Consider the following 288,358-nt stretch of genomic DNA (forward strand, 5'->3'; position numbering starts at 1 on the left):
TAAGCAGCTCCAGTTATGTTCCCATTTATTTTAAATTGCCAGGTTGTCTGCATTGATAGTTGTCTAATGGGGGATTTGGAAGGAGGAGATGTAGGGGAGACATGTGAGAGCTTTAGTGAATGAGGAGCAGATTGTTTTGAGGTCAGGCCTTCGTCCCCCCATACATCCCCCCCCCCCAAACAGACTGTGTGTAACGTGTTGGGCGAGAGGACAGAAGTTCCCCTTCAGCTGCCTAGCCTCAAGGGCCAAAGACTGCTTCAGAACGGAGGTCATGCCAAAGACTGACATTGATGTTATTCCAGCGGGGCAGAGAGCCCACGTTCTGCTCCCATGCTGCTGCCTGGAGACCTCTAAGCCATAAAGCACCTTCTCAGTGCGTGCCCTTGATGGTTTGAGGCCTTGTGGGTGTATAAGATGGCTTCAACTTGAGAGCAAAAGCCGTCATTGCATCCACTGAGGGCCTGGAAAAGCATAAACAACTGTACTGATATGTGATTTTAAGACACTTGTTCATGTTAACATTGTAGAATATCATTTATCATAATCACATTGTGCAATTCACAAAAAACATCTGTTTTGTAACTTTTTTGTGACAATGGTGCAAATATATACTTGTTATTATCAGTTTAGTTATTTATTTACTTACTTTTGTAAAACATCTGCAACATCCATGTGTAAATGTATCAAAATATATTTAAATATGTAATTAGGATCAATACGTGCGGTTAGGCATCTTTTATTATTAACAAATCAAATTAACTTTTTCATTGCCTTTAACATTGCCTGTACATAAAATATACATAAAATATGATCATAGACTTATAAATAAAATAATAAATTTGACTTATACTATTTTAGTAGCAGAAATAACTGATTGGCACTTAATTTGTTAACACTTTATTAAAATGGAGTAAAAATGAAAAAAGATTAATAATATTAAATGGCATGTAAGCAGGCCTCAAGGCATAGTAATACAAATGCACAAATTGGCCAATAAACAGTAACTGGGCACAAACTGGGAAAAATAAGCTTGCATCCAACTAAATTATTAATATTTCCACATTACTCTTGCATCTAAAGAGTGTCCAGATCGGGAGTTGGAATTATGCAGTGTCTCCGGAACATTTCCATGATTAAAATGCTTGCAGAGAAAACAAAACACTAAATGATGACAAAGCATCCCAGCTGCATCCCCTTTTCCTTTTAATCATTTGGCTGCATCATGATGCATACAGTTATCCAAATAGAGATTAAGAGCTTTATTTAATGTTTAAATCAAAGATCTGAATGAACAGAATGTCTGCTCTTGGTGACTTTAACTATGGCATGGTTGTTGGTATCAGAAAGGCTAGTTGGAGTACTTTGAGAAAATTCTGATCTCCTGGGAATTTCACACAACACTCTTTAGAGTTTACACAGAATGGGGCACAAAAAAAAAAATCAGTGAGTGAAGAGTCTGTGGGTGGAATGATCTTCAGAGGAAAATGCGAAGATTAGTTTGAACTGCCAGGAAGAATATACAGTAGGAACTCAAATAGTCACTCTTTAAAACCAGGGTGAGCAGAAAAGCATTGTGGTGGATGTGGCTGAGCTGAAGAACCTATAAGATTTTAGTGAGTCTGTCTCAGATTTCTATTTTTGTCTGATATGAGATAAAATTGATGTATTCTGCAGTTGTAGTCTAAAATTGTGTACCTCCACCATTTGGTGCTGCTTTTCGGTTATTTGAGTTACTATAGACTTTCTAGTAGACAGTTTAGAGTATTCTGGTCATTTCCCTCTGATGTCTCTCATCATGTTGTTTTTGCCCTATTCTGTGTAAACTCTAGAGACTATTCTGTTTAAAATTCCCAGTTTCAGGTTAATAAAACCAGCCTGTCTAGAACCAACATGGTTAAAGTCATTAAAATCACACTTTTTCTTTATTCTGATCCAAACATAGCTCTTAACCTATATTTGTATAGTTTTTTTTGTTTTTTTTTTGTATTATGCTGCTGTTACATGATCATGTAATCAGCTGATTGGATAACTTCATCAATAAGCCGCTGTGCAGGTGTTCCTATTAAAGTGTAAGGTGAGAATATACACACACTTCCGTAGGAATAGTTTCACTTTTTTTAAAAAAATAAATATTTTTTAAATTAAGTGCTCGAAAGTGTGTAAATAATTACACACTCTTTTGGATTGGAACAACTTCAGACTAGAAATCTGAAGAATCTTCACCAGTAATTCCTTCATCCTAACAGCTATTTTAAAGATTGAGATGTGCAAATTGTAAAAATTGCAATTTTTACACCATATGATAACGCTTAAGGGTAGCGCTCATATCAGCACATGACTAGTACTGACATAAACCTATAAACATTTATTTAAGTGTGTCATCTGTTTTCGTCTGTCAACTCACTGGTGTTTTTGTTTTCTTCAGAATTTTAGTGAAAGTGGTACATCCTGGTAGTGATAATATAATGATACAGTGACATCTAAGGATGTGGTATTATGTCATATTGATAGTAGTAGTGTTTATGAAAGAGGAATATAGTTTTACTTTTTTCTGTAATAATAATAATAATAATAATTATTATTATTATTATTATTATTATTATTATTATTATTTCATAATTAATCATAATTATTATAATTATTAAGTGTTTGTTAATGTTGTTTATTCCAACTTCTACTTCATACAGCAATCCCGTATCCTATCCAAATATGTTTAATATGTTATCTTTTTATTTTTTTTATTTTTTTTTTTTCACTTTTAGTGTCCCCGTGTTCCTGCTTTTGGTTCCGGTACCGGAACCGGAGAGCGCGCGCAGCTGATGTCGCTCATTAACTTTCCCCCCGGCTCTGGCGCGAGCGCTTTGTTGCCAAGCAGCGGCGTCGCTCTTCACGAGCAAGCTCGCGCAACAAGCAGGCAGAGAGAGAGAGAGAGAAAAAAACCCTTGGTCTATAAGGAGGACGCTTTAATGCGGTTTAATTAGAATTTCATTTGGTCTAAACGCGCGGGCAGCGGGAGAGGGGAAGAGAAAGGGGACGTAGTTAACATTTGCTGGACTTAATTGGGACCTTTTCTTCGTCGCCTCTTAGCAGAAACGCGCCGACACTACCCCCGTTAATCTCCCATTTACAATCGATTGAGTTGGCCAAACAACAAAAAAGTCCGGCTCTTCTTTTCTTCCTGCGCCGACCAGGCTATTGTGTCGGCTCCAATGCCTCGTTTTTTGGGCTGATCTCGGCCTCTCCGTTGTTGACGGTTCATTAATGTGCTCTTGTTCCCCTGCAGCAGCAGCAAATCCCCGCACCGCCTTTCTGTAATGAGCTCCGTCGGCAATTAACATGTTTCTAGATGCAATGCTGGTTGCTCAGATGTTTCAGAGGTAAAGTGCGGAGAAAAGGGCAACGAGGCCGCCTCTAGGTTGTTTACTCCCCTCTCTCTCTCTCTCTCTCTCTCCATCCTCTTCTCCTCATAGATGGGCAGCTTTGAGCTGCTGCTTCTTCTTTCCGTCTCGCACAAACATGGCTTTTTGGTGACACCCTTCCCACCAACTGCTTTTGTTGATTTGTAATGATCTAATACGCCGTGTGTGTGTGTGTGTGTGTGTGTGTGTGTGTGTTGGGGGATTTAGTTGAACATGAGTGCATTTGATGGCGAAATAACTTGAACAGAGTGTGTAAATAATAAGTCAGCGGTAAAGTTCCACTGGACTAGGCATGGGAAGGTTGAATGACTTGTGCTTTAATTAGACAGAGCTCTTAATGTGCCATGACTCAGGGCTCAGTGCTGATATGTTTGTACCGGAATGCGGATGGTGTGGAATAAGGAGATACAGATGACTTTAATATAGATATAGCATAATGTATATTATATGATATTAAAGTCATCTGTAGGCATATAATAGTAATATAGATACAGTAGTGTTAATACATGCTCATATAGGTATTTCCTTACATGCTTATAGAGGTATTTGGTGTAGGACTTTCAAATATTTATTTTTTTTGCATTTAAAATATTTTAATAGATATTATGTCCTGTTTTGGATTGTGAATTTCACGATTATTATATATACAGGGATTGATATATATATAAGAAATCAATCAACCAGTCTTTCTCTATCTCTCGCTTTCTCTCAGCATCACAATTCTCAGGGTCATCCTTTAGTTTGGATAAAAGCTCCTAATACTTTAACCGCTACCGCTGCTACTTTTTCTATTATTGTTATTATTATTATTATTATTATTATTATTATTATTATTATTTAGATGTGTTTGCTTATTGGGGTGGCTTATATAAAATAGTGCACAAATAAAACTGTGTGTGCTCAAAAAATATTTGGTGGCTTAATATTATTATCAGTAGTAGTAGTAATAGTTTGTTTTACAGCGAAATTTCATTTTATGATTTTGTCATTTAGTTTATAAGTTAAGCAGGGGAATAAAAATCTCGTCTACGTTTTTTAGCAAGCTATTTTAAAAGTAAAACTGGTCTCTCCTATTTTTGCTAAATAGCTAATTTCCAAAGATTACCTCTTATGTTTTACAAGTGGCACATACGAATCATTTATTTTTACTTATGCACATTCTTTAATTATCGGAACTTTTTGTCCAGCAAAATTTGTCTGCGGAAAATTTTCCTAATAAAATTTCCGTTGCATGAATGTTCCAGATTTTTAATGCGGTAAGTCAGTGTAGTTATTAATGCTCACTGGTGTCACAGTGACTGTAATGACAATTTTCCATTCTCTTCTAAGATGGCGTTTCAAATCTTAAATCATTAGTCAAAGCAATAATTAGTTAAATCCTTTTTACAATATTTTTAATAAGGATTGTATGGTGTGACTCTAGTGATATTTTATGCACAAGAAAAAAATAAATTAATAATTTCTGGAAAATCTCTTGGTGTTTGTAAAATTCTAACTTCGCTTTGAACTTTGGCACATCAAACATTTAAAATTCAAATCATTTTCCATGTTATACCTTTAAAAAACTAGGCATCATGTATAGATGATCCTGCCCAGGCCATTCAGTCGGTAGTGTTTAGTCTTGCTCAGTAATTGGGACGCGGAGATTGGTGCTCACGCGCTGCTCTTTGATTCTCTCATCACGGTTTCCGCGAGCGCATTTGGGATAATATTGTTTCAGGAGCCGCGCGCGGAATTCATCCCGCCTTATTAAAGTGATTAAATGTGGACTTTCATTATCGACTCGAATCACTTTATGAGCGCGACTGGATGCGCCGAAGCTTCCCTCCAGAGCCTCTTTACTTGATTAAGATAATGGGACTTTGAAGAGTCCTGTTTATCTGATAATTTGAGCCATTAATCGTAAGTCGAGTGCACGTGCCGGTCGGACGTCCGAGTGTGTACGCTTCACTGATTCCGACATTGCATTATGAATGAGTATGGTGTTGCATTGTGTGCATGTGCATGTGTTGGAAGAAAGTGGAAAGTGTCGTAATTGAGGCAGAATTCAGGAAATTAGAAGAGTCGCCATCACTTAGCTTGAAATGTGTTTGGAAACGTCACTTTCTTATTATATTCCTCTAATTTTCTGAAAGTGCATCAATGAGTGTATTAAAATTGAAGTCAACATACAAACCAAATAAATTGTTCTTGGAACATAGTCGTCTTGAATTAAATTTAATTTTAAATTAAATGGTAAGATTTTCGACATTATATACTACTACCCTCGCATAGTTATATTTTAGATTATATTAAATAAAGCAAAATAAAAATGAGCCTACCTTAAAATTTGTCGTCTCGAATTTATTTACAAAAGGTGATGTATCTGAATTAATATTCCACGAATGATTGCTAACACGCATTTTATAATGCATAAATAAAAGGAAATAATAATAATAAATATAATTTTTAAGTACTACCTTAACATTAGGCCTGCTATTGATTTGAACATGTTATGCATTAGTTTTGCAACATCATTTGTTAGACGAATAAAATGCTTTCAAATATTTTTTAAATAATATTTTATTCTGTTTATGTACAATTCCGCTGTGACGTGATCCTCTCATCCAACCATATCCGACTTCAGGGTTTTCTTTCTTTTTTTGTACACCAAGCAGCTTGTTTGTCTCTCAAGTCCGTTTAAACTGAATCTCAGTTTTGTGCTCTGGACGATTCCTCACCCGTCAGTAAGCAGGCCGCGTTGTTTTCGTGCAGTTTCCGCACGTGTTTTTTCAAATCAAAGTTCCGACAAAAGCCTTTCCCGCACGTCCCGCACGTGAACGGCTTCTTGTCGTTGTGCGTGTGCATGTGAAACGTCAAGTTGTAGATCTGGTGGAAGGCTTTGCTGCAGATAGTGCACTTGAATTGTTTCTCGCCGCTGTGCGTCAGTTTGTGATTTTTGTAATTGCCTTAAAAAAAGAAAGATAGAATTATAAAAAAAAAAAAAAATCCAAACACAGGAAAGTTGCATTTGAGGAAAGGGTTGTTATTTTCTTAAGCACTGCTTTGCATGCTGAAGTCAAGAAGTTGTCAAACTTGCTCACAATCAAATTCCCAAACAGCCTGAAACTGTCGGATTATTAAAGAGACAGAGACCCTGCGCCTTGACCCAGGGAATTTTTTTTAACATTAAGTGACAGTTCATATTTACATCCTAGCTCGTGTGGATGTTTCTGTCGCATTTCCTTAGGCTTGAAACTGACTTTAAAACATCCAATTTCTTTGACCTTCAAACTTATCTTCGAGTTTTAATTCTTACCTTTTTGGTGGAAACCTTTCCCGCAAAACTCGCACACGAACGGTTTGTATCCGGCGTGGATTCGCACATGCGTGTTTAGCGTCGAACTCCTGTTGAAAGCTTTTCCGCACTGGTTACATTTATGAGGTTTTTCCTGTAAACAAGTGATTATGATTCATTTATTAAGGCTACGTAAAATCAACGTTAATGCATATTATTAAATCCATGCAAATGCTTAAATATACAATAATAAAAATAATAATAATAATAATAATCCAAAATGCAGCACATGGCGTGTAATGGCACATAAGACGGTACTCACTTGTGTGTGAATGATTTTATGTCGACACAGTGTGCTGGCCTGGCGGAAACCTTTTCCACACACTTTGCAAACAAACGGTCTGGCGCCTGTGTGCACTGGCATGTGGCGCGTGAGGTTGTAGTGCGCGTTAAACACCTACGAGAGGAAAAAAACACGCACTGATTTAGCAAGAGAGAAAAGGCGAATCAGAAAGAATGGTGACATAGCAATCCAGGACGTTAATGATGCTAGAAAAAATATTTCCCTGTACTTTATTGTGTTAATGTGCATGCCACATGTTCACACATATTTTCATGTGTAAATAATTAGTGCATGTCTTCGCCATGTGATAAAAAAATCAGTATAACGAATTGCATTGCAATATTTTTCCAGTAATTTACCTTTCCACAAACTTCACACGTGAAGTTCTTGGGCTTCCCGTCCGCAGGACAGGTATTCGCCTTGCTGTGCACTTTGGCGATGTTCTTCTCAGAACCCAGCCCGTGGTTCTCCTTCATGAGATGATCCAGTTGTCCGGGCAGGCGCTCTTTATGCGGATACTGCGGCGTGGGCACTTTCTCAGACAATTTTGCGCTCTCAAGCAACAGCAGCTTTTGGTGCGCAGTCATCGCCTGCGCCTGCGAATTGGCAACCACTGAAGAAAACAAATGTCCGCTGAGCAGCTCGGATTGGTGATACGCAGCGTCCAGATAATTGAAATAGTACAGAGATGCGTTGCCTGGCATGGTCATGGCTTGATGGATTACTTGGGGTTTGATAACCCTGCTCCCTGGCAGCAAGTCCGTTTTCGTGCACGCACCGCAGCTGGATTTGCACGTCGCCGCGGCCGCCGCCGAGGCGCACAGCGCACCTCGGAAATTCGCTCTCCAGAATTCCGAGTAGTTCACCAGCGCTTTGGCCTGGAGATCGTAGGCTAAAGGTTGGATGGGAATCATACAAGGCATGGGCGCACATAAACCTGTCGCCCGTTTCCCTTCAGTGTTGTCCGGTCCTCTGCGTTCCTCCGTCGTCTTGGACATGATCCTGTCGATGGAGAAAGCCAAGGGTTTTGGAGAGGACTCGACCGCGCTCCTAGGCTCGAGTCTCGGGCAGGACATGACCGTGTCCAGGGGCAAAGAGCTCGCCATTGCTTCTTTTTTTCCTGCCGAACTTGGTATGAGCAGCGTTCTTCGCCGGTGTCTCCTGCTGGAAGCCAGAGAATCAGGGACACTACATCAGTTTTAATAAGCACCTCGCTTTCACAGTGTCACCCCCTCCCTCCTACCATTTACATTCAAATGACCATCTCGGGAACAATAGCATCCAGGGGTAGCAGATTAATGCTCATTAACTAGTACACACAAAATTAACAGGACATTACAGAGCTCGTTAAGGAAAGAATAAGACAAAATTCCCCCCCTCTCCGCTGCCGAGTTCACTCGTGGAAAACGCACAGCCAGAAAGGTGATGTTGTAGTTTACCTTTTTCCCCCCTCTGTCAGCAAGTGGTGTATTCACTGCTCACTGCGTCTCTGTCACATTTTCCACACACTCTCTCTGATGAGCTCCCTTTTCTCGGGGTGACACGGGAAAGCCATCGCCATCTCTTGTCCCCTTTGCTACCGCCCATTTATACGCGGCCACGGGGGTGGTTATGTTATGCACCACAGATAGTGCAGATTATTTGTTATGTGTCTGGGCCCAACTCTAGTGTCACTTGTACAGACACACACACACACACACACACACGCACACAGCTCATATCTATAACGTGCGCATTATAGATTATAGATCTATATATTATAGATATTATATATAACATGCGCATAAATATTATTATTATTATTATTATTAAAAAGAGGCCTGTTTTTTTTTTGGGTGCTGCTTTAAGGTTATATTATTATTTAAATTAAAAGGTACAGTCCTTTTTAATATATACATATATATATATATATATATATATATATATATATATATATATATATATATATATATATATATTATAGTTTGTAATTTAGGCTCTATTTACTTCAAGATAATGCCTTAGGTCTATGGTAATTTTATTTTCTTTATTGTAAAGAAAATATTCTTTTATTCACTTAAATTCTTTTTTTAAACTGATAGATTTTTTTTGTTTATTGGAAATTAGGTTTTCTATCGATTTCTAACGAAATTTGTATTTTTTTATTATTAACAAACAATTTAACAATCTTTACGTTTTCCCACGCTAAACAGATTTTAGTTTTTAAGATCTGTCAGTCGTTGTGTGTGAACTCATTTAAAGTCAACCGTTTTTCTTCTTTTTTTTTTTTGCCTCCGACTTGTTTCAGTTTTCATCTCCACACTTTAATCCTCGTCATTTCCAATGGCATTTCCAGGCCCGTTGATACTTGCTATTTGTATAATGAACAAGGTCCAGTTTCCACCTGTTTAAGGAGTAAATTGCGAGAGCAGAGCCTCCCTCGGATCCTATTAAACGTTTTTTTCCTCCTTCCTCCATTCACAAGAGCCAATTTTGCAGCGCGATTCAGAGCTCAGACTCGGGAGAGAAAAAAAGAAGCAGCAGCTCTTTCACTTTTAGCCACTAAAGCACTGCGTGGAACCTGGTTTTGTGTTTTTTTTCCCCCCCGAAATAAAAGAACGGATTAAAGGAGGAAAGAAAAGACTCTGCTTGAGCAGAGGTATACCAAGCAAATAAAAAGAGGCCCTTTTAAAAGCGGTGCGTAAAAAAGAGAAAAGTTTGCTGGAATCCTGAGTTTTGTGCGCTCGCTACAATGACCAGTCCCCCTCTCTCTCGTCTTTTCTTCCTGAGGACCTGCTTGAATTCATTTGTTTGCAGACGATTTTACCTGAAACTCACAACAAATTGTGACCAATAATTCCCTCGCAGCTCGCTTTTCCAGATTGCGTCATTGATCTTTTTTTTTTTTTTTTTAGATTTGCGTTACAATTTTTTCAGCGATTTCAGTCAGGATGTATTGTTGTCTGGGCTATTTTCTGTGATGTAGAGAAGAAAATGTTTACATTAGTTTTAATTTATATAATTTTTAATTTATAAAGTAATTATTACAACGTTCTTTCTTTTTTCAAGTAATTTATACTAATCTAATAAAGTTCTATTCATTAGTGATATTAAGGCTCGACAATTAAAAAATAAACGCAAGAAGGGCAATTTATGATTTAAAGTAATAGTTAAGTGAATTGTAGGGTTTAATTTATGTCAGTGAAATAATTTGTGATTGTCCTCACTCTCCTTTCTTTTTTACTTTCCCCCATTTTAAGGTCCTTATGGGAAGTGAAAATTGTTTATTGATCTGTCTAATGAAGATTTTCAACACTCCAGAGATGCAGTAAACTTTTAAATGCTGGGACATTAGATTTTTATTATAAGGGTTGTTTTGGTCTTCTCAATTCTAAAGAAAAATAACAGACATATTTTAAATAATATTAAATAAATTAAGTCAAAAAGTCAGACATGTGTGATCCCCATATTTGCACCGTGTGTGTCATACGTGTTGAGAAGCGGGTCGGTGAGTCTGAGTAAAGGTAAGGAGAGAGAGAGAGAATGTGGCCGCTCCCGCACCTGCAGCCTTTAAGCGGCCCCCGCTCTCTGCACTCATATGCTAATGATCCGCCTCTAATTTGAGTTTATTCAGACGCAATTACCGGCTTGTCCACACAATAAACATTGATCCTATTGCTGTAAACTGGGCTCAGCACTCAGCGTTAACACGAGCCGTTACAACACAAACACTGTTTACATGATAACGTTTATTCAACGAGAGGAAATTATATTTCAAAAGCTGTTTAGAGTGGCACACACGGCATATATACATGAGTTATTATTATTATTATTATTATTATGAGTAGACAAAGTAATTGGCGTTTTAATGATACTGCATTGCATCATTATAGTTATAAAACATAAATTAATTTATATTAATCCTCTTGTTAAATTCTCCCACTTCTTTTCATTTTTTTCTTATTTCTATTATTTAATTTTACTTTAACATTTAAAGTACTATTAGATTGTATTATGAACAATATTAATTAGGCATAATCAGACAAAAGTGTGGACTGCACCAAGTTTTTTAAATTAACTTTGTTAAAATATATATTTTTCAATTGTAGAGCAATACATAAAGGAAACCTATCAAATAACACATATGGAATTGTGTAATAAATAAAAAAGTATAAAAAAAATGAACATGTATTTAATTTTTCATAGTAGCCACAGTTTACCTTGGTGGCAGCTGTATGCTGAACATATACAGGAGCTCCTTCACGATTGCTGGAAAATCTTTCCAGTTGACTACCTCATGAAGCTGATTAAGGGAATGCCAAGCGTGTGCAAAGCTGGCATCAAAGCAAAATGTATCTACTTTGAAGAATCTCAAATCAAAATTTTTTTTTAGTTAGTACATAATTTCATGTGTTTATTCTTTTCAGTCTTGATGTCTCCTGTATCGTACTACAGTGTACAGTAGAAAACAGTTAAGAGAATTCTATTTGGCATAACCACTGTAGTTTCTTTCGCTTCTAGAAGATCCCCAGGGGAAATTCTAGAGGCAGTATCTATCTATCTATCTATCTATCTATCTATCTATCTATCTATATATATATATATATATATATATATATATATATATATATATATATAGGCCTATGCATATATTTCATATTGTAATTTTAAATTAATAGTTAAGCATTGCAGAGCTTCTAAATCACCCAAATTTGAGAAAGTGACATTTGAACATAGTCATCTACTGTAACAATCCATCAAATCTCCCTCTAAAATCATCTCTTCTCAGTTGATGTTCCCATCCATCTAAGACATAATCATAAGACACTAATAAAAGATCTAAACCTAGTTTAAAACAAAACTGCATTCAATATAATATATAACAAAATGAATATTGTAATGTTATGCTACATAAACTGTTGGACTGGACATGTCCTGTGCTACATGAAGCTAATTATGAACCCAAAATCACAAAAGTGGGCAACATCTTAATGAGGGAAGAAGAAAGTGGGCGGAACCTTCATATGTCACATCAGCGCTTCTTTTAAAGACAAGTTAAGAAAAGACTTTTCAACCCATCTGTTCATCCTAGATCAGTAAATAAGACCCAGCCACAAAAACCGTTATTTAACACATGCCATCCAGATCCAAGCCCCAATCTTTTTTTTTTTTTTTTTTTTTTTTTACATTTTGGTTACATATCTGTTCTGCATTATCAATCCACTAATTGCAGATTCATTGAAATTTGTGTTGTGACATCTGGAGATCAGCCAGTGAACATCACCATGCTTTTTTGCAGTTCTGTTATATAAGTGTATTATTTGTTCTCTTTCTCAGTGTGTGACAAACTCATGAACTCATGAGAATTTGTCTCTCATTTGCTCAAAAGATACTGAAGTGTTTCATATAAACACTGTCGTGGATTGAGGACGGTGTAATTACCAATCTCGAGAAGGTGACAACAGGCTTTGTCATAATAGAGAGCAAGAGGAGAGGGGAGTGTTTGTGTGTGCGTGTAGAGTTGAGAACATGCCTTGGCTGGGCGATGTGAACACACCAACACACCCACACACACACTGATTGTCTATTAATGAATGGCTGAACAGCATCTACGGTTCTCACGGGTTGAACCCGAGTCCTCCTAATTACAACCTGAAGCCTGAGACGTCGATTTTGCGTGCCAAAAGAGGTGCGAGAACGCGAGGCGAGACGTGACGTGTGAATATGTCACTGTAGCTACTCACCTTTTCCTCCATGGGGAAATTTTCATTGTCTTTGTCAGATTTAGCATGAAGTCTTTCATATCATAATTCGCCCAGAGGTTCAAATTAGAGATGTCTAAATTGTCTTAACAAGATTTCCATCATTTGTTTCCAAAATAAAATTTTCACTCATATATGTGAATATAGTTTACTTTAAAATAATCATGTAATCAGACTATAATTGCATTCTACAGTAAGAATAGAGCACTAAAAGTACAAAACGTGTACACTTGAGTATACCTTTCTATTGACAAGTGAAGACACAATTCATTATCCTTTTTTCCATTAGAGTGTGTACATCAGTCATAACACAATGGTGCGAATGCTCATTCTGCCCCCTAACCCTTTACCTAACACTTCTTACATCCTTTACAAATAAGGCTATAATTGCTTTAATGATTTTGTGAGGTTTTGTGTAAATTGGTTTGGTAAAAATATGCCACTTCTGGTGTTAGTCTTACTGTACATCTAGACATTTATTTTAGTTAAAGTGTGCGGTATTTCCTTACTACAAAACACAATGATGTTATACCATATGATATGTTATGATACAGTACATTGTTAAATTATGATACATTACAATGATATGATACATTATGATATGATGTAATACAACGTGATATGATAAGCTGCAATACAGAACGATTTGTTAAGATATAATATGTTACATTAAGCTTTGTGATGCAGTACATAAAGACATGACACTTAAGCAATATCACACGAGGAAATGCTGTTGTGCTAGATATCAGCGCGGTTGTGAGATTACTTTTATACAACAGTTCCACAAACACCAGTTTTTATCAACAGAATTTGTTTGTTCATTAAATCAGTTATTTTGCTCCGTAAACACATATACTTTTGTGGCTGGCACAACTAACTAACCACGTCTGGCAGAGCTGGTGACTGACACTTAGTGCAATTAACGGGTGAAAGTAGTTTTAATTTTTTTTTACCGGTACTATGTAGTTGAAAGGTAAGGAGAATAAATCATGACAGTCCTGCTTTAGCATATCAGCCTTACCTTCTGGGGTTTGAGCCCCAAATAGCATTAAATGGAAAGCTAACGTAGGGTGTACAATCCCTTGTTCCACAGACCAAATAGTGCCCTTGATCAGGGGTTAGAGAAGGAATTCAGCCCTGTGTTAGAAGCTAGTTAACCTTGTTGTCATTCGCGTAAATAAACAACACAAATTTAGAATGACTTAGAATCAGTTACTAGGGAGACAAAGGTTGGATACGCTATAACACGATAGTTTACAATATATTATAATACAATATACTAAAACAATTACATATAGACACAGTGCTTTATGATATGCTATTATACGATACAAAATAAAACATAGAAGTATGATACGATACCAAACAATATGTCAACTATGATAGGTTATGATATGTTACAATGCAATGCACTATGTTTATTATGATATGTAATATGTTATGATGTGTTATAATACGATAGCCAGTGATTTGAGATTTGGTGATACCAACTAATTGCTATGATAGAGTAGCTTCTGACTGATCTTATGTAATTTTTTTTTCAGTATCTGGTGTAATTCATGAATTATGGATAATATGAAGTAGGACTATTTTAACAGTAGCAAACTTATGGCCAGTTGAAGAATTTTTGAACACGTTATTTGTTTGTACTTAAATATTAATGCATTTAATGTAACATTTTGAAAAGACAGAACGTTACACTCATAGCCTTTATGTTAACATATATAAAATATCTGTGCTTTTTTCCTCCCTGCATTGTTCAGGTATAAAGAATGTCTTTATTTTAAGAAATGGTATATAGTCATTTTCAAATTGAACAAGTGGCTATTTGAAGTGCAGTGCTTCTGGAGTGCAGAACTCGCTTTTTCAAAACTAGCGCATTGTTATGGATTTTTGTTTACTGCTGTGATCAGGGGGAAAAAAGTTCGACTTTTTTAGCACACTATGCGACAATAAACTAGTGCACAGCAAAAATGGATCTCTGAGTCCTTTTGTCAGCCGGGACTTTTGTCCTGAAGCCTGCCTGCATTTCTTAAGCCTGTCAGTGTGTCTTAGCTCCACTCCCCATCTCTCTCTCTCTCTCTCTCTCTCTCTCTCTTTCATTGGCTGTCGGTTCAGTTCTCTTCAACACACACACTCACACTCATGCAGATTTATACAACTTGGCACTGCGTCACTTAATTCTTAGCTCATGTTTTTTCCCGTTTGTGTGTGAAGTGCAGAGTGTCTTGCGACCCTTTGCCACACATTCTGTCAGCTGCCTGCTCTCTTTGCTCTTTTCTGCTTTTAAACTGTCTTTTAGCCCACCTTTCTTCCCTCCACTTCGTTCCCCCCCCCCCCCCCTCTCTCTCTTGCTCTCTCTCTATCCTTTCAATTAGCAAGCATTCCTGCCACTTCTACTCCGGTTCCCTTTTTTTCTTTATCTCAATCTATTTTTCTGACCCCGGCCCGAGTGCATGAGGTTCTCCATAATGTTAGTTCTGAATGGCGTAGGCTTTTTCAAAAACGAATGGCGGGAGGGAGGGCTTGGGCGCACCTTTGATGCACGAAGCAAAAGGGCCTCAACAGGGTTTTCTTTTCTCCCAGGACAATAGTGAGGACGGCAAGATAGGAGGGAGAGGTTGGGGCAACCTGAACGCCCCCATGTCCACTGCCACTCATCTGTCCACCGAATTAGATCTGAACCACAAAATGGGCAAGAAGATGTCCCCTCTGGTCCTGCAGAGCCCTTGTTTGGTCCTGCAGGGTGCTTTTGGACGGGACGTGAAAACAACATGTCCGGTCTGCGTATTAACACTCGCCGGGGGCTAGAGAAACAGGTGCATTTAAAACGAGGGCGCATTTACATTTGCATAATTTTCAGGCGCACATAAGGTGAACTCGCTCCAGGGTTTGATTACCTACTTTGAGAAGATACGAAGCATATTTGTTTGTCGTTATGCCTTAGGATATTAGACAATATGGAAAAACTCTTGTCCAGTGGGTGAGGACGCGAAGATTACCAGGCTGTTTTTCTTTACCTATCATTTGTCAGTTTAATTATTATTTTTTTTTACGATACACAGTATCATGTTTAGCTCAAAAATCTCAAATAAATCTCACCTAATTTTTGTATCTAATCTCATGGAATTGACGAGAAGAGAGGCGGTCATGGAAGAAAGGTAGTTACTAGTTTGTATTCTTTGAAAGGGTTCAACATGACAGACTAATCTGATCATGATGACAGATCATAATCTAATCATGCATGTTAGAAATCAATTGTTTATTTTGGTACCAACCTTGTTTCTGTTCAAACTCACAATTCTACCATAATGACAGCACGGCATTGTAGTGGTTAGCACTGTCACCTTGCATTTCCTGGGTCCGCGTTTGATTCTCGCATCAGTCTGTATACGTGCAGTTTACATGTTCTCCTCTTGCTTGAAGGGTTTATCCAGGTACTCCGGTTTCCTCCCACAGTCCAAAGACATGCAGATTAAGCTAACTGGCATTCCCAAAATAGCCGATAGTGTGTAAAAGCATGTGTGAATGTTGACTGGAGGTTCTTCCATGGTCATAAAAATGAAAATAAATACAAAGGTCACCATTAGCCTTGAATGGTCACCAATGGTCCCCAGTTGGATTTCAGAGGTTCCTAGATGATGGATGGCTAACATAATGACACCTGACAACTTTTAGAAAATGACCTGCTGCTAAATCAGGATTCATTCTCATGCACAACTTGTGAGCGATGTTCGAAAAACACAAGCAAATTATAATAAATGACAAGACCTGTGGAACCTCACGAAGACTCCATTTTCTTTAAAATGTCTCTTAATGAGATGAAAAACTTGAACGATGTGGTTACTAAACCATCTGCCTCGAGAATGGCTTCGATTACCAGCGTTATGTTCTTCATATGTCCACTGTCCCTTCGTCTGCTCTATTATCACTACAATTAAGGACATCGACTATGTTGGAACACAAGTCTGAGTTTGAATTGGCAGTTAGTAGCACATTTAAATAAAAGCACATTTAAGTAAGGTTTTGGAAACCCTTTTGAATGGTGCTTTCATCTGAATTCTGGCAAAACAAGTAAAAAAAAAAGGGGGAAAACAAGATTTTTGCCAAAATTGTTGTTTTGTATTTCAAATATCTTGGCATCTGCATAAAGATGTCTTAAATGAGGTGAAATGGATGTAAGATTAATAAATTCAGCTTGTACCCAAATACCACCTTTCCAAATTTCCGTGATGTTTATAAGCCGCAGACTTTAAATGCCTTTTTTTCCTGGTAAACCAGACTGCTTTTATTTGTGTTTAAAATACATAAAAAAGGCATATTTGCTTTAAAGAAAGCCTGTAGTTTTTAGAAAATTATATAGAGCTTTCCCAAACCAGCACACAGAGAAAGCACTATCACACACTTTATATCTGAAAATCAAAGTGTGTATGTCATGTCGGCTTTCTCAAAATCTACAGCGGAGTCCATCCCAATAGATCAACTCTAATACATAATGCGGTCCCTCGGCCAACCTGTTTATCTGCTGGAGCGCATTTGATTAAAGAGCGAAGCAGATCATCTGATTATCATCTTCATCTCTCTCTCTCTCAGTCTATCCCGAGGCCGGGACACAGCGTACGATTGCTTTCAGCAGTAAGCTATTCATTTGGGGGAGAAAAATAATTATGCACAGATAAGAAGGTAGGCATTAAATAAAACACCAAAGTCTAAGAGGCTTTAAGCCGTCCTTATTAAAAGGATCCGACTTGGATCTACCTGGTTATATGCCACTAGTGTCTATGAACATGGCAGCTGTTGCAGCTATACCTCTCCCTACTTGAACACAAGCTGTTGAGTAAACATTTATCAAGGTGAGAGCAGCACAGAGTTTCATGCGTTTCGACATCTATCAGACCTCGGCAGGTGACGATCCTCTCCACCAACTCGGAAATGAAGTGTTTAAGTCGAAACGCGACATGGGCGCACAGACATAATCTTATGCTGCTTTTTCCGTGTATTTGTTTTCCTCAATTTCTACATTTCATTTGCCTAGCACATCCACTCGGAGGTGGCATGCTGCGTTTGATGGTCAGGGCTCAGGGCCCCGGGCCCTCCACCCCCCCCTGCACGCATCACGAGGACGAACCTGGAGCTGACTCACGCTGTGCTGGTCAATTGGAGAATCTTTTATTTGCAGACTGTTATCATTCCCATTTCCTAACCTGATTGGAGCTTAAAAGCCACAGCAGCACGGATCGTGCCTGACTAAATCTCTTCGTCTATTAATCTGTCGCCAGGCACTCTGCCGAGCAAAATTGCTGCACCGCGACAGGATTTATGAGCAAATTAAACGTATGATATCCGAGCCGGCCCTCGTGGCACTCCCATTCGGAGAGCTTGTCGTGATTTTCTTTCGCTTTCCTCTTTTGATTGCAAGGAAAATCAGAAAGAGAGCGGTGTTTTGCGAGGGCTTATGCTACTAGAACTAGGTCACAGCAGCAAGCCACGGGTAACTTATTCCAACAATGAGCCTCTCTCATTAGTCTTTCTCTGCCCTGTGCCCTGGTGCTCAAGAACGAGCAAAATTGGGTCTGTGAGCCAGAGCTTTAAATAGATGAAATGTCTCTCTTCTCTCTCTCACTCTCTCTCTCTCTCAGGTACTGCAGTGCTCCAGGGGTGCCAGATGGAGCACTTTTAACTTCGTTATGCTACACAATGCGAATCGGTTGGTGTCCAATTGCTAGTGGGTAACTAAAGGAACTTGTGTATGTAGCGCTGGAAAGAATTACTAAAGGGAAATTGCTGTGCTGCACTATATCAGGAACCACTCATCACAAGAGTCAGTGTGAAACACTTGCCTATTTAAAGTTCTGCTCTAAGACTATGAAATGTTTTGGCAAATCTTTTTCTGTAGCTCTGTTTATGCCTTGAAAATTTTATTTATCAATGGCTTCAGGCTTTTGTTCTTTGATAGGCAATAGCATAGAATTATCAGGTACACTAAAAGTTGGTAATTTGCATTCATACCAATAATTTGCATAACAGTTTTGTATGTTCAAAGTGATCTCATCAATCAGAATCACAACCTGCAGAAGCAGTCAAATGTATAAAGACAACAGATGCCATGCATTATAGTTCTTGCTTCGCACAAAACAGGTGATGTCACTAATTACATTTACATTTACATTTAGGCATTTGGCAGACGCTCTTATCCAGAGCGACTTACATTTTTATCTCATTATACATCTGAGCAGTTGAGGGTTAAGGGCCTTGCTCAAGGGCCCAACAGTGGCAACTTAGTGGTCGTGGGGTTTGAACCTGGGATCTTCTGAACCGTAGTCCAATGCCTTAACCACTAAGCTACCCCTGGCCCCCTGGTAATTAGTTCTAGCTAGTATCTAGCTGAAGAGCTGTGCTAATGAATTTTTAAAAAATCTAGTAAAAAAATGTGACAATAGTGTTCAGCATCCGGATTCATGGCCTGGGTCGTCTCCAGATCTAAACCCAATAGAATCCTCTTGGACAAAGGTGATGGAGGTAGTAGCAGTCAAGAAAGTTTCTTCTGTACATGATCTTCAGGAAGCAATCAAGCAGGCATGGATTGAGAGAATGACACCAGTACTGCAGACATCTTTTTGACTCTATGCCCAGCTAAATCCAGCAGATTTTGAAGAATAAATGACTTCATACTTAACATTGGTTGCTGTACAGCGATTTTGCCTGAACCAATAATTACAGGCAAATTATTCTTATTATCTTGATTGTTGTTGTTAAAAAACAATCGAAAACGTCGACACTGGGTGGCAGGGTGCGTAATGGTTAGCATTGTGGCTTTGCAGGTCCAGCATCCGTGTTCGATTCCCACCTTGGATTTGTGTGCATGGAGTTTGCATGTTCTCCCCATGCTTGGTGGGTTTCTTCCGGGGACTCTGATTTCCTCCCACAGTCCAAAGACCTGCAGATTAGGTTAATTGGTGTTCACAAATTGCTTATAGTGTGTGTGTGTGTGTGTGTGTGTGTGTGTCGTTTTCATTAATTCACACTTTTGGTATTGAAGTTATTTTTATATATATATATATATATATATATATATATATATATAAACAAATTGCATTTTTTAAGCGTCATTCGGTCGTTCTACCACACCGAGATATTGTTCCCGTGTTGTGTTTTTGCATGTCAGATTGTTTCGTTTTTTCCAGCCCTTGTCCCTTATGAGAAGGATTTGTGTTTTGACATCCATATGAAATAATTAAATCATCCCATTCTCCTTGCATTTATAGGGCATTGCTTAGTCTAATCCCTCCATCTCTTTTTTTTTTCTTCATCTTCAGGAGGGACAGATTTGTTTTTGAAATGCTATGAGAATGGTTTTAATCTGTGTGAGATGATCATCTTAACCATTCTTTCAATCTGCTCAGATTTAATCCCGCCGCCTAAACTTCATACTTTATCATGGGTGAAGAGTCGATAAGGAAGGTGTATGCGACTCTTCACGCGATTTTATGTGAATCACTTTCTCTTTGCACTTTGCAAGTAACCTACAGTATAGCAGGGCTTATTAAACAGAAAATAAATAAGACCCAATTCTGTGAACAAACATTTTAATTCAGCTATTTTATGAGATACCTTTTTTGGGAAAGCAAATGTAGGATGAATCTGTCATTCCATGAAATGAGAAGCTATCTCTTTGGATGTTTTTTTAGATACTGTGGGAGATTTTTATCTTCCACTCGTTAATGTTACCTTAATTTAAATTATTAAACAAACGCTGTATCTCTAGTATGGCGGCACGGTGGTGTAGTGGTTAGCACTGTCGCCTTGCGTCTTCAGGGTTCGGGTTTGAGTTTGCATGTTCTCCCCGTGCTTGGTGGGTTTCCTCCAGGTACTCGGGTTTCTTCCCACAGTCCAAAGACATGTAGGTTAGGTTGATTGGTGTTCCCAAATTGCCCATAGTGTGTGAATGAGTGTGTGAATGAGTGTGTGAATGTGTGTATGTGTGTGCCCTGCGATGGATTGGCACCCTGTCCTAGTGCCCTAGGCTCCAGGCCCCTGTGACCCTGAATACAGAATAAAGCGGTATAGAAGATGAGTGAGTGAGTGGGAGTGTATCTCTAGTCAAAAAGGACCAAAGAATGACCCAGGACTTTGCGCAGATTTGGATGAAATAAGCAGGATTTATTGCAGCAATAAAAACCCAAGTGAGCCGCACTTGTAATGCTTAGGTCGTAAATCCAAGCATGATCAAGAGCAGACTGTCTGACAGCTACATGCACACTCATTATATACAGTTTTTAAGGGAAGGGATGCAAACCCCTCCCTTAGTTTTTTTTTCCTCCTCACCAAATGATTAACCCACTAAAGGCAAACATTTCCCAAGAAATTCTCCCATTATGTTTACGTTTTTCTATCATATTACTGTATGTTACGTCATATGCCTCGTCATCTGACTCCCTACGTCATCTGTACCAAGTGATTATATGTTTTCCCATTATAATAAATTTTTCTTGCAAATTACTTTGCATTATCTTTACACTTCTTTTGCGTAGTTTATAAAAAAAATATTAGGGTGGCGCTTAATTTTACTATACATTCCTGGTTTTTCCTGGTTTATTCTACAGTTCTCAAGAGATCTCAAGAGTAAGCATCTCTTTCACAATATTTTAATTGCTTGTCTTGTTTTTCCAATTTGTTGTACTTACATATTTGATTTTAATCTTATAGCTGACTGTACGTGCCCAGGTGCTCCTTGTACCCTCGGGACAGCTCAGACAGCATAGACTGTATAGATTATAACCCTACCTAACCTGCCATGGACCGGGCCTCTGTGGGCCTCATCCAGGCTGTGTCAGGTGTCTGTGTCCTTGATGCAGTTTCTACAAAAGAGAGGATTTACGTATTTCAGGAAGGATTCCACTCCATCCGTGGCCCTTATAAAAGAGTTCGTCTGGTGGTAACACCCCTTCTCCTCATGCCTTTAGGCCTGTACGGCCAGATTTTGGCACTCCAGCTCCTTCTGTTCTAAGGCCTGTTAGTCATGTAAGTGTTGCCACTCAGAGCGATTTTAAAGTGTCTGTTAGTACACAAACTAACAAGAGTGCAACTGTTGGCACCCAAACGGATTTTCCTCCAGCACCTGCATTAATTCTGAACCGTGGCATTTCTGCTTTTGTCCCACCCCACTGATCTTCCTGTGGGTGTTGTTCTGGCCCAGAGAAGGTTGATGTTTAATATGTGATTTCTTATACATATTATTTAGGTATTGATGCTCACCCAGGCCCCCTATGTTTTTTTTTACCTTTATGTTGGGCCTTATACTTATTTTATATCGAATTTTTTATTTTTGAATTTAGTTTCTTTTTGTTTGTCATTATGTAGATGCACATACTAGTTTATTTTTGTGTCTACTCTTATTAAAGTCAGTATTCTTAAAACTGATCGTGTGTCTTTTGGTTATTTGCCTATATTCTTACTTAGACATGTGTGCGCGACGTGTATCCAACACGTTTCAATCCTTCATTAAGTGTGCTTGTGTCTCTGCCAAGTACGGCACCTGGCGCCTTATCTTATGCTTGTGTCTCTGTCGAGTCCGGCACCTGGCGCCTTATCTTGTCTATTTATCATACACATGGCAGCTAATTATAAAATAAGTACTGTATAGTTCATGTCTGGGCCACTCTAGGGTTTTTATCCATGTACCTTGGGTACACACTGTACTGTACACTGAGTATCACTACCCATCCCCTTACTGTTTGTTTTACGACCTTGTCTCAAAGTCGTCTGCTTTTCTGGTCTCACCCCAAGGTGACCCCTTTATGTTTAATGCTCCGTCATACTCTGTCTGCTCTTCTTATCTCACCTCTAAGTGAACCAAGTATGTTTTATGTCATACTCTCTACCTACTTCTATATTATTTCACAAAGATTAATATCATGTTGATTAATATTATCATATTGTTACATTGCTGCATACACAAGTATATTTTACTAAAATATGCTTACAGTACCCTCAATGGCCTTCTGCAACAAGGGCGATACACAGCATCAGGTATAAAGAAAAGCAACAATAATAAGAGCGAGATAGAATAAAAATTATTTGCAGGAATGGTATGAAAAGTGAAGCTTTAGATTTTGTACTTTGCTACCAGATAAAATATGTAAATCACAAAATTACATAAAATCATAAAATATACTGTTTGTATTATTCGAAGTATATAATAATATAGTTAATATTGCATTGTAAAAAAAAAAAAAAAAAAAAAAGATGGCCATTCCCAATGGCTTGTGATACCAGAGATACTGTGATAACTGGTTGACTATTCATTTATTGTGTAAATGCAATATAAACACTACCTTTAAACATCCCAAACCAGTTAAATACAACATTTCATTTGGCATACAGTTGAAAAAAAAAAACCCTCCAAAGGAGACTATGCACAATTATGTACTAATATATATTTACAGTACACATAAGAAGCTCCGTACATGTTTGCATTGAACAAGGGACACAACAGGTCATACATTCCTAACCATCTGACGCAAAACATCGCTTACAAATAGTACGCCATATTGCTTCAAAACATTTAGGAACGTGTTTTGGACATTATTACTTGTAAAACATCGATTTCGATTCCCCCAGTTTGTTACAACAATCTTCTGACAAACATTAAATATAGAGTTTTTTTATTTATTCATTTTTTTCTCATGTCATATCAGTAATTAACATTGGCCCCCGTTATCATTCGTACGACTCAAAAAGAAACATTATTAAGGAAGCATGACGAACGTAGTACATGCATCTCTTCGGCAAACTACACCAAACACGACTGCTCCACGTAGCGGTTAATTGTCTTCCTCTTCGCTGTCTTTCATGGAAATGCCCTGCATTCCTCCGTCCCTCACAGATGCCGTGGCCTCCTCCAGCATCAGCCTGTTCTTCACCGTCTCATACATCTTGCTGTTCAGAGTGGAGTCTAGGACACCTTGCAGACGGAAGTCACGGTATTTTTTCTGGAAGGGTCCAAGGAGATTTAGTCAGTGTGGAAAATAAGAGTTTAGTACTGGCAATTCGGGGGGAAAAAAGCAACAATTTATTGCCTTTGTTAAAATAGAATATCTTGGTATAGTATTTACATTATTATAAAATTCACTCCAACAACGAACGTGTACTTTAAATACTAGTATTACTACTGGTACTACTAGAATTAGTATAATAATAATAATAATAACAATAATAATAATAATGAAGTAACAAAGCAAAAAAAGTTAAAGTCTTGTTTTTTTTTAATCTAAGAAATAAAGCACTAGTATGAAAATACATGCGGCTCAAAATTCAGTACAACAGCATGACCTCGAACGTGTTATTGCTTATATATACAGCAGTTAAATTTTATTTGTTATATACACAGTCATACACTGTAGGATATGCAGTGAAATGCTTATACGACCGCTCGTGACCTTAAAAATCAAGTTTATCAATAAGAAATAAATTATGGAATAGAATAAATATAAAAAAACTTAGCTGCAGAAAAAAATTAAAGAACAAAATAAAAAATATAGAATATATAAAAAAAATTAAATATAAAAAAACCCATAAAAAATCCACAAACAGCATTTATGATCAACATATTATAATATGTTTGTTTGTTTATTTAAACAGTTATTTTGACCCTTCCGGAACTAGCAATGAGCTGCTAGCGAACGACAGTTAGTGTAATTAATGGGGTGAAAATAGTTTTAAATTGTTACTGGTACTATGTACCACACAAAATGCCTAAATTGTCTAGATTAACCGAGACTTAACGAAACTTTCTTTTACTAAACTCAGACAAGACAGAGATATTACTCATCGGCCTAAAAACCAGCACACAACAGCTTTCACAATTCAGCCTGCGTTTAGAAGGATGTACTGTTACTACCAGCTCAACAGTAAAAGACCTGGGCGTAACATTAGACAGTAACTTGTCCTTTAAAAATCATATTTCCAATATCACAAAAACAGCCTTTTTCCATCTTAGAAATATCGCCAAACTTAGGAGCATCTTATCTGTATCTGATGCAGAAAAGCTAGTTCATGCATTCATGACCTCCAGACTGGATTATTGTAATGCATTACTCGGTGGTTGTCCTGCATCCTCAATAAACAAGCTTCAGTTAGTCCAAAATGCAGCCGCCAGGGTTCTCACTAGATGCAGAAAATATGATCATATACTGTATATGATCTCATCCCATAACTTCATACTTCAGTAACTGGATTCTGCTTTATGATGTATGGAGCTACACATGCTGCTCCTGTGCTTTCAGTGATTCAGACCTCATCTGCCCTCTGCACCTACTGACTCCTATGCTAAACTGGACTTCATGTTAATTTAAAGAATTTCTATTATATTATACTTTCAGCTGCATAACACACATGATGTTATATCATCTCTAACTGTTATCACCCAAATGAGGATGGGTTCCCTGAATGAGGCTTTGTAGCTTGCATTAGCCGTAAAAAGAACAACACAGGAAGTTCAGAGATCATTCGGGACGACTTAGAGTCAGTTACTAAGGAGACAAAGTGTGACTGGTGTCTGACTAAATGAAGGTTTTGGCAGGCAGCTACTCTCTCCTCTTTCCAGTACTGTACTGATCTACTACTGACTGTACAGGCCTATCTTCACCCATGCTGGCGACTGACAGTTAGTGTAATTAATAACTGTTAGAACACCAGTGACACAAAGTAATACATGTAGTTAAACGTCCCATTGCTGTTACGCTCTATATCACCATTTATAGAATTCCTCTCGTCCAATCAGATTACTCAGTTGTTTACTGTTGTATAACAATGTGCAAATATACTATCAATCTTAATGCAATCCTTTATATGGGTAAACATTTCTAGTTCAATAAATAAATGGACTTTTCAGTTTTATAATTTCAATCTTTGCTATTTGTTATAACATCTGATATACAGTATTTTGGCCAATATCCAGACAACTATTGCTACTGGGTAGTATAACTAAGTTAGTTATCTTCTACTACTTAACTACAGTTCTAACTAGATATGTCTTCTTTAATTCTTATTAAAGGATTCTTATTCCCTCAGTTCTTTTGCTTGATTGAGGATCTTTAAACTAAAATTATTTATATTCTATGACTGTTTGGAAAAAAATAAATATCTGAAACTAAGCTAAATCTATAATTATGTATTAAATGAAATATCTGTATAACCACTAATGCAGATCTTTGCTTCTCTCTCTATTTTTCTAAACAAATATTTAATTAGTTAAAAATATACCTAAGAGTTAAAGACAAATGTTAAAGATTAGTACTTCTTCTTTTAGTTCACTCAAAATATACATACAGTACATATAAACATGCACAGTGAACTCCCCAAAACTAAAAACTAGAAAGCATCTCTTTTATAGTTATTGGAGCAAACTGCCAAAAGTCTAATGTATGAAGTACTAATATTGTATAGAAGTAGTTAGGTATGCTAGTGCGTCACTGCTTTTCACCGTTCCCTCCATGTTTTTTAGGAAGCGTCAGTCTCGTTTGTCTGAACACTGTGTAGTTGTGGATGTCCTTCAGGTTTACATAACAGAGGAAGTGAAGCCTGACTGGTGGCATCACAAGACAGAAATAAACCTGTGATGCCATACTACAAGGTCCTGCTCCTGCTGCTACCCGGAGATCACACTGCAAGATTTAGCAGCAGAGCTGATCTTACAGAGGAAGACCTAGTTTAGCCCATTTACACAAAACTAAATTGATGTTAATGTGGGAACACTGTGTCTTCTAGGTTATTTAAACTATTTTTATTAGGAATTCTGCCTGTTTATTAATCTGCTAGCCTTTAAGAATACCAGCATTTAACAGTTGTTTACTAGTCGCTATGAATTACTCAGGAAATAAAATTAACAACTAATAGACAGACTGTATAGCTATGACCTAAGACTGGTCATGAATTATTAATCATGAAACTATCTATAATTCCATTCCATACATCTACATACTGTATATCCCTATGGAACTGTCTCTACTTGTGTAAATAATTGATTGTAAGGTTGCATAGATTAGGACAAAATTTTATTCATAGCAAATAGACATTCCACAGATGGTCTTTCATCATCACATTATAAAAATATGGTATGAATGTTAAGATATTAATAGTGGAAAATCTATACATCGATAAGCCATAACATTTAAACCGCAGGTTAAAAGCAGGTCTGGCTCTCTAGGACATGACTCCATTGAACCTCTGTAGGTGTGCTGTGGTGTCTGGCACCAGGACGTTGGATCTTTTAGGTCTGGATAATTGCAATCTTTTGCACTCAGCTATATGGATAACATAAATAAATACAAATAAATATCATGTATTACCTTTACAATTCGAATGAGGATTTTCAGCTGGTACAGGTGAAGCTGCAGGTCCATGCGATCTGTTAGCCAGGTTCCCAGTAGGTTCATCGTGCTAGTGTACCATTGCTGAAACACAAATGCAGTTTTTTTCCAAGACAAACAAACACAGATACACACACTGAGAAATATGTGAATAAGATAGGCAGCTTATAATTTAAAGTAAAAAAAAAAAAAAAAAGGGTTTGGAATCTTTAAAAGTAAGTTATAAACATAAATATTGCCCACTGGGAGAACATTTCTAGTCAGCTGGCTCAATGGATCAACTTCAGTCATTTGCTAATATTGTCTGATTAAAAGAAGTGACCAACAAAGACCCACTTGACCAGAGGCGATAGACCCAAACTTCAGCTGATGCTTAGGCAACTTAGGAGCTTAAACTTAAGTTTTAATCAAGACATAAACCACTCCAAACCAACGTTTTAGGTGACCTGAACAACCCTGAAACAAAAATGTTGTCGACTCTTAAGCAAATTCGAGACCTAAGCTTTAACTTACTTTTAAATAACAGTGAACAAAATATTTCTCTTAAAATTCTTAAACCACTCTAGACCAAAGCTTAATTCAACTTAAAAAAAACATACTTAATCTTGTCTTTAGTAGATTCAGGAAACTTAAACAACTCTCAGCTTGAGCCAAGACAACCTTAAACCAAGGCCTTAGTCAACTTTTAAAGCACCCTTGACCATACTTTAGGTGGTTTTTACATTAGGTACGATTGATTTGTACTGTACCCAGGACGATTGCTCCCCCCTCAACACTTGGGGGCTAGCCAGCGTTCACATTATTATCACTATTCTCCGTACTCGGGTACACTTGCGTATTTTCACCCTCTGACATAGGAGGTGGTAGTATACACCTAGTTGCTTTGCAAGTTTTCATTAAACACAAAAAAAGAAAAGAACGGGGAAGTCAATCTTTATGCTATGCCTAATATTATCGATATTTCAGAAGAAAATGTGAAGAGGAATGCTCTCGAGTACCTTCCTACTTTATCAGCAATTGCTGTGTAGGTCAAAGGATGAAAGTGGTGCATCCTACGCACACACACAGGAGACAGGCAGCACTGATGCCGTTGCATTCACATCCATTTTCAGGTATAAAAGGCTTTCATATCTGATTCAATAATTGCCCGTGACTCAGGCAGGGTTCCAGAGTACGGGACGATTGTGTTTTTATTGATTAAAATAAATAAGACTTTGGGGTCAAGTGTTCTCAGAAACAGTCATGGGTCCCTAATGTGAATACATCCTTAGACACTCCTGGACCAAAGCTTTAGTCATCTCTGAAACAACCCTGGTCTAAAGATTCAGCAAACTTACTTCGGACCAATGCCTTAAGTGACAAACAACCCTTGACTAAAGCTTCAACTGACTTTTCGAGATAACTGGACCGAAGCTTCAGGCGGAGAAGAACACTTCCTTTCAGTGAATTACTAATTGACACCATGCAAGCCCACAATCTGTCTCTGCTGCTCGTGGTCATAGACTGAGAGAGATGCTCAGTCTGCCATCAGCCCATGTTAGCATACACTCATCACTCCTACTCCTCTTGTTTTACCAGAGGAGAAGCAGGCACATTGTCCTTATATACCCGACTATCTCTTCCTTTATCCTCTCATTTTGTCCCTGAAACTTACTGAACTCAAGGCAACTATTTAAAAGCAGACGCTCTTGGCTTTTGGGTTGCAGATGTTGGACTGTGGGGAGGATCTGGACTGGATTCGAACTGATTGGTTGTGATAGAGCTGAGCAGTTGATGGGAATCCTAACAGTCTGGTTAAATGAGGAAAAAACATGTGTGTTTTAAGAGGTTTCAGTTTGAAAAGGTACAGTTTCAGTTTGTGGTTCAGTCTGCAAAATTAGGAGGCTACAAAACAGTGCCGAATGGCTTTTCCAAGCCAAATGAATTAAACATTCACCTAACAATCTTAATCCAATGTACTGAATTAGGGCTCATGGTACTGATGCCTCATTAGACACATTATCTCCCAAGTAGCTATGACATACTGTATGCAAGCATCTATATTTTAGATAAATGAAGGTTAACAAGAGTGAACCACATGAAATGCCTGACAGGTTCTTCACCTTCTAGACAAGTACTGTATGATCTCATCATTTTCATGTTCTTCCTTTACGTGGGGCTCCATAGCTCGGAAAAAGCATTGGAGAGGTTGAGGAGGATCTGAAGGTTTGGTTGTGTGGTACTTCGGGGGGTTCTGTGGTATCTTACTTGTGGTGTGTGTGCGTGTGTGTGTGTGTCTGTGTGTGTCAGGGCTCGGTGTTAATCTGGGAGTGCTGTGTGCCTGTGAACGCTCGGGCAGCCGGTCCGTGATAGACCCCCACAGAGAGGCCAGGCCTGGACAACTTCACAACTCACACATACTCTCTCTCTCTTTCTCTCTTCATTTCTCTCTGCCTTTATTACACACTCTGTCTTCCGTTTAATCTGACTGATCTCCATTTTCCGTGTCCTTCACCTGTTCTGGTTAATTCCTGGAAACCTTATTTGGGCAACATTTGCTTACAAAAGCACAACATGACAAAGCAGTGTGACCAAATGTGAGCATATCCTAAATATATATACAGTATATATACATTTAAAAACATTGTTAATTGCATAGGCATACATCAAAGACATAATTCTAAAATTTAAATCTTTTAAATAAAAGAAAACAATAAAATAATTATAATAATTATAATTGACGGACACTGAGGCGAGCAAATGCAGAAACCAGGCCTGGTCTGGCTTGCAAAATGAACAGTGCTGGTTGTGGCACTTTGTTCTGCTATGACGAAAGGAACAGAAGTCTCTCTCGGAGGGCATAATGTACCGCGCCACTTTTTGGATATGAAGCAGCGGGAAGCTGGCAGCGTCTGCCAGCCGAAACAAGAGTATCGTGCCTCTGAATACATAATGAAACGGATATGGAAAAAAAAAAAAACTGTGATCATCTAATGAGTTCCATCTGATATTAGGATTTATGTGTGTGTGCGTGTTAAGCATTACCAATACTTGCACACACATGAACATCTGCAGGCCCCCCACACCTCTAGAAGGGAGTGTTGAATGGTTGTGCGACCTCCTGCCCCCTGCAACACCACACATACACGCACCAGAAAAACACCCAGTTTTCGAGCGAGCCTGCTTTCACACTCCAATCTTTGACATGTTACAGGAAGCCATGGTGCCTAGCAGGGGGCAACAAACAAAATTCAGTGCAAGGCTGCATGCTCTTCCACACCCGTCCCATCACACACACACATGCATATGTACATTATGCTACTTTTACTATCCCTACGCACACCTGAGTCTAGGCAGTGGGAGTTGGTGAGGATTCAGATCAGGCCTTTGTTTGTGTGACCTGAAGAAAAAAAAATCCCTCTTTTGTAGTTAAAGCAGGAATTTTGTAGGGTGGAGGAGGTGGAGACTCGGTGGGGGGTACAGGGGGATTACAAGCAACCTGTGACTCTGCCTCTTTCTGCCCTTACTGGAGGTAGTGTGTGCTTTTCAATGAGTTAGCGTGTGCATGTGCGAGTATGAGCTTGGAGCGTGTGTCTGAGCGAGAGGCCTGCTCTGTGCGGCCAATGCCGCTCGAGAAGCTCTCCCGCTGGGACCCAGCTGTGTCTGCAATTAGCGGGAGGGATGGAATGAAGATTGCCGCTAGAGTTGACGCTAATGCAAAATGACAGGTTGCTGGAAAGCTTGAGAAAGCCTGACTCAGAATTCCTTGTCTCTTTTAACTCCTTGCATTCATGCACACAACCTGTTCGAGAGAGGACCAAGGATCGAATCAAGTCTGTCTGCTTCTCTTGTCCACCATCTTTTTTTTTTTTTGGTCACTGAGCTCAGGCTTGAAGCTGAATCAGGCCCCCTGGTGCAGAAGACTCTTTAAAACTGACTACAAGACATTATGCTCTTAGGACAAAGGGACGGGCTAATCCTACCTGCTCGCTGTTCACAGCCACTGTTGGCCTATTATTGTGTGCTTTCTGGCCCCTGAGAGGAGGTCCATTGACAAGGGAACTCAATTACCATGGTAACTCACACCGACGAGCTCACGTCTATCTCTCTCTTTCTCCCTCTCCCTGTCTCTTGCCACAGTGGGACATCCTGACCCAAAGGAAAACTTTTCACAGCAAACACACGACCCCAAACATGTTCCACTATCGCTCCATTGTAGTAGCACTCAAATTCAGCCTCTCTTCTTTCTCGTTTTTTTTTTCACATTCTCCATCCCTCCTTCTCTCTTTTTCTGTCCGTAGAAAGAGGTCCCCCTGAAAGGCGGGATTGAAGAAAAAGTTTAAGGCTCAGCAAGCATGTGAGGTTCAAACTGCTTTTGATTGAGCGGCGCGTACAAAGTGGAGCCTTTGCATGCCTCGTTGGAGCCTTAAGTGCAACAAGCCTCCAATGTTTCTGCTCAGGCCTAGTGCTACGTCTGTAAAGGGACGCTTAATCTTTTCGTCTCACAGACTGGCTTAGCAAAGGAAAAAAAAAACACATACAGAGGACAAACTGTTTAATTTAGAAACCCTTTTGGTATTTTAACAAGCATTCGAAATAATGTGTCACCACGTTTTTTTTTTGTTTGTTTTTTTTAGCTTGTTGATCTACAGCTTTGGATGAAAAAAAAGGGAAAAAAAGCCCCTCTACTATTGGACCTCCAGTGGACTCTGTTCTTATGCACAAGAGCCTGTTCACTAAATGGATAACAGTATGCAAACAGAGCTCTCTTCGCCAAAACATGCTCGGAGAGAGAGAACGAGCTTGTTGGGATGAACTAAACGCTGGGAATTATAGCCCACGTCCGTGTCATTGAGTAAACACACAATGAGCAAAAAAGAGGAGCGAGGGAGAAAAAAGAGGACGGAAAGAAAGAAGCGAAGGAGGAGGAGGGCGGGGAGGGGGGTTGTGAGTAAGGAGCTGTGAGCAAAAGTGCTCACAAAGGAACGCTTAGAGGCGGATTGAGACGCAGCCGAATGAGGAGCGCAACACTTCTGGGGCTCGGTCTTGAATGGGGTCGGGAGGGGCGAAGAGAGAAGGGGGGTGCACAAAATGGAATAAGCCAGCGAGCACTTGAGAATCCCGCAGAGCACCTGAATGGGCCGAGGGAGGGCGGGGGACGGAGGGGGTGAGCCGAAGGTGAATGGCCTGCCTTTTGGGACCAATTTGTCTCTTTTCTCCCTCCGATTCCCCCTGCCTCCGTGCTGACAGATGTACAAAGGCGGACCCGCGCTGAGACTCTCGTATACGCGCACCCGCTAGCAGCTGTCACTCCTGTCAGACGAGTTAATCAAACAAATACCACCATACTTTGGTTTACATCATGGAGAGAGAGAGAGCAAGAGAGAGAGAGAGAGCAAAGTGGTTGGCTAAATTTCCTGTTTAGAAAAGCAGAATGACCCCATTCACGCGATCCCTCACTACAAATATATATATTTCCTTGTCATCCAAAATTAGTCCCTATTTGCACCGTAGCATTAACCCACCAGGTCTACGCTCGACATGCTGAGAGCTGGAAGAAAAAGAAAAAAAAAAAAAGAAAAGAATCCAAGCTCCTGCAATTATCAGAAACCTAAGCGGCTTACAGCAGCAGCAGCAGCGCCGCCTCCATTCTGGACGAAGAAAAACCTTTTAACATGTTTGGAACAATAACCATGGGAGTACCTGTTGGTTCTCCACCTCTTTTAGTCTTTAAATTCTTTTTATTATTTTTTTGTAATATACATCTCCACCCACTTGCTGTCCTGACTGCATTTTGCTAAGCTTCTTAATTTAAAAGGCTAGTCTGCTGTGAAAAACATTACACGCAATCAACCTTTACGATAAGATGATTACCATAATGCCATCAAAGGTTTAAAGAGATTTTATTTTTCGGGCCAAATATACGATAGCTACTGTATATCTGAGTAACTCTCTGTAAATAGCTGTGAACAGTTTTTGGATTTGGGCATTGAATGCAGAATAAATATTTGGATCCGGACTCCACCTTTGTGAGATCGTGACCTCTAGATCAAGTGGTGTGTTTTGGATCATTGAATGAAGTCATGAACGCGACTGCAAAGTGGTATCAGGCGGTGAAATGGTATAGCTCCGTAACAAAACCCGAGAACAAGCAGAAGCACTATAAACTCAGCATCTACGTCAGCAAGGTCGTCAGAAATGCTTGGAATCAATCAATGCCCTAATCCCAAACCCCTAGAAAGGCAGATTAAGGGTATAATTGACCCGTGTAATCTGATGGCATATCTCTGGATGCCTGAGTTGCTGATCTGAGCTCAAGAGCTCTAACACACACACACACACACACACACACACACACACACACGAAAACACTGGGATTTTTTTAATCAATGATCTCCGAGTCGCTGAGCCTGAATCAGACAGATGAGCGTTCATGTTAATCCCACTTTCTTCAGCCACTCTTTAAAGGACTAGTAGAAAAGACAGAGGGCAAAATAAATGAATTCCCTAAACCCCTCTTATATATCCTTTGTCTATCTGTTTGTCTCAGAATAACTGTACAGAAGTATAGAAACATGATATGGTCCCAGCCATGACCTTAATGCAACAGGAAATGACTGCATGCTTGTTTAAATAACAAATCATTATTATTGGATCTTCATCACGGCAGACTAACAAAGCGGACGTGACATTGTTAGAGTCAATACTGAAATATCATGAAAGACAAAAAAAAGACTATATATATATATATATATATATATATATATATATATATATATATATATATATATATATATATATTACAGCAGTACCTCAGCGTACAAATTTAATCCGTTCTGGAGTCAAGTTTTTTAGGCGAAATTTCGTGTTGCGAAACGCTTCTTCCCATAGAAAATAATGTAAATGCAGATAATTCGTTACAGCCTCCCAAAAATATTACCAATATTACAAATTTCCAACACTATAATCATATTTATTGCATATAAAAACAATAAAACATTCAAATGACGTAAAATATGAAATAAATCAACATTAAACCTCAATCGTAACCTTCATTCATGATTCTTCTTGGTACTGGCTGCTTTTAAAACAAAACTGAAAGCCGCTCCATTTTTTTTTTGGTACCGTCCTTGCTAACATGCTTGAGACCCAAGAAGCTACAGTATGTTTTCACAAAATCTTGCATGAATCGCAAAAAAAAAAAAAATTTATCTCTCTTCACTTGGCTTTCCATAGACACAAACAAGTTTTGAACGGCTCCCGGATGTACGCACAACTTTGGTTTGGCTCGGCTTGGTTGTTCATGTTGGAAAATTTCTGTTCATAAGGCAAAAATGCGAGGTGGGGCATTTGCATGCCGAGATACCACTGTATATTCACCATAAGGTGTCCTGTATACGTTAGCATATGAGCACCTTAATCTAACATTGCGCTACAGATTCTTGACTCTGATTGGTCAGACTGTAGCAATTAATTCACAAGGACTTGTATTCCTCTACATAATCTACAGCCAGTAATAAACCATTAAAATCTTATGTTGTTTAACAATAATAAATATGTAATATTAAATAAATATGTAATTAAGTATATCTCCAGCATCAGTGCTGATATTTTCAGCTAGAAGAAAATTTTCAGGACTTTACACTTTTACACATAGAGAGAAAACCCCACTAGCGAAAACTTGTTTCATGGATGTTCAACAAGATTAAGTGCAACTCCAAAGAGATAATCACAAATACTCTGGTTACCAGCACTAAACCACCATCATAATCTTTGATGATTTTTCTATAAAAGCACATCTTGTGTAATGTGTTTTATTTTGTTCCTCACTCTATGTTCCACAGTCATCCTTGTACAGTATAATCAACACATTTAGACATCAATAACTGCAGCGTTAATGATCCTTAAACTGTTCTGTAACCGTTGTTGTGCTTGACGCACAGCCGTTTCTGAGCCAATACTATTACAAAATGGCAGAATAGACGGGCACTGAGCGTAATCATATTGTGTTGTACGCGCTGGTGAGAAATCCTCATCCTTGACCCCAATTAACCTCCGCCGAAAAACACTCCGTGCCTGCTTCTTTAGGACGGTTTCCCGCCTGGGCTTATCATCCAGTTAGATCAGATCAGATCAGAAACGCCCACGAGAAAAACTTACAAAAAAATAAAAAAATCATCGAATTAGAAAGAGAGTTAAGAAACTTCCAGCGTTCAGGGTGAATCGATGAAATGTAGCGGTTCTGAGAAAGCATGAAATTACGATGGACGAAGAAAAATCAAATCAAAACAAAACAAAATTACCCCCTTGGGATTATGTTATGAGACTGGCTTGTTGCAATGAGCTTTAAATGAAATAAAAGGAATTAGAATTGTTACACATTAATGCATAGCAACAGAGGACCTTTAACAGGCGTATGCACACCGTGTATGAAATAAAACACTCAAGGGAGCGCTGTTAGAGGAAAATAATCAACTGTAGTGTAGTGTGGTGTAGTGTGGTGTGGCCAGACAGGAAGCAGATTATTATTATTATTTATATTATTTCTTTTTATCGGCTACTTTCATTTAGTATCATGGAACATCTGGAGGACATCCGCATATTGCCTTTCCTGTGAACAAACACTTACCAACTCAAGAACAACTGGTCTTCGACTTCTGTAAATGTGATACTAAGAAAATGCTGGAGAATCCCTTTAATTGTAAATGTAAAGGATATGAACAAAGTAAAAAAAAAAATGATATGAAGATGTTGAGAAGAAAGGTGGTGATATAGCACCACCATATTGAGAAGGTGTGTGCATGCATTTATATTAGTGTGTGTGTGTGTGTGTTTTAGATTGCTTGGCCTGTTTGTTGCACTCTCTGCTGGTATAGCCACTTCAGCAGGTGGGGAAAGGAGCCAAACGTGTGCCCTGCATACCCATCTGGGGTCAGAGGGGGGAGCCCGGGGAGAGGGGGGCCCGGGGGGTGTGGGCATGAGATGGGGTGGAGAACTGGAGTGGAGAAGATGGCTGGATGTCTGTGAATGCATGTATGAGGGGGAATTCTCCAAGGAGGCGGGTCATGCTAGTAGATGTACACAGGAAGATTAGTCGACTCTGAATCATGCCACTCGAGATAATGTGATAAAAACAACTCAACAGGAAGGATAAGTTCCACTTTGATTCAGGTGGAGAGGAAAAAGAGCGAGAGAGACAGAGAGAGAGAGAGAGAGAGAGTGGGGGGGGAACAAAACAAAACAAAGGAAATGCAATGAGACAGGCACAGCGAGAGGGAAACAAAGAACGGATGGGAATATAAGGAGTGATTTCTCTTTCCTAGTTTTTTTTTTTCCCGTTTTGCACACACACATTGCAACGCATAAGCTTTTTTAGAATGCCGCACATACTGTTCAGAGTAGAATAAAGAGAAGCAGAACGTTGAGTAAAACTCAAAAGACAGGTTTCAGGTTTCAATGTTAAAGAAATAACACTTCAAAATTAGGAATGCATCGATAATGATCCTGCTATCAGATATGAGTCTGATGCCATGCTTGTTTACTCAACCTTATAATTTTTTTTTTAAATCCAGAACCATCTGATGTGATACTGATCCTAGTATATGATGTCGCACTAATGAACAGATGACACTTACGAGACCTGATAAACATCGTGATCGTTAAACTCACCACGAAGAGGAGTTAATCGCCAGCAGCAAAAGAAGGCTAGGCAAGGAAAAGTGCAAACAAAAGCTTCTATGCAACACGGTTGACATGATGATATATTATTAATATCCTGATAAATTATGGCAGTAAAAATTTTATAATGATAAAAATTTTATTGCATCTATTAATCTGTAAAATTATGCATTTATTTACTATTTAGAATGTCTTTTAATTTAAAATCTTTGTATTTACTTTAGTTGTACATACAATCTTAGTAAATATAAGTTTATATCATGTCTGATAGACATTCATCACAATGCAACATATTGTGATAATGTTTCGTCGAACACCCTGATAAACGTAAACCCCCCTCTTCTCTACACCCACATAACTCACAGAGCTAGCTAATACACTTCACTGGAAATAAAATCACTAATGTTTTAAAATAAATCATTTGTTCATTGATGCTCCTAATTGATTAATACTCATTTATTGATGCATCCCTAATAAAAACACAGCCAAGAGACTCTCATCCACAGTAATAAAGAACTGTCTATATACATTTGTACCGTTATTAAAATCCACCCTTTTTTTTGTTGGAGCGCTGACCTCAGATCAGCTCCCCTGCTCTTAACTTTTAAAGTAAATACGGCTGCACCCGACAAACCGGTCCACATGCATGACAAAGGGTTAGGAGCAGAAGGAAGTGCCCTGGTCATCGTTTCAGACGGTGCTCTCAACGCTTTCCCGCCCCTCCGTCCCTCCCTCCTCGTTTACCTCTTTATTTCACTTCCGTTAAGCCTTTAAGACAATAAGCTGCAGGTCTGGAGGGTTTCTCTTTCTCTGTTTCTTTCTCTTTCTCTGTCCCTCACCATGTCCTTCCTTAACACGGAGATTTACTCCAGGGCCGGAAAATGAAGGAAGCACCCTTGACCTATTGTTATTCTGGAGTTTTCTGTTTCTTCGCCGGTCCGTTCTTTCATTTCAGAATATTAATTCTGTGTATTTGTACACAAGGGTTTGTAAGAACTTTACTTCTTTAGTCTTGCACTGGAACCCAAATTCTTTTATCTAAAGACATGAACAAAAATGTATCACAATGTATAACAGTGTATCTATTTTATTGGAAGCATTTCACCTTCTATAAGGTGCACTTTAAAGCAGGGGGTAATAAATTAGCATAAATTACCAAATCTGTCAGGTGATATCGAAATGTAAAAATCTCTTATTTATATAATAAATAAATGAATAAAAATTAAACAGAAAAAGTACTTTTTAACTTTATTGCATACAGTTAACTTGTAATTACCTCCCCGTTTAGATCCATTCGGACCATTTTATGGCAGCATGTAGACTAACATCATACCATCAAGGTATACTGAATGGAAATACAGTAGATCTGTTCTGGGGAAGGTAAATAACACCTAGCAAATGTGTGTTTTGTAGTGATGGGAGGTTTGGATCATTTTAGTGAATCAAAGTTAAGGAATGAGTCATTTCATTCTTTTGATCAAAAACAAAATAAAATGTTACATTTTCAATAAACAGACCCCCAGCACATCTACATACACAAATTTTGGCTATAGTTTCAGTAATAAAAATATAACAATGCATCTAAAGACATATTATGATAAACATAATGAGCAGCTCACCTCTTATATCTTCTAGTCTGAGTCGTTCGTTCTTTTGAATCTATTGCACTGAATATCGTCTATGGAAGTCATGTGACAAAAAAACGAACGACTCAAAGGTAACTACTCATTTCTGTTTCCTGTACATAACCTATGGAAGTTTTGTGATGGCAGTAAAAAACTTACGAATCAATCTCCAAAACTAATCGGTCTTCTGAGTCACGTTAAAGACTCATTAAAAAAAAAACAATTAATCGTTCATGAATGACCCATCGCTAGTGTTTTGGCCACGTTGCCACTGTTGGGCCTTTGAGCAAGGCCTTTAACCGACTAACAAGAAGATGTGATATGTAAAGAATAAAGAATTTCACTGTCTAGTAAAGACAAATATGGATCCTGACCACATATGGAAATATTATAAATATATATCATAAATATATTTATGATTCTCTCTCTTTCAAGCCTATCAATCGAAGCAAGATTAGTTTTGATCGTTAGCCTGCTGTGAGCTGGTGTATGTGGAAGAGGGCTGATGGCGCTTTTCTTTGCTGCTGACGTGTCTCGGCAGAAGCGTGCATCTGGCTGATGGCTGGGAATTTGTGAGAAAATAGAAATGGTTTCTAGACCATTTTATTTTATGTTGATAATTTCTTGAACTCTAGAGCTCCAGTACAAAGCTAAAGAACCGAACGTCATCCATAAGGCTGAAGAACTTCACTTAGGGTGAGTAGAGAAATTCTTGCTCTAAATCATATTTATAAGAATAGTTCACCTAAAGGTCACGTCATATGCGTAATCCTATTAAAGACTTTACACTATAAGTATTTGCTTTTTTTTTTCTATTTTCCCCCCAAAAAGTCACTCTGAAAGGCGAATGCAGAAAGGAGCAAAGAGCAAAATTACAGCAGCTTGCTTTTTTTTTTTCTTTCCTAAGAGCAGCACACCAGAGAGAAAAGGGTCAAAGAGCGAACAGAGCCGTAAGAGCACACAGAGCGAAAGAGAGAGGGGGGGGGGGGAAAGGTGCAGACTTAGTCAAAGGGCAAAGAGACACTTAAAAAGGCAGCTTTAAAGAACAAGGGGGTAAAGAGGAAGAAGAAGGAGAGGAAGACGTAGGTCTCAAAACGTGACCTATCCCTCCTAGCTGGTTGTCATGTCACATTTTACAGGACCTCCTCCTTGCTTTCCGTATTCTTTTTTTTTTTTTTTCTGAGGAGGAGACGCAGCAGCATTTACTTACATCAAATAATCTTTCTATGTACATCTCCTCATTGACCTTATCCCGCAACATGTCCTGAGAGTGGCGGACGAACGTCACGTAGGCGTCGGCTACATCCATGCCGGGTTTCTGCAAAACACACACACACAAAAAAAAAAGATTTAATATAATAATAACAATAATAGTAATTATAACAGGTGTTTGGGTTCAGTTAAGTGAGCTGTCATGATCTGTGAAAAAAAATGAACAAAGTAGTATTAGCAATTATGGAGAAAATATGACTGTCGGAGTGCTAAGAGAACCGAGGATAACGCAAGATGGTGAACTCTTTTGTTTGCTAAATGAAAAGTCTTCGTTCTGCCAGCGGGCATCAGAAGGTCATCAGAATTGGTAATTGACAGTCGCTGCAAATTGAACTTACTTCACACCTCGGAAGATACTTTCGAGGGTGCAAATGAGCACTCTGTGTGTGTATGTGTGTGTGGTTTTTTTTTTCATATGTAATTTTATTTTCTGCATTAAGCAAACAATTACCATGGAAACACAAAGCTCTTTCACCTCGAGGGCACAAAGAGAGAGAGAGACAGAGAGAGAGAGGGAGAGAGCGAGAGAGACTGCATTGACAGGAATTGTTTTGTGCCCTGAACGTGTTGGCAGTTAAAGGAAGCAGCGTGATGCGATACTGAATGCAGGATGTAACGAGTCGGACCCCACGGCACACGCTTTTGTTGCACAACACACACATTGCACTGTCTGCTAGCGTGCAAGAGAGAGAGAGATAGATAGAGAGAGATAAAGAGAGATGAAGAAAGAGAGAGAAAGAGGGCCACATAGCCGGCCACGCCGCTCTCCTCACATGCATATGAATGGCCATTTGGAGGTAAGAGACGGCCATCTGTAGACCTCGTCGCTGCCAACAGACTGTCAGCTCATAATAACGAGCCCGTAATCAGTCAGGAAAGCAAACACAAGTGTTAATAGGGATGAGCTTAATGCACACTGGAGCGATAATCTGTACTGATGTGATGACAGTTAATGGAAAGCATTCGTGTGGGATGAGAAGAGCTCACTCACAGGTACGTCCACGTATTTCGAGGCGGCTTTGACCTGCAACAGAGAGAGAGAGATAGAGATGAGAGGATGGTTATGATGGACTGATCCTAAGCCACTCAAATAGGTATATGAGCATGTAGCAACTGAGCTGATCCTGGATGTTCCTCATGTGCCCTTACTGTGAAATCCATACAACTTTTCACAGTTATGTCTCTAATTTTTATCTATGCAATAGAAGCCTGCTTAAAAACAGTAAGTGTGTTAACGAATTAATACATAATAATCAAAATATTTAAATACAATGAAATGATAAAAATGAATTGCTTAAATATGCCATAAAAGGAACCAATAAATAGATGGAAGGATAAAGCAACAAATTAAACGAAATTCATCCTGTACGTTAACAAACATGCAGATGAAAAAAACAAACAATTAATTAATTGGAATGAAAAAAATTAACAAACTAACAAAAAACAAATAAATTAAAAGTGAAAAGATAGATAGATAGATGGATAGATAGATGGATAGATAGATGGATAGATAGATAGATAGATAGATAGATAGATAGATAGATAGATAGATGTTCAATTAGTCAACCGATAAAAAAACAAACAAACAAGCAAATAAGTAAATATGAAATGCAAGGAACAAACAAGGAAAATAAAAGCTTAACCTGTACAAAAATAAGATAAATGAATAAAGGAAGGAAGAAGAAAGAAATTAATAAATAAACAAATAGATAAAAGACTTAACCTGTGCAATAAGTTCACGCACGGGTCAGTATCATGTCTTTACTTGATCATTTTTTGTTCATAAATTAAGTGAAATGTGAGAGAAATGCAGTGAATGTTCTTACAGTAAACGAGAGGAAGGAGGAGAAGAGCGTGCCCTCATCGTAGCGGGACAATTTGGCCAGAACGCTCTCCAGTATCACCACAAACTGCAGAAAGGACGAAACGAGGAACACACAGGAATCACAAGTAATCACATGGACTTCAAATAAACCACACTACATTCTTCATATAAACAGTCAGTAATGATTCTATCTATCTGTATATGTCTGTCCGTCTGTCTGTCTTTCCATGCTTCTGTTTGTATTTATATATCTAGCTGTCTATTTTTTTATATACTGTATCTATCTATCTATCTATCTATCTATCTATCTATCTATCTATCTATCTATCTATCTATCTATCCATCAACCCATCAATTAATTTTTTTTAATTTATCTAGATATCCATTTGTCTATCCATCAATGTATCTATCTACCTCTCTTTATATCAAGTTCTATTCCGGAAGCACGTTCGTAAGTTGGATTTATTCGTGAGTCTCACACCTCTATGTCACCTACGCAAAGTCAGCACGGCTTCGCGTGGTGGCCGTAAGGACGGTTTATCGTGATTTACTTTCCTATCATCGTGCTCCTGGTCTGATTCATTGAAACCGGTAAGGCTGACTCATTTCTCCCGCACACACACACATACAATGTACCAGACAATTTTTTACATTCACTTACACACTGTAAATATTGTATATAATTGTAAATATTAGTATCCGGTGCACTGTAGCGTCTATTTTATGTGCCATGCACGTGAGCTACTTCCGTGATTTGTTTGCATCTATGAATGTCATCTATTCATATCTACAGTGAATGTTCGTAAGTAGGGGACTTATTGTATCTATCCATCTATTGCATACATCAAATTGCATGTTTGTTCATCCATCATCTATTTATATATCATTCTATATATGCATCTATCTATCTTATCTATTTATGCATCAGTTTCCATATCCATTTATCATCCGTTTAGTTACTTCATCTATCTATCTATCTATCTATCTATCTATCTATCTATCTATCTATCTATCTGTATGTATGTATTTCCGTCTATTTATCCATTCATCATCCATCTATCTTTCTATCTATCCATCCTTTTGTATGTATCTGTTTGTCTGTCTGTCTTGGATGATAAATGTCTTTTTAACTATCCATTTATCTATCCATTAATGCTTCTGTCTGTCTATATACATCCATTTATCCGTAGTTATCTATATTGTCTGTTTATCTATTAGTTGAGCTGTTTATTTGCCTACTATTTTTCACCCCCTAAATTATGGTGATAAGGTGTAATGTGTGTAAGACAACTGAAGTTTACAGATGGAGTTTGTTTTGTACCTTTGCCACCAGTAAAGTAATCATCTCCTTCACCGTCTCCTCGATGAGGTGGTCGATTTGCGAGTGATACTGTCGCTGCAGAGAGACATCACCATTATTATTCATGATAAGGACGCTAATGCAACTGCACCAGAGTACATGCGCTACACGGTGAGCCGTAGGATCGTGCCGTCCCCCTCGCTCTCTCGCTGCCCTTAAACGCTGATGGGCCTTGCGGGAGGGTTTCCACCCTGGGACGAACGTGTAAACTATATCTCTTTGTTTCCTCACTCGCTGTAAAGAGGGCTTCTGGGTAATTAATTCAGTTCAGATAATTATTACCTGTCTGGAGATGTGGCGGCGATGCGAGGGCTCTCAGCTCTAACACATGTATATTCAGAAGCAGCTATCACATATGGTAATGGAATCAAAACAATCGTCAGAGTGTCAGAGGAACGGGGAAAACTGCTACCATCGCTAATTATACATTTGGGAGCCGGGAGTGAGAATTCAATTGAATTGTTAGCCACACTTACCCGTTCTCTAACAAACTTTCACAAGAAAGGAAAGATGGAGGAGACACATGTCACGGTGAAAACTCCAGAAGTCAAAGATAACCAGGAAGTAAGAACTTTGATTAAACTGAAAGTGATACTAAGTACAAAATATTCATTAAGAAAAAAACATACGAACATGAATGAAATCATTCATAACTAAATAAAACTACGCAACCGGAAGAAGATTAAAAACCATCAACTTGTACTTTTTTAAAAAGAGTAATGATAAAAGAAAATATCGATGATTGATGTCTCACTTTGTACACAACTGAAGGTAACAGAAGAAGAGTCCTTAGCATAAGGAAAGACAGAACAGAGGGTAGGAAATAGAAAGAAGGGAAAACAAGAAAAGCATCAAAAAAACTGTTTGAGAATTAAAAAAATCAGGAGTGATGAGTACATAAAAGAAAAAAAGTTTTATAGTAAAGCAAAAGAAAATGAAGGAAGGAAGACAGGAATGAACTAATATATGTTAAAAGGAAAGAAGGACAAAAAGAAGCAAAAAAATATGGATTAATAGAAACAAATAAAGGAAAATTTGGTAAAAAAAAAAAAAAAAACGGAGCCAAGAAAGGAAAGTAGAAAGAAAGGGGAAAAGAAAACAGAAAAGAAGGAAATAAAGATGAAATAAAGATGAAATAAAGAAAGAAGAGCATGAAGATGAGTAGGAGGAAGGAGTACTTAAATGGAAACGTGTATGTGTGTGTGTGTGTGTGTGTGTGTGTTCTACCTCCTGGCCGACCTCCATGGCACACAGTTTGGCAGCCTGGGCTCTGGCGTCCACCATGACATTAAACATTGTGCAGATGGACTGAGGGACGCGGAAGTCTGTGGTCCGACTGCTCTTCTGCAGCTTCACTTCGAACGCCACCCTCGTCCTGAGAGAGAGACAGACAGACACAGATAGGCAGTCAGAGAGAAATAGAGAGTGTGAGTTCGACTGTGAGCCTACAGCAGCCTACAGAGTCGCCGCAAGAAGCAAGAAACCTCTGACCTTTTCACACAAGACTCGATCATGTCGCTGGACATGAGTTTAAGTCTCGTCTCCAGGTGTTTCGCGAACTCCTCCTCGGGCCAGTGCAGGTCTCTGATGAACGTCTGCAGAGCGTCCAGCTTCCAGAAAAGGTCCTCAGACGTCCCTGAACCATTACTACATAATCCGACACACACACACACACACACACACACACACACACACACACACACACACACACACACACACATACATACAGTGAGAGCAGAGCTCCACCAGAAGGATAATGAAGGCATACAAAGGTAAATGTGTGGTTGTCCGGGAAAAAGCTACAACAACAATTGTGACAGCTCAGTTTTAGGAAATTAATAATATATTTTATGAAAATGATAGAATTGGGGGAATTATCATCCAGTCTGACTAACGATGCATCTAACAAAGGTTTTTCCAGGATACCACACACACACACACACACACAGCTATTACAATACACTATATTAATATACATTAGTGACAAATAAAGCTCATGTACCACCATGCCCAAACCCTTGACCTTCCAGAAAGAAAGAAAAAACACCCAGAGACACCACTGTTTTGTCCCCAGACCAAGCAGGCTGATAACTTTGCACTTAAGGAAGAAGTGTTCATGCATGTTGAGCTTGAAGCTGCAGTACATTTCATCTCTGTCATCTGTTTATCGATGTTAGCTACTTATCCTATTAGTTTTAATACGTGAAAGATAAAGTGATCGAACAAAGCAGGAATAATAGCGATGTACAAAATCTCTCATGCTACAGTAATTCTTTTAGCTAGTTTGTCCAGCTGCTCCAGATGTAATCTCGTAGCAGAAACTCGACTCACAAGCAGCGCAGGCGAGACTAAATCGATAATTTCGAGGTTTACATGTGTTCGTCCTTTTATTTGTAATTTTAGACACAAAGGAGAATACGTAAGGTATGAATGATTTTCAAAAATCAAGGCACTTTTGTGAATATACTTAATTTCTCATGCGAATGACTTCCCTAGCTTTATTAACGATTCCTGTTGTGTGATATAGCATAAATCCTCAAGTCTGATTAAATTGTTGTTTCTATAGTAAAAGCTCACTCATAGTCAAATGTACAGGTATGGCAGAAAAAGAGAGAGTTAGAGAGAGAGAGAGAGAAGAAGGTGATGAGTGAACGAGTGGTTGCATGTCATCGCCGTAATGTTGCTAAAATTCAGATCTAACTGTAACACATTAAAAAATAAATTAAAGATTCTCATCATTAGTGAACCACTGTATAAACGGAATAACGCATTCTTTATCCATAATCAGTTTTACAAACATTGGAAATATAACTTGTACTGAAAAACAGAAAAAAGAGAGTGGACCGCTAATTGAACCCTGAAGAACCCTTTTTGCATGTATACTGTATAGTACTACAGAGTGAAACCCAACATCCAACAATCAACCATGGAATAAAAATACACTGTGTGTAAAAGCTTAAAGGAGGAAAGAAAAAGGATGCATCTAAAAAAAAAAAACTTTTTATGTACTGTATTATAAAATAGCTTTTTTTAAGCATGCTTGGAGCAGGAAGTAAAGATAAACATTTAACCATCTCTATAGTACTAAAGTTCCCATGCTTTGGCCTTGGAATAAACATTGATATAAAATTGTATTTAAGCCATGAATTAATGCAGTATATACATACATTTATTTAGGATATAATCTGAATTAAATGATTTTAGTCCTTTGAAACATTTGAACATTGTTATTATCCCAAGGCCACGTTTGCACGAATCAAAAAAACCCTCGTTACACACTCTGCGTCCGATAAGGCCGTCATCCAGCTGGGGGTGGAAAAGAGAGGTATTTGCACCGGTGGCAGATTAACTGACACCGGCAGATTTGGAACTTTGGGCATTTGGAGGTTCCCAATTGGAAGGTTGACAATGGGCAGATTACTTGTTAAACTCCTGTGACAAAAGACAAGACAGACAAGAAAGAATGTTGTGGATGAGCAGAAAGGGGAGAAAAAATAATAAAGAGGCAGCGTGAAGTGAGATGAAATCGCACAGTGTGACTTTACAAAAAAAACAACAACAGATCAAACAATTGACAGGAAATGACAAGGACAGTAAGAGAGCACGTTAAGACTGATGTGAAGAAAGAAAACGAGCAGAAAGTAGACTTTAAACACGTTTCAAGCAAGCGTGAGGATGTGATAACTGAGAAAGAGCGCGACATCTGAACAGACATGTTACTAAAGTATGGAGTGTGAGATATTAATTCAATCCATCAGTTTTATTTTTTTATTAGAAAAAAAAGTAGAAGAAATAGAGTATAAACAGAAGCGGGCTTCTTACTTTACAGGTTCCCATGACTCACGCTCGAAGCCTCTGTGTATGGACTGGGCGATGGAGGACTCCATCAGGTCCACGTATCTCACCACTAGAGGTGCGTAGAGATCCTGAAGGTGCTTGTGGAATTTCCCGTTACACAGGTTATCTAGAAAGAAGTAGTGATCACCCTTTTAATAAACAACAGAAAACAAGTGCTAACCCTCTCGCTCTTTCTCTCTCTCTCACACACACACTGTGCGTCTCTTCTTTAACTCAAGGTCGATCATGCACAGTAGGTGCTATGTTTGTTTCCTTCCCCTGAATGCTCTTTTCCAATTAGCCACTTCAGTTGCAGCGGTTGTCCACTTGGCCGTGTGTCCGCCAGCGTACAGCCAGCATGCTCTGTTTTAGTCCTCATTAGCAGCTCGAATGCTGCCTTGCTTTAATGCCTGCCTTGTAGCACACAAATGCCAAAATTGCTACAGGCTAAGCGCAGTGATCTAACAAATCAAATGTTTGAATGTACTGAATTGAGACAACATTTTTTCCTTCCTCTTTTACTTGTACTTTTGTTCCATTGTGCCATATGATGAATCCATGTCTTGTCACCAGTAACGATTCTCTTTAAGAAACTTCACCAAATTTTGTTTTCAGATATTCAAACGCTTCTGTTTATGCTCTTCTGTGAGTTGTTTCAGCACCAGGTTAGCACTGAGACTACCAAAAAAAAAATTATGATCACGGCACACTGCACTTCTTTCATGCAAATCACAAGTAACAAATGGACTGATGTAACATGTTCACACCTGCACAGCAGTGACTGGGCGGACAAGAGCTGATTAGGCAGTGGTTTGAATATAACCAGAGTGCAGATTATTTTTGTTTCTCCCTCATAACACTACTTAAATAATACTTTATGTCATGTCAAGACACATACAGAACACAAGCGGTATACAGTATTTTTATTATAAATGACCTAAGCCTCAGTTGATCTGCCTTCATCAATAGTGATATACACACTTCTCCTGATGTTTTATAATGTATAGCTCTGGAACAAAAATAAGAGACCATTGGAATTTACACTAGGAAGTCATGAAGAGCGAGATGGAAAGTCACAAACCATCAAGTTAAGCTGAGCTATTTGTGTTTTGCAAAAGGATTGGTTTAAAGTTACCCAATAGCAATGTGAAAAATTGCAGGAGATCAAGCATGAAAGCTGTGATTACAAATCCGGGTTATTATTCCACCAAATACTGATTTATTAATGTTATTTAGCCAAAGCATTAACACAATTTATTTACAAATTATTTACATTTTGTTTTATTTGAGTTATGAAAGCTCTGCATATACTGCATGATCATGGGTTATTTTGTGCGTTCTGTTGTGATGATGTCATTTCCTTTAAATATACACTCTAAATAACAATCATTATATTTTGAATTTAGGATAAATATTGTCAGCAGTTCGCAAAAAAAAAATTAACAAAACTTAAGAAACTGATTATTTTGTAGTGGTCTCTTATTTTTCCCAGAGCTGTACATTAAACCAGTTTTTGAGGTAAAGCCCCATATACAATACATGTTGTGTAAATTCGTATTTGTTGTTTTTTTATCCTCCTGTACAATCCATTTAGTTTTTTTTTCTCTTCTTTCACATTCGATCGCTGCTCGACCCCAGCTTACTCACTTGTTTGCACAACTGAGTTCCGTTAAAACGAACTCGGAAAAGAAACAAATCCTTCCCTTTCTTGTTTTCTCGTCGCACTATTTTCTTATTGAGAACACGTTACCAGACAACAACCTGTCAAGCTGTGCAAAAATGCTGCCGTTATAATTAGCGCACTAGATTGGATGAAGCGGCCGCGCTCAGCACCACGGACAGCTCCCTGTTCGCTCCAGTTCATTAGTGATGTAAGATGGCCTCCAGGCGTCCGTGCCCTCCTACGCCACGTCCGCCATTAACGTAGGAGCTATTATTAACACCACACATGACAGAGTTACCCGGTCCATTTGGCATTTCATTTTTAATTCGATAGTTTACCACTGGCTCTCGTGCGTTGCATAAGTATTTACCTCCCCCTGAAGGTTTCCATTTTGTAGTGTGGAAATGGAACAGATGTAATTGGGATTTTATGCCATAAATGTAAAAAAAGAAAAGAGTCTGGAGAGTGGAAAAATAAAGGTAGTTTAGTTAAATTGCTTAAAATAACAAATGGAGACTTTATAAGTATTCACCCCCTTGAGCTTTCCCTTTTAGATGTAGTATGGAACTGTAGTAGACTTAATTATAAAAAAAAACAAGTGAATGTATTTTAAGTCCTTAGCCAGCTCTCATTTTTTCATGTTTTGCTTACAAAAAGAAGGACTTTTTTTGTATTTTACTGTAGTTCTTTGGAATAGTTCCCCAGGCTTCCTGAAGGACTTTTTTACTTTCATTTTTGGCAAGTTTTTGCTTTTTATTCTCAGTCCAGTCCCTGTACCTGACCTGACCATACCTGAGGAATGTTTTTTGTTTTTTTGTTTGTTTGTTAACGCACAGTGACTCATAAATTAATAAATCATAAAAAAAAAACATCTAACTTTATGCATGAAACAGGTGCAGATGATGACAGATGATCAGGCTGGTGATTAGTATACTGGTGATGCTGAATGCTGAGTGTTTGGAACAGACGAGAGGGGGAATGTTTGTTGTATCTTCAGGCACTTTGCAGCCTGTCACAGTAAAACATTGGTTCACATTTATTTAATTTAATCGACATCATATAATATAAGGGAATGTGGGTACCTCAAGACATTTGCACTTTACTGTAGTTAAATTATTTACTAAGAATAACTGGAAAAATTTGTGTTTCACACAAGTATTTACGCCCCTTCATACCAAGCTCTATAATGTTAAAATATTGGTCCTGGTGTGACCAGTTCCTTCAGTTCCTTCAGAATTCACATTATTAGTTAGATTAAGATGTATTGAGATCTTGTCCACTTTGACATTGTGAGATTTTAATATAAATACAGCTGGAATTCCTGGAAGGTTCTAGAGTTGGTTCAATAATATACCTGGACAACAAGACCAAGGAGCTATTCTAATATAATATAAAGCATATAAAGCATGAACTTACAAAAACTTTAAACATCCCACATAGTTGTGACATTAAATCCATTAAAAGGGCTATAGGATAGAAGGACATGAGTTCAATCCCAATCACAAACTTGAGCAAAACTCTTAATCCTCAACTGCACAGATGTACCCTGTCTCACAAGCGTTAGCCAAATAAAGTTACAACTAAATCGTGATTGACACTTTTCCACAACAACTGTACCATTCATTCCACCCTAAATAGAAAAAAAGAATAGTTTCAAACTGACCGGAATATTTAGAGTTCTTACAGTCGAGCCGCAAGTAGTCATTGATCAGCTGGAAGAGAGGAAAACTGTCCCAGCTGTCTGGAGGTTGGACTTCCAGCGCTGCATCCATGTCCACCGCGTAGAGGGACAGAAACGTCTCTGCGTGTTCCACCATGAGATCAGACCACCATGCGAACGCCTGCGAAGGGTATGACGTATGATGGTGTATGTATGATTAGCAGCCGTTTAGTAAGGAATTCAGCACTTGGCGATATTCTGTTATAAGATAATTATCCTGTAAATATTATTTTCTTATAACAGCATGCTTAAAACAATTTTAAAAGGGATTGTTACATGCCATCAGTCTCCAAAGATCTATAAACAGCCTCGATGTCTCACTTTGTTGTGCCATATTTTATTAATCCCTGTAGACCCATGACAGCTTTGACACAGATATAACACAGGCAGTCACAGCTTCAGGCATTAACACACACACACACACACACACACACACACACACACACACACACACACACACAGACAGACATGTCTTCTGTTAGAAGAGACCGAGAGTGAGATCTCAGAAGAGTGAGGGATGCGTAGTCTCCTTTCGAATTAAAAGTGTCAACGGTTTAAACACACCGTACATGCTTCTCCCAGAGTAAAGGAGACAACAGTGAAATGCTGAGACACTTCTATACACACTTTGCTGATGTCAATGTGTACGTGCATGCACCCGGAGAAGTGCCCTTTGACTGAAAGGTTCCCATCATGCAGCAGATTCAGTCTCCAGCTCCAATAATCAGAATTGTATCTCATTTTGAAAACGAACACATCTGAATCTAATTGCATGTTGTTCTGGTCAGAAGGTATGACCTGAGATCGTTCTGCTGATGATAAGAACGCTCTGCTGCCACGACATGTCTTGCAAAAAAAAATAATAACATGTCGGAGAAATAATAGGGTTATGTAAGGGGTCATCTATATGTAAGGCGTTACTTCTAGAGGATTTGCAAGAAAAAAAAAATTCAACACCAACAAGAGTGTGGTCTACTGATCACCTGGTGCATGGGAGTCAATAAATAAAATCGATCGAGAGTTAGTACTGGGACATGACACATCGTGGTGGTGAGCTGCACCAGGTTGGAGCAGAAGATCACGGTAAAATCTGCAGTGTTGATTTCCCTCCTGTAGAATAATATTTTTAAACAATTCTTTGGTGTTAGGATTGATTACAGGATGAGAATTCAACACTTACAATTTTACTGTCTAAGTAGGGCATTGGAAAGCTTGTGCAAGACGACGTCAATGAAAATGAGCTTGGTTTCATTTTCAGGGTTCGTCGGGAGCCGCTTCCGCGCAGCAGAAGCAGCCCTCTGTCTGGCACTTAAGCCCACACAAGCAGTTTGGTTAATGCCCCAGAATACAATATAGAAGAATAACTTTTATAAAAAAGAGAATGGGGTCGGAAGGAAGAGGGGTAAAGGAGAGTAGGGTGAGTATACAACCCTTCGTCCAAGCCTAGGCAAGTGTAGTACTGGGCATGCAGAGGAGGAGATGGGTTAAGGAGAGAAGGTTTGGGGGCTCTTCTCAGACCTTTTAACATACCTCTTTACCCTTTCGTACGTGTCCAGGCAACCCCGACAAACAGCGAGAGAACACAGTGAAGGTTACTTATCAGCTCGGTAATTCATCACAAACTAGCAATCATGTTCGGGATTGAAGTGCTTCTTTATCTTCTGCCACTAAAGGCAGTTCCCAAAAATAATTAGGATTAAAGCTATTAGGGGTGAAACAGTATGAAAGCCCATCGTTAGCCATTCGACTTTTAGCATTAAAGGGTGTTCAGCTGTTGGAGTAATGAGGTAAATTTATTATTACAATTTTTTTATTGTTATTATTAAAATAATGGTTAAATAACATGATGTTTTGCCTTATATAGTAGTTTGGTACTCTGTAACATACCATTATAATTTAAGGTATGTTAACAGCAAAATAAATAAATAGTTTTTAAAAATTTGCTAAGATAAATGTGAACAAATAAATTAATTGAAATCTTGTTTTTAAAGAACAAATACAATCTAATAAAAATAGAAAGAAAATAAGGAAATAAGCCAATTAAAAGAAAAACATCATAAATTTTTGCATTAAAATTCAAACCAAAAATATTCTAATAAATAAAACAAGTAAAAAAGTACAATAAAAAAATCTAATTAAAGCAAAACAATTAAATGAAAGCAAACGAAAATGTAATTATTTGCACTTCTACAGCCATAACCTGAACAACTTTGCATGGTACACTTCAAATAAAATAAATAAATAAATAAATAAATATATTTCCGCACTTTGTTATCTGGGAATACTTATGCTTCTTTAACAGAAGGGTCCATGGAGAACCCTAACAATTTTTGATTTGTGTTTAATATTATTATTATATTCATTTTTATTATTATTTCGGCTATTTTGTCCAAGCATATATACTACTAAATCGACATACCTTCTAACCCCTAAAAGCAAAAATGGGAGCACAAATCTTTTCATGAGTGGAAAAAAAAAATTATGCTCTTCTGTTGTTTGATTTCACCCAAAGTATCTCATTACTATTTTTTTCATGCACCCCAAATTTATAAATGCTAGGAGAACATGCGTTTCTTTCTGGAGCATCATATCAGACCTGCAGTCTTTCCCGAAAAGTGATGATGATGATGATGATGATTGTTTATTAATATTCCAGTAAGCATACATTCTCACTCCTGATCCATTTTTATTAAAAAAAAAGAAAAAAAAAGTAGAATTAGAAATAATTATATAATGGCTTAAATTGTTGAATTTAAGACTGTGAATGCTCCTGAAGGTCCATGACACAGCTCTGCTGCCGTTCTGGCTGTTATTGTATCTTTCAATTTTATATCTTTCATTTATATTAAATGACAAAAATGACAAAAAGGGCTAAAAGTGCAATAGACCTTCAGGACTTTGGTCTCACTGCAGTTTAACTAGTTTTACAGCATTGATTTCTAACATCCAGAAACATTTAAACATCACTGGTTATATTGTTCTCTTAAAGTAAGCATGCAGCTGTGGGTTATGATATTGAGCGCTAAAAAACGTACCTAAATTAAGTTTGACATTACTCAAATTTAGCATCTGTTTGGGAAATCAGTTTGCATTTGATGAAAATTAAGCACTCAAGTCAGTCAAGTCAAATTAGTATAAAGACTATAAATTTAAATGTTGATTGTGTATTGGCTTTCTAGGATCGAGAAACCTTTTCAGGAACTAAGGAAACCAAAGGTATATTTCTAGAAAAAAAGTCTTTTTAATTTTTTTCAAAAGCCATGGAGAATACTGATGTCAGATTTTCTATACTGAAGTTCATTAATTGGCCAAGTTGCGGATGAAAACACTTTGCATCGTGTGAATTTATTACATGTACAGTATGTGTTGGCAACAACACAATTAATGGCAACAAAAAAAAATGTTCTGAAAAATGTTCTTTTCTTGTTGTTGCATAAATAGAAAAGTAACGGGGATCAGTTTGGATAACTGGACTGGACTGTAAGGATATTGAATCAATGCATTTTCTAAATATAATGTAAGAGTTACAGCTTTGTGCATGAAAGACTTGTGGTGTTTGCATGAAACCATAAGCAGTCCCGAGAATTAATTTATGCTAAGAGAAAGTGTGTTAAAATCATGATAAAAAGTAAAAAACCAAATCAAGTACAAATTTAGCTTAGCATTTACTAGTACAGTACTAGTATTAGTACTAGTATTAACCAAATAAACTTTTTTTGAATACTACTTTTTTCACACAGATAAACATCTTTTGGAAGCTTTCGGAAATGTCAGGGAAATCTTTGCATATTAAAACATCTTCAAAACAGCTTATACATCCACGTATTACATTACAAATTTAAAAATTGAAGATTACTACCTTTCATATTTTGGCATCAAACAACTTCAAGGATTTAAATTTGTGAACATTGCTTTGTAATCTTTATATTTAAGTTATTACATACAGTGTAATGCTAGCTAACATCAGAGATTAGGAATAGAGCTGTTTGTTAGTCGTGGCTAATGCTTAGCTAATTTCATAGCATGTGTAAATTTAAGCCTCAAAATGTACCTAATGTAAACTTAAGAGTTTCAAATATTAAAAATTTAAAGATTTACTAGAGTATTTGTTTAAATAAATAAGTTAATGAAGTAAAAAAAAAAAAGAAAACACCTTCTGTGCAAACACAGATGCTAGCTCTTCTTGCTAATTTGTTTAAACAATCTCTTTCAGTTTGTCTTTAGTTAACTAATCATTTGTAAGCCAGTCTCAGGCTTGTGCTATTTTTATAAAGTCAAGTCAAAAATGACATTTAGCTAATTTTACGATTAAAAAAAATATAATATCCTTTAGCTGGATAGCAAAAATGTCTCTGACAAAATGTGTCATGACTTTAAAAAGTCCTTCAAGAATTATCAGTCAGGAAAGTTTTCCAGAAAATTCCAGCAATCCCATTTTATAGAATTTAATTTTTCATTCAGTGTGTTACTGGGCTGTATCAAGTGACATCCTGTGTGTGTGTGTGTGTGTGCATAAGTTTGTGCACTCCTATGACTCTAAATAATGTAATGCTATAGTCTGTGTGAATGCACGTGAGACACTGCACATGTTTTGTGTGAAACTCACCTCCGCATGATGCTCCTCGTTCTGCTGCAGCACCTCGATGACCAGCTCGGCCAGCCGGAGAGTGTCCTCCAGTTTTTTGGCAGGCGTAACTAAACGGCCTACATTCTCTGAGGCACAAGGGCAAAACTGTTAACTGTTAAATGAACACAGACATAACACACAAGCACACACAAGGCATAAAACCTTCTTTCTGGCTACTTAATAATGCTGACAACATTAAATAAAGAAAACAATCAAATTTCACAGGTAATGTTTCTTTAAAATCCTGACGATTTTCTGAAAGACAAGCAGTGAGCGATTTATTGTTTAAAATTGCAAAATGCATTAACCCTTTCATGCATGTTTCCGGTCTTAGGTATATGACATTGTACATAAACTTGTAAAAATTTTCTACACAAGAAAATTCTTCAAAACATATTTTATGCCAGATATAGTATAATTGTCTTAGTGTTTTGTTTTTTTTTTTTACTAAATTTTAGTATATTTAATCTTTTTTACAAACTGTAAAACATTCCATGCATTTATTATTTAGCATTAAAGATGAAATTTTCCTAAATATCACATGCAATATTAAGTTTGATGTATAAAAATGCAAAAAAGGGTTAATTTTATCAACTAGACTCTTGAGGTAATTTAAAAAGCTAAAAAACTAAACTGATTATCTTTTATCATAGCACTTTATACTTTGCTCTTTTATCAGATTTTTTCCAGTAAGAAGAATGCAAGTGCAATGAATTAAATTAAAGCAAAGAAAAATAAGAAAGTATGTTACAGTTATCATGCAGAATGCTCAGCACGTGCAGGAAACCGTACTCGCGTAATCTCGTGACTCTCTGTTTCTCTCTAAAAATGCTCTCTAAAGACCTTTCATCTTATTCTCACTGCTGACATAAAAAAAAGTTTGGGGGAATTTTAAGGTTAACATTAATGTCCCCCTGATAAATCTTTTTTTTGCAGAATGATTACACATAAGACACAGAAGATAATGGGAACATTCCATCGAATGAGATCCAACGTCATGGAGATGGTGTTGCGAAATAAACTGACATTAATGAACACTGAGGTTAATGACAGTTAACATGATAATCAGACCGGGGTATTGACTGAGAAGAGTGATCACAAAAACATAACCAGGTATACCCTCACCAGCCAGTTTAAAAGAAACACCTATACACATGCTCGTTCGTGAAATTATCCGATCAGCCGGTCATGTGTCGGCAGCATGACGCATCGACTCGTACAGTTACAGGTTGAGAGTTTGAGCTGATGAAAAAAAATAAATCGTTTTTTCTGATGTCTGATTTCATTCTGATGATTAGTAAATTTTTTTAGCTGTAGAGTTCAGGGGGGGAAAAATCATCCTGTCTTGATCTGTGCAGAGTCCTGTTCTTGATTAGCAGAAGTGGAACCCAGTGTGGTCTTCTGCGGCTGAAGCTCATCGCCTTAAGAATTCCAATGCTGAGATGCTTTTCAGCTTAACATGGGTGTAAAGAGTTGTTAATTGAGTCGCAAGAGCCTCCTTGTCTGCTTGAACCAGTGTTTGCAGTGTCTATAGAGTGTTTAATGTGTGTTTTAAAGATTTCTGAAATAGTCAAAGTCATCAATATCACATTGTCTTCCTTACTGATTACTGATATTATCCGATTGTCTTGCATAATGTTATGGATCACACTGCTGGATTATGCTAAGTGTTCCTATTCAACTGGCTGGTGAATTTACACATTTATGCTTCACACATCTTAGGGATTGTGTTTTGTAATCCAGTTGTGCTGTAATTAACTGGAATTAGCAGAAACTTCTGGTTTGCAAAAGCTCCAGTTTGGCTGAAAAACAATGATATAACTGATACATCCTCTCTCTTCTCAGCCAATGAGTCTTCATCACAGGATACACTACACAAACTGCCGACTTTCCAGTTAACCCTTTAACCATCCATCCGGCTTTGTAAATAACACTCAGTCAGATTCTAGACTGAACCGGTTCTGGTTTAAAGGGTTAAAACGAAAGAAGCGAGATCCGTAGTACAAAAACACCTTCGGACCTGTAGGGCAGAGGAAATGCCTTGCTGTACCAAATCAGGTATTTCACACACAACATAGAGGGGGTGATGAAGAAGCAGATTTCTTGCAGATCTACTTCTTGCGTAAAGTGGCGTGAATATGAACGATAAATAAAATGACCCGATTTGCAGATCACGCAAAGGCATCTTCCTTTTTTCTTTGTAAGGAATGCACAGGAGATATGATTTAATTCTACATGTTTGATGTAGAATCCATTTGTTACAGCCTGGGTATATGTAGTATATAATACAGTGCTGTGCATCAAGTATTCACCCCCCCTCAACCGCTTGGCTTTGCTTTGGGAAAAACCAAGTGGGCGGAGCAATCCTTTTTTTTTTTACAGTACTGTATTATTACTGTCTTTTACAATTTAAGATATGTTTTCATGGCAGGGCTGTACAGTACATGTTCAAGGTAAAATGATGAAGCAGTAGTAATCATGGCTCAAGTCATTCCCTCTCTGCAGATATGATTTCACTCTAGCTGGAAACATGTAAAGATGGCGAACTAGCGAAGGTTAGCATAACGCCGTCGCAGCATTGCTGTGGCTTTTTCAGGCAGCGCTCGAGCAACGCTGTGAGGTGGTTATGTCCCGAGGCTGGACAGGGAATGCTCTTTTTTATTTAAATTTTTTTATTAATTAGGTAAACAAAAAGGGTTAACCTGGATCCTTCAGCTGATCCTTGTGAGATTTCTCAACTAGGGAACAAAGAGAGAAGGAGGGGAAGAAAAGGGTAGGAAAAGGAGAAGAAAAGGAAGAAAAGTCAGCTGCCGTATCCATGTTCTGAGGCTAAAGTCGGAAGATAAGAAAGACAGACAGCGAGAAAGAGGACAGACCGAATGGCAGAGAAAGAGCAGAAAGTTGCCTGCAGACAAAACTTGACCCGTGGTGCTTTTCAGAGGTGAAAATGCAAAAAAGACATTGTCACACCCAACGACATTAGTGTATCGATGTGAGACAGACAGTGATATCAAACGGTAGACAGTGAACACATAAAGAATAAACGCAACCGTAGTCATGGTTTGGACAGACAGACAGACCCAACGTACAGTCATAATATATAAATTTATATAAAAACTCCTAGTTCTCCTAGTTCAGTTCCCTGAGTGAACCAGTATGCAGGTTTCGTACAGTACCTGGCCTCTGTCGAAAAGCTTGTGACATGGCTGAGGTGCGAAAGAAGGAAGTCAAACAGAAGCAAAAGTAAAAATGCATTCAAATCGCAACAGACAGGAAACGCACGAGTCAGCAAGAGAAATAAAAAAAACAAAAAAGAAACGGAAAGAAAAGCCAACAGATATAGCGCCAGAAGATCCAAACAAACATGGGAGGCTGATGGAGCTGGACAGACTGGCTGAATGTTTGATGCTCGACTTAGCCAGACAAGCAGACTTTTGTTTTGTTGTTGTTGTTGTTTTTTTCGAGAAAAAAAAGGCAAGCAAAAAGAGTGACAGGATGTTATTGGTCAAAGGGTTGGAGTGTGGAAAAGCCAGGTGAGGTGCTGACAGTGATGAGGAAAGGCGGAGGAAAAGGCACGGACTGGTGGAGGATGAGGGCAGGTACTCACGAATGGTTAAATCCATCACTTGTGACGCCAAGCAGTAGACAGGATGCTCATACATTTCTCTCTTTTTCCCTACAAAAGAGGACCGGGCATGCAAGAGCAGGGGTCAGAGGAAAGACAGACAGAGAGACAGAGAGAGAGAGACAGAAAGAAAGGAATTTTCCATGCATGTGTGCTAGAGGTTCTGAGGTTTTTTTTTCTGGAGGAAGGTCTGGGAGCTGAGGTTTCGTCTGAGTGAAAACTAGGATCTTTTAATTTGATGCTGGTTTAGAGGAACACTTTAACTTCCATTGAATGTTAAATACTAGCCAGAAGGTAGCAGCAGGTGTTTTGCAACAAGTCATGCTTACTAGAGTTTAATTCATAATTGATGGAACTGCTTTGGGAATTTGAAGCTGATTATTTTAAGGATAAAATATAAGGGATTTGAGAGCATCCAAGGTTCTTCAGCAGTCATGTAGTTATGACATGATGTCCTGTCTTCAAGATCTTTGGGAATTTGTAGCTGATTATAATGAAGTGTATGTGGAAATCAGAACAATCGTCTGAGCATGGTGATTACATGAAAAATGAGCTTCAACTCAAAACCCATGGGATATATGATTCACTCCATGCACTTTAGTAGATTCAGAGCCTAATTGTGACTTAACAGTACTAGAGTTGTTTGCAACGGGATCAAGACCAACCAGCCGAAACGCTGTTGTTTTGTGATTGCCGTGTTCTCACGTGCCTAAGGACCCAATGCGAGAGCATCCAGGGTTCTTCACCTTCAGTGGTCTTTGAAAAAAGTTTCTACATTCGTGGATCCTTTTTAAGAACCCTTCCTAGGAACCCTTGAGGAACCAGTGTTTAAACGTATAGATTCCCTCCCACACTTTTGGTGTGTTCAATGGTAGAGATGGGTTTGTAGTTTTGACATAACGTCCTACATTTAAGAACACAACTGCTAAGCAGCTGGGTAAGATGTGAGCTTGTTAAGCATGAGCAATTTACCTAGAATAAGGTCCATAAGGTAGTTTAGGCAATACTATAGTTAGTTTGTAGGTCTATGAAAGAAAACTTGACAAGGAGCACTCAAGATATATTGAGATTAGATTTTTGTAAAGAAAAAGTCTAAACCAGCAGCAAAGTCAGAGGGAAACTCAAAGGGGATGGAATAATTAAGGGAGATGGGGGGATGGAGATAGATAGAGGAACTCTGGAAACCCAGGTTAAAAAGCAGGGCTCATATGCAGATGTTAGCTAGAGAAGGAAAACAACAACAGTTTTTTTTTTTTGTTTTAAATATATACATCTTTTTCGTCACCTGGAAGCTGGTAGAGCAAAGAGGTGAAAAGCCCGACAGAAGACAGCGAGGAGGATTTCAGAGAGAAAGGGATTGAATGCATTTTTACTTACAGTACAACTTGGATATAATTTAAGCATCACAACAGGTGCAGAGTGAGAAAGAATCACTTGGCACAGTTTTAACATCAAGACATCCTGGAAACCTTTCCACTGAATCCTTTCTGCGGGATTCTTTCTTATCCGTGTCGGTACTCAGATGGCTTCCAACACCAAAATGTTTGTCTACACCTTAATCAATGTACATTTCGGTAAAACTTGAAAAGTCCATGAATAAGAGAGTGTGATAAAGATTATGGTTTAAAAAATGTAAGTACAGTAATAATAATAAAAAATGCAAATAAAAATCCTCCATCCATCCCTGAACCCAACTCTTGAATCCTGTTTGAAAATCCCCTTTGTCATGTTTGATGGTCTCCCACTGTGTGGTTTGTCTTCGGTGCTGGTTTTCCCCTCCTTTAAACGTCTTTAATTATCTGTTTACATGGCTGAGTGCATGGCTTGTGATGGAGACTACCTTTGTCGAGAGGAAGAGTTAATCTAGTAACGTGTGCAAATGTGTAAATGTTCTATGTCAGTTAATAAAAAATAATTTGCCCGGTTTTGCATTACTTCTGGTACAGCCCTCATACTACAATTATTAATACAAGATTATTTTAATCTTGCAATTCATTAAAATGTCCTCAACATTTAATAATTTTATATTTTATTTTTTTGTAGATTAATAATTTATGTTTGGAAACAAAAAACAGCCTTATTTCATGTCCTTTATCGAATTGTGTATGATTCAAATTTACTTTTTTTTTTGGTCCATAATCATCCACTAAAGTGTACGAACATTTTTTTTTTTCAAATTTAAACAGATTCTGAAAATCTGAATAATGCTCAACACAATCAGCAAATACATGTCAAGATGGCAAGTATTTTCAAGTCTTGTCAGCTTGATTGGACAGTCCAGTGGTCACATGATCACCCTGACCACAACATGCCTAATTCCTGAACCCATCATAAAACTAATTAACAGTGACAATTCTATAAGAGTAACACATCTATTCAAGTGATTTTCCAGATATCTTCTACTATATAATAGTTAATTATATAATAAACAATAATCAATGTGTATATATTTTTTTACCTTCCACTTTGGCGTACTCGGATAAACGCTGGTAATTAACCAGCGCCGCCTGCTCCAGACACTTCCTGATCACGGCCTTCACCTCGTCCTGGGGCACCGGCGTCACGATATCCTTCATCAACACCTGGCAACCCAGACAGACACGTCCAGAAACAGAAAAGAGAACGTTTTTAAAGTTTTCTTTGTGATTTATGTCACACTTTCTTTGCCCCCAATCAGAATGTGCAGTTTTACAGTAAATATGAGTGGATACTGATGATGAGCTCAGAGAGGAACATATTTACTGATGAATTATGCATGTTGTGAAGATGACGCACCCTTTCCAGCAGAGAGAGCGTCGCCTTTAGAGCTCCCTCTGGCCGTCCAAATGGAAAACAGTACCTTGAGAATGTGAGTGAGAAGAAAGACGAAGAAAAAAACAACAACAGGATTTAAAGCAAATACACAAATAATTAATAAATGAATAAATAAATAGATTTTTTTTAATAAAAAATGTTTTTGTATAAACACATTTTGATTTTAATTCATATCTACTTTTACATTAAAATAACCACCACTACTTATAATAATAATAATAATAATCATGTTACAGTTAATTATTAATAACTAGTAGTGGTGGTGGTGGTAATAAGAGCTCCATATACTTTTTGATTTGAATTCATTTAATTAAAATTACACACAGCTGCAAATAAATCAAACAACAAAGAAATAAAAAAAAAGAATCATAAATGATATTTATAAATCAAATACAGGTAAAAAAAGGGTTCATTTATATAAAATTCAACTCATGTGTTTACTCGAATTGTATCTTGTATTTAATTATTTTTTTAAAGGTTTATTATTAATTAATATTTTTTTTATAATTTCCTCCCAGCCGTGTACCTGAAGTGTGTGATCTGGTTTTCGAGCAGCACTCGCAGTCGTTCTTTAATCTCCTCGAAGCGTTCGCGTTCCTCCACTGTGACAGTGCCGATTCCATCAGGCCTGAGGCGACACGTGAGCACGTGCGCACACACACACACACACACACACACGGTCAGAGAGAGAGAGAGAGACAAACACGAGTTAGCATTGCCACTCTGCTGGCTTGGGTTATAAAGGCGAGGGATTTCTACATGAGGTCATGTGTAGGGTCACATAAAGAGTAAGCACACACACACACACACACATACACACACACACACAGTTCTGGTGACTCTATTATATTGAATTTCCATGTCAGCATTGTGTATGTGTGTGTAAGAGCTCTGCATGTTGCAGCATGTGTGTGTGTGTGTGTGTGTGTGTGTGAGTGTGTATTGAGCTTTGGCTTTACTTAGACAGCTGAGAAGATGCTAGCAAAGTTTTAAATCAGGCCCCCATGCCGTAAACGAGGCAGAGAATTCCTGACGCGGTGGTACTGACGATGCTAAGAAGGAGTCGAGACGCCCGCGACTACGCCGCACCAGATTTAGTATCTCGACGCACCAGAAATGTGCAAAATGGAGCAAAGTAGGAGATTCTGGATCTCATCATGCGTCTACCCTGTCGCGTGATGCCACCGATGATCTAAGTGCATCACTCACGGCTGAGACATGCCGGCCTGAGCTCTTTCTGCTTCACACACTCGTCCGCATGCTGTTTGCAAATCGAGGTGTTTTCAGTCATGAACAGTAACCCTTCCATTCTCGAAAAAAATAAAATAAAAAGAGAAAAAAACACCCCCACCTAACACACACACGCTGGACCCCCTGTCTGGTGCGACACCCATGACCCCCCCTCCCCCACCACCACCCTCCTGTACCACTCTTTCTTGACCAGTGATAAGGAGCGTGTCACGTCTCCTGCTCTTCATGACGGCCCACGCCTCCTCAATCTCTCTCTCTCTCTCACACACACACACACACACACACAAACTGTTTATATCCTGATGCTGTCATGAACCATAAAGAGCCAGGCTTTTCTGCACACAAAGCATGTGTATGTCCAGGTGTCACATTCATCCCTGACTACTGATTTGTTCAATTTTTTTTTTTTTTACTTTTTCTTTTTGAAACAAATAATAAATAATAAATAATAAAAAAAAACTAGCAAATTAATGAATCCATTTCACACTAATTAACCTTTTCCCCCCTCTGCTCGAGAACAGGCGGCGCTACCGTTCTCATAACCCTACATGCCATCATGCATATTCAAAACGCGAGATGCAAATGAGACCCCGTGTAACAGTTATTAAAAACGGTAATCCAGATATGCTAATGAGGTCGTAGTGTCATATCCTGGGACGTCTGAGATACACACACACACACACACACACACTGTTGCCATCTGCAGTGCACCAGGGGTGTGTAGATGTGGATGTCTTATATGTGTTTTTTCTTTTATTGTTATTAGTATTAATATCTCGGTTATCCATATATACACCACCAGGAGAGGTTAAAGGTCAGGACCGTCTCGAAGTTATGAAGGGGGAAAAAGTAGACGAGAGAGTCGGACAGCGGAGGACACAGAAGGGAGGACAGGTCACTGACACTAGCGTGCCTGGAGGTCAGGACTGACAGGATGACACGTTGTCTTTCTTCCTTTCTCTATCGCTCTGACTCGGAGCTATATTTGTCGTCTTGTCTGAGGAGATCATAACGGGATGCGCAGACAGCCCGCTTCGACTCCATCCAGGTCCGTTAGACGCTAGTCTCTGGCATGGCATGACTGACAAGCCTGCCCCTTCCTACCGTCCGTTTGTGACAAATATACAGTGTTTTGTTTTGTTTTTTAATTCCCTTGGGGTTAAACAAAGGGTTAAATGGTTCAGCACCAGGGAGCACATTCTAACTAACACCGGAGTGTGTTACGTGTTACAGTACGTTCAGTCTCACCTTCTGAGCACGGCCGTCACCTGGGACTTCGAGTCCCGTTTTCTCATCAGCTCCACGAGTCTGAGCTCTTTTTTAGGCGGGGCTGGAGGAGCCGGGTGAAGGGGTGCAAGAAGATCAGTCTCACACACCGGCCATTTACTCAGCTCATACACTCTCTGACTTTATTCCACACACACAAGCATTCAGGAGGGGTGTAGCAGCATGAGGTCAGGTGGGAAATAAAAGAGAAAAAGATGTAAGAAATGCAAACTGAAAAAAATTTTGAAAGAAAAGTCGAACGTACAGTAATCATATGAGACAGAAACCAATCAGAGGGTAAATATTTATATTTGTGGATCTGGCAACGGTGAAGAGAAAAAGGATGAGCGGTTACATGCTTTACTCTTCACTCACACTGAAAAATGTTATTGATGAGCATATCCTGTGTGTTTTTACATTCAGGATCAAATACACAAACCCGCAATAACGTACCGAGCCACCGGTGCTGATTAAGAACAAGCCTTGACGATCAGTAAACACAAGAGCAAGAATGGAACCAGGACCTTCAGTGATTAAAAGTACCTTCTTTACCCAACAGTTAAAGAAGGAATAAGAGCCCCAAGTTGCACCCTCTTTAGATTTTTTATGGGCTCCTTGTTCCTCTTCAGTGCAGGTGGTATGTCAGCGAGGTTGTGCCATTGGCAGTGTATCACACCTTGACAGTTCAAGTTTGTTTCGGCCGTCATGTTGTCAAGCAAAATATTGATCAAAAAAGTTCTAGTCCTTCCGCTATTGTTGGTGGCTTAAAACCGCTTTTTTTCCTTCTTCTTCTTACGTATAATCGCATGTCCTTGAATAGCTCGTTAAAGTGGCCGAGGAGTGCAAAACAAAATAAAACTGAAAAACAAAATAACAAACCCGAAAACAAAATAACAAAACTGAAAACAAAATAACAAAACCGAAAACAAAATAACAAAAACGAAAACTAAATAACAAAAACGAAAACTAAATAACAAAAATGAAAACTAAATAACAAAACCGAAAACAAAATAACAAAACCGAAAACAAAATAACAAAGTCAAAAACTAAATAAATTTAAAAACAAAATAACAACACCAAAAACAAAATAACAAACCAGAAAACACAACGACAATTCACTCAAACCGCAAAAGGTAGGTATAGTTTGCGAATTAAATTCTTATTGCTGATCTTTAGTGGCAGATGTCTCATCCAATCAGCGTTAAGATGTTTTTCGCAAACCACACTTACCTTTTTTGGCTTGTTGATTCTTACTGCTAATTGGACAAGACATCTGTCACACAAAATATACAGAAAGTACTGCAGCCACACGGACATTTATATGTATTTTCATTTATGGGTTTATTTTAGTATTTTAGGATTAGACAGCGCTTTGCTCAACTAAGTTGTGTTAAATGTGCTCTAATAATGATTCTGACTTCCCTTGATAGTACTTCTTGTATGTCGTGAGTGACAGATGTCTTATCCAATCAGCAATAAGAATGTAATTTGCGAACTATACCTATCCTTTCCGGTTCAAGTGAATTGTTGTGTTTTTTCATGTGATATTTTGTTTCTGGATCGTTGTCGTCGTGTTTCCTGATTTGTTAGATTGTATTCGGTTTTGTTATTTTGTTTTTAAATTTGTTTTTTTTGTTTTTAAAATTGGTTATTTTGTTTTGCACTTCTCAGCCACGTAGTTTGTAGCTGTTACGTAGTGAAAGATGAGTCCCTAGCTTGGCTGTCTGGAGGCGCTAGGGGCTAGAGAAGGAGGTACAGTAGGTGTGTGAACATGAACACTTGTGGAGGAAGAAGTTGTTTTCTTTCTTTCTTCAAAGCACATGCAGTTTAAAGGTTAGATGATGTTAAGTAAAAAGTAACCAATAAAAAAAAAACACCTTTACATCTAAATATTTATTGTGTATGAATGGGCTTTTCTACTGATCAGAAAGGTTGCTGTATCAAACCCCTCCAGCTCTGCTTTATCATTATGTCATGGTTAAGAACACAAAGTGAAAAAATATATCTTTTTTAAAGTACCAAGCATGAGATCCCATAGCCCGTGTGGTTGAGATGAGCTGATGGTTGCTGGTTTAAACCCCAGGTGACACTGCTTTCGCATTCTCTTTAGCTCAAGGTTAAGAACAGTGAAAAACACTATAAATGTGGCCGTATGTATGAGGACATAAAGTACATGTGGATGTGCGTTGTCTGGTTTGAACCTCAGCAAGGTCTGCGTTTGCTTTATCACTAAAGTGAAAAGCTCTCTTAAAAACAAGCTCAAGTATGAGATCCTGTAGCTCATGTGTACGAGAGTTTGCCTCCTGTTGGTGAGGTTGCTGGTTCCAGTTCCTAACCACAACTCCTTTTGCATTATGTACATTTCAAAGTCATGTCCAATCAACTGATTTCACTACACCTATCAAGTTGTAAAAGCATCTCAGGGATGATCAGCGGGAAACACTGAGCTCAATTTAGGGATTTCAAACAAACTTCTTTCACCTTCCACGTAGTCATTATGGGGTATTGTTTGTAGAATTTTAAGGGAAATAATGAAAAAAAAACTGTAACACACTTTATCTGTAACCATGAAGCACCATTTCGTTCGATGTTCTGTGCCCCCACTCCACCTTTTCTCTGCATTCCTGACCTGCTTACACAACTCACAGTCACATACCTCAGAGAGGGGCTGGATTCGACCCAGCAATCTTCAACCTTAGGTGCAAGGCTTTTACCACTACACTACTGTGTTTTATTTACAGTGCTGTGCAAAAGTCTTACACACCATATTATATGCTGTACCAATTTTGTTATATATGGTTGTCATGTCTGCATAATTATGTACAAAATCATTCAGTATTTCCAGCAAGCTCAGTAAAACCTAACAGCCGTTTTACTTATAGTAAAGAAGATCCAAAAGATGCTTTTGAAAACATTCCTGCATAAAATAAACTTCATAAAGAGTAATAAAGAGCAATAAAGTATATTATAAGTAAAACAGCTGTTAGGTTTTACTGAACATGCTGGAGAATATTCGTTCTTCTGATAACTTTGTCACACTCGCTCCTTTATATTTTTATGCAAATCCCAGGAGCGTACATTTGTTTTTTTGTTTCCATCTTATACTATATTTTTTTCTTTACAGCCATGCATATATTCTCCTGTAATGTTATTTATTTATTATTTTTTAAGTAATATATGTACATATATACAAAATTGGTACAGCATATAATATTGTGCCTAAGACTTTGGCACAGTACTATACAGTATGTAGGGTTGTAATACCTGAAACAGAAAAAAACTGAATAACTTGTCATTGTCGCTCTAATGTATAAAAAGTGAACCAGGAACCTCAGGGGTGAGAAGCAAGCACATTCCCACAGAGCCAGAGGCTCACACAGCTACCCGTAACAGCCTTAATTTGACCTGATGTGTGACTGCTCACTGTCCGCTCTAGTGGATGTGTGAATGTGTGTTTCAACGTGATGATTATGATCTCACAGGTACCAGGGGCTCAGTGGTCTCAGCTCGAGAGCCTTGAGGATGTCTGATGAACAGAGGATTATTTAGGATTCCTTTGTACAATTTTAAACTTTACAGTGACCCTGAAGCTTTTTTCAAGCTTGAACATCCAGCCGAGGGTTGATTATTGGGAGTTGGTGAGAAGGGAATTTTATTTAAAACTGGAGAGTTCAAAACATCTGCGCAGTCATTCTAGATTGATTCACAATTTATTCTGGAGTAGAATAAAGACTTTGAATTTGCTATATGTTTCCGCATTTGTCGGTTTGACGCTCACTTTTATTCAGTGATTTATTCACATATAGCCAAAACTAAATAGGTTCTGATGAATGAAAAAAATTAAAATGAGCAAAGAAATAGTTTAGCGTGAGAAATGAGACGATAACGGAGAAGAGAAAGAGACGAACGTGTGATAAATAAGGGGGACCTACAGTACCTGTTGCCGTGCACGTGTGACGCACAAAACGCGAAGCTGTAGTGAAGCAGCGTGGGGTCGATCATCGCTCCGTTCTCAGCTCTTTCTAACAAGTCGCTCAGGTAGCACAGGTGTCTGTGGCAACCCCGTACGCCGTTTCTGGCGCAGTACTCGTCCAGGACAAACACCTGACCAGGACTAAACCAACCCTGCAGAGAAGGACAGAGTGGACAAGTCAGACATCTCAATCACTTCCTGATGTGAGGTTTAAATACAAGAAATGTAAAATGTAACAATTTTTTAAAATAAATCAGTGAATCACGTAGAAAGGAATCATGTTGTGTTTGAATCGGGTCCACGCACCAGGCAGGAGTAGGAGTCGTTTAGTCTGTGGTCCAGCGTGAGGCGCTGCACCATCTCGAACAGCGAGGAATGATCGAAGTTACAAGGGTTCGCTGAGATGAACTCGTCCATCCCGTGTTTCTGCGCACGGTCTGCGTCTGTGTGTGCGGAGAAACAATCAGGATTACAGAACACACACTTACAGTAGTCTTGAACAACAGACACTACTTTTTAAATAAAATGAATTAATTAATTAAACATGCTTCAAAATTTCGTCTTAAAAGAATACATCATTTAACGTTTCTCTTTTAAATGAAAAAAAAAAGAAAGCTGTAATAATTTAACTTGCTAAAATCAAACCTGAGATGGATTTATCTTAGTATAGGCTTTTCTCATTTAAATAAAAAAGATTTTTTTTTAAACAATGAATTAAAATCTTAAAGTATTTTATAAGTCCTTTCATTAACATAAATATATTCACATTACTACTAATAATATTTTTTTCTCCTGAATCAAATGAATCATTTTCAAAACAATTCTTAATATATAAAAAAGGTTATTATAATGAAACCAGCTTTTTAAATACTAAACCAGTAAAATTTTCTTATTCAATTTATTTTTTAGAAAATTATATTATTATATTACTATACTATATTATTTGTTACGGTCATTCAATACAAAATACTAAATTATGACCAATCTTAATTGACCTGTTAGTTGGTTAGCTAGTTAGCGCATATAACAACGTAACCTTTACTTACACTCTTCAAAAAAAAAAAAAAAAAAAACTGACACACATATTAAATACTGCTTTGTTCAACTTTAATCTTAAATCAAACTACTCGAGTCATGTGACATGCAGTGGTTGTGTCCATTAAGTTGTGTAGATTTGGTCAGAGCCGCGTAATAGTGGAGACGATACTCATACAGCAGACTTGATAAAGTTCCAGAGATTCTCTTTATAATCCTGCTCTTATACAGAGCCGTCGTTAGTCAACTAATTTCTCAATCTGGCTGCTCCAAATAATCCTCAACCCCCTAAAACGGCTTTTACTGAGCGCTCCTCGTCCACACAGCATCGTCCATCTCCATTCAGCAGATCGCCCACAGGCCCTGGACCCCCCCAGGGTCGGTCTAATTAAAGCAACCCCGTGCCACTAACCTGTTATAGGGAGAGGACCAGCCCAATACGCCTCTCTTACCACACACACACACACACACACACACACACACACACACTTCCCTTATCCCCCTGTCCATGCAGCTATTGTCCATTAAGGAGACTACATAAATCCAACAACACATTTTCACTTTCCTCCCTGGTTAGTGGGCTTAGGTATTACATCAGGGCCTGGGCAAACAAGCAGAGCCCGGTGGCTTAATCCAGTCCGCTCGGGGGGCTTTTCTCATTCTAATGCACCATTTCAGACAGAGCTTAAAGCCTATACTGCAGGCTGGTGCCCATTCACCATCAGCAGCCTACCGAGTGCCTGCGCTTTGCATCTGAATGCAGGAACAAGGCTTAACCCTCACCTGTGTTTAAGGGTTACCCGCCTGCCACATACCGTTTATTTATTTCTTGAGTGCACAAACTTCTCCTTTAGCCCATCAGATGGCTGTCCCAGCTATAAAAATTCATCATTTTGTTTGAGTTCACACACCAAACTGTTAAAGAGATTTCATTTCCCAAAAATTATGTGACAAGTGAGGAGAATCTAATATATATATATATATATATATATATATATATATATATATATATATATATAATAAAAAAATATTTGGGATTTTCTAAATAAATCCCAAATATTTTTTTCATAGATATTAAGTCTATTAACAATCATTAAACCACTTTATCATTAAACCACAACCATTTGTTGTCAGATTCCGAAACCTGACGATGTTTATCTTTAAACATTTGAAATAAAATCAAACCCAAGCTGAAACAAAGGCATCCACGTGAACCCCTAAGTCAAAAAGGTGACATTGTGTCCCTCTAATGTGTCGGAATCTGAGCTTGTCATGTCGTTTTGACGTTAGCGGAGGGTACGCGCGGCTCTGGACAGTAACTCACCATGACACTAGTCGGCTCCGGACAAGCAGGCCAGAGCTGAACTGACACTGATTGATGGGAAGCTCTTCATTTATAGATCCGCTCTCTAGAAGCGTCCACGCTACAACATTTGGGGCTATTTAGTGCTTCTCGTTTTGGATGCCCTGACCCCCTCATACATGTATATCCACACACACACACACACACACACTAAAGATGACACAGTCTAAGATTAGGCCCACAGGCACTGAGTGACAGCTCTGGAGCTTCTTTGTGGTAAAAAGAATAGAAGAGAAGAAGAGTGACAGCGCAGGGCCGTGTTTAATCACAGCGTTTCTAAATTAATCCCCTCCTTCAATATGGCCGCCCTCATCGGCCTACAGAGACACGGGCGAGTTCTGTCAGCGCTGATTTCTACTATTTCTGTCTCTTTTAAAGAGCTCTGATTGACATGGACACTTTTGATTGACAGGGTCACTGTTTCTTTTTTCATGTTTGAGTTTCTTAGAATCATTTTGCGATATCTAGAAATGTGCGTTTTAAATCATGTTTTCCAATTTCTAGCAGTAACATAAATGACTGGCATATATAAGTTATTATTTATATCTAAAAACAATAATAAAAATCTTAAAGTATAGTACAGTATAGTCATTGATGTATGTGGTGAGGTTTTGTGTAAGAACATGTATGTAAGGAGTCTCCAGTCTCAGTGGAGTGATTTACATAGCATTACTAGTACTGTCTATTTATTTCTCATATAAACTATTATTTTCTTTTGAATTGCATTTTATTTTAACTTAAAGCAGATTTATGAATGTTTTCTCGTGTATTTCCACTAGATAATCCAGGAAAATATGTAAGTCACATCAGAACCATTTTTTAAAGAATTAACCTGAGTTCAGTTTTACACACAATTTAATTTTTGTTTTATCTTTTTTTTACTTTATTTTTATCCATGTTCAAACATAAAAAAAAAAATTCCTATATGCAAATTTTTATGCTTTAATGCAATGCTGACATTTGAACATAATTCAGGCTTTTTTTCCCCTTAATTATTAGTTTAGTTTATAAAAAATGCAAATTTTTTTCAACTGACTTAATTACATTTTTTTCTAATTTGAATAATTAATTATTATGTTATTATTATAAATAGAATACATGTTCATTATTGTTATGATTATTATTATTATTATGATGATTATTATGATTATTTTTATTATTTAAATATGATTTGACGTTAAGAAAAAACATTAAACTCTAGTGCCACAGGTTACCACAAGTTCCTCACAGTATTTAATTAAACTAATTTATTCTATAAATAAATGAAACATTCTTTTTTTGGTTTGTTTTAGGACAAGCTTACGAGGTCGAGTATTAATTTGACGTGATATTATTCATTAATGACCAACAATCATTACAGCAAGGTACATTTTTGGCAGTTTGTGTAAAATTTATTGGGAAAATGAGCGTGTATGTTTTTATCCAGGGTAAAAAAAATATTTAAATCCACAGATGAATGTTCAGGTGTATGTAGGAAAGTGTCCTCTTTCATTTGAAGATTTTTATTTTGTCTTTCTAAGTAACATGGGCTGCTGAGAAGGGAAAGACAGTGTGAAACAGCAAGTCGTTATTTGGTAACATTCCACTGATAGCTTCCAGAAATAATCAGGTTGTAAACACACTGTTTAATTCATGGGGTGTCACTTTTAACACGGTAATTACCAGCTGCTGAGAGGTGCTGAGCGCGCCGGCGCTTCAGCCAAACCAGTAGTTTCAATGAATTCATTTAGAGCAATAAATCCACAACTGCTGCGGTTGGAGAAAAAGCTCCGTAATTAAGTCATCAACATTTCCATCAATGCCGCTTGGTCTCCGTTTGGATGAAAAAAAAAAGTCTGATTGTGGAGCAGCATGTTGGATAAGAACATTCATCTTGATTTAATTTTGTACGTGTATGTACGTATGTATGTGTGTATGTGTTGGTGTATAGAGAGAGCATGAGACAGGCAAGTATGCACAGATTTCAAATCTAAAAAAAATAATTTAAAGCACATTCCCAAAGACTGCTGTGACGAAACAAAGACACAGAAGAAGAGGAGAAAAAGGAGACAAATGCATGCAAGTACAAGTGAGTGAAGAGAGACAGACGTACAAATACAAAAAGGGGCTGAAAGAAACTATTCATACATTATACATACATTATACATACATGTATATAGTATTGATACAGACACTGTACATACAAAGAAGAAAAAAGAAAGAAGCTGAAAGAAAAAAAATGATTTTTAAAAGAGTGATCAATAAGAGAGTAATTTGCAAGAAATTGATCTTTAAGAGAGTGGTTTATAAGAGAGTAAACTATGAGAGGTTAAATTTTATGAGAGTGATCTATAAGACTGCATGGTCTATAAAAGAGTTATATACCCAAGAGTAACCTATAAGAGAGTTATTTACAGTATGAGAGAGTGATCTATAAGAGGGTGGTGTATAAGAGAGTCATTTATCAGAAAGTGATTTATAAGAGAATAATTGATGAGAGCGATCTATATAAGAGTAAACTGTAGAAGAGTAAATCATACAGTATGTGTGTGAGCTATAAGGGAATCTGTAAGATAGTTGTTTATAAGAGAGTGATCTATAAGAGTCGTTAAAGCTTAATGATGTATAAGAGTCATTTATGAGAGAGTGGTCTACTGTATAAGAGCATTATTTATAACTTTATAATCTTTAAGAGAGTTATTGACAAGAGAGTTATGTATAAGAGAGTGATCTATACAACATTGATTCTATAACTGCAGACATGCTGTATACCTGCTGCTAAACCATGCATTCGTGTATTCAACTGGCATTGTTGTGGGAATATTTTCCTACAGGTTACTAGAGAATTCCAGTAGGGGGCACACCGGAGAATTTAATCAGATGGTTTTGCATGAAGAAAATAAACATGGCGACACTTAATCATGGCGAGCATTAATTTCTAAGGACATGCACAAGCCATGAGCCCAGCCAATGCAGGATAGCGTCATGGCAGCCACCAGGTGTTTGCGTTCGTGTAGTTTAAGTCTACTTTAGCCCCCAGAGAGTGATCTTTAAAGGAATAATCTATAAGAGAGTGATTTATTATAGACTGATCTATATAAAAGTGATCTATAACAGAGTGTAATAAAGTGAGAAGGTATTTCACTACAGTTTTTAATTTACATTTCACATATTTTATTTCACTTTTATTAAATAAGCAATCAAACTGGGAACTAACAGCCTGAAAAAAGAAAAAGAGTGTATTTGTAACCCTGTGTTTGCATGAGTCTGTGGGGTGTTACACTTACAGAACTGTGAGATTGGAGCATCAAGCTGCGGCGCTGTTCCTCCTTTAGCGTTGAGTTTTTGGACCTGTGTTGGGGGGATGGGTTTGTGCGACTGGCCCGTGGCTCTGTACATGGCCTGAACCCACAGGATCCGGTCCTGCTCATCATCGCTGGCGAAGATCACAGTGTCTCCTTCCTTCACAGCGTTAAAGAAAGTCCTGCCTCCATCCAGCCCTGCACCCAGAAACACACACTTCATAAACTTATAAACAACAATAGGATAATAGATAAAATGTTATATCATAATTTCATACATGACAACTTTAATGAAATAAATAAAATTCATACTGTTTTTATTTCAATAATTAATTTTCTTGCTTATTTTAAAGTTGCATGTTTCAAAATATATTTAAAAAAATGTAAATATTACAATTTATATTTACAATTTATTTTTAAACCAAAAAACCTAAGAAAAAAATATAAGGTTTAATTTTTATTTAATACATTTTATATTAATTTTACATTGTATTTGAATTTAATAAAAAATAGATTGAACAGAATTTTCACACATTTATTATGTATAATAGTTTTAGATTATACCCTTCTGTTGCTCGTTTATATGAATAGAAATGATGGGAACAAAATTTTACTAAATATATTAATTTATACATCTTAATATGAAATTAATTTACATTACATAAATATAACAAGAATTTCATCAGATTTTTATAAGACAAAATCTGAATGATACACCTTGACAAATCTAATTAACAAACAAGAAGCTTCATTTGTAATGTGTGAAGAGCCACTGAGTTTAATTAAGACTAATAAATCATCTCTAAGCATGAATCCACAAAACAGTCAACATTCTGATCAAATAAATCCTCATTATGAAAATTCTGCGTGTTTTCTTATTTAACTGGAATAATAACATTCTCAGGCATTATTCATGATAATAGCACAATTAACACCGTGTTACAAGTCTACATATGTTACTTTGACAAACATGATGACTACAAGGTAAAAAAAAAGCGCAAAATGTTACATATATTCATGTTCATGGTAGGATTCCTTTACAACACAACAGTTTATTTTTAAAGTTTATACGACTTTACAGAATTTAATTGTGTGTACTGTATTAAACTTCCTGTATCAGCTAATATGCCAACATTTAGCACAAAATACCAGGAAATTTGTTATTAACAAAAGAAAACACATGTATAGTAATGTAAAGTTTTGTCATGGGTCTATAGGGCTAAAAAAGACAATGTTGAACATTTTGAACACACACATCTACATAGAAATGGTCATAGCTAATTTTATATGTACTTTATTTTACCATACATAGTTTAATAAAGTACATATTATATACGTAGACTTGTTCTTGTAAATTTTATATGGAATAAAAAAAATCTATCAACAACTAAAGAATAATTTTATTATAAATTAATAAAATTATCATTTTTTTAAATTTACTATTTATTTTTGTTTGTTTTTAATGTTACTTTCTAAATAAAATATTTTAAACTAAAAACCTGATCCATATACGGCATATTTCTCTGATGCTTTATTCACTATTTAAAATTGTACTTTTTTCACAGAAACCAGAAACAAAGTGAACCAAGCCTACGTTGTTTTGTCAAATGAGAGGGATGCCATGGACAAGTACTGTATATTTCTGAATCTCTTGCTGCTGGCATCACCCGCCCTTATTCATCACCCGCTGGGGCAGGATTCTTCTTCGTGGCTAAGAAGGACAAGACTTAATGACCATGCATCGATTACAGAGGTCTTAATGAGATCACTGTTAAGAATCGTTACCCTCTTCGCCTGATGTCCACAGCCTTCGACCTCCTTCAGGGGGCTAATATCTTCACATAACTCGACCTGCGTAACGCCTATCACCTTGTCAGGATCAGGGACAGGGATGAGTGGAAGACAGCTTTTAACACCACATCAGGACACTACGAATATCTTGTAGTGCCATTTGGACTAGCCAATGCACCAGGTGTCTACCAATCTTTGGTGAATGACGTTCCTAGGGAATTCCTGAATATCTTCGTATTTGTTTACTTGGATGACATTTTGACTTTCTCCCGTTTACTGGATGATCACAAGCTGCATGTTTGCCAAGTTCTTCAGAGGCTCCTTGAGAACCAACTATACGTAAAGGCAGAGAAATGTGAATTTTATTATCAGACCGCCTACTTCCTGGATTTTATCATCGCCCTGTCTAAGACCCAAACGGATCCAGCCAAACTGAAAGTGGTAACCGACTGGCCAAGACCGTCTACCCGGAAAGACCTCCAGCATTTTCTTTGGTTTACTAACTCCTACCCCCAATTTATTAGGAAGTACAGCTTAGTGGCTCAATCGCACTCACATCCACTAAGGTTCCTTTTTACTGGTCTGATGAGGCAGAGAAGTCATTTGTCAAGTTAATGGACTGGTTCACCTCAGCACCCATCCTCACGCAGCCGGATTCCGCCCTCCAGTTCATAGTGGAAGTAGATGCCTCAGACTCCGGTGTGGGGGCCATACTTTCTCAGAGGTCTTCAGCCGATGGTAAATTGCATCCTTGCTGCTTCATCTCTCACCGCCTTTCTACCCCTGAGAAGAACTATGGTATCACTGACCAGTAGCTGCTTGCGGTAAAACTGGCGGAATGGAGACACTGACTTGAGGGCACAGAGGTCCCGTTTCTCATCTGGACTGATCATAAAAACCTTGAATACCTCAAGTCAGCTAAACGCCTGAACTCTCGCCAAGCCAGATGGTCATTGTTCTTTTCTCATTTTAACTTCTCTCTATCTTATCGACCAGGGAACAAGAACACCAAACCCAATGCCCTCTCTCGCCAGATGATTCGCCTCCACCACCTATACTGCCACCACAATGTCTCATAGGAGCGACCTTACTAGATGTCGAGGCTCTGGTCAAGCAAGACTCTGGTCAAGCGGAAACCCGGCACACCAGAAACACCACCTGGCAGGCTCTTCATGCCACCATTAGCACTTCCACAATCCTAGAATGGGGACACAGTTCAAGATTGGCCTGTCACCCCGGAGGAGCCCGTACTCTTGCACTAGTCCAACAGCGCTTCTGGTGGCCCTCTATCAGACAAGATACTCAACAGTTTGTATCTGTCTGTGATGTCTGTGCTCGCAATAAAGCCCGCAATAAACCCCCAACAGGCCTCCTGAGACCACTCCTAATTCCCCATAGACCATGGTCCCACATAGCACTAGACTTCGTCACTGGACTTCCAAACTCGAATGGCTACATGTGCATCTTAACCTTCCTCAATCGTTCTTCTAAAGTGGTTCACTTTATTCCCCTGTCTAAACTCCCCTTGGCCAAGGAAATGGCAAAGTTACTCATCCTACTTGTGTTTCGCCTTAACGGTATTTATGTAGACATTGTTTTTGACCGCAGACCCCAATTCTCTGCCCAATTCTGGACAGCATTTTGTAAACTCGTTAGTGCTACCCCTAGCCTCTCCTCTAGGTATCACCCTCAGATCGACAGCCAGACTGAGAGCCAATCAGGACCTTGAAACAGTGATTCGATGTATGACCTCCCAAGACCCACACTCCTGCAGCCGGATACTTCCAACGTCTTCCACGGGCCTCTTACCATTCCAGTGTTGTCTTAGCTACCAACCTTCATTTGTTTTCATCCCAAGAGGAGGAGGTGGTGGTTCCCTCGGCCCAAGCCTTCATACATTGCTGTAAACGGACCTGGCAACGTGCATGAGCTACTGTAGGCTTCGCCATGCAATAACCCTATTTAAGCCGCAAGCAGATCGCCGCCGTTTAACTGCCCCAACCTACCACGTTGGGCACAGAGTCATGCTCTCCACCCGTAATGTCCCCCATAAAACAACTTCCCACAATACATCTCCCAGGTTCACTGGGCCCTTCACCATCTTCCAAATCATCAATCCTTGCAGAGTCAGGCTACTCTTGCCATCCACAACGCGTTGGATCAATCCATCGTCTCCCAGATAAGACCGATAGATTTATGTCCATTAAATGTCTCGCTCCAAACATCGGGCGCCGCGATCGTGCACACTCTGCCTTAGTCAGAGATTCACACTCTTTTGAAGATCCCCTTTCACGCTCTGCTTCCGGGGTTGTGGAGTTCCCCCTACATCATCGACCCGCCTCTCTCGTCATAGGGGATTCCCCCATTCAACCTGCTCACTCACACGTGCAGCCTCTCTCCTCTTTGCTCCTGCTGCGCCTGCAAGGTGAACCTCCTTTGTGCTTTTCCTTTAATAAAGCTGTTTGTCTGCAATTGGGTTCACTTCCGTTCAGTCACGCCCCTGACAGGTTTCCACATCAAACAACAAATACTCACAAACATGAGGAACTGTACCTACATAAAACATTGTGTAAATATTTGTTGCATACTTTTTAAATGTACAATTTGTTTTTTGGATTTAAAAACCTTCTGCTCGCTCCCATAAACTGAACGAATCAGAATTTCCACCCTGGGAGTGACTGACCTCTTTAGTAACTTTGTGTTTTTTAGATTTTCCTTTTTTTTGTATTGGGAAATTGTGGTATGTACAAATCAGAAAAGTGCTGAGATAGGATTGGATTGGAGTTACCTGGCTGAGGGTCGGTGTAGTCCACAGTGTAACCATCCAGTTGGAGAAGCTCCACCGGTTCGGCTTTCTTCTCTCTGTAGCTGCACATGGCGAAGGTGTACTGACTCACCTGGAGATGAGAACGTTAAAGAAATGCACAGAGTTAGATTTATAAGCCAGTGTAGAGGAAAAACTCTGACATAAGCACAAGAGGAGGACACCTGAGGACCAAACCCTTTAGAGGAAGCTATAGAGGAACCAGGCCTCAAAAGGGAACCCGTGCTCTCCTGGGTGATAATGAGTGATTATATAATATACCATTATCAGAAAAACCACAGGAGAGGTGCGATGTCTGTAACAGTTCACCCATTTGAAACGCATGTAGACATGCCAATAAAAAAACAATGCCAGGAGTTATCTGTCCAATCTATGTAGCATATTTGTTTTTGGTTACATATTTTAGCAATGTGTATTTGGAGACAATTTGTCTCAGCCACCTTGGGCGGTGATCAGGAGCTTGGCTTAAATCCTGCCAATCAAACGTGAGTGATGAATGAGCGAATGTGAACATGAGCCAGGCGACCCTCTCCCATCAACCCTTCCTCTGTCATATCAGGGCCAGGCGTATCAATCTGACTCGCCCTGTAAGTGGCGTCTTCCTCTCACCCTGCGCCCAGAGTGACACCGTCAATTTAATGTCATGTGTGTGACGGCAGGGCTCGCCGTGCCTCCTGGCTCACAAGCCGTCTCTGCAGCGAGCAGGTGCCTCGGGGACCCATCACGCACCCCTCGTCCTTCCAGCCAAGCCTCCCTCCCCCGTCACACAGGGGCGCTAAAGTTCGAGGCTCCCCGTGTTTCGGCTGACCTGCTGTCAAACCGACAGTTAAAGGATTTTAAATCACTCTGGCTCCCTGATTAGCCTGGTATGCCTCGGCCTTTTAAAAGACCTCGTCATTGTTGTTGTTGTTCTATAAATTGCATTGTGCGTGGGAGAGAAAGACAGAGAGAGAGAGAGAGAGAGAGAGAGAGAGAGAGAGAAAAGTGAGTGTCGGCGAGCTGCAATCAATGGGATATTACTGGCTGAGAAGAGACGCCCCTGGTCACTGACAGGCATTAACATATTCACAGGCTCGAGACTGAGTGAGCAAGCCACTGTGTTACGAAGAGATGAAGAGACAGAAGAAAGAGGGGAGTGAGTGTGTGTGTGTGTGTGTGTGTGTGTGTGTGTCATGGGGGTTAGACAGCCAGCTGTTCTGCAGCGTCGCCTCCAGACTGCAGAATAATTAGACTTCACTTTGCATCATAAATATTTGCCTTGCGCCTTCGGTTTAGCCAATGCCACTGGGAGCTCAAAGCCACACAGGAACAGAAGCACAGAGTGCTGGGAAGAAGAAGAAGGAGAAGAAGAAAAAAAAAACAAGAAATAGGAAGAAAAACACAAAGGCAAAGTATGACTAGAGAAAAGAAAAAGAAAAAGATAAAGAAAGCGACAAAATAGTAGAAGAAGGTAATGATAATGATGGTGAAATGAAACAGAAGAAACAGTAGAAGAAGTGAATCTCTGATCATTCTATCCTGAGGGTGTACAGTTCCTTACACTTGACCTCGTCGGCCAATGCTCCTCAGATCTACACAGCCTTTAATTAAACACTTCTGAATAACTGATCAGTAATGAGCGTCTCGGACGAGTGAGAAAGTGGCCTCTGTGTAATAAAGTGGGTGTGGCCTGTGGGTAATAAAGTGGGTGTGGTGTTTATAATGAAAGAGGTGTGGTCTCTGTGTGGTAAAGTGGGCATGCTCCATGCAAAATAAAGGATACAAGGGTTATATGTAATAAAGTGGGTGTGGTCTCTGTGTAAAAAAAATAGGTGTGGCCTATGTGTAACAATTTGGGTGTGACCTTAGGTTTATGAATTAGGTATGGTCTGTGTGTAATGACAGAGGCCTGGCCTCTGTGTAATAAAATGGGCGTGGTCTCTGTTTAATAAAGGAGGCATGGCCATTTTTAATAAATTGGGTGTGGCCTGTGGTTATTAAAGCAGGTGTGGCCTCTGTGTTATAAAGTGGGTGTGGCCTCTGTGTGATAAAGTGGGTGTGGCCTGTGTGTAATAAAAAAGGCTTGGCCTCTGTGTGATAAAGTGGGTGTGGCCTGTGTGTGATAAAAACAGGCCTCTGTGTAGTAAAATGGGCGTGGTCTCTGTTTAATAAAGGAGGCATGGCCGCTTTTATTAAAGTGGGTGTGGTCTGTGGTTAATAAAGCAGGTGTGGTCTCTCTGTAATAAAGTGGGTGTGTCATCTATGTAATGAAGTGGGTGTGGTCTCTGTGTAATAAAGAAGGCATGGCCTGTGTATAATGAAGTAGGTGTGGCCTCTGTTTAGTGGGTGTGGTCTTTGTGGGATAAGGTGGATGGCGTCTGTAAAATAAGGTGGGCGTGGTCTTTGTGCAGTAAAGCGGGCGTATTTAATCAAGTAAGTGTGGTCATTGTGTAATAAAGTAGGAATAAACTGTGGCTTTACCACAGTTTAGAAAGTGTAGGATTCGTGTAATCTCCAGGTCTCTGGTCTCATTCACCGTTTTTTATTCACATGAAAGGAAGTGTATATTCTTCATATCCGTCAGTCATAGTGAAAGAGGTGTGGCATCTGGGCTTGTTAAAGGAGGCGTGGCTTCACACTACTTAAACATCACATAGTATCACATCAGAACAGCTCTAAATCTCTGTGTACTGCACTGCTTGCTGATTTACATGCATATTTTATTCAAGAAGAGTTACACATAGTAAGTCGTCATTTATATTTATTTTCTTTTCCTGTTCTGTCAGAGCTCTTTATGGTACACAACGTCACCGCTCCAGGAATCGCTGACTACAAAATGAGCTTAAATTACCTGATGGAGTGTAATAATCTCTGTACGAGACATACACAAGGCAGGGAGGAACACTAAATCCACATCACTTCATCTCTGTCTGATCTTTACAGCATTTAAACCCTACATTTAAGTGACAGATGGACTAACACACGTTCACCAGACTGCTTCCACCCAGACCCATCAGGACAAAAACCAAAAGACACTGGCAAAGAGAGAAAGAGAGAGCGAGAGAGAGGAAGAGGGAGAGGGAGGGAGAGAAAGTGAGGTGTGAAACAGAAAATAAACAGAAATATACAGGACCATGTCGAGCGGAAAACAAAACAGTCACTCACACACACGCACACGCACACACACACACACACACACACACACACACACAAGGATGCTCAGGAACATAATTGACCAGAACATGCTGGACTGGAAATTTTCACTTGCATGCCCACACACACACACACACACACACACACACACATACAGGTCAGGAGTTTGTTAAAGCTGAGATCATGTGTGAAAGCACAAGATTTTATCATTTAATTATACTGTATATTATTTTTTTATTATTCTTTAAAAAAACAACTATATGTACACATGTTTATTTAAAATTTTAAAAAGCTTAGAATCGTTGATTAACTAATTATTATTATTATTGAGTTTGACACATTTTTATAAAGCAACTTTGGGTGAAACTAAAATAACATTCAAATTAGTAAATACATAAGTAATATTCAAATAGTAAATAAATAAACAGCAAATAATAATAATAATTATTATTATTATTTTTAGATTTCTTTGTGACACATTTTGTAAATAAACTTTGGATGTTCAAAAAACAAATGTACATAAACAAATAAATAAATGATGAATATTTAAATAGTAAATAAATAAATGAATTAATAAAAAATAATAAATAAATAAACTAGTTTATCAACATATGACAAAGCAACAAAATATCAACATGTTATTATTAGTATTATTATTACTTTGTAATACATTTTTGTAAAGAAGCTGGATGTTTAAAGGAAAAAAATATAAATTAATCAATTAATTATTAAATAGTTATTATTAAGTAAAATTTTCTGTAAAGCTACTTTCATCAGTATAAATGTGGTATACAACTTAAATTCAAACAGACAGTCAGACAGACAGATAAATAGATAGATAGATAGATAGATAGATAGATAGATAGATAGATAGATAGATAGATTGTCCGCAGATAGAGATCAGCTCTGCTCTCCTGTGACACGGTGCTCAGGTGAACCTGAGATAGTGAACCGCAGCAGAAGACGAGCTCGCGCTCCATCCTTAGACACACGTGTGACAATAACAAGTACAAACCTAAAAGCCAGGACATACCTGCACCAAGACAAAGAACCTCTTCTTCCACCTCTTCCACACGTTCTTTCCGATGGCCCAAAGGTATCTGCACATGATCACAGCACAGGTGTAAAGACAGGTGTAAGATTGCACTGTACGCCATGCAGCACACACCTCACACACTCATTACACACACTCCTCACACACTCCTCACACACTCCTCCCGGGCAAACAACGCGAAGAAACTGAATTTTGGATATTAACAGCTCTCAGTTTGGACTCGTTTGTTAAATACAGCTCTTATGTGTGTTATAACAGATGTGATTGTTGTATTTGTTGCAAAAGCTTGATAGTTATTGGCACAACAAAACCAGTTTGTGGTTTGTGTAAGGAGTTTTGTTTGTGAGAATGTGTGTGCTGCCCTCTGCTGGACAAATACTTGTAGCACATCTATATAAAATGCTGTTGTATGATGAAGTGGTTCTCAGCCTTATTCCTGGATATTGTAGTGTTTTTTCCCTGCACTTCTACATCAAAGTCAATTAGAAAAAAGGCTGGTTATTAGTTCATTAGTTAAATTAGATGGGAGCTAAAAAAGCAATAAAATGTGCAGGGCCGTGGTATATAAAAGTTGATGACGTAAACTCACTTCCCTTCTCATCTGTTCCAAACACTCAGCATTCAGCATCACCAGTATATTAATCACCAGCCTGATCCTCTGGTCATCATTTGTACCTGTTTCTTACTGGTTTGTGTCGTAAGTTGACATTGACATTAAATGTAAGTGTAACCATAAAAAAAAATAATAAATGATGTTTTGTTCATTAATAAATGAAAAAATATAATCAGTGGCAAATTCGCTGTGGCATAAGATGAATAAAATACTTTGGGCACATGCTTCTTAAAAAAAAAACAATCTACTTGACAGTAAATCTGCTTCAAGTTCAAGTAGTTCAAGTTCAAGTCTTCACGCTGGGCCACGTTATACACCACCTGGATTCTTATGTCATGGATTAATGTAACTTTATTAGTAATTGACTTGAATTTATTGTACAACACTTTGTATTTAAATGTGCCAAGTAAATACATAAATAAACACATTTTACTTCACCTATATTCAGACATCACTATAGCTTTGAAGGTTCACATGTTTTACAGTATAACATTGTCCAGTAGATGGCGCCAAAAACCAATAAATAGTCAGAGAAAAAACAATTTGGAGCAGAGACTTCTAAGAGGATTCAGTAGAATATATCCTGAGCGTCTGTAATTTCTATTTTTTTTTTATATTAAAATGGCTTAAATGATAAAGATTAATATATTTTTATAATAGATTTTTATTTGTTTTCATTATATCATGAATGACTCTTTTGACTGATCCCTTACATTGCATACATTTACTCCAAACTTTAGAGACTATTCAAGTGCTTTCTCTTAAATATATCCATGTGTTTTTTTACACCATATATACCACTGTGGAGGTATGAAAGTGTTTAAAAGAGGTGGCAGTAGAATTTCTGACTAGATCTGGGAGAGTGAGAGGATCCCAGAGGAATGGAGGAAAAGCGAATTGGTGCCGATCTTTAAGAACAAGGGTGACGTGCACAGCTGTGGCAACTACAGAGGAATAAAGCTGATGATCCATACAGTGAAGCTTTGGGAAAGAGTAGTGGATGCTAGGTTAAGGGCAGAGGTGAGCATTTGTGATCAGCAATATGACTACTGTATATGCCTAGAAAGAGACAACTTTAGATGCAGTGTTTGCTTTGAGGATGCTGATGGAGAACTACAGAGAAGGTAATAAAGTGTTGCGTTGTGTCTTTGTAGATTTAGAAAAAGCGTATGACAGGGTGCCGGAGGGAGGAGCTGTGGTGTTATATGAGGAAGTCTGGAGGGTGTCCAGACATCTGAGATGTGCTGTAGGTGTGACAAAACTGTTTAAGGTGGAGGTGGGTCTGCATCAAGGATCGGCTCTGAGCCCCTTTTTGTTTGCTACTTGGATACTTATAACTCATGTTAGAGGTTTGGACGATAAAGTCAGAGAGGCTAGTTCGAGGTGGTTTGGCCATGTTTTAAGCTTTTTTTTTTTTCTTTATTTCATTATATCATAACTAACCGTTTTGACTGATTACTTTAACTGAATAAGTTTAATCCAACCTTCAGTAACCCTATATTTTCTCTTGGTGGAAAGTACTGCAATAAAAAAAACAATACAGTTTTATAGAATAGCCAAAATAATAATGTACGCACGTAAATGATAAGCCTTATATTTATTTATAGAATCTATGGTTCATATTCACTAAATATATAAATCTCCCCTTGTGTAAAATCTATGGGCTTATGGTATAACATTTCCCACTAGATGGCGACAAAGGACAATAAATAGTCAAATCAAACGTTCTGTAGTAAAAATGTAAGGGGTTTAAAGACAACCTTTTTATTTTAATTAAGAGTATCTAGTCGAATGAGTTGTAAAATATTTGTTAAGGAAAAGTATTTCTTATTAATGTCCAGGTTTTAATTTTTACTTACCCACAGTGTTTCATGTTCTGAGGTTTGTCCATGCGGACGGCAAGTTTAATTTTCAGGTCGCTGTCTGCGCAGCCTTTAGACACCGTCATCTTGTGTAACTCACACTGCTTGGGGCTGTTAGGAGTTGGATGTAAAACAACCTGCATGCAGAGAAGACGTGTGTTAAATATGTGCATAGTCTGATGTAAAATATTTATGACTATTTAACTTTTTTTTTTATTTAAGTATTATGTAAAAGCTCTTCCATCTACTGTCCCTCCCACTATTTCCCCACCATTTTCCACCAGGGTGGTTCTGTGCTCGGAGCCAGTGCAGAATTTGCAGATCTTCGTTTTCAGAGAGCCAAAGCATCACCAGCACTCAGACAAAAAAACAGGTTCCACGGCGGCAACCACACTTTGCTTTGACTAGAACAAAGAGCCGCTTATGTCAGGGGCCAGAGGGGTAGAATTATCTAACTAAAAGTCTATTTAACCAAAAGTTTCTGACAGATATATATAAAAAAAATTACTTAATGTAAAAGTGGTAGGCGGCACGGTGGTGTAGTGGTTAGCACTGTCACCTTGCACCTCCAGGGCCTGGGTTCGATTTCCAGTCCAGGCTCGATTCCCGTCTCTGTGTGCGTGGAGTTTGCATGTTCTCCCTGTGCTTGGTGGGTTTCCTCCGGGTACTCCGGTTTCCTCACACAGTTCAAAGATATGCAGGTTAGGCTAATTGGCGTTGCCAAATTGCCTGTAGTGTGTGTATGTGTGTGTGCCCTGCAATGGATTGGCACCCTGTCCAGGGTGTACCCTGCCTCATGCCCTATTGTAAGTCTCCTGGGATAGGCTCCAGGTCCCCGCGACCCTGAATACAGAATAAAGCGGTATAGAAGATGAGTGAGTGAGTGCAGTTAAAGTGGTAGGTCAAATGCTTTCTAGTAATGATAAAACCAGGAGAACTGCTCGAAAACTGCACGTTAAAATTCACCGTTGTTGTTGTGCTCCGCCCCAGCATTTTTTGCTGCTAATATATATTTTTCTTTTTGCCACTAGCATTGCTAATAGCATTGCTGCTAACATTGCTGGGAAAGTGAAGACTAACACAAACGTATACAGTGACATAATGATGTGACACTCTAGCCCACGAAAACAGTTATTTATTTCTCTATTTATTCGGCTCTGAACCGGGACTAGCACCAGACAAGAATTAGCACCAGGTTTACTTTGGTGGAAAAGGGGCCCCTGAGAACTCTACTCCTAAACCATTGTAGCCTTGTAATGTGCACTACTGTACAGTAGGGAGAGCAGTCTGCTCAGATTCAGATTCAAATGAGCCCGCACTCATCCAGGGTGAGCAGATTTGCATTTATCACCTGAAAATTAGCATGAAGCAACATCAGAAATGGAATTTTTTTTTTTTTAAACCTGACTGTTACACAATGCTAACACTGGAGACTCCTTCCTTAAATATTATATAAATGTTTCCTCACAGAAAACCTCATTATCCGGACAGTTTTGATCAAGTTCAACCAACAATTAAAAGATCAAAGTGTTTCTTTTTGCGTATCCAGGTTAAGATGTGGGTTAGACCTTAGTGTAGACGCAGCATTATTATTACCTTGCATGTAAATGGAATGTCCTCATGAGGACAGTAAGACAAAAATGTGTGCGTTTTTGGATTTATTTATTTATTAATTCTCTCTTCTTCTTTTTTTTTTTTTTTTACCCGTCCCAGCTCTTTATCTTCCAGTGCCAACACTCCGGTACTCTCTGTGAACAGTTTCACCTTGACAGCAGGGAGCGGGTGTGTGGTGGTGAAGTCTCCTTGAGTTCCCCAACTACAGACAGAGAGATAGAAAAAGAGAAAGAATGATTATTGGAGTGCCTGTTTATAGCTTTGCTGCTAATTAGGCTTAATTTGGACTTTGTGCGTGCGTGTGTGCATGCATGTGTGTGTGTGTATGTGTGTGTGTGTGTGTGACTAATGAGTGTCCCTCTACACTTCCATCTCCACAGTCTGCTGCCAGATCTGAAGCTCTTTCTCTGTGCGTGTGTATGTGTGTGTGTGTTATATGACAAGTCTTTTGATCTTCTCCTAGTCAGAGTAGCTCACGCTCTCCCTACAGCATCTGAACTTTATAAATCTTTTTCCTTTCATTTGTTCCCCTACTAAGCTGCGACACTAGATAACAGAACCTCGCTCAAGCTTCCCGCCGAGACCTCGGTGTATGGAACGGAAATACGCACGACTTTTAGATTTTCACATCTAATAAAAAGGGCCTGGAGCTGACACGTGGCAGAAACAAAATCGGGAAATGTAAGCTTCGAAAGATCAATGAAGGAAGTAATGATGTGGACTCGAAGCTTTGGAGAACAGGAATTATGACCTCAAGTACCTGCTTTTTAAATCAAGTCTGCAATGTAAACTGGGAATCTTGGACACATCAATCTCGTTAGAATTTTAAGCCACGCCCACATCAAGATATACAGTGACCTGATACAGTTTCCACGAAGCCAACATTCATGCAATATATATTTCAATATATAATGTGTGTATAATTCACCTAATATTTGGTTGAATGTCCCTCAGCAAGTATGACCTTTAGTAGAGGCCTTTGGTCACCATTAATAGACTTTTGACAGGATTCTTGTTGGATATTGGTCCACTTAATAAACTGTCCATTTGTTGGTTTTCTGGCACGGTCCTGACTTTTAGGCATTGATGACAAATTTTCAATAAACCTAAGTAGCTAAAAAGCTTAAAATCGTTCCTCTGCTTTATCTATTCCACAACCATCTTTGATTTGTATTTAAGACCACGGTCTTGTTGTAACATTCAATTTAGTCCAAGTTTCTGCTGAGGTTCTCCTAAAGAATTCTGAGGTCGTCCTCCTGCTTCTTTATTATTCTATCCACCTTGTATAGTGCACCAGTTCCACTGAAAGCAAAACATACTGCAAGCATGACACTACCACAACCATGCCTAATAGCTAGTCCAGAGTCCTTGGACTTGAAGTCCAAAAATATCTCTCTGGTCAGCTGCAAATTTTAATCGTGTGGATTTTGGAGAAGGGGACTTGTTTGTTGGATGGCAGCCCTTAGTCCATGGTGATGCAGATGTAGTGGTTTGGCTGTAGACAGAGATTTTGGTGTTTGAGCAGCTTCCAGGTCTTGAGAGTCCTGTGCCTTGATGGTTCCTGGGTTGTTCCTGACTATCTCATATAGTTTCCTGTCAGGTAAAGTGGACAGTTTGGGTCTTCTTCCAGACTTTGGCAAAATAGCTCCACCTCCTTATAACGGTTTGAACTGATCTTGGAATCTGCAGGTGTTTAGAAATGGCTCCAAGAGATATTCCTGACTTGTGTAAATCTATAATCCACTTTCTCAGATCTGCACTGAGCTCCTTGAAATTTCATATTGTACTGTGTTGGTCAATCCGACGAGCGCAGTCAAACAAAGCCTTCAGGTGTACTCAAGCATCATCTCTAACAGGAACTTGAGAGGTCGTGGGCTTCCAAATGAAAAGGCATTTCAAGACTTTCATCACCAGTGAATTTAATCTAAGTGGGTGTATGTATATTTTTGGACACTGTGTTAATATCAGAAAATGCAAAATTTGTGTTTCAAGCAAAGTTATTGTGTGTTTCTTCTATTATATAAAGGTCTATGACACACAATGATTCCCAATGATTTCTATTATATAAAGGTCTATAAAGGTCTATGACTTACAATGATTCTGCCCCAGACCAAAAGCCCAGTTGAAAGAAATGACTGAAAGCCCAATATTAGGATGTTCATAATGCAAACTTCTGACTACAATGATGTTTCTTTGCAAGTGGATACAAATGTGTTGGATTAATATTTTTCATGCATGTGTGTGTGTGATTAAATGGAAGCATGTTAAGTGTAGATTAGACGTGTGTGTGTGATCTCCGGAGATGAAGAGGGCAGTCAGCGGTGCACTGGGGATCTGAGCACAGAGAGACCGGTCTCCATAGCAACGTCTCTGAGCCGAGCTCCCTGCAGTAAGCATGGGGTGAGCCCTGGGCCATACTGCCCATGTGTGCACGTATGTGTGTGCATGTGTGAGTGGTGTGTGTGTGTGTGTGAGTGAAGTCAATTATACCTGACACTTCCTATCAGTATTAATAACATATTATAAAACAACAGTCTTATTTTCTGTCATGGCTTCAACACTGGTATGGCAGATAGAAAATAAGGCATTCCCCCCCCCCCCCCCTTTTTTTTTACATTATACAGTATACTGAGAGAAGAGCAGAATTTCAACTTAAGTTAAAACATCTAGGCTGTTGTGCTTGTTATGCAAAATTCATTTTGTCAAAAGAAAAACATTCCCTGCTTTGTGACCTATTTTTACCTCGCATTAGCCAAGATCTAAACAAGAGCATTTTTGCCCCCTATTATGACATCATATAAGAAGATTCCTTCTCCCAGTGTTGTTGCTCTGCTGTTCTGTAGAGGGGCGTGGCTCAGGAGTAGATCATTTACATAGACGCCGAAACAGTGCAAAAAAGGAAGTTATCTGAGGAGTATTTCAGTAACAGCATTAAGAGATACACAGATTGGGGAAGCTCTGACACCTGGGTTAACTTTTTACAGAAATAACAAGATACAATAAAAAAAATAAATAAAATAGTTGTCTGTCTACACCTAGCCTGAGCATAAAAAAGAGCAACTGCCATATTGCTCAGATATTAAAAATATTACAATTAAAAAAGTGAATATGGCATGTGCATAAGTTTAGACACCCTTCCATTTGTCAAGTCTGAGGACGTAACCAAATTGTCAGCTGCCAAATTAATGGTGTATGAAATAAATTCTTTGACTATTTGCGCCATAACAACCCACATTACAAAATTAAATATAACATAAAATATATGTAAAATAAAAACCAACATAAACTATTCATGAGTGTATTGATAATAAACTGATTTAAATTTTTTTTTTTTTTTTTTTACATAATTACAACTTTAGAGCAAAGTGGATGAGAACACTGTTGACTTCAAAGTTTGTGAAACACCAGGAATAAGACATGGAAGACAACGAATGGGAATTCTGTCAGGTCTTGTCATATTTCATAGCCTGTAACCTAACTGCAATGTAACTGGTATTAGAACTATTTGATTTTGCTCAAAAATAAAAATTCACTTTAAATTTCAGTTCAAACAACTGAAGAACTGAAGAAGCGAAGAAGCTTGGCGTCACTGCACCTTGGCACGGAGTTACAGGTAACACGTCTGCTCTGGGCTGATAGTGAACATACGCAGCTGAAGCAGACAGAAAACGTTAAATTACCCTGAGAGCAGGTTAAACACTCCACTGACCTGCACACTAAATCACCACTGGTCTGTCCGTGATATCGGAGTTCTTGCAGCTTGTTTAGACGATACTGTATTTTCTTCCATCCGCCTTTTGATTTACATTTAAATAAACAACAAAGAGATTGCGTTTCAGGTTGTGCTGGAAGTACTGACATTTCCAGAAGAAACTGTTTTTATGAAATCACATTTGCGCCCAGAAATGCTAATATTTCTCGAAAGGCATTTGGCCTGAGGTCTACCTGCAGAATCGATCTTAATATACTAATACTATCGCTATTACTTTCCTTGATAAGATTTTCATAGAGAACCATTTGAACACTATTGAAGTGAAAAGACCTAAATACAAACAACTTTAGTAATATGAGCAACCTTTAAAAATATAACGTTATCTGCAATGTTAATGCACAGCTATACGACGAAATATTAAACATGGGGAAAAAAAATGTATGGCATGTTCACACGTTTAGACACCCTTCCAATTACAAAGTCTGAGAACGTAATCAAGTCAGCTGATTATTTCAGTGTATGAAACTCTCTGACTATTCGCACCTTATGTAAATCTACAGGGTACCACCGATTCCTCCAAGCAGCTGGTTGCAGACCCTCAAGCTAATTGATGCCTACGAAGCAGGAAAAGACTATACAATGGTACTGAAGTGATTACAACTAGCAATTTCCACTATTGGAAATGCCTTTAGGAAATGGCACAAAACCATTGGGTACAAAAAACGAAAACCCCAGTGCTAAAAAAAAAAAAAAGTCACACACTGAAATATTCCATTGGACCGCCTTTTGCTTCGATTACGGCCATGCCGTCGTTTTGATAAGCTTATGCAATCTTATTTTCAGCCAGAGTCGCATTAATTTCTCTCCAAGATATTGCATTGATGATGGGAGAGTCGAACCACTGTGTGAAGCCTTTTCCATCACATCCCAAAGATTCTCAATGGGGTTCAGGTCATGACTCCAATCCTGGTGGTGGCCAATCCATGTGTAAAAATGGTGTTTCATGCTCCCTCGACCACTCTTTCACAGTTTGAGCCTGATGACTTATGACATCGTTATCTTGGAATATGCCCATGCCATCAGGGGAAAAAAAAGAACTTTCATGGAAAAACCTCTTCATTCAATATATATTCAGGTCGCTGTTCTTGTTACCCTGACGCTCCCATCAATCTTAAACAGGTTAAATTTAGATGCATCAGACCACATGACCTTTATGCCAATACTCAACAGTCTATTACTTATGCCCTCTAGCAAATTGAAGCCTCATCGATAAGGTTTACTTTAGGCTACACTGCTGTTTAATCCCAATCCACTGAGTTCTCCTCGCATTGTGCTTGTGGAAATGCTCTTACTTTTACTAATAAACATACAGTAGCCATGACTTCTACTGTTGTTGTTTTTATGATGGTTCACCACTATCCTTCTAGGTTTTAATTACACGTTAGACCGTTCTTAACCCAATTTGAATAGTTCCAGCAATATCCTTAGTTGCTTTTTTTATTATTTTTAATTTTTTGCTTGACGCAGGACAATAATTTGACGCTTTTGAAAAAAATGCTATGACCTTAGGATATGTCTTCTGACATGATTGTCTAAGAAATGAGAAGCTCCTCCCTGCATCAGTTAGGGTTAAATAACATGTTGCCAGCTGAAACATATTAATCACTGCAGTAATTATCCAATGGAAGGATCTTAATTATTTGCTATTTGCACCTCCAGGGTCTAGGTTCGATTCTTCTGAGTTCTCCAGTTACCCCTCATAGTCCAAAGATGCAGATTAGGTTACATGGCGTTTCCAAATTGCCTGCAGATGGTCCTTTGGAGAAGGAAATTGCAACACATTTTAGTATCCTTGCTCCATGGACAGCATCTATGAAGACCTGGGGTGGTATGGTCCATAAGGTCACGAAGAGTCGGACACGACTGAACGACTAAACAACAGTGTCAATATATAACCTGTACTATATATTATAGGGTTATAAGGCCACAAATACTAAAATCTTGCCACTTACAACCCACTTTTTATAGTTAACAGCCATTTATACACTTAAAATGCTTAAAAATATCTCTAATATAGTATTTCCGTCTATTCAGAATGGCTAAGGCATTAGTACCCTTAATTAATTTAAATGACATTAATAATAGCAGGCATCAGAGTCGCTAACGAGCTCCGTCTCGGTCAGATTAATTGAGTGGTTCTGATAAATTCTTTGAACTCCGAGTCACGCTAAGACGGACACGCAGGTGGCCACTCGAGCTCCTCTGAGGAAGTAGAGCTCAAGGAGTTTCTAATATCGTTACATTATTAAATGCACGCGATTGCACTTGAATAGCGGTAAAGCGGTGTACACTCTTACAGACAGAAACGTAGAGCGCAGTGTATCATGCACCGCGCATTGTGAACTGTGGAGGATGTTTATAGCCTGACTAATCAGAGGTCACACATCTTTAATCATAAGTTTGTTATAAGATGATCTTCATAACCTGAAATGATGAGCACACATTATTACAGGTCTCTACCTTTAGACCTGATTATTATTTTCAGTATTAGTGCTAGTAGTAGTTTTGTGATTGATATTTGTAGTCTTATCGAAGATAAAAAATGTCTTATGCAAGTAAACCAAACCAAACCTAACCTTTTACTTATTTCTAAAGCGTCTGCTTTTTGCATGTTTAATGCTCTCTATCTCTCTTTCATCATCAATCTGAATCTGTCTCCCTGTTTTCTTCTTCAGACACCCCCCTTCACACACACATACACACATGCTCAGTTAATCCTGTGTTTGATTATGGTGATGTAGTGGTGCTGGGATCGATGGTGGTACAGGAGTCTCTGTGTAGTGTGGATAGTTTACATCACAGAAGCTGAATAAATAATTCAGCTCGCACTCCAACATACAGTAGGAGCGCTAATGGACATTATTAATAATGGACTTGTTTATCCTGCGTAGCATGACCTAAGACAAACTGATTAAAAAATGGACAAAAAACTATTCCAAATGACATCAAACATTTAATGCACAGCTCTATCACTGTAGCTCTGGTTAACTTTTAATGAGCTGAGTTGTTCTTATAGACACATACACGATCTTACACTTGCACCAAAAATATTTGCACCAGAAAAATATTGGCACTGGATTTGTTTTTCGTAGATTTTACTGGTTTAACCTTTACCTTTAGCATAAAAGTTGATGAAAAAAACAATAATTAATAATATTTATAATACCTTTTGCAACAGTTGATATTTTCAGTACAGCGGTACCTCGGCATAGGAACTGAATCCCTTCTAGAGGCGAGTTCTTAAGCCGAAATTTCATATTGCGAAACACATTTTCCCATAGGAAGTAATGCAAATAATCCGTTCCAGCCACCCAAAAATATTACCAATGTTACCAATTTCCAACACTATAATTATATTTTTGCAAATCAAAACATTTAGAAAAAACATGTAAATTAAATAAAAAGATATTAACCCCCAATTAACCTTTAAAAACCAAACTAAAAGCAACTTAATTTTCTTCTTGCTACCATCCTTAATAACGCGGACATACGTCATGAGCCGGGGCTTTCATATGCCAAGGTACCACTGTAGTTCCCTATATGCTTATATTCTTAGTAGAATATGGTAATGCAAAAAAATGGCTAAAATGTTAAAAAAAAAAAAATTACTATAATGTTAAAAAAGGCTAATTCTGTTGTGGGAAAATTCATGTGTTACCATATTAGTTTTAAACATGGACCAGTGGTGGCTCAAGTGGTTAAGGGTTAGGTTGCTGGGTTTCTAATCAAAAGGTTGGGGGTTTGAGTCCCAGCAAATACCAAGTTGTCACTGTTGAGCCCTTAAGCAAGGCCCTTAACCCTATCTGCTCCCGGTGCTGTATCCTGGCTGACCCTGTGCTCTGACCCCAGCTTTCCAACTGGAATATGTGGAAATTTCCAAGTTTCACTTTATTAAATCTGTTTGCATTAAGTTGGCAAAATGTTGCAGTTCCTTTATAACACTACATTGTTCACTCTAAACTAATAACACATTAGCAGGATAACCCAAAAAAAAAAAATTATCAAATCAAGATATTTATAACATTTTGAAGCTTATAGAATCGCAATACAAATGAAACCAGCACCTATAAACAGTGATAATATCGTGTATGGGTGGTCCCTGGTGATCCCATTCCTAGTGTATAGAGTAATGTAGAGTTAAGGTTCACACCCTAACCATGTGTGTTTATATTAAATTAATGACATCAGCCAACTTGTTAACACTCACGTGGGTTTGGAGGCTTCGGCTTGGTCAGTCTGGAGTTTCTGGCCTCCTTCCACCTCCATGGTGCAGTAGACGATGCGGTTGGGAGCGAGCGACTTCAAACCCTGAACTTCCATAATCACAACCTGAGGATACAGTCAAGGATATGGTAGTTTGAGACTCTAACAGACACTATACATATGTTGTGCATATATCTTATGTCGATGCTTTCTGTTGAATGGCTTTGCAGACGAGTTCAATCCTGTGATGCATTTCTTCAGGACATTGTACGCAACCCCAGGAACCCGAGTGACTTGTGTGAATGTAAGTTTAAGTGACCATTTTTTTTTTTTATTGTATTATTATTTTCAGATTTTATTATTATCAGTATTATTATTATTATTATTATTATGGAGCATAAAGGTTAGGGATGTGCTTTGCCTTGTAAAATGTCACCCCTTGACTCTAATCAACATTATTTCCCGTTTATGTTGATAGATGTGGCGGATGAGTGGCAATCCCTCCCTGTCTGCTTCATGAACTATCCCTCTCAGCCATCACACTCAATCAAACCCCTCACACCTTAGTAACAAAGCACTTCATCATACTCGATCAGACGTTAGAGGGAGGCGGGGGAATACGCGCTCGATGATGCTTTCGACGAAGATTAACGAACGGGTTGTACTGGAGACATTGATTGTATCACTGCAGTGGTGTCTCTTACTGGTGCTGGTGTGTTACGGTTTGAGATAGGTTGTATTGATGTCGTCTGGGCTGGTTAATGTTTACTGTAGGTTCTCTGTACACGTACACAGGCTTCTGAATTCAAAGACTTCTGTTTTCTGTATATTGAGACTCCAAATCTCATGCAGTCTCAATGCTCCAAAAAACCATGACATCCCACATGTTAAATCTTACATAAAAACATAAATCTAATTCTCTGAAATGTCCACTGGCATTCCATAACACTTGTTATCGTTCAAAACATGGTATTGGTAATAAAAGGTGTCTCACCTATGTGAAAAAGTGAATTTTTTAAAAAGAATCATATAACATTAATACTTAATGCTTCTTATCTCCCGAGCCATAAATTTTTTGTTAATATGCATAGATATTAAAATTTTTATCAGATAAAAAAAGACATTTGCTAAATATAATTTCATGCCCTTTTATGTAGTGTCCGTAACCTTTTTAAATTTCAGTCTTTCAATAATCTTAATTGTCATTCAGATGAAACTTGACAATTTAGATTTCACATGAAAAGACATATTCTAAGTGCAAAATCGTTCTGAAATTGCAACATGAATCTGACATGGTTACAGACACTACAGATTTTTTTTGCTTTAAAAATCCCAAATTTTCCACAGAATGCTTTAATTTAAGCAACATTTACAGGTCATATGCTTCTAGAAGGAAGCTTACGTTAATTTTAGTATCAATAATCATAAAGAAATAGGAAGAATTTTAATTTTAAATGATTATTGTTTGAAGCGAGACAGTATACCACTGAAAAAAAATTGCCATTTTTGAGGCACATATAAAATCATCTCTCCAAAACGGCTAAAGTTAGCAACTTAAAATGTTTAAGCAATCGCGATGTTTTACTGTGTTACATGTAGAACTTATTAGCACCAATACTGTGTATACTCTATCAAACACAGTTAAACAAACGTAGGTCTAAAACCATTCATTCAAAGCAGGCTTGACCTTCCTTGATGTTGTCGATGCTCAACTCTCAAAGGGGTACCTCCAAAACTTAGCTCACTCGTCGATAACATCAATATGAAAATTAAGCTATTTATACATCCGAGTCAATTCGACCTGCTCGCTCGGAGAATACTTATCTAGCTAAGTGCACTTCGCAGTGATAAGGCAAAAGCATAAATGGTATTGTACCTCTAGCGTGAAAGAAAGAACCACGTCGGACTTGGAGAGCTGGTTCTCGTCCTCCTGGCCCATGTCGATGATGGATGTATTGTGGCCTCTCTTCAGTTTCTGCAGCTTGAATTCTCCTCCTTTGGACACAGGCATGCTCTCCAGGTTGGCCATGAGCAGGTTCACAGATGACTTCAGCTCCTCGATGTACAGTGCCTCCATATCCTTCGACACGAACTTGGGGAACTTACCAGCCTGGCGATCAGAAAAGACAGAATCGAGAAAGAAATAATGAAGTATTTTATTTCACGTAGGCATTGCATAATGGGAGTAATGGGAGTCCAGGGAACTTTTTTGTGCAGACACAAATGTAATAACATACAGTAGTTGCAAGCAACGATGAGCGGGCCCAAGCACCCTGCGCCATCGCTACCCGGCTGCACCAGAAAGACAGTGAACACATTGGACACATACCAAAAATCCTTTAAAGAACAAGATGGCCCTTACACACTATAACGACATAGGGCTAATGTCATAGTGCTTGGGCCCTAATAATCTTAAAGTTTTCTGATCACATAAAATTTTTAAGCGGGATGTGATTATACAAATCTGAGCCTAGTCTGCGTTCACAAGCATTTCTGCGTGTCTGTCAGAAAACACATTCATACACATGGCCTGTATGTGGTGGGCGTATTTGGAGGAGGAAGTCAATATTAAGTGAAATACAGCCCTGTGCGCTGATTTTATAGGTTTTTATGGATCGTGCACGTGGGCTGACAACTGCAATTAGTTTCTGCTTCCTCTTCCTCCAAACCCATGCGAAAGACTTGAATCTTTACTAGGACCGTCTCATATTGCTTACTTACTACTTTGATCTTATGCAGATGTAATCATTCATTTGACAGACCCGGTCTAACTGAGCATTATTTAAAGCAGATCCCTACTTTCCAGGAAGCAGCACTTACTCTCGCTATCTGATCAGCCATCTGAAGGCGCCCGTCGAGTTCCCGTCTGATCTGCGCGGCCTGCTCGTCTGGGTTGTCGAGCTAAAAGAAGGGAAGAAAAAAACGATAAGCCATTTTATTTTCGGTCATTGCAAGAAGTATCTTATCGAATATCCTATTACCAGCTCGAACCTTAAACTGAGGCACATGATCTCTTTGGTAAAGCTTTAGTAGGAAAGTCCTTCAATCCACTCAAACCCTTTAAGAACTGATCTTTAAGATTCCATCCTTTTTCAATAGGATGTGAAGACGCAGTAGTTCAGATTATGATCTACCAAGTGGACGATTGTGATGATTTTTACATCCTTGTTTTAACCCCTCAAGAAGTCAGCTCTGTGCTTGAATTCATGCTGGTCCCAAAAATAAGCGAATAAATCATCTAAATGAACGAACCCTCATCAATCGTTCATCATCTATTACGTTTCCATTAGGAATCCATCAAATATTTAAGCGTGCTAGAAATAAAACCAATATGTCGGCATGTTTAATTATCCTCAGCGTCATGGATTAGGACCTGATGAATCACTGCATGGAAATGAGAAGGTGCGGGAAGGTGGAAGACCCGGCGGCGGAGTGTGTCTGACTCGCATTGAGACGAAACGATTTTCCGTCAGGAGTCGACAAAGGAAACAAATTGCCATAATGTAAGCGCAGAAAATCGTTCGTCTTAGATCAACATTAATTATTACGCCAGATAACTTTAACAAGACTTAATACACCGTGTATAATGTTAACATAGGTGCAGAGTAAGTGAGGAATAAAATAAGAATAAATAATAAATAACGTAGTGGCTGTGTCATGCAGCCCGCGTTATTATTGTTAGCACCCAGAAGCTGAATGTTTTCCTGTACGAGTACTGTATGTCACAAAGTGGTTTAAAAACTTGTGTTGGAAAACTTACTGCGTTATTTCTTACTCTTTAACACTGGAGACTCCTTCCAACAATGTTAAAAATGTACCTATAGGCAAAAAACTTAATTTTAACCAAATATTTTTCTTTACTATTAGACTTACATCATGAGTCCACCTCAGATGTCCATGTAAACAAGTTGTTATTAAATAAACTATTTCTATTGCATTACAAAGAGCCTATGATTTTTCACCTGGACCATTGTCAGAGCTGCTGTTGAAAAGAAAATGAAAACCGTTTCAGAATCAAGAACTGAACAGTGCCATGTTATAACACATGTTATAGTTCCGACCAAGCAGTCTGATTGGACAAGTGGCGTTCCAGATGTGCTGATGTAGAGCATAACAGCACTAGGCTGGTTAACGATATGTTATATATACACTATATGGTGCATTACAGGTGTTCTAACCATTGTTAATTACACTATCAGTCACAGTGTCTGTGAAAGTAGGTTGGTACCGTCAGCAGTAATTGAAGGATAGAAGAGCAGCCGCCTGCCAAAACCCTGTTTTCTTGTTGGTTTCCCAAATCAAGAGCAGCACTTAGTGTGTTAAACAAATACAAGTGAATTGTACACCCAAAATAGCGCACTAGCTTTTCATTTTATGGATCTGATTTAAAAAATGTCAAATTTCTTTTGGATTTAACCCTGAAACCTTCGAAGCTCGAAGCTTATAAAGAGGAATAAGTGGAAAAATACAAAGAAACGTATGAGATTTACAGGCCCGTTCTCCACCTCCATGATTTATTCTCCTCGCCTTTTGACTACACAGTCCAGGTAAGAATTTAAAGCTTTCACCGGATATGTGGTGAGGGAGCAAAATAACTGATGAAATAAACAAAAAAAAATCATAATCTGTTTATTAAAAAAATGCTGTTTTGAAACTGTTGTATAAAAGCAACAGTTATCAGTCACATGACAATATTTAGTCACATGACAATATTTAGTCACATAACGATATTCAGTACAACAACACAACCTTCTTGTGTGATACTGTATGGATTAATTATTTGATGTTTGCTTAAATGCTGATTATAACACCTGATAACAGTACATACTGTAGTAGATCAGAATATATTGATAATCAAGTCAAGGTGATAAATACAGGTAGCAAGCGCGCAGCCTGACTTCTGAATTTTGCCAATTAACTCCCACAGAGATGTTAATTAAAGTACTAGGTCGTGTTGGTAATTATGAATTAATTTTTAATCACAGATGAAATAAACACAAAGCGGAACATTGTTTATACTTGGTTTTGGGAGGAACACAAAAAGACATCGAAAACTAGCCATCGCTAATCATTTAAAGTTTTAAACAGAATATCACAATTCTTATTGCATCCCTTGCCTTTTGAAGGTAGAGTGTTTTTTTTTTTTATATTTATAAAACAATAAAGCCTGAAATAACTCCTTTATATATGCATTCATCACTAGTACTTCCGTGATTAAACCAGCTTTGGAAGCAATGATGGCATCAAGTCTGCTTCTGAATGATGCTACAAGCTTGACACACCTTTCTTCCATTATGTTTGGCAGAATCATTCAAGCTCAACCAGGTTAGATGCGTAATGTTGATGCACGGCGATTTTCAGATGCTAGAGACTTTAGCTGGGCCGCTACAGGTCTTTCACAGAGTTGTTATGAAGCCACGCCTCTTTTTTCTTGGCGGTATGCTTCGGGTGATTGTCTTGTCGAACTCTAAACCGTCGTGCCACCCTGATATCCTGAGCACTCTGGAGAAGGTTTTCACTCAGGATAGGTCTTTATTTTTCTGTATATGTGCTGTGGCCTCGCACCTCCAGGCTCTGGGTTTGATTCCTGCCTCGGCGTCCGTGTACATGAAGGTTGCATGTTCTCCCTGTGTTTGATGGGTTTCCTCTAGGTACTCTGGTTTCCTCCCACAGTCCAAAGACATACAGATTAGACTAACTGGCGTTCCCAAATTGCCTGTATTGTGTAAATGAGTGTGTGTATGTGTGTGCCCTAAAATGGACTGGTTCCAGGCCCCCGCGACCCTGTATACAGGATAAAATGGTGTAGATGATGAGTGTGTGAGTAAGTAAGTGTTTTTCCATTCTATTCTGATTAGTCTCCCAGTAACAGAAAAAAACCATCCACCTCCGTGTTTGACTGTTGGGATAGTTTAAATTAAGTTCATGTCAAGGTACTAAATGAATTCCAAATATTTTACTCTTTTTGTCAGCAGACCAGATGATTTTGTTCAAAGTGCTTCATGAGTCCCAGCTGGCTGTCCTGTGCCTTTTGGTGAGGAATGGCTTCTTCTACCCTACAGGCCTGATTGGTGGAGTGCAGCAGTGATGGTTGGCCCTCTGTAAGGTTCTCCCATTTCCTCAAGGGAACTCAGGATCTCATTTACAGTGACCCTTGGGTCCCTGGTTACCTCTCTGACCAACCCCATTCTTCTCTGATCAATCGGTGAAAATTGTTAAAGACTGTTGGTTGTTCCAAATCTCTCCCGTTTGAGAACGATGGAGGCAGCTGTGCTCTTGAGTACTTTTAATGCTCCAGAAATTTTCTTGTATCCTTCCTCAAATCTGTGTCTTGACGCAATTCTGTTTCACAGGTCTGCAGGTACAATACTTCTCTACGACTTCACGGCTCTGTATTCATTCTGACATACACCATTTCAATCTGACATGACAATTTATTAACGTAATTATATAAAATGAATTCAATTAGACAGATGGACTCCGATTGAGTTGTAAAAGGGTTGGAATACTTCTGTAAATGGGATATTTCAGTCTTCTTTTTATGAATTAAGAATAAAACTACAGGGGTTGCGCAGTGGCTTAGTGGTTAGTACTGTCGCCTTGCACCTCCAGGGTCCGGGTTTGATTCCCAGCCAGGTTCAAATCCCGCCGCTAATAATGAGAAGATAAAAGGATTTCTTTTGGATTTAACCCTGAAACCTTCGAAGCTCGAAGCTTATAAAGAGGAATAAGTGGAAAAATACAAAGAAACGTATGAGATTTACAGGCCCGTTCTCCACCTCCATGATTTATTCTCCTCGCCTTTTGACTACACAGTCCAGGTAAGAATTTAAAGCTTTCACCGGATATGTGGTGAGGGAGCAAAATAACTGATGAAATAAACAAAAAAAAATCATAATCTGTTTATTAAAAAAATGCTGTTTTGAAACTGTTGTATAAAAGCAACAGTTATCAGTCACATGACAATATTTAGTCACATGACAATATTTAGTCACATAACGATATTCAGTACAACAACACAACCTTCTTGTGTGATACTGTATGGATTAATTATTTGATGTTTGCTTAAATGCTGATTATAACACCTGATAACAGTACATACTGTAGTAGATCAGAATATATTGATAATCAAGTCAAGGTGATAAATACAGGTAGCAAGCGCGCAGCCTGACTTCTGAATTTTGCCAATTAACTCCCACAGAGATGTTAATTAAAGTACTAGGTCGTGTTGGTAATTATGAATTAATTTTTAATCACAGATGAAATAAACACAAAGCGGAACATTGTTTATACTTGGTTTTGGGAGGAACACAAAAAGACATCGAAAACTAGCCATCGCTAATCATTTAAAGTTTTAAACAGAATATCACAATTCTTATTGCATCCCTTGCCTTTTGAAGGTAGAGTGTTTTTTTTTTTTATATTTATAAAACAATAAAGCCTAAGATAACTCCTTTATATATGCATTCATCACTAGTACTTCCGTGATTAAACCAGCTTTGGAAGCAATGATGGCATCAAGTCTGCTTCTGAATGATGCTACAAGCTTGACACACCTTTCTTCCATTATGTTTGGCAGAATCATTCAAGCTCAACCAGGTTAGATGCGTAATGTTGATGCACGGCGATTTTCAGATGCTAGAGACTTTAGCTGGGCCGCTACAGGTCTTTCACAGAGTTGTTATGAAGCCACGCCTCTTTTTTCTTGGCGGTATGCTTCGGGTGATTGTCTTGTCGAACTCTAAACCGTCGTGCCACCCTGAGATCCTGAGCACTCTGGAGAAGGTTTTCACTCAGGATAGGTCTTTATTTTTCTGTATATGTGCTGTGGCCTCGCACCTCCAGGCTCTGGGTTTGATTCCTGCCTCGGCGTCCGTGTACATGAAGGTTGCATGTTCTCCCTGTGTTTGATGGGTTTCCTCTAGGTACTCTGGTTTCCTCCCACAGTCCAAAGACATACAGATTAGACTAACTGGCGTTCCCAAATTGCCTGTATTGTGTAAATGAGTGTGTGTATGTGTGTGCCCTAAAATGGACTGGTTCCAGGCCCCCGCGACCCTGTATACAGGATAAAATGGTGTAGATGATGAGTGTGTGAGTAAGTAAGTGTTTTTCCATTCTATTCTGATTAGTCTCCCAGTAACAGAAAAAAACCATCCACCTCCGTGTTTGACTGTTGGGATAGTTTAAATTAAGTTCATGTCAAGGTACTAAATGAATTCCAAATATTTTACTCTTTTTGTCAGCAGACCAGATGATTTTGTTCAAAGTGCTTCATGAGTCCCAGCTGGCTGTCCTGTGCCTTTTGGTGAGGAATGGCTTCTTCTACCCTACAGGCCTGATTGGTGGAGTGCAGCAGTGATGGTTGGCCCTCTGTAAGGTTCTCCCATTTCCTCAAGGGAACTCAGGATCTCATTTACAGTGACCCTTGGGTCCCTGGTTACCTCTCTGACCAACCCCATTCTTCTCTGATCAATCGGTGAAAATTGTTAAAGACTGTTGGTTGTTCCAAATCTCTCCCGTTTGAGAACGATGGAGGCAGCTGTGCTCTTGAGTACTTTTAATGCTCCAGAAATTTTCTTGTATCCTTCCTCAAATCTGTGTCTTGACGCAATTCTGTTTCACAGGTCTGCAGGTACAATACTTCTCTACGACTTCACGGCTCTGTATTCATTCTGACATACACCATTTCAATCTGACATGACAATTTATTAACGTAATTATATAAAATGAATTCAATTAGACAGATGGACTCCGATTGAGTTGTAAAAGGGTTGGAATACTTCTGTAAATGGGATATTTCAGTCTTCTTTTTATGAATTAAGAATAAAACTACAGGGGTTGCGCAGTGGCTTAGTGGTTAGTACTGTCGCCTTGCACCTCCAGGGTCCGGGTTTGATTCCCAGCCAGGTTCAAATCCCGCCGCTAATAATGAGAAGATAAAAGGATTTGAGTGTGAAACAAAAGGTGTAAAACTTAAAATAGTCTGAAACGTTCATCCCCAAATGGGCGGGGCAGAGGTGCGATACTTGTGTCAGTACGCATTTTGGACGAGCTAAAGTAGTTGGCCACACGGCTTTGTGCTTGGGCGGATGGCCATCTGTAGACGCGATAACTCTAACGTCCCCTTTCATGTCACCAGCTGGGGTAAAGCCAGCGTTGATCAAGCCAAACTCCTACACTCTGCCCTAAGGATGCCCACATACATGTGAACACACTCTCTTTCTCTGTCTTTTTCGCTATACACATTCTCTCACTCTCTCTCTCTTTCTAAAGGCACAAACATACCAGCAAGACGCCAACGCGTGGGCGTCTGCAAAACGTCTTCGCAGTTTTAATAATGGCACATTATCCTCGCGTCGTACGCCTCTCACGGTATAAAGGGGTACGCTCGCACCATCGTACGGTGCCAATGTATAGGACTTAAGTGTTACTGAAGTGCTACTTTAAACGATGCCAGTTGAACTTTGTTACTCAGAATCTAACGCTGCACCATATGTGCGAAAAAGAAGAGAAAAAAAATGCATGTTCTGACTACAGTATATTCCTACACATTGCGACTGCAATATGCCTCGACATACACTGTATTCGAACCGAGTCATGAGTCTGCGATGTGTCACCGTTAGAGCGCTGCCTGCATTGATTGTGTCACCGTGACTTTTAAATCCTCACAATATGACGAGAATAATCTCTGAATGTGATGCAAATTGTAATAGTGATAACAAACCACTTTTAAAGAGAATGCTCAATATACAGCAAAAAAAATGCGTACATGCTGATGCGGTAAAGTTTTCATTTTTAGCAGTACTCTAGTTCAGGGTGTCTTCATGAGGACATCATTCTTATGGAGAAAGTATCAGCAGAACATCTGCGTGTATGATAAAAGATACGATTTCACGAGATGACATTCGGTGTAATCAGTGTTTCTTGGCTCGAGCTGAAAATACAGTAAAAGATCACATCTTTAGACCGAGCGTTGGCGTGAAGGCCCGGGGGAAACCCTGGCTATTATGAGGCTGTGAATATGGAGGAAGATGCCGTGGATTATGACAGTAATACCAGTAAAGATAATCAGTTGGAGACCAACAAGAGTGGTACATTAAGACAATACACACACACACACACACACATACTGTACATTCACCTTGCCCTATTGTTTGCTCTTGTCTGCTCTTTATCAGCCATATCTCGGCTCCTCTTTTGTGCCCGCTGTCTCTTCACCATGCCACCATCTGTCTTCCTCTGCCTTTCCTTTACACGTCAGTGTTGTTTTTTCTCTTACAGTAAACTCAATCTTTCCTCCTTTTCTCTCTCTCTCTCTCGCACCCTGCATGTCTCATTTTTCTTCCTCATCTTTTCTCTTTCTCTGTACACGTTCTCCCTCCTGGGATTTCCACAAATGTTTTTCAGTTCATCATTATGTTTAATTTAAATACTGTACACATTTTTGTCTCAGTAATGTATTCTTTTGTTTGCTGTTTGTTTTGTTTTTTTATTTCCCAACTCAAACAACAATTTTACATCACAGTCTTTATATTCTTTTTACTCATTAGAGGTTAGGAGTAGGAGTAGGAGTAGGAGTAGTGAAAGTCCTAGACGTGGCAGTGGTATTGTTACAGTGGGGCAAAAAAGGGTTTAGTTTGTGCAAGTTCTCCCACTTAAAAAGATGAGAGAGGTCTGGAATTTTTCTTTCTTATTCTGTCTCTCATAGTTGAGGTATACCTATGATGAAAATTACAGGCCTCTCTCATCTTTTTAAGTGGGAGAACTTGCACAATTGGTGGCTGACTAAATCCTTTTTTGCCCCTCTGTATTTGTTTGCTTGCTTGTTGTCGTGGTAGAGGTGGTAGTTTTATAATCATGTATTAATTTGTTTATTTGTTTGCTTGCTTTTGAACTAGAAGAAGTGATAGTATGTTCATTCATTTATTCATTTATTCATTCATAGTAGTAGTAACATTTTAATGGATTTTTTTGTTTGTTGGGTGGTTTGTTTTACTGCATTGTTGTTTATTCATTTACGTGTTTGTTTGTTTGTTTGTTTAGTGATAGTAATAGTAGGATAGTGGTAGTGAGGTAGTAAGTACAGTAGTAGCATTATAATGTATTTATTTGTTAGCTTGTTTGTTTGTTTCAGTAGTAGCTGCATTATCATTTATTTGTTGACTTGTTTGTTTATTGTTTATTTGTTTAGTAGTAATAGTAGTAGTAGAATACATGGTACTAGCATTGTTATAATTTATTTGTTTGTTTGTATCAGAAGAAGTGTTTGTAGGTTCCTTCATTTATTTATTCTTTTATTCATAGTAGTAATCGCATTATAATTTATTGATTTGTTTCTCAGTTGAAATAGTAGTAGTTAAATGATCATTTCTTTAATTACTTGTTTGTTTGTTCAGTAGCAGTCATAGTAGAGGTCATGGTACTAGCATTCTTGTGATTCCTTCATACTTTCATTCATAGTTATCGTAGCAGTAGCATTATAATTTATTGATTTGTTTGTTTATTTGTCTGTTTAGTGGTAATAATTGTAGAAGACATGGAACTAGCATCGTTATAATTGTTTTATCTGTTTGTTTGTTGTTTTGGAAGCGATAGTAGGTTCATTCATTCATTCATTCATAGTTGTAGTAGTAAGAGGAGGAGCTTTATAATTTATTGATTTGTTTGTTTGTTTGTTTGTTTGTTTGTTTAGTAGGAGTTAGAAGACATGGTTCTAGCATGGTTATAAATGGTTCTAGCATGGTTATAAATATTATTTGGTTATAGATATTTATTTATCTGTTTGCGTGTTTGTTTGTTTTTGTTTGTCTCTGTGGCAGAATTCCAGCTACTGTGGCAAGTGCCGCTATCTGTTGGCCTCTTTGATACCTTGAACTTTTTCATACCACCTCGTCCGAACTGAAGAATACCGGAACATAAAGTGCTCACAAGCACACTGAAGTAACGTAGTAACATCTAGAATCGTTTTTAGAAAATACTGCATTTGCAGACATATTATAAGACTCACGATGATCTCCCGTCCCCGCCTGCTGCACTCTGCTCAGGGTGTCATTACACTGATTTGTTCTTAATCCAGCTGTAATCCAGCCTGGACATGCAACCTCTCCTGCACTTGTCCTGGTTTAATATCGAAAGTGTTTACAGCCCTGTTTCAGTTGCAGTGCAGATGTGCATTTCAATTTCATTACCACACTCAGCCAAAAGAGAGAGAGAGAGAGAGAGACAGAGACAGAGACATAGAGAAAGACATGAAGCGATGAGGAGTGTTAATGAAATTCTATATGCTTTGTCTTCAGCTGTCTTTAATTACTTTTTAACGAATGCAATTAGCACAGACACTGACAAGAAAAGACAGAAACAGAAGCAGAGACGCTCCGTCTGTGTTTGTGTGTGTGTGTGTGTGTGTGTGTGTCAGAGAGAAATAGAGACAGCATGTTGAAGATTGAAGGGTGTGAATGTATGCGACTTTGGTCTGTATCAACACACACACACACACACACACACACACACACAAGGCAAAGTGCGGCTCCTCTTCAATCACCCTGGATAATTCTCTATAGCCTTCAGACATTTATCTTCTACAGTTATGAGATGCTGCTTGGCCCAGGTAATGCAATCATCTCTCTCTCTCTCACACACACACACACACACACACACAAACACAAACACACAGCAAATTAAGCTCTTGATGAATACACACCCTCACCCGGAGTCATGGCCAACGAATATAAATCATGATCCTGATCACCAACAGTAAATAGATTACTGTAGTTCTGTAACATGCTCTGTTGTTTGTTATTATAATTTATAACTCTTTTCCTTCATACCATCACGGTAGTTTTCTCAGAACGCCGAAGCAATTATCAGACTTCCTGCTTCCTGTCTGAAACACTGGCCTCCAAGGAACTCCACTAATGGTCCAATCATGTAGAAATGCCTTGCAGCGAGGTCAAGACTGTACGGAGGATGTATGGTGAATGGTTGTGTGTACAGTTCCCACTGACAGATGCTTCTCTTCTGCAAGTTAGCGACAAGTCATCTGTCGATTTTTTAAGGAACAGGTCCGAACTTGAACCGAACAGTAACCCAACTTGAAATCTTACGTGAATGATGGAAGTTTACAAATTGTAATCGGTTTTGCAGCTTTGTTTACCAGAATTTAAAAGTCCCGGTTTGACTTGAACGCCCTCCATACAGTTTATAAGCTGAAACATACCTGAAACTACAATTAATTATTTAATTACTGTAGTATAATTAGTAAGGTAGCAAAGTTGGTCAAATAAAATAAATAAATAAATAAAATCAATCACATAAACTTCCACCTTTAGACTTTAGGCCACGCCTCCTGAGTCTAAAGAGACTAGCCACAAATTGTATGCTTTCTGTACCTTTAAGATATCTCTCTTCAAAAGTGAATGAACCTGACCTAATCAGTAAACACCAGCGTGGGTCCGTGGCCGATCCCATAAGGTACAGTAGGAACACACCCTGGATGAGACACCAGTCCAGTCATCTAGTGATGGAAATATGCTCTCGCTCTCTCTCTCTCAATATTTATTTATTTATATCCACATTCATTTCTTTATTTATGTATTTATTTGTTTGTTTATTTGTTTATTTGTTTGTTTTTGTTTGTTTATATGCACATTAATTCTTATACCGCTTATCATAAACAGGGTGCCAATCCGTCAGAGACTACCCAATTAGCCTAATCAGCATGTCCTTAGACTGTAGGAGGAAACCAGAGTACCTGGAGGAAACCTACCAAGCACGGAGAGAACCTGCACATCGGTGGCAATCAAACCATATACAGTATCACAGTACCATTCAAAAGTTTCTACATTCAAGAAAAATACAGTTTGTTTGTTTTTTAAACTATGAAAAAACATATGGCATTTAGTAATTAAGTAACAACACCAACAGCAACAACAGTCAGTTGTTATTTTAAGACACAAAGATCAGATCATCTGCTCTGGAACAGTTCTTGTAAGAACAGTATTGTGTCAAGTGTGTTTGCAAAACCCATCAAGCACCATGATGGAACGGGGAAATAAACAGGAAAGACAATGGAATTAGAAGGCGTGTCCAAACTTAAACTTGACGTGTGACTTGTGGTGTGTATATAAAAATATATTTGTTTAAGGTTCTGTTTTTATTAAGATTCTGTAAACCCCCAAAACTCATGAAAAGTAAAGCAGAGGACAAAGTGGTGGAAGTTGAAAAAAGGAAGAATGTTGTGCAGTTGAGACAGGCTCTGGGTGGTCAGGGGGTGCTTCCAGTTAACTGGACAACTACGGCTAATGTGATCAGGGGGACAGGTAGGAGGGTACTCGGTGTATCATCAGGAAAGGGAAAAGTGGACAAAGAGACTTGGTGGTGGAACGAGGAAGTCCATGAGTGTATAAAGGGAAAGAGTTTAGCTAAGAAAAAGTGGGACACTGAGAGGACTAAAGAGAGTAGACAGGAGTACAGGGGGATGCAGCGTAAGCTGAAGGTAGAGGTGGCAAAGGCCAAACAAAGAGCATATGAACAAAGAGCGTATGCCAGGTTGGACAGTAAGGGGGGATCTGTACAGGTTGGCGAGGCAAAAAGATAGAGATGGGAATGATGAGAGAGTGTCGAGAGAGGAGCTGTGGTATTGTATGAGGACGTCTGGAGTGGCAGAGAAGTATGTTAGAGTGGTGCAGGACATGTACAGTATGAGAGCTGTAAGACAGCGGCGAGATGTGCCGTAGGTGTGACAGAAGAGTTCAAGGTGAAGGTGGGTCTGCATCCAGGATCGGCTTCTTGTTTGCTATGGTGATGGACAGGATAACAGATGAGGTTAGACAGGAGTCTCCATGGACAATGATGTTTGTAGATGACATTGTGCTTTGTAGCGAGAGCAGGGAACAGGTGGAGCAAAATCTAGAGAGGTGGAGGTACGCTCTGAAAATCAGAGGAATGTAGGTTAGTCGTAGCAAGACAGAATACATGTGTGTGAGAGGAACCTAAGTGGAACGGTAAGGCTACAGGGAGCAGAGGTAAAGAAGGTGCAGGACTTTAAGTACTTAGGGTCAACGGTCCAGAGCAATGGATAGTGTGGAAAGGAGGTGAAGAGGCGGGTACTGTCAGGTTGAAATGGGAGGTGAAAAGTGTCAGGTGTGTTATGTGACAAAAGAGTATCAGTGAGAGTGAAAGAAAAGGATGTCTGAGAGTGTTCAAGACAGTGGTGAGACCAGCGATGCTCTACGGCTTAGAGACAGTGGCACTGAAAAAAAGACAGGAGGCAGAGTTGAGGGTAGCAGAGGTGAAGATGTTAAGGTTCTCTTTGGGAGTGACAAGGATGGATAGAATGATTTTATCAGAGGAACAACCCATGTTAGATGTTTTGGAGATAAAATCAGAGAGGCTGGATTGAGGTGGTTTGGACATGCTCAGAGGAGAGATTGTGAGAATTTTGGTAGAAAGATGCTGAGGTTGGAACTGCCAGGCAGGAGGTCTAGAGGAAGACCAAAGAGATGGTCTAAGATTTATGGATGCAGTGAAAGAGGACATGAAGTTAGCCTGTAATATATTCACATGAAGAACAGCTGATGAAGAAGAAAGGATGAATAAAAGCCCTGCGTGTTTACCGTCTCCATGACGACCGGAAGAGGCCAGACAAAGGGCGTTCAGGTTCTTTCTAATGGGCACATGCACACGTGCGCACACACACACACACACACACACACACACACACACTATGTCTCTCATTCTTTCCCTTTATCTCTCACTCTCTCTCTCTCTCTCAAACACACACACACACATTTAAACATGCTCTGTGCTGCAATTATAGTGAAATGCATTCGCCAGTAAAAAGCCAGAGTGCTGTCACACACTAACACACACACACACACACAAACAAACGGATATGTAAAATCAATAAACACAGTTGACCATGTGCTTGCGTCACAAGCTTTCAAAACACACTTCTGAGACCTTTTAAAGAGAAGTGACGAGTGTTCCTGAACACAGTGCGGTGCATTATGGGAAATCTATGAAATGAAAACACTGCTTTTAAAAAATAAAGATACTGAGATAAGATACTACAACACCGTTACACAAACAGCTAAAGCATGAGCGACAGGTCATACCCACTGTAGTTATAATTAAAATGAAAATGTAATTATTAATATTTTCTGTTATTGCAATGGAGAGACCTTCCATGTCTCAGGTTAAAAAATGTAGTAATGTTAACACCCTGCGGTATTACTGTACATTACAGGATAATGTAATTCTCTAAACAAAAAAATAGGAACACTATATTTGAAGGGTACTTATGGTACATAGTGTACATAGTGTATGGTACAAAATTATGTACATAAAACAATCATTAGCACCACATAAATATTTGATAAAGCAATACTGGAGAATTTGTGAAACGCTTAGAGGCTATCGAACCGCCGCATTAATGCACCCGTGTCTTTTTGTTGATTGATTAATAGCGTGACTATAAATTATTTTATATCCATAATCTTGCAAGTTATTACATTACGAGGGATGTTCAAGTCAGTCCGGGACTTGTCATGAAATGTCCCTTAAATGAATCCACAATCTTGCTTTTTATTATAGTACAAGGGGGCGTTCAAGTCAAACCTGGACTTTTGAAGAGATGTTCTTTGAATGAATCCATAATTTAGCTTTTTTTAACAGTACGAGGGACGTTCAAGTCAAACTGAGACTTTTTATTGAGATGTCCCTTGAATGAATATAAAATCCTGCTTTTTATTATATTACAAGGAGTGTTCAAGTCAATCCAGGACCTGTGTCCAGTTGTCCCTGTTGGACAGATGTATAATGAGATAAAAAAAAAAAAAAAAAAGTTATGCCCTGGATAAGGGCATCAGGAACAAATACTGTACCTAAATGAAATGTAAATGTGATGAACTATTCCCTGATGGAATCCATAATCTTGCTTTTTATTAGTATGAAGGAAATAGTATTAGTATGAGCGACGTTCAAGTCAATCGGGGACTTGAAATGACATTTCTGGTGAATGAATGCATTAAACTGTTTGACATTTACATCAGACTTCGAGCACAGTACGGTGATTCTTGACTCTTAGCGCAGCAGAATATTACGTGGTTGGTGTCGGTCAGAGCTTTCTGCAGTGGACATTCGGAGAGTTGTTACAGGAATTAGGCTGGGAGTTATTGCCACATCGCCCGTACAGTCCTGAGCTCGCTCCACATGTTTGGGTCATTAAAGGAGTTCCTGGAAGGCCGGCGTTTCAGCCGTTTGAAGTTATCCGTTTGCCTATTCAATAAGCATTCATTTCTATGCACTGACCTGCCGTCTTTGACCTGTAAAAATCTGTAGTGTCCCTAACCATGTTAAATCGTAATATCATAACAATTTTGCATTTTATAACACTGAAAATACCCTTTTTTTAGGTTTATGTCTTTTTATGTGAAATCTAAATCAACCAAGTTCCATCTGAATGACAGTTAAGACTGTTGAAAGATTTGAATTCAAAAACGTTCCGGACACTACAGACATCAAAGGGCATGAAATTGTATTTAGCAAATATGTTTCTTTTTCATCTGATAAATATAGATGTGTATGTACAGTATATTTACAAAAACAAAGCATGAAGTGGGAGATGATAAGCATTAAGTATTATGAAAAATAAAATGGTGTTATATAATCATTTTGTTGAAAATTAAGTTTTCATCTCCTGTAGGTGAGTCAGCACCTTTCTTTTAGCACTGATACCATATTTTTGCTATTTGTAAATTTGCGTAAATCTATTTAACAAGTTTAACATAAAGATAAGCCTGTTTAATATTTCCTATTTTTTCCATCTTCTACTCATTTTACCTGAGTCATCATTTGAGGGGCAGTTACTAAGGATGAATGCTGTGATATCACTTGTGCTCTTGCACCTGCAATTTTTTTTTGCGTCCAATTAAATAATATCAGCTGTTCCAAAAAATTTTTTTATTTACAGTTACATCCCATCGTACTGTATAATGCAGTAATGATTTGTTGTCGCCTCAATTTTGAAAGTCTGTTTCTTCTCACGTCATCTCATGGAATGTTTTTATTTTTTCCCCTCCCCGCTGATCCATTTAAATCTACACCTGGATTTCAAGCTGCTTTGTGACACTCTTTATTATTACAAAACTGAAATAAAATGTAATTGAACTGAACCACTTATCTGAGCAGCACGCTGTAGCATGTTTGATTTCAGAATACATTTAGTAGAAGCTTGTGCATGCAGAGTAGAAGGACTTTTTGTTTCAGTTAGCTAATTGGGACAGGGTGTGTACCAGCAGTGTCAGCGTGATATATCTCAGCAGGCCAGAAAACACCCTCGCATCAGATTCGAACACACCCGTGCCAGGCTGCACATCCTGCGCAAAATGCACGGAATCTAATTTGCTCCTGTAACACAGCCGTCATTACTGGAGAGAAGACATTAATCAAAGCGATGCACCCGTAGTCCGACAAGTGCCAAGGATGAAGAAAGTTGTGTTTTGTTTGCCATTTGTGTGTCACACCGAGTACAGTATATCTTAAAGGTTTGTTTCACAGGAGGGGTTACCGATAAACATCCTGCTCCTGTATCTATGCACACACACACACACACACACACACATATGCAGGATAAAATAAAAACTCATGGACACATTTCTCCTAGCGTGCTAAGCTGTGTCTGCTCGGCTGCTTCAGCCCAGCTGTTTGCTCATGATCACAGATGTCTAAGACAAACTAGGCCTTTTAATTTTGAAGAATAACAGAACACAGAAAACTTCATTTCTCTATATAAACCCCTGCTACACTAATGCACTTATCCCAGCGTTTTACTAGTGCTTGGATACCATAAAGATAGAAAGTTTTCTCAGTACTGTATGTTGGAGCCATGATCAGACTGCCTGCTTAATGTCTGAAACGCCGGCCTCCCAGGAAATCCTCTAACAGCCTAAACATAGAAATGGCTTGTAGCGAGGTCAGGACTGTACAGAGAATACATAGCAATAACTACTAGCCAAGTTCCTGTACCGTTCCCATAGACAGATACTGATATAATCTTTTATCTTTATATCCGTCGATTTCAAAAGAGAACATTCCACTAGCTGAATGTTCATGGGATGACTGCAGTGTGCTCCGAGCCACCTTGTCACTTACGGACGTAGAGTACAGTACAACCTTCTTTAAAACATTAGCACTATTCAATTATTTTACTGCGGCTAAAGGTCTCATCGCCGTTCTGTCCTTCTGTAAATGAACCGGTTTTTACACCTTCATTCACCAGAAATTTCATGATAAGTCACCCATTGTGTTCATGATTAAGAGAACACTTCTGTCTAAAAAGGTGTCTGAGAAAATTAGTTTCTCTCACACCATCACATGTCTTACTATCACATTCTAAGAAAACAGTTTGAATTTTCTGTGCCCGTATTCTCCACTACTGTGCGTCCCAACGTTTGATGTTTGATGGAAACATTGTGTGCCAGAGTTATTGACAGTTTTGAGATGTTCAATTTCATCATGACACAAAGCTTTGCCTTCTTAAAAGCGAGCAAACTTGTGCAATGTATGAGATTCTAATCTTTTGGATGAACTTATGGATGCGACCTTGAATACGACTTCATAGAGAAAAGTTGAGAGAAGCTGGGAATAAAGAGTTATGTTAAACTTGATGGTATTTGTAATGATGGGCATTTTCACACAGCGCCCCACGTGCCACAATAAGCATTCTTCACATTTAACATGGTGAATAAATAAATGTCAAGGACAGCTTTCTCATAGTGAATGATGATCTTATAAGCAGGAGAGTCAACGATACCACTTGTTGTATATGACGGTGTGTGCGTTGTTGTTTTGTTTTCTTCTTCTTCCAAGCCACAGGGAAGGAAATGAATCACACACACGCTGTTTGTCAGCATCACGGGGCTGGAGTGTTTTCTAGCGTGTTCTGCCTCGGTTTTAATTACCTGTCAGTCAGGAGCTGGTGCTCAGCTAACATCGAGACACACCCTCGGGAAACAGTCGATATATCAGATTAGAGTCCCTCCATCTGGGAGACAGCGAACGCCCGCTGGAAAGCTGTTTAGCATGTGAGCGCTCAGGGACACGAACAAACATGTGTGTAACGCACGCTCAGTGAGAATGATAGAGACTAGGAGGGAAGGGTGCAAAACAGCTGGCGGAAAAAAAGAAGAAAACACGGAAAGGCTAAAATAAGAGAAGGGACGCATGAAAAAAAGAACAAATATAATGAAAAGTACCAAAGGAATGAACAAATGAAGTGAAATGGTGAGGAACAGAAAGAAGGGGAAGAAAGCCGAGTGTTAATGAAGAAGGAAGGAAGAAGGAAGAAAGGGTGGATGAAAGGAAGTACTGTAAATAAGGAAGGAAGGAAGGAAGGAAGGAAGAATGGAAGGAAGGACGGAAGTGGGGCTAGTAGAGAGTAATGAAAGACGGATGAAAATGAAAGAAGAACATTAATATGGAAGGGGAGAAGGAGGGAAAGAAAAGAGGAATGAAGAAAATAATTATATCAAAAAACGGATGTAGAAAAAAGAAAAAATATGGAAAGGAAAAACTTAGGGAAAGGAAGCATAAAAAAACTAATTCAATGAAAAGTGAAGAATGAATTAATAAATAAAGTGAAATGGTGAGGAACAGAAAGAATTAATGAAAGTATTAATGAAGAAGGAAGGAAGGAAGGAAGGAGGAAAAGAACAATATGAAACAGCTGTGAGAAAAAGAAGGAAACAGAAAGAAAAAATATGGGAAGCATGAAAATGAAGAAAAATATGTATTAATGAAGAATAAAGGAAGGAAATGTGGGAAAAGGGAAATAAATAAGGAGAAAAAGGAGGAAGGTAGGAAAGAATAAGATGAAGATAATCATACAGAGCTACAGGTCTACAGGTGTTTCTTATAAAGCAGTGTGTGTGTGTGTGTGTGTGTGTGTGTGTGTGTGTGCTCATGCGTGTGTATGAACCCTGAATACGCCTGATTTCACTCGTGGTGTTCTGACGCGCAGCCCACCACTCTTCTGTTGCCATGGCGACTGGGCTATTACCATCCAAATAGAGGAGTGGGGTTTTAGTCATGGCTAATTAAGACACTGTCATATGTATGGCACGTGCAACCGTCACGGTGATCCTAGCCAATAGCAGTGCAGAAATATCACGCTTATGGATTACTGAATGTACATCTGGACAACAGTAGGCATCACTTCATGGCTCCTTCCTGAGACGGGGGTATGTGTTATTATAACTGACACGATAAATTGGTACAATTACCTGCCCACTATTTCCGCGCAGTGACACAGACTTATTGCAAACATTCATTCATTGTTGTTGTCCCCCCCTGGCTGTTATACCCCTACAGTATCTCACCTACGCGGTGTGCCCATGCGAGGACCAACGCGTGGAAAGACGGAAACCTAATCACAGCGCCAAAACTCGCGGTGAATCATGATAAACTGTACTGTACTTACGGCTACCGCGTGAAACCGCGTAGGTGAGATAGGGGTATTAATAGTTAACAGATTATGAGCCAAACTTCACTGAGTGATGATGGTAGAATAATTATAAAGGTCTTGACTTAAACAACATGCATGAGGAATCACAAAGGAGTTTTCATTTTCTGCAACGGAAAAATACTCGAACTAGTTACTTTTATCAGAAAGTAACGCTGTAAGGTAACTGGTTACTTTTTAAAAACAGTAATTTTGTAATGTAATTAGTTACTTTTAAAAGTAACGTCCCTCAACACTAATGATTAATGTTGTAACTGTTGCCAGATTGCTGCCATATTTATGTCTGGACAGCATCCTCCTATAAAACCAAAGAATATTATTATTAGGGCCCAAGCACTATTCAATTCAATTCATTTTATTTGTATAGCGCTTTTAACAATTGACATTGTCGCAAAGCAGCTTTACACAATCAAAATAATTATTTAAGTTTGTATAACCTGTGAATATGTATGAATCAAAATGATAAGATGATGGGCCCAAGCACCTGCTCCATTGCCGCTGGACACACCAGAAAGACACGTCCAGACATCACGATGCCTTAAACTTATGCCCTATTCAGTGACATCAGCGTTTAAGGCTTTTTAGAGGTCTTAGCGTGCTTAGAAGCATTACAGATTGTGTGGTGCACCCAGGTGGCGATGGCACAGGTGCTTGGGCCTGCTCATCGTTTCTTGCCACTACAGTATATATATATATTTTTTGTTTTTAATGAAAAAGTTTTTCACTTCGATTATGTATTTAGTAACTTACTTCTTTCACTCTATCTATTGCTATAGTTCCAATAAAAAAAAAACGCATCTCATTCTGCTTTTCCATCGACTGCAATTGCGTAAATGCTCGGAAAGAAAGCAACAAGATGAAGAAGAAAAAAAGAGCACCAAGGAACACTCACAGACATAAAGAAACCAGAACACCATGAGTTTATTGCATCGCATTGTATCGTATCATATTGTCTGTCGTCTAATGATATGCATGCTAAAAATTCACTTCTATAAATCTCAAACTCTCTCCTGTAATTTATCCTAGTATTATTACTGTATGTCTGGTGCTCACTACCCACTCCTATCATCTGCTCCACTCGTCTCGCTGCCAGCATTCACTGATTTGAACCAGCATGCAGATGCCTACATCTCTTAGCAGCACAAACTGTTAAAAAAAAACAACGCATTTTGCATTTTTGGTGAACTGCCCATACCCTTTACTACTGTGTGTCTCGATTAGTGATGTTCGATTTCATCGTGACACAAAGCTTTGCCTAAAACCTAGCTTGTGGTGTAAAAATTCCTAGGAAAGAGCAGTGAAACAATAATGTGAGGAGGAAGCTCATAACCACCGAGTTTTGTTATCAATTTACTGGAAATGACTCAATAAATTCCAGTGAATCTGACTTTCACTGTCACTTATTCCATACGCACTGTTAAGTAACAGGGCTTTAGCTGCATTACTGGTCTAACTGGTAGTTCCACAAACCTGGGTATGGAAGTAATCCACAGGTACTCGCCAAACTTGTGCAATAAATGAAACTCAACACTTGTGGATGAAGTAAGACCTTGAGAGTCACTATTTTTATGAATACAGAGCAATAGCTGCTGGATGGTTGAGATTCCTGAATTCTGATCGCAGTTTAAATTCCAAGCTATGACTGTTCAGTTGTCAGGCAAAGCATTAAAACGTTAATTCTAGAGCATGCATCCATAATCTAAATCTAATAGCTATGAGAGCCTGATAGAGAGGAGACCCCGTTTACATATCATCGTTTGATGAATCACCTACCTCGAGTGTAACCTGATACAATCGCCGTATGAGTTTGAGCCCAATAGATATTCTGTATTGACTTGGACTTTTTTGACTGGTATTTTTCAGTATTGGTACCTGAACTTGTCTTGGACATTATTCTTGCTAAAAATGTTCTCTGTCTTGACTGATATTTTCTATATGATGCTCGTACTGGATATTTTTTCTGGATCGGCACAAATTTTAACAAGAGGTCCTCCACTCTTCACTCGTCATAAAGCCTAAGCCTTGGCACGATGCACAAAGGATGCCAACAAAGTGGAAGTAAAGGCTTCGTATCAAAAAGGATATGATCTCCATCCTGGTCTCAATCTTGCAATGGGTTCTGACTAGCTGACTAACTGGCGGTCCCAATTGGGCGTAGTGTGCACATGTTGCCCAGAGGTCCTATCATAGTCGTAAAAATTGAATAAATACAATGGTAATCTCCATCGGTCTCCACGGTCCCTAGCTGGACTACAGAGGTTCCTAGATGGATGGCTGGTCTGCAATATTTGCTTCATGCATTTCCATGTATAAGTTGAACTCAAACTAACAATCATTACAAGCTCTTGTGTTTTGACCCCTGAGAGTGTATTTGTACTTGTCCATTACCCTCATTATGACCTTGGCTTCTGTTCTGTGTGTTGGATTGATGCTTAATAAACCTGCAACACATGGATTACTCTCTTGATTCCTTTGGTGAGAAGCTTGAGCCGGGGCTGGATGTTAATAGTACTTGTTGTACTAAACCGTACAAAGAAATAAAGTATACCTGGTATATATTTTTTTTCAAACACCCATACCCATCCAGACTGTAGCACGTTTTATCCGTCTTACCTGGCAGGCATTGTAGAGCAGCTGATGCTCAAACTTCTTGATGCCGAGGATCCCCTGGAACATTTCATACAGCTGGTCCTTGCTGAGAATGAGCTCGGAGGCAGCGCTGGCTGTAATACGCTGCTGGTGCTTGCGGGGATCCTCCTCACCACGGTAGATGGTGTCGAACTTGGCCAACCAGGAGCTAAGCACCGTCTCCTTGCTCAGGCCGTCGATCTCGGGCAAGCTGCGCACGCGTTTCTCGATGTGCTTCTTAAAGACCTCACGCGAGTCGTTGGCCGAGCAGCCGCCGCTCTGGACCATGCGTGAAACGCGGTCACTCTTCAGAAACACCTAGAATATCGAGAGAAAAAAAGTTTTGTGTTACAGTCAGTTTTGTATTAGGGTCTACAGACTACGTGTAATCGATTTGGGTGCTTGCACACGGTTTGGCATTTTTGTTTTGGGTTGAAATGCTACGGTGTTTCTGCTTTCTGAAACATTGATTTTTTTTCCCCCCTCTATCTCAATTCCCAACTCGAATTTATTATACCCATAGTTCACAATACACAGGAAGCAAACAATTCTGAAAGGAGGGGAAGAAAAAAAAGGTTCTTAGAGAGAACAGCTATGGGAATTGTTGCTGCGTCTTTATTGCAGTAGGTTTTCCTCTTTTGAAATTCACTTCAATCACTTTGCTGCTGATTGCAGTGTTTCCCATCAATGTGAAACCTCTTTTTTTTCTACGTCTAGCTCAGAGCGAGGCAGTTTCTCAGCATGGACATTACAGGTTAATGATGTGCCCACCTGGGCACTGGCTTCACATCAGCTGAAAGCTGCTCTCGGCTTGTTGTGCTACTCACCAAAACACATAGCAGGAGACCTAACCTCAGTGTTAAAACAGACAAAGATGAATAGATGTTCTTTATTCTGCACCTCCGGGTTTGACATTCATCTCTTATTCATCCTGTTGCTCTCTCTTGCTTCCTTTGTTCCCAAGTCCCTCATGCACTCAGATGTGTGGTAAAGACATGCTGTAGGTCTATCATCTAATGTCTAATTACAGTGCTTAAGTAATAATTACTGAATTACTGCAGTCGTGTTCCTTACATAATGATGTAAAAGAGAAAAGTAAAAAGTGCATGTACAGAGAGTGAAAACATTTAAATGCACCATAGCGATTATGATGTCACTTTACTACAGAGCCCCTAAAGGCACATTGCAGAAAAAAAATCTTTTTCGCAAAAAAATAAAATAAAATAAAATAAACAAATGGGTCGTATAATCCCGGGTTATTCATCAATTGATAGACAAGTGGTTAAGTTAAGAAAATAATCCTCTCTGTTAACAACAATCTTTTATTTTTAATTGACTTGAAATCATGTTGTTAGTCCAACAGCATTAGAAACTAAGAAAGCCTAATGAGAATCATGCTTTTTTTACTCTATATATATTTAAATAAACCAAAAAAAAAGGAAAAGACGTTCCAAAAACAAATAATTCAAATATGTGATTTTTTTTATTATTTGTATTGTGTTCTATTCAGTAGGGTTAGGGACAGGCAGGAGAAGATGAAGTTGTTGAGATTCTCCTTGGGAGTGACAAGAGGATGGACAGGAGCAAGAATGAATCCGTCAGAGGGACAACCCATGTTAGATGTTTTGGAGGAAGTCACAGAGGCCAGATTGAGGTGGTTTGGACATGGGTCAGGGTTAGGGTTTGGGATGAAGACCAGGTCATGGCCAGACCAATCTCCAGATCTGAACCCTATTAAAAACATCTGGAATGATCAAGAAGAAGATGGATGTTCACAAGCTATAAAGCAAAGCCGAACAGCTTGAATTTTGGAATAGAGTTAACCAAGCCAAGACACATGAAAACGTGATTGCAAATCACGGATATCCCACCAAATACTGATTTCTGAACATTGTTTATATTAAATATGAACTGGTTTTCTTTGCATTATTCAAGATCTGTTGACGTGTTGTCATTTTCTTTAAATAAATACTTTAAATAATGTTATTTTTTATTTAGAATTTGGGAGAAATGTTGTCAGTAGCTTATCAAACAAAACCAAACCCTGACAAAATGAATAATATTGCATTGGTTTCTTATTTTTTTCCAAAGCTGTATATACACATACAATTATGCAGCATGTATTAGGATGTGTGTGTTTGTGTGTGTATGATATTTACGGCTAGTTGTAGATAATGTAAGTCCAGATAATGTAACTCCCAAGTAGATCACAGGAAGTGCACAGAAGTAGTAAAATTAATCTTAGCTGTGTGTACATATAAGTTCTATATAGAGTGGCTTGCAAAAGTATTCATACCTCCTGAACTTTTCCTCATTTTATCATGTTACAACCACAAACGTAAAAATGTATTTTATTGGGATTATATGCAGCAGACCAAGACAAAAGAAAAATGGTTTCCACCTTTTTTAGAAATACAAATCTGAAAAGCATGGCATGCATTTATGGAAGAGTGTCGAGAAGGAAGCCACCGTTGAAAGAAAGGCCGTTTTACATAAAATCCCAATAAAATACATTAACGTTTGTGGTTGTAACTGCATGGCACTGTACATTGGGGATAAGGGTAAGGGTCTGTCCACGTGTCATAGGGCTCATCATGGAAGATTTCTCCTCTGCTCTCCAGCTCGATGCCCACTTGTAGCTGAGCAGTTGAGGGTGACAGACCTTGTGGAAGGACTCCACGCTGGCAGCTCGTTTTGGCTGCGGCTCGAACTGGGGACCTTCTACTGCTGACTGACACATCATTTCATTTCATACGTCACGTTTCAATCATACCGCTGCTGTCTGCTGTCATATCCACACACACACACACACACCATATCTTTACCCTGCTACATTTTTATATTTTTATACTCCTCGGTTTATCATTATACTTTTCACATTCTGTGTATGTTTTATATCTTTCTATTTTTAATAACACTTATAAATCTGTAGAATTTGTTAATTTAATATTCCATCCCAAATTGTTCAATCAAAAAATCTTAAATAGTTTTTTTTATTGGAAATTTTATCCTGTTTAATTCTACTCTTCTAGTGCAATTTTTTTCTGTGGTGAAATCATTCTATTTTATTTTTCCATTTTTAGTCACGAATAGTCGTATAAGCATTTCCCTGTATATTAAGTTGTTTATGGTTGTGTACAGTATGTGATATATAAAAAAATCGAAATTTTAATTCTGATCAGCAACTTAAAAACCAAAACCCCCAATCCACCCCCAACCGGGGAATTGTTCATCACTAAACTGTTCTTGGATGGTTGGGAGAAGTTGCTCTCTGAAGACGTTTTTGTACCATTCTTTATTCATTGCTGTGTTCTTAGACAAAATTGTGTGATAAATGGGTTGAGGATGCTTTATTTATTTTTTTTACACAGGACTAATGGTGGCACTTTTCCAGCATGATGGAGCACCTTGCTATAAGATAAAAGTGATAACTAAGTGGCTCGGGGAACAAAACATGGAAATTATGGGTCTATGGCCAGGAACCTCCCCAGACCTTAATCCCATTAAGAACTGAACGTGTTTCAATCCTCAAGAGGAGGATGGACAAAGAAAAACCCACAAATTCTAACAAACTCCAAGCATTGATTATGTAAGGATGTGGCTCAGAAGTTGATTGACAGCATCCCAGGGTGAATTGCAGAGGTCTTGAAAAAAAAGAAGGGTCAACACTGCCAATATTGACTTCTTGAACTTAAAGTAATTCTCAATAAAAGCCTTTATCACTTATGAAATGCTTGTAATTATACTTCAGTATACTGTACCATAGCAACATCTGACAAAATGACCTAAAAAACACTGAAGCAATTAATATTTGCGCCATTCTCAAAACTTTTGCTCACGGCTTTAATATTATGTGTTAGTAAACTCCTCACCTCGTAGTAGCTCTGGACGGCGTTGATGAATGCCTCGTCCGCCACGATCTGCGTATCTCCGTTCAAGAAGGCCTGAAAGCGTTCCTTTACCGTCTGAAGCTGCTGTTTGCTGATCTAAAGAGAAGAGAAGAATATATTACACTTGCAATATCAAATATAAATGACTTCATAGTGACTTAGATTTTTCAATTCAATTATAACCAATATACTTCTCATACACTTATGTTTCTCCTCCTTTAGCCAAGACCGTAATCACTGTAATGCAACACTTCTGTTCTTTCTCTGTCATGCCAAATCAAGGCCAAGAGGAGCACTACAACCTGCAGAAGGACCTTCCTGCTCTTTAAACATCCGAAGCACGCAAATTATTAACATGCTGAGAGCTGACCTTGTCTAACACCTAATAATGGAGTCGAGAAAATTAGTAATTACAGATTTCACGCTGCCCTCTGCTATTCGCCTAAAGCACCGTTTGCTCTGTTTGTCATAACAGGTTAAAAAAAAAGAAGACGAGCTTTTCTGATTAAGGACCTGACACTCTGCGTGAGGAGACGCCCACTTCTCTGGGGTCAGTTTTCACCATCTACAAATATCCTAGGTGTAAAAAAAAAAAAAAGCATATCTCGTAGTTGATTTTTTTTGTTTCTTTTCTTTCGATAGCTCGATGAATAATCAGAGTCAAAACAGTATGTGGAATGGGTGCCAGACTTTAGATTAGAATTAATTAAGAGTGCACCGAAGGGTCAATATGTGAGGAGATGCTTCGGAAAAAAAGAAAGAAAAAAAAAAAACACGCTCCACGCAGGCCCTAGAGGTACGCTTTAAGATGAAGTAAACAAATCCAAAATCAAATCAGGATGATGTTTTGACCTTTGCGTCCCACTCCGAAAGACCGTGCCAGACTAAAGTCGCTCTTTTTCTCTCTCTCACTCTCACCCTCTCTCTTGCTGACTCATACTCTCGTGCGGTGCCGCTCGCTCACAGTGTGGGCTCTGGGTCGCACTCTTCAAAGAGTAGCAGTTATCGTTACATGGTAGAGCAAGTCTAAATCTGAGAAATGTCTACTGCATAATGGTTGTCATTATGCTGCAAAGCTTTTGGGAAACGTAGCGCGCTGTAGTGTGCAGCAAAAGCAGAATGGATGTAATTCTAACCCTGCGGGTTTCTCTTCAGACTAAGTGAAAAATTCTTGGGGAAAAAAAAAAAAAAAAAATCTTAATGACGGACTCATGGTGCCAGAAGCGAATACTTAATGAATACTTAATTCACACACACTTAAAACGTAAGGAATAAAACACTTCAGCGCCTGCTGTGATATAAAAAAAAAAAAAAGGTTGTGTGATGCAGCGTGACACAAAGAGGCGTATCACTTGTTATGACCATTTATAAAAGGGGTCAAGTCAAACCGGGACGTGTGATGAAATTTCTCATGAAGGAAAACGCTGAGGGGGGTCGAAGCCCACTGCAGTCCTTTACGAGTGGAACGCCTGATCCTTAAAAATCAACAGATGACTTGTCGGCAACTTGTGGAGAAGACACATCTGTCTGTGAGAACTGTACACACAATTTCGGCTGTGAGTTATTGTCAATCCCCCTGTACAGTCCTCAGCCATTTCCACATATTTGGGCCATTAAAGGGGTTCCTGGGAGGCCGGTGTTTCAACTTTAAAATAAAATGTGAAAGGTATTTTTTAATGAAGCAGAAGTTGCATCATAGCAGACTTAATAGCAGATTAAGCTTCTTTGAATGTTTTCATTAGTTGGTGGAAGATAGAAGACCGGGCCTACGGTTGGAAATACACCAAAGAGAAAAATGTTAATGGGGATCAAGCCACCAAAAATTAACCTTTAGTGGCACAGCACATACACAGTAAACATTTTCTGATGAGGTATTTGAGTTCTTTGGTGGACTATATGCTCAACGAAGCTGAATCCCCAACCTATCTGAATTCATCTGTTTTAATTCAGCACCTGGTGCGATGACAGACGACATTGTAGCTCGACAGTCCTTTGTAACGCAGGGACAATGAACACCAAGCCTTTGATATGCGTTAACAAGTACGGACGTGTCCACCTCTCTTACCATCTGGTCGTCTCTAACAAAGCTGTGTCAATGCATATGGATTGTTCTGCTTGCAAACACGCAAATACACACACACACACACACACACACACACACACACACAAAATAAAGTTTAAATCTATCCTTCTCTTCTTCTATCATCTTCCCCCGGGCTGCGTCTCCTCGGATGGTTGCCCGGCTGTCGCATTAGGGCCATTACTCTCATGCTGACTTGCGTAACGACTATAAAAAGATAAGTCACTAATGCGGTGGCCGCAACAATTAAATCTCCTCCCTCTCTAGCTTTCCGTCGTAGCGAGCTCTTCGGGAAGACTCGGTGCCGTGCATTAAAGACCAGCGGGGCGGTGGCTTTCAGGCTATCATCCGCCATCAACACAACAGGGAGCAACATCAGATGGGTGATTTAAAAAAAAAAAAAAAAAAAGAGCTTAGAGTAAACTGAAAAATCCTTCTGAGATTCATCTGAGTTTCTTCTTATTTTCTTTGGAAATTTGCACTTTACATTTAAGAGTTTCTAAAGTATATGTGCAATAACTTTCAGAATAGATTCAATATAAATTCCTTGTACTGATAAACAAACAGAAAGCTCATTGGCATGAAAATTGCTTCTAATGAATATCCAGGATTCTAAGGAAAGTTGTTTTGGTTTTCTTTGGAAAAACCATGTGGCATCCATGTGGTACAGTATAACCTGCAACTTTTGTGCAGTGTAGTATTTATTTTCACTGTACAGTCGTGGCCAAAAGTTTTGAGAATGACACAAATATTAGTTTTCACACAGTTTGCTGCTAAACTGCTTTTAGATCTTTGTTTCAGTTGTTTCTGTGATGTACTGAAATATAATTACAAGCACTTCATACGTTTCAAAGGCTTTTATCGACAATTACATGACATTTATGCAAAGAGTCAGTATTTGCAGTGTTGGCCCTTCTTTTTCAGGACCTCTGCAATTCGACTGGACTCTCAATTAACTTCTGGGCCAAATCCTGACTGATAGCAAGCCATTCTTTCATAATCACTTCTTGGAGTTTGTCAGAATAAGTGGGTTTTTGTTTGTCCACCCCCTTCTTGAGGATTGACCACAAGTTCTCAATGGGATTAAGATCTGGGGAGCTTCCAGGCCATGGACCCAAAATTTCAACGTTTTGGTCCCCGAGCCACTTAGTTATCACTTTTGCCTTATGGTACAGTGCTCCATCGTGCTGGAAAATGCATTATTCTTCACCAAACTGTTGTTGGATTGTTGGAAGAAGTTGCTGTTGGAGGGTGTTTTGGTCCCATTCTTTATTCATGGCTGTGTTTTGGGGCAAAACTGTGAATGAGCCCACTCCCTTGGATGTGAAGCAACCCCACACATGAATGGTCTCAGGATGCTTTACTGTTGGCATGACACAGGACTGTTGGTAGCGCTCACCTTTTCTTCTCCGGACAAGCCTTTTTCCAGATGCCCCAAACAATCGGAAAGAGGCTTCATCGGAGAATATGACTTTGCCCCAGTCCTCAGCAGTCCATTCACCATACTTTCTGCAGGAGAGCAATCTATCCCTGATGTTTTTTTGGAGAGAAGTGGCTTCTTTGCTGCCCTTCTTGACACCAGGCCATCTTCCAAAAGTCTTCGCCTCACTGTGCGTGCAGACGCGCTCACACCTGCCTGCTGCCATTTCTGAGCAAGCTGTGCACTGGTGGCGCTCTGATCCCGCAGCTGAATCCTCTTTAGGAGACGATCCTGGCGCTTGCTGGACTTTCTTGGACGCCCTGAAGCCTTCTTAACAAGAATTGAACCTTTTTCCTTGAAGTTCTTGATGATCCTATAAATTGTTAATTTAGGTGCAATCTTAGTAGCCACAATATCCTTGCCTGTGAAGCCATTTTTATGCAGCGTAATGATGGCTGCACGCATTTCTTTGCAGGTCACCATGGTTAACAATGGAAAAACAATAATTTCAAGCATCACCCTCCTTTTAACATGTCAAGTCTGCCATTCTAACCCAATCAGCCTGACATAATGATCTCCAGCCTTGTGCTCGTCAACATTCTCACCTCAGTTTACAAGACGATTACTAAAATGATCTCAGCAGGTCCTTTGATGACAGCAATGAAATGCCGTGGAAAGGTTTTTTTGGGATTAAGTTAATTTTAATTGAAAGAAGGACTATGCAATTCATCTGATCACTCTTCATAACATTCTGGAGTATATGCAAATTGCTTTTATAAAAACTTAAGCAGCAACTTTGACAATTTCCATTATTTATGTAATTCTCAAAACTTTTGGCCACGACTGTAACTAGTATAAACCATGATTAATGTCGCTAGCCCCACCAACCGTGTTCTGGAAAAATAATTGCTCCACCTCCTTTGGCTGTAACCAGTTAGCTCTCATGAACCTAGTTGAGGTACGGCTAAATTGCTAATTTGATCTCTCTGTTTTACACAAATTTCCAGTACAAGTGTACATAGTTGCATAGTTGAATATGGCCTGACATGGGAACACAATCACATGTTCACCGCTAGTCATGTCTTGTTGATTCAGATTGGATTTTAGAGCGTAGATCTAATAAAAAAAATTCCACCTACGCTCTACAATCCAACCTGAATCAACATGACATGACTAGCAGTGAACATGTGATTGTGTTCCCATACACAAGAAGTGTAATACCAACCATTTTAAATAGTTTAAATCTGACATTTGTCTTACTAGTCACATGGCAACAATATTACTACTTGCAAGTCAAGTTTATTATAATTTTCGTTGAATGCTTTTGCATTGCCGCAAAGTAGCTGACTTGATTGGCTGTAGAGCCATGATTGATGTGAAAGTATAAACACCATGGAACCACACAACCGCCATAATGTTTAGGAAGGAGGCGCAAACTTTGGTACATAAAGTACAAATCAATCTTAGAACATCAGCAAAGGACTTTGTTTAGTCACTAGAGGAAACAGGTACAAAAGTATCTACAGTATATCCACAGTAAAACCAGACCAATATCGACGTAACCTTTGACGCTGCTCAGGAAGGAAGAAAAGTGCCAAAAAAGCCAGACTGCAGTTTGCAGCTACACATAGGAACAAAGATCTTACTTTAGGAGGAAATATCCTCTGGTCTGATTAAATAAATATTGAACTGTTTGGCCATGGTGACCCTCTCTATGGTCTCTCTAGAAAAGACTTGCAAGCCAAATAATACCATTCCAACCGTGAAGCACAGGGATGGCAGCATCATGTTGTTGGGGCGCTTTGCTCCAGAATGGACTTGTGCACTTCACAAAATACAGTAGGTGGCATCATGAAGAAGAAATATTATGTATATAAATTAAGACATCAGGCAGAAAGTTGAAGCATAATCACAAATGGTTCTCTAAAATGGACAATGACCCCAAGGAAAGTTGTAGCAAAATGGCTTAAGGACAATAAAGTCGAGGTATTAGAGTGGCCCTGACCTCAATCCACCTGGATTGTAAAAAGAAATGAAAGCTGAATAAGTCTATCATTCTGTCATTTCACTTTTTTAAACTACGCATCCAAAAAGCTAGACTCTATATAGTTCTATAAATCTTTAAATCATGAAATCTGAATCTTTTCTCATCATCAATGCCTCAACAGCTGCCCTTAGACTTCCATTATTTAACTAGACAGGTGTTCTTGCTTTTTTTCCCTCCTCAGCAAAGGAAAACCTACCAACATGTTTTGTCAGCTCTGACCACACACACACACACACTACAGATGCAATAGATAGACTAAAGAACATCAGAGTATCCCTTTAATATGGAACGGACAGCTATGTGGAACATCAACATTATCCTTAAACAGTTCCTCGTCTCATTTTGAAGCCCTTTCCATCACGCTGCTAAGTACAGTATGTGCGGCTTAGGAAGCAGCTCGGTGAATTTTATTGCCTATCCAGCCTGGAATGAATAAACGTAATGATTTGTTCTTTCCTTTTTTTTTTCTCTTGCTCTCTATGTTGTCTATCTAAGCCCAGCACTGTTACTGTTTTCCTCTTAATATGGCTGAGTAGAATACAGTAAGCGTCAAATCACTTTTGCTTTCCAGGCTTTACATCAGCTGATAGTAAAGACCTCCCCACCCAACCTACACACACACACACACACAGGCACACACAAGCTCATTCACTCTGAGATCTACCTCACACCTGCCTGGCCTTGCGGTTACTATAGAAACAGACAACTCGTGGATAGTAATTTACTATCAGACACACACACACACACACAGTGGCCACCGTACCACATGACGGAAGCCAAGTCGGTACATCAGACCCAACGACTAAATCCTCAGTAATGCTGGAGGAGAGAGTGGGCGAGGAAATCTCACACACCAGTCAAAAGCTCTTTACTATATCAGTTGTAAAAGCAATGCTAAGGGGTGACGTTTAACGGGTGACAAAGTTCAGATTTTCATTAATTAAACCGTGACACCGGAGAACGATACTTTTTATACCTGACATACAAGTGAATTCTCTGTTACTATAGAAACAAGAGCGTATTAGAACAAGTGTGTTAATATAAACCGTACAGTCGGACCAACTGTACTGCAGATCAACACCTTCTGATCAGAATCGAGAACTCAACAGCACTGTTGTGTAAAAAGGTTCAAAGGGGGCAGCTGTTAAATTACGTTTTATAATCTGAAAGGATTTGAAATTCTTAGTAATTATTTTTGTACGGCTCTTGCGTTAGGTCTTACCTTCACACTGGATTGTATTGATGGAAGGTGACTAACGCACTAACTGAGGATGTGTGTGTGTGTGTGTGTGTGTGTGTGTGTGTGCGCGCGCATTTGTGTGTGTGGCTATTTTAGTGCCTCTTCTGGCCAGTCTATTCTTGAAGAGAGCTTCAGGGCAAACGCGAGTGATTTAGTTCCTCCTGCTGTTTTTTTTTTTTTTCCTCTGGTATAAATATCTCCGTATTCACGAGCAATTTTTTGTCACACGATCCATTTCTAATCCCATGAAAGTTTAATTTCATGCACAGTGCGGGTGAGAGACAGAGAGAGGCTACTCATGATTAAGTGCCCTTTGGATTTTTCTCCACCTAAAGCCTGCAAAGTGCTGTTGCTGTGGCATAAATGTACTGTATATTGACTGCAGAGCGCGTTTATTCATACGCATTTTCACCAAGTCACTTCTTATTCTCTATCCTGTCTACAAAGCACTTTATCTCATAATGTGTCCTCCCTACAAAATCCTTTCCCTCATAACATGTCCTTCCTACAAGGTGCTTTACCTCATAATGTGTCCTCCCTACAAATTCCTTTACCTTATAACATGTCCTTCCTACAAGGTGCTTTACCTCATAATGTGTCCTCCCTACAAATTCCTTTCCCTCATAACATGTCCTCCCTGCAAGGTGATTTACCTCATAATGTGTCCTCCCTACAAATTCCTTCACCTCATAACATGTCCTTCCTGCAAGGTGCTTTACCTCATAATGTGTCCTCCCTACAAATTCCTTTCCCTCATAACATGTCCTCCCTGCAAGGTGATTTACCTCATAATGTGTCCTCCCTACAAATTCCTTCACCTCATAACATGTCCTTCCTGCAAGGTGCTTTACCTCATAATGTGTCCTCCCTACAAATTCCTTCACCTCATAACATGTCCTTCCTGCAAGGTGATTTACCTCATAATGTGTCCTCCCTACAAATTCCTTTCCCTTATAACATGTCCTTCCTGCAAGTTGATTTACCTCATAATGTGTCCTCCCTACAAAATCCTTTCCCTCATAACATGTCCTTCCTGCAAGGTGCTTTACCCCATAATGTGTCCTCCCTACAAATTTCTTTCCCTCATAAAATGTCCTCCCTGCAAGGTGCTTTACCTCATAATGTGTCCTCCCTACAAAATCCTTTCCCCTTATAACATGTCCTCCCTGCAAGGTGCTTTACCCCATATTCTGTCCTCCCTACAAAATCCTTTCCCTCATATCATGTCCTTCCTGCAAGGTGCTTTACCTCATAATCTGTCCTCCCTACAAATTCCTTTCTCTCATAACATGTCCTTCCTGCAAGGTGCTTTACCTCATAATGTGTCCTCCCTACAAAATCCTTTCCCTCATAACATGTCCTTCCTGCAAGGTGCTTTACCTCATAATGTGTCCTCCCTACAAAATCCTTTCCCTCATAACATGTCCTTCCTGCAAGGTGATTTATGTGTGATTTATGTGTGATTATGTGTGATTTAAGGTGATTTATGTGTGATTTATGTGTGATTATGTGTGATTTAAGGTGATTTGTTCCTTTACCTTATAACATGTCCTTCCTGCAAGGTGCTTTACCTCATAATGTGTCCTCCCTACAAATTCCTTTACCTCATAACATGTCCTCCCTGCAAGGTGCTTTACCTCATAATGTGTATTCTGCCTACAAAATGCTCTTTCTCATAATAAATCCTCCCTATGGAGTGCTTTACCCCGTACTGTATCCTTCGTACAAAGTACCTCATAAAGTATCCTCTCTACAAAGTATTGAATTCACTATCGCTGCAAAGTGCTGTATCTTTCCTACAAACTGCTTTACCTCATAGTTTGTCCTCCTACAATGTCATCTTCCTCATTATTTATCCTCCATATAAAGTCCTTTAAATTGTAATATATCCTCCCTAAAAATTGCTTTACCCCATAGTGTATTCTCCCCATTGATTTTTTTGTATCCTCCCTTTAAAATGCTTTAACACATAATGTATTCTCCCTACAAAGAGATCTTGCCCTACAAATGGATCATCCTCAGAATGAACAATGTGCTCTTTATTATAATGTATCACCCCTATGAAGTGCTTTACCTCAGGATGTATCACCCCTGCAAAGTGCATATCTCATAGTGTCCTCCCTGCAAAGTTTGCTTTAACCCAGAATGTTTCTTCCTTACAAAGTGCTTTAACTCACAATGTATCTTACACGCAAAGAGCTCTTTTTCCGAATGTATCCTACCTACTGACTGCCTTTCCTCACAATGTGTCCTTCCTAAAGAAGTGGCTTACCTTATCCTCCCTGAAAATGTTCTTTCTCATAACAATTGCTTTGCAGTCTGTCGTCCCTACAAAGTGGACTTTCTCTTAGCATGATTTCCCAACTAAGTGCTTATTGCCGGTGTATTGCCTCTATGAACTGCGCTCTCTCTCTCTCACACACACTAATCCTCTATATGAAGCATGGAGTGCTATTTATTTCTGTTTAAAAAGTGCATCCTTCATACTGAGTGGAGTTCTACAGAATATATCATTGCACTAAAATCCCGGTCGCTCGTTTTGAGCTCACCGTAAGGAAGAGGATTTTACTGTATGATAAAACTAATAGCCGTATAAAGATGTAGATGCAGCCTAAAAACATGATTTGTTATATTTATTTATAGGACTTCAATTCATCCTAAAAAAAAAATTAAAAAACCCTTGTCTCAGTGATATTCTCCGGACAACATTTTTTTTTTTTTTAATTAATCCTCACTGTGAAGTTCTGTGTCTCTTCCTGTACCCTCCTAGGACATCTTCACGCTCGGTGAAGCATTACACTCGGTTTTGTTTGACAGGTGAGCGCCGAGACGTCTGGGGAATTATTTTTTTCTCTTTCCTCCACCACAGAGAGAGAAAGAGAGAGAGAGAGAGAGAATGAATGAAAATAAGAAAGAGAATAAAAGAGGTAAAAGCACCGATGGAGGTCAGAATGATTCTCAGATAAAAGTGACACTCGATCTACGATGACCTTGCAATCTGTCGACGGTCTATAACTGCACCTGTTGATTTTTCATTTTACAAACTCATCTTGTTGACTCCAAACACTCCAGCTTATAACTTTCCAACTGTATAAATAGACTGTCTCTGCAAATATTCATTCAAGATAAAATGCTTAATTAAAAAAAAAAAAAAGTCTCTAGACGAGTTCTATTAATGCGCTGTGCATATTTAGTTTTAGTTTATAAATAATGAAATTGAAATAACGCACTCTATGGAGAATTCGACTCATTAACTGAGGTCAGGTCATGATAAAATACGCCGCTTTTATGCACTGGAGAAGGAGGTGTGGAACGTGCAATGAAGACTTTATGTGTGTGTGTGTGTGTAGGATGTGTGGGTTGTGGCCTCATCACCATCCATGATGAGAAATTCCTTTTGGCTATTTTGTTTTTCTTTTTTTTGTCCTCTCTCGCTCAATCTCATATCCTTCATATCAGCATTACATTGCAGAAAATCCCAACCCAAAAGGACATTCGTTTACCTGCAGTGATGTCTTCGTTACCCACAATGCTGTTTGACTTCCTGCGGATATTGTGGATTACACCCTGGCTTCATCTCATCCTAAAGAGAGTGATTCAACGGCGCTTTAGTGCATCGCTCAGTCCAGCGCTCTTTCCCATCAAACAGATCAAATTTCTCATTAATGTGACATTTTCCATGGGATATTCTCACCCAGTCCCGTGGTGTGCGTGCTCGGAAACCGTATTAGCTTGGCGAGAAAGCATTATTAGACTGTACTGACTGGAGAAAATAAGCAAGAAGTCTGGGATTATGACGTCACGAAGAGACTGAAAATGTCTCTGGGGATAAAATTTTATTAGCCGTATTCGCAGCAGCAGGTTCAAAGTCTTCAAGCTTATATTTGTCAATGAGTTCTTACTTAGGAGGCACTGTTGCCTTGCACCTCCAGTGTTCAGGTTTGATTCCCACCTCGTGTCATCATGTGTATTGTATGGAATTTGCATGTTCTCCCCGTGCTTGCTGGGTTTCCTCCGGGTACTCTGGTTATCTCCCGCAGTCCAAAAACATGCAGATTAAGTTAATTGGCATCCCCAAATTGCCCATAGTGAGCGTGTGTATGTGTTTGTGTGTGTGTGTGTGTGTGTGTGTGCCCTGCGATGGATTGGCACCCTGTCCAGGGTGTACCCTGCCTCGTGCCCTAAGCCTCCTGGGATAGTCTACAGGTCCCCGCGACCACGAATACAGGATAAAGCGGTATAGAAGATAAGTGAGTGAGTGAGTATTCCATCACAAAATTGAAAGTTACAGAAAAATATTTGTCTGCCAGAAAAGATAACACCATATTACTGGATATAAGCAACCATTTTTTAGAAAAAACAAAACAAAACTAAATTGCATGCAAAAAAAAGCAGGTACAACAGAAAAACTGTATGTGGCTCTGCAGGATGCTGAGTAAAACTTAAAGACTATAATTTGAGATTAAATGGACCACAAAGCATTGTCACACCAAATATTGACTTGAGCTTTAGAGATTTTTATTTATTTATTTATTTATTTACATGTGCATAAGACTTGTGCATAAGTACTGTACATCTGTAAATCAGTAGTGAAGCATGGTGGTGGGAACATCGCGTTGAGAGATAACATACTGTTGAAGGGGGCAAATACTTATGCATGGCACTGTAGAGCTGAATTTGTTAGGGACAGCATCAGAGAGAACTGCTGTACAATAAATTTTGCATACAGTATGCAGCATGAATATCTCTCTGTCAATCTGTCAGTCTCTGTCTCTCTCTCTGTCTCTCTCTCTCTCTGTTTCTGTTTGTCTCTCTCTCTGTCTCTCTCTCTGTCTCTGTTTGTCTCTCTCTCTCCTTTGTTATAGTCTACGTGGGGACTTGATGGTTGACAGGATTGTAAAAGCTGCCATCCGTAAAGAAAGAAACCCGAGAGAAGCTTACAATTCCGCCTGCTGACAGCGCAATGGGAGCTTTTGTGTATGTGCGTGCATGTGTGTGTGTGTGTGTGTGTGTGTGTGTGTGGCGTGTGCGTGCATATGATCTGACTACACATGAGCATGTTCATGCAGGTGTGGATTGTGTATATGGATTTGGATGTAAGTATCCACATACATCCTCAAGTTTTCCAGGTGTGTGTGTGTGTGTGTGTGTGTGTGTGTGTGTGTGTGTGTGTGTGTGTGTGTGTGAAAGAAAGAGAGAGTGTGAGTGTGTGTTCGCACGTGTGTCTTTTACTCTCTGGATGATTCTAATGAATTTTCACAGATGCTGTACTGAAAGGGCCATAATGACAATGCATCATGCGTGCTAGTGAGTCACACACCACGCACATCTGTACACGCACATCTGGGGAAATGAGGTGTTAGGCAGTAACGCCTAGGAAAATTTTAATTTGCTCTGTGGTAGAAACTAATATTATTATTTAATATTACGGCATTGAATTAATTTTTTATATATTACAGTAACTTCGTGTCCTGTATGATTATAAGACTATAAAAAAGAAAAATCTACACATTTAACAAAAAAAATGAAGACATTATTCTGTTAGTTAATCGGTTATTAAGTTGCAACAAATTTGTTTTACAATATCGCAACTGTACACTCCATTACAAAAATTGGATGACGATTACTTCTTTATTTTTTCACATTATCGTTTCGTTCACTGATATTGATTCTTTTAAATAATAATATTGATTCGCCTGTAAAATAAACGGCCTTTATACACACACTCACCTTTAACCTCTCTCTTTTTCTCTCTGTCCATAAGCGGTTTGAAACACTGACATGCTGCTATTATATGCACGCCTATACATTTTTTATTTTAGTTTTATTTTTTGCTTTTAAAATAAGACAGACAACCAATGAAACATACAGCAACTGTCTATATGTGTGTTGTATAAAGACAGACAGTCATGCAGATAAATACAGTAGCTAGCTAGCTGGCTGGCTGTATGGATGCCCCACCAGACGTAAAGACAAATAACCTAACCAACCTCTGTCTGTCATTAAGACAGACAGATAATGTAACAGACGGATAGATCAAAAGAAAACCTAACAGGCAGAGACAGGCAGAAGGATTACAGGCAGGCAGACAGACAGTTAGACATACAGACAAACACACACAGGCAGAGACAGGCAGGCATAATTACTTAAACAAAGAGACAGACAGACATCCAAACAGACAGAGACAAAATGAGGCAGGTTACCTAAATACATATATAAGGTTATAAACTTGGACTGAAATAGATCACTTTTGATCAAGTTAAGAGATCTATGCTATGCCTCTGCTCTATTTCCTACTTCATGTCAAACCGTAACTCTGCCAGAGCATGAAAAGCACACCGTGAGCAGACTCAGACCCACTCGAAACCCATTTCCCCAAACCTGCCTATTATTGTGTGAGTCCACGTTCTCAGCCGCACACACGTCCACTATTGTGTGAGTCACTCTCACTCAGGCTGAGTTTGGAGAAGCCCTAATTACAGAACAGGTCATGGTGAACTGGTGTGTCACGTCGCTCTCCATCCTGAACCTGCCATCGTCTGCAGTGTTCTGCTCACAGGGTGATGAAGGACTGGCTTGTGCACCGTGGTTTGTCCTGAATTATATAAATCTGTATGAAATCTCCTAATCCTCAGGTGTTTTTTAGCTTCATTAAAACATCTAAAACTTCTATTGATTTGTAGATTAGCAAAGACAAAAACGGCAAACATTAGCGCTGTCTAAGCTGGAATTCTCTGCATCGTTGTTAGCATGGCTATAGACTAATCAAATAGTTACCGCTAGATGCTTGTCTAGTTAGATTTAATGCTTTGATATTTTTGGTAATTCTTGGTCTTGTGTTAAAAGTTCAGATCGGGCAGCATTTAAACAAGGTTCAAAATTCGCAACACATCATATACTGTACTATAGCTCAAGGTTATATCTAAACGCTTACGCATGATTGAAGTTAGCAATGTCGTTATACAGTAACAGAATTAAAGTGGCTGTCGCAATCTACTGCACATTTCAAACTATGTCGCACAAAAAGCGAGACATTGCTATTCAGCTCGACTACTACTTTACCAAATTTCTGCCGGCTCTTCCATATTGATGAAGGCGATGCGGTGCGTCAGATGGAGCACCGTATTGCATTTCTTGTTCTTTTATCTTATCGTTTAAACTTGTATAATCTTTTGACGAAGTATGGTATTTGGTAAAAAGTGTACAGAAAAATCCAGATCTGGGTCCGTATTTACTAAGAATCTGCTACTTTTTATCTTCATACATGAAAGTAGGACAGAATTTGTCTTAAATTATTGGTTCACATTTTAGCTCGTCCTCCTCATGCAAAACGGTCTCCAGTTTTACTTTCTTTACGAAACCATTTTGATCGTATCATGAGTCATACATAGCTCTATTATAGGGGCTTAAAACCTTTTGTGATCGGAGTAGTCTGGACAACATAACTTTATGCAGCCGAGTTACATATCAATAAGTTTTGTCTATGTGCATAAATCTTACAAACAACTGGCAGATTTTACCATTTCGCTATTCCAACTACAGCGGTACCTCGTTGTACGAATTTAATCCATTCCAGAGGTGACTTCTTAAGGCAAAATTTCGTACTGTGAAACTTATTTTCTCATAGGAAATAATGTAAACGCAGATATTCCTTTCCAGATATCCAAAAATATTATCAATTTTAGCAATTTCATATTTCAATGTAATCATATTTTTGCATATTAAAAAAATCTAAACGTTTAGAAAGTAGATTTAAATAAGGTAAAATATGAAATGAACACCTCAATTAACCTCAATCACCGGCTGCTTTAAAAAAAAACTAAAAGTGGCTACCTTGTCTTCATAAACACTGTCATAAACAGTGACGTCTCATTCTTTCCTAGACACAGTCCTACTCTGAGCTAGGATTATTTTCAGTCTTAAATTAACTTTGAGCGTGATTCCTAGGAGTGATTCTGAGACACTTAGTGAATACAGGCCCTGGTTTACAGTTTTCTTGCCCAGGGGGATTCGAAAAAAAACAAAAAACCTAAACATTGGGTCCTTCTCCACCTTTTTATGTTTACATTTACATTTACATTTAGGCATTTGGCAGACGCTCTTATCCAGAGCGACTTACAAAAAGTGCTTTAATGTTTACGACATTGGATACATACTTACACTGGGTTAACTAGGTTAATAACTAAGTAATGTTACTGATATCCTCCGTTTAGGTTAATATTTTTATTTAGAAATGTAACAAATTGATTATTATACGGCGAGGTGAATCAGGTGGGAGAGGGGAAACACAGAAACCTGCTTAATCTAAATACAGTATTATCATTAATATTTCTGCTCAGCAAAAGCAGACATCCCAGCAGCAATTATAGTAATTACACTTTTCTGGTCCTAGTGTGTGTGTGTGTGTGTGTGTGCGTGCGTGCGTGCGCGCGTTATTTTCATTTCATTGTGGGGACCTTAAAAATATCAATGAAACTTTTATTTAAAAAGCTTAGGAAGCTGTGTGTGTGTGTGTGTGTGTGTGTGTGTTTTTATGTTGTGTGTTTGTAGCATTTGGAATAGGATAATGTTGTTTAACTACTAAATACACAAGCTAATGAAAATACAGTACATTAGTACAGAGCTGTGTGTGTGTGTGTGTGATATTTTTACATGTGTGTAAGAGTGAAAGAGGGAGGGGGATGAAAAGCTGTGGCAGTAATTATACTAATTAGAGCCTCAAAGTGTGTGTGTGTGTGTGTGTGTGTGTGTGTGTGTGTGTGTATGTGCGGTGTGTGTGTGTGTGTGTGAGGAGAAATAGAAAGCTAGAGGTAGGCGATTCCTGACTGGCACTGTTCTGAAACAGTCAAAGTGTGAATGATCACGTGGCACAAACAGATGCGCTAAGCGCTAGCTAAACAAATACACAGGGCTGTAACAGTGCGATTAAAGTAGCCACTGAACATTTAATACAAGATCTGAATTTTAATATAGTTCAAAATTAAAAATTGTTTTAAAAAAACAATGGAAGTTGAGGTCTTTAACACAATTTTTTTAAAGAGTTAGAATTTAGCATTAAAGTGTGTATTTTCTCTTCGGAATGCTTTCTGATACTAGAAAAAAATACCAAATCTATTTGTGTGATCCAATCTGACACGAACCAAGCTGAAACTTTACTTTTCTTCGCTCCTCATTCGCTACAACTAGCGAGCTCACTTGGCATGACACAGCTGATGAACTTTTCTTTAATAAACAAGAGAGACCAAAGAGTGAGAAGTCAGGTGAAACGGATGGTGAGCTGTGCTAGAATTGGCATGCTTTGAGGTCCATGTTGTGTTCCTCGTGGACTTTTAATTCATCGCTGATCAGCACCCTGCCAAGGGTCAGGCCCCAACGGCGATACCATCATCAGGACTCAGCCACTGCAAAGAAACCAGCCGCTGCCTCGACTTCAAGGCCCCCAGTTGGGACTGCCGCCAGAGCCAGACAGACGTGTCAGCCTCGCTTTGGGTACCGGACGTGCCGCTGCCATTGCCAAGGACCGGCTATTATGCCCTGGATTCCGGCTTGCTGCAGCTGCTACCGGATCGGTACAGTACGAGCCACACTGGCTCTGTCGCAGGCTGTATATCAGTACTGTGAGCAGCCTTCTGGCCTTTACTGCAAACATGATTCTGAGGAGCCTGCGAGAGCCACCTCATCATGGACACTGCTTTTGACTTACACATGCACATTTCTATTTTCTACACTAACCTCTTACTGTTTCTTACTCTTATTTCCATGCCTTTCCTTTAAATTTTCCCTTTATTAATCAATACAACAAAAAAAAAAACGCATTTTTACACCAGACCTGACCTTGTGTCTGTGGTGCTCCACGAGTCAAGATCCAACAGTTGCTCTCACATTTGTTTTTGAGGTTTTTTTTGGATTAATAAAACACATTTCTGAGAAATTCCTGTCTTTTTGTCAATATGCTGAACTCAAAAACCAAACTTTAAGCTACTTTCTTAAAAGGTTTGACTTGTCTTGCAAACTCAAACAATCGTCTTGAAACTATTCTATCTCTTCAGACCACCCTCAGATGACAGACAAAAAAACAGCACAAAAAAAAAACAGCAATTTGTTTTTAATGAACTGGAACATGTTTAATATATTACCAGGATACAGTGTCTGAATTATTTATTTTGCCTCAGCATCATGCCTCTGGGCCGAGTCAGGCCACAAGACTTCTACATCTACAGGTACATCAAAGCAATGTTCTCCTTTGCTAGACAGCTGGGAAGGAATGTTTTGGTGTGCCGAATCCAACTTGAAAAAGAGTCCACAATAATGTCATCACATGTCACATCCACTGACTGGAATAGATGTTCCAGGGTATAAGGGTTTCAGCAGCGTTGGAAAGTACATACTGTGAGAACAACTACTCCGTATCTTTTTTCTGGCTATCTGTACTTTGTACTTTGTACTTCTACCCTCTGCATGTTTTGATAAAAATTCTGTACTTCTACTTCATACATTTTGAATAGCCACTTTTTCAGCTGGCGATCACAATTTAAACATAAGCGTTTAATGACGTTGCTCACACCATATCACGAGTGAGCTCCACCCCAAGTGGGAAGGACGGGACCAAAACAATTCCACCAGTCCAAGTTTACAGAGATGATTAATTAACACTTTTCAAGAGTATTGAGTTTGTGTACTTCGGTCGTAAAACTTTCAACATCAAACTTAAAAACAAAAAACAATCAACCAGATTTAGGAAGGATTGAGGGTATGCTGTAAGATTAATATTTTTTAAATGATGATTATTGATAAACCAACTCACATACATTTAGACCATGGTGCAGAGGTGGGTAGAGTAGCCAAAAATTGTACTCAAGTATGGGTAGCTGTAGTTCAAAATAATATTACTCAAGTAGAAGTAAAAAGAAGTCATCCAAAATATTACTCAAGTAAGGGCCTTCGAGTGGCCCAGCAGTAAAGTGCTCGCCCTATCATCTGGAGATTGCTGGTTTGATCCCCGGGTGATGCTGTTACCTCTCACAGCCAGAGGTCTAGAGAGAGCTGATTGGCCGAGCTCTCTTAGAGGGGGCGTCTGTAAGCTAGCACTTTTCTCCAAGTGTGTTACTCCGGCCAGAACGGTGCGTGAGCAAGCAGTTCGAAAAGATGCGGTCGGCTGGCGTCACGCGGTTCGGAGGAAACACGTGATAGTCTTCGGCCCCTTCCGACTGAGTGGTAGTAGTAGCCTTAATGTGGGAGCCCCCTAGTGACGGGGAGGAATTGGCCACGACTAAATTAGGGGGAAAATCGAGGGGAATAAAATCCAAAAAAATATATACTCAGCAAAAAAAAAGAAACGTCCTCTGACTTTCAACTGTTTTAACTACTAGTAAACTTAATGTGTAAATGTTTGTATGAACACTAAAAGAGTCAACACCATAAGACATAAACTAAAAATGTTTCCCAATGTGTCCCTGCATGAAGGGAGGCTCAAAATCAAAAGTACCAGTCAGTATCTGGTGTGGCCACCAGCTGCTTGAAGTACTGCAGTGCATCTCCTCCTCATGGACTGCCTATTGCGGACAGTCTGAGCACTGATGGAGGGATTGTGTGTTCCTGGTGTGACTCGGCCAGTTGTTGTGGCCATCCTGTACCTGTCACGCAGGTGTGATATTCGGATGTACCGATCCTGTGCGGGTGTTGTTACACGTGGTCTTCGACTGCGAGGATGATCAGCTGTCCTTCCTGTCTCCCTGTAGCGCTGTCTTAGGCGTCTCACAGTGCGGACATGGCGATTTATCGCCCTAGCCACATCAGCGGTCCTCATGCCTCCCTGCAGCATGCCTAATGCACGTTCACGCAGATGAGCAGGGACCCTGGGCATCTTTCTTTGGGTGTTTTTCACAGTCGGTAGACAAGTCTCTTTAGTGTCCTGCGTTTTTAGAACGGTGACCTTAAATGCCTACTTTCTGTAAGCTGTTAAAGTCTTAACGACCATTCCACAGGTGCATGTTAATTAATTGATTACGGTTAATTGAACATGCATGGAAAACATAGTTTAAACCCTTTACAATGAAGATCTGTAAAGTTATTTGGATTTTTACAACATTATTGTGGAAATACACAGTCCTGAAAAAGGGACGTTTCTTTTTTTGCTGAGTATATTACTCAAGTAAGAGTAAAAAAGTATTCGATGAAAAGATACTTAGTACTGAGCAACTGATTCATCGTAATGTCAGATTTTTTTTAGCACTTATGTAAGCAGCCAGACAAAATTATGAAATACTGTACAAATTCTGACATTTCTAAATAGTAAAATTAATTTAATAAATTTAATAAAATAAATGACTAAAACTAAATATCTTTACAAAATAGCAAATAAAGGAATAAGAAGCACAAATTTCCTCCCCTCACTTTTTTCATAAATCCCTACTGTGGGTAACATATGTACAGTATAATTGAACAGTGTTTCCAGTGTAAGATATACTGTATATTCAGTTGCCCTCCAAGACTCAGCAGATAGAAAATAACATCAGAACATAAACTGTATCAAGTAAAACAAATGTAAGAAACTTATATTTTTTGGCCTCTAGCTTATTTGCTTATTATATATTTTAACATTGCAACATTAAATAAAACAGCTAAACTAACCGCGACATGTTTCCTTCACTTTTTTTTACTCGCTATATGCAGCGTTTCTCTTTGGTCATTTGACTACATGTGGTTATTGTTATTGCGGCTGATTGGTGAAATGGAGTCATGTGATTATTGTTACTATGTCTGATTGGTGAAACACAGTCATGTGGTAGATTTACCAGCTGCATTTTTCTAGCAAAAATAAAGAAAATCTAATGTGTAGACTAAATGGTTAGAAAAGTAAAGAGTCAAGTGTAGCCGAATGAAGCTGAGTAAGAGTAGCGTTTCTCCTTCACAAATCTACTCAAGTAATAGTTAAAAGTATGGTGCAGTAGAAGTAGAAATAGAAGTCTTTCTTTTTTTTTAAATGACAACATTATGAACCAGAAATATTGGCGTATGGCCCTAATGTAACATCGCGATGGAGAACCTGATAACTGCTGATGGCTGTACACGGGGTCAGACTGCCACCACACAGGCCAGGCACTTCTATAATGCCATGTTCATCAATTATTTTGCCCTCTTTATGTGACTGAACCCAGTCAGTTTTGGTTGTCCCCCCCCTCTGATGGCGTCCACCACCCATAAACCCCCCTCGCAGTGATGCCATTTAACCTGGCTTATTTCCTGTGTACTAGTTAGGCTCGACCCCAACCACTGATTGAACACGTGTGTGTGTGTGTGTGTGTGCGTGTACTGTGTTTTCCAGCTGTATTTTACCCATTGTGGCAATTTTACATCAACGAGCACGACCATGCAGCATGTCTTTAAAATTTGTGCCTAACTAAGTGAAAATTGTTTAAGGTTTGTGTATAAAAGTGATTCTCGTTATGTGGATGTGCTTTAATGTTTTAGTAATTTCAAAAAAGCTTTTTTTGTGGAGCAACTGCCTTTAGAAATATAACAACCTGGCTGCTGATATGACAGAAGGCTAATCAAGAATGGAGAATTCTGTGGTTTAAAAAAATATCTACAAGGGGCGTCAAAGTGTCAAAGTCAAAAGTCAAAGTGGGACTTTTGATTGTGCAGAATGACAATGAAAAAACCATGGTTATGAGAGTAAAAACCCAACAAGAAACATTTATTTCTTTATAAAAAAACGCCAGAGCCCTGATCTGATTACCTGCTTCATGCCTGAAACACCGGCCTCCCAGGAACTCAACTTTAATCATGTGGGAATGGCTCTGTAATGGCGGGGTAAGAACTGTGCGGTGGATGTGGTGATTACCCCAAACCAAGTTCCTGTAACGTGCGAGTGGTGGTGGTGAATGATGTGTGTACAGTTCCCACAGACAGATGTTTGTCTTGCGCAAGTCTAGGACAAGATAAATGTTGAATTTTAAGGATCAGGCGCTCCACCACTCACTGAATGTTCACAACGTTGCAAAGAGATTTATACTAAAATAATCCATACGCTTGAGTCGCACCGTGTTAGATCAGACACAGTGTTAATTTTTAATTCCAAGAAGTCAAGCTTCTCACATTTCTCGCTATAACTCTGTTCCCGTTAGAAGCGCATGCATTTGAAGAACTGCTGTGGGCTTTCCCATAAACGACATCGACATGCCCAACTGTTTACTGCCGCAGTTTTATTGCTCTGAGCCCGAGGGCTAATAATGCAAGTGTGATTTTTATGAAGCGTACACACACACACACATACATACACACACACAAAGAATGCTCAGACCAGCTGTGCATCTTTTCAACAGTTCCCCTCGCCCGTACAAGCCTAATGCCAGCCATGTGTTCGCAATTCTTGCCAAATTTCCGTTCAGCATTTTCATCAAACTGACATTTTGCGGCGAACGCAATGATGCATGTGAACATCGGGACAAGGGCGACACAACGTCAGAAGAGACAGCTGATTTCATCAATCTTCATTAAGCGCTTGGTCCCGGTCGCGGTGAAGGTGGGTACGGAGACCAACACTAAGCACGAGGCTTATTAACTTATTAAGCTCCTTATCATAATTCTGTCTCTTCTGATCTTCACAGTAAACATCTGATGAAGCTAGTTTACTCTCACGTGCTGTCTAGACTTACAGAGACAAGAGTCTTGACTCCTTATTCTCTTCTAGGCAGGTGTGTTAAAGTAATGTGGCTGAAAGCCGAAGCTGTTTTTTCGTTTTGTATAGACTTTTCCTGCTGCATTTTTTGTTTGTTTGTTTCCTTTTTTTATATAAATGTAATTAAATTACATACAAAAGAAGAAAACAGGAGAGAAGGGGAGAGAAGCAAAAATAAAAGATGAAACAAGAAGAGAAGAGAAGCAATGAAAAATTAAACAGGCAATAAAAGAAACGTAAAGAAGAGAAAATAGATAAGAAAAACCAAGAAAAGAAAAAAAAAAGAATGTGAGAACAGAAAAGTGGAGAAGGAAAACAGAAGAGGAGGGTAAAAGATTAAAGGAAAAGCAAAGAGGAAATTAGAGAAAAAAGAAATGAGAGAAGAGAAGAATAAAAATAATAGATGAGATGATAAGAGAAGAGATGAGTATATAAAAAAGAAGAAAGGAAAAATAATGAATGACAGCGGGAATAAAAGAAGAGAAAGAAGTAAAAAATAAAAGTAAGAACTTAAAGAAAGTAGAAAAAAGGAAATTAAACATGAGAAGATTAGGGAAGAATAAAAGATATGAAAAGAAAAAAATGAGAAGACAACAGGAAAAGAAAAATGAAGGAGGAAATAAAAGAAGAGAATAAAAGAAAATGGAAGAGAAGAGAAGCAGAATTACAGAGAAGAAGAGAAGGTGTTTTAAAGAAGAAAAGAAAAATAAAGGAGGAAATAAGGGAAGCGATTTCTGCAGCTGAACAATAAAACAGAATGAATAAGATTGATAGACTGAAGTGAACAGACGTCACCGCCATTATATCACTAAAATCACAGTGTAATTCTTTGCAGTCTCTTCCCCCCACTCTTCCTCTCTCTCTGTCTCTCTCTTCACAAGAGAGTCTGTGTGTCGGGGGAGGGAGCGGATTTGTCTTGCAGAAACAGCACACAGATGTTTGACCTTCTCACCTGCGTCCAGCTCGACAGTTCCGTTCACACAAGAACCCTGTCTTTCCCTCGGAGCGTCCGGATCCTTCGGCGCTCTCTTAGGCGCTTTCACTAGAACGCCGTTAGCGCTTCGTGTCTCCCTGATCGCCTCGCCCTCTTTGAAGTTGCCTGATTAGCATATCTCATCAAACAGTTAATAAATGGCTGCGGCTCGGTTTTGAATGTTATAGTGGATTCTAATAGAAAAGAAAAGAAATATATATGAAACGATCCATTGGGTTCACTCCCACTGAAATGATGCTTCGGCTTTCATTATACTTTTTTTTTCTCGGGAAGGAAACTAAGAAAGATCAGAATAGTCAGAGCTCGACAGGTCCATGATTTCCGACACTACGTCTCTTACTTTTGATGATTTAAACACTAAGATAAAACATTTCTGAATTCCATTTAAAATCCTTACACGTCTAAATGTGGCACAAATATAACATTTCATAACATATAATCATTATCAATGCGTATTTTTTTTACGTAAATTAATCATATGACCAAGTTTGACCCTATTGGCTTCCCATACTCACAGCGCGGTTACCCGGCTGTGTGATAGTGGCACGTTTAACACGGATAATAAGACGACTGAGACGATTGAAACATCACCAGGTGTACTGAATGGCAAGTTTTATTACAAAAAGCTTTGGATAAAACCAAAGGATTCGGGTTCTGGGTTCAAGCCAGGTTTGCCACACCTCACACTACCCAGCCAGTGCAAATAAATCGGAGTATTTTAAAGTTGTGATTAATCGTAATTAATCGTGACCATGACTGTGATTAACTAGATTAAAAATTTTAATCGATTAACAGCACTAGTATAAATATAACTCTGGAGTAATCTGGCTAAAATCAAAGTCCAAAATGATGAATTGTAAATGTAATAAGTTTAAATGTTAGTTATTTAAAAGCACCATACTACAGCCTAATCTGCTTATTTCCTGAATTCTCAAATCTGATTGGTCCAAGGATGGACAGCTAATGCGCTTGTTCTTACATGTCCTCTTTTCTACAGTAACCCGAAGTTCTGTACGGTACACGTTCCACATAAACGGATCTAAGAAGGTGTGTGTTTGTTGATACACTGCCGTTTTCTCCAAGGAGATGTTTAGTTCGCGTTTATGAAAGAAGTCTCCAGTGTCACCGTTTTAGTCGCGGTTAGATATTAATCCGTGGCTTTATGTTTACCGACACACGTCTTTAGGATGAAGGGTTTTTTAATTTCCTAGTAAGAACAATTCAATATTAACTTTAAAGAAAAAAAATAAAAAATAAAAAAGCCTCTGTAAAACCTTGGACTTTAATAGGAAAGTGACACTTTTAAATTTGAAACCAATTCCAATAGGAACGCTTTTAAAATATAACTGCTGAAATGCCTATCAGATTGTTTTTATATCTCAAGATCCAGCTGTTTCATTCTTCTCGTACACCGTTCAAGTGTTTATGTAAATGAGCTACTGCTGAGCCCCGCCCCGTCAGAGAACAGCAGATCAGAGCAACAAGTCAGTTCTTGTATGATGTGTATGATTAGCTCCTATACAAAAATTTTAAAATTGCTCAAAAATCAGGGTATGTTTTTTTATACACTGGAGGTATAATAATAAATAATGTGTATAATTAGTCCCCTTTAATTACCATTAAGCAAAAGGAAAAAAAAAATTTTTTTTTTTTTTTTGCACACCAGCTTAATTTCCTCGTCACCAGTGTCAGTCTGGTAAGCTGAACTGCTTGCTTTCTTATCATCCCACACCCCCAATGTCAAAAGCTCCAGACTTCCACCCCAGCTGTTTCATTGCACCATAATTGGCCAAGAAACTGGTACTTTTGTCGTGGAACTGAACGTAAACCAGCATTATTGGGTGCTATAAAACACAAAGGCACAAAGCACGTTGTGTGATTAAGGACAGACAGGTCAAGACAAACATGTCTCAGGGTCACTTTGGATCATGGTGGTGGATTAAATGATATGGAAAGAGGAATGAGAAAATCCAACTGAGTCAAAGGTGATAGGGAGATTAGTTTATGGTCTAGTGAACAAACCGTTTCTGTCATTCGTTTCTGTGATGGAGACCCAGGGATGTCACTAGTACATACAAGTTCCAAAATATAGTTTTAACTTAACCAGCACACTAAAATCTGGAGTGATGAGTGATGGCCAGGTCGTTCCTTCTTTCCTTCTTTTCTCTCACCTTCTGTACTCATCTTATTGTCTTATGTTTTATATCCTCTCCTCTCCTCTTTTCTCATTTCTCTTCTCTTTTCTGTACATCTTTAATTTTTTCTTCTCTTCTCTCCTTAATTTTTTCTCTCTCATTTCCTCTTCACTTTTCTTTGTATTTTACTCTTCTCTAATTGCTCCCTTCAATTCGTCTTCTCTACTTTTCTCTTCTCACATTTTGGATTCTTTTCTCGTCCTGATTTCTTTTCATTTTTTTCTTTTCATCTAGTTTCTATTCTTCCATTTCACTTCTTGAACTAAACCAGCACCAGCTTTATGACCTTTATGCCAGAGGTCATCAGTTTGAAAGTACTATAACAGATACAACAAAGGTATGAAGAAAAAAAAGGTTTAATTATTCCTACAGGTTGCTTCCCCGTTACAGTTTTTTTTCGGTCGCATGCATTTATTTTAATAACTTAGCTAAAGGCATCATACAAGAGACTTGCTACAGGACTAGTAAGTGGCAGTATAACTAAAAATAATGCAATACTTAGGTTAAGCATGTGATGCATTTTAAATAGAGATGAAAACAGCAGGAATGTTTTACTTTTATGACTACTCACTGGCATTTGCACTTGTTTCCGAAACCACAACCGCTCTTGGTTTACATTCGAATAGTGGACCAGATATTGACTTAGTGACAACTAAAACATGTCAAGTCTATGCAATCAAAGAAAATTAAATATAGTTAGATAAATACATGTGTGTTTATCCTCTACACTGACCCTTTCAAAATCAATGCTCATCAAAAGTGGAAACACCATTATATTATTACTATGTATCTGGACCTTATCAAACCTTCGCTTAGATTTCTAGCTGACCATAAAGCCTGACCAGATCAATAAAATTAAATAAAACTGCCCCACTACTCGTAAATAAATCATGCATGACCAAAGCTACATAGCAGCTGCTCCGACATGCACGGCTCCCCCCAACGAATCCCCAGACTTAGGAATTCCCACAGGGACTCTTTATATTTTCCCAAGACAAAACCATCAAGAAAACAAGCCAGCAGGAATCCCAGGTGAGCGCTGAGTCTGAGATAACAGCCTTGTTTTCTCCAAGTTAACAAACGTTCAGCATCGCAGCGAAGCATGTCGCTTTTTGAACTGATTTGTTGGGATAATAATCAACAAGCGGGATAGAGGACGTGCATATGATGCCTACCTCCACGATAAGCTCTAAATAAATTAACCAACTTGATCCTGCTGGAAGATAATGCTCCTCCATTTAGATCTGCTAGAGTTGCTTTCATTGCCACAGAATCTAGTGCATTTCATCCTATGCCTGTTATAGATGGAGTTCTCTACGGCGTATCACGTTGCCTCGAGTTTCTTTCACCGCCGGGAATTAGCCTTTAATGTTGTTAGACCAAATGCAGGCCATTAGTTAAATCAGACTGACGTGTCAGAGAAAAGAATCCTTTTTAGATCAATTTGTATGTGGAAATAATGCTGGTATTTCTTGTTTTAAAAAAAAAAGACAAATCATTATTATTGTTTTACAATTGTACACGTTCAAGCTATGAAAGCAATCCCATTAAACATCTGCCGAATCAATAGTCCCAGCCTAGCCCTTCCCATTCTATGCACTCCATTATGTACGGTCTCACCGGATATCAGCATTGTTCTAAAGGAGCAGACCAGTATTGCTTTCAGCAGATGGGATCCCATCACTTCACTGCATGCATTTTTGCAATTGAAGCCTTCCCAGAACGTCTAGTGGCACGTTGGTGCTGTTTCTTGAACACAATGGTGAGAAACGGAAAAAAAAACAACAGTCCAGATCTCACTGGAGAAAAAAGAAGTATGCTCACGCAAGTGCCAGTTGGTACCACTTTTTTTTTACAGACAAGACAACGTTGTAGTGAAAAAGGATTTCTGGTTAGACTTGTTCATCCATATCAGTTTGCAAACCCTGACAATTTTCTACTTAGATTTCTGTGAAACAAGTCAGTTCCTGTTATCACTTGCTTTATCACAGCTGTCGTTCCCTCAGCAGCCTGTCTTGTTGCTGTTTCTTGAAGTTAATAAAAGTTGTCATGTTACCAAGAAACCGAAACCTTCCACCCTGAAGACGTTCTAACTGAGGAGAGTTTTTTTTTTTCAAAACTGCAAAACAACCGTTTCCTCACAGAAAATTTGGCATCATTTGATACTATGTTATTGTTTTACAAATTTGTAATTATTTAAACAATCGTGCAAAACAATTGTGCAAAAATCAACACCTTCGTAACCAGTATGATAATACAATGCGGGAAATGGTAATATAAGGGCAAAAATGCCAAGAGGATGCCAATTCCACTAAATCTATTCGAAATGTCACATATAACAGGATATTACAATGAAAAAAATGAAATCGCATCAAAACGGAATCTGATCTTGTCCTCGTTTCGTGCGCTTCCCTAACCACAATCATCGGGGTGGAAAGGTTTAATCGTGCTTTATCTGATTGCAGCGCCCATCCCTGATGAGATCGATACACTGAAAGGACTGATGAAGCCACACGGGGCTGGATTTTTTATTTATTTATTTATTTTGGGCTAAAATCTTTTTTCCTGGCTTAAAATCTCTCTCAGCAACAGAATGACAGACATTAGATACACGAGGTACAAAAGCAACTGGTTTCTTCTGCAGAGCTTCTCCGAGCTTCAACAGGATGTTTCTCCACTTTGTATAATCATTAGCATGGTTATAGGGTTGTTTTCCACACCCAATAAGCATTCGTAATGATTCAGAATACTTGCATATATTTTCTTTCTTCACCTTCTAGAAGCGTTTCTGAAGCTTTGCTATGTTTCTCCCCCCATGTATAAAGACATTCATAAAGCTTCTTTATGACTTTTCCATTTATTATAAGCAATTAAAAGGATTCATTAAGGCGTTATAGGATATTTCTCCATCCCTATTATAAGCATTTTAAGGCTTTGGTGTGGTTACAGGATGTTTCTTCACCTTCTACAAGCGTTCATAAGATTTCAGTTTTCTTATATTTTGTTTCTTATTTTCCCCTACTCTGTATATAAACATTCATATACAGCTTCAACATAGTTTTATATATATAATATATTACTTTTGCCCGTATTATAAGCATTCATAAGGCTTTATCACAGTTACATGATGTTTCTTTATCCCCATTATAAGCATAGTGTCAAGTGTGTTTACAGGATGTTTCTCGACCCACTATGAGCATTCATAAGGATTTCTCTACTCCCTATTATAACCATTCATGAGGCTTGGGAATGTTTACAGGATGTTTCTCTAAATATATAAGCAGTTATAACATTTCTACATATACACAGGATATACTCCCAGCATAGAAACACTGATTTGTCCATTGTAAAGCATATTTAAAAAAAAAAAACATGCTTGTCCACTTGTTGGAGTTTACTTTCATACATGTTTGGTAAAAGTGATCAGAATCAGAAGTTATGTCACCTTTTTTTCCATCCAGATTTTCTCAACAATCTGTTGCTTTGTGAGCCTTTTTTTGTTTTTGTTTAGTTTAGTTTAGTTTTTTTTTTTTTTTTTTTTTAACTCGGCGAGGGTTCTTACCTTCTGCTGCCGCCTCGCCATGTCCGTGGGCTGCTTGGCGTTAAACGGGTACGCGATGCAGCGCATGACGAAGACATAGAGCTGCAGCCTTTTCTTTCTCTCCTCTTCCTCTCTGTGCATCTTCTCCACGTCGTCCTTGTCCTTGTCGCCGGTGGCCGCGGGTCCGGGGCTGGAGGGCCGCGCGTGCCCCCCGCGGCCGGGCTGCAAGCCACCCGCGCTCCCGGGTTTCTGTGCCGAGACCCGCGCGCTCCCGGCGGCCTTTGGAGCCGCCGCCGCCGCCGCCGCCGCCGCTTTGCGCTCTTCCTCCACCACCTCGTCTTCCTCCTCGCTCGAGGACGGGTCCAGCATCTTGGCTCGGAGTCACAGGTCGCCTAAATGTCACCACCCACCCCCCAAAAAAAGAAAGAAAAAATAAAAAGAAGAAGGGGAGAGATTACGCGGAGACGCGCCGGCGCGGACGGGAAAGAAGTGCGACGACTTGATGTTCCATCAAAGCTTCAAACTTCTCTTCAGGAAATTTCCTGTTTAAAAAAAAAAAAAAACCTTGAACAGGCAGCTTGTAGAGTCGCTCCGAGTAACTGTTGCTTGGGGTTTTTCTTTCCTATTTGCTTTTATACCTTACAAATGATGTAAAGCTTTTTTATTATTATTATTATTTCTTTATTATTATTTGTGATGAACAGATCTCTCTCTGTGTGTCTGTGTGTGTGTCTGTCTCTCTTACACACACACTCTCTCCTCTCCTTCCAGCTGCTCTTTGGCGTTGGTCACTTACCGATGGAATAAAAAAAAGCATCTATGGGCGCTGACCGTGGTCCTGAATCTCCGGGCGCGTTCCAAATCCACACACCAGGCGCCACCTTCACTAGATAGAGCGCAGGCGCGGTATCCTTTGTAGTGCACATATACAGCAAGTGAAGAGCTCTTTGAAATCCGACCGTGTACTCTGGCTGAGTTACAAATGTTTCCCTGTTGCACATCTAGTGCACTACGACGGGTGTAAAAGCTATTATAAGGTACTTTATTTAGGCGCACTATGTAGGGTATCGCAAGCAGTTTGGGATGAAGCCGCATCGCCCGTGGGGGAGGAGGAGATCGTTTTGACGTGGTTTCCGCAACAGCTGTTCCAGCTCTCCGTTAATCCAAGGCGGCGTTTTAGTGCGGCTTTAGTTCAGATGCATGACTGTTAACATGGGGAGGAAAAGACCTTTAAGCCTTTGTTTTCAAAGTGTGTGGACTTGAATGTTTCCTGTTGAAAAGGTGTGTCAAGTTGAACACACACAAACAACCCCTTAATTACTTATTAAACCCGTAAAAACCTTTTAAAAACCTTTTCTTTTGTTTAAAAGTGTACACCTGAACGTTTCCAAAACCACTAAGATCTTCAAGAAGAACACTTTGAAAAAGCTAAGAACCCTTAATTATCAAATAAAAAATTAAATAAGACATGATATATATAGATGATATATATATATATATATATATATATATATATATATATATATATATTATGTATATCCTTATTTATATATATATATATATATATATATATATATAAATCCTTATGATAAAGCAGGCCAAGTTTTACGAATCCAAAAACCCTCAGGTATTTAATGAACTTTTAAAGTACCCTTAAACACAGAAAGTTTTCACCGGCAAAAGAGTGCCTTGTCAAACACTTTTTAAAAATGCTATGAATATACAAGGTGGTATCAAAACGTTTTGAGATTAGCTCTGTTTACAAGCTCTGTTTTTTGCCGTACATCCTCCCTCAGACATCTCAAAACCTGGCAGTAGAATTTCCTTTTGACGGTCCGGCCCCTTGGGATGAATTTTCGATGCACAATGCCGTGAATGTCAGAAAAGATGATGAGCATTGCACTCAGTCAAGCTGAGGATCTGCCCTGCCTTTTTCGGTCATGATGTTGGGCTCTTCCACTGTGAAGACTCAGGGTCGTACCCAGAAACCCAGGTTTCATCACTGGTAAGGATCCTCGACATGAAGAACGGGTCATCCACAGCACACTGATGGAGTTCTTGTCAGACTTTAATCTGATCTTTCTTCTGTTGCAGGGGTTCGAATTTGGCAGCAACACAACGCATGTTCAAACCACATGTGAGGATTGCCTGGATCATACATGTATGATTTACTGACAATGGCAGCAATGTTGTGGATTGTTTTGTGGATTGAACAGTCCTGCAGCTAAATGGTTTCAACATTTTCGGGGGTAGAGCTTGTTGAAGGTCTTCCTGATCTCTCGCCGTCTTCCATTGATGTTCTTCCAGTCTTGAAGCATGCATGCCACTCAAAACACCTCAAATGACTCATCGCAGCATTGCTATAAATTTGCTGAATCATGTCAAACGTCTCTGTGGCAGATTTGCCCAGTTTCATACAGAATTTCACATTCACTCTTTATTCAAACTTGCTGTACATAATGAAAAAAAAATGTGGCATATGGTCAGAATAGCACCAGTTGCACAGCTCCTGATGTACACAGGATGATGTCTTTTGGCACACTCACTTGTGCTGCCATCTGTTGGCGTGTTACAAAACTAGTCTTGAAACTTTTTGATACCACCTCGTATATTGAGGAACCCATAAAGAGCCATTTGTCTGGTAAACATTTTTTACTATGAGAAATTTTCATTTATACAATTATTCATCTTCTATACTGCTTATCCTATGCACAGGGTCGCAGGGGGTGTGGAGCCTCTCCCGGGTACACCCCAGGCAGGGTGCTAATCCATCACTGGGCACACAGACACACACACACACACACATACACACACACACACACACACACACACACATACACATACTACAGGCAATTTGGGAATGCCAGTTAACCTAATCTGTATGGGAGAGGAAACCAAAATACTAAAGAAAAAACCCATGAACCACAGGCACACATACTCAGATGGGAACCGAACCCTAATCCCTGAGGCTACCACCATGCTACTGTGCCACCTAAAAGGTTTAAGTAGAAGATAATCTAAGAAAACCTAATTATTTACTAAACCCTTTTAAAAATTCCTAAATGTTTTCCTATAAGTAGAACAATTTTTCCAAATTTTAAGAACTTTTCGTTATTTAGCAAACCCTGAAAGTACCCTTAAAGAAATTTTCAGCACTTAACATCATTAAACTCTTTTAAAAATTGAAGAAATTTTTTTTTTGCCAAACGTAAATTTCTGTATCATTAAGTAAACCAAGCAGAACATTTTAAGGATGCAAAGACGATGATCCCTTAAGAAAACCTTAAAGATCATGTTTTGCATAAGCTTGTGTTTCCATATGACAAAGGATGACACACCAAGCACTTCAGAAGCTTGATTGTTCACTAGACCCTTAAAAATCCCTGAAATTACTCTTTTCCTAAGAAAAGAAGTATTTCATCTAAATGTTTTTCTATGAGACTGTGCTTCAAGTTTTATAGAGTTAATACCCCTCATTTATTAAAATAATTGAAAACCTAAAAACCATCTAAAACATTTGCTTGAGATTAGTGTAGGTTGTTAGGTTTGTCCGATTGGAGGAACCCTTAAAAGTTATCTGTTCTGCCGTTTTGATTTGTATAAGTTTGTATGTAAAGAAAGAAATACAGGAAACTATAGTAAGTGCACTACTGATATTCATTAAACTGTCAGTATCACAAGGACACTGGATACGATGTGGGAACTAAGACATGCTGGATGAATCACCAGTCTAAATAAGAGTCACTAATCCATTAACAGCCTACTAGCTTGTTTTGGAAACATGGAGGCAGAAACTAACTCTCTAAACGATTATTATACAGTAAGACAAGATAGAGGCCGGGAAAATAAGAAAATAAGGAACCAATGTTTTGCTCATTGCACAGAACTGTACAGTAATGAGTGTCAGGACCTCCAGAGTGGAAGATGCAAGGATCTTGTTCAAGGGCCAAACTGTGGTGGGTAGGTGATCCTGTGGTCGGCATTTACAGTCTCGAGCAGCAGCCCCTTAAAATGCACAACAGTGCGAGCACTGAAACAAAAGTGAAAGACTTTTAGTGAGGGCTCATTGTTTCACACAAAGCTCTTTCCTGGGAATCGTTCTGTTAATATATCTCGTGCATCCAACATTTCATCAAGTTTACTTAAGTTTAAACTTTATGATTTACCCAAGAAGATCAGGTCACATGACATCTCTTTAAATATTTATTTCTTGCCCGTCCAGATCATATACGCCATAGGTTTAAAAAAAGCAAACACCGCATTTGTTTGGTGTTTATCTGACCTGCTCGGACTGGAAACATGCCAGGAAAGGTCAGATGTAATCGGAGGGTGTCAGACAAGTGCCTTTTTTAATCACGTTTAAATGGCAAAGGATGTGTTCATTGACATACAAAAGCCACAGAGACTATACAGTATACACACTCACATGCATTAGTTTTAGAGTTTAGCGCCATGAACTGTTTAAGTTTCCTTTTATTCGCAATATTTTATCTGGAGGTGTATTGCAAAAGTTGTAGCATTCACTTTGGCGAAAAAATAAAGAAGTTCCAGGATTTCCTTTGGCGCACAAAAAAAATTCCAGAACTTTCTTCGGTAAAAAACACAAAGCTCTTACCTAAGAAGCGTTCTGTTTCACTGAAACATTTTCATACCACTCAGTTGATTCTTTTCTAGAAATGATCAATTAATGGAAGTAACTATGCAATGTAATAGTTTTATAACATATTATCTGATCACCAAAGCACAAATCACTGAAGGCCACAAAAGAAAGTAAAGTTGTGTAATTAAAAGTAAGTAAAAGAAATAATGAGTTGAGACAGGCTTCCATATCTGGGGTTACCTAATATGTCATAACCACACTAATCCTTCTGATTGCATTAACTGAACTGCTTTCAAAGTGACTCACAGTCACATTATATACAGTGCATGATCAACACCCACTTAATCTTTTTTGTACTTTGTCCCTCATTTACGCAACATGTTTGCTAAGGTGTGTTAAATGTGTCTGCTATCTCAAGAAGGCAATAAGTGGAGGGAAACAAAAGTGAAAGGATATTTGAGGCCTCTGGCATGGTGTAAATTATACTCTACGATCATGCTGCTGGCATGGCCCCATAGATGCCAACTGCTTTCCCAGTCGCCACCCCAACTCTGGCCTTAAACCATCTCTAAAAGGGTGTTTACTTCCATTTAGAATAAATCATTTACCTCTTAACACCCTGTTCTGGTCAGTCAGAAAGTCAGACCATGTTAATTAATTTTCTATAACAGAAACATTAACGAAAACTCAGAGAGTCTGCCAAAAGGTGTTCTTCAATTCGGGTTGATGTGTTGCGACTGTAAAAAGCCATAGTGTAGGATTTAGCTCCTTTTCATCCACAGTCCCATCCCTTGTGTCCTGTATCCTGAAAGTGAATGCAAATGTTTGATGAGAGAATAAAGATGATCAGTTAGAAAAGCTTTTCTGGAAAACAATGAATAAATGCCTGTCACAGCATAACCATCTTCGTGGTGAACCTGAGCTGCTGAGCAATTTATGCTTACCACAGAGCATGGTAGGAAACTAAGTGATTAAGTGTGTCACCTGTCTGGAAGCGCTTGTTAAGATGGCATAAGGGTTTTTTTTTAAACAAGATTTATTATTGGAGCACTGACAGTAAGACATTTTGTGCTAACGACCCTGAGTTGGCTGTGTTTCAATTTCAACAGTGACTAAGAAAAAAAAATACAAGATGATGTTTTTCAAGTGAATGAGAATGTTAATCCTATCAGAAATAACATTTATTTATTTTTAAAACCACTTTACCATGTATAAGGTCGTGAGGTGGGGGTATATGGGGGGTGACTAAAACCTATCCCAGGGAGCTCAGGGCACAAGGCAGGGGACATGGTGGAAACCTACAAAGCACAGAAAGAGCATGCAAACTCCATGCACACAGACCAGGGGCAAGATTCAAACCCACAACCCTGAAGGTCATACTTCACCATACATTTATAAGCAATATTCATTCATATTCTATACTGCTTTACCATGTATATACTTTTTACAGAGTTGTGATAAGCCTGGAGCCTATCCCAGGAGACTTTGGGTACAAGGTGTACAGTAGAGCTGGGTGCCAGTTAGGTGTAGTTAGAGTACACAAGGTTGGGTGCCAATCCAATGCAGGACCCACAAAGCAGGCAAGGTCAATCAACTTAACGTCTTTGGACTGGGAGGAAACTGGAATACCTGCGGGAAACCCAACAAGCACAGGGAGAACATGCCAAACTCCACGCACACACACGCGACCCAGGATTCGAACCATCGACCATGGAGATGCGAGGACAATGTGCTAATTTATAAGCAATACTCCAGGCAAATATGGATGTACAGTATATTGAAATATGTCACTGTTAGTCTTTAGGCTGCTCCCATCGAGGGGTGGCCACAGCGGACCATTCGATCCGCACACAACTTTGGCACAGGTTTTACGCCGGATGCACAAAGTCTGCACTGGTATAGAAGATGAGTGAAAGAATGATTATATGCACACAAAACATTAAGCCCAATATTAAGGCCCACATGGGTGTCGTAAAGGAGTCGGGTAATTAAGGAGGCATAAATTAAGGCCCCCTTAAAATATATGGTCAAAGCTAGTGTACTAGGCCATCCACGCGGCTAAGCGTTTGAGCATTGGTCGGGAATCAAGTATGAAACTATAAATATAAAAAGTAAGTTGACTTTGTCCCTCCTCTTCCTCCTAATTCTCTCTCTCTCATGTAAAAGAGGAAAACAAACCACTGCAATCTATAAATAAATATTTAACTCAAAACAAATACTAAATTGTCTCCCTCTCTAATTTTTTTGCTTGATGTAATCAGGCAACAGGACTTTGCTCGAAAGCTCACAGGTCCAGAGTTTCGCTCTTCATTTCACGGAAAATGAAACTCCTCTTCCACAACCGAGCGCCACTCTGCGTCACTGGGCGTCATTAAACCCGCTCTTCAGGTTTGGCAGACCCCGCCCATTTCTAAAACCGTATTCGCTTGAAACCACCCCCCTTTCCCCGTTCACTCCTCTAGTCTGTACGGTGGCTATTCGCCACGCCACGCCCCTTGCGTAGCGTTTACGTTAGACGTCCCCGCCAACGCGTCTTACGTCACACAACTCCGCCCCTTGTCTCAAAGCGTGATTATTTTCAGACTCGCGCACACAGTCACGCATACGCATCCAGACTACAGAACATTATATTATCTTTCACGCGTTGTAATTTTGCTCTCCGTTTCAGGCTACGGTTTGAACCAGGACAACAATTTATTTTATTTATTCATTTTTTTTATATAAACACGTTAACTACAGCTCAGCTATGGCAGCATCGGATTATAATTTTTTACTGGCGACAGATTCATACAAGGTAAGAATTTCTTAAGGAAAATTAAACAATAATTAGCATTTCTTTATCATTAGAAAACCGCAAACCTGTACATTCTCAGTTATAGTGCTCTTGTTAGCTAGCCTGCTGTGCTGTTCTTTTTCTCCTTTGCCCTTGTTGTAATTTTTCATGATCGTACCTCTATGTAGGTGCCTTAAATGCGTTATATTAAAACTATAACGTAATGTTTAACACATAATCTTTCACATAGTTAATATTTACACCTTTCCCATCCAGCCTGTACGCTCCTTTCCTTTTAAATGACCCGCTTTAGCGTTAGCTTCACCTAGCGTTGATACAAGTTTGTGCGCTTGGTTGTAGGGTTTTACGGTAAGCATCAAAACGCTTTAAATAGATATAATTTAAACAGTAGATCAGCTTATACGCACGTGGTGTAATATATATTAAGACATTGTCTTCTACTATTAATACAATATTTTGATGTTTTTTATGTATTTAAATAGAAATATTTTATGTTGTTTTGGTATTACATAAATAATACGCACGAAAATATTGTCTAGGTCAGGTTCTTACCTTAAAGCCACCCATATACGCGCCGCACTGTTTCTACAACTGTTCAATGGTTATTGTACAGATAAAATTATTCTCGTTGGACACGTTAATGATTTTTTTTTTTTCTTTTAATTCCGCGGATTAATCTCAAGTCTTCAGAACGACCCTTTGGGAGGAATTCAAAATAAAGGAAACATTTCTGGAGCGAGGAAACGAAACCGAAATTAAAGCGCGAATCTAAGTCCCGACGTGGGCCCCGTTCCAAATCACACTCTGACGCCCTAGGTATTACAGCGGAATAGTTAGTTACCATGGTTACCACAGGGTTCGTGCTGATGTGATGTGTAGGTAGTTGGTAGTGCAGGACGTGCGGTTTGACACGCGCCCTGTGGTAATGCATGCGCTCTGGTCAGAAATATTGGAAGTTTGTGTGTAAACAGGGTTTTGAGGGAAGTAAATATTATGGGGAAAAGCGATAAATGTTTAAGAAGATTGTTTAGGAATTAATTTTTTTTGGGTTGTGGAACTCGTGAACTAAAAACTAAATTAAAAAAATGAAAATTATATATATAAAACACTAACCCTCAGCCAAAAAATGTAGACACGCTTCATTAAAAAGAAAAACATTTTTCATATATTAATGCTGAATGTATTGCTACACGTTATACATTGATATATATTTTGAATATTATATTAAGATAAAGTACATCATACTGTTTTTCTTTTTCCGAAGTTTGTACATCTTTTTTGGCAATATGTTACAATATGTTAAACAATATATCTCGTGCATCCAACATTTCATCAAGTTTACTTAAGTTTAAACTTTATGATTTACCCAAGAAGATCAGGTCACATGACATCTCTTTAAATATTTATTTCTTGCCCGTCCAGATCATATACGCCATAGGTTTAAAAAAAGCAAACACCGCATTTGTTTGGTGTTTATCTGACCTGCTCGGACTGGAAACATGCCAGGAAAGGTCAGATGTAATTGGAGGATGTCAGACAAGCGCCTTTTTTAATCACGTTTAAATGGCAAAGGATGTGTTCATTGACATACGAAAGCCACAGAGACTATATACACACTCACATGCATTAGTTTTAGAGTTTTGCGCCATGAACTGTTTAGGTTTCCTTTTATTCGCAATATTTTATCTGGAAGTGTATTGCAAAAGTTGCAGCATTTACTTAGGTGAAAAAATAAAGAAGTTCTAGGATTTCCTTTGGTGCAAAAAAAAAAAAAAAAAATCCAGGACTCTCTTCGGTAAAAAAAAAAACAACATTCCAGCATTCTCTTTAAAAAATATATAAATAAATAAAGATTAAAATAATTCACATTCCCTCCTCATGACACGTATGCTGATTTTTCTTTTTAATAGCGTGCAGTTCTTGACAGGTATCCTTGTTGTATATCCATATTACTATATTCAGCTTGTAAGCATTCTCTTTGGAAAGCACAAGTTTTCGCATTCTCTGCGGGGGGAAAAAGAATTTTCAAAATTGTCTTCGGGAAAAAACATTTGCACTCTCTTCTGAAAAAAGAAAAAAAAAAAATCCAGCATTCTCTTCAGGGGGAAAATTAAACATTCTCTTTGGCGAAAGCAAGCCGACGTTTGACACATGCATGTAAACCCCTGACTATTTAATTCTGTGTCATGTTTGTGTAATTCTTCTAAATTTTGATTTGTTTTTCTTTTTTTACACACTCTCTCGCACTAGTTTGAGTTCAGCTTCATGGCCCATTTCGATTTCTTTTTCATTGCAATATTTTATCTGGAGGTAAATAAAAAATAATAATTGCAGCATTCACCTTGGCAAAAAAATTTAAAGGTTCCAGGATTCACTTTGGCACAAAAAAACGCAAAAATTCCAGAATTCTTTTTGGCACAAAATGAGAAAATATTCCAGCAAGCTCTTTCAAAAAATTCAAAAAAAATTCAGCATTCTTTAAAAAAAATTTTTTTATTTTTTATTTATTATTATCTTTGGAGAAAAACCAAAATCCAGCATTGTCTTCTACAAAAGCAAGCCAACATTTGACACACATGCGTGCAAACCCATGACTATTTAATGCTGTATCATGTTTGTGTAATTCTTCTAAATTTCGAGTTGTCTTTACTATGTTATCGTTACGTTGTTGTTTTCTTCTCTATAACAGAAGGGACATATGATTCAGGTACGATTTTCTGGTATGCCGTCTGGCAAGTGATTTTGTTTTCACAGCATTTATTCTTACGACACTTAACATATCAGTCGTGATTTCGGCAGAGTTTTATCTCCAATATCCATCCGTTGTATCGCACGCTAAACTGTTTTCCTGTTTCCTTTTACATCGTTACGTAACAGTGTTTGTGCTTCAGAATAAATCGACTTTGGACCCGTCACGACTGTATCTTGTGATTAAAGTGCAGATTTTTTTAATACACTGAATATCCAGATCACTGACCTCACTACTAACTGTGTCTATCTTTTACTGGAAGTAAAGATAACAATATATTAATATTTACAATAATATTCATATTCCAGTGAACAGGAGCTCCAGAGCTGCAGTGTTGCTGCATTTTGTAAATCTCTTGGCCGCATGCTGGATTTAAAGCTTGTCGTTCCTGATTTGAGAATTCATGTGAAGCACAACAAGCACTTTGTGTGACTGAAATAATTCACATTCCCTCCTCGTGACACATATGCTGATGTGTCTTTTTAATAGCGTACAGTACTTTACAGGAATCCATGTTGTATATCCACATCATTATATTTAGCTTGTGAGTGGGGGAAGTCTGTGCTTTTGTTTAAAAAAAAAAAAAGAACATGCTGCATTTTTTTTTTTTAACTTTAGGAGAAGGAAAGTGAAAGTCTGACTCCTTGGGGAACATTTAAAATGTACACATAGTGCATTTAATGTAACTAGAAAAAGCCTGAATTGTTCCTTATTTAGTAATAAAAACGTCACTGTGACCGATTCAGTATGGTGGTATAAGAGGAATTAAACTTTTAGAGGAAAAAATTTTTTATGAGCGTTATTTATCTTCTTCTTTTTATATATTTGGTCTTTGTTTTTGTCTTGTCTTTTCCAGATCACACACTACAAGCAATATCCTCCAGACCTCAACAAAGTGTATTCCTATTTCGAGTGCCGGCGCAAGAAAGGGTCTCAGTTCAACGAAGTGGTGTTTTTCGGCCTCCAGTACCTCCTGAAGAAATACATTGCAGGTATTTATCTCGAAAGTGCGACATGTGGCGCAAAAACAAGCAAATGTTTAATTGAAACTACTTTTTATCAACATTCCGAAATTGCCCGGTACCAAATGTGCAACATTACTGTACTACGCAAGAATTACGTGTGTGCAGATCAGGAACACTTATAATGACCATGACCTACGCTGGTGTACTTATATGGCATCTCACTTTTGATTTAACAAACAGACAAAACACAAATTGTCTTTTTAACAATAAAATCATTCTATGGTTGGACTTTATGGTCCAGTACTACGAATCACAAACCACCTATAAGCCGCTTTAAATAACTTCCAAACTGCTAAAAATATACATATTTTTTACTCTACAGTTTTTTTGTTCTTTTAGTTTTTAGTTTTAGTATGGTGGCCATTATTTCTTCCAAACTGTGACACATCAAACTGAACTGACGACGAGCATCACATTTTGTCGTGATAAAGTAGAATAGGTAATATTAGAATATTAAATAAATACTTTTTTGGATGAGTTAAAATAAGAAGTATTTTCAAATAAAAAAAGATTTTTGAGTGGCATTTTTCAAAACTAGAAAAGTGAAAATTGGAGGGGACAAAAATTTAATTATAATTCTAATAGACGGATGACATAGTGTGTAAAATGTTTAAGTTAATATGGAAACGTTTATTAAATATTTTTTTCTTTATCCTGATAAAAACATAGATTACAAAAACCTACAGATACATTTTTAGTGGTGCTTGCAAAGCGAAGCACTATTATTGTTATTTCTTAGGCTTATTATTATTTTTTTCTGTACAAAAGTTTGGCGCGTAACTAGTCCCGCACCGTTTGTCGTCGACTTATGAATGCTATGACCTTTCTTTTTTAAACTGCCCCAAAAATTCCCATAGACTTAACATTGAGACCAACATCAGCTATGACATCATAGGCATGTCTATGATGCCACAGCAAGCACGACTCATGTTTTCTAGTTTGCAACCTCACAGTCAAACCTTGAGTTCTGGCTTTTGTGTAGATCAATACAATACTGAAACCTTGTGTGACATCACAGCCATCTCACACCTCACAGGGTTATGTGTTTGTCACACATTGCTGTCCCTCTTGTTTTCCTGCGTTTATCCATCCATCCGTACCTGACTGATCACAAGGTCAGACAGCACAACCGTTTTCACATGAAAGACAGGCCCTTACTTGTCTAATGCACATCTTTTAATTCGATTTAATCCCTTTGCCCTGTATGATAACGACATAATAGAAAGCACTATTTCATAATTAGCTCTGTTTGTGCAAGGCAGGCACGCTACATCAGCATAATTGTGTAATCACAGCTGACTTTGTGGCTTTGTGAAACGCAGCCGCGTGACCTTTCTGCACTTTCCTAGGCTCGCGAACCCGTTTATCAGAAGGAGCACGGCAGGTCTCCTCACAGCTAGTTTGTTTATATTGCGCAATCAATGGAAACTAATCAACAGCAGGGTTGTATGATGTGATGTGATGTTTTTTTGTCTTAAACTTATCATTCACTGCCTTTTTCCGCAGGATGCGTGGTCACCGAGGAGAAGATTCAGGAGGCGAAAGTGTTTTACCAGATGCACTTCAGGCAGTCTGTGTTTGACGAACAGGGCTGGAGGAAACTCTTAGAGGTAGGACGGTACCCGGCTTCACCTTCACCGCTCCGTGGTTCTCCACCTGAGTGCTAACACCCGCGTCTCTCTCTTTTTTTTTTTTTTTTTCTTTCCTTTTCTTTTGGTGTCTCAGAGATACGATGGTCGTCTCCCGATCCGCATCAAAGCCGTTCCTGAGGGGAAGATCGTTCCGAGGGGGAACGTCCTGTTCACTGTAGAGAACACGGACCCTGAATTCTACTGGCTCACCAATTACATAGAGGTAGCCTCTTATTTACTGCTTTTGTTTATTTGAGAACCACAGTGTGGATGTATGGATGCATGGATTGATGTTTGTTATTTGCAGTGTCACCGCTTGTTTTGTTGCAATACCAAATCTGAGTCACAGTGTGTACTAGGTGTTGCAACTAACAATTCTGTTAATAATCGATTAATCTGTCGATTATTTTTTTCGATTAATCAGAAAAAAGACAACAAAAAAAAAACAAGAAAAGCATTTATTTCCAACCCTTTATTCAAAAACAGAACTAAAATCTTTAGAAAGTGCACGAACATGTTGCTTCTTGAGCTGTTATAATAATAATAATAAAATAAAATAAAAATGGACTAACAAAAAACATAGACATGTATGCTTTACATCTGCCAAATATATATAGTGGAACCTTGGATTATTATTATTGGATAATTTGTTACGGAAGCGGGCTCGTATTCCAAAACACTCATAAACCAAATGAAATTTTTAAAAGCACACTAACGGAATCACTGCTGTAAAGTAAAAATAAAACAAACTAACCTGCACTTTACCTTTGAAAAGAATCTTGACAGAGCAGTGTTTCTGTGTAGAGCAGAGAGAAAGAGTGTGTGTGTGTGAAGGCAAAAGTAGTAGCATGGTGTCTAATGATGCACGCGCGCACAGACACACATACACACACACGGCAGGCAAAGACTTGAGCAGATAGAGAACATGGATTTTTAACGTCTCTAATAAGACATGCTTTTGTTTTACACGCGCGCTGTACACACGCATACAGACACAAAATAAAATAGGTTTTATGCGCGCACACACACATGCGCGGTCACAGTGTTATAGTGAACAGTACACACGTGCACAGATGTTGACTATACCAGTAAGCGACGCGCACTAAGACCCAGCAGGGCAGACATTTACCCGATTCCGGATTTCTCTGTCTTTCCTGTACCTCCACTTAAAAAAAAAAAATAATAATTTGCTCCGCTCTGTCTATGAAGCGCGAACTCTGCTAGCATTAGTGCGCGAGACCGAGTGTGTTCACTCCGCTCCGCGCTCAACAAAAGTTTTTTAATAGTCAAATGTCTACGCGTCGTGCGACACAACGAATCGATTATGGAATTTCGTTGTTGCAACCCTAGTTTGAAATGTTCCCTCTTATGATGCTGCGCGTGTCCTAAACACAATGTTGCCACTATTGTGCAACTAAGTGACTCGGGCTCTTTCATTTCCAGCTCTTACTTGGCCGGTGCCGCGGCTGTGAAACAGGACTTTGATCAATTATAATAGTTCAGGGTCAGCGAGGCTGCACTTGGTTGGTCTGTTTCAGTCAACATACCATGTCTGTCTGTCTGTCTGTCTCTTTGTCAGTTGGATGCCATGCCTTATTCAATTTGTTTACCAGTCTCCTGGTCAGATGATTGGAGTGTTTCATGCTTAATCTGTCTGTTGATAAGCTGGTTGCTCTATTAGTTGGTCGGTCTGTCTGTCTGTCTGCTAATATGTCTGTCTGACGTTGGTTTGTCTCGGGTAATCTGTCCTCCAGTCTGTTGGTTTGTCTCGGGTAATCTGTCCTCCAGTCTGTTGGTTTGTCTCTGGTAATCTGTCCTCCAGCCTGTTGGATTGTCTCGGGTAATCTGTCTTCCAATCTGTTAGTCTGTCTCTCAGTCTGTTGGATTTTAGTGTCTTTTGATCTGGTGAATCTGTCAGATCGACAAAAAGATCTGTCGATCTGATTGTCAGTCTTTGTTTTGGTTAGCTTGGCCAGTCTGTTGATCTGTCAGTCAGTCCCCGCCCCCCACCCCCCCTACCTAGACAATGAGCAGATTCTTTGTATAAGCAGGTTCTTTCCCAGTCCTCCGTCCTTTGAGCTTTGTCTAAGTTTGTTTTAGTCATGCTGCAAGTCCATGGTGACAGTTGATGATTAAGCTTTTAAGTCATTATATTTTAGGTACACACTGTTCTGACTCATGTGCCACATGTGCTTTTTGTCCCCTCAGACCATGCTGGTCCAAATGTGGTACCCCATCACCGTGGCGACCATCTCCCGGGAGTTCAAAAAGATCCTCGCCAAGTATCTGAAAGCTACGACGGGAAGTTTGGAGGGTCTGGAGTTCAAACTGCATGATTTCGGCTACAGAGGAGTCTCCTCTCAGGAGGTAGGGGTCAACCGTGGTGCATTCTGGAGTCGATTCACAAACACGCATACTTACACTTGAGTTAATATAAATTGCCGGTTTTATTATTTATTTCTGTGACACTTTTTCGAAGGTTTAGATCTAAACGTGTGTGTGTGTGAGCATCTGGCTTCGCTGCCAATAAGTAGTTCAGGTCAGAGGCACAGGGTTAGGACAGACAATGAGACACGTCCTTCTGGATACGAGCAGAAGGAAAGCCTCCTATCAGAGTCTATTGATCTCCCAGTCCGATGCCTCACAGACCTGTCATAATTTTCATAATTGCTTCGCCCGTGATCGATTAGCTGTTAGATTTCACAGTCCTACACTTCCTGTCAGCGCTGCTTGTGTTTGCAGGCTCTGGGATCGTAATCCCAAAGATCAGTTACACATAGTGCGTTATACAGGCATGCAAGTCCAGTGAATGTTGTGTGTTTGTAATTCGTCAAAGAGCGATGTATTACATCGTGTTTTTATCTGTTTAATGTTATATTTAATGTTGTGGGATTGGCCTGAAACACCTCCTTTCTCTCATTTAGGTGTTAAACAGCCTTCCCTTCACCAGCCTTGCTCTTTCTCCATCTCTTTCTCTCTCTTTTGGTCTCTCTCTGTCTCTCTTACTGACTATGTTGCTCCGGTTTTCTATCTTTTTCTTTCTCTCTTCTGGAGTTAAGACAAAAGGAAACAAGTTTCTCATGATGCCAAGGAACTTGTGTGAAGTCTCTCGGACTTTCTTCCTTTCTCTCTTTATTGTTTTCTCTGTTTCATGCCTTTCTTTTTTCCCTGTCTGTGTTCTCCTGGGAAAGTAAATATTGTTTGTCTGACTTCCTTTCTCTCTTTAATGTTCACCATTTATGTCTTTTTCTGTCTCCGGGTTCTACTTTTATCTCACTCTGTATCTCTTAGTCTCATGCTTTTGTGTCCTTTTTCTGTCTCTGTCTCTCTCTCTTGGTTGTCATTAAGATGTGTTAGGGTGTCAGTGTGTTGTCAGGCGTGTGTTTAAGTGGATTAATGGTCTGTGCCAAAGAGAGTAATGATGTCAAACTGAGATGATGAATTCTCAAGTGAAGAGGCGCTTTTTTTTCTTCTTCTTCTTTTTCTTCCTCTTTGTTTTTTTTTTTTTTTTTTGCCATAAATCATCCCGAGTCCATATATGGTGTATAAAAATAAACATGTATATTGTTAACGAGCACCTCTTTTTATATAAACAGTAAAATTTTATTCGTTTTTTTTTTGTGTAATGATTTTGCACCCGGCCAAAACACAGTATTGGTGCTAATTTAATGTATATATTTTTTTACATGTAATACAGGAAATGTGTGTGCCAAGGAACAAATTCTGAAGTTTATGCAACATGCAAGTTGCCAATCTTACTTCCTTAAAAATTTCAAGTTGCTTACTTCAGCCATTTTGAAAAGATAATTTTATATGTGCTCCAAAAACAGCTATTTTTATTAGTTTTAGAGTTGTACTGTCTCACTTTAAACAATACTAATAATTTAAAATGCAAATTATTCATATTTCTTTATGGGTATTTATACTAAAATTGGTGTAAGCTTCTAAACGCATATGACTTGTAAAAAGTGCTACTTCAATTGTTGTTGTTTTTTTTTTTATATATATATCTGTAGTGTCTGTAACCATATCAAATTCATGTTGCAATTTCTTAAGTTTTTTAATTTTATAATAATACACTTTTTCAGGTTGATGTATTTTTATGTGAAATCTAAATTGGCAGAGTTTCATCTGAATGACAGTTAAGACTGTTGAAAGATTTGAATTCAAAAAAGTTCCGGACACTACAGACATCAAAGGGCATGAAATAGTATTTAGCAAATATGTTTCTTTTTATCTGATAAAAATTTAAATGTTTATGTATATTTACAACGATGGTCCTATCTAAAAATTCACTTTTTCAACTAGTTAAGAAACATTTTAGCACTAATACCATGTTTTGGCCGAGACAGGGCTACATGGATATTTAACTTCTTCCTGTTTTATACGCATTATGTTTTACTTGCAGTGGTTCTTTTGTTAGTGTTCCGTCATATGTGACTCTAACGACATGTTTTTTTGTTTGTTTGTTTTTTTTGTTTGTTTTTTTTCCCATCTCTTTTACACACACGTGCACAGTCAGCAGCGTTGGGCGGTGCCGCACACTTGGTGAACTTTTCCAGCACGGACACTGTGGCGGGAATCCTCATGGCTCAGCGTTACTACAACTGCCCCATGGCTGGCTTCTCTATACCTGCTGCTGAGCACAGGTAACACACACACACACACGCACACACTCTTTCTCTCTGCTGCATGTTCGTTCTCCAAACTAAACGTTCTGACGTCTGATTAATTTTTGGCCTTCTGCACACCTAACGCTCTTATTAAAAACATCTGCCACTGACTCATTTCCCAGAAACTCATTCACACAAACACACACACACACAATTTTCAAGTGGCAGATTTATTAGAAGATTGACTCAGTCGCTGTGTTTGTTTCCTCCAGGCTGCACTCAGCAATTGTAATCGCATCTAACCACAGACAAGAGTTGCCCAACCTAACAACCACCAGGGTGGAAAAAACAATTAATAGAAAATAATACTAAAAATAAATAAAAACATACAGTAAAACTTACAGAAAACAAGACATTTAGAAGAATATGCAAAAGAGATATTGAGAAATCCCAAAAAATAATACTAATACAATAATAAACTTTAGATTTTATTTATGAAAAATTTAATTCAATGTTCATAGTTCCTGAACTATTAAATAGTTAATCTGTAAGACTTTTTATTTATTTTTTTGTTACTGCTATTTACTACTGACACGAAGACAAACAAATACACGAAACATTCCAGTTATACTGTATAATACCAGTACAGGAAGTCTCTGACTCACGCTCTACTTCATGTTTCAATCACGGAAGTAGTTTACGTGTATTGAACAAAAAATAGACATCCGGGATTTCCCTCGTGATTTAAAGGCGTTGAGACTTTGTATAACCATTTCAGAGATAATAAACAAACCTCTCAAATTTTATTATTGTATTTGTGTGTTTGTGTGCGTGTTGTGCAGCACCATCATCTCCTGGGGCCGGAGCAGAGAGAAGGATGCGTATGAGTACTTGCTGGACCAGTTCCCCTCAGGCCCAGTGGCGGTGGTCAGCGACAGCTATGACATCTTCAAGGCGTGCAAGTACATCTGGGGAGACAAGCTGAAGGAAAGAGTGATGGAGCGCAGCGAAGACTCCATCCTCGTCATCCGGCCTGACTCAGGAGACCCCACAGAGACGCTGCTGGAGGTGGGTTGGGTCTTGAGGCCAGGGTGACCCGAACCGGTGGTGTCACGAATGAAACCTTTTGCAATTAGCAAAAACGAACCCGAAGGAAGACTTTTTAATTTTGCTCACAGGATAACATCTGGATGCTCTTATTAAGACATGCAGTCTTCTGCGCTCAGAATAACATTAGGCTGTTAGAAAGGCAGGATCTCTGTATACTTGTGGTTTCTGCTGCATTTTTTGAAGCCTAAAGTTGGCACACCAGTTCTTTATGGGTTGCTTTTAAAAATCTAAAATAAATATCTGAGTTTGAGTTATGTTTCGGTCCAGTTTAAAGGAAGGAATGAAATGAGGAAGGAGAGTCACAGGGAAGGAAGGAAGTTGATAATGATGAAAGGTAAGGGGAAGGAGGAACCAAAGAAAGGAACGAGAAGATGAGAGAATGAAGGAAGCTGGGCAGTAAAGAAGGAAGCAATAAGTGGAAGGACAAAAGAAAAACGAAGGGAAAAAAAAAAAGAGTAAGGGGAAGAACCAAAGAAAGGAAGGAAGGTAATGAAGAATGGATGCAAAAGAAAGAAAAGAGCAAGAATGAAAACAAGGAAAGGAAATGGCAAGGAATGGTAAAAAAGTGGTAAAAATTAAGGAATAAAGGATGAAGAAACAAGAGAAATAGGACTCAAAAGAGGAAGGATGGACAAAACTTCTGTTTATAGCAGACACTTGCCTGAGACGGCTTTTAGTGCACTTCTGTCACGTAGCTGTGTGTAATATGTGTTATCTGCTCATATTGATTCACACACATCGTTCTCTTTTGATTCTGTCAAGCTGCTATGCGACAATGGCTATTGTAAAAAGCGCTATACAAAAAAAATTGTATTGAATTAATCAAATGGTAAACTCTCTCTCTCTCTCTCTCTCTCTCTGCAGGTGATAAAGATTTTAGAGGAGCGTTTTAGCTCTTCTCTGAACTCTGTAGGCTATAAAGTGCTTCCATCATACTTGCGCATCATCCAGGGCGACGGGATCGATCTCTGCTCAGTCGAGAAGGTAAAATAATAACACTCGGGGAAGATGGATGGGCCTTATGGTGGTGCTGTAGTGCAGGGTTTTACACACAACCAAAACGTTTTCCCAAAAAAACACAACAAAACACAAACTAGTGTCAAATTAGTGTCAATTCTTAGAAGCCAGTAATTTTAACATAGGTTTCTGTTGGATATCTGGGCACTCAGGAATCCCTGTTAATGAGAAAGCAGACAAAACTGCCAAAGAAGCATTATCCAAACAACTTATCAAATGCTTTATACCTTACACAGATTTTAAAATTTTAAATGAATACATCAAAAATATATGGCAATCAGGATAGGACCAATGCTTAAACTATATGGAATAAACCCAGATGTTGGATCAAGACATACATTTCCTTTTAAAAATCGTGGGATCAAGTGACTTATACAAGATGCAGGATAGGACACTCAAAGGCTGCACAGGCATTGTCTATCAGAGCCCCTCTGTCCGTCAATCATATTTTATTTGACTGTAACTCTTTTAACCCTTTAAAGAACTTGTTTTATTCTGTTGACAAGTTTTTAAACAAGTAAATCCAAATGTAGTTTTAAAGTTCTTAGAAAAAAAATATTTTAAACATCTTATCTAGTTTTATTATTGAATAACAATATTATTGCGTGGTGCTTTTCCTAGATCCTAAGAAAGCTCAGCGAAGAGGGCTGGAGTGCAGAGAATGTGTTCTTCGGCTGTGGAAGCTCCCTGCTCCAGAAGATCAACAGAGACACGCTGAACTGTGCGTTCAAATGCAGCTACGTGGAGAGTAGCGGAAAGGGGGTGAGTTATTTTTTTTTTTTTTCATTTTATTTATTAAATTATTTATTCCTTTTTTCGTTCCTTTCCGTCTCTTGCTTTTTGTGTCCCTGTCTGTGAAGCGTAGGTGAGACATGAAGATCACTCTCCATCGCGTTGTAAAACTGTCATCCTTGGAAGACTTTCATCTGTTTATCTAAATGAGAGATTTCCTACATAAGTCTTACATCTGTTGTGTATATGTTTGTGTGTAGATGGACGTGTATAAGCTGCCAGTGACGGACCCCTCTAAGGGATCGAAGCGTGGTCGTCTGTCACTGAGGAGAAACTCGGATGGGTTTATAGAAACGGTGGAACGGGGCGCTGGCAAACCGGAGGAGGTAAGGGGGGGGGGAACATATGGATTTATAAATCTATTAATATTAAGCAAGGAAAAAAATCCACTGCACCAAAAATGTTAAATATTAACCAAATTTTATTAACAAACTTTCTCTCTCTCTCTCTCTGTGTGTGTTGCGCAGGATATGCTTGTGACAGTGTTTGAGAATGGGACCATCCTAAAGGAGTACTCTCTGGACGAGATCCGGAAGAACGCCCGGCTCAGGGAGGAGGACTTAAACCCGGATCAGCACAACCAGGACCACAGCAGCACGCTGGACATTCACCAGAACCACATCATGAACGGCTTGCACTAATCACGATCCCGCCCCTTTTAACCAAACCCACCATCGGACCAATCAATACCATTCTTCCTATTAAACGCCCCCCCCCTCCCCAGTTAGACTCCACCCCATTTCTAATACACCTTCATCACAATGTTCATCTTTCATGAAGTGATCAGTCACAGTGATGTTTGGATTTTGAATCACAGTGATGTTGAATCAGATTTTTAGATTTTTTTCATTTGAATCAGGCAAAACATTCAAAGCACAGTCTGTATTGACAGTGAAGGATTGCGCAGTGGTGGAAAAAACTTACGTTGGCAAAAAAAACAACAACAGTAAATTAGCAAAGTCGAGGTGCTCGTGAAGTGTAAATAAAATCATTAAAGTTTAAAATCTAGTGTTCCTTATGTGTTTTTCCACCGTAGTCTCATTTTCACTAAACGCCAAATATCGCTGTTGGTGCTTATAGAATATACACCATTTGTGTATTACCGGCAGGGCTTGGATTTTTTTTGTTATTGTTGTTGTTTTTTTTTCCTCAGACTTTCATATGATTTTGTTAAAATATAGCTAAATTGTTTTTAGTTTTTTTTTTGTTTTTTTTTAAAAGAAGAACGAAAGCGTAATCTATATCAGGTGAATGAAAGATCTCCAGGTCAGAAATAAGTTCCTTTTATGCAGACGTTTTAAAATGAATAACGCAGCCTATGCACCTCTGACAGGAGCGGTATGAATTTACATGCAATATGCATTCGAGTGCGTAGAAAGCCGCGCGTTTGTAACCGTAAATTGTTCTTTCAGTGCTTGTTGTTTGATCACATTAGACACTCGCAGTAACCAAACCAAATACACTTGCAGTACTATACTGTATATCTAACAATTTTTAGTTTTCTTCTAAATTAATCGGGGTTTATAAGCATCAAACATGGCCGTGCTAGTGGTGCACTTTCTATAAGGCCACATCTGTTATGCATTTATAAGGCGCTCCATGAGACGTTTATGGAAATGCACTTTATAGCTAAGTGAACATGATTAATGTTAAAGAAACACAGCTTGTATACTATTTTATATTTGGCTTTACATTATACTCAGACCTGTTCTGTCCTGAATTTTTTTTTTTTTTTTTTTTGTAATTTTACAAAGGACGTTCAAGTCTTAAAGGGACTGAATGAAGGCGTAAAACCAAGTGACATTTACAGAAGACTTCAGGCAGAGACCCTGCAGTAAAACATCTCAATGATGCAAATGTTTTTTTTTTTGGTTTTTTTTTGAGGAAGATTTTTGCCCGTCAATGATGAACCCGGGCGAAATAATTCCTACCCAGATGAAAGTGCATTAATGTAGCAGGGGATTATAACTTATAACTTGTGATCTGTACATTCTGCATGTTTAAAAGTCCCGGATTGACTTCAACGCCTGTTGTACATTTTTGTCAATTTCTTAAACTCGCGTACAAGCATCATTTTTAACACGTCATGTTAACAAATTGTTCACTGTAATGTGTTTTTCACAAATAATTGTTTTTAAACACTGTGTATAACGCCTTATGAATGCATTAGGACAGGTTACGAAAGTGTTGCAGGTGTTTTCTTCCTCACACTAAATCAGTAAAACTGAGAATGTGTGTGCACGCGCATATGTGTATGCATGTGTGTGGCGTGTGTTTTCCTTTCTCTAGACGTAAAGCTGAGGGAATCGGGACATGGAGTTGCTCACACTGCCTTAACAACCACTTGGATTCCGGTGCTCATGTTTTTGCACTCCCTCACTTTATCCCTCCATCATATTTAAGCCCCTCCTTATTTCACATAAGTGGCTGCTTTATTATAATTTTTTTTTCTTTTTAAGTGCTTCATCTCTTAAGTCCTTATATGATTTATGTGTTATTTTCTTGTCTGTGTGTGTCTTGTCTGTTTGGTGGGAATGGCATATTTTTCCAAGTCGGTTCTGAACATCAGATATGAAGCAGATATTGACCCTACCTCTTGTTACTATTGTTTTTGTTGTTTGTTTGTTTGTTTTGTTTTTTTGCCACAACAATGCTGTTTAATATTATAAAAATGATGGTAATTACACTAAAATTATGTGTATTATGCTGTTGTGTAAATAATTTTTTTTCTTTGAGTTGTAGGAGAATTGTTTTAAGCGTTTAACTTTTTATCTCACTTTTTTTCAATTTATGTTTTTACAAAAGTGAGTTTTAGTATGAGAGAAAAAAAAATAAAGAAAAAAAGTTTCCACTTCTCACTCTTCTAATTTTCTTCATTCTTTACAGCATCATAGGTATCATAGTCAAAAAGTGAACAAAGTGACAAATTCTAACATGTAATTCAGTTTTTTTTTTTTTTTTTTAGGGAATTGCTTTAGTTATTTAATTGCCTTTTTAATAATTACTGTACTTTAAGAACTCATTTAAGTGAAAATTTACATTGTTTACTGGTTGAACAATTTCAAAGGATTTATGTTTTCTTAATTCAGCAAACATTTCATTATAATCCCTGGTTTTTGGAATGTCCATGTAAACTTTTTTTTTTTTTTTTTTTTTTACTTTTTTTTTAACTTTATTATAAAAGGTCTTTTTGTTAAACCCACTGACAAAAAAAATAAACATACAAAAGTCAAAGCAAAGGCAAAATAAAAACCAAAACACTACAAAACAAAAACACAAAAATGGTCGAATCAGGCAGAATAAAATAAAAAAATTATGCAAGTCCAAAAAAAAAATGAAATAAATGTCAACCCATCTACAAAAAGAAAAACAAAATACACGCTACTTCACAGGAAGTCTCCTATGTTTGGGAACATTTCGATCTTAACTCAAGCACAACAGCCACTAGACCAGACGGAATAGCCATCAGCTATCTTTAAGCTTTTATTGATAGTTATGTTTATATATTATATTCTTGTCACAAGATATTAATAACATAATACTCATAAAGCTTGGTGACACCGTCTACGCAGCTGTGAAAAGTATGAACCAACTGCATTTGTAAAAACAGACTTTCAGAGCAAGGGTGATCAAATGTGTGTCTATGACAGTTATGCAGTTATGTAATATTAGTAAGACTATTTAAGAAGGCCAGAGATCAGCTGAGTGAATACTGTAAGGGTGGACTTTGGAGAGATGACTCCTCAGTGTCGTACTTGGTATGTGTTGATGAGTTAAAAAAAAACAATGTTGGATATTATTATAGATAAAAACAGCTTGTGAAAGGTTATATAATATTTATGGAAGCCTTACAAATGTGATATAAATGCACCCATCCCCCATATATATATATATATATATATATATATATATATATATTTTTTTTTTTTTAACTTAGCTTTTATCTCCACATAGATTACGGTTTAAGAAGTTTAATTCTCCATGCACAGTGACTTTGTCTGGCCGTTATTAGGTGTGTCCTGATCAGCTATAAATAGTGGTGCGGCCTTTCAGCCAGCACGTGAACCGCATGTCTGTCATAGCTGGAATGAAACACACAAGCCTTTGGGAATTTCTCTCTGGAAATGGAACATGACAGGATGCGGATTGCATCTGACCTTGAGCAGAGTTGGAGAGAGTTTCACAAAGCCGGAGTCCAGTTTAAACACGACGGAGGTTAAAAGCCGTCGGTCAACATTATCTGATAATGGTCAAGTCCTTCAGAGTTTTTGTGCTCTTTCACTTTGTTGTTGCAAAGGTCAGAATGATTGTTTAACTGATAGGAATCATGGGCATGTGGGCATGTAAAAAAAAAAAAAAAAAAAAGGAAAAAAACTGCATGGATTTGTAAACATATTCTTTAGAAATTAAATGACCTGCAGGTGTTACATCATTCTCAGGGTAAAACATTTCAGAATTGCAAAATAATGAAACTTTGCATGTGTTTGGTCAGTTATCTTTTGGCAATAGGTTTTGGGAATGACGGCGCAAAAAAATGAATTATCTTGACAATTTTCCTTTTATACGAAATACATTTTGTTTTCCCGCCTACAATGCAGAAGGTAGTAAAGACAATATTTTAACCTAATCCGCGATGTCTGGTGTTAGGGCTACCTTTAAGGTTTTCACTAATTGAGCTTGTAAGGAATGCAGAATGACAACTGTTAGTAAATTTGTTGTTGTCAATGTCTAATGTTTGAAAATCCCAGCAATTTCTACATGCACGGCCCACCTGATTCCGATCAGTTAATCCCTGTGACCTTTGTAACCCGACGGAAACAATGTGAACGAGCACAAAACACTGGGCGTCTTTGCCCATTATCTGATAACGTCGTCCAAAAGCCTTTCATCTTCTCTGTGGTTAAACAAGGTTGTGTAACGCTCTCTAACCATACCAGTGTTTATTTGTTTAATCTTCTAATAGTTGAGGTCATTTAATCCAGCATGGAGGACAAAATTCTGGTTTATATTAAAAGTATTACACCAAAATTTAAATGTTGAAATAAAAGTAGAGAAAACAAAATTCGTTACTTTTAGGTTGTGGAGCGGTCCCAAAATCTAACTATAATTCTATACAGTTGGCTAGATAAAAACTTCCTAAGCCAAAGATTAGTTATTACTCTGACCAGCCTCAATAGTAACGAACTGTGTGTTCGGACACCGTTTTATCTGAACCAGCATTAACTGTTCCCTCGTTTGCATCAGTGAACCTTGGCCACCCATGTGACCCTGTCGCCAGTTCACCAGTTTTCCATCCTTGGATCACTTTTGGTATTTCCTGACCACTGCAGACGTTGCGTTGGAAGTAAAATAAAAAAAAATGGGCAAGAGTAAGGATTTGAGAGATTTTAAGAAGAGCCAGGATGATGATTTCGAAACTGCAGGTCTTGTGAGATGTTCCTGGTTTGCAGTGGTCAGGACATAGGAAAAGTTGTGGTTGTGATAGAAATGTGTCGGAACACACCCTGCATCACTGTTATGGTGGCAAAACGTGTGGACCTACTCAATATTAGGCAGGTGGTCATAATGTTATGGCTGATTGGTGTATATAAACTAAAAAAATGTGACTTTGGTGCAGTTGTTTTAGCTAGCGAGTATCATATTAGCCTAGCAAGACATAGTAGCCTAGCTTCGGGAAGCTATGTTTTTAAAGCAATTAAGCCTTTGTGTGGTTGTGAATGTTAGCGAGGCGTGTGAGAGGAGTTGGCAAGGAAAACACTGCGAGAGCTTTATTAGATCCCCTGGCCGTGTTTAGCCAACACTTACTTTAAATAATGAATCCACCCTCCCGTACTGACGCTGCGTTAGCATGTCTGGCCCAAGAACTGATGAACAAGAAATGAGAACAAGAAGCTAAGGACAAAAAAAAGTGACTTGTTAACTTGTTAGGTGACTTGAAACATGACTTGTTAAAGGCTGTTTGTTTTTAATCAACTAGCTAGATTAAGCACGGTACAAGGTCCAAATCAGTTCCACCTTTCGAATGAAAGATTTACCCATCTGAGTAAATGTTTCCAAAAGAAAACACACTCGCACTGCTGATTAACCTCAGGCCTCAATCTGAGGAACCCTCCACGGTGTGGTTCTTACCGTTCTTTAGCATGACGTACAAACTAAACATTTCTAATATTACTGCACGTAAAGGTTGTGTTAGCAATGTCCTTTTGGAAGATTTAGCTTATTCAACTGAGAGTTCGATAGGAAAAGGCTACAAACACAATAACACTCATATACTGGATATATACTGGATATAAAATCAATAATCAGCGTTGTCTATCTGCAGCGGAGTGGTGTTTTTTGTTTTTTTTTTGCCCCTAAAAGCACTTTTACTGAAAGTTAAGTAAGATTTGTAATTAGGTTTCACAAACATACAGTATGAGAGAGCCCTCTATTGCTTATTTTAAAACATTGCAGTTAAAATCCATCTTCAACACTATGTAAAGCCATCCCTAGACGCTAGTTGTTGTTGTTGTTGTACATTAGAGAGTTTTTCCTCGCCACCGTCGCATCTAGCTCGTTTATTAAGGATCTAAATCCCCATCCAGATTTCTTTAAACCTATTTTAATAGATTTTATAATGTTTCTTATGTTAAGGGCACTTTATAAATAAAACTAGTCAAAATTACGTTTATATTCGCAAAAGCTTGAAGTTGCATCTATTGTGGTTTTAAAGGTACCTGATACGCAGCTCGGCTTATTATTCCTTTAGTTGTCTGTGATCATAATTCCGTGCGAATCGGCCATGACTTTGTAAAGTAACAATTCCCCCGCAAGTGACCTAGCATATTTCGCCCAACATATTTTTGAGGTCCTGTGATAATACTGTATTATTCCAGTGTGCATCAGCATGTCTGTGATTTGGCCAGGATTTGCCAGGATTATATAGGATTTTTTTTCAAGGTTTTTGTTACCTGTTCGCCTTTTTATCCATTTTTTGCGTTTATTTCCTTCCAGAGTTGCATTCATTTTTACCTAAGAGCTTGTATTGATGACTGTTGAGTTAAATCACTCCATAAAGTCTTCTCCAGCACATCTCAAAGACTTTCAATGGGCTTATAGTCAGGAGAGTTCATGTGTTAAAATGATTCCTCCTGCTCCCAGGACCACTCTGTCATAATTTGAGTCCTGGAACATGCCTGTGCCATCAGGAGAGAAAAACGTCTTAGGTCAGCTGACTTTATTTTATTATATGGACCTGACCAACCTGACCCAACCTGATCATGAGACTGCCACCAGAGTCTTGTACAGTGGTCACTAAGCATGATTGGTGCATCGCGTCATTCGCTTCCTTTCTACCCTGACGTGCACATCGCACTGGCATAGACTCATCAGATCACATGACTCATTTCTTTAAAGTCCAATATTTATCCTTCATAACAAACTTAAGCCAGTTTTCTGTTTATGTGTGTGTGTGTGTGTGTGTGTGTGTAGAAATATACTGTAGTAGTACACTTAAGTGACCTTTTTGAGGTTACATGTTGTATAAATCTTCACACTGAGTTAGTATAGATTATGTCTACATGAGAAGAAAATTTTATGTCAGTACGTGAATAGGGTTGAATTAATTTAAAAAATCATTACGGCCACTACCTCAATTCACTACGCCGCACTTTTCACTTCTGCACTTTGTAAATTTGATATGCTCCGTTTCATTAAACTTCACTTTCGAATGCTTATTGGAACTGTGGCACGTTGTTTTTGAACAACAAATCAATCAAAATTCTTGGAAGAACCGTAAAAGCTCTGTTTAATAAAGAGATGTAGCGTAAGTTTTATTAAAGCCAGCTAAATGGAGCACTCAGAATAATAGACTGCATATGCTGATTCTCCGACTTTTTTTGCTCACTTAAAAGGAAAACAATATTTTGCAGCTGAACAAATCCAATGGACCCATTTTGCATCTTCAAACGGAAGCGAAATGGCATGCAGTAAAAGCGGTGTCTGAGAAATAAACAGTAGATAATTAGGCAACACTGTCATCACCGTTTAGAGGATTAGTTGCTAGGCAACCTTTTTTGCTAAGCTTGTTGTCATGGAGTTAAATGTTCAGATGCTGGTTGCCCTCTGGAATGCTCGGTTGACCTCTGACTGATCTGTCCATATATACAATATATAAACTGTTTACACATATATACACTACATATATACTGTACATACATGTATACAGTATACGATGTAAAGTATGTTTAGATCCGAGTGCAAAACTTGCGTCCCATCCAGACAAAACGACTTTTGCAAGTTAGGTTTTATTATATAATTGTGTTTTAATATAAACACTGTAAATCCACACTATTATATATATTGTTAATACAGAGAACAGAACACCTCCATGAAGTGTATACTGAGTGCATTATGTTTTGTATGTGTAAATTTAATCCTAATTATTCCTCATGGATAAACAGGCAGGCTGTAGACATTTGCCAGCCATATTTCATACGGCATGTCTATTTTTTGTTTGTTTTTCTTCTGTTTAATTATGTTTTATGCATTAGTCTGCTTTTGTGTGAGTATGACGATGGACAAAAAGAGTGTGGAAACGAGGTCATGGAGGACTAATATCACAAAATCAATTATTTAAAAAAATCGAAAATGCATTTCAGTAGAATGCATTCGATTTCATGGTTGACATTTTTACATTTTAGAAAATGATAGAGCGTTCACTATCAAGCATCCAAATAAATTAGACAATTAGAAATGCTACAATTACTTTACACTTTATATAATTAACCACAGGAATAGCGAATAGCTTTACAAAGCACTTTAATGAAACGATTGAGCCTATATTGCCAAAAGTTTGTGGACACATGACCTGTGCAGATGTATGATATGTGCTCCTTCACCAATTTATTGCCACAAAGATCGAGGGACAACAGGGACACTCTAGGAGGCCTTTGTGTTATGATCATCGGTGTGAGCAAAACAATGAATGATTGATTAATAACCGGTTTAATCGCACTTTATACTGCTTCTCATTGTGTTTCCTGATAATCAATCCCACCACCATTCACTAAACACAAAGTACATGACATACAGTACTGTGCAAAATGCAAATAACTGCTGTAGAGCAAGGATGTCTTTAAAAAGAAAAGTACATTTTAAAATACTATAAAAAGCAGTAAACAGGAATTATTAGACATACAGTAGTAGTAATAATCGGTCTGACGACATTTTATTTTAAACCTAGTCTCAGGTACAATTTGCGCAGTGTTATAAGGAAATTAGCAGCTTAGTTTTACTGAGCGTCCTGCAGAACCTGCCACGGTCCTTCTGAGGAGTTTGATGCACCTGCTTCGTCTTTTATCTTTTTTTTGTTTTGCCACAAATATTTTCCTATTTTTTTTTCTACACTGTAAAATGATGCTGAAGGCTGAATAATCTTCTATAAACTGTTGATATTGAGATGGATCTGCTACTTCTGCCCTGTAAAGCCTTTACAGTTTCATCATGGAGCTTGATGGGTTTTACTAATGCATTCGACACAATACTGTAATAATGACAATAATGACTGTTGGTTAATGTTGGTGATTAATTAATAAAAGCCATGTGTGTTAGTCGACAGTTTTGGGGAAAAAATATATATACATATTATTTATCTAGAATGTAGAAAATAAATCCAAATTTTTATCCAAACTTTTGCCTGATACTCTCCATTAACTAGGATTACTCTCATAAGCATCTATTACCAAATATATTAACATTACAAACCACTACACAGAAGTACACTGTCATTGTAGACCAACAACTATTTACCATTGTACACATACTTCTTTTGACAGATTTTGCACATAATGCTTTTTATGTTAAAAGTTTTCGTCATTAATGGTTTACCTGTATTATTTTTCCTAAAACCAAAGTACACCACATCTTTTTCCAGCAGTCTGGAATTTTACACAACAGTGTTATGAGCATGCGCAGTTATCAGCATTATACTTTTTGTGCAGAAAATTGCTCGGGTACACAGAAAAAAAATGCAACATGATTGCACTGTGTTTTAGGATTTATTAACGATTAAAATTGTTTGCAACAGGAAACGTAACAGAAAATCAATGATTATCGGCTATAAACAACAATCGTCCCATCAAAACTTTCTGTGCTAAAATGATACACTTTCCCTTCTTTAGAACTGACAGACCCAATCCTGTTCCAGCATGACACTCCAACTCTAACATACCATGAAGACATACTGTGCTGTGGATGGAGTGGAAGAACTCAAGTGGTCTTAACCACACATTTTTTGTGATGCATCAGAACATCGACGGCAGCCCAGTCCTCCTCACCCAACCAACCTCGGTGTATTCATTTAAACCTGTCAGAGTTACTGCTGTTCAAAATTGCTCATGCTGGTGCAATTTAAATGAATGATCTTAAAAAAATGAGATGTTCCCTTAAGTGGCTGTTAAATGAAAGTGGAACACATTGTCCAAATTATACATCACTTTCACATTAGGGCACCATCTTTATCAAAAGAGCGCCTCTGCTTTCATTTTTTTTTTAACTGAAATGTCTCGGCATGGACAGTTCTTCATGCGTAGGGACAGAGCTGGTTATTATAGAAAGCAGGCTTCGCTCGGTGGACTGCTCAGATCCAGCCGTGCAATAATTGCTCTGAGATTTTCTATCTCTCCTCGGCTCAGTGAGAGAACACTTTCTCTATCACTTTCTGTCAGCTTTCGAGCTCTACCCGTGGAGAAGAAGTGAATTCGGCACGCCGGGATCACGGTTCAGACTGCAGAAATGGCAATGGGACATGTGTGTGTGCAATGCGTGTGTGCAAAAAGACTGCAGTGCTACTATCATGTTATTTCAAGATATGATGGTATATGGGCAGCTTTATTTATGTACAATGACTTATAGTTTTTGGATTAGTAGCATCATGGTACTAACATAATAATCCCATAGTATACTGTTTAAATTAAGACCGTATTCAAATATATCAGACAGGTTATGGCACAGAATAACAAATACATAAAAAAATATTCAAAAGCCATGCAAATACACCCAATTTCTCATGTACTGTAAATGTAGTCTGTCTTGATTAGTATTAACCTACAGTTCCTGCTTCAGTTTTGCACTAATCAGAAAGAAATTCTTCATTGAAAAGCTTTACACTAGCCATAATCTATTACAGCCATCCCCGAAGCTGTTAGTCCCTTATACAACAACAAGTTGTTCTTTATATCTATTCATATCAGTATTCCTAGAACGTATACAATTCTTCAACACTAAAACACTCTTACTCACTCATCTTCTACACTGATCCTGTATTCAGGGTCGCAGGGACCTGGAGCCTATCCCAGGAGACTTAGGGCACAAGGCAGAGTACACCCTGGACAGGGTGCCAATCCATCGCAGGGCACACACATACATACAGTACACTCATTCACACACTACGGGCAATTTGGAAACACCAATTAGCCTAACCTGAATATCTTTGATCTGTGGGAGGAAACCAGAGTACCTGGAGGGAACCCACCAACCACGGGGAAAATGGCCAGGAATCCAACCCAGACCCTGGAGGTGCAAGGCGACAGTGCTGACCACTACACCACCGTGCTGCCCAACACTAAAACACACTCTTTCCATTCTTTCTTAACAGTAAATTATGTTAAATATGTTTAAAATAACTTTATCCATATTTGTCATACACAGTAAAGATTCCATCAATATTATAAAAGAAAATTTCCCACCAAATAATTAAAAGCACCCAAACAAGTAAGAATTAGCTTTGGTCATCTCTACCCATATGAAGAAGACACTGACACACCTTGGAGTAAGTTAAAAGTGTACAGAACAAATTGTTGTTTATTGCATCTAGTAATGAAACTCACTAATATTAATATTACTAATATTTCAAACAGCATGAAAGGAGAGTGTTCTGAGGTCAATGTGACTTTCCAAACTCATCAAAATTATTAAATACTGTAGCAAAATAACCTAGAAATAAGACCATATGGTTCGAGTTCTTGTCTAAACCTATAGCGATGACTTTGGACTGCATTTGTCCAAACACTTTTGCTATGATGGCAGTTATGGCTGCAATCTGTTTAGGGTCAATTGTGAAAGATGATACACAAATAAAATTAAGGAATGAGGTTGCATTGAATATTACGCCACCCACCGTGTAAATTAAAATAATACTAATAAAAATTGCGACAATTTGTGCAGTTATTCAAAGATAAACAATTTGTGGGTGGGTTTGATTTGATTGACCAATCAGATTTAAGCATTTAACAGCATTGTGGAATAATCAGAATCAGAAAGTGCTTTACTGCCAAGTGAGTTTGCACATACTAGGAGGAATTTGTTTTGGTGACAGAAACTTCCAGAGACAACACACACACACACACACACACACACACAAAAGAAATGGATTAAGATGTGGGGTATTATTAAATAAATATCAGTGGTATTAAACATATTGTACATATAATTAAAACGTTTATTAAACAAAACAAAAAAGTTCTTGTGTCTTGGTGACCTGATGTTAGGTGCTCTGTAGCTCAAACTTATGAGGAGAAGGTGGTTTGGATGTGTGAGGTCATTTCTGTCAGGACTTCTTTGCTTTTAGTAGACCTCACAAGTTTACACTGAACTGTTCATTTTCTGAGAGCGTGACTTTGTGGCGCCAACGAGCGCTGACATGCGCAGTAGCTTTGTTATGATGAACGATCCGCCGTGTGTGTGAGTCGATCGGCCTTCCACACAGTCAGAGCGCAGACTCCGCGCATCTCCGCCGTGTGTGTCTCAGCCTCGGTGCGCTTCTCCACTCACAAACACAATGGAAACGGCAAACAAGGTAGGAGCGAGATAACACGTCGCATGTGCCGTCTCTCCGGTGTCACGTGTTAGTTATGTGCTTTCAAACGCCTGAATGGCTTTCTTTTTTTTTTTTCTTCTTTTTTTTTTATATGTCATTTTTGGGTTTCAGGTCTTATCCACAGGAACATGGCAGGTTTTTAAACTCCCTTTGGGCTTCATCCGCCTGCTGGAGTGGGTGAGTGTGTGAAAGTGGTGGCATTGTCGGCTTCATTACACACGTGTGAACTGCACAGTGATGGAATTTTTTTTTTTCTATGAATTAATCTTTAGATCCAGTGCTGGTACTTTATTATAGGCTCTTTATTATAAGGCTTGTTCATGCAGCACGTGCGCAACATTACTTAAACGTGTATGTGTGTGTTGTTATTAATAAGATTATTATTATTATTATTATTATTATTATGCTTTGCTTTACCGGTTTGAGACTCGAACCAATTAACGCCTGATTAATTGATTAATTAAGGAGCGCGCACCCCGTGCACGTGCTTATCTCTAAAAGCCCGGGACGCGCGTGCAGTTCGGAGTTGAGATTTACAGTGTTTATGATTTCGAAGTACACACTTTATACACACAGTCTGTTGCATGTGCCTTAAATTCACATGTACCTGTAGTTTCCTCTCATATTGTGTGATGTGATTATTTGGGTTTGCATGCACGATTCAATTTTAAGGGCCCTGCATCCATCCATCCATCAATTCATCTACTATATATATCCAAGCTGACCTCTCTAAGTGTTGGTTAGCCGCAATGACCCATGACTTGGTTATTGTTGCAGAGGATATTACTTGATGAGGAGGGTGCACACACACACACACACATTCATAGTCATACACTATGGACAATTCTGGAAACACCAGATGAAAATGAATGTCTTTAGACTGGTAAAGAACCCAGAGCCCAGTGGAAACCAACAACGCATGCAAAGACCACCTGGACTCCATGCATACATCCAAGAGGCGAGATTCAAACTCACAAAGCTTGAGGCACAAAGCAACAATGCTGATTGCTGAACCTTTTAAGGATGTAACATCCTAAATGCATTTTTACATGTTTCTTGCTTATTATTACCACACTATTACTCTCACTCACTTGTCATCTATAGTGTTTATCCTGTATACAGTGTCACAGGGGTCTGGAGCCTATCCCAGGAGACTTAGGGCACGAGGCAGGGTACACCCTGGACGGGGTCCCAATCCATCACAGAGCACAAACACATATACATACTTATAAAACCCTCCACACTGGAGGATATTATTATTATTATTATTATTATTATTATCACAAAATATGATTGCATATAGCAGGACAGTGGTGAAGTGTTCAGCAATGTCACCTTGCACCTCCAAGGTGGAGGGAGTTTTTATGTTCTCCATGCTTGCTAGGTTTCCCCTGGTTTCCTTCCATAGTTAATTGGTGTTCCCAAATTTCCTGTAGTGTGTGTGTGCATGCCCTCCAATGGATTGGCACCCTGTCCAGGATGTTCCCCACCTTGTGCCCAAATCTCCCTGGTATTGGCTCCAGGCCTCAACAATAAAAGTCTCAAGAGGTATCCATAAGTAGAAATCATGTGCAGCCTTCAATAGCAATCTATTCTGAATACGAGTAACTTATGATGCTGCCGTTGTGGGGTGTATCAGTGATGGGGTAAAGGAGGCGCACAGGAGCCTGGTGTAATTTAAATCATCTACAGCTGAACACCACCAAGACCAAGATGATGGAGATGGACTTTAACATGTTCGGGTCCACCTTATTACCAATTAGCTTCTAACTTAAGTGGAGTGGACATCCAGATACCTGGTGCTGCATTTGAATAACAAACTTGATTGGACAGTGAACACAGACTGTCTGTTACAAAACAGGTCAGAGTCAACTATTCTTGACTCTAAACTAGACAGAGGACATCCTGACATCCCTCAGGAGGACATCCTGAGGGCGCTTTCAACAGATCATGGTTACCAGTCAGGTGTTGTCAGTGGGCTTTTTATTGTTAAGAGCTATAGTTCGACTGTTGGCCCTGAAGCTGGATTCACTGGAGTCAATACTGGTGAGGAGGACCTTAAACGAACTGCTGTCCATCATGTCCAACACCAACCACCCACTGCACAGAGCTTTTGCCAGCAGAAGAGTAAGTCCAGTGGGAGTCTCAGAAAATCCTTTGTCCAATGCATCATACTTAACAGAAGATAATACTCCTTTTTATGTGTTTGTGTGTGAGAACATTTAAAAATCTGATTATAGTGGTTCTTAGTATTGGGCACATGCATCCCCAGATGGATGACAACATATCACTTTTTTACTGTGCCATTATATATTAAACAAAAATGAAGCTGAAAAGAAAATTTACTAGTGATGGGACATTTGAATCATTTTAGTTATTCGGTTCTTTGAATCTCGTATATCAGAATGAACGAATATTTTTTTTAATCATTTATGTTATTTCGTTCTTTTGATCAAAAATAAAATACAATGTTACATTTTCAATAAACAGACCCCCAACACGTCTACATACACAAATTTTGGCTATAGTTCCAGTAATAATTTTTTTTTAAATGCAGCTAAGGACATACAGTATTATGATGAACAAAATGAGTAGCTTTTTCTCATATCTTCTCGTCCGAGTCGTTCGTTCTTTTGAATCTATTGCACCGTATAGCGTCAATGGGAGTCACATAACAAAAAGAACGAACGACTAGGAGTAGAAGACTCTGAGAAGAATTGTTCAATTCTGTTTCCTGTATTTTGCACTGCATGGCAAATTGCAGCCAGGTGATGCTAATCATCAGTCCCTGATTAACTATTCATCAGCAATAGTGTAGACCTACAAAAGCAGAAGTTTGGGCAGTTTGTCTGTAGCATTTAGGTGTGTCTTAATATAATGGCAAAAAGGAAAGACATAAGCTATACTCCTAATTTTGTGTCAGTTATTCTTTATAAATTGGCTTCCCCAAGATTAAAAAGTCACACCCTAAGCTAAATGAGAAGAACATACATATGGAACTTAACGTATGTATCCGTATCGACGCACACGCTAACACTAATGCAAACCTTGGATAATTATTGCAGTTCAAGGTTGAGGGTTCTGAGCACAGTCACGCATCTCCTTTTGGGAGCTTGAATCGTCACGCTCCGCGTTTGAAGTGTCCTCACACAGACGAGGGGCTTATCGCCCAGGAAACACACACTACTAATCACGTTTGGTCTCATCCCAGCTTTTTTTTTTTGCTTTTTTTTTTTGCTCAATACATTCTCCATTTCTCTCCACCAGAGCTTTTGTCAGGGCTTTTGTCTATGAACCAGCCTCTGTTCTTCTAAATGAGCTTTTTTTTTTCCTAGACAGGATTTTCATGATTGTGATTATGGCTTTGTGGCTTTATATCACATTTAATTTCACATCCCTGTTTCATCTTCATTTCTCTTTTTAAATGAAACAGTAATGCATTTACTCTGATTTTACGCACAAACAAAATTGCGGGCGATGTGGATTAGCTTTGAATCTGTTTTGAACATATCCATCCAGGAGAGGACGTTACCTCTAATAACCGCTCTGTGCAAATGTGTTAAGCAGAAAAAGCATTTCAATTTGTTGAATCTTTAGGAGGACAAGCAACAACAGCTGAGACCACATCGGGTTCCACTTCTTGTTACTTGCTCAGTTTTTCAACTCGAGAGCTGAGATACACTTGCACGCTTCAAGTGCATTAAGATGCACACAAATGTCATCATCTATCAGCTTTTTTTATCTCCGTATGTGTGTGTATGTTAACGTGCACACACTGCTTTGTTTCTCATGCCTTGCTGCCGTATATAATCACAGTTATTAGCCCAGGATGATAGTTTAGAGGGAGATTAGGGATCGGGGCTGCTGTTTCCTCCTAAATGGACAATGTGGATATTTTTACTCTCTGTAGACTCGAAGCGATGCAGACTCGTGAGGCATCACAGCTCTGTGCATTGGTGTGTACGTGTATGAGAGAGGTTTTTTGTTCTCAAGGTTAAGCCTGTAATCCAGAGTCAAGTGCGACACAAGCAGATAAGTGGAAATGTAGTTTTTCTCTGTGTGTGTGTGTGTGTGTGTGTTGAGTAGCAGCTCATTCTGAAGAGACGAGTGCTGGAGTGAAAAACTTGATGGCCTGCAGGTGCTTCTGTTCTCTTTCACGTTCACTAAAACTAAAGAGGCTGATTAACCGCAACACACACACACACACACACACACACACACACACACAAAGGCTGCTCTCAAAGATGCCTTTCTATTTTAACATAAACAAAAACAACTTTTTTCTTCAAACTAATTTCTTCTCTTCCTTTTTGGAAAACTTAAATGTTTTTTTTTTCTTTAAAGATGAAAAATTAATATTACTATTTAAATATAACTATCTATCTTAATTAAAGTAATATTTATTTTATTTTTTTACATTGGTTTTTACATTGGTCAGATTCCCCCCCCAAAAAAAAACATTCTGTATGTCTGTATGTCTGTCCAGCCAGATTATGTCACAGCATCATGCAAAACTGTCTGGGCAGAATTTATTCAATCTTATTGAATCAGTATTTAAATTAATTGAATCTTATTGAATTAGTATTTAAATCTCTGTTTAAAGTGAAGTCACAATGTTGAGTAAAAGTGATGTTATGAACAGTTGTGTGTCGGATTTAATAATTTACTTTAAACTAAGCTACTAATGCACCACTTGCTCAGTGTAAACAAACACCTGATAGATATTAATTAGAAAATCTAAACTCAATATTTTTACTGGGATTAGTTCATATTTTCACTTTGGCTGAAATAACAGCGCTGAAGTGGTATAAGTGAATTTTTAACACACTGGAGTAGTTTTAAGACAAAATTTATATTTTTTATTTATATCTGTAATCCACTCTCTGATTGTTTTTTTTTTTCCATAGAAGGAGTCTCCAGTGTCAGCGCTCTGTAACACTCATAAGTGATGCTTGACCGTTACATTTTCCGTCGAATTAATCAAACATTTTTAAAAATGTAGAAGTTTGAAATTTGTTAACATATTATAAAATGTTTTTTTGTATTATTTATACCTCACGTGAGAGCTGTTGTGCTGCAGCAGAGTAAACCCAAAGCCGCGCTTCATCTTTGTCATCATCACACGCGCCCGCATCCTCCACCATGCCCCGCAGATCAGCGCACAGCTGCGAGAGACTGATAAACAACTTAAAGCACCACTGCTCTCATCCTGCACTGCATTCTGTGTGTAGAGAGAGAGCGCATGAGAGAGAAATACACACACACACACACCTAGTTTAAAGCTCTTTCTTTAATTAAACAAGCAGGTCTGAGCCACAAGCTTAACTAGGAACAAATTAGGAGCTAGTTGTCATTGTGTCTCCCTTAAACAGCTGCATTCGCTCTCCAGCCTCCAGTCTTGTTTTTTTCATCGTTTATTCTTTCATCAAGTCTTTGTTCTTATGAATTGCTCTTCTAAAAACTAAGAAGAGGAAATGTTTTGCTACAATTTGCATACAATAAGGCTACAACAAGGCCTGTGTGTAGTAAACATATCGCGTCAGCTTTTTATTTCGTCATGACGGTAATACGGTGCTGCAGCAGGTCCTGACACTGCTCCAGGGTCCACGCTTCGTTTCTGAACTTGCATTACTCAGTACGTTTACATGCACGTTGCTATGGTTACAGCCCAGCCTCGATAGGACTGCTGTCCTAGTCCTATTATACAAGCAGGAGAGAAGAATAGATTTTTTTTGTATGTGTGAAGTAGGTCTGACTCCAGCTACAACATCTTCCACTTTTCTTGGAAGGCTGTCCACAAGATTTTGGAATGTTTCTGTGGGAATTTGTGTCCATTCATCCTGTAGAGCATTTACAAGGTCAGGCACTGATGTTGGCCTGGTAAGAATCTCCGTTCCAGTTCGTATCAAAGGTGCTTGATAGAGTTGAGGTCAGGGCTCTGTGTTCGGGCCAGTCAAGTTCTTCCATGCCGAACTCATCAAACCTTGTCTTTATGGTCTTTTTCTTTTGTGCACTGGGTCGAAGTCATGTTGGAATAGAAAAGGGCCTTCACCAAACTGTTGCCACAAAGTTGCATAGAAAAATAGACGTCTTGGTATGCTGAAGCATTAAGATTCCCCTTCACTGGAGATAACGGGCCTAATTAATTGAAACACCTGAATTCTATAATTAACAGGTTTGGCCAAATACTGTTGAGCATATGGTGTGCTGGCGATATTCCTCCTTTCAGCTTGTTAGTTTTTGTATAGTTCACAGACCAAACAACTGACAAACAACAGCGCTGTACACATTTGCATACATTTCTTGACTGGCTACAATCATCACCGTTAAGTGTGAATGTGTATTCTTCTGCAGTGATTAACCATCCAGGGTCGTAATCCAGGGTAGTAATCAAAAAGGCTCTGAATTTACACAGTTGTTGGTTGGGTCAAAGGAACTACAGTAGAAACGTAAACAGTTCAAATACTAAAAATATATTTTTTAAAACTGTTCCAACTTTCAAGTGATTGTGACCTCTGCTGGTGGAAAATGAAACATTTACAGAAAGTATGAATGCGTATTATAATGTGATTTTATGTTCATCTATGTATAAAAGCGTCTGTGAGATTGTCTATGGACGATTATTGATGAATGATGAGATAGAAATAGATGCTCAGGTTATTGTTGGAACATTTCTACAGGATTTCCTGATACTTGCTGTTAGCCTGCCATGAAATAACCCTAAAGACAAGATTAGTGTAAAAAAATACAAATTAAAAATAAAGATCTTACCAACAGCCAAACAGACTGGAGGCAGGTTTCAGTTTTTTAGAAAGAAAACAGACTCAGATTCCTGTACAAACCCCCCGGAAATGTACCTGGTTTAAGTAATGCACCAAAATAAACTGTACTTACTGTAAACTTGCTCATCTCGGACACACATTTGTTTTTGTCGATATAGCATAGCTCCAGACACACGTGTTCTCAGTAGAGAAAAAGAAGTTGTGCTGTGCAGTTGTTGGAAATGAGTCTCTAGACAGAAGAATTGTAAAGAGTGATTATTTGAGTTACGCCTAAAAAAATTCAAATCTGTGGTTACTCTTCTCTTTCTTCCCTGAAATAGAACATTTCCTAAATTCTCGAAATAAAAGCAAGAACCGTTCTTTAGTCAAAGCGACTGAGACCGGGTCGACGTTTGATCAAGGTTCGACGTTTACTGAAGCTCTTGTCCAGTATCTGAACATTTCATGGATCGCGGATTTGCTGATTGGAGGAATATTGTGTGAATGAGTAAGTGGACAGGTGTCTGTTTCACAAGACAAGTAACAAGAATCAAGCACATGAATAAGCATTGAACAAATATCCATAAGCAACTGCAGGAAAATGTTTTGTTCCCTGTTTTGTTTTTCCATGCTCGTACCAGCAGATGGTGGTGTTTACCTCGCTTTCATGGTCAATCAGTAAAATCCTGACTATGCTTGTGTGCTGTCATGCGTTGATTTTTGAATTATGAAAAATGAATATGCCTGTGTTTATCTCAGATCCTCTCAGGCAACAAGTGTTGGATTTCTCAGAAAAAGACAAAAAAAACATTCTCAGTTCATTTGTTTTGGAAAAGTCCTGTTTCTTGAAAACTGTTGGCTGTAAATGACATGTTCTTGCTTTGGAATGAAACTGGAATGAGGTGCTTGTGACATGCATGCAATAGCCTGGCTGCTGAAGCTCTTGGGATTGCACACAATTTCCAGACCCACTCCAGAGTTCCACGGTGAAACCTGGCCATGCTGACATGATAGAAAGTGATGAGTAGTGCTCATTATTGTCTCAGCAGATGCTACACACACATGGGCAGCTGTACCAGCACTCTTCCCGACTCTTCCTCCCACACATAGTCCACCTGTTATTCTGTTTCGCTCTTTTCTATCTCGATCTTGCCAACTTGCATCCACACACGCACACAAACACAACACACACTGTCTTTATTAAGATTGTTTTACATGTACGGTATAACTGTAAGGTGTCAAAAGGCAGAAGTGAAGTAACAGTAGAGTGTCCCTATGGCGAATAATACTCAAGTAAAAGTAGAACTCCTGCATTTACATGTGTACCTGGGAAACAGTATAGAAGGAATCACCATAAATATTACTTAAGAATGAAACATACAGGGCTTGTATTAGCTTACCATAGTAAAAAAAAAGAAATAAAAAAAAACCTGTCTCTCTCTCTCTCTCTCTGTTCTGATCTCCAGGCATATCTTGCAAGTCACGCAATGATGCAAAATAGTCAGCAGGTGGAGAAATTCCCACCTTAAATACGACTGCGAATCCACGTAGAAATGCAGTGAAGTAAAAGTACAAATATTTGATGCATTTTTGAGAAACATAAAAGTAAAAAGCGTCCCAAATAAAACTACTCAATCAAAGTACACCTACAGTCTTGTGCAAAAGTTTAGGCACCCCTTGATAAATAACAGATTTTGGTGTTTTCTTTTAATTGAAAAGATGTTAACACCGTCTCTTCTGGAAATGGAAAAAATGCACAATATGTTTTTTTAGCAAACATTGATGCAAAGTTACTTCTCATGCCATAAATCGAACAAAAATAAAATTATTATTATGGCACTGTGCAAAACTTTGGGCACCCTACATAATCAGTACTTTGTAACACCTCCTCTGGCAGATATCACAGCTTGCAAACGCTTTTAATAGCCAGCTAAGAGTTCTTATACTCTTGATTTTCTCCCATTCTTCTTTGCAAAAGGCTTCTAGTTCTGTAATATTCTTTGGTCGTCTTGCATGCACAGCCCTTTTAAGATCCACCCACAAATTTTGTTTAAATTTTGTCTGATGTTTCAATCAGGGGACTGTGATGGCGATTCCAAAACGTTCAGCTTCAGTACACACTCTTGAGGTATTCCATAGTGGATTTCAGGGTATGTTTAGAATACAATGTTCATTGTTGTAAAAGCCATCCTCTTTTCAGCTTCAGCTTTTTTTTTATAGATGGTGTGATGTTTGCTTCCAGAATTTGCTGGTATTTAGTGTAATCCATTCTTCCCTCCACCCGTGCAATGTTTCCTGTGCCACTGGCTGCAACACAACCCCAAAGCATGATAGATCCACCCCCATGCTTAATAGTTGGCAAAGTGTTCTTTTCATGAAATGCTGCTCTTTTTTTTTTTCTCCAAATATGCCTTTGTTGATTGTGGCCAAAGATATTTTAACTTCATCAGTCCACAGCACTTGTTTCCAAAACGCATCAGGCTCCTGAAGATGTACTGTTGCGTACTTCTGACATTGGGTTTTATGATGGGGATGCAGGTAAGGATTTTCTTCTGCTGACTCTTCCATGAAGGTCTTGTGGAACGGTGCACCACCACTCCTGAGTCTGCTAAATCTCCCTGCAGGTTTTTTGCAATCAAATGGGGTTTTTGATTTGTCTTTCTGACCAGCATACAAGCAGTTCTCTCTGAGAGTTTTTTTGGTCTTTCAGATCTCATCTTGACCTCCACCGTTCCCCTGAACTTCCATTTCTTAATTGCATTTCTCACTGTGGAAACTACAAGCTGACAACGCTTTGCTGTCTTCTTGTAGCCTTGTCCTGCATTGTGTGCATCAATAACTTTCATTTTCAGAGTCTTACACAGCTGCTTAGAGAAACCCATGGTTGTTGAGTGTCCGCAAGTGTGTGCACAAGGTTTGAAGAGTCAAAGTATTTGTAAAGCTTTGAAATTGGCATTTACTAATGACAGCTGTTGCCATGCATCAGATGTAACAAGCTGATTAAGGTCTGAAACTGAGATCTGAGACTCTGGAACTCTTAGGGTGCCCAAACATTTGCACAGTGCCATAATAATGTTTTTATTTATTTATTTTTGTTCAATTTATGGCATAAGAAGTAACTATGCATCAATGTTTGCTGAAAATATTGTGCATTTTTTTCCCTTTCCAAGAGAAACTGTGTTAACATACAATGAAAAAAAAACCCCACCAAAATCTGTTATTTATCAAGGGGTGCCTAAACTTTTGCATAAGACTGTATGAGAAATATGTATTAAGTACCGTGATGATGTAAACTTACACACTTACTGCCCACCTCTGTCAAAGATTGGATGTTTTAAACCAGCAGTTGTTTGCATTTTGGTGAAAGTTTGGTGACGGTGTTTGTTGAACAGATTTTTTTACACTAAGAAGTTTTTTTTTTATTTTATTTTAGCTCAACGAATCTAGAAACTGTCATTCCGTACATCTGTTATAGTTCATTATCTCTGTCTTAAATGAGATTTGCCCCTGAACTGTGACTGGGAAGTCCATTAACTTCAAGAAGTGCAATTCACAGTTAGCACACTAACGATATGCGCTGACTTAAATGCCAAGTGGGACTTCTTAATTACCGAAGCTGATGACAGTAAGAGGAGAAATAAATGATCTGGTGCTTAAGATAACTGGAAACGTTAATAAGATGTAATCAGAACTCCAGTTCATTGCTTTTTAATGGGACGTCCTCTCAGTCCATTTCATAATATTGTATTTGGGACACTTGGGACTATGGTTAGAACAATTATGACATAATCACAATTAGTTGAGGTAATCATTCTCATTAATCATTGCATGTGTTTACTTATAAATGCATGCGTTAACCGGTAAATGCATTATACCATCTCTATTTGTTTTGTAATGTAATGAAAGCAGGTCAGTAAAATGTTATAGATTTACTTTACAATCAATGATTATCTCAGTCTAATGCAGTAAAATCGATATAATAATAAAAGTTAAAATTATCTGACTTAATACGCAAGTACTGCAGGTGGGCTGTAACACGGCATTTACAATAAATAAATGAGGTTTTAAATAACTTTTACTCTTCATTTATTCTTAGCATTCTTAAGTTTTGGAATGGCCACCCTATACTATACTATATCTATTATTCCAATTCATATCTACTATCCCATACAATGCTATGATACATTTTGCTATATTATACTATATTGTACTAATATTAATATGTCGTATGGTACGGTGTAGTATAGTACTATACTACACTGTAATAAATTATACTACCAAACCATACCTTCTATACTCTGCTATGCTATACTGTATTGTAATCGTACTCTGCTATGCTACTCTATACTACATTATACTATACAATAGTATACCTTGCTATATTACTGTATGTGCTATACTATACTATATTATGCAATACTATGTATACTATATTATGCTATATTACAGAATACTTTACCCACTGTACTATGCTATGCTCTGCTATGCCATGCTATAGTACAGCACACTAGCTATACTATACCTTTTATAATGGAACCCAAATTCCAGAAAAGTTGGGACAAGTATGGAAATAATACCGGTTATACCAAAAAGGAGTCCATTTTAAAGTTTTTTCCCCTTGTGCTATATTGAAAACACTACAACAATACTTACCATGTCAGTTTAATTGTTTGTTGAAATTATGCACTTGTTTCAAGTCCGATGGCTACAACATAAAGTTTTAAGTTTTTAGACCATCCTATACTACTTCATACAAAACCTACTATAATATGATATGATGTACTGTACAGTACTATACTATACTGTATTATACTAGACTAGATTATTGCCTACCTATATCTACTATTATATGCTATAAGTTGCTATACTATATATATACCATGCTATGTTAATCTGTGGTATACTATACTATATACGGTATTATAATATGCTATATTATAGTAATTTATACTGTACTATATCATGTCTACTGTACTTTACTATATCAAACTTCTCTACTATGCTGTGCTATACTAAACTATGCAATGCTGTACTATACTATACTATACACTACCATACCGTACTATACTATACTATGCTATACTATGCTATGCTATACTATACTATACTATACTATACTATACTATACTATACTATATGAGTTGCTATTATGTGTAAGACAACTAAAGTCTGTAATAATCACAATTTTGTTGTACACAGATGTTGTGCATACACATTTATAAAAAGGCATACATTATTATAATTATAAAATTCCCTGTAAATACTTCCTCAGTGTCATGCTCTTTCTGGTCCTGTCTGGAACTTTCCTGCTCCAGTTTCGCCTTCGTTCCTCCCCCTCATCATGTGGTAAACTGGTGTCTAGTTGTAATGCCAACCCAACCTGTCTGTATTTATAGTCTCTGTTGCATAACTGTATTTGAAATTCTTGCATGTGTCTCTATTGCAGTGCTAATATACTGTACATATCGATTCCTGATTCTGTTTGTTTATTATGCAAAATACTGATCTTTACTTGAATGATGTTTTTCTTCCTATTTGTTTAACCATCAGGAACTAATGATACATGGAGGTTGGGCTTGCGACTGGTAACTTACCCCTACAGCATTTAGATTTGAGAGTATCACAGCATTAGGACAAATGGCTTGGCTTGATCATCATCATCGTCATCATCATCATTATTATTTTATTTAACTACTCAATATTTTTAGTAAAATCTAAGAAATTGAATAATTCTAAACAAAAATCTAAAAATAATGAACTAACTATAAAAACTATAGCTATTGAAAAAAAACTAATAAAAAGCTACTTTTTGAAATTGCTTACTTAAGATGCACACTATATATAATTAATACTTAATATAGAGTATGTAATAAAAGATGGGTTTGTGGGAAACGTTTGTTCATTAGGACTGCGCATTATGCAGAGGTTCAGATATAAGGCAAGACAAAGCATGTGGGATCAGACGTGTGTGCCCTGGGTGGGAGGGCGTTCCTCTTATAGAAGAGAGAGAGAGAGAGAAGGTGCATGGCTCACGGTGCATATTCAGATGTCCTCCTGTAGGGGATTCCTCTGTGCTTGTTTATTTGTGTGTGTGTTTCACCTGTTAAGTATAAAAAAAGTAACATACTTCTAGTCTCTCTCACTCTCTCTCTCTCTTTCTCTCTTTTTCCCTCTATTTCTATGCACACTCTCACACATACACAGACGCGCACACACACACAGAGAAAAAAAGAGACTCACATAATAGATCACAGAGGAGTGGAGAGAGAGGGAGAGCGAGAGATAGAGAGAGACAGAGAGAGAGAGAGACAGGATTTCCATTGGTCAGAGTCTAAACCGCATCCCGTTACCTCTAAATGAATCGGACTACAGCGAGCGACTTGTTGTGTGCAGCCTGAGATCTGTTGCGTGTTTAAATGTGTATGGTCATATTCGCTCCGGTAAGTGCCACCTTATTATTTTCTGCACTTCTGGCTGATTTTTGACATGTTTTGGTCAATGAGTATAATGAGTGGCGGGGGGGGGGAAGTATGATGTCAGGGTCAGTAAGTATTGGCATTCAGTTATTTAATCCGTTTCATGACATTGTACATATTGTATTGTAATATATTTTTTTTAAGTGCAGATATTTTTTGGAAATGTGTTTATTCATTTATTGATTTATTTAGTGATTTATAATTTGATCTCACATCTGTACAGTAGGCAGAGCTGCACAGCAGATTCTTTCTTCATTAATAATGAAAGACTTTTACAGCTCGGGAGAACGGCAGCAAATACATCACCACCACTGAAATCAAAGATCTACACCAGCCTTGAAGTGCTTTGGAGTCTTTGCACAGGATTCTCATACAAACATCTATCAATTAGGATCGCTTGGTGTTTAGTGCACGCGGAGCTTTAGTACCTGATTCAAAGCCGAGGTGTTACACTTTAATTAAAGTTAGTTTAATTAAAGATACAGGTAGTACCCTAATTTAAGGTTTTATTATGTAGGAGTTGTTGCTGATAGATAGATAGATAGATAGATAGATAGATAGATACCTTATTGATCCCAATAAAAATGTCCAACATACATTGCAATTAATAGCAAGTATAGTAACATAGACTATAAACATGTAGTTGCAATTACAGATTGTTAACCATAAAGGACGACCATACTGCAACAAAATTTATTAAGATAGAAAGAGAAATAAAAATGTGCAAATCTCAATAAATATTAGTGTATAGAGTACAGAAAAATTGAGATGTGCAATAAGTTATAGCCATTAAAAGTGACCACAGTGCTAAAGTGAATGGTGCAAGACTGAGGTAGTGCAAGTCAGTGCAGATTAGGGTACATGATAAGTAGATGAGAGAGAAAATGAAACAATAAGACTGTAAACAGTGAGTATGTCGTGATGGAGAGCAGCATGTATACCTGAGGATGAGTGATGGTTGAGGGACCCTCTGACCAAGACTTCCAATTACGTCCCGAGGCAGGTAAAGAGGTGTCAAAGCAGTGTGTGGAACCAAGAATTTCCTGAATCAATCATTATACATTTCTGTTTTAGGTTATACAGTAGATGCCTCTTAGAATTTTACATAGAAAAAGTTCTCATTAAGTTTAGTGATTCATTGACTGAGATTGGCTGATTGGCTGAAGAAAGCAGGTGCTTGAAGATAATTTTCCATATTGTTGTAGTTTGATATGTTATATTTCATAAAGAAGTCCACCCAACCTGTTAATGAGGTTTCTTCCTGGTGTGAAATTGTGATAAGAATACTAATACTAGACTAATCGGCAACATTGATTAGAGATGACGTTTTATGTGGTGATTTATGTTTCAGTGCAATATATATATATATATATATAATTTAATTAATTACATTTAATTTTTATTTGTAAATGTGGGTTTGCTTTTAAGGAAGTAAAACGTCACAGTTCCTCTAGGATCCAACAGCTGGTGGTGTAAATCATTCACACATTGGCAGACTGCACAGCTGGAGCAAAATTGAACTAATTATTTGCCAGTGTGTGTGTTTAGAATTGTAACAAATTTTTTTAAAAATTTGAATTTTATTGAATGGATATTTATAAAATCATGAATCGCAATACAAATCAAATCAGTGCCCAGGTATCGTGATAATATACAGTAGTATCGAGTGATCCCTGGTGATTCCCTGTCTCTACAATTGATACTCATTTAATTGGTACAAAACCCTTTACAACAGCATTCTATACATTTTTGTTTGGTTTAAATGACTCGAATTGATAAAAATATGAAAAAGAACAAAATATAAAAGCTCGCTAATGTGCAAAATATTGTCCCATAAAACCTCTGCCACATTCAAATATTATAGGGTATCTATGATTTGTGATGTTTTTTTTTGTTTTTTTTTTTAATACAATAATATGATTAGGGTAAATCCAAAAATAACAAAACTGTGTAATTTATCCGGTTTAAATTTTAAATATTGGAAATAAGCTGGATTGTTGTAAGATTCCAGGAATAATCCAAGCTAGCTTTGCTTTAAACCACATTTAGAGCGTAAACCCTATGTACTGTTCGTATCATCTACTTTACTGGTTCCATCCACCTGCTCATACGTGCAATAATCCAATCAGTATTTCCGAACCTGGTATAGAGTTGTACACGCATTGTACACACATTGTACGCGGTATAGTGCAAAAAACAGAAAACATCCAACAAGTGACAAATGTGTCGGGAGAACACCTTCTTGATGAGATAGAGGGAGCCCTGAGGAGAACAGCCATAACCACACATTTGCGCTGACAGGAAGGTTAAGGTGATTTACATAATCATTATATACAGTACATGCCCTGTGATGAATTGGCACCCTGTCCAGGGTGTACCTTACCTCGTGCCCTAAGCCTCCCGGGATAGCCTCTAGGCCCCCCCACGGCCCTGAATACAGGATATAGAAAGAAAGTGATGTAGACGACGAGTAAGTGAATGAATGAGTGAGTATATACTGTACAGTTATTGTGAGCAGAAAAACAGCTTAACATGTTAAATTTTAAGGTGGATGAGCTACAACAGAAGAAACCGATTTTAGGTTCCACTCCTGTCCTCCTGGCAAGATTCAGTAATCTGAGACTACAGTGTGTACAGAGATTTACTGGAACTGAAAAGATAGAGGTTTGGAAAGTTGAAGGAAAATGATTGAGTATAAATGATTGGGTAGTTGGGTAACTGTTCAGGAGCAGGGCTACTGTTTAGGAGGTAATTGTTGAGCAGGGCTACTGAATATGAATGTGAAAAGTGTAAAGGTAAAAGGTAATCCTTCATGCAAAAAGTAAATAAAAAACCAATTGTCTTTGTTTTTTTGTGAAATCGATAAAAAATGCAAATCAAAGCTTGCAAACTAAGAACTTGTTAAGATAGCTTGAGCTTAGAATTCGTACATTTTGTATGACTTTATATAATAATTAATATAAAATTGCACAGAATGCAAACTTTTTTTGAGGATGCAAAACGACTTGGCAAATTCGTAACAATTTATTCAACGTTAAAATTGATCCAGGTTAAGTTTTAACATAGTTAAAATAAAATTTAATCAAACCCAGTCACATTTCCATTTTTTTTTTTTGTTTAAATTTGCCATGCATTTTTCATGAGATCATGTTCTATTGTTGTCAAGACAACAGTGTTGCATGCATATTTGATTTTTACGCAAGTCAAATGACACACACACACATACGACAAAGATGAATTACTTCTACTGCCTTTCAGTACTGAAGCAGTGTTTCATTTGAGATACCTAATAAACGCTCAAATGAAAGAATAGGATCCTCAAAAATGTAGCCAGTATTCACATGTCGCTAGTTTTTTCACTGCCTCATTGCATAACTGCCAGCTGGATATGAGACATACCTGGGGAAGAAAAAAAAGTATTAGCTCTCTGAGGGAGACCGTCCTCTGGGTAAAGTGGTTTAGGCCAGTCACTTTCCCTCAGAGCGAGCGTGTCTCCTGCGCTTATTAAAGCAGCCCTTCTCTCCTGAGGCCTGGCTAAATAAAAGAAGCGGAGTAAAAGACAAAGAGAAAGTGAGCGCAAAACAAGAATGAGCCTAGTTATGGGCAAGGCACTGACACGAGGGTGAAATCTTCCTTTTCTTTTTTTTATTTCAGATGTATTACAGTATATAGTCCCTGCTTTCTGTTCTCCGTGCCTCACATTGATTAGCAGACAGCTTGAGAAATGGAGATTACAGGCGCATTAGTCAGACCTTTCCAGGAGTCCGATAGCTTAATTGAAATGAAGTATCTTTTCATTCTGTCGCAGGGAATCCAATGATGAAGAAAAAAAACAAAAGTTTCCCTCGGCTAATTAGATATATATTCTATATATATCTACAGTAATTTGTGTATTTAGAGCTAACTAGTGCAGAGAAAGCGACTGCCTGCCGAACATCACCCCTCTTTTTTTCCCAAGGAGGAAAATCCATAAAAAAATTCATCATCTGATGTTAATTAATATTAATAATTTATTTAAATTATTACATTGTGAATGAGTGCTGGGATGAGCACAGGACAGTCTTTACAATTACAGCAGCCGGCCTTTGTAGAAATCTACAGTATACAGGTGAGACTGGAACACTGTTGCCAGTCTGCCAAACCTTTGATGTCTGACATTTCCTTTCTTTCTTCTTTTTTTGTTTTTGATAAATATGCAAAATTTAGATTATTTCTATGATAGAAATGTGTGATGCACACCAAAAAAAAAAACCGAATTATTCCTATATTTCAGGTAAATTTAATTGAGTTAAATAATTGAAGCAAGCATCACGAATTAAAGTGGAGCTTAAGCGCAGTGTATTGTTACACCCCTATGTTAAACATAAAGCCAGGTGAATATCCAACAACACGTGACTGTCTGGATGCCAGATGAGATTTAAAAATCACTGAATGAGTAATCACATCTGGAATTATAATAAAATTATGATAAAAACACTCGACGATCAACAGGATGATAGATCGCATTAGATGAATGAGTAATCATCTTCATAGGCACAACCACTTATGTAGTTCTGCTCAGGGTATTATTATAAAAATCTCCACAAATCTAGCCTTTATGGAAGAGTGGCATAAAGAAAGCTATTGTTAAAAGCTGTACTGTTGTGGAACTGTACTGGATGCAGGACTTCTTTTGGCTTTCTTTCAACACAACAATGGCTTTCTTCTTGACACTCTTCCATAAAGGACAGGTTTCTGGAGTGCATGACTAATAGTTGTCCTGTGGACAGATTCTCTCACCTGATCTGTGGATCTCTGCAGCTCCTCCAGTGTTACCATGAGCCTCTTGGCTGCTTCTCTGATTAATGCTCTCATTGCTCGGCCTGTCAGTTTAGGTGGACGGCCAAGTCTTGGTAGGTTTGCAGTTGTGCCATACTCTTCCCATTTTCAGATGATGGACTGAGCAGAGCTCTGTGAGATGTTTAAAGCTTGGGATATTTTTTTATAACCTAACCATGCTTTAAACTTCTCCCAACTTTATCCCCGGAAGTGGAAATACAGTAGTAAAACACTTTTGTACTCAAGTAAAACTACTGTTATGTCAGTGAAATTTTGCTGAAGTACAAGTTAAGTTACCATTATAAAAATCTACTCAAGTAAAAGTAAAAAGTAGTTCATTAAAAATTTACTAAGAGTAAAAGTTACTAAGTTACTTTTGTTTAACAGTGGGGGTGGGATGGGGGGATTCTAGTGTAATTTGAGGGGTTTGCTTTATAAGGATTTGATGGCATTTCGCTTTCAGCTGGGTCTGCATCACTGGCATTTGTTTTGTCCGTCTACATCGTTCTAGTGAGTTTAGCGCGTTTGTTTCCCACGCCCATCAATCGATCAGTGCAGTGGTTTTCGCGGTGCAATTTTTTGTTATCCACCGTTGCATTATTTTTATTAGTTTTCATTTACATTCATTTATTTTTTTACTCAGTAGCGAATATGATTTTATATATATATATATATATATATATATATATATATATATATATATATATGATTACTTCAAACAAAACATACTTAAGTAAAAGTTAAATTACAGATTTTAAAAACTATTTTAAAAAGTAGAAGTGCACAAAAAACTACCCAACTACAGTAATGCGAGTAAATGTAATTCATTTTTTTTTAACCCTGACCTGTCTGATGTGTTTTTTTGGGCTTCATGATGCTGTTTGTTCACTAATGTTCTCTAACATACCTCTGAGGGCTTCACAGAACAGCTGTATTTATACTGAGATGAAATTAAACACAGGAATTAAACTCTTTTTATTAATGAGTGAGTTTTTACTTCTGAAGGTAATTGGTTTAACTGGATTTTAGTTTGGAGTTCAGAGTAAATGGGGCTGAGTACCACACTTTGCAGATATTTATTAGTAAAAAAAAAAAAAAAACTATTTATAATTTTCCTTCCACTTCACAATTATGTGCCACTTTGTGTTGGTCCATCACAAAAAAATCCCAATAAAGTAAATTTACATGACAAAATGTGGAAAAGTTCTTTGGAGTACTGGAGAGCACTGTATCTTATTATACTGCAAATTTGGACATTGTGTCTAATTTATAATTTATTTTAAATGGTAGATTTGTAAATTTGTCCTAAATTCTTTCTATGATTAAATTTAAATTTCGGAGTAAAATCTATCTATCTTATGTTTTTTCTACCTTTCTATTCTATTCATCCTTTCTTTTTTTAAGTCACAAACATAGTTGTATAAGCATTTCAGTGCACATCATACTGTGTATGGTCATGTATGTGACTAATAAAAATTGTATTTAAATTAGAATTTAATTCTAAATGGGAAAAGGTTTGTGAGTGATATGAAGCTGATTAAAATGGAATTAAATCCATTAAATTTTATACATGCATCCATTAACGTCACGGTTTTGACATGTTTATAATGGAATCCTTTTGCGAGACTGATTGCTTTCAGAAATGCATTTTAAAATGATGATTCTGGTTTGTCCAGATGTGTTAAATCAGTTTCCATTACAGCCTTTTTGGTAACAGAAGGAAAATCACAGGTTTATATGTTAATGCGCTTGTTGTAATTGGTCCACATCATTTCTGTAGTAACAGGTAGTTTACAGAGACTTAGCTGGTAAACATTCATAACTTTATTTTTTTTGTCAAGCCATTTAATTTGGTATAATTTGAGTATAACTGTTTAGTGAGTGACTCCGCCTATTTTCCAGTCACGATTCAAACTATTTAAAATAAAAACGTCATGTTTTACAATGTCATTTGCAGCTTTTTGCCATCTTTGCTTTCGCGACATGTGGAGGCTACACTGGACAGCTGCGGGTTAGCGTGGACTGCGTCAACCGGACGGACAGCAATCTCAGCATCACCATTAAATTTGCATATCCGTTCAGGTAAAGGCTGGAGCAACATTAATGCAGACACACACACACACACACATTGGGAAACATATGCTCAGTATTTGTTTCCTTATCATTAGCCTGGAGCATTTCACTCATTATATGAATAATTGAAATCTGGATCAATAAAAATCACTTTTTTTTTTTTTTTTTTTTTTAACATAGTATAATATTTTATCCATAAAGGTCAGCCTAAAAAAGTTTAAACACCTTAAGATGTCATTTTGAGAAAGTATGTGTAGGCTTGGCAGCACGATGGTGTAGTGGTTCTACCACAGTCCAAAGACATGCAGATTATGCTAATGTTCCCAAATTGCCTCCTAGTGTGTGAATGTTGACTGGAGGTCCTACCTTGGTCGTGCAAGTTGGGAATAAATACAGTGGTCACCACTGACCTCCACGGCCCCTAGTCTAGGACTGCAGAAGTTTACCTACATGGATGGATGGATGTAAAGATTTGGATGTTTTTATGGATAGTTTTTTTTTAGACACAAATTAATTCATAGCTTTATTGGCAACTGTGTCTTCAAGTTGTGTGTGTTTTATTCGGAGTGATCTGAATTATTCCTTTAATATCATGCTAACTTTAACAAAGTCACTTTTTTTTTTATCTACGTCATCATTATACAGGTTATCTGCGCTCTGCGCCATTTAGCAGATGTGCTAATTAATTAAATCGAGGTGATTCAGCGTTACGGCTGCGAGTCTGATGACATTTGGAAAAGCTCGAATTAATAAATAAATAAATAAATAAAATCTCCACAGCACCTGCTAGATGATTTCTTGTCTGAGTTGTTAAACTTCGCCTTTCTGCTTCGATTTATCGGCGGTTGCCGGAGCTGCATGACGAACGCCCTCGCTTATGTCAGGATCGTTTGTATAGATTGAAGTCTAAGGATGACTGAATGCTTTATGGTTAGAAATCATCCTTTTCTTCTTTTAGTAATCCAGGTATTCATAGTGCATTCTGTAATGTGTAACATACTATCATACAGTCATACCCTAGGCACATACCTTATACATGCATAAGCATTTATGAGTATATGCCAACTTTACACCGCAGGTTGTGAAAAACTTGTATAGGAAAATAATCAACAGCATGTTGGCATGGTTTTGGCGAGACATGAATCAGAGTTACTGTAACCCATGGTGGTGATTACTTTCCAATAACTGCACATCTTAAAGTGTATAATGCCTTTCACTAATTTTGTGTGATTTCTAATTTTTTTTTTTTTTTTTTACATATTTAAAAATGGCATGTTCTATATTTAATCTCTAAATAGTTATGTTGCTTAGTCGGTGGATTAGTGCCTTGCATTATAGCAGCTAAAAAACAACTGGTATTCTCAACACACTGTTGCTTTTTTAACACGCAGGGCTGAACAATTTAATAAAAAATAAAATCAGATCGGAATTATTTTAACACGTATTGCGATTAAGCGATTTAAACTGCCAGGTTTAACTATTAAACAAAGTATTTAGAATTGAAACATATTTATTCCGGCTAACAGCAAAAAATGGCATGAATAATCTCATTAAGAAAGGTTTTTGATTAAGAATATTTTTATAACATCTTAAAAGTATTAAACAAATAAATAGATATTTTAATTATTGACAAACTCTACATTAATTCCTATGCATATGTATTTTCTGTAATAAATTGCAGCCTTTTGTGATTAAATTATTGCACAGGCACAATATCGCAAGTCATGATTCATTGTGCAGCTTTAAGACACGCATATATTTTTTATTAGTTTGTAATTGGTTTCCACCCATGAATCAGCTGTTACCACGAAAACAACAACATAGGACATGAATCAACACATTCCGACCAATCAGATGTCAGGGTTCGAGATGGTATAAAATCTGTTTATTGGGAACACTTTGTACACAACTACACTACAATAAACTGATAATAGCAGTGTAATTACTGTATAATTGTTGTGTTATGTGTTGCTCTGTGTTAGAACATTAATTTGTCTTGTCATTTAATTAATAACATTTGTAATATCGAACTGATCTTTTTCCCGTGACATCATGAGGTCTGTCCGCCGTGGTTCCGCCCACTTCTGGATGGCGAGCACTTATTGTCACCAGTACTTTCAGCAATTAATCACATCTGATAACACTTTGTCTCCTTGTAAATCGCTTCATGTATTGTCTCTGACCATCCCTGTGGGGTTTCAAGCTACAAACCTAATTAGCGTCTAACACAAGGCTGAATCCCAAATCCCCCTTTAATCTGGGATCAAGTGCACTGCTTGGCATATGGAACAAGGTGTTCTACACCCTACATAGCGCACTAGTTTTCCATTAAACACTATTTGAGATTCAACCCAGGAACAAGGGAACGTGTAGTCATGGTAGTCATGTGTCGCTTGTGGCTTATGATACTTACATTACAGCGTTTGGGGCAGACACCCCTATCCAGAGCGACTTTGATTTTGATCTCATTATACATCTGAGTAGTTAAGGGGTAAGGGCCCTGCTCAAGGGCCTTGGTGGTGCTGGGGTTTAAACCTGGGACCTTCTGATCAGCAGTCTAACACCTTAACCACTGAACATTTGGATGGATAATAAAGTTAAAAATTACGGGAGACTACGGCTGATCACCTCGTTTAAAATTGATGTTAAAATAAAGATGATGAGAAGGTACAGGACTAGTTCTAAAGCCAAATAAAGTGAAGCACCTGTTCTTAAAAAAACTTTTTTTAACCTTCTCCGAGCCCTTGAAGGCGAGTATGCACACAGAATCGAACACGGCCCCAGATCGGTTTCCGAGGCTGACATACAGTACGTCTTTGAAGTTCCTCTCAGATCTCTCTTTGCTTTAATAAGCGCTAAAGCCACCACTTTTTAAGGATGTGCGAATTGCACGAAAGGGACATTAATATTACACCAAATCCTTCCCTTCTCAGGAGAATCAATGAGACAGGATCCAGGACAGAGAAACGGTACTGATGCTGTGCTGCTTCCTCTCTTATCACACCTGACAGTTTCCCTCAGATAGAGGCTGAACACTTGTACCAGACACTATCAGGATCATCCCTGATTTCTTCTTGTCTTTATTCGATTTCTTCCTCCGATTGGCTGAGCTGTGTATCGATTTATCTGCTCAAACCTCAGGAGAGAAATAGGACATGTGGGGTAGACTGAACATGGCAGGGCATGCTCGATGTTCTCACATAGGCTCGTATTCAACTGGTGAACTACTAAAGACGGCGATTTTATTGCTGGTCATCCTGACTAGCCTTTTCGTCTGATTTGGAAAAGTGTATAATATCGGAAAAATCCATAACAGATCTTTTAGGGTTTCATATTACAACCAAACAAGGATTCAGAATCTGTTGTTACTTAGCCTTGAGTAGGGCTGGATTCAGAACAAAATAATGCAGGGAGGAGAAGAACGCTTGAGTCCGTCTAAAACTACAGAGATTCATTATTTTTTTTTAAGAAAACAACCTAACTTATATTATTCATAGGGAAAATATGACAAGGCAGAAACACTGCAAACAAGCATGACACCTTGATCCAATCGTTCGTCTACACCGACTCGCCGGCCCAAAATCCTCTTCCAGCAAACACAAAGCACAGGTTGTTAAAAGGATAGACTAGACCAGACCAGAACAGAATAGAAATAGAGAAAAATAATTAAAATTCATTTAAACAGAACATCTCTGTACAGTCTTGACCACACTTCAAGCATTTCCACATGTTTGGGGCATTAAAGGAGTTCCTGGGAGGCCAGCATTTCAGACATAAAGCACGGAGTCTGATCATGGATCTGGTGTCCTGAGAAAACTTTCTACCTTGATGGTATCCAAGCACTGGTGAAACACAGTGCATTAGTGTAGCAGTGGATTATATAAAACAATAAATGGTGTCTGGTGTCTGGGAATGATTCTCTCTACCTAGAAAATGGTTCTGGCCTTGACTGGTGTTGGCAACTGTTTCTCTGGGGACTTGACAGTTCGATAGTTCATGACTGGAACTTCTTACAAGTCTACCTGGGTCTTCAATAACTACCTGGACTCCATATTAACATCAATTAACATCAGCTATTATAGCTGAACTGCCTCCCACCCTACACACTGTATAAATGCAGATCATTTACTGCTTTCTGTTTCACCCAAATGAGGATGGGTTCCCTGTTGAGTCTGGTTCCTCTCAAGGTTTCTTCCTATTACCATCTCAGGGAGTTTTTCCTTGCCACTGTCGCCCTCGGCTTGCTCACCAGGGACAAACTGACCATTTTGATTCATACAAATTCACATTTCATACAAACCTAAATAATTCTTTTGACTATGTAAAGCTGCTTTGCGGCAATGAAAATTGCTAAAAGCGCTATACAAATAAAATTGAATTGAATTGAATTGAAATGGGGGTTTTACTCTTATGACTGTTTTCTGTTATTCTGCACAATAAAAATTCCATTGTTGACTTGAACATCCCTCGTATAATAGAATTAAACAGATTTAAATTAATTATGAAATTACTGTAATTGGGTTGAGTCCAACACATTATTAAAGCCTGGAAGGACAGTGCTGAACCGTCAACTTCAGGAAAGAACATCAGGACTGATTATGATCGAAAATCACTTAAACGTCTGCTGAAGTTGCATCATAAAAAATCTACAGAAAAATGAACAGTGCTTTGCTTAATAGTGAAAGTATTGTGCAATCTGATGTGAACTCACAGGATGGAGACTAAACAGCTTGTGTGTCCATAAAAAGGGCTTCAGCTTGCTAGGAAGCATAAAGATTTAACTTTGGAGCAATGTGAGAAGGTCATGTGATCTGATGCATGATGGGCGCTTCAGGGTACGAATAAGCTAAAGTAGACTTAAATACATAGAACAACAAGAATGAAATAAAATAGAATATAAAGGGTATTCGTTAAATCTAGTAAAATAGTGCGAACTAGACTTGAGCAGTGTGTGTACTTTAGAAAGGATTGAAGTGCATCTCAAAGCATCTCAGAGAAAGCAGAGTGTAAGACAGATTCCTCAGGTATATGAATGGCAGCCTGGGAAACCCTTTACACGTATTCCTCTTTCTCTCTCTCTCTCTCTCTCTCTCTCTGTCTCTCTCTCTCGTAGGCTGAATCAGGAGACGTTCACAGTGCCCACATGTGAAGGCAGACAGCAGGAGCAGCTCCACCTGGACGGAGACTTCTCGTGCTCTGCCGAGTTCTTCGTCACCATCGCCGTCTTCGCCTTCCTCTACTCGCTGTTTGCCACCGTGGTCTACATCTTCTATCAGAATAAGTACAGAGAGAACAACCGTGGCCCTTTTATTGTAAGCACGAACAAACGATTCCTGTTTAATATGTGCGTCATATCAAGACAGAAGACATGTCTTGAAGAATGTATGAAAAAAACATCTTCAGAGTGATGTCAGGTGGCTGAGAAGTGCAAAACAGAATAGCAAAACCAAAAAAATTTAATAAAATAATCAAAATAATCAGTGGCAGATGTCTCTTCCATCTGTGGGTAAATTTGTAGGTTTGTCTGAATTGTCGTTGTGTTTTTGGATTTGTTATTTTGTTTTTTGAATTTCTTTACAGTTTTGTTGTTTTCTTTTTGGATTGGTTCTTTTGTTTTGCACTTCTCACCACTGTACTGATGCCACGTAGCCTGATATGTAGCAGAATAAATATTATATGATAACAGCATGTCTTGAAATGTTTAATTTCAGCAATTTGATTAAAATACATTATTATTTTTATTTATTTATTTATATGACCCAGCCTACTCCCTGTTATCACTTATAGCATAGCACAAATAAGAAAAGGTAATTATTCCCTCAACATAAATGAACTTGTACAGCAAAACACCTTTAATTCGTTCTGGAGGCGAGTTCTGGAGGCGAAAACTTATATTGCGATACAAATTTTCCCATAAGAAATAATGTAAATGCGGATAATCCGTTCCAACCACAAAAATATTACCAATATTACAAAAAAAAAACACACGGATAATCACATAGCTTTTGAACGCTTTGTATTGTGTGTTGACTCTTTCAAAAATGAATTTGCTGATGCAAATTTCTTACTAAAATTCGTTTTGAATGCGAAAATAAGGGAAGGCATTCTGTAGTGCCACTGTAGTGTATATATATTTATATAATCCTCAATATAATTATTATTAATATTAATAATTAGAGATTATGTGGAGCATTAGCTGTACACATAAGTCCACATGCAGGCTTTACCATATGAAACAATAACATATTAGAAGTTGAGCCACTGTTAAAGAAAATTTATTAAAATTGACACCTTCTTTTTATTATAATAATAATAATAAATAATATTATTAATGATTAAACATTAAAAGATTTGCCACCGGATTAACAGCTAATTAGTTCAGTGTTTAACCTGTGTCTGGTTTAAAACTGGTTCCTCATTAGTGCGATGTGTGTGTGTGTGTGTGTACTTGAACAATAATCTCCTAGGAGACCCATCCAGGTTTCTCTTAAAAACATCTCCTGTAGTGAAGTGGAATAATCAGACAGGGCTTTCTTGTACTCATTTGTATTACCAGGCATTCTCATTATACACCTACGACGTGTGAGAATGGAGGAGAATGTAGCGGCATTGAATGCAAGAGCTAAGCATGAAGTAAAGCAAAGCCTATACCGAGTTTATACCGTGAACAACGTTGACTTAAATCCAGATGTGTTTGCGCAGGACTTCATAGTGACAGTGGTCTTCTCCTTCATGTGGCTGGTGGGATCGTCTGCTTGGGCCAAAGCTCTGTCGGACGTGAAGGTGGCGACCGACCCTGATGAAGTGTTTCTGCTCATGTCTGCGTGTAAAGTGCAGACCAACAAGTGCAGCTCGGTGTACGGGCCGATCTGGTCCGGCCTCAACACCTCTGTGGTATCACTTCATTTTCTCTTAGACCTGTGTGATGGCGATGCTGTTTCTCTGTTATTTTTGGTAACATATCTAGGAGAAATAGAATTTTCTATTTTACAGAGGTAGATTAAAGTCACACATGTGGTTAGGAATGACTTACTTAAGGGTTGAAATGAAAACGCTTCTATTTTGCATTTTTTTATCATTTAATACAACAATTTTTGGTACAAATTATGTAACTGACAATGGCACAGTGGCGTAGTGGTTAGCACTGTCGCCTTCCACCTCCAGGGTCTAGGTTGGATTCCCGTCTCAGGATCTTTGTCCACAGAGTTTGCATGTTCTCCCTGTGCTTGGTGGGTTTCATCCACATGCTCCGGTTTCCTCCCACAGTAAAAGACATGCAGATTAGGCTAACTGGTGGTCCCAAATTGCTCATAGTGTGTGAATAAGTGTGTGTGTGCCCGAAGATGGATTGGCACCCCATCCAGGGTGTACCCCGCCTCGTACCCGAAGTCTCCTGGGATAGGCTCTTTTTAACTCTTTTGCTTTAATGAAAAGTCACGGACTCCATATGTTTTTACTGAAATCCGATCACGTGCTTCAGCATAAAAGATTAGACATGAAGAAAGTCTGACCTTTTTGTGCGAAGAAGTTAACCTGGTCAATATCGCACACCAAGTAAGTAATGCAGAATATTGGATTTTTAATATTCAAGAGAACGAACACTGCCTTTCTTTTCTTAAATATGATCAGTAAAACCTCTTCAAGGTTGATTTAACACTTTCGGAGTTTAACTGGACACATATAACCACTACTGAGTGTTCATTTAACACTGGGGAATTTGCTGTGTAGGTTAAAACCCTAAAACCCCTCTGATTATGTCCAATTTTAATCATTTTCTTTTCTTAATTTTAATATTCTTAACTTGTTTCTACACCTTCGGTCTGTTTCTTGATATACTTCTTGGATCATCATATCAGTAAATCTGAGCTGCTTTTTAAATGCACATAAGTGATCTGTAATATTAAGTCACACATGTTAGTTTTATTGCTATGGCCTATAGAGTGCAGAAGGTAAAATGTATCATATCTCATATATCAATTTCTGCAAGAATCGGTTGATATGTACTTTATCGTCCTGTTCCTTCCGCAGAACTGACTACAGTTTAGTCCTAAACATTGCTTTAAAGCACTTTAATGAGCACTATCCACTTGGATACTCCAGTTGTGATTGAAATACATGCTTTTTTTTTCGCTATAAAAACACACAGCAGGGAAATCCTGATGTCAAAATAAGGCTGAAGGTTCCCTTTTTCTTACTATGTCAGATAATCCTCATTTAAATATTCCAAAAAGTAGGATTTCATTGAAGACCTCCGAGGTCCTCCTCGTGAACAAACTCGGCCGTATCTTAGGAACCGACCTGATAGAGTATTAAACCTGGTAACAAAAACAGAGCTTGTTGAACTCAGAATCTGAAAACTCAAATCACCCAGAATCCGACTCAATACCTGATTAGATGTGACGGGTTACAAATTATTACTGAGATGAAACTATTTCTGAGCAATGTACTGTTAATAACCTTTAGAATAGCTGTTTTGTAATAGCATTAAAAGTAACTGAACTGTTCTTTTTGTGACTACAGACACATTAAACTCTACTGTATACAGTAAATGATAGTAATTGCACTGAGCATGTTACAGAATGATTAATTAAAAAAAAAAAGTAATCTTATAGTACATTATAAATTCAATTTAAATTCCAGTTGAAAAATAAATAAGGAGTCACACATTTGTTTCACTCTGATTTGTAGGTGTTCGGCTACCTGAACTTTGTCCTCTGGGCCGGAAACATCTGGTTTGTGTTCAAAGAGACTGGCTGGCATAAGGGTGGCGCAGCCCGATACCCGACACCGGCTCCTGAAAAACACACCACCGCCTTTAACCAGCAACCGTACAACCAGCAAAACTACAACCAGGGCACCTTCAACCAATCAGGAGCAAGTTTCGGAGGAACCGGAGGCTTCGGTCAATCAGACTACAGCCAGGTGGGGAGTTACACCTCAAGCGGGCCCATGCCCTACTGACCACACACACCAATTTATCATCCGATTACATAACAGCTTGTCACATGGGGCGGGAATCATTTCAAGGCTGAGGATCCGGTACTGTTAAATGCTCTTGTTTTAGGATATAAACATGGTACATTAAGATGTATTCACTATCCAAATCTATCCACAGAAGTTGTTGTTGTTGTTGTTTTTGGCTTTTAAAATTGCTCATGAAAGTATTTTTTATTTATTTTAAAGTATAAAACCTATAATGGTAAACAGTTGAAAAAGGATTTGTCTAGAACTCTTGAACAGAGGGTTTTTTTTTCCTGTCACAACGGCGTTTAAATGAAACCCTTAATTATCCATAGGAACAAAGAAACAACAACCAACAACCCAGTGTATATTTCTGTACCCTTTTCAGTTTTCTATATTGTTCCGGCTTGATGCATGAAGATGTGCCGCAAAAGGTTCTGTACAAAAAAACAAAGCCAGCAAATGTAACGCAAAGCAGAAATTTTTTTTATCATTTTGCTTAAATTAGGTTTTAATTAACCTGTAAATTCCATACAGTACATGTATATATGGAGTCTAGTGGAGTCTTCTTGCTGTTGATGGCTTTACTCTTTTTTCCTGGTTTTTGTACCTTATGCAATGTTTTTTGTCCTAAATGGATCTTGTTTAATGAAAATTAGATAATTAGATAATAAGATAATTGCAAAGCATGGCATTAAAAAAAAGAGAGAAATGTATTATTTATTATACAGATCAAATACGCTGCGCGCTCTAATGTGTAACTTTTTTTTTGTCTGTATTTTTTTGTTGTAATTAATCACACTGTGAATGGTGCCGCATGTGCATTTTGAGTAATGCTAATAAAGATTGTGTACAGAGTCCGAGTCAGACAGTCTTCTTATAGAAATGTACGTTTGTTTATTAATTATTATAGAATTCTAATATTGAGAATATTTAAAAGTAAGAGCAGGATAGTATGATGAAGACATTTATAGTAATGTCACATGCAAACTAATATCACTAGCATTTGGACACAAATATATGCTGTTTAACTTAGTTTATATATCATGAGGGGTGTTCAAGTTAAACCGGGACTTGTGAATAAAGTTTGGGTAAATGAAGGGTGAAAATCGATTGACATTTACAGAAGACTTCATGTTATTCAAGCAAAGGTAAAACACAAAAATAAGTGCATTAGTGTAGCAGGGAAATACATAGAGAGATAAAGGAGTGTTTACTCTCCTAACTGTGTTCTGTTGTTCTACAAAATCAAAAGTCCTGTTTTGACTTGAACGCTTTTCCTTATTTTTATATATATATATATATATATATATATATATATATATATAATGTATATAAAGTTTATATAGTGTATGTCGTAATTTCTTTCAAGTTTCAATGCTTCCAATACTTGCGGATCTGAAGGACTTTTTGTAGCCATTTATAATAATTTAATGTAGAGGAAGATGTTTTAGTCATTTACTCACCAGCCTCTTTTTTCTGTCTATGAAAATAATTTTTAAATATAAATACAAAAATTAAGGTTGTCATGGTAACAAGAAGCCCACAATTCCCTGGAGACTTCCTTGTGGTGGTAAATACTGTTTTTCCGCTTTAATTCTGACACTGGAGACTCCTTCCTAAAAAAAAATGATGTGAAAAAAAAAGTGTGTATAAATCTGTAAAATTACTCAAAACCATGGGACCAATAAAAATCGTCCATTCAACAGCGTGCTAAAAATGTAAATAACAGTTTGTTTATTATCTGTAGAGCATAACCTGATTAGGAACTGTTCTGAATTTTAAATGAATTTCTGTTGTATATAAACCTGACGTCCCCTCCGCCCCACTCTTTAAGCCAAACTTAAACAAATCTAAACTTTTAACATACATCTTTTCTCGTAGAGTGTTCTCTCCAGCAGGAGACCTGTGTTCAGTTTTCCACCTCCACACTGGAGGTTGAGCTAAGCACCCTGGGCAGTTATTGACTGTTGTGCCTCCACACAGCTTTCACATTTATTTTCTCATTCAATTCCATACTGCGAGCTGGATAACACCTCCACATTTAACTCTCTGCTATTCTCTAAACCAAAATGAAAATCACTCTTTCAACGATATCTTTACATTTCATAAATTGGAGGACCCGAAAACAGTCTCAGAAAAATTGCTGTCTGTCTGTCTGTACGTCCAGATTTTGTCACAGCAACATGCAAAAACTATCCGGACAGAATTTACTCAAGATATCTGCCTGAAGTTTAACCTGCACCAAAAGTGAAATCAAAATGTTGAGTAAAAGCGATGTAATGAACAGTTATGTGTCGGATTTAATAATCTACTTTAAAATAAGCAACTAATGCGCTACTTGCTCAATGTAAACAAACACCTGCACCTATAGATATTAATTAGAAAAGATAAACGGGATCAGTTCACATTTTCACTACTGAATACAACTTAGTGTAAATAAGGCACAAGATACTCAACTCTTTAACATTTTATTTCATTTTATTTTATTTTTATTTTCTAGTGTGAAATAATGTAAATCTGCCATAATGCTAGTTTTATGCTAACATCTCCTGTTTGCAGAGGTCACTGACCGTCTAATATAAGTCATTTTGGATTAATTTAAAAACAAGAAGTCAGTGAGTCATTAATCAAGATACAACCACTAAATTAGTGATTATTTTTTAACTCAACACCAGGGTAATTGGTTTTTGTGGCAAACAAATCATCAGCCACATCACCATGACTAGCCTACTTTGCTAACGTCTATTCTGTAGTGTAGTGTGGTATATCTCTCATAAATAAATGATTAAGATAAAGATTTTCAACAAATAGTCTGATGTTGTGGGGAATAAATGGGTTTCAGTGAGTAGATCTTGGATAAGTGCTCTTACTTAGGAACACTTTTTACCCAGCTGTCAAAGCAAATAGGACAGGTGGCGTGGACGATCAGGACGCCGTGTCCTGACCACAGTGTGCGCATGCTGGCTTTAAAGTTCTGACCAAAATCTTATTGAGCACAGCATTCTCTCCTGATGGTGCTGTTACCATAGCGACAGGGGAGGAGATGTGGAACGGCACGCTGTCCACTAGTTCTTTCCCGCTCGTAGTGCAGAGAGCAGGGCATCTTGACTTTTATTGAGTGAGAGTAAAAAGAGCTGCGAGTTCTATTGTGCAGGAAAACAACGGGAGATGCAAGAAGTCACAGGGATAGCAAGGGTGACGGAAAAGATGGTCTGATATTAGAACTGTGGAAAGGAGAGTTTAAGAGAAGACTAGATATGATGTCAGCTTTAACATGGACATGGATATATACAGTATACTATATATTTTTTTATTCTTCAGTTCGTCAGGCAAGGGGAACTTTTAGGTAGTAAAGAAATTAAATATCGAAAAAACAACTTTAAAGAACCTCATTATCTAAGAGTTACGAGGAGCGTTCAAGTCAAACTGGGACTATCGACTATCAAATCACACAGGAAAACACTTGATGGAGTAAAAGCAGTGACTTATAACTTTGTGTTACAATGCACCACACCATTGTTGATTGTTTGTGTCCAAATGTGTTTTATTTCTTACTACGTTTAAGAAATATGTAGGTTCATATAAATAAAGACAAGCGTTCAAGTCAAAGCAGGACTTCTGATTTTGCAGAACAGAACCCAGTTATGAGAGTTTTAAAAAATCCTTTATGTCTTTATATAACCCCCTGCTACATTAATGCACTTATCCCAGTGTCTTATTAGGGCTTGGATACCATCAAGGTAGAAAGTCTCAGAGCCATGATCATCCAGCCTGCTTCATGTCTGAAACGCTGGCCTCCCAGGAACTTGTTTAATGACCCAAAAATGTGGAAATGGCTTAAAATGATTGTGTGTACAGATCCCACCCTTAGTTTTATGCCTTCATTCACAAGGAAAGTCCCGGTTTGACTTAAACGCCTCTCATAATATGAGAAATCTAATCAATCTTTCAACCTTGCTCTTTAGGAGAATAGAACCCTCATAAATCTGCAGGAATACTTTGGAAGAACCTTTTTCATTCCAAAAAAATTACCTTCACCCTAAATTGTTTTAATTGAATTATGTTTAATGTCTACTCAGCAGTTTAAACAATTTGTAGATTTTTTTTTTCTCAGAACAAAAAGTCACAGTCAACATTGTTATAGAAAGTGTCCATTAATTGTCCTCACTGAGAAATATAAATGTAGGAAAAAAACAATGCAGCACTTCTGGCCTCAGTGCCTTGTGACATTCCCAGTCTATTATTTAATTATTGCCTGACATTCTGTCCTTATGACATTAAATCCCAAATCCAGGTCTGGAGAGTGTAAGAACATGGACTGAGCTGTCTGAGTGACGTTTGCTTTTAGACGCATGAGACAAAGTTCCCAGTGTCTGTCCGTCCAGCTTGGGCCTGACTCATCAGGTTGTCATGTCCGTCTCTCCACATGACCCTGAGAATCGCTTTCTGTCTCCTGGTGGAAAGAAGGGTATTTAGCTGTCGCAGAGACTCCTGAAGGTTAAGGAAAAGTCCCTAAAAGTCCAATAGTGGACATTGGGACATTGCACACAAGCCTGGCCTACACCTAAGCTTCCATCTAGCACCATTAAGGGATTTATTTCCGTTTTAAGTTTCTGGAGAAACTTTAAAATCATTTCTTCAGCAATCTTGAACACAAGGTTACCCTAAAAAAGAAAGCTCCAAGTTGGACCCCATGTTTGTAAAGATAAGAACTGTTCTAAATAAACTCTTGAGGAAGCTTTTTTCCAAGATTGTAGAACGGGGCTAAAGTGATAACACACTGGCTAGTCTGTTCCCCCTAGCCACTACCTAAAAATGTGAAATAATACCAAAAACTCTGCAGATGCAATCGTACCTATTGAACCTTTACTTTTATAAGTAAAGACTGTTACTGCAATAGTGCATATGTAAAATGTTTTGTGGTTTTGCATTTCGTGTTTATGAATCGTCTTGTTGCTAGACACCCAAAACATCAAACATCTGGGTTGTTCGACTACATTTGTGTTAAGGTTGAAATTCCGTAACCCGATTCTTTTCAGTGTGCTGCTCGAACCGGATTTGGCCTCGCTTGTCAGATTTGATAAAAGCCTCCACCAGATGAGAGGATGCAAACGTAACACGGTGTGACAGATGCAGTAATCAGTGTCACATGCGGGTATGCAGGTGACATGACAGCAGACCCGCGCATAGACCCTCGTGTCTCTGGAGAACAACACAAGCCGCAACAAAGAGTAAGTTTGTCAAGATTTAGTTAGAAATAAAATAGGCTGAAAGCATTAAAGCACATTGGACACCCACTTGTCGATCTGCTTCCATTATAAACTAGTCCTACACACTTGCGCCGTGGGCGATTAGACGTATACCCTTAAACAAACCTTAAGCATCACTGTTTAAGAGCCGATAAATGTGAAAGGTCTTAACTCCATTACTGAACGGCTGAGGATTGATTGCTTTAGACTAAACAAACAGACTCGGGTGTGGAAAAGTGACCTGAAGTGACCTGTGCAACAGACTTTTAAGACACTGAGCAGGACATACTGACACATAACCTTAGATACAGTTCTGAAAGTGCAAAAGTCTTGATCCCCCCCAACATTTATTTGTATTAAATTAAGCGATAAATGTGAAGGTAAAGAAATGGTATCAAATGTTAGACCGTGAAAGACTGCACAGAATACAATTAAAAAAAAAATGTTTTTATGTAAGCAGCGAGCTCATTTCCCCTCTCATCTGTTCCAACCACTCAGCATTCAGCATCAGCAGTGTACTAATCACCATCTGATCATCTGTCACCATCTGCACCTGTTTTTCATGGCTTATGTTGTTTTTTTTTATGCTTAAATGATTCGTAGGTCACTGTGTGCCTTAACTGGACTGAAAATGAGAGCCAAATACTTGCAAACAAAAAAAGGCCTTAAGGAAGCCTGGAGAACTATTTCCTAAGACTACATTAAAAATACCAGAAAGTCTGGCCCTTTGGAAGCAACATATGAAAAACAGCACTATTTCTTTGGCTCTTAAACTACTAACGCATGCTCATGTGTTTTGGCTCACTCTAGAGTGCTGATGTAAACAGGAAGTCAGTCTTAATCTCAGGAATGCATTTATGTACCTACATTAAAATTTATAAGCAATAAGACATGAATCAGGATCTTGCCAATGCGTGTGGCCTTCAACTTCACCCATCTTAAACATTTTATTACAATATCAAATAAAACAGATCAAGCGTTAACTTTCACTATTCCACAGGTTACTTGGCCCCCTAAATCACCCCATTAATTCAACTGATGTTAATTAATTACGTGATGAATGAAGTCCCAGGTATTCCTGAGAACCGTTTCTCTTATTGTACACTACCGTTCAAAAGTTTGGGGTCACTTGCAAATTTCTTTGTTTTTGTTTAGTGATTTATTTTCTACATTCTACAACAATACCGGGGATTTCAAAACTATAAAATAACACATATGGGATTAGGTAATTACGTAACAAGAAGAAAACCAACAGTTAGTTGTTATTTTAAGACACAGAGGTCAGCCTTTCTGTAATAGTTCTTGCAAGAACAGTATTGTCGAGTGCATTCGCAAAATCCGTCAAGCACCATAATGAAACTGGCTCTCATGAAGGCCGTCCCAGGAGGGCGAGACCAAAACCTACCTCTGCCGCAGGCGAGAAGTTCATTTAGAGTTATCAGCCTGAAAAATGACCAATTAACAGCACCTCAGATTAGAGGCCATATGAAGTCTTTACAGAGCAGAACTATAAGACATCTCACCATTAACTGTTCAAAGGAGATTAATGCATTATTTGGATGCCTTCAGCATTCCTTTACAATGTAGAAAGAAATAAAAAATTAGGAACAATCATGGAGTTAGAAAGTGACCCCAAACTTTTGAACGTTAGGGATTATCAACAGAAGTGGCATAAGAGATGTCACGTCGTCTGTCTCAGCCTTGAGAAATTGTCTTTAAGTGCATGACAGCAGCACCATCTCCTGGGCTGGAGCATCATTACATGCTGTACATTAAACAAAAAGATACAGAAGCCAAAAGGATCATGAAAAAAGTTGCTTTTATTACAGTGAATTGTCACATTTTATTTTAAAAAAACTGTGAACTAGGGGGGAAAAAAACTGTGTGTGTGTGTGTGTGTGTGTGTGTGTTGGGGGGGGGGGGTGAAATGGGGACTAATCTCCGTTCTCCATTGGGCTTTCTTGGGACGTTTCATCACTCTCCATCTTCTCATCATCTGCCAAAAAAAAAGAGAGAAAAAAAAAAAATCTGATGATTAAAATGCAGGACGTAGGAAACAACCGGAATACGAGTTGCTAATTGAGCTATGAAAACTTAATGAAACCAGCAAGTCTATCACAGTTTAAGATTTAAATGTTCAGTGTTGCATCTAGATATTCAAGAAAAAAAAAAAACAGATCTTCAAACAATCTCCTTTTAAATCAGCGTCCATCTTAGTGGTTCCACAGAAGTTTTGACTCACTTTTAAGAGTCTGCTGAAGCTCCTGAATGGTACTGAGGAGGACATGGAACTGTTTCTTACGCAGCTCCAACTAAAAGGGGAAAAGAGAAGCTGAACATTAGGGATGATTTTTATTTTATTTTGGGGTGTCTGAAAAAGTAAAGCGAATTTTAAAAGACCAGGAAGAAGAGACTTACCTTATCTTCTACGTTCTCTTTGATTTGTGAAAGGTGCTGAAGTTCTTTGTCCAGCGCTTCAAGCTGCCTGCGATGACAGAATCATACTTCATCATGAGTTCCTATCAAACTCTGAAGAGCTGATTAAAATATCATTACGTCATTGGGTCTAGGGGTTTAATTAAAGAAATTATACTCACTGCATCGTTTCATGTCTGTCTGGGTGTTGCTGGATGACTTTCGCTAAAGCATCATACTCTTTAAAAAAAAAAAAAATTATATTAAATACAGTATATTTAATAGAAAAATAAACTGCTTTTTGTGCCCTTCATAAGGTTCCTACAGTTTGGGAGACATAATGGCGTTTCAGCACTGGGTGCACCCTCAGACCACAAAAACGAATCATTGCATGCTGCTCTCCTCTCAGCACATGCTCCCACTGTCTGTGTTTTGCTCCCACTGTCTGCCACTGTCTGTGTTTTGCTCCCACTGTCTGCCACTGTCTGTGTTTTGCTCCCACTGTCTGCCACTGTCTGTGTTTTGCTCCCACTGTCTGCCACTGTCTGTGTTTTGCTCCCACTGTCTGCCACTGTCTGTGTTTTGCTCCCACTGTCTGCCACTGTCTGTGTTTTGCTCCCACTGTCTGCCACTGTCTGTGTTTTGCTCCCACTGTCTGCCACTGTCTGTGTTTTGCTCCCACTGTCTGTGTTTTGCTCCCACTGTCTGTGTTTTGCTCCCACTGTCTGTGTTTTGCTCCCACTGTCTGTGTTTTGCTCCCACTGTCTGTGTTTTGCTCCCACTGTCTGTGTTTTGCTCCCACTGCTGTAACAAATGATCTGATGTAACACGTTCACATCTGCACAGCAGTGACTGGGGACAGTAGACTTGAACGAAAAGCACTGGCTAACAGACGTTTTAAACACACACACATACATACATATATATATATATATATATATATATATATATATATATATATATATATATATATATAGAGAGAGAGAGAGAGAGAGAGAGAGAGAGAGAGAGAGAGAAAAGAAATGGCCATACCTTGGCGGTTCTTTCGTACTCTTTTTGCTCTCTGGATCTCTTTTTTGCACTCTGCGATTTTCTCATGCGCGGCTGAGATGCTTTGCTCTGCATTAAGGAAACAGACCAGACATGAGTTCAAACCTCAAGGTGCTTTAATTCTATCAAACTTTAAGAGGGAACTGTTGTTTAAACTCCTACACACTCCTATATTTAACTGCTCTGAATTGCTTTTTAAAGATCCTTTAAAGAGTCATCAGATACCGGACCTGCTCCTATAGATAATGCAGATTTTGACCTGAGGAACAAAAGAAGCCTCATGAATATTCATTTTCAGCTTTCTGTAATCAATATGGTTAAAACAAGGGAGGTTTTTGCTTTTGTTTGCTGTTTTATTTTTCAGTGGTCTCATATGGTTAAGGAGTATTTATGCAAGTTATTTTGAGTTGAGGATTATTTAGGAAGAATCACATCAATAATGGAGAAATGTTTATGCTGACATGAAGTCTGGTGAGAAGACAAACAGAAAAGAAAGAAAGCTGACTGGACTGGCTATGTTTGTTAAAAAAAAAAAAAAAAAAAAAAAGGAAAATGATCTTTACTCCAAGCTTTAGGTTCTTTGTCTAATGAGACGTTGTATAAAGGTAAATCCATGTTCAAGTTTTTTTTTTGTTAGTTTTTTTCTCTCGCAAAAACAGTAACTGAAGGTAGGAACTAAAGCTGTGAGAGGGGAAACTAAAAAAAATTCACACTGGAGGATTTTTCCAAATGGCTGATTGCCACTTTAAGGCATTAGATTTAATTTGCACAGAATTCACACTTGTCTCAAATTGGGACATCCCGCCCTTACCGATGTCTTCGTAGATCTTTTCATAGTTCTCCATCTCCTTCAGGTTCATGTCATACACCAAGAGCGTCTTTCCCATCGAGAACTCGCACTGCGACAAGCTTCCCAGCATCCTCTGGTACTGAGCAAATCTGTAGGGGGGGAAAAAAAGAAAGAGAAATGAGAACACAAGATTTGGTTCCTTGTGGAGTCTGGTTAAAACTGAATTTAACTTTTTATTAACTGAATAGAAGAAACAAATAACTAATCTGTAACAAGCTCTAAAAGCCGAGTTCTGGATTTAGTCACCCTTCTTCCGGCGTCACATTTGAGTGGCACCACTTGATGAAGCTTTTCAGAAGGACGTTGATGCGTCTGTCGTCTCCCGCTCCGTCACCATCGATAAGCAGCCGTTTACGAATGACCTCATCTGGAACAGAGACAGGCACACGATAAGCTTAAGCAAGATGCGACACAGGTGGAGGACTTAGTATATGATTACTATCAACACATGATATTAGAGCAAAAAAGGTGGATTTCCTTTTTTTTTTACACCATGAAACTATATAGGTAGTGGGTGTGTAAACTTTTAAACTGCACATTAAGTTGTAATAACTGTGTTCTTAATTTCTAATTGTTTAAAATTCCACTTCTTTGCTTTCCTGGAAGCTATAAAGTGATAAACCGTGGGCTGTATCCAAAATCACTCCGATTTTTATAATAGGCGCACTAGATAAACAATAGGCCCAGTTATGTCTCGACACTGTAGGAACCCTATGGAGGCCACAAGGAGCGGTTTGTTATTCGCCACATTAATAGACTTACAGGCTAACTCTTAGTACTAAGCATAAACGTTACACGATAGCTTATAATCAAGTTAAAGGGGTTGAAGTTAACTTAGATATTTTTACTATTCTATTTTAATTACTATTCCCATATCCGCTTGAGAATTATTTTAGATGTATTACTATAAAGTCAGTAATAACCAAGCTAGCTATGTAGCTTCAGCTCTGCTAATCTGTTAGCTAAACACCTAGCGATGGTCTTCAACATCTATACACCTCTGTAAATCTACAGTGTTTTGAGTTAACGTTTGAGTTACATATTTTTTTAATACAAATAATAATTTTCCGTAAACATAACATAAACCGGGTCTTACCATCAGTTATGGTGCCCATTTGTTCCTCTGTGTGTATTGAGGGTTTTCGATAAAACTTTATTGAAACCCACGGGAGGAACAAAGTAATACTCACTGTTTAAAACATAGCGCCCTCTGTGGACGCATCCTTTATTGCACTTAATGCTAAATTAATTTACACTGTTAGTTTTTGACTAGCGTAATTCTGAAGAGTTTGTAGAAATAGTTAAAAGTTTAAAGCTAAAAGTGAGCAAATCAGCTTTAATGTAATCAGTGATATTATTATTTATTATATATTTCAGGTTAAAGCCCATGTACACGTCTGTCTGTCTTTTTTTGTATTAATTAGCTGTAAGTTCTGTTGTACAGCAGACCTCACGGCTAATAAATACAAAAAAAAAAATCCCATTCTGTAAGGTTGAGTATCTTACACCTTGTTTACGCTAAATTGTACTTCTTTCATCGTCAGCCAAATACACTCCCTGTTCAGTAATCGGAGAGTAAATCACAGATGAGAAATGGAAAAAGTAGATCGGATAAAGATGAAGTTTTGTCTTAAAACGCCTCCAGCGTGTTAAAATTCACTTATACCACTTCAGCGCTGTTATTTCAGCCAAAGTGAAAATATGAACTAATCCCAGTAAAAATATTCAGTTTAGATTTTCCAATTAATATCCATTGGTGCAGGTGTTATTTTACATTGAGCAAGAAGCGCATTAGTAGATTATTTTAAAGTAGATTATTAAATTCGGCACATAACTTTTCATTACATCGCTTTTACTCAACATGTTGATTTCACTTATGGTGCAGGTCAAACTTCAGGCACATATCTAAGTACTGCAAAAAGTTTTATTAAATTCTGTCCAGCGGTCGTTTTAAGACGCACCCAAATTTTGACGCATACACACACAGTGCGCTGTTAAAAAACTTGTGGTTTATAATCTGGCACATAGGTGCTCACAACTTTACTTTTACCTAACATTTTTATTTCATTCATGGTGCAGATTTAACTTAATACCCAAGTATTGTCAACGGTCAATTTTTCTTCAGCCAGTTTTGCATGATGCTGTGACAAAATCTGCCTGGACAGACATAAAGACGTACAGACAGAACATTTTCTGAGACTGGTTTCTGGTCCTCCAATGTATGAAACATAAAGATCATTAAATGAGGGAGTTCTGACCAATGTACAGACAAAATAATTATTTTATTTAAACAGGAAGGAAACTCTGACTCTATTACAGTCTCGGTGCATTGTGCCTAATATCTATTCATTTCCATACATTTTTCATTTCACATAATTTATATTAAAATAACAATTTGAATATTTGGTAGCTACTTATCATCTTGAAACATGAGAAAAAAGAACAAGCAGTTTATATATATACACTATATATATATATATATATATATATATATATATATTATCACTCACTCACTCACTCACTTATTATCTATACTGCTTTAATCCTCCTGTTACCTTTGAATTTACTAGCTACTTACTTTTATCCTTGGGATGACACCAGCAATTTGAACCTCAAGAAAATTTTCATAATTAAAATTGTTACCCAAGTTTATGTATAAACGTCACTAAATATGAAGCAAATAAAAATTATGTCAATCATTTATTTTGAGACTTTAAAAATTGAATAGGGTCAAAATGACCCCAAAGATAATAGGAGGGTTAACCTGTCTTCAGGGTCGCGGGGGGCCTGGAACCTATCCCAGGACACTTAGAGCACGAGGCAGGGTACTCCCTGGAAAGAGTGCCAATCTATCACAGGGCACACACTCACCCTCTCACACACTACGGGCAATGTAGGAACACCAGTTAGCCTAATCTGTCTTTGGACTGAGGGAGGAAACTGGAGTACCTGAAGGAAACTCACCAAGCACAGGGAGAACATGCAAACTCCAAACACAGTGTCCGAGGCAGGAACCCTTTGGGTGCTAACCACTACACCACCATTCCGCTTGCTTTGGGTTTCATGGGTAAAAATTCAAGAATAATAAGTCATCAAAGAAGTGAAACTGATGGATCATTGAATATACTAATAAAATCAACATGTTCTTTAAACATAAATGGGATCCTATTAACGCTCTTGTTACTTACTTATTTTATAAATTCTTAAAAAATACATCATGATATTTATTTATTTGTTCTGTCTAGTGACTTACTTTAAGTATATAGTGAATATATTGCATGAAATAAAATAATAAAAATGTGATGTTTACTTGCTGGTCTGCTTGCATGTATTTTGTGATCTATCTATCTATCTATCATTTCCCTGCCATTTATTAATTCCTTTATCTATTTAAATTTGCTTCTTATTTATTTTTTGTTTATTTGTTTCCGATTTATTATTTATTTATTCATGTATTTATTTACTTACATTTATTTTATTATTTAGTTCGTTGCGTAGCTGTATATTTCTTCATTTCCTGTTTATTTGTTTACTTCCTGTTTATCTGAAACTATTTGTTAGTCTCCTATTTGTTTGCTGTTCTTGTTTGCTCGTTCACTTTCCCCCGCGTCAGGATTGGTCAGCTGACGGTCCAATCAGCGTGCTGTTTGTGAGTTCGAACTCCCCGCCGGCCAATCACCGCGCGCGATTTGAGTTTAGCCGGATTACGGGTAGGAGCTGTAAGCACGCCTGTTCCCGGTTGACAGGCGGACAGCGGCGGCGGAGCGATGAGCGGCGTGGTGCGCATGCGCGCTGGCTGATGTGACGCGCTCGGTCCCAGAATGCTGCCTGGTAAACAGACATGGAAGCACCTGGTGAAGACCTCCAGAGTCCCTGAGCACCGCGCCGCCGCTCCGCGTTCCTCCTCCAGCATCGTTCTGTGTCTCCTCTAACGGCTATACACATCAGCTTGCTCTCGAAGCCTGGCTCGGATCTCTGAGCTCCGGGACAGTAGGTAAGAGAACAAAGATGACAGCGGCGTTAGCTGCTAATGGCTGTTCTGCTTCTCGACAGGGGCAGTTTGGATGCTAGCGATGCTAACGCTGGGCTGCAAATGGCTTCGGTTAGCACCGCGGAAGCTAACCGCACCGCGGAGAGTCGGGGTTTCATGCTAACAGGCTAACGGTGCAGTTAGCAGAGAAGCTAACCTGCTGCTAGCGCCCCCACCCCCCTTTCCCGCTCCTCCTCCTCCTCAAACGGCAGAAACATTTTATTTTGGTGACGTAATTCTTGTCTAAGTTTAAATCTTATTGGCTTTTAACGGCGTGATTTTCCACGTGACACTGTCTGACATTCCCTCAGTTCAATCCCTTCACTTTTCTGCTTTCTTGTTTTGTGTTTCGCCATGTTTTTTTTGTTGTTGTTGTTGCTTTCACTCTGTCCAAGTGCACTTGTTCTAGGGAAGTGACTAGAGCAGGCCTCTGAATGAATGGAGGAATGACAGCTGACCAACAGGGACAAAAACAAACTCTTAGAAATGATGTTTAAAGCAAAAGCAACAACTTATTTGTATGTGAAAAGGTTTCACAGATGAACAATGTAAAGAATTTATACTGAGAAACTACTTGGTTTACCCACACAATTTCCATTTTTATATACTTTGTTGTTGTTTCGTTCTCTATTCAGACACAATTCATATGTATTCAACATTTATATATGTATCAATAACATGATAATTATGATGTTCATCTTATCATTATTGCTCTTGAATATGTAACTGTAAAATGAAATTCCTGCGTTTTACTCCAAATTATGGCGTTTAGGACATTATGCAGAAAATCAAGTGCGCTATTCTAAACAGCAGGTAGTGATCCTAGATTCAGCTCATACGTCTGCAATGGCTCCTTTAAACAGACTTTTATATTATTACGACTTACAGTCAGGCTTTTTAATCATAACATTTGATCAGAGATATTCTATGTAGACGTATATCATTAAATCACACAGTACCAGTCAAAAGTTTGGACACAAGTTTTATAGATTTATTTTCTACATTCCATAACATTACTTTTTTTTTGCATTATGTAATTAAGAAACAATACCAACAACAACAACACCAGTCTGTTGTTATTTTAAGACATGAAGGTCAGCTGTTCTGGAACAGTTCTTTCCAGAAAAGTATTGTCAAGTGCATTTGCAAAACCCATCAAGCGGCATGATGAAACTGGCTCTCATGGATGAAGACCTTCCCAGAAAAGCAAGACCAAAACTTACGTCTGCTGCAAGTTCAAACTTTTGACTGGAAGAGTGTGTGTGTGTGTGTGTGTGTGTGTGTATACCGATCAACCATAACATTAACACAACTGCCAGGTAACCTAAACAATTTTGGTCAAGCTGCTGACAGGATCATGGACATCCAAGGCTCAGCTTACCCATGTGGACCAAAGGACAGTCTGAATGGTCCAATCCCACAAAAAAGCCAGTGCAGCAGACACTGAAAATGAAAAAAAAAAAAAGGTGCTTTTGATAGAAAGGCACCAGAACACCCACTGTGCACCACAGACCACTGTGCATGGGGAACAGTAGGCAAAGAGTCTAAGGCTGCCAAATCGGGCTGCAAACTCCAAAGATCCATTTTTGATCCATGGACGCTGTAACCAGCAAACCACAGCACCCAAATGATCTACAGCCAACATCCTGGTGCCAGACACCACAGCACACCACTAGAGGTCTTGTGGAGTCACGCCCAGTGGCACAAGGGGAACCCGAGACCTAGGTGGTGTCGATGTTAATGGTTTTAATGTTATGGCTGATCAGTGTTTTTTGTGATCCTAAGCCTGTGTTAAAATTCGTGCTGTTGCCAGTAAAACGGAGCGCTTCCTAAACTCAGCTCGGAGGGGAATTATTTTTATTTTAACCAGATACGCAAACTGCAGGCCTGTGGTCACGCTGACTAACCACCATACACCGAAACCATTTGCATAAATGCCATTTCCGCTGCTTGTGATAATGTCAGGCGTGGCGTGTAACATTTTAAAGCAATATTACTTTTTTTTTCCCAGAGGAGTGACCTTTATGCGTGTTCTTTCTTATACGCATACCCTTTCGATTCTTAACATCCGTAGACTATACTATATCATGCACAATTACTTAAGATTACAGAGAGCCCTTAGTACTGAATTCACCTGCACTATCATGTATCAACGCTTAAAATGTGTTAAAAAGCCTGAAGAGTTTTTTAGAGCTGATTTTTTATTTTTTTTTGTTTGGGAAAGGGATTAACGAGACGGGATGCCAACTGCGCTTATTGGATCGGATTACTCTGTAGCGGCGGGTTGCTCCATAAGTAGCTCATGTACCAGAAAGCGACAACCAGATTCGCTTGGCCTTCAGCCGAGTGGCGTCTCCTGTTGGCAGACATGCGGCCGACTCCCTAAATGGCGGTCGTTGCGCGTGGACGATGAAATCAATACGATCAGCTTTCTCTCTCTCTCTCTCTCTCTCTCTCTCTCTCTGCCGTGTACCTGCAGGTCCTGTGTTTAGCGTGTGTGGCCGAGCGGTATCACCAAAGCCGATGAGGATCTGCTGATTTGGGCTGCGGAGTGCTGTTTTTCACTTTTCAGTAGGTATGAGACGTTGTTTTTGCCTATAATCTGCTATTTTAAGACCCTCAGCGGGTTAAAACAGTCACTGCGCTCTAATAGCAGCATCAGATATTCAGATCTATAAAAAATAAAACACTTGAGGACATGTTTGACTACAGTTAAAAAAAAAAATTATTTATTGATCAATGAGGTGATGTACTTCCTGTCCATTTGTGGTTATGTAAGTTTGTGGAACATCTCCAAAACATTTAATCACTCACTTTATAGAAGGTATAAACAGTCGTTCCCTTCGCAAAGCTGTCTTTTTTTTTTTTTTTTCTTTTAATCTCTGTGTCAAATTAAAGAAAAAATGTATGATGCATGATTTGGATCATGTGAACTCAGAGGGTCTGAGATGAGGTCAGGATGATCAACACAAAAAAAAACCACACACACATATGCATGCATTGTTAGTTGGACACATTCGCTTTTTTGCAGCATTTCAAAGGCCAATACTGTCATAACAATTAACATCCGAGACAGTTTCCAAGTGTTATCAGGTCACACTGAAAGGGCCGGCAATTTGGAGCAGTTAATAGATTTATACAGGGTAAGTAAGTGGTTTGGCTCTAGTTTAACTATGATTTGACTCTCGTTTGACTCTTATCCAGTTGTCATTCAACTATGATTCGACATCTGATTCAACTATGATTGACTCTTGTATGATTTGACTCTTCATTCTTGTATCTTTTGACTCAAATTTTTTATTTGAATTTGATGACTCTTGTTTAATTCAACTTTGATTTGGCTCTTGCTCAACTCTGATTTGACTTTCGCCTGACGCTGATTCAACACTGATTTGACTTTCGCCTGACCCTGATTCAACTCTGATTTGACTCTCGCTCGACTCTGATTTGACTCTCGCTCGACTCTGATTTGACTCTTGCTCAACTCTGATTTGACTTTCGCCTGAGCCTGATTCAACTCTGATTTGACTTTCGCCTGAGCCTGATTCAACTCTGATTTGACTTTCGCCTGACTCTGATTCGACTCTTATTCGACTCTCGCTCGACTCTGATTTGACTCTCGTTTGACTCTGATTTGACTCTTGCTCGACTTTGGCTCAATTCTGATTTGAACATTGTTTGACTTTGATTCCACTCTTGTTCCACTCTCGTTTGACTATGATTGGACTTTTGTTCGACTCTTGCTCGATTCAACTCTAATTCAACTATGATTCGACTCTGATTCGATTTCCGTTTGACTCTGGCTTGATTCTGATTTAACCCTTGTGCGACTGCAGGAAGTGAACTAAGCACGCCGTGTATTTTGAGCTGTTGATATGAATTGAGCCATAGGACAGACTTGTACTGCTTTAGAATTGTCATATGTTTAGAAGACCATTCCTTGATTTTTACAAACATTCTTGTTCTCCATTTTTGTATGATTTCTCTATGCATTTGGTTAAGGTTTTTACTAAATTTTGACTACTGAACAAAAGAGATTTGTTTTTAACCTTACATACCCTCTGTTCTTGTGTTTTTCATTCTTTCTTTTTTTTTGGATTGCATGCTATATGGTGTGAAACTAAATCCTACAAATGAAAAGAACCAGTTAAGCTGTGATTCCGACTTCTCACCACAACAAATGAAAAGGTGTGAAAGCGTCCAGAGAAATCCAAGCTGACCATCAGATGCTGTCAAGCCGTCGTTGCACAGCTGCAGCTGACTTGTGCCAGCAATGTGGAACGGAGCATAAAACTACAGGCAACGATGGCTTGAATTGGCACAAACGGCCAGTCGGAGATTAAAATAATAATGATTAGTGTATGAAAGTACTACAGTCCCTATTTTTTTTTATCTACGCAAATGAAATGACTTTTGTTTTGTTCTCTCTGTGCGTAGGTCCATCTCTCTCACACGTCCGCTAGAACTCGGAGGAGGCGAGGCTGGCGTGTAGGTTGTAGATTGGAATGGGTACCAAAGCTGCAAAAAGAGATTTATTCGTAACTCCGAGCAGATCAGAATAAACACACAGTGTTCAGTGAACACAGGAAGCCAGGGTTAATGAGGATGAGAGTATATTAAAAGTCAGGATGTATGCTGTTGTCTTGATTGCTGGCCTTTTAAACTCCTTTATAAGTGTATTTTTCTCTAAAGCAAAGGTTTCAAATGTAACACACACCATGACCAAAAGTATACGGACAACTGATCTTCGTACTCGTATGTAATTCTTTGTTGAATTGTTGCCTTAAAGTTGGAATCACATGATGCTCTGTGTTTGCTGTAGCATAACGGATTACTTTTACTGAAGCCAAAAAGCCTGAACACGTTCTACCACGAAAAAGCCACTGTTTCATTTATTACCCACAATGCATTTTAAGTGTACGAGTAGTGGTGCCATAGGCTTTAGCTTTTACTTTATCTAAACATGAGTGTAGCGGCACTTTAATGTTTTGGTCTGTCCAGCATTTTTATTTAAATTTTGCACCATCAACTTGGTGTAATCGTCATTTCATAGATCACTAACTAAACCGAACCCGAGTCTCTGCTGTGACTTGTGTAGCTGCGTTGCATTCTGGGACCATGAACCCAGCACTCGTGCCAACTTCTCCAGCTCTTAAAATGGATTTCCTGTCAGCTATTGATTTTTTTTTTATTGTTTTGCAGATTTTTTTTTCCTCCTTCTTTTATTAAACGTCACTAGATGTAGATGCGTACCTCTGTCACAGAAACTAAATAAAACACACCGCCATCCAAGATACATGACCAGCACCACAGTTACTAAACAAATCTGTGCTTCAGGGTGTTTTCTGAGTTTCCTTGGAAGTGTAAATCACTTACACCAGACCTTGGGTTTGTATGTGCAAGTTGTGTGTATTTGATTTGTTTCAGTTGTGTACAGTAAATAGCTTCTTGGTGACGTGTGTGTGAGAAAGTGGGATTTTTCTACAGTAGCTCTGTTTTACTGAACAAAGACACACACGGAGGGTAATCGGAGCGCGCGCGTGTTCGTGCCCTGTGTTTTGCCGAGTCACGTGATCGGGGGGGGGGGGGGACGGGACCGAAGTTTTAATCCCTCCGTAAAGCCCGCGAGGTGTGATTGATCCGGTTCATCTCCGCCGCGATGCGAGCGCACACCGAGAGAGCTGGAGGAGGAGGAGGAGGAGAAGGAGGGAGGGGGGTGGATCATCGCCGATTCGCCCCTCGGTGTGTTTAACCCGAGCGCTGACTGGCTGCGCGCGCGCGTGTGTGTGTGTGTGTCTCCACGTTCTAGCGGTGAAGCATGTCGGAAAGGGCCGAGGAGGGCGAGCCGCGGGCGGAGCAGCGCGCCAGAGCGCCGCCCAGACACCAGCAGCAGCGGACTGAAGGCGCGTCAGCAATGGCGGCCATCGGCGAGCGCGCGGCGTCTCTCCCGAGTCCGGAAGTCATGCTGGGCCAGGCGTGGAGCTGCTGGGTGGACGCCGCGAAGCTGCACGCGACCGACGGTGAGTCCTCCAGCCGTAACCCATAGCAACGAGTGGGGGGGGGGAATGAAAGAAGGCAGCCGGCGGTAAAGCAGCGACAGAGCGAGTGTTTACCCGAATATCAGAGTCACATCCAGTCAGTCACTCAGTCTCAGCACACCGGGCTGTTTATATACCACACGAACAGTTTATATACCACACTTTACTTTTTTATATACACCACAATTTGCCTCGTAATATACCTCACTTTACCTGTTTACAAACCACACTTTACCTCTTTATATACCACACTCCAATTGTTTATATACCTCACACTGTTTATATACCACAATAAAACTGTTTGTATACTACACCTTACCTCTTTATATACACAACAATTTATTTCTTTATTTACTACACTCTGCCTCTTTATATTCTAAACTCTGTTTATATAATACACTTTACCTCTTCATGTACTACACTAATCGATCATACACCCCACTTTACTTATTTATATATACACCACTCTGCCTCTTCATATACTACACTTTACCTCTTTATATACCACATTCTCCTTCTTTATGTCCCATACTCTAACTGTTTACATCCCCATTTTTTCCATGTTTATGTCCCATATTTAACTGGCTTACAGCTCACTTTTTATTACCTGTTTATTTCCCTCACTTTTAACCTGTCTTTGTCCCACATTTAATTTGTTTATATCTCAGTTTTTACCTGTTTATATCCTGCACTTTACCTGTTTATACCTCACTCTTAACCTGTTTGTATAACACACTTTGTTGTCTTATATCCCACATTTAACAACATTTAATAAGTAAGCATTTAACTTCTACCTTGCCCTTTACCTGTTTATATCAAGTTTATATATTAATATATTGCCAAACAATAATAGTCAGGGGTCGGGGTTTTGAGTTCCACCATTGCCGTGTCCCCACTGTTAGGTCCTGGGGCAACACCCTTATCCCTACAACCCAGCCACCGCATGCATGCTGCTTTTACACTGGGTTAGAAAATGGGATCGTTGCAACAGGAAGGGCATCTGGCGTAAAACCTGTGCCAGGGGATCAAATGATCTGATATGGCCACCCCTGGGTTAAAAGGGACAAAGCCCTAAAAAAGTATTTGTAAACTGACTACCTGTGTGTGGTTTACTGTTTACTTTTTAATCATACGGTGTACCCGACTGGGCTACCTGTTTGCTTAAGTGCCTACCTGTTTATCAGTGTGTTTAATTTAATTTAATAAAATTTTATTTGTATAGCACTGTTAACAATGGTCATGTTGCAAAGCAGCTTTACAGAATCAAAAGAAAATTATGGTAATGTGAGAAATGTGTATGAATCAAAATGTTTAGATTGTTTCTGGTGAGCAAAGTTTCTCTACATGACAAGCTTTAGTTAACGCTCAACTGTTGATTATACAGTTTACCTATTTATAGTATCTCCTTGGATTACTTTTTAATTAGTTATATATGCAAAAGTGTGTAATATATATATCGAAGAGCATACTAATTTTATTTCACTAAAATGCATCTCATTCTGACTCTCTGATTCCTTTTTGTAGGCATAGACCCGGAAGAAAGTTTTAAAGAGTGTGGGAGGAACCGAGAAGCCATGCGACTGTGCAGAGATGGTAGGTGCTTTCTCTCTCTCTCTCTCTCTCTCTCTCTCTCTCAATCTATCATGTAGATGTCACTTCTTAGTCAGTAACAAAAATCTCCTGCGTGTGGCAGCATTTTAGTTTTAAATCAGGCAAAAACAGTTGCTAGATTCAGGGAAAAGGAGTTTGTGGTGGTGGTGGCAAATAAAAAAAAAAGTCAAGTCAAATTTATTTATAGCACATAAAAAAAAAATTAAAAAAAACGAAGTTTACCAAATTGCTGAACAATGATTAGAAAAAAATAGAAAGGACCTAAAATTAAAATTGCCACTGGACTTAAGAGCAGTGAAGACATGAAGTGATGATTCACGGAACTTGACTGGTGTGGAAGAGTCCAGACCTCAATCCGATTGAACACCTTTGGGATGAATGAGAGCAGAGACTGTGAGCCAGGGCTTCTCATCCAACGTTAGTGTCTGGTCTGATCTCACAAAAATTTCCATAAACATACTCCTAAACCTGGACGAATGTATGTCTGTGTATGTATATAGACACACACTATAGTTAAAACAAAACTAGGGGTTCACTTAGCTCAAAGACATGTAATTTTTGAGGGAGCTAAATTTAACCAGAGGCAACAAGAAGTAGGCGAGTCAATAGATAGCTTCCGTACAACGCTACGTTGCCTAGCAGCCCTGCATGATGAAATGGGTAAGATACAGTCTTGTGGTGGGACTGAGAGACAGACGTTTATTAGAGCAATTACAAAAAGGATGCCAAAATGCTTAAAGGTAACTATAAAGCAGAAACCTCCAACACTGTTAATGCGCAAAGACGGCAGCATCCCAACGGAAGCAGCAAAGTGCAAGGCAGGCAGCCAGTTAAGAAATCACAGGAGCAAAGACAAACTCAGTGTGTGTGTGTAAATTCATAAATAATCAATAAAAGTGACTTAAAAAGTATATAAAAAAAACAATACAAAAATAAAGGGAATCAAATGTCTCAGCCAGGTGTTAAAGCCAGTGAAAAGAAGTGGATTTAAAGGTTTGTAATGTAGATGTCGCTCTAATATTAATTCATAATTTAGGCGCAGCGACAGCAAACGTTCGTTTACTATTGAGTTTTAATTTACATTTTGGGACATACCGGAGTAACTGCTCTGAGGACCTGGGATTTCTTGATATTCTATTCGGCTGTAAACGCACAGAGATGTACAGGGTTGTTGTAAAGCCATTCAGTGATTTTAAAAATAAGTAATAAAATCAACCCTGTAGCGAACCGGGAGACAGTGAGTAGATTTTTGATACCAGAGTGATGTGGCCGCGTTTCCGTGTGCGAACCAGGAGAGTTAAGAGTCAAGCAGCAGAATTTTTGACGAGCTGTAGGCCAGAGAGAGAGTTGACCAACTGACTGACCTGATTCCTGTATATATTTAATTACAGTAATCAAGTTGAGATGAAATAAAAGCATGAATTGCTTTCTCAAAATTTGCGAAAAATTAAAAGCGACTTATTCTTGGCTAAAATTCCTAGTTGAAAGAAACTAGATCCAACCGCTGAGTTTTTATGTTTGACAAATTTTAAATCCTTATCAAATATTACACCTAAATTCCCAGTAAAATGCTAAAGTCGCTGCCAGGAGCACAACAAGGAATCCATTTGTCCAAAAGCCACAATCTCAGTTTTATTTTTATTTAATTTGAGGAACATTTAGAGACATTCATGCTTTAATGTCATTTAAACAAGCAAGAAGGGACTTAGTAGCATTTTTAGTGTGTGGTCATGGGTGTGAGAGTCACATGAGTTTTGGTAATCAGTGTCCGTATATTGCTGTGTGAGGTCTCTATATAATTTCAGTTTTGAATTAAACATACACACTGTTGATCCACACTGACCCCTTGGCATGAGCAATAGAAAAAGCATCATTCGTCTTTAACATCTTTATTGTTAGTTAAAACAAGCTAATTTTAAAAAGCTGAATAAGAGCCGTCGAGTTCTCACGCACTTCTTAATCCGAACAGTCGTTAGTCGCAGCCCTAGCTGGTATAAATGAAAGGGCAGTTATGACTGTGCTGTTTCAGATCTTTCGTAAAGCATGTACACTTGGTGGTGAGTTCACATTGTGGCAAATGAATAGGTCTTTATTACAAAATAATAATAATGAAATAACTGACACAGCAGCTGATCTTAGCATACTGTCAGGCTTAACAAACATTTTTGTTGGTGCTGTGTTATTGCAAGATCAACAAATCCTTATTTACACAAATTACCGATGAGTCATAATCATAATCCTCTCCTATCATCATCATCATCCGCCAGTTTTTTTACCTCTTCATTTTAACGACCGCTTCTTTAATAACGAATTCTGTTTACGCGTCATTAGGCCAGTCTAAAGCACAGCTCAGATATCAAGTTCTCTTCCCGATTGACTTTGTGAGACAAAGGACATTTAAGAAAGATTAAAGTAAGCAAGACAGATAGAGAAAGAGAGGGGCAAGATATGGTATCTCTTTCTCTCTCTAAGTATTGCTTAAGTATAATATGGAAATTGAATTGCTCAGAAAGTGGAGTTATACAGTACTGTGCCCGAGTGCATTTCTTCATATTAAATTAAATAATGTTAATTAAATGAAAGAATTGGGAGCAAATGTTTTATTCTGCAAAGTGCCTAAAGATACAATGTAAAAACTGGTAGTTTATGAAAGAACATTAGCAGCAACCTCATTTCCCCTCTTGTCCGTTCCAGCCACTCAGCATTCAGCATCAGCAGTATAACTATTCACTGGCCTGATCATCTGCACCTGTTTCTCTCTGGTTCATGCCTGAAGTTAGATGTTTGTTTGTTTTTTTTAAAGCTTGAATGATTCATAAGTCACTGTGTGGCTTAACAAGCAAAAAATTCCAGCTGAAACCGCTCAGAAAATAAGAGACAAAAAAATTCCTTCAGAAAGCCAGGAGAATTATTCCTTAAGACAAAATTAAAAATACTGGCTTTCTGGAAGCAAAATGTAAAGAAACGAGGAGGGGTCAAGACTTGACTTTATGCAGTACTATACGTCATAAATTGATGCAAAATAGTCTTAAATAATAATAAGGAGGGAGATAATCGACCAATCAATATAAACTGCAAATAAAAGCATGATTTTAGGTCTGTCCATCCATCCAATATCTATAACCACTCATCCTTTGTGTATCCTATTCCCATGTCGATCCTGGATAGGGTGCGAAACTCATCCAAGACACCCAGTCACACACTTCATGCAGTCTGGAAATGTTAGTGAGCCCACAGTGCACGTCTTCGGCTGTGGGAGGAAAATGAGCATGCTAAGGAAATCCATCAAGCACAGAGGGGTGAACATGCAAACTCCACACACACTGAGACTGGCGGTCACATTAGCGACTAGTGGACCGATCGGTTCAAAACCAAGAGCGTGAATATCTTAGACATTGACACGAGCGAGTGAGAAGTCGCTCTTGCCACTTGTAGTGTCTTGTGGGTGTGAACAGAACTCGTCTCGTTTCTGCTCGTCTGTCTGCACTGTCCGGGTTTTTTTTTTTTTTGCTCAGTTTTCTTTAGCTGTTGTGTATATATAACTTCTAAGAGCTAACTAGACTATCACGAATAAATTATCACGTTTTTCATTTACTCATTAATCAGGCTAACTCTGCTGTTGACGCACCACTAACGTCTGCTACCTCCTTTTCACGTTTTGTTGTACTTCATAAGGAATGTTTTAAGGCTATCTTTTGGATTTGTCGCTTCTTTTTTGTTATTTATTTCTTCATCCAATGTTGCGCAGGTGCTGACGTGTCAACCAGAAAACAAAAGAGCGTCAATCAGTCTAATGGTCAGGCCAAGACTCCGGTTGAGAGTTTGTGACTTGAATTAACATCTCCTTCCACTCCATCAAAACCTCTTCCTTTTTTTTTATGCCTGAAGTGGTTACACGTGAGCATCGTTTATCCAACATTTTATTAGTATGATGACGCAATGGAGACACGAGGTGCAGCGAACACGTTTCACGATTTCATGTTTATCCGATTGAAGAGAACTTGCAGAACGGGAATGAACCCATGGGCGTTCCGTCAAGTAAAAGCTGCTTTAGTCTCCGAATGAAAGGTTCTTTACTTGCTAAACAGGTGTTTAAAAAAAAAAAAAAAAAAAAAGCTTTTAAAAAACATTTCAAACTTTTTCTCTAAAGGTACGGTGAAGAGATTCGCCCTGTGTGCGAAGGTTACAAAAGATCTAGAATCAGCTCTGTTTTAGGGCAAGTCTGCGCTTTCATTGTTACAAGAAATACCTGTTGCGTAGTGTTTTCATTTCAGTTTCGCTTTCACGCTTACCAGAAGTTTTAACGCGTCTACTGGAAACCGCTCTGTCCACTCCCACAACCTGCCCGAACACACGCTGAGAAAGCTCCGCCCTACCCTCGAACCATGGCTTTTATTAGCGTAAACCTGTAGAAGCTTCGAATTCAGTTCACAGTGAATTTGATGAGCTTTACAGTGAATTACATCACATCGTCTAAACTGGATTTCCCTTTTGGGTTGTTTGACCTGCATACGATGGATGAGTGATGTAACTAGAGCTGCACGATTAATCGTTATTATTGATTAATTAGAATTTATGGTTTATGTTGATATAAAAAAATTAATATATCAAGTTTTGTGCTGAAAACATGTAAAATGCTTTCAGGCAACTGTTTGATTTTATTTAGCATGCAAGTTGCGTGTAGTTTACGAAAGTTTTTTTTTCAGTGATTAAAAAAAATTATTTTACTTTTTATAAAAAGTAATTTAGTCAGCAGCTTGCACTTGAACAATCCCTCATATTTTGTTAGATTAAGCAGGACTTGTAAGGGCTGGTGTAAGTTTGTACTTTATAAATCCCAAAAAGGGGCATGAACATTATTGTACTGATTCTTGTTAACTACAAAAAAAAAAAAAAAACGGAAAACTTGTTAGTGTTAGTTTGCTCTTTGCACTTTTAGTCCAAATAAGAATAAAATAAAAAATAACTTCTTTTGTTTTATTCACTTTTATTCATTTTAAGGAAGAAAAAAAATCCTCCGGGAAGGAGTTTCCTCCGGGAAGGACATCTATGCCATTTATCACTTACAATTCATTCCCAAATAAGCCGCACAATTTGACGCCTCTTTCTTGGGTATATGACAAACGGTACAGGACTAGTTGCCTTGTAAAAAATAATAATTTATAATAATAAGCCTTCAAGATAATTTTTGTAAGTACCACTAATAATAATGATAATAAAAATTGTGTTTTTGGATATTGATGATTTTTGAGCGTAATATCTCTCTCTCTCTCTTGCCTTTTACTTTGATTACAGGCGTAGCAAGGTTTCGATAAGCCTATTTAATGTCACCACGTTATTTCTGTCCAGAGTTGCATTAATTTCTTTCTAAAATCTCGTATCGATGATTGGAGAGCCAGACCACTGCGTAAAGTCCTTCTCCAGCACGTCTCAAAGCTTCTCAAGGGTGTTAAGGTCTGGACTCTGTGGTGGCCAATCCATGTGTGAATATTGTCTCTCATGCTCCCTGATCCACTCTTTCATTATTCCTGGCATCGTCATCCTGAAACATACTTGTGCAGTCAGAGAATAAAACAAATCCATTGATTGGGGGTGAAAACCTGGTCATTCAGGTAATTAGCTGACTTAAATATGCTATATAATGTTGGGGAACCCAGACCTGAACAACAGAGGCAACCCCAGATGACCATCCGCGAACCCCCCGCCCAAGACCCCCCATACCCCCATCCCCAATTTAGCAACTTTTTCCCCCAAACGAGTCTTAGTAGTAAGTGGTTTTCTTAAGGCTACACCAAACAGCTGCTTAGTCCCAAATCCTCTGAGTTCTCTTCTCATTGCGTGTCTGGAAAGGCTTTTAATTTCACGATTAAATATAGCTGTGAGTTTTATTAGAGCTAAAAAAAAAAAAAAAAAAAAAAAAATTACATCACATTATATTTTTTTCCCTCTCACTCAGGGGGGCACAAGACTATTTAAAGACATTTTCAGTCAAGATGCTGGGGAATTAGAATCTCTCTCTCTCTCTCTCTCTCTCTTTGTCTCCCATATTCTTTCTTTAATTCCATCTCTCTTTTCCCACTCCTCAGACACTAAATAAGACCCTTGGGTTTCCTGTTTTCTAAAACGATGTCCAGTGGATTTGCTAGTTCTCTTTATTTTATTTTTTATTAAGAGCCATCTGGACCGTCTCAGCGTGACGGCGTGCCGTCTTGCTCGAGTGATGCTCAGCCCGTGCGTCTTCTAATGTGTGTAATTAGACTAAAGCTGCCCAAGTGCCCTTGAACTCTGATCAACAAGCCTTTTTTTTTTTTTTTTTTTTTTTTTTTTAAACAGCCATGACTAAACCAAACCAATCCAGCCACAGATGTACTCATGCTGAATGTTTTCTCCCCCCCACTCACAAGTCCTTCCCGGATCAGCAGTCTGTATAAACTCCTTTTAGAGCGGAGGGTCCTGCTCGTAATAATGATTGAATGTTGCAGGAGGATGCTATTATGACCTTGCTCTTCATTACCCCTCCTAGTGTTTATTTATTAAGGCATGAAGGGACTGGTAGACCACTTGATTTACTGTAAGTGCCACTCGAAGTGTGTTAAGTAAAATGGGGGCCCTTGAATCATCCGCCGCCAGCGAGCGGCTCCCACACGGGCCATGAAAAGCGTCATTCAAGTACCACGAGCTGTTAAGAAACCTGAAGAGAGGAGGTGGACTGTAGCTCTTTACATCTTTACACTTGAGAGAAACACGTGACTTGCTGTCTAGGTTACGGCGTCTGAATTTTAATTAGCGGCCCTATGAAGAAGAAGAATTTTAGATAATTGTTTATGCAGTATGTCTTAAAATGCTGCTGAATATACTTTAGAAGAAATACATCATGAACAAACACAATGAAACAGAAGAAAAAAATGAACTTTTTAATCAATGATAAAATAAGCATAAAATAAAGTAGTTGTGATTATTTGGGTCAAGCAGTGAATTAGTTTATTTTTATCTAAATAATTACTCATGAATTGTTAAAAGAACAGGTAAAAGTGATATAATGACTTTTTATTGTTTGTTTTAAGCATGATCAGCGATCAGATATAGGCTATTTAGCATTAATTCCCCCTCCTTCTTTCCAGTTTAATATAATCTTTCATTTAGATTTTGTGCTGATTATGTGAAGAGATAAATTAAATAATAATAATTATAATCATATGAAAAATAAAATCTTCATGCTTAGATTCATGTCATCGGATTAGTTTAGAAATTAATCTCAAATTATTAAAACTATGTGCTGGTTTCTGCCGTCACGTTTGGTCACATATTTTTATCAGCGCACGTCTATGCTGATTTGAATACGTTGCTCTCAAACAAATGATGTTCTTTCTAAGTTCGCTTGCATCATCGGCGAAGCATCATGTTCCAGTTCCTCCACGTAAATGACAACAGGGTTGGGTAAGAAATGTCCTGGCGTCCTTAATGTTCGTCCAGCGTTTGTTGGCGCAGTAATTTGCTTTGCTCGTGTCTGCACAGTGACAACGATGGAGCCTGCGTGTGCATCTAACCAGAGCAGATGCTGAGTATCGACTCCCAGGCTTATAGACTGAATGGTTTTTCAGGCTGGCATGGAGTCTGAGAGTCCCTCCCTCCCTTCTTCTGTCTTTTACTCACTGTGTGTCTCTCTCTTTCTCTCTCACTTCCCTGAGGCGAGCTCCAGAATGGCTGGCTCAGTAGCTCGTCTTTTTTTCCCTTTTTTTTCCCCCAACTCTGTAAAAACAACGAGAGTTCAGCCGAGAGCAATCGTCTGCCTGCGCGCCTTGCCAAACAGGCCGATCGTTTTCTCAGAGACGTCAGCAGACTCTGGGCCGAGCTGCTGCATAACTCCACATGTTCGCTTCCGAGTGCATCTGTGTGTGGCCTTGTTTAACGTTTCCTTTTTCTTTTTTGTTTCCCCCTTGATAGAGGCCTGGACGTTGCTCAGGCTGTGTGAAAAGAAAATTTCTCTGGTCTTCATTGGAAAATATTTATACAGATAACACGCCGCACACACCCAAACATTGGCGCCGTTCCCGGAGCCCTTATGAGCTGCCCCCTTTTTTTTTTGTGTGTGTGTGTGTGTGTGTGTGTGTGTGTGTGTGTGTGTGTGTGTGTGTGTGTGTGTGTGTGTGTGTGTGTGTGCTGTTTAGCCTGGCAGTGGCAATCACAGAGTTTAAAGTAAAAGTAATAGTGTGTGTGTGTGTGTGTGTGTGTGTGTGTAAGAAACTGTTAATTGTAATGAAGTCAGTGCATTACTTGTTTGTTTGTTTTTCTCTCATGCAGATATGCCTATTTTCGGGCAGTGTCCTGCGCAGGACGACTTTTACTTGGTCATGTGCAGCCACTGCAATCAGGTCGTCAAGCCCCAGGCCTTCCAAGCACACTACGGTAAGACTCGACTTGGATCCGCTTCCTTTCTCTCTCTCTCTTTTCCTTTTATCTCTCTGAAGGAAATTAACACTCCCACCTCTGCTCTGTGTCTGCTGTGTGAAAACAGAACATGAGAGAGCGAAGGATCATCAGCCTTTGATTTCCACTTTGTGTTTACACTCGTCTGGTTAATATTTTATGCTCCCCCCTTTCCTCTTAATCCAAATCCACTGATTTTTAACTCGCATAGTCGAGGAGTACAGGTGCTCAGGAATACCCGATTGCACGCGTCAGCTACCCCACTGATGACAGAAAGAAATTTGATGCTGGATTTGTCCAGCTGCTCTCAGCGTGCACTGATAATGCACCAAATCCGTGTCCGTTGCTAATAATACGAGCCAAACGTTTTATGTTTAAGCCCCCGATCAGCCTTTTCTGCTCAGCGCAATGTGGTGACAGGTCGCGACAAAAGCGCAAGGGGGAATACCAGGAAGCAAGCTCATAGAGACAGCTGGTTTGTACATTGTGGGCTGGGGAATAACAAAACTAACAAGACGTGCAGTTATTAAAAAAAATCAATTTCAGGGTTCTTCCAATGATTTAGCAGGAGTAACACAGTTTCTGTGCAGGCCATGAAACAGTAAACCAGCTGTGTGCACAGCTTTCTGAAGCATGTTGGTAGTATGCTCATCTATATGTCTACATGTGTTTTGTGAATAAGGGCTTGATATACAATCGTGTCCTGAGATTTGTTATGGAGGAGTTGCAAGAGATGTGAAAAAAATCTGTTCAGTTATGAATTGCTATTCTATTGTTTTTTTAATACAGTGGAACCTTGGATTACGAGCATAATCAAAGCGAATTTTTCTGAAAGAAATAATGGAAACTCAAATTATTTGTTCCACAGCCCAAAAAATGAATACATAAAAATAATTAACAACACATATAAAGTAAAAATATATCCCGACAGATAAGTGTTTCCGTTTATGCGCGCAGGCACTGTGTGTGAAGCTAAAATAAGAGGAGAGGAGGAATCAGCCCCGCCCCTCTTCTCGTCTTACACAGTAACACTTTCTCCTCTCTTATTTGAGTTTCACACACACATATAAACACACATTAACTAAAAGACTGTATTATAAGAAAAATTAGCAAAAAACAACTCTTGCGCACACATACACACACTCACAAACACACTTTGAACCGGGTATGAACTGTCAGATTGAGTTCTGCATGTTGGGGTGCTCGCTAATACTCACAGACGTAACCGAGAGAATCCAGGCATTTGTCAAAAAGGTTTTCCAAATTAAAATATTGTTCAGACTCAGATAATTTATATTGTAGCGTTTTTACGCCGGAAGGAAGTCACTAACCCAAACACCTTTCCCCATCATGGTGAATACACCGACATCCCCGCAAGGCATGCTGGTCGTCAGCCGCCGCCCCGCCCACGCCACAATATATTTAAGTATTTATTGGGCAGCCCGGTACCATTTGATCCACGGACTGGTACCGGTCTCCGGCCCGGAGGTTGGGGACCACTGCTACAACTGATCTGTAGCACAATCTCTCAACCACTGATCCACAAGTCAAAGTGTTAAAAAAATGGACACCTTCATATTGCTTTCATGGGAGCATGATGATAGAAAATGTCTGTGCAGTAAAAAGGATAATCATAGGTTTTGGAAAAATGCTTAACAAAACCATGTTTATAGTCCAGTATAATGGAAAACAGCTCTGAGACAAAATGGTGTCCGAAATTCCTCCAGCGATTTAAAGGCGCAGAGACAACGCTGTTACATTTGACAACTGAAATTTATTTTCTTGGGCGTGGTTAGGGTTTTTGGCCACATGATGGCAGTGTGGGGAAAGGGGACAGATTTAGTCAAATGGATTGATATACTTACATTGTATATTTGTGTCAAAGTCGTATAAGGCTCACTTTGTTAGACTTTACATATGGAGGTACATATCCGACTTACGAACATGCTCCCGGAACAGAACTCGTTCATAAGTTGGGGACGACCTGTATGACAGACTAGAGGTACACATCCCTGCTATTTGTCGAAGATTTACTTGCTTTCCGAAGTTAAAACTTTCATCCCACTAAACCGGAGACAATGGAGTAGGACTTGCTTAATAGATGTTTAGGGAAAATCCAAGGAGGGATAGACAGCAGGAAGGTTGCCAACCTGTTTCCACCATTTCCTTTTCACCTGGAAAGGCACAAAGTTTAAACAGTTTAAAGTGCTGCGCGTTTTTAAGCAGTTTTCATATTAAACAGTTTTGTGATAAACAATGGGGGTTTTATAGGGTTAGTATGTCATGGGAGAACTTTTAAGTTAAACTCATGATGCTCTCAGTAACCGCTGCATGGTTTATATCCCATTGATGTGAAGTGCTTTATAAAGCTAAAGCGACACGGCTCAACAGCTTACCTTCATTAAAATGTTACAGCCATCGATTGCACAGTTCGGGGCCGCGTCGTATAATTTGATCTGCTTTTTAATTTTTAATGGACATAAACCGTTTTAATTTTATGTTCCTGTCTCTAAATGGGTAAAACCCGATTAACGTTGATTTACATCAACTCTATATACCTTTTCCAGTCCTTCTGGCTGCATTTACGCTTCCTACTAGACTACTAGAAGTGAAGTTGAAATAAGTTGCTGTCCAACTCAATCAAAAGCACATCTGATGGAGGTTTTTTTTCTCCATCATCTCTTCATGCTTAGGATTTGAACCCGCAGCCGAGTTGAGGTTGACAAGCTCAGACGCTCAGTATTCTTCATTCTGCTGCTGTACATCTTACCCTCTCTCGCCAAGACACCCTGGCGTTTTTTTAACATTTTTTATTTCTTACTTTTTCTTTTTACTGCTGAATGATTAATAGCATCACGCAGATTAATTGCCCTGTTCAGGAAACTCTGGTGCTCGGAGTATAGCATCGCAAATGTCTGCCAAGTGCGAGCTCTCCTGTGTGGAACTGCTGATCTACGACTGCTGTGCAAACTCTGATCAGACCGCGCAAGCCAGTATGTGCGCTCTAACACAACTCTCACTGAGTTAAGACATTTCTTTAAAAGTGTGTGTCTGTTTAATCTCTGTAATTATGTTTACGTCTCTATTAAAAAAAAAAAAAAAGAAGGAAAAATAGCAATGGTTTAAACGAGATAGAATGTTGGTTTCAATGACTTAGTTTGGGAGCACGATGATAGAAAATGTCATTTCATAGAAATGATGATAGAAAAACTGAGAATAATCAAAAATCGGAAAATCTACAGCAAAACAGACAGTGGAAAACAGCTCCGAGACAAAATGTTGTCCGTTCCAGTGCACATACAACACTTACATTTGACATATAAGATTAAGTACTCGTTAGGCATGTTTAAAAAGACTTTCATGCAGTTACTTATTAGCTTATGAAAATTCGACTTATAAACATACTTATGGAATGGAACTCGTCCGTAAGTCAAGGAATTACTGTACTTTGAGACACGCATCATATGCGGACAGCGGCAAAAGCAGAACAGTCACAATTGAGAAAGAAAGGAAGAGCGAGATATTGCTTTTTTTTGTACTGTATATATACAGAATAGTGGAAGTGATGCATGGCTTTTATTTCACAGCACTCACCTCACACAGGGACAGACTTGTTTTTTTTTTCTGTCTTTTAGCAAAATATTTTAGCTAATTTAAGCCACCTACGTTGCTGCTACAGTATCAGCCTGGTGTATGGCTGGATCTATTTTAGACGTTATTGGTGTGTGATAAACCCTTACTCATGCCAAACAAAATCAGTTCTCAGATCTTTTCAGCGTATGGGAATTTTTATATCTTCATGGCTTTAGTTGACTCTAGGGGAAAAGATGAATGATTTTATGTCTCCAGGTTATTCTTCGTCCTTCGGCCTATGCAGCGGAAAAGCAGTTTTCTCTCGTCGGATGCATGCTCTTTCAGCACGCGATCGGGTTCACAGCAAGGGTGAAACGTTTAGAAGCTCCATCAAGCATTTCTTTAATTCATTTTTTTAATTTAATAAACCTTTTTTCCCCCTTTTTTTATCTGAGAGTCGTTTAGGCTGAGGTGAACCAATTTAACAGGCGTGCCTTATAAAATGTTCTCTTTTTTAAAATAAATTTTATCAGAAAAGTGCATCAGAATAATCACGATCAGGTTCGATGCCTTACATTATCAGACTTAATCCTGCAGTCCTACTAAACAGCTAATTACGTATCGGATTAAGTGCGTAATTTGTTAATAAAATCATCTCGGGTTGGAAGCGAGTGACGTGGCGTGCTTAAAACAGGTTTGTCGATATTAATATTGACAGCGAGACGTCTCCCCGGCCCATCGCCTGGTCGTTAAGCAGCAGGCCTAGTCGCGCATTCCCGGTAGATGATGCCCGTAATGCCCGGTTTCAGAGATCTGAGCAGCGTCATGGGATATTACGGCCTAATCAGGGCTGTGTATTGTGTTTTAAGCGCTTTGTCTTGGAGCTGTGCCAGTCTCACAACTAGTTGTGCTTTAGAGGCTTGACGTTAACAACCGTCGTGTGTGTGTGTGTGAGAGAGGGAGAGCATGTGAATGTGGGTGTGAGACTGAGAAACAGAGAGAGGCTCTGTACAAGATACTGTCGTATTCCATTAGCTGAAATGAATCATAGCTTCTCTTCAGTGTCTCATTCTTAGCGCAACTCACGAACTCGCGTGCAGCCCGAGCAGCGAGTATTGCTGTGGAGCAGCAGGGTTGTGTGTGTGTGTGTGTGTGTGTGTGTGTGCGCGCACTGTTTTCCTCCCACAGCGAGGAGTGTTTGGCAGGAAGCCCGGAGCTGCTGGAGGTTGCAGAGTGTTTGAGTTGAGCCGAGTATTAACACCACACGCCTGCATGTGATTCACGACTACTGCTCCAGCTGCTGCTCCTCCTCGTTTACCTCAACACCTCGCTCTCTGACTCCCTCCCCCCCCCCCCCCTTCCTCCACCTCCTCATGCTTCACCCAAAATCCAAACCGCAACGTCTCCGCTCCAGACTAAATGGCATCAAATTTGAGTTATTTTGACTGTCGGTTAAAAACGTGCAAATATACAGTATATATTATAGAAGTTTTCAAATTGATAAACCTTGAAATTCTTGTCTTAATGAAAATCTTTTTTTTTTTTATCACGTGAGAGAACTCTGCACGGTTAATTTATTAATTTATTTTCTCATGCCCATGATAATTAGCTTGTGGTATTTCCCAAAAAGAATATAGATAGAATAGAATTCCCCAAAGTCACACACAACCACGTCGCTTCATGTTAATAAACGTCGCCTTCGATTGTCCTGAGAGCTTCATTTTATCTCTCGAGATCTCACACACACACATGCGTGAAAAGTAACAACCTTCTGCTTGGACAAAATTATTTATTTTTTTCCTCCACCGCATGCTTTTGGATCTCGACCCTCGTTGCTCATCTCCAGTCTATAAACGTGTTTATTCACTACATTATATCCATCAAACCTATCAACCTGTTTCTGTATTTCTGCAACGTCAGAAAAGTTTTGTTCTCTCCCTTATTTTTCTTTTTTTCCCCCTATTTTCTTCTCCTCTCTCGCTTCTTGTCAGTTTCTGTTTTAGTTTTATTCAGTAAGATACCGCTGCTCGTGTTTAAAAGCGGCAGCCTGCTCCAGTTCGGTGCTTGTGGTTTCCTATTGTACCAAGAGATTTTACACAGCTAGTCTTCTCGGCCGTGTACAAAAACAAGCGCCTCTTCTAAAGGCTTTAATGAGAGCCTGGTGCTTATTCTAAAGCTTAGTGGCTTCTTTTTTTCTTACTCCTGTTCAGGTTATGCATTTTGCAAACAGAGACGCTGCGATAATTTTTCTGGGTTTTGCCTCAGAGTGGGAATTTAATGGTCCTGTTTAAAATTCGTACTTGTATGCGTTTTAAATGGAGGTGACTGTAAGTCAGGATGCAGCACTTTATCTAAACTTAGAAAGCAGTACAATGGAAATGGTTTAGGTTTATATGATGACTGAGTAAAAAAAAAAATATGGGATATTTATATATGGGATATATATTTATGTCTATAAACAAAGATGTTGTATTTCTTGTGTCTTTAAATAAGTTATATTTATAGCTTTACCTCATTTTTAGATTGCTATCATTTAGATGCATATAGAGTCAGCCAAAAAAATGTATACATACAAGGGGGGGGGGGGGAACAGTGCCGTGGTATAACACAACTGTTAATACAGAGTCAGCCAAAAAAAAAATTTATACACGGGTCATGGATGTATATTATATTATCATATTATTATGATAATATTATCATACAGTATATCAATATATAACATAGCAATCAATTTAGTATTAAAATATTTATACAACTTTTTCACATCCATGAACCGTGTATCATTTAAAAAAACTTTTGGGTGATTATTAACAGTTGTGTCTATAGAATACAGTTAATATAAACTGATAGTTAATTATAATCGTTTATCATTTCTGACTTACGAATTCTGGTATACATCCTACTGAAACTTTACATGGTAATACTTTGTCCCTCCCAGAGAGACGACACAACTCCATTAACAAACCAGCGTCCTCCTACCCGTCCTCGGCCTCGCTCCCGGGTCTACCCTCTCGGGCCAGAACCAGCGGAGCGGGCGGAGGCAGCACCGCAAGCGCCATGCCCGTGGGTTCCTCCTCCTCCTCTTCCTCCTCCGCTGGAGGGAGCAACAACACCCACACAGCCAAAGAGAAGCTGCCTCACCGGAAGCCTCACTTCCCCCCAAAGGTGCTGCACGACGACATGTGAGTATGCCAAACCACACCGCTTTTAAAAATAAACACTACCAAGGCAGAACTTTCTCACTTGCACGAAGAAATTAAAACTGCAAAGGACCTTCTCCAGGATTGTTTTTAGCTAATTGATTTGTACCTACTTTTATTAGCCATTTAGCCCGAAGTATTTATACTCCAGGTAGGTTCATATTGCCCTCGAAGGTGCCATTTTCGGGTTCCTCTGCAGCCGTCGGCTCTAAAAGCGAGCGGGCCTGCGGGAGCACATGACTGCAAGTTAGTATTTTCTCAGCTTTAACACACCTGCTGTAGCTCGCCAGCTAATTATCAAGCTATGTGCATGTCTGCGGAGGGAAAACACTCAACCTGCGATTCAGGACTTGCACTAGCGGTGAGAGAAATAACTGACACTTCGGTGCGTCCTAGTTATTGAAAGAAGCAATGTGATGATTACACTGTCAGATATATGTACATGTGCTTTTATTGAACTTTAGTGGTTGAGCATTAGTTATCAAAGACTAAGATTGTGTGATTTATTTTTCAACATTTGAAAAAGTCTTGCCATGTTGCACATTTGCACCCTGCTCATATGTTGCACGTTTCTTGCTCTTGTTTGAGGAATAACATGGACAATAACACTGCAGCTGACACACACGTTTTCATTTCATACGTCATAGTTCACTCGTACTCATAATTAATTCTATTTTATTTGTAAAACTGGCTTCAAAATATATATATATTTGTAGCTATAAATATAATAGACAAAATTTATAGTATTTTTAAAAATAAAAATTAGATTTTTATTTTAATTCTATTTTATTTGTAAATCTGGCTTTTAAAATTTATAGTTAAAGCTATGAATATACAAAATGTATGTATTTTTTTATATTTCTGTTTTAATTATATTTTATTTATAAATCTGGCTTTAAATTTTTTATTTAAAGCTACAAGTTTCGTGTTAAACAATTCCATATTTAAAGCTTTACCTCATTTTTAGATTTCTTAAATGCATATACAGAGTCAATGTTAGTCAAAAAATGTTTACTAACTTTAGGAAAAGAAAAATTTTGTGATTTATATTAGATTAATATGATATTAATAATATCATGTATATTATAGGCTTCACCTCAATTTGTAAATTTGTATATTCCATCCCAAATTTTTACATTTTTATTTTAGTTTTTTTATTGCAAGTTATATCCTTAGTTTAATTGTGTTGCTCTACTTGGTATTCTAATTTCTTTTACTAAAATAAAATCTTTTTATTCATTCTGTCTTTCCTGCTTCTATTAGCTATTATGCTAAGATCTTTTTAAATCCCACATAATAACCATGAACTCTTTGTGTGTGTGTGTACCCCACCCCCGAAGTCTGACCCCAGCTGTCAAAGTGGAGAAGATCCACGTGAAGATGGATTACACATCCTCTAAGCCTGGCCACGCTCCTGCTTCTTCCTCATCCTCTTCTTCCTGCAGTACTGTGAGCTCCTCACCCTCGAAGCCAGGCCTTAATAGCCAGTCTGTACCAAAGGCTCATCAGCCAACCCCCGGCCACATCCCCAACGGGAAGGGTCACGTCTCCCCGCTTAGCAAGAAGCAGGACAGCAGCAACACCAACGCCAGTAGCAAAAGACCCACCAGGAAAGTGTTGGGTGAGTTTCTTGAAGCAGGGCAGATTTTACAGATGAACCGATGAAGGCGAATGCTCGATAGAAAGATGAGTGATTTAAACTGGTGACAAAATGTACATTCTCTTTATCGGTTTTGAAACAAAACCTGCATTTAAATATTCAAAAAGTTTCTATTGTGTTTTATATATTTAGAGATTGTGTTCTACCTCGTGTTTTTGTCGTCTGGTTTCTCCCCAGAACGCGAGTTCAGTCCGGATGTCCATTGCGGAGTCATGGATATTGGAGCACGTAAGCCATGCACAAGATCCTTAACGTGCAAGGTTAGTCCCACTCAACCTACACGCGCATATCAGTCAAGTGAGTTTCAAATATACACGTTTAATGTGAGACTATACATTTAAGATACTTTAGACTTTACCTCTCCATCTTAAAATCGCCACTGGATGGACGGATTCTCGTTGGATTTTCCATCATCATGGATTCACCGTTACTTTACACAGTCTGTCATATTAAACATGAGTGGTGTTGGGTAATGCTGTTTGATGTTAGTTCATAAAAGATCAAATTGCTTTTAATGACAGTTTTTTTTGTAACAAATTTAAAAGTTTTCTCAACACACTTGTACATTTACACTATAAAGACCGTAACCTGCTTTTATTCCCCACGCAGACACATTCCTTAAGCCAGAGAAGGGCAGTGCCCGGGAGGCGGAAGCGCTTCGACGTGTTGCTGGCGGAGCACAAGAACCGAACCCGGGAGAAGGAGCTGCAGCAGCAACAGCATAGGACGGAGCCATCACAGCAAACCCCACCCCCTCTCAGGGAGCCCCACCCACCTCTTCACCACGGCAACCCTATGGTTACCGCCACTGACGCGGCCAAGCTCTTCCCCCTTGGCAAAGCCAAACCCCACAATCCCGTGCTTCCACGGTGAGTCAGCAGTTTCATCCATCCTCCTTGGTCCTCACTTTCTCTTTCGCCCTCATATTCTTACTTCCTCAATCATACTCCCTCGCTAACAATCTCACTTGTCCTCGCGATCACCTCCACACTCTCTCTCTTTCTCTCTCTCTTGTTTGTCCTCACTCTGAGTTCTTTTAAAGGTTTTTAATAAATCCTACACAAAGATGAGTTTAATAGGAGCCAGTATTAATATTTCCTGTTTGCTTTTAGCAGCAGTAGCTCTCACAGCGGGCTGAGCAGCTTAGGGGACGCCGCCGCGACCCCTGACCCAACACTGCATCCCCACCCGGCTCCCACGCCTGACAGCGCGGCTTGTCCCTCCAGCGATGAGGGGGAGAACGAGGAGAGAGAGGAAATCATGGACAAACTGGACTGCCACTATTCAGGTTACCATCCAAGGCCAGCTGCTGTAAGTACTTCTCTCAGTCAATGGTTTTTGTGCTGAACGTCTTTCAGTCGCCGCGATGTCACCAACAAGCTTCTGTTGTTGTCTGAAGCATAGACAATTCTCTAGGTAGTCCTCGACTTATGAACATCCGAGTTTCGAATTTCCGCAGATATGAACCGTACCGTGGTTCTACTTCTGGTTCAAAGTAGCTCATGTTTATTGTGCAAAAAATTGACACGGCCGTGCACCAGATACCAATATTTACAATTATATAAAATATTTCCAGTGTTTAAATGAATGTATAAAATGTCCAAAGTCCGTGTGTGCTTTACATTGTATATTCGTCTCAAAAGACAAAGACTCACTTTGTCAGACTTAAGAACAAATCAGACTTGCGAACAGAATGTGCTCCTGGAACAGAACGTGTTCATAAGTCGAGGACTACCTGTATTAATATAGTTAATATGACACGTGAGTCATGGATAATTTGGACTAAGTGCACTCACTCCATCACAAATTTTTATAATGCACCTTTAGTCTGAAGGAAAATGTAAAGAAGAGCTCTAGCTTGGAAACAAACATAAGGTAAATAATAATAAACAAATTGCGTCAGTATTTTGCGTCAAGCAGCAAGCAGGTGATATGATTTTATTTTTTTCTGTATACACGTGATATCAGCTCTATTTGGAAAAGTCTAATAACGTTTACTGTGGCATGGAGTTTTAATGACCTCTCCTTCTCCGTTTATCTAGTCCTGCCCTTTCGGAAGCCGACTGTTCGGGAGAAGCTGTTATTCATTCGACCGGCGCTGGGATCGAGTCCGATATGCGCTGGTGGCCATGATGGACAAACACGTCACCTCGCTGATGTGGAAGTGAGAAACACTCTCCTGCTATAGCACTTAGACTTAATAATCTTTAAAATAATTAACCTTTTTACATTTTGTTGACCAAAAAATCAGTCAGTCATAGTAAAAATGACAAGGGTGAGTCAAAAATAAGCCACACTCTAGCTTAAGTTTTGGAAAAGACAAATGCATAATTCATCAACATAATCTCCTTGCTTTTCGATACACTTGTCCTTCTGTCAAAAAAACTGCCACAAATGCCCCGCCGTCTTCACTTCTTTATCAGAAGTGAATCTTTGGTGGCCTGAAAGTAGCCCTACAAGGACAAACAGGTTAAAGTCTGATGTAGAGAGAGATCAGGACTATAGGGAGGATGCTTTAACACCTCAATACGAAGTTTTTGCAGTGTGTGCAGAAGTGTGAGGAAAGACACTCGGGTATCAGTCATCTGCGTTTAATCCGAAGTTTAGGCTTCAGCTCTTCAATAAACGTCTCACTGTAACGAGCACTGTTGATTGTTGAGCCTTTTACCTGAATGTTCCAATACTTCCAATACTTTCTGAGAATTCCAGAAAACTGTAAGGATTAATGAATTTTCCAGCTGATGGTTGACTTTTGAACCTTTTCTCGGTCAGTGATTGAGGATGTTTCCGTTCCATACTCTGTCGTTTACTCTCAGGCTCGTAGTGATGAATCCGTGTCTCATCACCAGTAATGATTCTCTTTAAGAAACTTTCCCCTTCCTTAAAATATCGCTTCAAATTTTGTTGCTCTTCTGTTTACGCTCTACCGGCACTGGGTACTAACTCAGACCACAAAAAAACCCAACAACAAATAACCACACGCAGTTCTTCCTTTGTGCAAATCACAAGAGAGGTGTCCATTATTGCTTGCACAGAATGAACCGATGCAACATGTTCACACCTGCGCAGCAGTGACTGGGGGGGGCAGTTCTTTAAACGGAAAGTGCTGATAATGCAGTGCAGCCAACAAAAGTAGAGTGAGGACGATTTTTGACTCACCCTGGTATAAGGGTTGGTATTTAATCTATTATTTAATCCCACTCAGAAAGGAAAATGCGAGTGTTTGTACTGAGTGGGATTTCCAAACACTGTTGGAAACTTAACCTGTTTAATGAAGCAAGCAAAACGACATTTAGTCATTAAGGGTGTGTAAACTTTTCCACTAAAGTGCAATACTTGTCTTACATGTTTATTAACTAATTGGACATTTTCACTTTGCTTTGTGCTTTTGTTTCTCCCTCACAGAAAAATCCCTCTCGCGTTGGAGAATTCCTCCTCGTTGACGGTGACATCATCTCACAGGTCTACCACAAACTCGCTGTCCTCTTCCTCTGGATTTCTGAGCCCCTCCCCTCCGCCGCCTTACAGCCAGTCACACGACAGCAAGCCTACACTGTCGTATGGGACCACCCTAAATGCCCGTGTCACGTCACAGAGGGCAGGAGAGCAGCTCGCTTACAGCGGCGGCTCGTCCAGACAAGTGTCCTCGTCCTCACCCCAGATGCCTTCAGCACACTCGTCTTCGCTGCCCTCCACTCCCGGCTCGAACAAATCCATGCTCAAATCCCGCTCCACACCCAAGCACTTGTGGGTCAGGGAGCCCTCACCGGCTGCGCTAGCTAGCTCCAGCGCTAACAACAACAGTGACAGCGGCAGCGTGAGTAGCAGCAACAGCAGCGCAATCAGCCTCGGCTCGACAAAGAAGCGCAAGAACAGCTCTCTGCTGAAATATGCTGCCGAATCCTCTCCTTCGTCCTCCTCTTCCTCTTTAAAAAAGAACTGCATGGTGAACTCGGGCACCTCAGGGAGCAGCTTCCACTCCTCGCTAACCTCCATGGCGTCGTCTGGGGCTTTTTCTTCTTCATCGTCGTCCTCCTCGGCGCACGGTATGAGCTGCCCACCGGGTCGCGGTAACTCGATGGGCGCGCGCCAGGAAGCGGCCGAGCCCATCAAGCGCATGAGCGTGATGATGAACAGCAGCGACTCGACGCTCTCGCTCGGCCCGTTTGTGAACAACCCAGACGGGAGAAGCGACACCAAGAGGAGGAAGAGTTCACAGGCCACCAGCAGCCTCACCGGCACAGCGACCTGCACAGGTAAAGTAGGAGTCATCTAGTGACAGCCAGCAACGAAAAATACAAATATGCATTTTAAGATGTAAAAATATAAAAAGGTAAGGTTTAAGATGATAAATAAGGTTACATCATTTGTGTTCTATAAGCATTGAGACTAAAACTATAACTCATTTATTTAGAATAGCTTTTGATATTTCATAATTTTGTGTTTTTTATAATTGTGTTTTATTTTGTTTTGTATTTTTTTATTGCTATTTTATTACTATTTTGGCTTTAAAGCACTTTGGCTTAACTTAGTTTGCTGTAAGGTGCTATATAAATAAATGTTGACTAATTGCCTAATCAATCAAGTGTAAACATAACTATAATTGTTTATCTATAAATAAACAACAACTATTTAATTTTACTTGCCTTTTAATTCTACTCACTTAATCCCACTCTATCTTGTGTGTGTGTAGTAACAAAGTCTTTTTTTGCCTTTCACAGCATCTGGAGGGGGAGGGGCGCAGGGGCCTGGCAGGCCCAAAATGGCCAAATCACCAGCCATCAACAACATCCACGGCAAACACACGCGACCCATGGCGGGGACACCAGGGCTTCCAAACAATTCGCTTATACATCAGGTGTGTATCGATGTTTACTGTGGATGGGAATCACCAGGAGAGCAGCTGACACTATATTATCACTAAACCTGGGTGCTGGATTTGTGGATTTGTATTGCGATTCTATAAACATCCACATTTGATTATTATTTATTTATATGTTTATTTATTTTTAGATTTTGTTACAATTCTAAACAAACTCAGCAAATAGTTCACATCTCATGCTGAAGATGCTGTGCTGACTGCAGATGTGCGAATAGATTAGAGTGCCACCTGTAGGATTATAGCGGAATTGCAACATTTTAGCACCTCTAATTAATTAAAAAATCTGTTAGTGAGTCAGTGTGATGATGATTTTTTTTTTTCCCCTTCACCACTAATGTTCACACTCTTATTATTATCTGCTCATGGCGATAAACATGACCAGGCTTTTAAAACGCTGTAACCCCCTGTGAGATCCTTTTTTTTGTTGTTGAGATTTTATGGAAATGCTAAAAACAAGACCCCATATATTAAAACAGACAGTAAAACTAGAACAGTCTGACTAAGATTTATTTTTTATTGTTGCATTACCTATGTGTAAATGTATATAAAATTTACTGCCAAAATCAGTTGTTTTTTTTTCTTGTTATATTTGTATATGTTTGTTACATACACGAATTTGAACGCAGTGCAAATTGTAACAAGCCATTTCTTATCTTCCTTTTTCAGCCAAAGGCCCGCCCCTGACACAGGTGGGCCGGCTCTGGGGGTGCGAAGCGGCGGAGCGGAGCTCCCTTAGCGCCCGTCACGGCACACTGCACGAGGCCTTCTTCTTATTATTCTTCTCTTACTCTCAGCTTCCCACAATCCTCAGGGTGGAGAGCACACTGGGCCGCTCGGTGATGGAGCGCTGTTTCCCCGTGGCCACAAGGGGGCATCACACAGGTGGAAAATTAAGAAGAGGGGCACATCTGTGTGTGTGAAGGGTGGATGAATGAGACGGCATTCGCCCCGGTGGCAGGCAGCGTGTGATGCAAAGTTACAGTTAAGGGCTGGTTTTGGGCCACGCTACACCACTACACAGCATCAGATTCACAGGCTTCATTAGCGAAAAAGAGCATTTCTGTTGATTTCTTTCAGTGAGTGTGTGTACGTGTGTGTTCCTATGAATGATACCAGAACACTGGAAATTAAATTCTGTGTAAACTGTGATTGTTCGAGGGTGGGGCGCAGGAAGCAGACGTAATATATATCAGGAGTCTCAGAGAAGAAAACTAATGCAATCCCATTTAGTTTAATAAACGTATTTATTGTGTGAGGAGGAGTTTTTGCCATAATGCAATTCAGCACATTTTAAAAGAGGGGTTTAAAAGAAGAAAAGAAATGGAAACGATATCCGAATTGACAACCTAAATGCAAAACGGATGAGCATTTACAGTCTTAATGAATGTCGTTTACACACAGCAACTATTTGCAATTTTTGTAAAAGAGACCGGAACAAAACTCATTTCGCAGCTATATTTTGATCAAAAGAAACTTCCTAGATGTTTAACTTACAATGCAGTTAATAAACTCACCCAGTTCGGTTTAAAATTGCTTTTGTACTTAACCAAATTTAGCACTTAAAATGAGTCAAACTGATTTATGGAATTTCCCTTATTAAGGAAAGCTAAGGCACTTCCTATTAGTGATGCCACACTTGCGTTAAATGAATACTTTCAAAGCTTTTCATCTCCATCCACCACATCTGTGTCCAATTTTTTTTAAAGCCTTAAAGAAAAAGCAATCTTTAAAAAAAACAAAAAAAAAAAACACTAAAGCCCAATTCCTATTTTTTATGTTTTTTGTTTATTTTTAAACTACAAATCTTAACAGTTCTAAAATTGTGGCTTGTGGCTCCGACACGCTTTGACGCCGTTAACTAAAAAGTAGCTATGAGGCGCTGAGGTGAAAAAAAGTGGTTCTACATAAAAGCACTAGTGCTGCACAATTAATCGTGCGAAAAAAAAATCTAAATGACATGGATTGTGCAATTAAAATGGCTGCAATTTACTACAGGTAATGTATGCATAACTGGGAATTTGTCGATGATTTAAGTACAGTACCAGTCAAAAAAGTTTGGACACACCTTGTAATTTAGTGTTTTATGTTTAGAGATGGTCACATTCTAGAACAATACCGGAGCCTTTAAAACTGTAAAATAACACGAATGGACTTGGGTAGTTAAGTAACTACAATGACGACGATCAGTCTACTGGAACAGTATTTGCAAAAATTTAGGGGTGAAGTTAATTTTGAGTTACCAGCCTCAGTGTCCAAAACTTTTGATAGGTACTGAATTTCTTTATTATTTTTTTTATAATTTTGAGGTGATAAATATTAGCACACCTTCACTTAACAAGATCTCTAGTAACGCTTTTTGCCGTTAGCCTAGGGATGGGAATCACAGTGGTGTGAACAGTTTAGAACAGTTCTGTGAACCACCTGCAGGATTATAGAGGAACTGCAACATTTTACGAACTCAAAGGCAAACATGTTTAAATTATTTATTTTTAAATAAAAAAAAATTACCCTCATCTATAATAAATGTTATTAGAACGAATACCAGATGGAACGTTTAATAGTTATAGGCTATATAAATAATCGTAATGTGATTTTTTTTTTTTTTTTTTTTTTTCCATTTTTTTAATTGGATTAAATTGTGCAGCCCTAGAAACCACAGAAAAGTGGATTATTTGATCCAGTAGGGTCGTGGATAAAACCAATTACTACCATGTAGCTCTAAATTTAAGTCAGATTGTGGTGGACAGAAATTAGGATAAAACTGCTTTAAAGTATCCATTTAAATCGGTTGCAGTGAACTGTATTGAAACCTGGCTTTTAAACACTTGTAATCGTCGTGACTCAAGCTTTGCCAGGGAGATCTCTTCGCCTGTGAGGTTTTTTATTGAAAACATTTTTTTTTAATCTGACCGTTGGATTGTTGCTCACCTTTAGTATCCGTCAAACTACATGAAATCTCCCTTAATCACTACGGCTAGATGTGAAAAACTTTCAGGCTGTTAGGGACAAGTGCTTGTTTAACACACACTAAAAAAGAGATCATGCAATTCATTATACAACCTTGAGGGTGTTTTTGTTTTTTTATTTTCTTTGCAACAGCGATGCACATTTACACTAGAAAACGTAACGCAATGATGCTTGTCTGTTTAGTGATGCAACAGCGGTTTAATTAGATTTCACTCTCACACACACGCACACATGAACGAGAACGAATGAAAGACCGTGACTCGTCCATTATCGTCAGTGTGCTTTACACTTCGTGGTTTTTTTTTCCCCTACATAATTTTTTTCTCACTTTCAAAGAATGCAATCTGCAAAATTAAACTAAAAGGATTGAATAAATTTTAAATCTTACAGCTTATTTAATATCAGATCCCATGCTTTAATCAATAAAAAAAAAAAAAAAAAAAAGGTTTCAGCCTGAACCTGCGCACTTCAGCTGAACATGAAACCAAATCACAAACAAACCAAAAAGAAAGAGATCTGGCACACATGATTAATAGATGCTAAAAGGGGAGAAAAGAAGGAAAGAAAAAAAAAACCACGGCAAGTGTGAAAGCATCCTAAACTCGTCTTTATTTGTTTTTCTTACTAGAGCAGGTGTAGTGAGGCGGAGGTCAGCGGCAATACACGGGAACTACAGAATACGAGACGAACTACTGTGAGAAGCTCCTAAGGTGATGCTTTATAGCTCTGTAGCCACACGTTCATTTTCATTCACACGTGTACGTATACGAGCACTGATGCGCGAGTTCAAAAGCAATCCCCGCTTCTTCATACCGAATAAATCACTATGATTATGTCCAGTAATGACTATAAGATATCCTGAGATAGTGTTCTGAAATAAATAATTGACTAAAATAGGATTTTCTATGAAAACCGGCAATAGCTCTCTCTTGTGAGAGTCAAAAGCTTGTGGAGTATTAAAGTGTGAAGTGGATGTCTGCAGAAGGGAAAGAGAATTAATAACTAAAAATCCAAACTGATGTCAGTCAGCGATTGTAGCTGAGGAAACGAGAGGTTTTTTTTGTTTTTGTTTTTTTTTAATGTCCTTCTTCCCTAATCTTTTGGCTTTTTTTATTTTTAAATCAACAAATGTTGGTTAGCTGTTGGCTATTTCAGAATACATATTTTCTTTAACTAAAATAAAATAATAATGAAAAAAAAAACACAAAACGACAAATTGTACATACGGAGATGTATTTTTGCACAGGCATTTTCTTACACGTCTTTTGGTACAGACGAGATCGTTATTATTTATTTAGCGAACGGATTCGTTTTAAGATTTGAAGTGGTTCACTGCCAAGCTGATAATGCAATACACCTCTTAATCGTAAAATCTTCTTCTTTAGAAATTGTGGACTGAAAATCCTTATGAAGGAGCGTTGCCGCCCTAGTGGAGTCATGTTTTTATTTTTACTTATCATCACTATTGCCATGGTTATTATTTCTTTCTTTTTTTTATGTAATAAAATTAAGAGGATGTCCCAGAAGAAAAAAAAGTCTCCAAAAACTTAGATCACACCCATCGCATTTCACTGGCTGTTTGTGTTAAAGGATCCCATGGGCCCTTAAAGCAATTTAATAACGAGAAAAGTGTTGAACACTTAACGCACCGCCGTTGCCAAACGTATTTATATTTATAACACTGCAAGTCGTTCTTTAGCAGCTTTTTAGAACAACAATGAAGCGAAAAAAGTGCCTGAATTTGTTTTCTCACCTGTTTCAGAAGTCATGTTTGTTCCACGTTACACAAGTGTTATTATATAATGTGTTTTTAAGAAACAAGAAAAACTGTCCATGCTACCATCACCCCCGCCATTTCATTACAGTCTCAAACACGCCCTCGTTACCGTTTCTGTGACGATGCATTTAAAGCGTTACACTGAACAGCGATTTGGCAGTTTGGTTAATCGTATGCACTTAAATTTCCTGGCTGATTTTTTTTGGTTTTGCTCGGAAGTGATGTATACGTGCAGAACGCAGGCTGTAAACGTGATCACTTTTCATACACAAAGTATTCCAGTTCGTAGTCATCGGCAGGGGGAAGCGTGGTTCGAGAGTGTGTTTAATACAGTAATGAAGCACAGCCCTGTTTCTCATTGCGTTTATAAATAAGAAAGGAAAGGCGGGCCATTTTTGTTTTGTTCTCCCCCCCCCCCCTTTCTTTCCTGAGCTCCACTGGCAATGTTTATGATGGATTTGTTTTATGATGATGATTTACCAATAATGAAAGCACAGATGTGGAATGTGAATCACAGCTCTGAAACATTAACCCAGAGCGAAGAAAAATATTCAAGTGTGTATATTTTAAGGGTTTTGTTTTTCTTGATTTTTTTTTTTTTTTTTTTTTATAAATCTACATAATCCAATCATTTGAACAGCTGGACTTTTGTGTGTTGGCTGCTATGTAATTCATGAACAAAACATAGTAGGTTAGATTTACGTAATATTTAAAGAAAAAAGATTGTATAGTCTATTTGTTTTGTAACAGGTTTTTCTGTAAATAAAACAAAGTAATTTATACTGTTATTTATAAGAAAACAAATGCACGAGTCTGAGTTTTGTTTGTGAGATTTTGCTGTTTGTTTCAGATTCAAGATGAATGACACGTGTTTCTCTGAAAAGGTTTTTTTTATTAGATACTGTACATAAAACAAAAGGCAATTCAAGACACCGGAATTGTATTTGAACACCGTCACATGCCTGAAGACTAACACGCGTCTTGCGTAAACCTGCTACATGTTGATAACTCGAGAAAGCTTTTGCACTCTGTTCAGCAGGAGGTCACCCTTCTTTATGGTTTCCTGATACTGCCAGTTCTTACTGTCAGGCCTGCAGAAAGAGAGAGAGAAATTCATCATCATAAACTCAGAACAGTTCCTGTGCTTTATAATAATGAATTCCTAAAAAAAAAAAAAAAAAAAAAAATTCAGTTTATGATCTTATTGAGATTGTACAAGTAATCCCTTACTTCCAAATTTCCGCAGATATAAACTGACTGTGAGAAGAATAAAAATCACACAAAGTAGCTCAGGTGTATTGTACAAAACTGTGACACTGCAGATACCGATATTTACAATTATATGGAATTTCCAGTGTGAGGGGACAGGTTTAGTCAAGTGTCAAAGGCGCTAAGACTCACTTTGTCAGACTTAAGAACAAATCGGACTTATAGTGGTGTTCAAAATAATAGCAGTGTGTTGGAAAAAGTGAGTAAAGCTTCATATCCATGTAATAACTTTTAATTTAAATCACATTTTGCATTGAATGTGCAGGGTGTCCAATGCATTTATATGATTTAAATTAAAAGTTATTATATGGATATGGAGCTTTACTCACTTTTTTTCAACACATTGCTATTATTTTGAACACCACTGTATGAACATGCTCCCAGAACAGAACTCGTTAGTAAGGCAGAGTCTACCTGTATATCAAATTATTCTAAGCCTCTTGGTAGGTTTCTCGCCTGCCATGCACATGACCCGGGTTAAGTTCCTACCCAATGCCCAAACCTTAGCCACTAGGGACCAAGTCCGGATAAAATGGGAGGGTTGCATCAAGAAGGGCATCCAGTGTAAAACCTGTGCCAAGTTGTGTGTGGAGCGGAAAGTCCACCGTGGTGACTTCTGAATGGGAGCCGCCAAAAGACCGACAAGTACTCACTAACTGTTCCTATTAAACTTTTTTTTCCTTTTACTTCTACATTTACACAGCTTTAAATTTTTTTATTTTGATTTTAATTCACCTTGCTGAAGATATTCCTAACAATACACTTTTTTTTTTACCTGTTGGTCTCGACAATCTCATTCACTTTGTCGATCTTGCAGTGCAGTCGGCCAGCAGCGATAAACCTCGATAGCTCCCTTAGGAAAGAAGAAAAAATAATAATAAAGTGAAGTGTGTTGAGAATGTGCATGTGTAAATATTTAAAGGACAAGTTGTACGCACTGGTCAATAAACTCTGTGCTGACACCAAAGGCATCAGCCATATAGCCAAGCGTGAGAGAGCGGTATGACTCCAAGAGCTGGCTGTAGGCCAGAATGCGCATCTCACGCACGTAGTAACGATAGTGAGGAGCAAAGAGCCAGTCCCTCTTCATTTCCTGCTTAACACGAGCTGCGGGAGTACAAACAGCATAGAGCAAGTTAATAAAAACAAGCACAGACTGATGGACGGAGAGAAAGAAAGGGAGTATGATCAGGACTCACCCAGAGACTGGAAGAAGATGGAGTAACGGCACTCGTAGAGAGAGAACAGGTACTGACGCACTCCGGGCAGACTGTGCAGCACCTCCAGAATCTCCGCACCTTTAATAACCTGAAAGGAGACCAGTGTTCTTATATCTACTTTGCACATGCTGCACCAATTTTTCTCTCTCTGCTCTGTGTGAATCCTCTCACCTTCTCCCTCAGGTCCGGCCTCTTCAGCGCGATCATGCAGACGTAGACGGTGTACGTGACGAACGTCTTGTAGTCCATGAGCTCATATGAGGTAAAGGTGGAGACAGTGTCGAGGAAAAGCTCGGCAGCCTGCTTGAAGTCTCTGATGGCGACGCAGTACAGGCCCTGATACACCTTTAGGCGGTTCCTCCTGTCCCAGTCTCCGCCCTCTTCGATCAGACTGTCGAGATCGAATTCGGTTAAAACGTGAGAAAGGGTTCAATGAGTAACAATGTCACGATTGTATATCCTTTACCTCTTGGCTTTCTCGGTGTTGCGCGTGATGAGGTCGCTGTCCATGTAAAACAGCCCGATCCTCAGCAGGTAGAAGACAATGTCCAAGCGGTGGCCCAGCGCAACGGTTTTGTCGTAGGTTTTCCTAAATGCGGTCAGAGCTCCTTCCTAAATTGCGAGGAAAAAAAAGAAAATGAATGTAGTGTTGAAGCAGCAGGCGTGTTGGACAACCAAGATAAAGCTCTACACCTCACCTTGTCTCCGATCCGGATCAGATACTCGGCTTTGGCCATCATGGTGTCGCGGATCTCGCTTTCGCCAAGGTTCTTCTCTGCGTCCTCCAGGACCTCGTCCAGGCGCTTCAGCTCGTCCTCATTGGCTTTTTTCATCTTGTTTAGCAGGTCCGTGTCCACGGGCCACTTTAGTTCTTTACACAAGGTCTCGTAGTAAGGAGCCATGTCTGAAATAACACACGGAATTCAAAACGGTTCCTCATAAATACTCATTAAAATGCATATCAATATAAAGATTTTTCTCTTTATAAATAATTTTATTTTCAGATATATATAAATATATTAAATTATATATTGTTTTCACTAAAATTCTCTTCACCTCCATATACACAAGATTTTAAGGTGAAATTAAAGATTGAAGAAGATTTACTGACTAAAAAGTCTATTTGTTAATAAAAGGAGACCATAAAAAACTATATATATATATATATATATATACTTGGCTAAATTGCAAACATCATTGTGCAACATTATTAGCCGGTTATTTTCCCCCACCCGCTTTCCGTAAAATCATACTGATTGGTTTATTTGGCAGGGTATCTGCGCACGGATTGGCTGGTTTCAGCGCGAGCACGTATCAGCAGCCCATCGTAGTCCAAAAGGGCGGGGTTATATCGTATTACGGGTGGGAACAGTAACCTTGTTAGCGTTCAGCTAGCATGATTATTTCACGCTAGCTCGTGTAGCCTTAATCGAGAAGCGCGGCATGTGAAAAGACACACATTGAGTATTGGAGGACCCAAGGCAGGTTTAAATACTCACTGTTTGATCGAATCGCCTCCATGAGCTCGGTCTTCACCTCGGCATCCTGCCTGTGATCATCGAGAGTGAGCAGAAACTTAAGCTGCGCGATCCTCAGATCGGGGTTTTTGGGCAGCCCCTCCTCCTCCAGGTTCTCTAACGGCATTCTGGTGACTTCGGGTATTCGGTCAGCGCGAGCGAGGGGAACGAGAACGGGGCGAGCTCAAACTGACAACCGACGATGACTCTGAAGAAATCCAAACAACAGTAAAAATGTATGGCAGTCACTTCCGGTGAGCCGCAACTCAACGAGGCGAAAAAAAGAGGGCACGCTTGGAGGAGCGCACAGGCGGTGAAATGAGGTAGTGACGCCTAGCGGTCGTATTTATGTCCGGCTGACAAGGATGAGATCCAGTCAAGTTGTTTAATGCAGTTATGTTGCAGGCTTTAACAAACATTCACTTCTGTACAATATATACTGTTATTCAGTTATTCAAAATCTGTGATTAATTATAATTTTACATTCACACAAAAAGGACACTTATTAAAAAGGTCCTAATAATTATACTACTACTACTACTACTACTAATAATAATAATAATATTGACAAGATTTAATAAAAAACACTACAAAAGAAGAAAACCCAAGGACTATGATGATGATGATGATGATGATTATTATTATTATTATTATTATTATTATTATTATTATTAATAATAATAATAATAATAATAGGATGATGATGATGGTTATTATTATTATTATTATTATTATTATTATTATTATTATAGGATAATGATGATTATTATTAATAATAATAATAATAATAATAATAATAATAATAAACAGTAAAAATATAATTAAATATTTGTATTTAAGGGAAAATATATTAAATAAAAATAACTGATAAATAATAATTACTACTCACTCACTCACCCTCTATACCGCATGGACCTGGAGCCTATCACAGGAGACTTAGGACACGAGGCAGGGTACACCCTGGACAGGGTGCCAATCCATCGCAGGGCACACACACACACATCAACTCATGCACACACCCATTCACACACTAGGGGCAATTTGGGAACGCCAATTAGTCTAACCTGCATATCTTTTGACTGTGGGAGGAAACCGGAGTACCTGGAAGAAACTCACCAAGCACAGGGAGAACATGCAAACTCCATGCACACAGAGACGGGAATCGAGCCTGGCCGAGAAACGAACCCGGACAATAATTACTACTACTCAATAATAATAATGATAATACTTAATAATAATAACAATAATAATAATAATACATTATTATTATTGTTGTTATTATTATTATACTAATAACAATAATAATTATTATTATTGGTATACTACTAATAATTACAATTATTGTGATGTAAGGGTTCACAAACTTTCTCACTTGATTAAACTTATAATATTTAAAAATGCTTGGAAATGATTATTACAAGACTTTTTCAGGTTTGTTAAGATGCCTGTGCACCTGAGTTACACAATTTAAAAGCGTTTGGACCAAAATGTAAGGTTTCTTTTAATTAAATCATCGCTTTGGAAATCATGTTGGCGAGCAAAGTTGGTAATTCATTTAAAATGATCATGCTGTCTCGCTTCCTGTTGGGTGTATCCTCATGTAACTCTCTCTCTCTCTCTCTCTTTCTTTACAGAGTTTACAGTACAACAGTGCCCACTTACACAGGCTTGAGTACTACAATCGCGATTGAAAGATTGAATAAACAAATAAGACATTGTTCTTGGCCGGTTATTTATTAAGGAAGATCATCCAATAACACTTGGAGAACTATTTCTCAAGACTGCTGTTTTTCTGCCTCTGTTTTACTGTATTTTAAGCAATAGGCCGGTCTATTAATTCCATTTACCTCTGAGAGAGCGTGCCAAAGACATAAGAGGGATGATGTCAGTAACTGTGGCTTTTTCCACTGGCTTTGGAAAGCTGACGGGGCAGATCGCAAGGTCTGAGGTGAGGCAAATGAGAACCTAGTGAAGTGTGCACCCTGCGGAGTTTAGTCGCAAATCGAACCGAACGCCCGGCCTATTGATGACATGGTAGTAATTATAATTAAGGTTTAAATTGTATGCGGGACTCAGGGGAGCTGATCTCCTGCACCTTCTGCTGAATTGAATGGCAGAACAAAATGAGCTTGGAACGCTTAACCTATTAAGATGGAACTAGAATTCTTCTACTCCTTGTAGTCACATGTCCATGATATCAGTGTCGAGACCTCGGTAATAATAGTCAATTAAATGAACGGAACATTTAAGCCCAGATATTATAGCCTGCTTTCATATCCAATGGAAAGTCAATGGAGCAAATCGCCGGTCTGTGGAGGTTTAAAGGTTTAACTGATTATGGAAAATGAGAATTTACTGAAGCATACGAGTCATTTGCAAACCAGATCAATTAACATACCACGACACAAAACTTTCAGCTAAAACCAAAGAAAAACTCCATAGATGTGATAATTTGCTCATTCTGTACATTCAGGTCGTCTGCTGACTTCATTTTATTGCCACATAACGTTGCTGAGTCTCGACCTGAGAATCTGACGCAACCCCAGATCATAACACTGTCTCCAGAGGCTTGTACAGTGGACACTATGCATGATGGGTGACCCGCTTCACGAGCTTCCCTTCTTACCCTGACACGCCCATCACTCTGGAATAGGATCAACCTGGACTTATCAGACCACATGACCTTTTTCCATCACTCCAATGTCTGATCTTTAGCTCCCTATCAAACTCAAGCCTGTTTTTCTAATGTGTCTTACCAACAAGTGATTTTCCCATGGACACATCATATGAAAATCCTCATACTTTCATTGTTAAATATAGCTCTGAACGCAGTGGTGGGACAGTGTTATAATATGGGGTTGCTTTGTGGGTCAGGTCTAGTTTCAGCTACGTTATGCACCCAAAAAAATTAAGTAGGTTGATGATTCCACAGGCATATTCCATGATAACAGCGCCAGGATTCATCGGGCTTAAATTGTGAGAGTGGATCCGGGAGCATGAGACATCTCTCACACACATGGATTGGTCACCATATAGTCCAGACCTTAACCCCATTTAGAATCTTTGGGATGTGATGGAGAAGGCTTTATGCAGTGGTCTGATTTTCCCATCATCAATACAAGATCTTGGAGAGAAATTCCTGCGACTCTGGACAGAAATAAATGTTGCAACATTGCATAAGTCTACCGAAACGGCGCCGCGGCCGTAAGCGAAGTAAAAGTCGAGTGCAGTATTAGAGTCTGCGCCTTTATTGTGAATATGATGATCATATCCGGACCTCTTGGTTTATTCCTGTTAAGTTTGTTTAAACGTATATGACTAGCTTTATGATGTCACTCAAACATGTTTTATGAAATATCCTGTCAATTACCCATCCAGCGTTAGCAATGCAGAACGGTTTTTAAAAGTCTAATTGAAAATAAGACATTGTGTAAGGTTAGTAAACTCCCAAACGTGCCGTGGATGACGCGACCCCCATGTCGAGGATCATTACCGCTGATGAAACTTATGTATGACCCTGAGATGAAGCAACAGTCTTTACAGTGGAAGAGCCCCCGCTACCCCGCTGCTCGACCAAGTGCATGCTCATTGTCTTTTTTAACATTCGTGGCCACCGGCCAGACCGTCGATAGTGAACTTTATCACCAGGTTTTAATGTGTCTTATTTATTTACTTATTGATTTAGAGTAATTTGTCCTAACATCAGAGTACACTGGTACAAGGTTTATTGCTCATTAACCAAATGCTAAAAGACTTCTTTAAAAGTCTCCTTTCTTGCTCACTATAATAAGGGCAGTTGAACCAATCAACCTGCATCAATCATCAGGGATTTTAACAATCCTTTATCAGTAACCTTTGGGTCGGTGCTTGACCGTACCCTTGTGGGTCACTGAATGATCCATGAAAGATATGAGGTGAGAAATTGTGACAGTAATATTGATTAAATCCCTGGCAGCATATAGTCCAAAGGTTAGTATTTAATATAAGATTCAGAATATAACATGGTGACCTTTAGACATGGATGGTTTGGTGGAAAGTCATGGCTGTGCACGCTGCTTGAAATCTCGGAAGACAAACAGCGAAGCGACACAAGCGGGTAGCCGCATTCTCATCTGGGATTAGGATAGGGTACACCTCTAGATTACGAACTTCAAACTGTCACACGCTTACCGAGCATGAAGCTGAGAAGCTTGGGGGCTTCCTTCATGAACTGCACATCAGGTCAGACTTTAAACAGCACCTAGATTAAGGCAGTTTAAGGATGAAAGGAGATGGCAACCAATAAACAGGTGCTCCTCTGTGCCGGCTTCTAATATTGTGATGAGCGTTGCTGTCTCCATTTGCCCTCTTGTGTATGATGTATGTTTATATATATATTTTAAATACAAAAGTTCTCCAACTTAGGTGGTTTGGTGTGGGGCTTGGTGGTGTAGTGGTAAATGACTTGCTCCTGAGATCAGAGATTGTTGGTTCGAATCTGGCTTGGCCCCAGGATTGATGTGCATGAAGGTGACGGATAAACAGGAGTTGGAGAGTGAGGGATGAAGGAGATTGTTGAAAATGGTGCTGCAGGATAACTGAAAAAGTGTGGGTGATAGTTTAACTATTATCCAAAAACTAAGTCGAAACCCTCTTATCAAGCTGCATAACCCTTTATTTCTTCTGCCCTGATCCTGGGGAGGCAGCTGCCTGCATTTACCCCCCCTTCAGGTTGCACCCTCCGGCCTACAGTCCTGAACCATTTACGCTCATATCCTTGAGTCCTGGCTGGGTTTCGAACCAGCAACCTCTCTGTCCAGAGGCAAGCACTCATCTACATGAGCTACAGGATCTCATACAGGGGTTTGTTTTTAAGGACCTTTTGAATTTGTTTTCTTAACTCAAGGTAAAATCTTTCCTGGGGTTTGAACTAGCAACCTCAAGAGGCAGCTCTCATACACATGAGCTATTTGTTTCCACACCTAAAGGGGCTTTGCAAAAGCCTTTCACTTTGTCTTTGTCTTTGTGTTCCTAACCCTGACCTATGATAAAGTGAAATAGCAGTCCTTCTAAAGTTAAGGCTGGGTTTGAAACAGCAACATCACATGAGAGATAGGACCACGTAGCTGTTGTCTGCTTATTTAAAGCTTTTCATTTTGTGTCCTTAACCCTGAATTAACAATTAAGCAATATCAATCTGTGTTCAAACCAATGACACACACACAGAGCTGATGTTTTTCATTTTTATGCTTTTCACTTTGTGCTCTCAACCCTTACTTAAAGACAAAGCAAAACACTCATTCACAGGGTTTGAACCAACAATAACATCATTCTGAGGCAAGGTTTATCCACCTGAGCTAAACAGCCTCTCACCAAATTCCTTTTTAAGAGTTTTTTGGTGCACTAGAGAGCATGTCACTACCCACTACAGGACAATAGTGTCCGATTCCTGAAGCTTTTATTATGAGAATGTGGTGGAGGCTCAGCGCTCGTCACCTCCATGTAGATTCTCTTCTACACCTCCCACACCTTCCTACTCGTGTTGCTCAGACTCCCCCTGACTCTGCAGTTCCTGTATCCTACACACATTGTGTTTCCAACCAGGCTTTCAGCACTCATATCTTGAAAAACCTAACTGTAGGCTAATGGCCTAAAACTGCCTCACCTTAAGCCCATGTTATCCTTTACTTGACAACACCTATACAAGCCTTAAAGCAGGACTGCCAGATGTACACTTAACTCTATGTTCTGAACCAATAAACCGTAGCAACCTACAGAGCCTCCCCAGTATTGCACGGAGAATAATCTTTTACTTGTCAACACCTCTATACAAAAACATGTGCTTGAAAATGAATGACAGCACTTCAGATAAGCCTTGAAGCCTGACTGTCACATGCTGGTGCAACTACCTACTACACCACCGCAGGACAAAACCCTTGAGCCACATCTCAGGATGAAATACCAGACTAAGCTTGGATGACAGGAGGTTTAATACACAAGATAAACTGCCTGAGAGAATCACGAACTTGAGTGTGGCTTTGTGGTAAAGCACTTGATTTCCCAACCTGAGGTCTGTGGCAGCATCGTTTAGGTAATGTGTCTAGACAGCTCAGTCTTTCAACCCCAGTTTGACTCTGGCTTAGGGAAATACCCCAGGTGTGCTGAATTCAAGGAGAACAGCATACGATTCTAACACATCTTTATTTATTTTTTAGAATAAGAAAATTGAGAGAAAGTAAATTTTGTGAAATAATCTGTCATCTCGCATCTGCATCGTCGTCATCTCGAATGTTTTTCTAGCTGCAAATCCTCCTAAACCATTCATGGGAATTGAACCAAACTGTCACTAGAACCTTTATTAGGAAGTGTAAATGTGCACTAGGTATTCATTAAAAAAAATTAATACGTAATATTTCTGTTGATATGTTACCTAAGTTTCCTTTTTTTACATGTTAATTGGATAACTAAAAAAAAAAGGAAATCCTACATATGTATCTGGTGATCTGTCCTGATGAAATTATTAATGTTAATGGAGATTTAATAACTTCTACACCCTCTCTTGTTACCAGGATAATGATTTCTGGAATTTCATACAGGAATTATCTTTTTTCTTAGGTGCTCTAAATTGAATACGTTGAACAAAAATCTGAGAATAAGGCTGATGTATGAAAGTATGATTCACTGATGGTTGTCCAGTCATATGGGGGTGCTGCGCTCATGTGGGTGGGAATTACATTATGTGGAAACTGTCTGCATTTGGCTGCATTTATCCCTTATGTCACTGTAGGGGTAAGACATGTGGACCTTAGACTGATGTAACTGCTGATTAGTGCGTATAGGGAAAGTCTATAAAGGTATAAATATCTCGAGTACCAGGCTTATACTGTATAGGCACGTAAAAATACACTGGAGTTGTTCATGTAGCACTGATTATTTCCCAAAACCTGCACATCCTGAAGTGTTTTCGTCTCCTACACAGCAATATGTCAATACTAGCATGAGGGGCGTTCAAGTATACCCAGGACACAGTGATGAAATTATTATTATTATTTTTTTTAAACTGATTCGAATTTACAGAAGACTTAAAATCTCCATAAAGAAATGAAACTACCACATTCACATAATTCTTTACAGTTGTTACCATGGAAACAGTAAGAAATTACAAGCGAAACCTTGCAGCTGGAACTACTGTCAGAATGGATGATGCAGGAAAGACACTCTCTAACTAGTGAGAACTGAAAAAAACATCAAATAGCGCTGAGGTATTAAAAGAGTACAAATAATACAGTACAATGCAGGAGTGTAATTCTGCGGCTCACTATCATTCCTGAATTTAAAGTGTGTAATTAGAACTATTTAAAATGTCCTCAGCTGCACTCTACACTTATAAGTATGAAAAGCAGTCAAGAATAAAAAGATCAAAAGAGATTTTAAAAAAAGGAGATAAAAGCATCATTGTGTCTGGTATTTTTGTTCAAGAAAGTGTAGAAAAGCCTGAACAATGGCGCTTATCTTCCTCAGGTGGTAATGAAGTCCTGCAGCTTTTTGCTCTTTGCGTGTGTTTGTCCGGCTGCATTCATCTACATATTCTTCCTCTGGCCGGACACAAAGGCCAAAACTCAGCTGGAAATCATTTGGGATTTCAGAAACATCGAAGTGTGTGACTCTACGACTTGGTGTCACAGATGTGAAAGGAAACAACAAAAATGTGAATCTGTTCACTAATACTGTGCTCTTCATACAGTATATACAGGTGCATCTCAATATATTAGAATATCATTGAAAAGTTGAATATTTCAGTAATCCAATTCAAAAAGAAAAACTTATAGATGTAATAAACAGACTGATATATTTCAAATATATTTCTTGTTTATTCCTTTTAATTTGGATGATTATGAAACGAAGCCCATTTAAGAATTTGGTGCATTCACAAGGAGTGGACTGCAGCTGAAGTCAGTGCTTTAAGAGCCACCATTTACAGACGTTTCCAGGACAACTGTCGCATTCCTTGAACCTGAGACAGTGCCACTCCAAGCCACTAATAAACCAGAGACCGTGTCAGAGGCATCTTACTGTACCTGGGCTAAGGACAAAAAGGACTGGACATTTGCTCAGTGGGCCGAAGTCCTCTTTTTAGATGAAAGTAAATTTTTATTTGGAAATCAAGGTCCAGGAGTCTGGAGAAAGAGAGGAGGCAGAGAATCCAAGTTGCTTGAGGTCCAATATAAAGTTTGCATGGTGTCATGACGGGGTGGTATTGGCTGTTAATGCCGTGGGCAGAAAAGGGCAGGCACAGGCGCAGAGGGTTGTTTTTGAACAAAAGAGTCTTTATTTTGGATATAGCCAAAACAGGACTCCCAAAGAAACAAAACAAACAAAGAAATGGACACGTAAATTATACAACCCATAACTGACCAATACCCATGCTAGAGGACAAGACACAAGACATAAGCATTATGCTGATATACTTGGTTACCTGACAAGACACAGACTCTAATACACCAACTACACATAACTATAAGCATTATGTAGAGACACATGCTTAAAGACACAACACAGAGTCAAGCTAAGCATGGAGCTGAAAATGGGGACAAGAGACACTCGGAGAGACCAGAGACAGGACTAGAGACACGAGACAGGACTAAGGCTAAAGACATGGCAATTAGCTAAACATGGTCATTAGCTAACCATGGCAGTCAGCCACACATACATCTAGCTAAGCATGTCTTTAGCCTAACATGCACATAGCTACACACAACACTAGGGACTCGGGACACAGAAACACAGAGGCTAGGCTAGGCGACACACAGAGGCTAGGCTAGGCGACACACAGAGGCTAGGCTAGGCGACACACAGAGGCTAGGCTAGGCTAGGCGACACACAGAGGCTAGGCTAGGCTAGGCGACACACAGAGGCTAGGCTAGGCTAGGCGACACACAGAGGCTAGGCTAGGCTAGGGGACACACAGAGGCTAGGATAGGCTAGGGGACACACAGAGGCTAGGCTAGGCTAGGGGACACACAGAGGCTAGGCTAGGCTAGGCGACACACAGAGGCTAGGCTAGGCTAGGCGACACACAGAGGCTAGGCTAGGCTAGGGGACACACAGAGGCTAGGCTAGGCTAGGGGACACACAGAGGCTAGGCTAGGCTAGGGGACACACAGAGGCTAGGCTAGGCTAGGGGACACACAGAGGCTAGGCTAGGCTAGGGGACACACAGAGGCTAGGCTAGGCTAGGGGACACACAGAGGCTAGGCTAGGCTAGGGGACACACAGAGGCTAGGCTAGGCTAGGGGACACACAGAGGCTAGGCTAGGCTAGGGAACACACAGAGGCTAGGCTAGGGGACACAAAGAGGCTAGGCTAGGCTAGGGGACACACAGAGGCTAGGCTAGGCTAGGCTAGGGGACACACAGAGGCTAGGCTGGGCTAGGGGACACACAGAGGCTAGGCTAGGGGACACACATAGGCTAGGCTAACAAACAACACAACATGACTCAACACCGAATCAGCTCCACACACACTTGAACACCAAAGACGTACATGCAAACACCTTTAGCTTGGGGACATTCTAAGTAGTTATGGATTAACATGAACTACAAAATAACAATATAAAATAAACCAAAATATAAACAAAGAAAAACAATACACAACACAAAATGCCCACTTGACAGTACGTACAAACGTTCAATGCTCAACCCAGTTTCCCAGACTAATCAGCTCTTTATTGAAGATTTAACGACCTACCTCGGTTCAGGTGTGCTCCCGCATCACCTGACCAAGGTGCCTTCTGGGAAACTGAGTCTGCAAAACAAAAACTCCAAAGGGCAAAACAGTGCCCTCTAGTGGCGATTCCTTACACATGGTCAGTGGTGGGTAGCCCTGTCATCTGCTGATGTTGGTCCACTGTGTTTTATCAGGTCCAAGGTCAGCACAGCTAATAGAACACGTCATGCTTCACTCTGCTGACCAGCTTTATGGAGAAATATAAAGTTTGCATGGTGTCATGACGGGGTGGTATTGGCTGTTAATGCCGTGGGCAGAAAAGGGCAGGCACAGGCGCAGAGGGTTGTTTTTGAACAAAAGAGTCTTTATTTTGGATATAGCCAAAACAGGACTCCCAAAGAAACAAAACAAACAAAGAAATGGACACGTAAATTATACAACCCATAACTGACCAATACCCATGCTAGAGGACAAGACACAAGACATAAGCATTATGCTGATATACTTGGTTACCTGACAAGACACAGACTCTAATACACCAACTACACATAACTATAAGCATTATGTAGAGACACATGCTTAAAGACACAACACAGAGTCAAGCTAAGCATGGAGCTGAAAATGGGGACAAGAGACACTCGGAGAGACCAGAGACAGGACTAGAGACACGAGACAGGACTAAGGCTAAAGACATGGCAATTAGCTAAACATGGTCATTAGCTAACCATGGCAGTCAGCCACACATACATCTAGCTAAGCATGTCTTTAGCCTAACATGCACATAGCTACACACAACACTAGGGACTCGGGACACAGAAACACAGAGGCTAGGCTAGGCGACACACAGAGGCTAGGCTAGGCGACACACAGAGGCTAGGCTAGGCTAGGCGACACACAGAGGCTAGGCTAGGCTAGGCGACACACAGAGGCTAGGCTAGGCTAGGGGACACACAGAGGCTAGGCTAGGCTAGGCGACACACAGAGGCTAGGCTAGGCTAGGGGACACACAGAGGCTAGGCTAGGCTAGGGGACACACAGAGGCTAGGCTAGGCTAGGGGACACACAGAGGCTAGGCTAGGCTAGGCGACACACAGAGGCTAGGCTAGGCTAGGGGACACACAGAGGCTAGGCTAGGGGACACACAGAGGCTAGGCTAGGCTAGGGGACACACAGAGGCTAGGCTAGGCTAGGGGACACACAGAGGCTAGGCTAGGGGACACACAGAGGCTAGGCTAGGGGACACACAGAGGCTAGGCTAGGCTAGGGGACACACAGAGGCTAGGCTAGGCTAGGGAACACACAGAGGCTAGGCTAGGGGACACAAAGAGGCTAGGCTAGGCTAGGGGACACACAGAGGCTAGGCTAGGGGACACAAAGAGGCTAGGCTAGGCTAGGGGACACACAGAGGCTAGGCTAGGCTAGGGGACACACAGAGGCTAGGCTAGGCTAGGGGACACACAGAGGCTAGGCTAGGCTAGGGGACACACAGAGGCTAGGCTAGGCTAGGGGACACACAGAGGCTAGGCTAGGCTAGGGGACACACAGAGGCTAGGCTAGGCTAGGGGACACAAAGAGGCTAGGCTAGGCTAGGGAACACACAGAGGCTAGGCTAGGCTAGGGAACACACAGAGGCTAGGCTAGGCTAGGGGACACACAGAGGCTAGGCTAGGGGACACAAAGAGGCTAGGCTAGGCTAGGGGACACACAGAGGCTAGGCTAGGGGACACAAAGAGGCTAGGCTAGGCTAGGGGACACACAGAGGCTAGGCTAGGCTAGGGGACACACAGAGGCTAGGCTAGGGGACACACAGAGGCTAGGCTAGGGGACACACAGAGGCTAGGCTAGGCTAGGGGACACACAGAGGCTAGGCTAGGGGACACACAGAGGCTAGGCTAGGCTAGGGGACACACAGAGACTAGGCTATGCTAGGGGACACACAGAGGCTAGGCTAGGCTAGGCTAGGGGACACACAGAGGCTAGGATAGGCTAGGCTAGGGGACACACAGAGGCTAGGATAGGCTAGGCTAGGGGACACACAGAGGCTAGGCTAGGGGGACACACAGAGGCTAGGATAGGCTAGGCTAGGGGACACACAGAGGCTAGGATAGGCTAGGGGACACACAGAGGCTAGGCTAGGGGACACAAAGAGGCTAGGCTAGGCTAGGGGACACACGGAGGCTAGGCTAGGCTAGGGGACACACGGAGGCTAGGCTAGGCTAGGCTAGGGAACACACGGAGGCTAGGCTAGGGGACACACAGAGGCTAGGCTAGGGGACACACAGAGGCTAGGCTAGGCTAGGGGACACACAGAGGCTAGGCTAGGGGACACACAGAGGCTAGGCTAGGCTAGGGGACACACAGAGGCTAGGCTAGGCTAGGGGACACACAAAGGCTAGGCTAACAAACAACACAACATGACTCAACACCGAATCAGCTCCACACACACTTGAACACCAAAGACGTACATGCAAACACCTTTAGCTTGGGGACATGCTAAGTAGTTATGGATTAACATGAACTACAAAATAACAATATAAAATAAACCAAAATATAAACAAAGAAAAACAATACACAACACAAAATGCCCACTTGACAGTACGTACAAACGTTCAATGCTCAACCCAGTTTCCCAGACTAATCAGCTCTTTATTGAAGATTTAACGACCTACCTCGGTTCAGGTGTGCTCCCGCATCACCTGACCAAGGTGCCTTCTGGGAAACTGAGTCTGCAAAACAAAAACTCCAAAGGGCAAAACAGTGCCCTCTAGTGGCGATTCCTTACACATGGTCAGTGGTGGGTAGCCCTGTCATCTGCTGATGTTGGTCCACTGTGTTTTATCAGGTCCAAGGTCAGCACAGCTAATAGAACACGTCATGCTTCACTCTGCTGACCAGCTTTATGGAGATGCTGATTTCATTTTCCAGCAGGACTTGGCACTTCCCCACACTGCCAAAATAACTAATACCTGGTTTAAGGACCATGGTATTCTGTGCTGTGATTGGCCAGCAAACTCGTCGACCTAAACGCCATTGAGAACCTATGGGGTATTGTGAAGAGGAAGATGGGAGACACCAGCACCGACAATGCAGAAGTAACCTGGGCTTCCATAAAACCTCAGCACTGCCACAGACGGATCGCCTTCATGCCACACTGCATTGCTGCAGTAATACAGACAAAGGGGGCCCCTACCAAGTATTGAGTGCTGTACATGTACATGCTTTTTTTTTTACTTTTTAACATTTCTGTTAAATTTTTAATAGTTTATATATATATATATATATATATATATATATATATATATATATATATATATATATATATATATATATTTGTTGCCTGGATTGTGCCTGAGCTAATGCTGTTAGGTAATTTTAAGAAAATGACATGAAGTAGCCAAATTTTAGATGGGTCTACAATAAGATAGGTCAAGATGATCTGCTGAACCAGACATAAGTTGTTGGTGCCAGACAGGCTGGTTGGAGTATTTGCTGAAATTGCTGGTCTACTGGGATTTTCACACACAACCATCTCTAAGGTTTACAGAGAATGTCTTAAAAAGAGAAAATATCCAGTTAGAGGCAGTTCTCCATGGTGAAAATGCCGTGTTGATGCCAGAGGTTAGAGAAGAACAGCGAGACTGGTTTGAGCTGGTAGAAAGGCAACAGTAAGGCAACCGTAAGCTTGGAGCAGATGGGCTACAGGAACAGAAGACCGCACCGGGTGCCACTACTGTCAGGAAACGATCAAAATGGCATCCGTTCAAGCGTAAACACCATGTAGCATTCTCCTCTCCTGGCGTCTTCCCAGGTTTCCTTTAAACAAGGTCAGCTAACCCCGCTGCGTCACTGGGATTCCCCTCGTGATTTGGAGGTGCAGTCTCCTGAGAGTATAATGTGGAATTAAAACAATAACACTGTGTGTTTGCTTTTTTTATGTTTTACATATATTTGTGTTAAGATATATATGACTCACTTTGTTGGACTTATGAATGAATCCGACTTACGAACGTGATCCCAGAAAGAGGCTCATTCGTAAGTCAGGGATTTACTGTACTAGCAAAGTGTACCTAATGATGAGTGTTTAAGTATAAAGAACATAATCATTATGTACTTTTTGTTATAATACACTGAGAAGTGTTTACAATTAGTACATTGCCAAATTTAATCTAATTCATCAATTTTCACGAACATGGGCATATAAAGGAAACATGTAAATGCATATAATGTATCGATGAGGTCCAGAATCACAATTTTTCCATAGGCAGGCTGGCAGTGCTGTCTACTTGTGACTAAAAGATCGTTCATTTTATTAGTTTCTTATGATATGCCATCAGCATGCCAAGTATGTGGTGTAATGATATAAAAGAAAATATATAAGAAAAAATACTTAGGGACAAAGGAAAAGAGGACAAAAGGTAAGAGGATTTAAACTGAAAGAAAGATGAGGGAGATCAAGACCAGAAGGTGGCGGTAATGCGACATTGTGAATGACAACTGCAGGTAAAAACCAAGAAGACAAGAAGAAGACAAGAATTGCATGTGCACAACAGTGACCTGGTTTTCAGACACAAAGATTGAGAAACACCAGACAAATATCTACCATATTCGAATTAATATTAGGGCTGTTAGTTTTTTTTTTTTTTTTAAATGTAGGCCTGACATCCCTGGGGATTTTTAAAGTGAGAACTCATTATGAACTCCACCCCATTGTTCAAGCTGCTCTTCATCTGCATTTCAATCCAACCCCCCACACGAATTCATGGCTCAGTGGGGTTTATGAGTCCAGCGGGAATTCCAGTCAAGCTTCATTCTGAGGGGTTCCCCCTTATCAACGCCTGCCAGGCAACACTTTTTTACCCCGACCTCATTTACTTGTTAAATATACACACAGTGAGCAAGACTGACACCATCACGCTAATAACGAGATATTTTATCAGCGCTTGGCTGCTGTTGCTTATCCGCGTAGCATTCATGTGCTAATATCAACTGCACTCCACAGCCATGAATTCCAACAGAGGAAATTTTGTCCTCACTGTCCCCCTTAAATGTCTGATTTTTAGGAGTTTCAAAAGACCTTCCGATGTGGTGAAACAGTTTTAATGACTACAACAATAGCTCGCGGCAATTACAAATGTAACACATTTTGGCAAGAAATGACTTCAAGTATATTCAGTGTTATTCCTTTGCTTGGTGATAAACGTTCACTGCTAGCATAGCTGGTTACTAATAATCACTAATGTTATGAGACGTATCAGTTCTAAATTTCTATTATAGGTGTTTTTTTTCTCCCGTCCAAAAACATTAGCTGCTAGTAGCTAGGTGCTTCGTGAGCTACAATGCTACAACCCGAGATGTCGCGAGAGTGATTTTCTTTTTGTTGTATTGTTTTTGCAAAAATATGATATTTTAGGTCGAAAAATCCAATAATGATTAATAAGTCGATTATCACATGATCAATATTGTACAGTACAGTCTGACACATATATAATCTTGTTGTATAAAAATGTTATCAGGGATCATTCTGTACTTTGTGGCAAGTAATAATATTGAAAGTTTTTATTGAAATCACAAACAAATGTCTAGTATTAAGTGTGTTGAGTTTCCCGAAAGTGGAGAAGCCGGCAATGATGGTAATTGTTGTGTAATTGCCTTACGCAGCTTTTTTATTGTTTGAAATACTCACCATGTTATGCGTAAGAGGATGAGCACCATGATAAAAAATGTTTTAGGCCTTTGATTATTCTGACTTTTTTCTCAGAATTCTGACTTGCACCTCAGGATTTTTACTTTAATTCTGCTCTAATTTATTAACCCTTCAAACTCAAGCAGCAATGATCTATCAGTCAATGATGTTGATTTTTAAAACAGAAGTCCTGCATTTGGGTCTCTACATATGTCCGGTAGAAACAGAGTTATTATTACTTTTAAAAAGCATGAATTTTAGAGTTACTGAAATATTGGAATGACATAAATGTGGGACTCACAAAATGTATATTTGTGTGTTTGTGTATGTGTACACACACACACACACACACACACACACATTCATATATAAACACATGATCACTATAAATTAATACAGGAAATGGCTAAAAATGGTCTGTGTTTTAGGCCGATCAAAAATGTCAGACATTTCCTCTCTTCTTGTCGTGACCTTTACTTTGTTTTTTATAAATGGATGGCCATGTGATAAGAAAGATTTTGAAAGATTTTCAATCAGCCTGTGGTTCCCCTCCTGCATGACTCTCTAACTGAACTTGGATCCTTACAGGTTCCCATACGCCTGAGATTAAAGTCAGAATTCTGATATTTACATTTTTTTATTGTGGCCCTAATCATTTTCCATATATTCTTCATTTTTTATTTTTTCCCCAAAACTTTCTAAAAACTTCTGATCAGACTGTTTGTGCAGGTGAGAAGGGTCTTTGCCCGTGAAGAACAGTTTCATGTGAATGGTTACTGAATTGCAGTACGTCTGACCGGTCAGATGGAGGGGGTGTTTGTCTTCAGAATTTAGGACTGTGGTGTTTCTGTTCTGGCATGAAAGAAATTGCAAAGAGAGAGAGAGAGAAGAGAGAGAAAGAGAGAGAGAGAGCATACTGTACATTCAGAAAGAAAAAATGCAAAAAATGTAAAAGCAAAAAAAAAAAAGTTTTGTAAATTGTCCAAACCAAAAGTTTTCCATGTAGTTTCATTTCTCATCTAATACAGCACTGATAAAACTTTTGTACACACCATGAGAGTATTTATAAACTTACTCACTTTTAGACACGAGCCACAAAATCTTTTTAGCTAAGTACGTTATCGGACAGGAAAAGTTCGCCCTTGTCTGCTGGAGTGGCAGGGACAATTAGCCTGTTGTTGAACAGAGCTAATGAACAAATGTAGCGCTAACACATACTGAGAATGACAAGCACTTCGACAGCCTGGAAAAGCGTCGTTCGTGTCATCTGAAGATGAAGTATCTGTCAGCGAGACAAAGTCACTGGCAGCTGTACAATGACGGTGTGATCTGTTAAGGTCTGAGGGGTCAGGCGAGGTTCCTGATGTATAATTACGTCCATTAGCATGATTATGAATGTGAGTTAGGGCTCTACGTGACGATTATTCATCTGGATGATGGTGAGCGTGGGGGCAGATGGCCTTTGTTTCTCTATCATGAGGGTGATGACGCAGCGTTCCTGTCTTTTTCAACAAGTACAGCATACACACTTCTTCCTCGCCTTCTGGCATCACAGGGCTAACAAACTGGCTGACGACAATGAGAAAGTCATTAACGTTAATATTAACATAATCAGCCTCACACACCGACATGGGATATTAAATACATTTTGATGTACATTTAGAGCTATATATATATATATACAAATTTTGATACTTGTTGTTTTATATATTTTATATATTGGCACCCTGTGTACCAGGTGTACCCCGCCTCGTGCCCTAAGTCTCCTGGGTTAGGCTCCAGGTCCCCGCGACCCTGAATACAGGATAAAGCGATATAGAAGATGAGTGAGTGAGTATCAAAATTTATACAGAGATTTTATACTGTAAAAAAAAAAAAAAGGCTAGTTAGTCTATTTCACTTGGCTAGCTAATGGCATGACTGGACAATATGGTGGTCACCTGTCCCAGTTTCCCCACCTGTCCCAGTTGTCCCAGTTTTCCCAACTTTGCCTAAAAAAAATGAGTCCCAGAAAATATAGTACATTTTCCGGAACATATAACATCATATTTTTCATATGCTTGATTTTATAAACAGCTAAATTATATTTACCTACATGGGACGTTCAAGTCAAACCGGGATTTGTGATGACATTTTTGGTGAGTTACTGTAAGGTATTGATGAAAAAGGATTTAATGGTAAAAACGTTTTAAAGAGGGCTGACGATCCCAATCGTTCCTGTGAACATTCATCGAGTAGAACTCCTGACCGCTGGAAATCAATTAATAACTTGTTAGCAACTTTCGGAAGACATGCATTTGTCTATAGGAATTGTACACACAATCATTCACAAACCTCACTTGTACATTACAGGAACTCGGCTGGAAGTTATTGTACGGTAGTGATCTCACTAAAAAGCAGTTTTGGCCAATTACAGGAGTTCCTGGGAAGCCAGTGTTTTAGATGTGAGGCAGGCATGGCATCATGGCCCTGGATATTTTAATGGTATCCAAGCACCAGTGAAATGCTGGGATAAATGCATTAATATATTATTAGTATTATTATTATTATTATTAGTAGTAGTAGATTATATAGAGAAATAAAGGGACTTTTTACTCTCATAATTGTGTTCTGTTATTGTGCACAATCAAAAGTCCTGGTTTGACTTGAATGCAATTCACATATTTCAAAAATATAACCCAAGCAATCTAGAACAGGTTGCCGAATAAAACCCCAATTCTTTAAAATGTTTGGTCTTTTTCTGTTTTGGTGGGTCATTAAAAACAAAAAAGACAAAGTGGCAACCCTACTGTACTTTACATGGTTCAACAGGTTACGCTTGAGCTGTTAAATGCCATCGTTCATGGGTTTAGGTTACTGGGTTTTAATTAGCAGATTATCACCCCATTTTCTTAAAAACATTTAACAATAAAGATATCTGATCACTTGGGCTGGAGATGCTCATTTGTCTCAGTCATTGCTGCTTAATTTTCCCCGGAATTTAGCTTTTTCTTCATTCTGGAAGGGGAATAAGTAAAAATTTCCTCATACTGTCGTTGAATCACCTTACAGTCTTCTGAGATGGAATGAATTCCTTTATTTTATCTTTAAAATCGCATGAATAAATTGTGTGTGCATACTTGGTTACCTCCCACCCTGTGGTCTCCAATGAGTGGTTGTGAAACTTCATGCATTAACAAAGCTTACAGGAATGAAACGAAAACACAGAACACTCGCAGGTTGAGATTCGTCGCCTGGGGCCACCCCAGTCCCAGGCCCAAAAACCTTTGGTATGTTCAGATGCTAGTGAGAAAAAGACTAAAGCACGCTGGTGATCCAGCAGATACCAAGCATGTGTGTGCATGTAGTGTTATGATTTGCAAGGGACAGGGGAGCTCAGTAACACCATTAGCATGCTTGAGAGTGACACGGACGTGAGCCAAAGCTCTCGGCAGGATGAGCAGTGTCGTAATCCAGAAATTCCAAGAATCTAAAACACCTTAGAGACTTTCTGAACTGCGCATTAAGCACCACGAATGGACTCCATTTAACTGTGGATGTTTCTCAATTCAGGCCCACATTGCGAGTGGGTGTCGCGAATGAATGCGTCACCAGTTCACACTATAGAGAACACCACGGGGTGTACGACTGCAGAGACCAGGACGGAATGAAACAATACAGACGACAAGTCAAAAGTAATAGAACATGACAGGACATGCTGTTATGGGAAAATAATTAGTGACAGGGTGATGAAATAAGGCAGAGGTGCTGATTATTTTCCTATAACAGGATGTCCAAAGTAGCCCTGTTGCACTACAGAATCATGAATACTATTTTGAAACGATTATATTTTTTACGATTATATTTCAGCATGTAGAACATCTGTGAAACAAATGGCTTCGTATTATCGCTTTTGGGTTTCCTTGGAAGTATAAACTGACATTTTCTTCAAGTTAACAAGGCCAAAAAAACAGCTTGACATGTTACAGAGAAACCAGAAAGCGCAAAAGTTGTGTCTGGCTGTACAAACTTTGAGTAGCAAAGCTGGCACTGGAGGCTCATTCCATAAATAAACAAGAGTAATCGAATACATACTCGTTAATATCAACACATTCTGATATACAGTATTTATTTGTAGCCTTCCATTACAGTGATGGCCAAAAGTATTACGATAACATATGCCATGCATTATAGTTGTCCTTGTGCACGAAACAGCCAATATCACTAATTAGTTCCAGCCTATCTGGATGAAGAGTGCTAATTAACTGAAGATCTAGTGAAAAACTGGCTACGCAACAATGCTATGGAGCTCCTGGAGCCATGACGTGTGTCGTCTACAGATCTTAACCCAAAAGAAACCTGTTAGTGATGAAGGCAGTATCAGTCAAGAAACCTTCTACTGTACATGATCTCCTGCTTTAAAAAAAAAAGGGGGGCATGATATTAAAACCTTAAATTAACCTTTTGTCCAAATACTTTTTACATTTATATACAGATATTCTAACATACAATTCAGTGAGCTGTAGCATAAAAACGATAAGATATTACAAAAGGGTGTTGATACACTCTCAGGTTCATAAGTATTGGACTCGTTAAGAACCATAAATTTATTTTCCTTAAGTGGCTTTTAAGGTACGGTTCATCTGCTTCGGTGATGTCCTATAGTTTTTGCAGCATTTGACTGAACCTGAATGGAAATTTAAGTACACTTAAGGTACACTCCAGAATTCATCTTACAATTAATTCACGATGTGTTGAGTTGTGAAGGGTTTTTCTTCACCAAGAAAACAATAAGGAAAATTAGGCCTTGAGGCCTTCAAGGACTTTTTTTGGTGTTGCTGAGCTCACCAGAGTGTTCCTTGTACCCAATTGTTGATTTGGCCACTTGTAAAATTTCTGCTATCTCTCTGATAAGTATGTTTTTGTTTTATTCAGGCTATTGATGGCCTCCTGTCCTTGCATTGATGTTGATGTTCAGATACTGAAAGTACTTATGAATTGGTATAAATTTCGATTTGAACGGTTCAAATCTCCAGCAGTATGGGGGATAACGCATTGTTGCCTCGCACCTCCAGGGTCAGTGTTCGATTCCCGCCTCGGGTCGGCGTGCAAGGAGTTTGCATGTTGTCCCAGTGCTTGGTGGGTTTCCATCAGGTGCTCTGGTTTCTTCCCCTCCTGAAGACATTTAGATTAGATTAATTGCCGTTACCAAATTGCATGTAATCTGTGAGTGTATGTTTGTGTGTGTGTGCCCTGCGATGGGTTGGCACCCTCTCTAGGGTGTATCCTGCCTTGTGCCCCAAGTCTCCTGTCATAGGCTCCAAACCTAAAATGATCACTGTTCGAATACTTATGAACATAACTGTAAATCTAAGGTATGAGTTTCAGCCACAAAAACTGTCATAGCTGCCGTAATACATGATTAATCTACCAGAGCTCATTATGTGGATTTAACATACGTTCACATGAGCATACAGTCCCTGAGGAAGGGAGTTATATGTCTTGACATAACTAGGATACGCTGCCTACTAGGAGATGTAGGTAATGGGAGCGCTGATAGCTTGAAGGGCATTTCTGCCAGCCTTAATTATGTGATATGGGAAACACACCAAGGCGTCGTGCTTCTCTTTTTCTCCCCCAAGAAGACCAAGCATGGTTTTAATCGCTGCAACACATCGTTAACAGTCTCAACCCACTATTTACGCTGGTGGAAGCAGAACCAAGCTGGCACCCAGATCCCGACCACTAGAGCACACAACCCGGAGCTGATCTGGGGTCAGGCCTCTTTCTGCCAGTGCTAATCTAACACACATGACAAGGAGCAGACTGGAAATCTTCATCTGCTGCGATCACATGATTCCTATTCATGCAGCGCCATTAACATTCCTGCATCCTACAGTGGTGAATAATTAAATCAGGCTATTTTAAGGCTGAGAGTGCTAAGCAGCAATTTGGTACAGTTTTGGATTGAAACACACGGTAATTACAGATTTCAGCAGCCTTCGAAAAAGAGACTGCACATCCTCCTTAGGGGGAATAAATAACAGATATGGGAGCTATTCAGGGAAGCTGACTCGACACGAGCCGTGACCAAGCAGCGGAAAGATTTCGAGCGAAAAAAAATCAATGCAGATATGAGAGTATAAAAAGCCTGTGCATGGAGTTTGTTCTTTTTCATACTGCGATAAAAATGTGATGAGTATCAGCGTTTATTTATTGAGTAGTTAGGAGCAAGAGAGGTTGATTAAAGATGGCCCCGTATACTTCAATCAAGTACAGGTCACTAAGTGCTTTTGTGGGGGACGATTCTGGTTGCGGCGGCTTAAAACTTCAGCAAGGGCTGCAATTTCAGAATCTTTTACTCACTCATTTAAGGTCTACACCGCTTTATTCTGTATATAGGGTATGGATAATGCCAAATGCCTAAATGGAGCCTATCCCAAGAGACCTAGGGCACAAGGTGGGGTACAAACTGGATGGGGTGGTAATACATCGTAGGGCACACACACACACACTACAGGCTATTTAGGAACGCATGTTTTTCGTACTGTGGAAGGAAACCAGAGTACACAGGGGAAACCCACCAGGCACAAGTACAAACTGGTTGCATGTAGACCCAAAGCAGGAATCGAACCCGGATCCTGTTGGTGCAAGAGGACAGCGCTAATCACTAAGCCACTGTACCGCCCAGAATCTTTTTTATAAGCTATAAATTATTTCTGTATATGTTAACCTTATTTTTATTGCATCTTTATGAAAACAATAAGGAAACACAAGTATTTGTGGTAGCACTTGTACTTCCTGAGCTCCTGAGGTTCCATAACAAGACTATAATTTTTATATATGATGTCCTTAAATTACTGGCCTTAACGATTATGGAAGGTGTTACTACGAGGGTAATAATTCCTGAAGCTTACAGCTCGTTCTCTGGCTTTATGGGGTGTTTCGTCACTGACCGACTCCAGTGCAGCAAGAAGTGCCTGTATTAACTGCTCATAAATCTTCAGAAATCTAATGATAGCCTGCCATGAAGCCCATCCATAAACCTTAAGTCAAATTTGCTCAGAACCTGCAGCGTTGTTCATACTGCAGCGACATGAAGCGAACAGGCGCTGTAGACTCATCGAACAAGTTAGAAACAGCTTTCAAAAGGGCATTCCGACATCAAATGGTGATATAACTTCTTACAAACAAGCTTGATTCGGCGAAACCTCTGTTCGATGGTTTTTATTAGTGAATTGGATACGGTGCGTTTTGTCAAGGCGTACTGTTTCATTCCTACACACTTGACCCCTGTGCTTAAACAGCAAACACTTTGACTTTAATGTGTTCTGCATTTACTGAAGTAAACAGGCAATATCTTATTCCGTAGGACCATCAAGGATTGTTTTTGGTGAAATAGCTGCATTATTCCGTCTAAAATGTATACACACACTCACTCAGTGACTCACCCCCTTTTGTTTTCAGAAATGCCTTCATTCTTTGTGGCAGAGATTGAACAATGTACTAGAAACATTCCTTTTTGGTCCATAATCACATGACCACAGCTGCAGATTTGTCGGCTGCACATCCATGATGCGAATCTCCTGAACCTCCACCACATCCCAGAGGTGATTGAGATCTAGTGACTATGGAGGCCGTTTGAGTACAGTGAACTCATTGTCATGTTCTAGACACCAGTTTGAGATGAGTTTAGCGGTTTCTCTAGCTACATAATCCTGTAAAGCAGACAAATCAAGGAGAAAAAAATGAGATTCAACTTCTGGAGATGTACTGTACTCTAAACCCAGACACTTAACATAGTTCTGTCCTATTACCTGAACTGGTCCAGACTTAAGCTAATAAGAAAATAAGGGCGTGCTGTGGGTAAGTGGGTGCAGTTCTATGCTGAATTAGCAGTGCTTAATACTCAATGTACTCAATGTAGATCAACGCACAAGCAAAAGCCTGAGACCCGTGCTTCCTCTCACTCGCTCCAGAAAACAAAGAAGCTCTTTAAGCATGTCTCGCTGATTTCAGATGAACTTAAACAACAGATCGTTTGGCTGAATTGCTGTGCATATAGGCGTTGTCTGATTGGCTACAAAGGGCTCATTCTTCCTTCTAGTTCCATCAAAAAATACTTGGCAGCGCTGCTACTGAATATAGACGAACCATCTCTTCTGAACTGGTGGGTGGGAACCCAAGTGAGAATGAGAGCCCAGCAGCGTCCCACCCAGTCATTTTCACAGCGCCCTTAATGTAGCTCACATGTTTATGCAGCTGTTTCTACAATGAAGTTGCCAAATGCTTATTTTTCTTTTTCTTCAATCACCACAATATACATGCATGTCTCGAGGACACGCATTCCGCGGGGATTAGCGCAAAGACTACGGAAGCCTCGTGGCTGTCAAAGGAATTAGTTCTTCACCTCATTTAGTCAAGTCAGAAATGAAGCTAGCGAGTTCAAACTCTGAATTTTAGTCCATTAAGGCTACTTTATACTGGGTGATAAGTTTATAGCTTGTCACTGTGGCAGACCGAGTGATCTC

The 288,358-nt window shown here is 38.9% G+C and overlaps 7 protein-coding genes and 1 long non-coding RNA gene across 14 annotated transcripts in view; 3 read left to right on the forward strand and 5 right to left on the reverse strand.

Annotated features, from left to right (window-relative positions):
* Positions 1-6,034: 6,034 nt before the first annotated feature.
* On the reverse strand, positions 6,035-8,170 carry fezf2 (FEZ family zinc finger 2). Its single transcript, XM_053483681.1, has 4 exons — positions 7,399-8,170; positions 7,019-7,153; positions 6,718-6,850; positions 6,035-6,367 (listed from the first exon to the last, which is right to left on the reverse strand). Exons 1-4 carry the CDS (start codon positions 8,143-8,145, stop codon positions 6,111-6,113), a joined length of 1,272 nt encoding a protein of 423 aa, XP_053339656.1. The 5' UTR covers positions 8,146-8,170; the 3' UTR covers positions 6,035-6,110.
* Positions 8,171-23,068: 14,898 nt separating this feature from the next.
* On the reverse strand, positions 23,069-151,061 carry cadpsa (Ca2+-dependent activator protein for secretion a). Of its 2 annotated transcripts, XM_053483687.1 has the most exons (30): positions 150,468-151,061; positions 122,232-122,345; positions 118,345-118,677; positions 97,029-97,109; positions 96,085-96,318; positions 94,213-94,334; positions 86,324-86,435; positions 84,617-84,756; positions 82,124-82,190; positions 77,923-78,031; positions 73,329-73,541; positions 67,971-68,107; positions 67,629-67,816; positions 61,701-61,802; positions 61,136-61,199; positions 60,819-60,942; positions 58,343-58,411; positions 57,438-57,473; positions 54,715-54,821; positions 50,073-50,229; positions 46,711-46,852; positions 46,168-46,320; positions 44,380-44,535; positions 44,116-44,263; positions 42,850-42,924; positions 41,530-41,613; positions 40,695-40,727; positions 39,642-39,749; positions 27,129-27,233; positions 23,069-23,771 (listed from the first exon to the last, which is right to left on the reverse strand). In XM_053483687.1, the coding sequence occupies exons 1-30, from the start codon at positions 150,813-150,815 to the stop codon at positions 23,604-23,606; spliced, it is 4,029 nt and encodes a 1,342-aa protein (XP_053339662.1). In that variant the 5' UTR covers positions 150,816-151,061; the 3' UTR covers positions 23,069-23,603. The 2 variants fall into 2 exon arrangements, with proteins under 2 accessions (XP_053339662.1, XP_053339661.1); XM_053483686.1 differs by lacking the exon at positions 57,438-57,473.
* A 1,866-nt stretch (positions 151,062-152,927) lies between these two features.
* LOC128511285 (uncharacterized) lies at positions 152,928-158,819 on the reverse strand. Its single transcript, XR_008356174.1, has 3 exons — positions 158,393-158,819; positions 155,062-155,851; positions 152,928-154,476 (listed from the first exon to the last, which is right to left on the reverse strand). It is a non-coding gene; the product is annotated as an uncharacterized LOC128511285 (long non-coding RNA).
* On the forward strand, positions 157,601-173,599 carry nampt2 (nicotinamide phosphoribosyltransferase 2). The gene is made up of 11 exons (XM_053484063.1): positions 157,601-157,840; positions 161,446-161,581; positions 163,121-163,224; positions 163,340-163,468; positions 165,454-165,612; positions 167,764-167,894; positions 168,701-168,926; positions 169,833-169,952; positions 170,607-170,747; positions 170,978-171,103; positions 171,245-173,599. Exons 1-11 carry the CDS (start codon positions 157,793-157,795, stop codon positions 171,416-171,418), a joined length of 1,494 nt encoding a protein of 497 aa, XP_053340038.1. The 5' UTR covers positions 157,601-157,792; the 3' UTR covers positions 171,419-173,599.
* Positions 173,600-183,543: 9,944 nt separating this feature from the next.
* synpra (synaptoporin a) lies at positions 183,544-213,579 on the forward strand. Of its 2 annotated transcripts, XM_053484216.1 has the most exons (6): positions 183,544-183,612; positions 183,745-183,810; positions 203,646-203,770; positions 208,875-209,073; positions 210,464-210,655; positions 212,450-213,579. In XM_053484216.1, the coding sequence occupies exons 1-6, from the start codon at positions 183,595-183,597 to the stop codon at positions 212,720-212,722; spliced, it is 873 nt and encodes a 290-aa protein (XP_053340191.1). In that variant the 5' UTR covers positions 183,544-183,594; the 3' UTR covers positions 212,723-213,579. The 2 variants fall into 2 exon arrangements, with proteins under 2 accessions (XP_053340191.1, XP_053340192.1); XM_053484217.1 differs by lacking the exons at positions 183,544-183,612; positions 183,745-183,810 and adding an exon at positions 196,741-196,834.
* A 6,289-nt stretch (positions 213,580-219,868) lies between these two features.
* thoc7 (THO complex 7) lies at positions 219,869-223,481 on the reverse strand. The gene is made up of 8 exons (XM_053484379.1): positions 223,386-223,481; positions 222,536-222,656; positions 222,251-222,378; positions 221,422-221,508; positions 220,572-220,629; positions 220,393-220,459; positions 220,217-220,286; positions 219,869-219,970 (listed from the first exon to the last, which is right to left on the reverse strand). The coding sequence occupies exons 1-8, from the start codon at positions 223,402-223,404 to the stop codon at positions 219,909-219,911; spliced, it is 612 nt and encodes a 203-aa protein (XP_053340354.1). The 5' UTR covers positions 223,405-223,481; the 3' UTR covers positions 219,869-219,908.
* A 2,403-nt stretch (positions 223,482-225,884) lies between these two features.
* LOC128511636 (ataxin-7) overlaps positions 225,885-288,358 on the forward strand; it is a 118,930-nt gene continuing 56,456 nt past the window's right edge. The window contains exons 1-14 of one of the 5 annotated variants that reach the window (XR_008356187.1): positions 225,885-226,283; positions 228,799-228,894; positions 232,129-232,339; positions 233,882-233,950; positions 242,270-242,374; positions 248,907-249,150; positions 250,509-250,789; positions 251,006-251,088; positions 251,438-251,697; positions 251,941-252,139; positions 252,871-252,992; positions 254,234-255,084; positions 255,550-255,686; positions 256,377-258,969. Coding sequence is in view for 4 of the 5 variants with exons in the window: in XM_053484580.1 (XP_053340555.1) it covers positions 232,138-232,339; positions 233,882-233,950; positions 242,270-242,374; positions 248,907-249,150; positions 250,509-250,789; positions 251,006-251,088; positions 251,438-251,697; positions 251,941-252,139; positions 252,871-252,992; positions 254,234-255,084; positions 255,550-255,686; positions 256,377-256,394 (2,571 nt within the window). In the remaining variant the exon portion in view is untranslated. Of the gene's footprint in view, positions 226,284-228,798; positions 228,895-232,128; positions 232,340-233,881; positions 233,951-242,269; positions 242,375-248,906; positions 249,151-250,508; positions 250,790-251,005; positions 251,089-251,437; positions 251,698-251,940; positions 252,140-252,870; positions 252,993-254,233; positions 255,085-255,549; positions 255,687-256,376; positions 259,745-288,358 lie in introns of those variants that run through there. The other 4 variants (XM_053484580.1, XM_053484581.1, XM_053484583.1 and 1 more) reach the window with 4 other exon arrangements.
* On the reverse strand, positions 261,326-264,713 carry psmd6 (proteasome 26S subunit, non-ATPase 6). The gene is made up of 8 exons (XM_053484584.1): positions 264,443-264,713; positions 263,642-263,847; positions 263,410-263,555; positions 263,115-263,334; positions 262,923-263,031; positions 262,662-262,830; positions 262,499-262,576; positions 261,326-261,545 (listed from the first exon to the last, which is right to left on the reverse strand). Exons 1-8 carry the CDS (start codon positions 264,585-264,587, stop codon positions 261,449-261,451), a joined length of 1,170 nt encoding a protein of 389 aa, XP_053340559.1. The 5' UTR covers positions 264,588-264,713; the 3' UTR covers positions 261,326-261,448.

This window comes from Clarias gariepinus, chromosome 23 (genome assembly GCF_024256425.1).
Source record: "Clarias gariepinus isolate MV-2021 ecotype Netherlands chromosome 23, CGAR_prim_01v2, whole genome shotgun sequence".
Lineage (NCBI taxonomy): Eukaryota > Metazoa > Chordata > Actinopteri > Siluriformes > Clariidae > Clarias > Clarias gariepinus.

Coding starts and splice junctions, on each gene's coding strand:
- thoc7 (XM_053484379.1), bottom strand. Junction 220,630..221,421: donor AGTACGAAAGAACCGCCAAG/GTATGGCCATTT, acceptor TTTTTTTTAAAG/AGTATGATGCTTTAGCGAAA. Junction 220,460..220,571: donor GACAGACATGAAACGATGCA/GTGAGTATAATT, acceptor CTGTCATCGCAG/GCAGCTTGAAGCGCTGGACA.
- cadpsa (XM_053483687.1), bottom strand. CDS start 150,815: ATGCTGGACCCGTCCTCGAGCGAGGAGGAAGACGAGGTGGTGGAGGAA. Junction 41,614..42,849: donor TTACTTTACTGGTGGCAAAG/GTACAAAACAAA, acceptor TCCTTTCTGCAG/TTTGTGGTGATACTGGAGAG. Junction 27,234..39,641: donor ACATAGAAAGATTATTTGAT/GTAAGTAAATGC, acceptor TTTGTGTTTCAG/CAATGGTACACTAGCACGAT.
- psmd6 (XM_053484584.1), bottom strand. CDS start 264,587: ATGCCGTTAGAGAACCTGGAGGAGGAGGGGCTGCCCAAAAACCCCGAT. Junction 263,848..264,442: donor GGAGGCGATTCGATCAAACA/GTGAGTATTTAA, acceptor GTGTTATTTCAG/ACATGGCTCCTTACTACGAG. Junction 262,831..262,922: donor CATCTTCTTCCAGTCTCTGG/GTGAGTCCTGAT, acceptor GTACTCCCGCAG/CTCGTGTTAAGCAGGAAATG.
- fezf2 (XM_053483681.1), bottom strand. CDS start 8,145: ATGGCGAGCTCTTTGCCCCTGGACACGGTCATGTCCTGCCCGAGACTC. Junction 7,154..7,398: donor CGTGTGAAGTTTGTGGAAAG/GTAAATTACTGG, acceptor TTCCTCTCGTAG/GTGTTTAACGCGCACTACAA. Junction 6,851..7,018: donor ATAAAATCATTCACACACAA/GTGAGTACCGTC, acceptor ACTTGTTTACAG/GAAAAACCTCATAAATGTAA.
- nampt2 (XM_053484063.1), top strand. CDS start 157,793: ATGGCAGCATCGGATTATAATTTTTTACTGGCGACAGATTCATACAAG. Junction 163,469..165,453: donor GGCTCACCAATTACATAGAG/GTAGCCTCTTAT, acceptor TTGTCCCCTCAG/ACCATGCTGGTCCAAATGTG. Junction 168,927..169,832: donor CCACAGAGACGCTGCTGGAG/GTGGGTTGGGTC, acceptor CTCTCTCTGCAG/GTGATAAAGATTTTAGAGGA.
- synpra (XM_053484216.1), top strand. Junction 183,811..203,645: donor TCATCCGCCTGCTGGAGTGG/GTGAGTGTGTGA, acceptor TGTCATTTGCAG/CTTTTTGCCATCTTTGCTTT. Junction 209,074..210,463: donor ACAACCGTGGCCCTTTTATT/GTAAGCACGAAC, acceptor GTGTTTGCGCAG/GACTTCATAGTGACAGTGGT.